The 215,665-nt window shown below is 40.4% G+C and overlaps 10 protein-coding genes across 20 annotated transcripts; 3 read left to right on the forward strand and 7 right to left on the reverse strand.

Moving 5' to 3' along the window:
* The first annotated feature begins 413 nt into the window (after nt 1-413).
* Nucleotides 414-12,599, forward strand: LOC119492559 (protein SSUH2 homolog). Its single transcript, XM_037777081.1, has 12 exons — nt 414-578; nt 2,152-2,232; nt 2,314-2,389; nt 2,515-2,644; nt 3,751-3,811; nt 4,380-4,501; nt 5,646-5,708; nt 6,009-6,088; nt 6,534-6,626; nt 9,554-9,659; nt 10,683-10,790; nt 11,344-12,599. The coding sequence occupies exons 1-12, from the start codon at nt 566-568 to the stop codon at nt 11,482-11,484; spliced, it is 1,074 nt and encodes a 357-aa protein (XP_037633009.1). The 5' UTR covers nt 414-565; the 3' UTR covers nt 11,485-12,599.
* An 8,989-nt stretch (nt 12,600-21,588) lies between these two features.
* Nucleotides 21,589-50,619, forward strand: st3gal8 (ST3 beta-galactoside alpha-2,3-sialyltransferase 8). Of its 4 annotated transcripts, none has more exons than XM_037766085.1 (9): nt 21,589-21,736; nt 41,025-41,398; nt 41,557-41,680; nt 41,765-41,903; nt 43,784-43,977; nt 44,066-44,245; nt 46,852-46,897; nt 47,517-47,636; nt 48,060-50,619. In XM_037766085.1, exons 2-9 carry the CDS (start codon nt 41,248-41,250, stop codon nt 48,225-48,227), a joined length of 1,122 nt encoding a protein of 373 aa, XP_037622013.1. In that variant the 5' UTR covers nt 21,589-21,736; nt 41,025-41,247; the 3' UTR covers nt 48,228-50,619. The 4 variants fall into 4 exon arrangements, with proteins under 4 accessions (XP_037622013.1, XP_037622029.1, XP_037622021.1 ...); XM_037766101.1 differs by lacking the exon at nt 21,589-21,736 and adding an exon at nt 21,826-21,847; XM_037766093.1 differs by lacking the exon at nt 21,589-21,736 and adding an exon at nt 29,934-30,024.
* A 3,491-nt stretch (nt 50,620-54,110) lies between these two features.
* On the reverse strand, nt 54,111-78,690 carry unm_sa1614 (un-named sa1614). The gene is made up of 29 exons (XM_037766075.1): nt 77,994-78,690; nt 77,614-77,870; nt 70,767-70,839; nt 70,536-70,681; nt 69,666-69,740; nt 69,367-69,416; nt 68,681-68,810; nt 68,015-68,100; nt 67,847-67,922; nt 66,483-66,563; nt 66,301-66,398; nt 66,096-66,165; nt 65,908-65,995; nt 64,888-64,936; nt 64,572-64,744; nt 63,549-63,682; nt 62,900-62,991; nt 62,618-62,804; nt 62,288-62,373; nt 62,063-62,178; nt 61,565-61,632; nt 61,364-61,471; nt 59,992-60,277; nt 59,331-59,498; nt 59,183-59,246; nt 57,839-57,882; nt 56,661-56,815; nt 55,209-55,334; nt 54,111-54,813 (listed from the first exon to the last, which is right to left on the reverse strand). The coding sequence occupies exons 2-29, from the start codon at nt 77,737-77,739 to the stop codon at nt 54,739-54,741; spliced, it is 3,030 nt and encodes a 1,009-aa protein (XP_037622003.1). The 5' UTR covers nt 77,740-77,870; nt 77,994-78,690; the 3' UTR covers nt 54,111-54,738.
* A 2,793-nt stretch (nt 78,691-81,483) lies between these two features.
* On the reverse strand, nt 81,484-118,686 carry fer1l4 (fer-1 like family member 4). Its single transcript, XM_037766122.1, has 49 exons — nt 118,504-118,686; nt 114,443-114,498; nt 111,522-111,610; nt 111,324-111,423; nt 111,134-111,228; nt 109,949-109,993; nt 109,519-109,683; nt 109,312-109,372; nt 108,642-108,773; nt 107,634-107,696; nt 107,434-107,518; nt 107,180-107,348; nt 106,764-106,944; nt 106,391-106,577; nt 105,714-105,793; nt 105,268-105,393; nt 104,965-105,031; nt 104,220-104,323; nt 103,799-103,907; nt 102,908-103,136; nt 101,663-101,795; nt 101,451-101,551; nt 101,248-101,335; nt 101,035-101,151; nt 99,878-100,030; nt 99,595-99,790; nt 99,262-99,386; nt 98,675-98,809; nt 98,394-98,567; nt 97,307-97,417; nt 96,674-96,835; nt 96,352-96,523; nt 94,469-94,581; nt 94,233-94,355; nt 93,598-93,646; nt 92,840-92,943; nt 90,858-90,992; nt 90,661-90,780; nt 90,242-90,369; nt 89,974-90,144; nt 89,037-89,191; nt 88,576-88,757; nt 88,394-88,479; nt 88,168-88,266; nt 87,504-87,621; nt 87,047-87,170; nt 85,153-85,457; nt 83,750-83,850; nt 81,484-82,171 (listed from the first exon to the last, which is right to left on the reverse strand). Exons 1-49 carry the CDS (start codon nt 118,580-118,582, stop codon nt 81,991-81,993), a joined length of 6,183 nt encoding a protein of 2,060 aa, XP_037622050.1. The 5' UTR covers nt 118,583-118,686; the 3' UTR covers nt 81,484-81,990.
* A 1,221-nt stretch (nt 118,687-119,907) lies between these two features.
* Nucleotides 119,908-150,536, reverse strand: cpne1 (copine I). 5 transcript variants are annotated; one of them, XM_037758052.1, is made up of 17 exons: nt 150,384-150,536; nt 130,167-130,295; nt 129,873-130,052; nt 128,471-128,545; nt 128,150-128,221; nt 127,238-127,321; nt 126,895-126,984; nt 126,664-126,762; nt 126,499-126,585; nt 125,999-126,058; nt 125,546-125,679; nt 125,278-125,332; nt 124,979-125,033; nt 124,367-124,500; nt 124,043-124,279; nt 122,540-122,642; nt 119,908-122,474 (listed from the first exon to the last, which is right to left on the reverse strand). In XM_037758052.1, exons 2-17 carry the CDS (start codon nt 130,293-130,295, stop codon nt 122,446-122,448), a joined length of 1,623 nt encoding a protein of 540 aa, XP_037613980.1. In that variant the 5' UTR covers nt 150,384-150,536; the 3' UTR covers nt 119,908-122,445. The 5 variants fall into 5 exon arrangements, with proteins under 5 accessions (XP_037613980.1, XP_037613827.1, XP_037613911.1 ...); XM_037757899.1 differs by lacking the exon at nt 119,908-122,474 and having other exon boundaries at nt 122,481-122,642; XM_037757983.1 differs by lacking the exons at nt 119,908-122,474; nt 150,384-150,536 and adding an exon at nt 134,590-134,861 and having other exon boundaries at nt 122,481-122,642.
* A 1,908-nt stretch (nt 150,537-152,444) lies between these two features.
* On the reverse strand, nt 152,445-161,239 carry nfs1 (NFS1 cysteine desulfurase). The gene is made up of 13 exons (XM_037776314.1): nt 160,907-161,239; nt 159,487-159,563; nt 158,709-158,825; nt 158,488-158,571; nt 157,916-158,068; nt 157,723-157,816; nt 157,399-157,533; nt 156,559-156,716; nt 156,367-156,472; nt 156,088-156,169; nt 155,250-155,333; nt 154,706-154,795; nt 152,445-153,794 (listed from the first exon to the last, which is right to left on the reverse strand). Exons 1-13 carry the CDS (start codon nt 161,010-161,012, stop codon nt 153,731-153,733), a joined length of 1,350 nt encoding a protein of 449 aa, XP_037632242.1. The 5' UTR covers nt 161,013-161,239; the 3' UTR covers nt 152,445-153,730.
* A 3,853-nt stretch (nt 161,240-165,092) lies between these two features.
* Nucleotides 165,093-172,510, forward strand: c1h6orf89 (chromosome 1 C6orf89 homolog). The gene is made up of 8 exons (XM_037779633.1): nt 165,093-165,277; nt 168,698-168,964; nt 169,424-169,589; nt 169,705-169,853; nt 170,135-170,286; nt 170,507-170,642; nt 171,344-171,467; nt 172,038-172,510. The coding sequence occupies exons 2-8, from the start codon at nt 168,776-168,778 to the stop codon at nt 172,118-172,120; spliced, it is 999 nt and encodes a 332-aa protein (XP_037635561.1). The 5' UTR covers nt 165,093-165,277; nt 168,698-168,775; the 3' UTR covers nt 172,121-172,510.
* A 2,751-nt stretch (nt 172,511-175,261) lies between these two features.
* dram2b (DNA-damage regulated autophagy modulator 2b) lies at nt 175,262-182,651 on the reverse strand. 2 transcript variants are annotated; one of them, XM_037768785.1, is made up of 8 exons: nt 182,442-182,651; nt 180,034-180,247; nt 179,853-179,920; nt 179,237-179,379; nt 178,964-179,141; nt 178,545-178,627; nt 177,664-177,756; nt 175,262-177,348 (listed from the first exon to the last, which is right to left on the reverse strand). In XM_037768785.1, exons 2-8 carry the CDS (start codon nt 180,162-180,164, stop codon nt 177,214-177,216), a joined length of 831 nt encoding a protein of 276 aa, XP_037624713.1. In that variant the 5' UTR covers nt 180,165-180,247; nt 182,442-182,651; the 3' UTR covers nt 175,262-177,213. The 2 variants fall into 2 exon arrangements, with proteins under 2 accessions (XP_037624713.1, XP_037624714.1); XM_037768786.1 differs by having other exon boundaries at nt 182,389-182,651.
* A 1,923-nt stretch (nt 182,652-184,574) lies between these two features.
* On the reverse strand, nt 184,575-199,589 carry cept1b (choline/ethanolamine phosphotransferase 1b). 3 transcript variants are annotated; one of them, XM_037768783.1, is made up of 10 exons: nt 199,348-199,589; nt 196,121-196,426; nt 194,429-194,603; nt 193,508-193,655; nt 193,270-193,411; nt 191,888-191,972; nt 190,136-190,267; nt 188,868-189,026; nt 187,393-187,518; nt 184,575-186,657 (listed from the first exon to the last, which is right to left on the reverse strand). In XM_037768783.1, exons 2-10 carry the CDS (start codon nt 196,312-196,314, stop codon nt 186,535-186,537), a joined length of 1,284 nt encoding a protein of 427 aa, XP_037624711.1. In that variant the 5' UTR covers nt 196,315-196,426; nt 199,348-199,589; the 3' UTR covers nt 184,575-186,534. The 3 variants fall into 3 exon arrangements, with proteins under 3 accessions (XP_037624711.1, XP_037624705.1, XP_037624710.1); XM_037768777.1 differs by lacking the exon at nt 191,888-191,972 and adding an exon at nt 190,597-190,681 and having other exon boundaries at nt 199,348-199,584; XM_037768782.1 differs by lacking the exons at nt 191,888-191,972; nt 199,348-199,589 and adding exons at nt 190,597-190,681; nt 197,742-198,183.
* A 1,458-nt stretch (nt 199,590-201,047) lies between these two features.
* On the reverse strand, nt 201,048-205,640 carry pth4 (parathyroid hormone 4). The gene is made up of 3 exons (XM_037779717.1): nt 205,578-205,640; nt 203,703-203,791; nt 201,048-201,921 (listed from the first exon to the last, which is right to left on the reverse strand). Exons 2-3 carry the CDS (start codon nt 203,786-203,788, stop codon nt 201,651-201,653), a joined length of 357 nt encoding a protein of 118 aa, XP_037635645.1. The 5' UTR covers nt 203,789-203,791; nt 205,578-205,640; the 3' UTR covers nt 201,048-201,650.
* Nucleotides 205,641-215,665: the final 10,025 nt, after the last annotated feature.

Below are 215,665 nucleotides of genomic sequence, written 5' to 3' on the forward strand. Positions count from 1 at the left end.
TTTTTTTTTACAGCTAAACAGTGTACTACAAGATGTTTCTGAAAACATTTGAGGTGTGAAATAGGCATTACAGTAACAGAATGTTGATTCATATTTGATCAGCGTTCCCTAGTTTGACTGTTTTATCAGAGTTCGCGAGTGATTGACATCTGCCGCCGTTGAATGAACAGCCAATAGGAACGCTCTCTCTCTGAAGTGACCTGTGATTGGCCAAAATCTAAAAAATTGGCCTAAAGCCTGAAAACAGAGCCATGAGGAGGTGCAGAAGTCTAGTTGTCTCTCAGAACAATTGAATTACAACATGCTGAAAGATTATTATGGATTTTTTTTGTCCAATGATGCCAAAAACATTCTGCCTACTGCAGGTTTAATCATTTCAATTCTGAAAAAAAAGCTGAAAAGTCAAGTCAGTTAGACTTTTATTTTTTAAGGTTTCACCGGAAGTTGTGTTTTATTGTGGGTGTTTGGACACTTTTGGACAGCTGCTTGTAACATAACGGTGGTGTCAAGCTACAGGAGGAATTGTCTGGATTTATTGATACGATACTGATCAAAGAGCAGCAGGATGAACAGCGCAGGTAGGAACTGAAACACACAGCAGGACACAACATTACACATGTCACCAAACTGACCGCAACACCATGCAGCTGCTGCTGCAGGGCTCTTCCAGTAACAGGCTGGACCGCAGACATGCACGCCCTGCAAACATAGGGTATTTATACATAACAACAATAAGGTTTGCACACAACTTCAACACGGTTTAAGACGGATTTTAGTTCATTTTAAAATTAAATTTTAGTTTAAATTTTAAATTTAAAGATAGATAGTTAGATGTAATGAGTCTGAGTGCATTGGGTTTGTGGAGGTGTGGTGTCTGCAAGAAAAAAACTGTGGACTCGCCCATTTGTTGTGTACAAATGCAGTTTTTGCAAAAAGGAAGCTGCTTTTAAAGACTTACACAACTACAAATAACATAGGCCTATCTGAATATAATAAACAAAAGTCAGTCTATTTTGAATTAATTTAACTTAAATTTATTTTTCATTCAGTCCAGATAAATCCTTCATTCAGACTGTAGTATGAGTTTTTTTTTTAGGGTATTTTTTGATGCATTTTATCAGGCTTACAGGTTTATTGATGGATCCATTGAATTTATCAAAGTCCACTGGATTGATTAGGGCCTATCTTCCTCTGGACAGTTAAAGAAACAATCCCAGTAGTGAGTGACTGTGCATATAGTGCAGTATGAGACTGTATTCAAATGGAGACAAAACAATATGAAGAACACATTTAGTCAAAATAAAACATAGCTAGAATGTAACGTCATAAAATGAAACAAACTATGGAGCAAAATGTGAATTTGGACACTGTAATAAATTGAAATATGGTGATCTACTCCTTGCCTTCTCTACATCCTCCACTCCTTCCCTACCTCCTCCATTCCTTACTTCCTTCAATCCTTCCCTACCTTCTCCATTCCTTACTTCCTTCACTCCTTCCCTACCTCCTCCACTCCTTCCCTATCTTCTACACTCCTTATACATCCTCCACTCCTTCCCTTCCTTCTACACTCCTTTTCTACCTCCTCCACTTATTCCCTACCTTCTCCACGCCTCATACTTCCTCCACTCCTTCCCTACTTCCTCCACTCTTTCCCTACCTCCTCTCGCTACCTCCTTCCTTCCTTATCTTCTCTACCTCCTCTTCTCCGTCCACTTCCTCGTCCCCTACTCCACCTTCTCCTACCCTTCTTTACCTGCTCCACCGCTCCTTCAAAATACCCTCCTCCCCTTTTGTACTGCGCTCTCACATTCTTTACCTCATTTCCTTTGCTACTTACTCCACTTATTCTTTACCCCCAATTTTCCTTTTCTATCTACTCCTTTTCCTCTTTATCTCCTATTTTCGTTCCTACATCTTTTTTTTCTACCTCCTCCTTGTCTTTTCCTATTTCTTCCATTCCTTATTTACCACATCCACATTTACCGTACAGATACGAGAGAGAAATAAATCCTCTCATCTGACTCTCAGCAATAAAGCAAATAAGTTATTTCCCAAAATGTTGAACTATTCCTTGAAAGGCCTTGCACACCCATGCTCCATCCATGCTCCACCCATACATTGTGAAGTGTTTCCTGTTGTTTATTCCAGCCGTGTATCCACCTCTCAACGCCCCCGCGGCCAACATGTTTGGCAACGTGCCTGGCTACGAAGGCACCGTGGCAGGAGGAGGTAAGAGGAGTCCAACACCACAACTCTTCACATTATATTTATGTTGTTGCAACTTGTTTAAGTTTGTCATTGTTGTTGCAGGAGGTTTCCTGCCCCCTCCTATGCCCATCGAGCCTTCAGCCCCGCCCCAACCCGGGCCTTCACCTGACGAATGGAGGTAAGGCCTGACATCACCTGTCTCACCAGCCAACCACATGATGCTCATAATGAGAAAAAGACTGCGTTCAGTGAGGATATTCTGGTTAAACTCATCATGTGTGTTTGTGTGTGTGTGTGTTGTAGCATCCCCACTCTGTCGGAGGATGTTGCCCGCGAGGCATTCAAGAGCTTTACGTCGTATCAGTGCTGCTGGGGTAAAGGTCCAGTCAACGATGGAGTCATCACCAGCATGGAGCCGTTCAACACCTACAGGGTGACGTGATATTCACGCTCTTTATGATGTTGACTGGTGCTGTTACTGGTGTGTTTGTTACTTAAGGATGCTCCAGTCGTGTCTTGTAGGGCTGGAAATATTTGCACCTGCTGGGATCTGATCTGATCTCTTAAGTTTTTCATTATCCAGATCACAGATCATATGTTCATACCAGGGGTCTCTCCATGCTCTACATCTAAAGGACTGCATGTGTCCACACAGAGACAGTTTGAAGAGGCCTTTTATCAGTGTCGGACAGTATGACATCACTTCACACCAGTTTATAAACGATTTAGTTATTTGGCTCTGATGACTCCCACATGACTGCCATGTGACCTCAGAGACTCTCATGTGACATTAAAATGCCAACAAGCCATAATGCTGTGAATATCAAGAACTGATGAAGCCTCTTGATGCCTTTCTTGTGTTTCACATGAGTCATCAGTGATTGTGTGTTGTGCTCTGAGCACTGCCAAAACACAGGTGACGTACACTACACTGTATTGTGCCTGAGTTTGGGGGATAGTCATGCTCCATGTTTTGGATCTTCTCATATTTCCATGGAGTCAGTTAGTTAGCTGGTGGCTACAACTTGAGTTTTAAAGGTTATGCCAATTAGCTATTAGCTGTTCCTTTTTGTAATGCACCCATGGATGTACTGACAACTATCACTGGATTACTTTAATATTAAGAAAACTTAAAGATGTGATGATTCTCAGGCAAGTTCTGAAGTTCTGAATAGCGTCCTTTTTCTGCGAGTTCTAATCGGATTTATGGACATTTATTTGGAGATACTGATACTAATGTAGCTAAGGCACACTGAATCAAAAACAGTAAGATGAAACTCATGTCATCTGTAATGAATATTGACCAGACCGCATCTGTCTTCTTCTTCTGATTCAGTTTCCTAAATCTAAACCATCGCTGTAAATATTACTAATTATGTTTTCTATTACTGTTATGTGATTATTGTTTTTACTTTTAATGTGTCAATATTGCTGTTATTATTTCTATTTGTAACACTGTTGTCTCTGTCAGCTCAAATGTCGTTAACACTGCTGCACACATGTTATGCTTCTTGTTGAGGTGTGTTTTCTACTCTGTAGTATCGACTGGAAACGTTCACTGAGTCCAGGTCAACTGAGTGGGCCACCAAACCTTATGAAGGTAAACAAACACACAGACGTTTGTGCAACCTGAACCTAATTCTGAGCTTTAAAGGTCCACTAATTGCTTCTTTAATGTTGTTTAATTCCAATAAGTGAGAGAGAAAGGCAGGCAGTTCGATTTTTCTATCTAGAGAACAGGCAGAAAGGTGGGATTGATGAACAATTTCTGGTGACTTTTCTGGTTGGAAAACAGCTCTCAGTCACATTAAACCAGTTCTCCTCCAGTGATTCAGTATTTCCTTTTCAAAAAATAATAATTTACAAGAATGGTCAAAATCTGTGCAGCAGAGTCTGAGATATCCCCATTTTTAGTCCCTAGTATGGATCAAAACCTCCCAAAACACTGGGGCCTACATTTCCCATAATGCAGCTGGATAGTGTCTTTTATTAGACCGTCTCAGCCTGTTAAACACCCACGTCTTTCAAACTTCACACCTACTCAGCGCAGGTTTTCTGTTATAAATCGGCCCAAGCTGAGATAACCCTGATGACATCACTAGAGCAGCAGGTGTCAGGTGTTTTTTGATTGACAGGTGGGTGTGACGTCTCTCTTGTGTGACTGACAGGTGAACCGGCTGACTTCTACACCCAGACCGCACCCCGGCCCTGGGAGATCCAGGCCACGACTCCAAACCTCTTCACCAATCACACGGAGGAGATCCGCGTGCCCTACACTTCCTCCCTCAAGGTGATTGGTTAACAGACGCTGTCTGTCGAAGACTGTCTTGTTGCTATGGTTACCTGCAGTTTGATTTACCCTCTGATTTACAAACGGTTGACCTGAACTATGTTTGATTTTAAAATACAGCTGACATCCAATCAGAGAGCAGGAGTTTAACGTATGAATATTTGAGGAGTCCTTGAGGAGGTGGGAAAATCCCAAAGATTCAAGGGTTCACTGAGAAGGTTTTACAGGCCTTCTTGAAGAGCTTACAGGGGTCCTTGAATAGGTTCCTGGGGTGTTCCAGGGGTCCAGGAAGATGTTGCAGTGGCCTTAAAGAGGTCCCAGGGACCGTTGGTGGTTTCAGAGGTCCTTGAAGAGGCTCCTGGGGTCTTTTGAGAGGGTTTGAGAGGTTTTATGTAGAGGTTCTAAAGACTCCCGACTTTTGGTGCTTTCCAACGGGGTCGTGTTTACCGTGTTCACAAGAAGAGTCCATATGAACGCCCCCCTCTTGTGGTATGCACGACCTCGTAAGTGGAAAGTTTCTGAAAGCTCAGAGTTCACGAATTGTGACGTGTTTGTTGACGTTGTCAGAAATGGCGGAGGCCATGGAAGTTAATTTTTCGGTCCATAATAAGTGAATATCTACATATCTATGTAGTTTTAGTCGTATATTGTGATTCTTCGTAATTGTATAATATGTCTGAGGAAAATGTTGATATTCCCAATGGTCTCATCATTTTCCTCTGTCATCGTGCCTTTGCATTTACTGTATTATGTTACCCGTTTGCTAGCTTGCTAAATTGTTAGTCTCTGTGGCTTCTAGTAACGTTAATATTGACGTTGCTTAGCAGCGGTGTTCTCACGACTTAACCACTTGAACGCCAAGCATATCGGGTACACGACTTCCCATATTGTAAACACGAGCTCATGAGTTTTGTTTGAAAGCACTAAAAGTTTACTGCTAACGTCAGTACTGTTGCTATGGTTACCTTCAGATTTAGAACATGAGTCAAACTGTTGACCTCAACATGTATGTATGTATTGTAACTGATAGCTGACAGCCAATCAGAGAGCAGCATTCTGATGTGGAGCATTCCGTCAGCTTCAGCGTGTTAGTCTGACTCCAACATACACTAAAGTTATTTTTAACTTGTGTGTGTGTGTTTAGGAGTGCGACAGCTGCCATGGCTCAGGGATGAAGCCGTGTGAGGAGTGCCATGGAGATGGACATGTAAGAAGACTGTCAATCAGTCAATTAATAATCAATCAGTAATAATAAGCTTCATAATAATTGTAGTTTACAGATAAAATCAGTCAGAATTAATTTAATGTGGATTTACAATGAAACTCTCCATGTTACTAATCCTGTGTGTGTGTGTGCGTGTGTGTGCGTGTGTGCGTGTGTGCGTGTGTGTGTGTGTGTGTGTGTGTGTGTGTGTGTGTGTGTGTGTGTGTGTGTGTGTGTGTGTGTGTGTGTGTGTGTGTGTGTGTGTGTGTGTGTGTGTGTGTGTGTGTGTGTGTTTCTGTATAGAAACCGTGCTGGGTGTGCAACGGCTCTGGGACGAGGACGGATGAGAGTTGCGATCGCTGTAATGGTACAGGCAAAGAAAGGTCCTGAAGGGGGGTCGGGGAGTCCTGGATTGTGTCTGAAATGTCAATCAATAATAATTGCACCCGAGATGTGATTTCATGCTGCACATGGAGGGGGTAGTTTTCAAATACGCAGTGCTTCCTTTTAATAGGTTGAAAGACAGAAAATTGCCATACAACAATAACTTAATTTGGACAGAAACATAAAGCTCCCTAAAGTTTCTATTAAAGGAATGGTTAAATCATTGGCTCTCTGGGAGAAAGGAAGGAAATCAATCTAACAAGTGATCCATTATTTGAAAAATGTTCAGCCACATATGAAATTAATGAACTAGAACAAGAAAAACAGGAGTGTCGCCCTTTAAATTACACTGTACAGTCAGTACACTTGGATCAGATTACAGAAGAATGAGAAACGTGTGTCATGTCTGACTATGTATGTGTGTGTGTGTGTGTGTGTGTGTAGGTGTACCGAATGTAATGGAAATGCAACGAAGCAGTGTGAAACCTGTAAAGGAAAACGACAACTTCTGGCCTACATCAAGCTCAAAGTGGAGTGGTAAGTAGGCTACTGATACTGCAACTGTTACAGGGTTCATGAACAGGTTCCTGGAGTCCTGGAAGAGATTTAAGCGGTCCTTGAGGAGCTTCTAAGGGGCCTTAAAGAGGTCCAAGGGGTCATTGATGATGTTCCATAGGGTTTCCTGGAGTCACTGGGAAGGTTCAAATGGTCCTTGAGGAAGTTGTAGAAGAGTTTCTAGGGGTGCTTGAGGAGATTCCCTGAGACACTGAAGATGTTGCAGTGGTCCTGGGAGAGATTTCAGTGGTCTTTCAGTTGATGGAGTCTTAAAGAGATCCAAGGGCTTGTTTGTTCCAGAGGTCCTTAATGAAGGACAAAGGAGAGGGGTGGCGGAACAGAAAGCCCGATCACCCTTGTTGCTGAGCTTAGTCCTGGGGAGGAGGACAGACAGACCGCCACCATGACCCGTGCTGCGGGCTTTCTGGAGGTAACAATAGCCAGGGGGACAGGTCTCATTCAGAACAGAAAAAAACATCTGGTTGATGCCAGGTTTTCCGTAAGGCACATCACGTCTAAACACTTATCCAGAATGTGGTCATGTATGAGGCATGTATAATGATGTGCCACTGTGACCTTGCAGGGTTTCCAGGAGGCAATAAGGAGGTTCATATGGTCCTTGATGAAGTTATAGAGGGCATTAAAAAGTTTCCAGGGGTCTTTGAGGGGTTCCAAAGAGGAGAGAGGAGATTCGCTGAGACCTTGGAGATGTTATAGTGGTACGTGAGGAGGTTATATTGGGTGTGGTGGAATTTCTGATACACAAGTTAACTCAATAGGAAGGAAGAGGCCTCACAACTCTGCCCTTCCTCCCTGGTGCTCAGTGTTTTACCCTTATCATGTTTTGACTTACTCGGTTCCTCTGGCATCTCTGACCCAGGTTGCCCAAGCGACTGGCTCTATGGTCCCTACTACATACACAGCTGTACAGATAACGGCGGTTCCCCTAGACAGGATTCCAACCCAATAACGTCAACAGAGGGACACTCTGAGAAACACTCTGACCCGACCAATGAGAGAGGAATTAATAGAAAATCCCATCACATTGAGCCTTGGTGGTTCCAGGGCTCCTTGGGGAGGTTCCCTGAGTCCTTGATGTTCCACAGGTCCTGAAAGATCTTCCAGTGGTCCTTAAAGGAGGTTCCAGGGGTCTTTTAGGAGTTTCCATGCGCCCTTAAAGGGACTATTTGTAACTTTGCACGCGCATAAATGTAGCGGGTCGTCACACATGCGCGTTCGCATATGCGCGCTCGCGTGTGGCTGGAGCCTCGTCTCCACTGCATGCTCTCCTTCATTCAGAATTCGCGCGCGTCCTCGCTGTCTCGCTCCACCTCTAGACGTGAACGCGCGTTCACTACACACTGCAGAAGAGTTTAGCTCTGAGAATATCTAGTGAATGCACAGGGGACGTTTGTGCAGAAATAACTGCTGCAGCTCCTCCAGACCAACAGAGGTTTCCCGTGTCTTGTGAAGTGACAGAGCTCTACAGAGATTTATGTTGTCTTCTCGTTACCGACCGGGTGCCGGTGTCTCCTCTGCTCTCTCCGGCTGCGGGCGGAGAGAGCAGAGGAGACATGCTGCAGAGCCCCGCTGCATCAGCCTGCACTTAGGCAGGAAAAGCCAACACTAGGACCAGATCTAAATCATGTTCATGGAGAGACCTTCGTCTGGTCAGCTAACATTACTGCCAAGCAGCTGAAATATAGAGTGATATTGTGGTTTTAGCTGACGTGTGTCGCCTCACTGTTTTGAGTGATGCTCGTTCAGGTATATTTAGAGCGAGCAAGCGCGAGCCCGACGCTGACTTTCGTTGATTTCACGGCCACAGGTGTCGCTGTTAAGAAGCATTTCTGAAAGTTACAAATAGTCCCTTTAAATAGGTCCAATTGATGAGGTTCCAGAGGTCCTTGAGATGTCCCCTGGTTCCTTGAAGATTTTTCAGTTGTCCTGAAAAACATTCTCGAGAAAACTGCAAACGGCAACGCCACATGCCAAGCAGCCCGTTCTGAACAGGCATGTTCTGAACAGGCACTGCACTAGTTTCTTACAAAGTGGGTTTTTCAGCTCCAAAGCTACATTTAGCAAGATCTTTTTCAAGAAAGTCCATGACATGAACTTGGACATCTTGGTGAGTTGGTATGGATTGACCCATAGTGGCTTTAATGTAGTTTAATATTAAAGGATTTGTCGATATCTAGTGGAGTGGTTGCAGATTGCAACCAAGTACCTCTCCACTCACTCTTCCTTTTCCAAGATGAGGGTAATGTGAGCCGCAGAGTGCAAAACCGTTGTAATGTCGTTCGCCTCGCTCAGAGGCCATCCTTACCATAATAACACTACTTTAGGAGCAACAGAAGTCAGACGGCTGCTGGCGGTACCGCGGTTTTGTACTCTGCGGTTCACGTTTCCACAGTTCCACCAGCGTGTCGGAGAACTAGGGTGGCCTTCAGGTTATGTAAAAACGTGAAAGACTCTCTAGAGCCAGTGTTTGGTTTGTCTGTTCTGGGCTTCTGTAACATGGCGGAGCAACATGGTGGACTCTGTGAAGAGGACCCGCTCCCTATGTAGATATAAACGGCTCATTCTCAGCTAACGAAAACACAATGATTCTTAGTTTCAGGTGATTATACACTAATGAAAACATAGTCATGAATATTATATTCCATGTCTGCTGATAGATCCCCCGAAATGTTACACACTGTTCCCTTACATGGATTTGGTGAGCAGTGGCGTTGTCTTGGATCACACTTTGGTGACCTCTGGTGGTGTAAAGCTAAACCTGCACCACGTGAATTCAAATTCATACAAATACACACTGTACACTATTTCCAACTAAAAAACCCTAATGAAATGATGTATGTGTGTATATTATTCTATGTGTGTATGTTTATATGTGTATTCGTGTTTAGGACTAACAATGTGGAGGACGACGTGGTGCAGCAGAACTCTGGCCTAAAGGTTGATGATCTCCGTTCAGTGACTGGGAAGGAGCTGTTCAAGAACAACCAGTACCTGGTACACACTGAACCACACACACACACACACGCACACATTATAAAACTGCATTAATTAAATAAAAGCTCTCAGGGTTTACTGCATTAGAAAGCGGTGGTGGTAAACACTGCTCATCTTGTTATCAATATGCACTCAGTGGCCACTTTATTAGGTACACCTGTACAATCTAGTAGGCTACAATCCTGTCATAAAGTTAACTTTTATGATGCCTATAATGTTCAGTTTTTTTTCACTGCCATAGAGGTGTTAATTCAATTATATGTTTAGCACTGAGGTCATGGATAGTGGTTAGGGCTGTCCTCGACCAAAGAAATTCTTTGTCAACTAATCGATTAATTTAATCGAGAGATCAGTAAGACTGAGTTCTCCACAAAGAATCACACACTTTTAATCTTGTGTTTGCCAGAGATGTGCTCATAAGTTTCTTGGAAATAAGTCATTCTAGATGAAAAAAAGCACTAAAAACGACTAATCGACTAAAGAAATCTCAGTCGACTAAGACCAAACAACCAATTAGTCGACTAATCTACTAAAATAGGGGCAGCCCTCATAAATAGGGAGGACAAAAAATTAGAAACACCTCTTAATACAATGTAGTCCAGTACAACTCCACTGCAAACTACAACCTCAATAATAAACAGATTTCTGACAATGTCAACAAAAAGGTATACATTTATGGCAGAGCTGTTGCATTGAATTGCAATAGATTGCACAGGTGTACCTAATAAAGTGGCCAGTGAGTTTAATTACTGTATGACTCCCTTTTATTAAATATTTGAGTTTTGCTGTGTGATATGCTCCGCTGCCTGTTTTCCCTCAATCTTTAAAACTTAATTTTATATTTCATAATTGTAATAATTTCTCCTGATGTTATTTGGAGGCTCTATTTATTTCATGCGAGACAGGGCACCTCCATTATAATATGCTGCAGGAAACCCTGACTCTCCTCTGTTCATTATGCTTCTTTAGGGTCATGGAGTAATTAAAGGATGTCGCTAATGTTAGCTGTCTGTCTCCTCTCAGCTCTACCCACTGCTCGGGTTCCCAAACCCGGCCATCTCTGAGGCCTCTGAGCGTCTGGTCAGAGACCACCAAAGCAAGTACGCCCAGACCTCCAGGATCCTGCAGCAGGTAGGCCAGCAGACAGCTGCATGACTGACAGATTCAAGAGAAACTCAAAGATGAAAAGACAAGATAGGTGTCACTGTCGCTACCATTGAGGACCACTCTTTTTTTTTAGTCGTTGTTGTAAATGAAAGCGATTTTTGTAGCCTAAATAATATAATTTTTAGTGCTCATGCAGGTATCAAGTCATTCATGATCTATCTCAGATGCTGTGAGTGCACAGGAAGGTTGGAAGAGATAACCATTATTTATTCACGGAAGTTTCACTGAGAGGAAGCCTCTCTTTTGCAGGAACGCCCTGATCACATTTGCACATTTACACACATTAAGACCTGGAAGCTGCCCAGTACAACCACAGTCTGATGTGAGCAGCTCCACTGGAGCATATGGGGTTAAAAGGGAACTACGCCCACTTTCAAAATCCCTACATGTTATTCCTATGGTCTAAGACTGTCCAAAAAAATAGTTAACATGAACAATTCTCTCCCAAATGGCGTCAGTTGGAATTATAAGATAACATGCAAGGTAACATTTCTTTCTCTCTCTCTCTCTCTCTCAGAGGCAGACGGTCGAGTTGATCCCCATCACTAAAGTCAACTACAAGTGGAAAGGCGACTCTCACGTCTACTTCGTCTACGGCAATGAGAACCAAGTCAGCGCTGACAATTACCCTGCAACCTGCTGCTGTGTCATCCAGTAGACACACACACACACACACGCGCGCGCACACGCATACACACACACACACACACACACACACACACACACTGTCCCAAACAGTTATTCTGTTTCTTTTTTAATACTATCTCCTCCCTCCAGGACAGCTTTTAACCATCCACTGCACACATTAAGAGTTTTCCACAAAAATCGTCCAATTAGATGGAGAGTGGTTCCCACCGGGTTCCCACAAGTGGTCGGGTCCCACTTTTGCAGCATGTTAAATGTACTTAAACGGACACACATTTGTTTGTGATAAAGAATTAATTTTGAATATTGTCTGAAATTAATACAAAACTGAAACTTCAGTATGTAATGTTTCACTCAAAAAGAAAGGGAAGGTATGGCGTAACTTTCTCAGTACTGGCATCAAGTATTTGTCTCCACATTAACTAAACAATCCTGGAGGGACTCGATTTATCTGCTGTTTTTCCAAAACTGTCCGCTCAGTTCTGACTCTACCTCCTGTTAGGACACCGTGATGCTCCACCAGGTGTCCTGATGAGAGAAAATAATAGACATTCTTGTCATTTATCCTTCATATCAAGAATTACATTTAATCTAGATAAACTTTTAATCTTTCACATTTAGAACTAAATTGTAGGTATCCAAATTTAAGATTGAAAAAATGTATATTTTATGGTTAAACCAGCCTGCTGTATGTATCCCATTATTGTCTCTGTGTGGACACCTGTGTTGAACATCATGTCTCTGACAACATGACCACTTACCAAAGATATGTTTTCTGTTACAAAACACTTTTACTGAACACACATTATGCCAGTATGTGCCATTTAATGTCCTCAATATTGCATGGAAAATGTCCAAAACATTAATGTTTTAAGGACAAGCAGGAGTGTTCAGCCCAGAAGGCAGAAACATATAAAATTGATGATAAGTAAATAGTCAATGAGAAATAGTAAATAAAAATAAATATGGAGATATGAGATTTTCATCTGGCAGAGGTTAATATATGATATGTGATAATTCTTTATGTGTGTATTGTAATCAGATGATGGAGGAAGTGAATGCTGCTCTGTATGGGGAACAGAGACACAGTTTATAGAGCAGCAATAGAATCTGGTTCACGTGGTTTAACCTGGTTCTTCTATCTGTGGTTTAATGTGACATGAAGCTGGAAATCACGTTAATGACTAAACTGTAGAGATCAGAGGTTCCACCACAAACAGATCAAGATTTTTATGACTCTGGTAACAAAAGCAGATCACTTTTGTTTTTCTAAAGGTCTGGTCACGGGCGCCTGGCTAGCTCAGTTGGTAGAGCGGGCGCCCATGTAACAAGGCTCAGTCCTGACCGCGGCGGCCCGGGTTCGAATCCGGCCTGTGGCCCTTTCCACATCCACTCCCTCTCTCTCTCCCCCCTTTCCAAGACTCTATCCACTGTCCTGTCAATAAAAATGGAAAAATGCCCCCAAAAAAATAACTTTAAAAAAAAAAAAAAAAAAAAAGGTCTGGTCACACCAGAAAGTGTCGAAGCGAATTTAATTCGCATGTCTTCACTGAATATTTTTGTTTAGAAGCTTTGTGCACATAGACTGTATATGTAGATGGACGACGCATCTCCACTTCCTCCCACTGTACAAAAGTGAAGCCAAGATATCCCGGATACGGGAGCTGACATCTGGAGATTTTGACGTCATTTGGAGCCAGAGTCTGCACAGTAGTAATCGGGGGGTGGAGCCGCGGAATCAAGGTCCCGCCCACACACCTGCCCGAGCCGAGTATGGCCGCAGCTTGTTAGCGTGAACTACCTAGCTGCTACGTTAGCACCACGCTAGCTGTTTGGCTAGAAAGACACAACAACTAACCATAATATGTCTATAACCACATTTATGATCAAATTGACTCATGTTCCATTACACAGACTGGTGACGGTTATGGAAAGTTGCAGTTACATCTCCTCTCTTGTACAATTCTCGAGCCTCTGGCTGCGACTACTTCACTCAGAGAAGATGTCAATCACAGCTGTCAATCATGACGTCTCACCCCCTTTTTAGAGCATCAAATAACCTGTTAAAACCAAACTTGAACACTTGAACATACATCAGCGTGATAAAAACTACCTAAAATGACAGAAACCATCTTTGGGAAAATTGTATTTGACGTGTACTTTGACTTTTTAGTTTGGCCCATGTCCTATCCACTAACATGGAGGTGGTGGGATTTATGACCTATACTGCAGCCAGCCACCAGGGGGCGATCAGGATGTTTTGGCTTCACTTTTGGGGAGCTGCCATGTCGTCCATCTTTATATACAGTCTATGGTTGTGTGCTATGGTCAGCGCTCTGCAAGTGGTGTCACTGTCAATGAGGGCTGGCAGGTTGGGAGTGGGGAAACCAGTTATTTTAGATGGTTAAATAGCAGTTGGTGCAGTACAGGAGGACGGGTTTAATGATGCCTCAAGCAAGAGGTGGGGTTTGACTGAGAGAGAGGATGTTTCTGGTGTGGTGATCTGCCTGGTGTACAGGCAGAATGAAAATATTATCATGATTTTCCAGTATAGAAACATACATATCTCAGTGTGTTCTGTGTATAATCTATCTGATGTTTGTCACATTCAGCTGTATGATGATAAAAAACAAACCTCACCAAAGTGTTGAAACATTATTCCTAAATGTTTCATACCTCTGTTTTATAAAGAAGAAAATACATCATCACGTCATCATAACATTATGATAAATGTGAAGCTTTGCTAAGTGTTTCCTGTCCTGCATTAAGTCCATTAAAGCCTCTGCGACTGCTTCTCTGTCGCTTTGACTCTGAGCCAGCTAACAGTCTGCAGCGCTGAAAGGCATTCTGGGTAGGGGACTTTACTGCTTCGACAGCTGGAATATTCCTGCAGCAACCAGAAACTGGTGTCCAGTGAAAACCTTGCATCTCCAATGTTGGTGATTATTTTTACACCTTGCAATGAGCTAAGATTTAGCCTCCTCAAAAGTCTTTAAAGCTCTTCGGTGCTTAAACAAGGTGATTTTTGTTAGATCTTGAAAGGATTTGGAGATGCATGTTTTCCACTTGACAACAGCGGTCAGGTAGAGCGCAGTGTAATGTAAAAGTCGATTACAGCCTTATTTACAGACTTAAGTCACAGAAATGAATGTGGAGAAGAAATACAATTAGACATCTGTCAAGGTCACACGACTTAAAGGTGCAGTGTGTAGGATTTGGCGGCATCTAGCGGTGAGGTTGCAGATTGCAGCCAATTGAAACTTCTGCCGTGTGCCGAGTGTGTAGGAGAACTGCGGTGGCTGACGCAAAAATGTGAAAACAAAACCAAAGAAAACATACTTGATAATATATTCCATTTCTGCCAATAGATCCCCATAAATGCTACACACTGTTCCTTTAAAGGGCTTTATCAAATTTTTTGTGTTTCCTGTGTTGGTCATCTTGAAGCTGCTGGCTTCAAGATAAAACAAACATCTGAAACAACACAACATAAAAACAGACTAAAGCTATTTCCACATCAAGTCTAACACCAAGCAAGCAATTAAATATTAAACACGTCATTAAGATAACCCGTGCACAGCAGTGCTTCTCTCCTGGGTGCCAGCTGGTGCGCAATAAACCAAAAGAAATCACACACGCACGCCAGGATGCCATTAAATATGTTCCGTTTAATGACGTTATGAGATCAAAGGCGAGATAACAGCATGAGTTTGACTTTGTTTCTGTGCAACATTTATGCTCATGACTTAACGCACGCACCTCCCGAAGCCTGAACATCGCATTGTGCAGCCCTGCGCATGAAATGAGCAAGATTGGTTGATGCATCTTCTGAATGGGCTTATACATAACCACAACTTTGTCATAGCGACTGATTAAAAGCCCCTCATGGTCTACGTGGACCAGAATATACAAGTTAATTCAACCCAAATGCAGCGGTGAAATGTCCGAATGTATCAGAGTTACTGCTCTTGTCCTCTAGAATAACAGAAAGGTTATTGATGAAAATTGTTTTTTTATTTTGACGAAATTTCAGAAATTTGCTAAAAATATTCAATTTATTTTAGTTTTTGCTAGTTAGTTTAGAGCATAACTGGTGTCATGTTTACGGCTGACTTTAGCTCTCCAGTTTCAGCTGATGTCAACATTAAATGTCAGGACAAAAATAAACAGACGTGTCCCTTTAAACTGTCCTCCTGCAGTAGAGCTGAGCTCCTGTAGAGGGCGCTCTGTGTTTGACTCAGGCTCTGCTGCCGCCTGCTGTCTGCCTTCAGTACACGTTTATCTGTGACAAACAGGATGAAGCCACTTCAGGTTCTACTGTTAATGTATATATGGCCATATATCAGTTCATAAATACGACATATTCCTTCCATTCTGCATTTCACGATATCCATGTTGCTTATTGTTTATCTTTTGGGGTTTTATTTAAGTTTAATTTTTTCTATTGTCAACAAAAGAAAAACACTTTTAAGCAGTCGACTGTTAATTCGCGGATTTCAGAGCGTTTTTTAACATTACATTAACGTGGCCTCTGCTGTTTATTGTCTCAACTAAAGTGATGCTGCTTGAATGTGACGTAATTGTAATTGAGTGTAACGCCCCTTTATCTGTGATGTAAATGCCTTAAAACAATGCTGTAATTATCAACCATCTCTGCTACTAACTTGATCGACCTGATGATGTTATTACTCTGTTACAGTACTCACAAATACTCTGTTGCTATAGATCATTAATCGTATGTTACCGTTCAAGCTGAAAATAAACTCTGAGACTCACCTGCTTCTGTCACATCACATCTGTTTACGACTACACATGTGAAACAGTATGAAGTTATCAGACAAGTAAAAATATAACACAGTAATATATAATATAATACATAATAGTATAGTATAATACAGTACATTAACAAATAATATTGAGATTATTGATTCAAGTGAGAAATAAAGCATTTTACTTTTTCTTTAACCTCCATTCAGACTTTTTTTTTAAATTATACCTGTTTTATGTATTATAGTTGTTTTTTTTGTATTGCACATTTACTGGATATTGTGCACATTAATTTGTGATGTGTGACAGATTTATTTGTCTGTGTGGTTTGTGTTTATTGTTGTAACAATGTTAGTGCCCTGTGCTGCCCTCTTGGCCAGGTCACTCTTGAAAAAGAGATTTTAATCTCACTAAGACTTTTACCTGGTTTTTACAGGATGGAGGTCCAATTAATATAAGGAACAATTTATCCATATCTAATTTATCTCAGCTTTTATGTTATTTTTTTGCTATTGTTGTTATATTTTGAAATACATATGGTATATACTGTATGTGACATATGTTATATTGGTGAGAGACATATACTCACACATATATACTGTATATGTACTTAACACATACGGCCGTGGAACACAGACTGTGGTTAGAATATTATGTGAATGAAAGAAGATAAGATGTGGAGAGATACTGAATGTACACAGGAATCTGAACTGTTAATGACTGAAGGATAAGAGAGAGTTCACCCTGATCTGAACTTTCTCAGAAAGCTGAAAAAAACGTTCAGATTGTCGACATGTGAGACTCAAGGTAGAAGCTTCAGATATCTGCTTCCGGTGAAAGAGGAGATAACCCTTTTTTTAAAAATAGAATAGATAACAATTTTCTCAAGGGGAAATTGTAAGCCGGAGTTTATTATGTTAGAATATTTCTAGGTACTTGAAGTTGTCTGCAGTTTCAACAGGTTGACTATTGATTATGATGGGAAGGTCATGTTTATACACAGTGTGGAGGGTCACAGAAAACCCATATTTGTTGTGATCAGTTACCTGTGGAAAGCTCACTCTAAGCCAATGTGCATAAATTCATTTTCAGAAATTACCAATATTTACATTTTCATATAGGTTATTCTGTATTTTTCAATAACAGATGTAATTTTAACAATTTTTAATGACATAAGTGAACTTTTTCATGTAAAAGCCTTATCAGACACAAATTATTATTAAAAATGATCCAACCGAAGAGACAAGCCCAGTGGTGACAACTCTTTTCCAATGGCAGTAGCGAACAGCACTCACTCCAAAAGTCCCTATATCTAGAGAGAAAGTTGCCAAGTCGGCAAAACTGACAGTCCGTCCCTTCAGGCCTCCAAAGCCACTCTAATTATCATTACGAACATCAAATTAACGTAAACAGCGAGTGGGCTATTGTTAGTACTCACAGCTGTCAATCTAGCAGCTTGTGGAAGATTCCGGTGACGCGCAATGAGAGAGAGCACGAAGGTAGACAGGCAGGTAGCTCGTCCAATCATCACATTCGGGCTGAATGAAATGATTGGACGGGTTTATTACAGTCTTGTGACAGCCACAGATACCAGTTTTTTTCTTTTTTTTGGTCAGAGCATTTGATTTATTGATTATATATGAACAAAGAATGTCTCTAATATCTTTACCGACCCTACCTTTAATATTTTTATTGACATCTGTATATATTTCTTTCTCTATATTTTGTAGCTTATAGGTTTCATTTCTCAGTACTGTTAACATCATTTTATCTGTAAAACATTTTATTTAGTTATTTATGCATGTGAGATGTATTAATGTGGTTTAGGGTTGCAATAGAGCCCTGTTTGCTTATGTGTGTTTTCAGTGCTATTTTAAATTGATTGGTTCGTTGTTGTTTATTATGTTTTTATTGTCAGATCTGAACTGAAGTAAAAGCAGAAATACTATAGTATAATATTCCATTACAAGTAAAAGTCCTGAATTCAAAAAGTTACTTAGCACAGAAGTAGCCTACTATCAGCAAAATGTGCTTAAAGAATGAAAAGTAAAAGTACTCATTATGCAGAATGGCTCCTGTCACCGTTATGTTATTATAGAACATTATACTATTCTGGTTCTCGTCTCTCGTGCGTCTCTGTTATCTCTTCTGTTCCTGTCTCTGTGCGGTCTGACATTCTGCTGATGTCACTATCAGATCAACTCTGAGATGTCCTTTCCGTCTGCAGCCCATCCCAGAATGCACTGCAGCAACAGTGTGTTAGAGATAAAACTACATTACAGTCCACTTCTCTTTATTTCCTGCTAAAATTGATGGTAGCCTGTGTTGTATTTCCTCCCTCTCGCTGTTGGAGGAGCGTATGAGTCTGTCTCACTTCCTGTGTCATGTACTGTCAGATAAGGAAGACACGTGTCTCTGCTGGTCTCTGCGGTTTTTAACGTGTTCACATTTGTCGGGTAAATAACTCCACCCTGCACCTCACAGGAAACACCAACATGTGCGACAGATACAGGTGGAGAGGATGACGTCCACCGATCACTGATGTGATTCACTCACATAATCTTCTGTATTTAGGATTTTAAATATAAAGAAAGTTGATCTGCATGGATACATATTAAATTTTTACTTTCCTTTTAAAGTTTTAGCCTTTAATTTGACAGTTGACAATAAAGACAGACAGGAAATGTGTGATATTGTGTCAGAGCTCAGCAGCTATGGACTGTGATATTACGTTTTTGGGAAAGTTTACACTGCTGCAACCCCAGCCTTTCTCAAGACTGCGTTACTTACCAAACACGTAGTTCTCATCCTCAAAGGCTTTTCTAATGTTGATGGTGAACAGGTAATGTGAAATAAATCATGTTCCTCTGTGTCCTCCGGTGCCCCTAATGGCATCTGCAAGATTACACAGACCGGAGGAAAACAACCACTCAGAGCTGAACTGGAGCCTTGCCGTCTCTGAGCAGCTGTCAATCACTCTCAAACTCCGATCAAACGGTCAAACTAGGATTCAATATTAATCAATATTCTGTTACTGTAATTCCTATTTCTCACCTTAATGTTTTCAGAAACATCTTGTAGTGTACTGTTTAGCTGTAAAATGAGAAAGTTTGGGACCTGGCAGCCATGTTGAGATCTGTTGAGGAAAAACCAAGCACCGCCCACCAGCCAGAGCAAACGTTCTCATTTTACAGCTAAATAGTACATTACAAGATGCTTCTGAAAACATTTTAGGTGAGAAATAAGCATTATAGTAACAGAATATTATTTCATATTGATTGATCAGCGCTGCCTAGTTTGACTGTTTGATCAGTTTGCGAGTTAGCTCGTTCCAGATGAACTGCGCCTCGCCTGGAAAGTAGACGAGATCAGGCGGCAGCAACAAGGGGTGGTGACAAAAAGCTGCAGTCAAGTTGGACAGTTTCCAGCCGTTTCAGGCAGACTTCGTGGAATTTCACAGAGTCACAAAAAAAGTTACTTTCTGTTAGTTCTGATCTGTAGGCCGCTTGTAGTTTTCAGACCACGTTGGGATTTATCTATATTTGTTTGTAAATATATGTGGAAATGTGCATGTGTCTGGCATTGGATTATATCCTTTATTATTTTTATGTTCACCTCGTAAAGCACATTGTAATGAGCACTCGTTTTAATAAGTGTTATATATACATAACCTTCATTATTACAATAATTATTATTATCAACCATACAAGATATGTTTGTTAACAGATGAAACCTTCATTGCACAACACGAGATGAATACAATCTAGTGTTAAATATTACAATTACACAGAAAGTTGTGACTTTCTACAACACGTGGTGTTTGCTGTAAAAAAAAAAGAGCCAATCAGCTCTTTGATCAGGCGCGAGCCAGGCGTTTCCCATAATGCCCTGGGACTTGCAGTCGGTGGAGAGCAACTGCGGCGCCTGGCTCTAAAAACTGCGGCCGCCTCGATCTCGTGAGGTTATCGCTGCCCACGTGTGCATGATGTCAGAGCAAGTCGGCATCAAGTCGGACACAAATCTAACCGGCATGCATTGCGCGGGCGATCGCCGGTGATCAATTCTGCACAGGCCTGGCTCATCTCGAACGGGCTTAGTGATTGACAGCTGCCACCGTTGAATGAACAGCCAATAGGAACGCTCTCTCTCTCTGAAATGACCTGTGATTGGCCAAAGTCTCCCGTCACGGGTTAGATTTTTTAAAGCCTGAAAACAGAGCCATGAGGAGGTGTACAAGTCTAGTTTTCTCTCAGAACACTTGAATTACAATATGCTGAAAGATTATTATGGAATTTTTACCCAATGATGCCAAAAATATTCTGCCCACTGCCACTTTAAATCGACTGTTTGTAACTTTTTACACGTATAAATCTACCGGGTCGGTTTCCCATGCGCGCTCACATATGCACGCTCGCGTGTGGCTACGCTGTTCAGACTCCCTGTGGACACGTACCATCAGACTCCAACGCAAACCACACGGAAGCACCAAAACCGCAAAGTTATATCTAGTGAAGCCCATCTTGCAAAACAGTGTTGGCCGCGGTCGTAGTATGCGCTGGAGACCGTAGCTCTGGTCTCCAGGACCGGAGTCTCTGCTGTATGCTGCTCCTCTGCCTGCCTGCCTTCACTCACACACCGCGCTCGTTCTCGCTCCACCTCACGTGCATGCGCGCTCACTCCACACTGCAGAAGAGTTAGTTTAGCTCTGAGAATATCTAGTGAATGTACAGTGGACGTTTGTGCAGAAATAAATGCTGCAGCTCCTCCAGACCAACAGAGGTTTCCCGTGTCTTGAGAAGTGACGGGGCTCCGCAGCGAGAAACGTTATCGTCTCCGACCGGGTGTCGGTGTCTCCCTCCGGCTGCGGTCGGAGACGATAACGTTTCTCTTCCTGCTTCAGCCTCCTGAAGCAGGAAAAGCCAACACTAGGATCAGCAGTGATTCATGGAGAGACCTTCGTCTGGTCAGCTAACATTACTGCCAAGCAGGTGAAATATAGAGTGATATTGTGGTTTTAGCTGACGTGTGTCGCCTCACTGTTTTGAGCGATGCTCGTTCATGTCTATGTAGAGCGAGCACAAGCCCGACGCTGACTTTCGTTGACTTAACGGCCACAGGTGTCGCTGTTAACAAGCAATTTCTGATTCTTACAAACAGTCCCTTTAAAAGGTTTGACAAACCGAAAGAATTTTCATATTTATGATCAGATTTTTCTTCTTCCCTGTTTCTTCTTCTTCTTTTTTTTTTTTTTGAGGCTTTCACACAATGTTGCAAAACCCGCAACACATTTCCCAAAAAGCCACACACCAATAGAGAAACACTTCCTCTCCCCCCTGGTGCCCCCTCTTTCATCCCTCCTCCTCCTCCTCCTCCTCCTCTTCCTCCTCCTCTTCCTCCTCCTGGTGGGCGGGGCCTCTCAGCTCTGCATCATCATGATCCAACTCTGCAGCTTCACAAAGAGAAGAAGAAAAACCATCCGTCCGCTGCTTCTTCTGCATGTGAGTCACTCTCAGTTTCCTTCTGTTTGCAGCGGCTTTTGTTTCTGTTTTACCGGCTGGTTACCGGATCAGTGTGTGTGTGTCTGGACCCCGGTACACCTCCCTGTCTCTGTGAGTGTGAGTGTTAGACAGTGGGTTAAGTGGAAGCATGGTGGAAACTTCGGCTGGAAACTTTGGGAAAGTTTCCACCAAACTTGATGCAGTTTCCAGCTGACTGTGCTGCTGCTTGTTCTCCTGCTGCTCCTCTCTAGTTTGTAGCTGATAGTTGTGAGTTTGTGTGTAAAAAGAAAAGAAGGTGGAGACTGATAGGAAAGCAGAGAGAGGAGGTTTGACTGAGGGACAAACTGTCTTCAGCTGTTTCTACTTTCTCTAACAACTTATTCTTTACTCCTGTAGTGAGTTTGTCCTGTTTGGTTTCTGTGCTGACTTTAGTGTAAAGTGCTACAGTGTTTCTACAAAGTGAGATGTCTCCAGTGCCAGCACAGTCTGTACAGTCCTCCTCTAATCTGTTGTTCCTATAGAGGGGCTCTGGTATATCCTCTATATGCTGTAGGCGTCTCTCAGTTTACCGTTAGACAGGATGCTGCTGCTTGTTGCCTACGCAGCCTAGTTTAACCTCATCATATGTGACTCTTACAGTAATAAGTCAATTGTTTCCATAGTATTCATAATATTTAAATACATTTTTCCTTTATTTTATCAGGGGTGTTCACTGAGGCCAAAGCATTACAAAGTTAACATTTAAACAACACTTACATATGAGTCTATTTTAATTTATATTTGACTCTTAAAATCATTAGTCGGTCAGTCAATTGGTTCCATAGTATTCACAAAATATTTTATTTTATTTATCATTTATTTATTTATTTACAAAATGTTATTTTTCCTTTATTTTAGTAGGGGTTACTATTCACTGAGACTGAGATCTGCAGCATTACAAAGTTAAGATTTAAACAACACTTACATAGGAACACATACAAACATTGCAAATGTTTTTCTTCTCCAATATTTCATCCACTAGCTCTTTAAAAAAAATGTTTAAGACACCAGAGAAAATGGCTCTTCTCTAGATATATGGAGTTTATTATATATAGGGCTGACCTCAACCAAAGATTTAGTCGACTATTCAATTAGTTGATTTAATCGACTGATCTGTAAAACTGAGTTTCTCTACAAAGGATCACACAAAAGCACCACTTTAAATCTTGTGTTTACCAGAGAAGTGCTCATAAATGTCTTGGAAATAAGTCATTCAGCATGACTAATCAACTGAAGAAATCTTAGTCGACTAAGACCTAAATTCAACTAATCCACAGGTCTAAATTCATTCCATCTAAGCTACTGAAAGCAGTTTTACCCCATACAGTCCTATACTCTAAGAAAAAAATCCGTAGAAAAACGGATAATGTCCTGGCAGAAAATTTACGGACATTTTCTTCAACCCTAAAACGGAAATTTCTGTAGATTTACAGCACCTTAAAAACACCTAGATATATACACTCACCGGCCACTTTATTAGGTACAAGGTGTACCTAATAAAGTGGCCAGTGCTAGTACCGGGTGGTCTTCTGCTGCTGTAGCTCATCTGCTTCAAGGTTCGACGTGTTGTGCGTTCAGAGATGTTATTCTGCATACCTTGGTTGTAACGAGTGGTTATTTGAGTTACTGTTGCCTTTCTATCATCTCGAACCACTCTGCCCATTCTCCTCTGACCTCTGACATCAACAAGGCATTTTCGTCCACACAACCACCGCTCACTAGATATTTTCTCTTTTTCGGACCATTCTCTGTAAACCCTAGAGATGGTTGTGCGTGAAAGACCCAGTAGATCAGCAGTTTTTTAAATACTCAGCCCAGCCTGTCTGGCACCAACAACCATGCCACGTTCAAAGTCACTTAAATCCCCTTTCTTCCCCATTCCGATGCTCGGTTTGAACTTCAGCAAGTCGTCTTCACCACCTCTAGATGCCTAAATGCATTGAGTTGCTGCCATGTGATTGGCTGATTAGATATTTGTGTTAACAAGCAATTAAACAGGTGTGCCTAATAAAGTGGCCGGTGAGTGTATATCTGGGTGTTTTTAAGGTGACACAATCCTGGTAGGGTTGTAATTTGAGAAGTTAAATTGAAAGCGGCATCATGTTTCTGCTGTATATAGAGAGGCAGGACTTATTCCTATAAAGAAAGCCAATTTTGGGTTTAAGCTTGTTGGCCAAATGTGTAACATGTGTCCAGAAGGACAAATCATAATCTAACTAGATAACCTAAATGCTTGTATTCCTGGATACGTTCAATCGCAACATTAATTAAAGTAAACAAATGTGCTTCCGTGGGGTCAATGTTGTGATTGGAGAGAATCATAAACTTAGTTTTACTGGCATTTAGATAAGATAAGATAAGATATTCCTTTATTAGTCCCACAGTGGGGACATTTGCAATATAAGGACCAATATAAGACTTGTCAGTGTCCTTTGCATGGTATCAAAAGCATCCTGTAAAAAGCTTGTCTGCTAGTAAAGAACTGTGTCATCAGCGTAAACATTAGTATTGTATTTTCCTGCCAATATGGTTGATATAAGTATCAATATATATATAATAAAGAGCAGCAAATATACACCTGTGGTACCCCCTTACTTATTAGCAGAGTGTGTTAGACCTACCCGGCTTTACAGGAACAGCGTTGTTCCTTAATTTCGTTGTTTTCTGTCTCGATCACCAGGTGATGGTGGTTCACTTTTACACTGTGATCTGTCTGCTTCTATCTTTATCTTTTAAACCTGTTTTTGCTGCTGAATCAGTTTGACATCCTGATATATCCTTCAAACGCATATTGTCGACCCTTCTGTCTGCTTCTCATTGAAATTACTTTTTTGTTCTTCCATAAATTAGATAATATGTATGCAGGGAGTGCAGTTAGTGACAGTGTGGGTTCCATGGTAGCTCCGACAGCTTGCAATTGCAATGCTATCCCTGCTATAGTATTCATATAGAAACAAATACAGCGTGTCTGTGGATCATAGCTGGCCTGTTTTGATCTTAATATACCACACTATAATCTCATATAGACTATATTTCTGTAATATTATCACAGTGTTTTTAGAACCACAGATAGTACTCCTTTTATATTTCTACAGTGTGTTTGTTGTTGACAGTAGTCTATTTTAGTTTCAGACTTTACTGTACTCTATGTTACTCATGTGATGTTTCTTAACTAAAGAATGTAGTTATCTTGATGATATACTTAATTATTAACATCTCTTACAGTTTCATCTTGTAATCTAATATTTAAGTAAGGTGTGTGTGGAACATAATTTGTCAATTTTTTTTTTTTAACAATGTCTTTATTGGTTTTTTTTGTTATACAAACATCAGCATTGTTAAGCAATTTATCCAATACAGGATTTACTTTAACAAACATAACATCCCCCACACACCCACCCGTTCTCTCTTAACCTTTCCCTTTCTTAGAGGCCCAAAATCAATACACATCTTCACAGTATCAATCAGACAATTAAACAGTTAAATGGCACCTCTAACAAAATGAAGATACACATAAACAGAAAATAAATATATAGAAAATAAATAATAAATAAAATAAAAACATTTTCAAAAACAAGAATCCATTCCCTTCTTAGGGTCTACCACTATTGTGAATTTTTACATATCCTATCTTAATTAATTTGTCCATTTTAACCATATATTCTGTACTTCACTGTATTGTTATCTCAGATAGTATTTCTAAAACATTCTAATATGTCAGAGGTGCTCTGTTGTGTGTGTGACCTTAATGTACTTCAGTTTAGTATTTGATATTCGTACAGTGTTTGTATATAGAACCACATTTAGTCTGTGTTGTGTGGTCTGTTTAGACTCGACTGTATTATTATCCCCCATAAAATCCCTATAATATTCCTCTTTCAGAAGCCTGTAGTTATCTTGTTGAAGGACTCCTTCATTATAACATGCATGTCTCCTGAGATACTGTGCGTTGTACTGATTTTATTGCACACTATCAGTAGTTTATCTCCTACACTCTTCCTTAGAAACACTTAGATAAGATCAAACTATTGATCCTCAGGAGGTAATTTAGTGTTGCAGCAGCACAAGAAACCGAGCTGTTGCTGTAAATACTTACACACATTTCTAGAATGTATCTTCACTATTTATTCTTCTGTCTGTTGTACTCAGAGCTCTCTGCTGATAATAACTTATCATATGATATTAGTTGGTCAGCCAGCTGTTTCTGTAGTATTTCTATCATATTTAAATTATGTGTCCGTGAAGCACATTTGGTCTACTTTGCACATACTCACTTTCCTGTATTCTACTATGTTATCATCATCATCTTATAGTATTCCTATAATATTCTTATGATCTTAGTTATCTAGTATTATCTTTTTGTACTTCATTGTATATTTTACAGCTTTGCTGTGCTCTTTAGCTGCTCTGTTTTGATTTGATTTTACTTTTTTGTAATTTAATCTCCTACACTTTTCCTACAAAAACATGAAAAAATGTATTGATTCACAGTTAAAATCAAACTTTATTGATCCCAAGGAGGGTGCGATTTAGCATTACAGCCGCACAACAAACAGAGCAGAGAGGTAATACATATTTACAGTATTTCTACAATATTCAGATGATTTTTCTCAATGTGTCTGGGGCACTCAGTTTGAACTTAATATACTTCCCTGTTGTCTCCTGTAGTATTTCTATAATATAGTATTATAATATAGTTTTTCTATAATATAATGTAGTATTTCTATAATATTCTAAAATACTGAAATACTATAATTTTATCTCCTTTTTTTATTATTATTATTTTTTTTTTAGGGCTTTTATTGCCTTTATGAGTGCAGCTGGAGAATGACAGGAACATATTATTAAATATAATCACATACTGTAGTACTCCAGTAATATTTCCAGTTTGTCTGTGGGGTCTATTTTGTTTTTACTGCACTCTACTGTGTATAATATTTCTATTTGTTGTATCTTATATATAATATTCCTATAATATTAATTTGATGGTAGCCTGTAGTTATTTTACTGTAGGTCTTCTTCATGATGCAGTATCTCCTACAGTTTTCCAATACAGTATAACTTTAATACAGCAGTTGTTGTCTGCGTTGGTTTTATAGTACTTTGCTGTAATTTAATCTCTGTTGTACAGCGAGCCGGTCATTGTTGTGAAAGAATCCCCGACAGGGAGGCGTCTCTCATCGCCCTGAAAGGGATTCTTTCACAACAACGACCTGCTAACTGTATATTATCCCGCGTATTAAATGGCTATTTAATGAAGAGTTATATATTTTGAGACAAAAACTGTCCACCGGAGCCTGACATTAGAGCTACGCCCATAGCAACAATCTGTTATACAGAAATTACAGACCGCAGAACGTCGTGATTGACCAATCAGAATCGAGTATTCAGCAAAGCCGTAATAAGAAGCCATAGTTAGCTGGTAGTCTGTAGTTATATTACAGTTTGTCTGTGCGGATCAGCTGCTCTTTGCCAACCTGATGGTACTTGTCTGAATTCTACAATATTAGTTGGTCAGTCAGTTGTTTTAATTAATAATTAATTAATATTTAAATACAACAGTAACAATATACGCACCATTTGTACTGCAAAATTCCTCAACAACATTTTTCTGTATATTTTATACAGAGCTGTCCATCTATATCGATATCTATATCGATATAGATATGTGTATATATACTGTATATCCTTTATTTAACCAGGTAAAAAACTAATTTAGATTAAAATCTCTTTTCCAAGAGTGACCTGGCCACGAGGGCAGCACAGACATTGTTACAACAACAAAAACAAACAATACAAGCAGACACAACTATCACACACCACAAGTGAACGAGCATGACATCCAGTTTGAACACAACAAAAAAAACGCTATATTGCATAAACAGGTCAATCTCAAAATGATTCAGTGAGAAATTCAAGAACAATCACATCGACCGTTAGTGCCACTTTCTCGATCCTTTAGAAAGGACTTAAATTCCCCCGTACAGTAGTAATCAGCTCTGACATTTTCAGGTCATTCTGTACATTATTCCAGGATTTCTGGATGTATTATTGTTGGCAGTGTTTTGAATTAATGATTAGGACTGATTGCTGGCAGTATTGGATGTTTTCTGTTTTTGCATCAATGTGGTGAAGTATTTTGATTTGTCACTCAGGTATTTGGTTTTGCGGGATTAACCAAAAACAGACATTCCTTTTATCTATGAACACTTCCTCAATTGACTTCCAGAAAATGTAGTATTTCATGATATATGTTGATATCGTAATGTAAAATGACATATGTATTTTTATGCATGTTGTCTGCTGCTACCTGTAATATTCTTATAGGGTTTATAAGCCTGCAGCTAATGATTATTTTCATTGTCGATCAATCCGTCGATTATTTTCTCGATTAATCAATTAGTTGTCTATTAAATGTCAGAAAATTGTGAAAAATGTCGATGAGTGTTTCCCAAAGGCCAAGATGACGTCCTCAAATGTCTTGTTTTGTTCACAATTCAAAGATATTCAGTTCACTGTCATAGAGGAGTAAAGAAACCAGAAAATTAAAAGAAACTGGATCAGAGATTTTTGACTTTTTTGTTTCATAAAAAATGGCTCAAACCGATTAATAATTGACAACTAATCGTTACAGCTCTAGTTTATATAGAATCACACATAGCTCCTATAATATTTCTATAGTGGTTCTCAGTTGGGTCTGACTTTACTGTACTCCACTGTATTATTATCTCGTAGTACTAGTATAATATTTGTTAGAGGGTGTAGTTATCTTACTGTAAACCTCCTACTGTCTCTCTGTTGTAGAGCCGCAACTAACTATTATCTTCATTATTGATTAATCTGACGATTCTTTTTGTGACTATTTACTTTGTCTATAAAATATAAGAAATAGGGAAATGTCCGTCGCAGTCCAAGGTGACGTCTTCAAATGTCTTGTCTTGTCTGGCCAACAAACCCAAAGATTCATTCAACAATGATATCAAAATGAGCAGACTCACACTGGTGAAGCTGAAATCAGAAATTTTACAAAAAAAAAGATTAATCGATTATGCTATTTAAAAAAGTTGACAATTTGTTGTTGATCCAAGGTGCTTAAGCAATTAATCATTGTAGCTCTAGTCTGTAACTACTGTAGACAACTTAGTTGGTATATTTTGACTTTATTATATTTGACTATATCATAATACTCCTGTAATGGTTGGTCTCTGTAACATTTAACCTTATTATACTTCACTGTAATCTTCCATAGTACTCCTGTAGTATTTTTGTAGTATTCTTATTTATCTCTGTTTGGTCTGTTAACCCTTATTGACCCTATTTTCTTCTTCTGTAGTTTTCTTGTAGTATTTCTAACAGACATGATGCTCTTTGGTCCTCTAGAACGAACGTAGTGACTTCAATATGTATTGTATGGTAATTTCTGTCTCTGATGTTGCCATAAAGGGTATTCATGTAGACATGTTAAACGTGTTTCTGGTCCACAGTGATGAATTTAGACTGTATATATGTTGTGTCTCTGTGTGTGTTAATAGTAGTCCTGTAGTGCTTGATGTGATGCGTGACTCTGTGTTTATGATACTTAAGTTGATGTGACAACTGAAACTAGATACATGACATAATTATAGATAGAGACACGGGGCTGTGTGGGCTGTGAGTCAAAGCTCCTTCTCTGTATTTGGACAGAGACGTAATTATAGAGGCCTGATTCTAAATCTGAACTACAGAGACAGATTGTTACAGACTCGAGTCAGTTTTATTTCTACAGCTCACAATCACAGATTTCTGAGAGATCATATGACACTTTTTTATACTTGGAGCCTCAATTCATAGGAATAAAAAAAGTCCTCAAAAAACTTTTAATTGGAGAAACGTCAGAAGAGCAGCAGAGGACGGATCCTTCAGACAGGAAATGGGTGTCGTCTTTACAGAGTGGACAGCTGGACTACGAGGACTGTGCGACTGAGTCAGTTCTATAAGAGGAAGTGACTGTTTCTAAGTGTGTGTGTGTGTGTGTGTGTGTGTGTGTGTGTGTGTGTGTGTGTGTGTGTGTGTGTGTGTGTGTGTGTGTGTGTGTGTGTGTGTGTGTGTGTGTGTGTGTGTGTGTGTGTGTGTGTGTGTGTGTGTGTGTGTGTGTGTGTGTGTGTGTGTGTGTGTGTGTGTGTGTGTGTAACTTTTTCCTCTGGTCCTTTTTAAACATTTCGGAGCTCGACGTGAAGCTTCAGCTCGACACATTTTCCACTCGGCTTCTGGTCAGTGACACTTGACAGAAATAATAATGTCCTGTTCCTGCCGTCTTCATGGAAACTAAAGCAGTCATGCAGAGCTGAGTATTGAGCCTGAAGTCTACCTGAATAGAAGCAGAAGGATGTGGTTTTTGGTTTTGTGGTGGTGTTGTTGTTTTTCTTGCTTCAAATTTGAAGGTTTGTTGTACAGGGTTTAGCAATATGATGATATGCACCACAAGATATATTTGTCAACCATCAGAGATAAGGTCATATCCTTTATACCAAGGTGTGCCTCTCTCTTTTGATATTCATTTCAATTCAAATGAGCTTTATTGGCATGAACGTTTCAAGAACAATGTTGCCAAAGCATCAAAATACAGTTCGTCCAAATATTGTCTATTAAATAATGGCAATAATGGATTTTTAGCCATGCTAGTGTTTGTTCCATTTTGTTTTTAAGTTTTTTGGGTGGAGATTTCCCTTATCTGAATCGATGGTCTACGGGCCCAGACACACCAACCCAACATCAAAGAACTAGCGGTGACGAAGGCCACCTGTTGTGTTGCCTCACATCGCCTTTGTTGCAATCGAACACACCGCAATGACTACAGCCGACGGCCGACTACCACGTACGTTCTGCACCTGCGTGTGATGAGATAATTCTCCCTATCAGCAGGTCGCGGTAGTCTGTATTTGTCATTCAAAAAGGGGAAACCAGAAGACTGAGGACTGCAGATAAACAAGCTGTTGTTATGAGACATACATGAAACAAAGTGGCGTTTGTCGACCATTTTCACCCCACTCTCATTCATCACTTAGCTTCATTCCAGATGGCCATGTTGTTATGAAAATAACCGTGTGTTGGAATGATCAGATGAGATGAAGATGAAAAATGAAAAGAGCCTTCTGTGTTTTTCCTCTTGACTTTACTCGTTGGCTTGCTTTCCTCACCTCCGTTTCTCTTCTTGTGCACTGATTTGTTTAAGCTGAACAGCCAATCAGAGAGATTTCTCTCACCGATGGGCGCTGCTGCCGATTCAATATGCTGAACTGGCCAAAAAAACTCCGACAGGGGCAGACTAGAGCTGACGATGCGGGACACCCCAAAAAAACTAGGCCGACCGTCGGCTTGGTGTGTCGGGGCCTTTAGGACGGAGGGTGTCAGATGCTGTACAGATTGTAAAGCCCCTTGAGGCAAATTTGTGATTTGTGATATTGGGCTATATAAATAAAATTGACTTGACTTGATTAGCGATATGGCTCTAGGAATGGCAATGTTGGTCGGTTGGTCGGTCAGTCGGTTGGTCCACCACTTTGGTCCAGACTAAAATATCTCAACAACTATTGCATCGATTATCATGAAATTTTGTGCAGACATTCATGTTCCCCCCATGAAGGACATGAAGGTCAGCGGCAGCGCCAAGCGGTGTGGAGGGCTAGAGTACTGCAACATGGCGGTGCTCTTGCCACGGAAAATGAAAAGGAATCTTCTTTTTCTTTTAAATGCTGATATTTGTCATGTTTGTTGTATAATTGTTCATTAGAGTGGGAATCCCTTTGATATTGAGTTAAATGTTTGAGTTGTGGAGAATGGGTAGGACCATCTAAATGTAGGCTATACTTCTTCCTACTCTTTTTCAGACATGTAATATTTATTTGTGTTGTTGACTATTTATGTTTATGAGAATTTGTTAATTGGCAGTTTGCTAAATGTTTACTGTTCTTTTTATTTGTTATTCTTGTTTTGCTTTTAATTTGTTATTCTTGTGTTTTGTTACATGTTCTAACTATATAAATACAAATAAAGTGAAACAAAATGGTTGTCACTGTCCACTCATATTTATCAACATGAATCCCAATTAGTATATGACATGAAGATAATTGTAAATCTATGCAAGATAGGCATACTGTTTGCTTTCATGAACCACCGAATGGTGCGTCGCTTTAAATGTTGCTGCCGCAAGGAATTGTGGGATGGAATTATGTCCTCACCTCTGGTAAAGGACGGTCCATTGTACCCTATGATAAAGGAGATAAGAAAGGAAGCATTGAAGCACCTTTCCTTAGCATTTAGAGAATTAGAGAAACTGCTCTTATCATGGCTGCAACTTAGATACTTCTGGATCATTTCACTCAGTTAGGGATGTTCCTAAAAGATGAAGACTTTGACCGCAGCCCTAAGGGCAAGGTCACTGTGACCTCAGAAACACATTTTTTGGCCCTAACTCAAGAATTCATATACTGATTATGACAATTTCACACAAATGTCTAACATGATTTAATGATGTAGTGATGACATTTTGAACAGACATGGATGTAAACTGCAACTTGACTGGTTGGCAGAGACATAAACCACAAGGTGGTAATTCTAGTTTATTTCTTCAGGACCTGGAAACTTTTTTGTGATAATGTCCTTCGTGGCTCAGTGTGAAGGACGTGTTCAGTAGATCACACTAACAGATACTGTAGATTAGAGTGTTAATGTATGAATGTTTGCAGTCAAGCAGCATCAGGACAGTGCTGTGTTTGTTTGTTTTGTATTGTTCCAACACATTGGATTAGAAATGAAATGTTAACACTTGCTCAGTAGGGCTGGATATCCTTTAAAAATGTTCTAATTATTAGTTCAAGTTCTGATCAAAGAATAAATCCAAAAGATTAGGGATGCATCGATACCTTTTTCAGAACGAGTACAAGTACTTACATTTGGGTACTCGCCGTGACCGAGTACCAATACGAGTACTTCTCTGTGCCAAAAGACCCTCGTTAACAGCCAGTTGGAGGGTGTGAGCGACACACGGCAGGCTGGGGAGTCCCACATACGAGGCGATGCACCGCGACCGGCTCTAGGTCGGCTTGGAAAGGCTCAGGGCGAAGGTGCTTCCCGGGTCCCGTGGCCAAAGTGTCACTGGGGCGGACTGTCCTTAGTGCGCCCCAACCGCACGGTGCTCCAAGGGCGGGGCTCGGCCCACGTAAAAGGTGCCAGATGTTTTTTGGCGATGTCGGCAACCCACCCAACCCGTCTTGAAACACGGACCAAGGAGTCTAACACATGCACGAGTCAGAAGGTGCAAGCATAACCCTGTGACGCATGAAAGTGAGGGCCGGCGCACGCCGCCTGAGGTGGGATCCCGGTCCCGCGGGGTCGGGCGCACCACTGGCCCGTCTCGCCCGCACAGTTTGGGAGGTGGAGCGTGAGCGCGTGCGATAGGACCAGAAAGATGGTGACGAGAGGTTAACGTCACGCTGCCGTAAAGTGGTATCGGTGCCATTGTATCGGAGCCGTTTATATGAGCACAGTATCGGACCTGATACTGGTATCGGTATCGGTGCATCCCTACAAAAGATTATGAATCTGACCAGAAATATGACGTCAACTTTCAGTACTTGACAATTATTGATACTCACTCTGGTTGGTATCAAAAAGGTGCTGGGATTTATTTATTTGACAGTGCTTAGCTTCCTAGCTGTACCAGAGTTAACTATAAGCTAATTTACATCTGTAGTCACTGGGCAGGAAACATAAAATAACATCTCTGTTATTCTCTGTAACATCCCAAGTTAGTACCCCGATGTTACAGGACAGAAAGTAATTGCATAAGCCAACATAAACTAAACAAAACAATGCAAAAATGTCTCCTCTATTGTATTTGGGTAGAAATACCAAACATACAGAAAAATCTGAAACAAATATCTTCAAACCTGACAAATAAAATCAAAACTATGACTGGTCAGATACCGTTATAGTGAAAGAGAGAGAATATGTTTTTATGTAATTTGATCAAACTGACCCTTTAAATCTGTTTTAATAATCCACTTTAGAATTAAAATACAATAAATGAGAGAGTTTTAAATTGTAGAAGACATGTTCTCATGGAAAATCACAGCAAAGAGCTTCACCTACAACAAGGATCTTTGTTTCATGTTATCCCTTCTCATTTCATCTCTCTACTGTCCACTATCAAATAAAGGCAAAACAAATCTTTAAAAACAACAGTTAAACAGACAGCAGAGTCTAATCATCCCCTCTCCAAACTATGTGAACAGAACAAAGTAGATCAAATTATTCTTAATATTAATCACTGTGGCAGATAGTGTGAGAACAGACACCATTCTTCTTCGGTGGTGTCTTTATTTTCCAGCTCGTTGCTGCACTCCCATCAGCAGAGCAGCTGGTTTCCATTCTGGTGTCAACACAGAGGTCAGAGGTTACAGAGAGTGAGAGAGAGAAACAGGAAGGAGTGCTTTCACATGGTTTTCTCTGTACGGGAAACCATGTAAGCATTAATCACCCCTCCAACCCCCACCCTCCAAACCCTAAAATAACATGCAGACACTGTGACTCAGCTGATAGCCATTAACCCCGCTCTGTCCTCTAAACTCTGACTATGCTTACATGCACACTAATACTCCTCTATTAGTCCGAATATGACATTAGTCCCAATTTGATATGGGTCATGTAAACAACATATTCCGTTACGTTAATCCAAAGGTGTGACAAATAAACGACATGTACTGTAAATGCAAAATACTCGCCTTCCAATATTTTGCATCAAAAGTATTCATACCGGCAGCGATGCATATTTGGGATAGTTTTAACACTCTTTCAATAAAAGGGTTGAATAGATTTGCGTAGGTAGAGGACCAGCTGCTGAGATCCTATTGACCCAGAGCAGCGACTGGCAGAGTGTCTCAGCTAAACTGTTGTATAGTCTAAACTACTGTAAGCTACTTTATTGAGTTTCCTTTTAGCTAAATGGTCTGAGTGAGTTTGCCTCTGGTAAACAGTTACAGTACGCAGTGTAAATGTCTAGGGCTTTTATTGTGAAAGGTAAGAGTGCATCTGGTATGTGCTGTCTGTGTCAAGGTTGAAAGGAGTAATAAAGTTTGCCATCTTGGTTCGGACTAAGGATCCTCCGTGTTGTTGTAGCCTACAATACGTCTTGAATATGTACGCTCCGCACAGCATGATTTGTTGATGCCTTTATTCGTGGTACGAAAGCTCAGAAAAATCAACCTCTTTACGGAAAAAAATGATCTCGCTTTTTCGCTGTGTAATACTTGAGTTCTGTGTCAAAGTACTCGTGACAAAAACAACAGTTTGAAAAAATGTTTTGACGTGCGAATTAATCGCTCAGAAGAAATTGAAGTGAGTATTTTCCAATTAAGACATGTGTCGATATTATTCGCGTTTTAGGAGCATTCTTTGGACATGTACGTAGCGCATTCAGAATATGCGTCTCAATTGGGGTTTTCACCGCAGTTTGAGACACGCGGCCTTCTGCCTGTTTACGGCCGGCTCAAACCAACTAGCTAACAGTTTGCGAGGCTGGGGTAGAGATGCATGACAGAAAGAAAAGCCCACATTTCTGGTCGTAAGGAGAAACACACCGACTTTTAAACATTCTGAAAGACTAGGTAAACACTGACCTTTTCAAGAAGGTGGTTGAAGAGAAAGGAAAACTTTGAAAAAAAATCCTATTTTTATATTACAATTGTCCATATTTTGATCGTTATGAATGACTGCATGGAAATATTAGTAGTAGAAATATTGTCTTTATTGGAATAAGGGCAAATATTTGAATACATTCTGCATGTAAACGTAGTCGCTGTTGTGGGGTTGTCTGAACGGGTAACCATGCGCGTGTATTGTTTCTCCCCACTGTAAATCCTCATTTCAAAGTTTTCTTTTAATTATATATATATAAACTCAGGAGTCTCGTGGATGGTTTAATGATACTACAAGTTTATGTTCTGACTTTCAGTTTATTCATTTAATGATTTCTACTTAGTTTCAGAGAAATCTGTTTTTTTTCTTGTCAGTTTGGTGGGCGGCTCTAAATTCCAATGAGCCTCAGCTGCTCCTCGTTGCTATGGAGAAGAAAGCAGCAGGCTTCGGCAGTATCTGTTTTTTCATACCTTCATACCTTCCTGACTTTCCACTGGGTATACGGTGACGGTATCTTCTCTTATCCTCAAAGAAAATAAAACGCCAGGAAACACTGAACCCTTGAATAACCACAGTATTAAACATACCAGCTGTCCCCCTCCTCCGTATTTTCAACTTTCCTTCAATTCCTGATTCCTTCAGCAAAACTCTGTAGATGCAGGCTGCAGTATGTGAGCAAATCGGATTTCAGTACTTTGTCGTGCGCTTCATTCTCTTTCTTTTTTACAGATATATTGCATTTTTTATTACACGGCTGTGTTGAAATACTCAATTCTGATTGGTCAATCAATGTGTTCGGCGGTCTGTAATTTCTCTATAACAGACCGTTGCTGTGTATAACAGACTGTTACTATGGGCGCAGCTTCAATGTTGGAATCTAGCGGACATTTTTTGTGTCAAAATATTGATTTCTTAAGTAAGTAGCTGTGTAATAAGCGGGATAATGTACAGCTAGCATGTCTTTGTTGTGAAAGAATCCCCTTCAGGGCGATTGGAGACAGCAGTGCAGCATCGCCCTGTCGGGGATTCTTTCACAACAATGACCGGCTCGCTGTACGTTATCCCTTACATAAATATTCAACAGCCTTACTGAATGATTCTTTATCTGCTCTACATCGCTCGGCCCTCCGCTTCCATCACAGTGATTTGACTAAAATGGGAGTCAATTCGGGGCTTCTCGGCTCATGTTTTAATCATGTCTGAATAAAAATGAAGACATTTAACATTTAAAAGTCACTCCTGTCTCTTAAACAGCTTGATGGAGCCGGCAATGTTGTGTATTCTGATGTCTGAAAAGTGAGCAAGAGAAACGGAAACTGTACGCCTTTTAAATAACTTCTCACTCTTCACGGCCTGTTTAACAATGTGTTTAGTTTTGGACTTCATTCCAATGATTAATTTTTAACAGAGATATTGATCCATGTGTCCCTGTTTTCAGTGTGGACTTTTGGATCCAGACCAAACATCCAGCCGATCGCTTTGTTCTGAACTACTTCTGTGTTAAAGTCCTTTGTACAAGGACACGTTTGCACAGTCAACATGGCACACAGTCTATAGCTCAGTACTAAAATGCTAATACAGATACTAATCCAGGAGCTTAGCTGTCACAAACTTTTCCCAGCTTTGCTCCTGAGAGCGTTGAACTTTCCCGCCTGGGGAGGATACAAGTAACATGAACAAATATGTGTCTGTTTGATGATGTGCCAGTATCTGTCCTGACTCGTCTCCTCTGGCCTTGTTTTGCAAAATCACAGTTTCAGTGGTTTGATGTATTCAGTGATTCAGTGAGTAGTCACAGTAAGATTGAACTTGTTTTCCAGACAGGAAATACACCACATTTTTGTCTTTATCTCTCTGTTACAAAGTATTTTTGCCATTCAGACAGAGACGTTTGTTGTGTATGTTAAATACGTTACAGAATGAGCCTCAACATTCGGTGAAAATTGTCAGCTGGAATATTTTGTGTCATTGTGTTTGATTTTTTCTTCTTTTTTTACCTCTTTTGTCCCAGTCGAAGGGGAAAAACTCTATTTCCAGACTGGTCTGACATGAGGAGAATCTCCTTAACAACTAAAATCAGCTCATTCAAAGTGTTTCCTGCACTTGCAAACCATGAGAAACCCTCATAATAAGCACAAATAATAGTACTGTTACTTCTATTTAGCCAATGGAGAGTTATGAGAATCTTGTTTTGAATGCTAACTGAGTTCAAAATATCTATCTTTACTTGAAATCCGATAATTTAAAGAGCTGCATGTAATTAAATTGTTAGATATAGGGTCTGAGCAGTAAGACAAAGAAAGACAGAAGCCATGTTTCCACTGCATGGTACCGCTCTGCTCGACTCGACTCACCTTTAGTATGGGATCCTTTTCTCTAGCCGTGTTTCCACTGCGGATAGTACCTCCTCACTGTAGATGGGATTCTCAGCTGATCACCGTAGCGGCGGCACATTCATTTGCCGTGACATCATCTTCAACGGGACACTCGCTGAATCATTTCAGTGGCAACCAAACAGAGAAACGTCGATTGTATGACGTAGTGTACGATATAGTTTTACAAGCTGCTATTTTTTAACATCTGGTTTGAGTGAATTCAATTGTGGTCGCTATTGACGGCAAGTTGGCTATTTAAAAATGGCAGGTTTGTGCAGGATGTCCCGTGTCGCACTAGTTGCACGATTCTCTCTGACCAATCAGTGGTCTGCAGGGTTTTAACTCCACTTTCTAGTATCGGCTCAGCTCGCTTCCTCGAGCGAGTTGGTACCAAGAGTGGAGTGGTTCTATTGGTACCATCCATAACTTTTGCAAATGGAAATGCAAATATAACAGTTATAATGTGTAACGAACTGACTTGAACTGGACTGCTTGGTGGAAACGTGCCATTACTGTTGGGCCAACCCTATGTGAGATACAATAGGTAATAGTGTTAAATCAAAGTGGGAAACCAAGCAAGGTGGAAATGAATATCTACATCAAAACATTCATTCAGCATTCATATTCAGAAGCCACACTAGTGGTGTTACATTATGGATGCATTCATGTCCACTCAGGACACAAGACTTGTAATAACTTGAGTGATCCGTTAACTTTTCAAGACAGACAAACAAGATACAACATGCTAATTAGTGAACGTTTAGAGGTGTTCTTATTAAACTGAAATGTATGAGAGTGGTGTTCATCATGTCAGGGAGCTCTTGGCAAGAGAGTGATTAAGTGTTTTTCCCAAAATGTAAAATTAAAACTACACAGAGTGAGATTTGTATCAACACCAGAAACACCATCAACTCCTGAAATGTAACTCTCCTCAGTTCGCTGTGTGGTTTATTAAACAGATTTCATTTAGCTTGAGCATGTGAGATAATTAAAGGGTCAGTGTGTAGGATTTGGTGGCGTCTAGCGATGTGGTTGCAGATTGCAACCAATTGAGTACCTCTCCGCTCACTCCTCCCTTTAAGACTGCAGCAATGTGAGCCAGCAAGTGCAAAACCGTGGTTGCTCCGTTCCCCTCGCTCAGAGGTGATCCATACCATAATAACACTACTTTAGGAGCAATGCAAATCAGACGGCGGCTGGCGGTACCACGGTTTTACACTTAGCGGCTCATGTTACAACAGTTTCACAAGCGTGTCAGAGTATTACGGTGACCTTCAAGTAACATAAAAATGTAAAAGTCTCTCTCTAGATCCAGTGTTTGGTTTGTCTGTTCTGGGCTACTGTAGAAACACGGCGGTGCAACATGGGGGACGCCGTGAAGAGGACCCGCTCCATATGTAGATATGAAGGGCTCATTCTAAGCTAACGAAAATACAACGATTCTTAGTTTCAGGTGATTATACACTAAAGAAAACATAGTCCTGAATATTATATTCCATTTCTGCTAATAGATCCCCTGAAATGTAACACACTGTTCCTTTAAAATGATACATTCATTGCAGTCAACCTGATCCGGCTGAAAATGTATTGGCATTGACATCACCTTTATGTAACGCGGTGCAGGTTTGAAAGGAGCTTTAGAGCTGCTAGTGGAAGGAAAAGTAATGCTATTAGCACTGTGTGTGTGTGTTTGTGTGTTTGTGTGTTGAAGCAGTTACAGTAAACATGAAATAAATATCACACAACCGAGTAGTGAAGAAACAAACAAACACACACATGCAGGTCAGCTGATTCAGACTACACACACACACACACACACACACACACACAGGGTGAGAGAGAGACATTGAAGCAGACAGGAGGAGAGTGAGAGCTGAAACAGGAGAAGCTGAACTGAATCCAGATCTGATTGGTATTCAGAGAGCGATTCCGTCTGCAGGGAGACATTCCTGCATGAGAGAGGAGGTGGGGTGTAGGAGGAAGAGGGAGGAAGAGGGTGACTCCATTCATCAGCAAAAAATCAAAAGCCAGACCTCTCTCTGCCTTCCTCTTCCTGTGTTATTCAAGGTAGAAAGCAGTGTGTTTGCTGTTGTTGTAGATGATGTCATAATGTCATAAAAAGACTCTTCAATCATCATCCTCATCAACAACACCAATATGTCTGCTTATAATACAGATTTCATGTTCTTTGTGTTGAACCTCACTGTTGTTGTTGTTGTTTCCTGTGAGTGAACAGAAGCTTTGATGATCTCATCTGTGTTGTTGCTTTGCACGTTTGATATGTTGTACAAGCTCATTATCTAGTTTGTCATAAATAGTTCATGGATAATTTGTTTATAAACTTTGTTATGGATATTAGATTTGTTAAATAGTTTGTTATGGATAAATACTTTGTTATAAATAGTTTGTTATGGACACTTTGTCATAGTTTGTATGAATCATTTGTTAGAAATAGTTTGTTATGGACACTTTGTCATAGTTTGTATGAATCATTTGTTAGAAATAGTTTGTTATGGACACTTTGTCATAGTTTGTATGAATCATTTGTTTGTTATAGTCTTTTTTGGACAATTAGTTTGTTAGAAATAGTTTGTTTTTGGACAATTTGTTATAGTTTGTTATGGATAATTACTTTGTTAGAAATAGTTTGTTTTGGATAATTACTTTGTTATTGATAATACGTTTCTTATAGAAAAGTTTGTCACTGATGATTAGTTTGTTATGGATCACTAGTGTATTGTTAAACATACATATTTTTTGATAGATAATTATTTTGTTATCTTCTTATTAATAATTGGTTATTTGGTTTGCTATAGCTACATTTTCTCATGTATTGTTAACACATAGTTGTTTAACGGATAGTGTCTCTAAACTCAGAATTACTGAGTCACCAGGTCTCCGTTATCCAGCTAACGTCATGAAGGCTGCTTCAGAACATCATATCTGTAATGGATGAGCTATTAGCAGAGCAGTCCAACAGCAACACTGAGCAGGAAGCCAATCCTCAAGTCTGGTTCCACCGTTTTCATTATTGTGTCCAAGAGTTTGCAGTTAAACTAGTGCCAAATGTGTGCAGCTACAGGGAGAAAGTTTAAGGTTTTTACACTAACATAATTCTGTTATGTATTATAATGTAAATAATACTTGATCTGGTTATTTTTGATGATGCTGATATCGCTGTGTCTTTCTACCTTACCCAGGTGTGACCATAGATCCTGTCTACCAATCAGAAAGTAGCGAGGTGCACCGGACAGAAAGTTCAGGGTTCATGGAGATGAAGCTGAGTGAAGAGATGACAGAACGGACGAAAATGTTCAGATGACAACAGATGACGCAGTCCAAATATGCTGACATAGCAGGCTGAACGTTGACAGCTCAACACGCCTTTCCTCCCGCTGCTGCTCACTCATCGTCCGTCCAGCCATGTTGTTGAGGAGGAAGCTGTGCGTTGCCATGGTGACCGCTGCCATCCTCTTCCTCATGCTCGCCAGTCAGAGTATCCAGAGGGGACACTTCCTGCCGCTGTCATTAGCCCTGCCCATCAGCCGGGCCACGCCCACCGGCAGGGAGACAGGTGAGCTGATATCATCATCACTGGGGTAAAAAGGTCTTACAAACCAAAAGTGTGAAAACTTAGCAGAACGTTTTTAAGTGTTCCTCCATCAATACAGAAAATTGCCAAAAATGGCCTGATGGAGCTGTAGGATGATGCCATCTTCTTCGTGTTTGCAGTGGTTGAACCCACGGCGCTTCCTGCTGATCTGACCCCTCACCCTCTTAAGACCCCCCTTCCTCCCCGCGCCACCCAACCAAAAGCCATGGAGAAGCCTGAAGAGAACTCCCAGCATGACCTGAGGTAACATGCAGGAGGTCATGTACTCTCTATCCCATGATTCCCTGTTATGTCCATGTGTGACTCCTCTGTGTCGTCCTCTTTCAGGTCATGTGGTTGTACCAAGTCCTGTATTTCAGACCTGGGGGGGTCAGACTGGTTCAGCCGACGCTATGACCCCAAACAGCAGCCCGTTCTCCGAGACACCAACAACAACTTTGACCCTGAGGCGCTCAGATGGTGGATGGTAAGGATAAAGCAGGAATAGAGCAATTTCTAATAATGTTGATTTTTTTTGCATACTATACTATTACTTTTTATGATATTTTTATGGCATACTATATTGTGACTTTTTATGACATTCTAAACTATTAATTTTTTTAATATTTTTATGGCATAGTATAGCATGACTTTCGTATCAAATTTTGAATGGCAAACTATAGTATGACTTTTTTCAACATACTGTGACTTTTTTTGACATATGACATATGATTTTTTTGCATTTCTTTAAACATACTATACTATAACTTTTTTCGACATACTATAATAAGACCTATTAATATTTTTTCGACATACTACATTATGAATTTGTTTTCAATATACTATGCTATGACTTTTTTTAATTTTTTTCGAAAGTCATAGCATAGTTTGTCGAAAAAAGTCATGAAAAAAAGTCAAAATATAGTTTGTCGGAAAAAGTCATAATATAGTTTGTCGAAAAAAGTCATGAAAAAAGTAATATTATAGTATATTGAAAAAAGTCATGAAAAAAAAGTCGTAGAATAGTATTTTGAAAAAAGTCATAGAAAAAGTCATAATATAGTTTGTCGGAAAAAGTCATAATATAGTTTGTCGAAAAAAGTCATGAAAAAAAAAAATAATATAGTTTGTTGGAAAAAGTCATGAAAAAAAGTAATATTATAGTTTGTCAAAAAAAGTCATGAAAAAAAGTAATATTATAGTTTGTCGAAAAAAATGCAAAAAAGCCAGAAAGTTTTGTGATGACATACTATTCTATGACTTTTAAATGGCATTATCGATGACTCTAATGGCAAACTATAGTATGACACTTTATAATGACCAATGTACGTACATAGGTCCGCTCCATTCTCGTGAACATGATATCTCTGGAATGCCTGGGGGATTCTAGTTTCCTAACATTTTTATGACATATTATACTATGACTTTTAAGACATTTTTATGGCATACTATACTCTGACATTTTTATGACATCTTATGTCCACAAGCAATTATTATACTCCAGATAACCATAATATGAATACTTGATATTGATGCTTTAAATTAACAGTTAGGCAAATCACCAAAAGAAGTTTTAAAAAAGGATTGTAAACAAATAAGATTTTCATTTGTCTTTTTTGCTTTCTTTAATAATGTGGTGTTCTGATGTAAGAGCAATAACAAAGTCTGAGCCCCTATACAGTGATGCAGGCTGCACACTGGAAGTGTCTTGACAGCACTGAATTGATGTGTCAACACTGAGAATTGTAAAATCAGCTGAACCACAGAACAAATGTTTTTTTTATTGGAACCACCAAAGAACCAAAGAAGATGTGTAAAATGTCTTTAAGTAATTAGTCAGGACCATTAATGAAAATCTGTATTTTCAGAAAATATCTTAAAAATCTTAAATTTGTGTTTGTAGAAGCTGTCAGCAGTCTGGGTCAGGAGACAAACGTCTGAGTTTTTTCCTGCATTTATAAATTACGTCCTGCCGCAGAAACCATTAGTAGATTAAATGGGGGCAGGGGGCATGGGCGGGGGCTGAGGGCAGGGGTGGATGTGCTGCTAACATCATCAGTCTGATCCTCAGTACACTGTATTTACTCTGTGTGAGCTAAAAAAGAACAACCAGAGCTGTATGCTGTAGTTATACTGTAAAAGGGGGGGCGGGCGCAGCGAGGCTAAATATTAATGGTGCATGGTTCTGCACTGGCCTAGGTGGTGGGGCTTGAAAATTATTTTTTATCTACAAAAGGGAGGCCCTGCAGAAAAGGTTTGCGAACCTCTGCTTTACAGCATTAAATAAGAATGGAAAACAATTGAGCTATTGGAAAGTGTATTTTAATGGAATTCGACTTAATAATGCAATGTGCTCCACTTCTCCAGAGTCTTCAGCGGTCTGGTAACGACCAGTCACTAGAGGAAGTGATGTCAGAGATGTTCAAGGTCATTTCCTCGCCCACTGTGGATTTCAGGCCGCTCCCCTCTCGTTGCCGTAGTTGCGCGGTGGTCGGCAACTCCGGCAACCTGCGACGGTCAGGAAATGGCAACCTGATCGACTCCCACAACTCCATAATCCGGTACGTGTATCCACCCACACACACACACACGTCTTACCTTTCTCCTCATCTTCCTTCTACTCATCTTCCTCACCTTTCTCCTCCACAGGATGAACAAGGCAGTGACTCAAGGATTTGAGAAAGACGTTGGGAATCGGACGACGCATCACTTCCTGTACCCGGAGAGCGCAGTGGACGTAGATCATGGCGTCAGCCTTGTTCTACTGCCGTTCAAACTACGAGATCTGGAGTGGCTGACCAGCGCGCTGTCCACCGGCCAAGTCAAAATGTACAAAATATGGATACAAATATACTCAAAATGCAGCAAATATAGAGAGAAATACACTCAGTTGTCAGTTTTAGTGGGTTTACCTAATAGAATAATTAATAATAGTTATGATGTTCAATTTTTTGTTGGAACTGCATATTCAAAACCCCAAAAAGATTTACAAAAATATATTCAAAATCTAAATGTAAATGAAATAGACACACAATACATGAAACATTTACATCGGACAAGGCAAAATGTATTAGATAATGGGTTTTAATTATATAGAATTTAAATATTTTTTACATTATATTAAATATATTTGAATATACATCATTGAGAATATAAGAATATATTTAAAACGTAGAAATGTATACAATATGAACAGAGTTACTAGAAATATACACATGAAGCATCAGACACGGCAAATAATATAAATAGGAATATATTCAAAATCGAAAGAACATATAAGTAATATCTTCATAATGTAGCAATAATTTAGATAATATATTTGAAAAAACATAGGAAATATACATATACTGTACATATAGAAATACACAGTATTAAAAATGTTTTACAAACATAAGACATATATACAAAAATATGTATTGTACAGGAATGTTATATTTTACTACGAGCACTGACATGTACATCAATATGTATAAATATGTTATGAATTTCCACCAGATAGAAAAAAGTGACTTTTTAATGTATTTTGCATAAAAATACTATTCTGGTCAGTGAGTTCCAGAGGGAGGGGGCAGCTATGGCGAATGCTCTGTCGCCTCGGTCCGGTGCTTGGTTCTGAGTGGTGTGGACAGGAGGTTGGCATCAGAGGAGCGGAGGGAGCGGGAAGGAGTGTGATGGTGGAGCCGGTCGGTGAGGTAGGAGGGGGCCTGGTTATGGAGGGCTTTGTGAGTGAGGAGAAGGACTTTGAACTGGAAGCGTTGTGGGACAGGAAGCCAGTGGAGGTTCTGGAGGACAGGGGTGATGTGATCACGGGAGTACTGGAGTTTATTTAGGACTTTGGATGATGAGCCGTAAAGAATGCTGTTGCAGTAGTCGATTCTGGATGTGATGAAGGCGTGGATCAAAGTTTTGGCAGCAGAGAAGGAGATTGATGGGCGGACGTCGAGCAATGTTTTTAAGATGGAAAAAGGCGGTGTCCCGGTGATGTGATTGATGTGTTGTTGTTCGAAGGAGAGGTGGCGGTCAAAAAGAACTCCCAAGGTTGCGGATGTGAGGGGAGGGAGACAGAGTGGAGTTGTCGATGGTGAGGCAAAAGTTGTGAGTGGTTTCGTTGAGGGATTTTGGACCGATGATGATCGCGTCTGATTTGTCACAGTTGAGTTTGAGGAAGTTGATTTGCATCCACAATTTAATTTTAGTGAGGCAGATGGTCAGAGTGGAGGGTTTAGCAGTGGTGATGGTTTTTGTGGAAATGTGGAGCTGAACGTTATCGGCATCAGCAGGAAGTGAAGGCCATGGCGTGATGATTATGATGTTACCAAGGGAAAGCAGGTAGAGGATGAACAGAAGAGGACCAATCACCGAACCCTGTTGGACGCCTTGGGACAGAGGAGCGGGGGAGGAGGTTCCGTTGCTGATGTTGATGAATTGTTGTTTGTTTGTGAGATAAGACTTTAGCCAGGAGAGGGCAGTACCGGTGATGCTGAGGGAGGATTCAAGGCGGGAGAGAAGAATGGCGTGGTTGACTGTGTCAAAAGCTGCAGTAGAGGTCGAGGAGGATGAGAATGCCACATCATGTTAACAATAGGGATGTGACGGTGAGGAAAATATCCCACCGGTTAATAAACTTGTGACAACACCGGTGTTACCGATTACACCGGACATTTTACAAGAAAAGATGATGGTCAGTATATGTAGAGCGCTTACTTTGATCTTTATTGTCGGGTGGCTGTGTGTCTGGCCTCTCTGGTCCAGCTTTCGCTGCAGGGCCGCAGGGGTCTACCTTGCGCCGCGCACACCGGCTGTGAACGCTCCGTCCTATAGCACTGGGTTTAAATCTGAAATATTGCCAAATAGGCACGTTTGCTTTTCTCTTCGACACCAAATCCTCTGCCATCTCTCAGTCTGTCAACTCTCTCGTCCTGTGTGTGTGAAATCTGTCTCCTGCTACTCTGAGCTGAGATTCCTTAAGATGCATTCACTTTCAGTTTGTAGCGTCTGTCGTCCGACTATCTTTTGATGACACGGCGCTGATATGCCAAAATGAACTAAATGGGCTTTATTTCTGTAAAAAAAAAGGAAAACGATGGTGGGGGCGGTGGGTACGTAATATAATCGGTGTGTGCCCAAACACCGTGTAACACCTGTAACACCGACTACCACGACAAGCCTAGTACACAAACAAACTGCGGAGTCTGTTTACCTGCGCGGCATATTTATGGTTATGTACACAAATAATACATGTTTATATGCCTATAATATTAACCTGAAGTTGAACATTTACATCAGGCAGGACAATGAATAAACCTTTGTGTTATACATGTAGTTTATACTTTAATATATACTTGCAAATGTATAAAGAGAAACATAAAATACTGTATAATATGCAATACTTGAATTATATTATGACCAGTAATTCTTTCTGTGTGTGTGTTCAGGACCTACATGAGGGTTAAAGAACGAGTGGAGGCTGATAAAGACAAGGTAATATAAATGCTCCATCATGCTCTCGCTTTGCAGTCTGTTACTTGTCGTTGCTGTTGTTGTTACTACAGTTTAGTTTTTTGAGATAGAAAGTTTTGACTTCTGCTCTTGAGTTTCAGTCTAGTTTTTTCTATTTTTCAGTTCTGCTTTAAAGTTGTTTGCATCAACATTAAGATGTAATGTTTACAATTTGACAAATGTGTGATAAATTGATTTATTTAGATATTTCAAACATTTCACATGTCTATATCTTTATTACAGTTATTGTTTTAAAAATTCTCTTTTCTCCCTTTAACTACTACAGCTAAAGTTAAATTATTGAAATGATTTAAATTGAATGCCACAGTAATAGTGAAGAAAAACAAGAGCAACATTTAACATACATTTTTTCCACACACAGCTAAAGAAATTCGATTAGAGTCCATAAAGTTTGTGTCTGTTCGTTCAGCTGTTTTCAGATTATTTATTTATACTTATGAAACCAAACTGCAGGTGCTTATCAAGTCCTTATAAAAACACTTCACTGCACAATATGTGAAAACTACAGAGAGTTAATGAACACTAAGACATTAAACATGTTACCGTGTGTGTGTGTGTGTGTGTGTGTGTGTGTTTGCAGGTTCTGGTGGTGAACCCGGCGTTCTTTAAGTATGCTAACGATCGTTGGACCGAGGGTCACGGTCGCTATCCGTCCACCGGCATGCTGGCCATCATCTTCGCTCTGCACATCTGTGACCAGGTAGGAAGGAGGGGGCGGAGTCTATGTCTTCATCTCTGACAACAACATACAACACAACATTTAGTCACCTTCATTTTTCAGTCAAACTTCAGTTTGTAGTAATATATTGTAATGCAGCAGAGAACAAAGACTGCTGAGGAAACTCGCCCTGTTGGTAAAGAGAGACACTGACACATTTGAATGACCAAATTCACTTCCTTCTTTCATATCCATGTTTGATTATTTTTGTCTGAGTATCCCTGAATGCCCCTCAGAAAGGGAGTTTCCAAACAGTCTTTGCTCTTAAATGCATCATCACGCCATGAGAACACACACGTCACTCTCAAATGTACAAACGTAGGATGTGTTTAGTGACGGTACAGCCATACCTGGTTAAGTAGTGTGTTGCAGTATGTTACGGTATCACTTCCTGTCTGTGTTCAGGTGTCGGTGTTTGGTTACGGCGCCGACCAGCAGGGGAACTGGCATCACTACTGGGAGGAGAATCGTTATGCTGGAGCCTTCAGGAAGACCGGAGTCCACAGCGCCGACTTTGAAACGCAGATCATCCACCAGCTCGCCAAGGACGGAAAGATCAGTCTGCACCTGTGACACAACCACCGACCTACATACCTGGTACTGACTGACCTGCTGACTTCCTAACAGGCCTACACACTGCTGATCTACAGACTGATGGATTGACCTACATATAGACTTACTGACATGCTGACTGGCCTAAAGACAGACCCACAGATCTGCTGACTGACTTACAGACCAGTCGACTGACCTACAGACATGCTGACTGACGAATTAACCTGCTGACTGACCTACAGACCTTTAGATCGACAGACTGAAGGACTGACCTTCATATAGACTTAGGCTGCATTACCAACAGATCGGGCATTGCGGCGATGTGGGAGAGTCACTTTAAAGGTCCATTGATTGCATGACAATTAACGTCTTTTATTCCCTCATGGCTGGTTGTTACAGCACTGGATCACCGATTACATGATTGGCCACCAAAGCGTGACGTCAACTTCATTCAAAAGTTAATTCTGTTTCCACTTTTTTGCCGCAGGCCACTGCGTTTCTTTTTTTCGGCACGCCATGCGGCAGCCCAAACACACTAGCCTTGCATTTTCGCTGCACCACCAAATCTGGTGTGAATGCAGCCTTACAGACGTGCTGACCGGCCTACAGACCTAAAGACAGACCCACAGATCTGCTGACTGACCTACAGACATACTGACTGACCGATAGACTGCCAAATGGACCTACAAGACTGATGGACCGACCTGCTGACTGACCTACAGACCTGCTGTACCAGCCGGACCAAGAACCAGCTACATCTCGTATCCAGCTGAGTCTGGTTGATTGACTGGCGTCGGCACGACGGCTCAAATTTTGGACAACTCTGGACCGTGTAGGGATGCCAGATTTGTCTTGTTTTTGGGAGATTTGGACAGGAATCAGACCTGCGTACTTCTTACATGTCAATTATTACGTCTGCCGTGAGACAGACATCCAGGCATGCCGTATTGAAGCCACTTTTGGGCAGCGACATTTTCACATACCAGGATTACCTGTGGACGGAGCCTTTCAGGGGTGGGAGCTAAACCTGGCATCTCCACCTGGTGGGCAGGGCTCAGATATCCTCCCTGTGTAGACTCCTGCTGGTTTGAATGAGTTCCAGCTCAACTTGAACATACCGACTGTTTTTCGGGACCCTCCACTATTCAAAGAGACAGACTGTTCTGCCGTCTGCGAGGATCGACCACACAAGTTTTGCTCTGAGCGGGAAACAACCACAGACTTTTTATATATATTTTCTATTGGATTTTATAGACATTTTACAGGGATAACCTCTTTTTTTAATCAAAGCACTTTGCCCTAAAGAAGAAATGGCACAAAGAGGCCATGTTACAAGACATTTTATATTTTATATCATTTATAATCCATCCATTTATTCTAACTGAATCTTAACGCGAACCGTCCTGATGTGGAGGAAGTTGATGTCCTGACAGACTTGAACTAGAAATGGGACAACGATGTTTTTAAGTTTTCTTTCACGTTTACATTTTCAGAATGAAAGCCAATGACGCTTTCTGTCTCGACCATATATGGAGCTGGAGAAGCCTGTGTGAAGTTCTCAGCCTGTGTTCTTCTGTCGTCCGCGATAGTTCAACAGTCTGCAGGTTTTCAGCTGATTTCACTGACTAAAGCAGGGACATTTAATTAGAATTTGATGTGTTTTAAACTAGTTTTTCAGCACCAGTAGATGACAAAGTTAATGGTACGCGGTAAAGTTAAACTTTAGAACAACTTTAAGATGTGACTCAGTGAGTAAAGCTGCAGACTGGTGAACTGCATGGACAGACGTGATGTAACTCCTCGGAGTCACAGCTCAGCTGATGGGAGCGACAAAGACGAGGAGATCCTGCACGACTTTTAACTAAAGATTTATTCAACAAAACTTAACAAGGACAAAGTCAAACAATCAGTAATACTACCAGTGTGTGCGGTGCATGGATGAGTGGAAAATGTAGTGCAATGTAAGTCCAACCAAAAATAACCAACCATATGAATGAGTAGAGACTGACCAGTAGGTAGCAGAAGAGTCGGTCAGCTTTCTGCTGGACTTCCTGTTAAAGGGAGACGACAGCACGCAGAGGGCTGTCACAACTGTACTGTGAATGTACAAAAACTGTTGCTGATTGTCAATCACAGTCGTCTGGATGCTTGTGGCTTCGTTTACAATATGAGGAGCTTCAGGACGTTTTCACACTGAGAAAGTTTGAGTCTGAATCTGAGTTTGGTCGTCCATTGTAGGGGCCGTTCACATGCTGCGTCTTTTGTGAGCTCAAATCCATTTTTGTCAATGTAGACACACGGCAGACGCGCTCAAATGCAAGAGCGACGCCATTGTGGCGAGCAAGTGTCCCCAAGCGTCTGTTTTTCAGGGCGCGCCAGCTGTGTTCTGAGATAGAAATAATTTGGTTGCTTAGTAACGGCAGACGCGACAGGAGCACAAGCTCCCACTCACATTGGAAAGGAAAAAAGCGTCACAACTGGCGTTTTCCACGCATTTTTAGACGTGGCATGTGTACGGCCCTTTAGATCGCTACTATGCGAATTCTGTGTTTGAAAGAGAAAAATGTCGGCGAGTACAATCCGAGCATAACTTCTGGCCTGCACATGGATGGTCAGTACGTACTCTGGTTGTAGATGTTGTCATTTGTATCCTGCAGCCACGTATATGAAGGAAGTATAATTTGGCCTAAAGAGCGCATTAAAACAGTAATTAGTAAATTAGCGGGGTTTTATGCATTTCGTAATTTTTTCTTCCAAAAGTTGCTTTTTAATTGGTTTTCACATCGTTTTCGTTGCGTAGAAAGGTCATTAACTAATATTTTGTCTGAGATTTTGTTTTCAAATATGTTAAATATGAAATTTTCAAGAAAGATATCGCACACTGTAGCTACTAATTTTGTTAAAATTATCCTCCACTGCATTAATTTACCTTTTTTTCAGAAGCTAATTTAGCTGATTGACCTGACTAGTAAGCAGCATCTTGTATTTCAATGACGTGTCTTTGCTGGTAATAATACTGTTTTTTGGAAGGAAAAAGTAACATAGTTATCGACTAAATGCATCCATAATCTCACTGAAAATAAGATTTGGGATTAACTTTACCCCCAAAGTACATTAAAGGTATTTTAGAAAGTGAGATTTCCGTGTCTTTAAAGCAGGTCTTGGTGCTATATAAATACTGTGAAAGTATCAAAACGGTCAATCCTCAAAGAAATGCACACAGCCTGTATTTAAAAACTGTGCCTTTTAAACGAGCAATCAGGACTTTGGTTAGGTTGTGATGTCACAACTATACAATCACCGGTAAAACTGCCGCTAAACTCTGTGTAGTTGACACACCCAGAATCCCCCAGCTGTAGTGACGCTGTAAAAATACAAGTATGAACCTGAAAATGATCATGATATGTCCCCTTTAACAATGTATTTCGTAAAACAGCTGCTCATCAACGTGTACAAATTGGTAAAATCGAGCATATTGGCGTACTAACCAAACCAGTTGTTTACTGTTCTGATCGGCAGTCATCAAACTTAACCTTTCTTATCGCCACACATGTGAACCAGAGGTTTCCAGTGGGATTGCTGACTGACTGAACGGACACCGAGCTGAGACTAACGCTTCCACGTCGACTGTATGGGATCGGAAAAACTGTTAACATTTTTGGCGCTCTGTTTCCAGATTCAGACCAACCTGCCAGTGTGAAATCGCTCCGTAAAGAGCTCAGTCTGTTTCAAACAAACTTGTTGGTACAACATCTAATACAAATTTTTAATAGTTGTTCCGAACAGCCTCACTGGAAGGTGGAATGAAAAGCCTGCCGCCTCCCTGAGCTCCGTCCAACAAATCTGTATCAGATGCAGCTGTTGGAAAGGGAGCTTTTGGACGATCCAACAAGTACTTTGTTTGAAGCAGACTGAGGCCAAATAATCATAAATGCTGAATTATCTGGAGGCTGTTGTTCTGTCGTCAACTCGGCTGCAGTTTAGAGTTTAACCCGGTTTGTCTGGAACAATTCGAATGGTCTCTTGAAACCTGACTGCTGAGTCGTCAAAATCTGAAACATCTGCTGCTTGTTTTTATAGTCTTCTGCTGAGATTTAACACTTTGTTGGCTTCTCCAGGATAAAACTTCCTGCTGGTAAAATGGGAAATTATCCACTTTATGTGGAACATTCAGCCACTAAATGACAGAGCAGCAGCCCTCCAGACTCCTGAGCTGGACTTAACATCTGGATGAAAGGTTTTGTAATTTGCAGACTAAGTCATTGTAACAAGACTATAAATCCAAAGTTGTGCTTATTAGATTCCCTGCAGTCTGGAAATTTAGAGATAATTTCCATCAGGAATGCAGAAAGGTACAGATTAAATCAAATCAACCAGTAATTATGTATGATGTATGCTCAGTTATCATAGCTTTAATTCAGCTCATCGTGTTTAAACTGTGACTCTGTTAAGTGAAACTGGTATTTCTTTCTCTTTTATCAAACAACCTGCTGATCATCAATTCATTCATTCATTCATTCATTCATAGTTACCAAACAGACAGAAGCACTGTGATATCTCAAACAAAACATGAACACACAGCTGTCACTTTGAATGAAATAAAAAAATATGAAACAAAATCGAAGAGTTTTTTTTTCTATCGAAAACTCTGGAGGTAAATGTTGCCACAATCAAACCCAGATGAGAAAAGTTCTAGTGAGAAATTTGATGTCTGTAAAAGTTCTTCCTCATGGCAGTGTATTGCTGCCACCATGATACAAAAAACAAAAAACATTCAGCTCAGTTCCCAGTATAAGATGTTGTAAGTCATGTTATGACTTTTTTTCTCGTTATCACTAGATACCAAATTATGTTTCAACAAGAAACATTTTGTTGTCACCACAAATCAATTTTTGTTCTATCATGAAACTTTTCGTTACGTTGTTATATCTGCTTCAAAGTCTGGGCAAAGCAAAAATGAATGTGTTCAGAGTTTGTCACGCCACAGAAAAACGTGTTATTAAAATCACTAAGCATGTAAAAGTAGGTTTCAGAATCGTGAAAAAACAAGCAGTATTCGCTGATGTGGAACACTGGAGGCGGACACGCTGAAGGCTGAGACACCACACCCAATAGTTACAGTACATACGACATGTTTGCTATCTCACTGCTGCACGCTACCTTTCCAGAATGTGCACCGGAGGATTCCGATGGCCGAGCCGGCTAACTACTGGTTAGTCCTATGCTAACTTGAATGGGGATAAAATAATTCAATCGTGCGGCTCTTCTGGACTTTCCAGTGCGTCATCGAGCCATGATTTCAGGCCGTTTCAGGCCCATCCAAAAAATACGGAACTCAGAAATGGAGAAAAGCGGTCTAACTCCGCAATTCAGTGCTCTATATTTAACAGTCTTTTCACGTGTTTTTAGCACTAGTTTTGTAACATGTATAATGTGTAGAAACAAATCTCTGATTTTACTTTACCCGGACTTTAAAGAGATACATTTTGTAAAAACAAGAAACTAAATTGTGATTTAACAAGCTAAAGCGTTAAGTTACATAAACATTTCTTGTTAAAACGGTATTATTTGGTGTGTTGTGATAACAAGAAAAAATGTCATTATAGCATAAAAAAAAGATTTTGTTAAAATGAGAAAATGTTCTCGTTTTCATGAGAAACTAAGCAAATTACGTTTTGTAATAGTGGCAGTAACTCGCTGTTGTACTTACTCACTGAGGCATGGTGATATCTTGTGACATCGAAGGCAGCTCGAGGCATCAGCTGTGTCCCATTTCAGGCTCCGCCTCCTCTGATGTCACCTGAATTTAAAGCAGGTGACTGGTACTAATCCTTTGGTCTTCAGTTTCCCACAATCCTTTGTGCTCTGGTCGCTTGTTCGACCTTGTAAGCCCCGCCCCACAAAGGAGGCGGAGCCTGAGATGGGACAGCGGTGCTGATTGATCTCCACCAGATCAATAACATTAATTACATTAGAATAAATTAGAACAGAAAAAAGTTGTTCTGTTGAACTTCAAAATAAAAGTCCTGTGGATTGTTTTATTTTGAAGTGAAGTATCTGTGCGCTTAATAAAATATTATTTTTAATTTAAAATAAATAAATAAATAAAAGTATCGTCAACATCGGAGTTGAATTGTCGCCGATCAGTTTGTGAGAGCAAGTCTCCATGGCAACATTATCACATGACCCGAGCTACATAAAGATCTAGTCTCGTCTAGATTCTTCACCGAAAGGTCATCCGTAACGTTTCCACGGTAACAGAAGGCGTAAGAAACGCTAGCTGCTATGAAAACATGAACTGTGGCTGGACCATCCAAGCTGGTCAGGACCAGATCATTCCAATCCTGGGAGGTGGAGTGGGACAAAAACCTGAACGTCTGATCTGGGTTCAGCTTCTGCTGCTCAGTACTGATCTGGTTGGTTCTCCTGAGCTGCAGGTTCTGGTTCTCCAGACTGATTGATGTGGTCTAGATCTATACTGGTCCAGGATCTGCACCGGTCTGGGTCTGGTCTGGCTCGGTCCAGGTTCATGTCAGTCTGAGAGCAGCTGGACGAAGGAGGACGGAAACAAACCTCTCTGGTCCGGCTCGTCCTCTATGTAACCGTGCTGCACACACACACACACACACACACACACACACAAACACACACATTGATTTATATTCATATATCTACTGAACATTTAGAGACACTTGAATGTAGATGAACGTTTGATTTTGTCTTTTGACAAAAATATATTTTAGTTTTAGTCACATTTTGGTCATTTGATTATTGTAAGTTTTAGTCAACAAAAAGTAAAGACTTTTATTTAAATACATTTTTTCTTCGGAGCATGCGGATGCCTCAGCTGTCGCCACTTTGTTGAGTACAGTTACCATGGTTACAGGTTCTCGTCTATTGCTAGGCTAGTGGAGAAAGCACTGTTTACCTGTTATTAGCAGACTGTTTGAATAGTCCACACCAGTGGGAGCACCAATCAGAGGGCAGGATGATGATACATACCCACCAATCACAGTCCTCTTGTCCCAGGACCACCAGCACCTGTCCCTCACAGAAGCTCAGCTCATCGTGGTGGTCCGCCTGGCAGTCGTACAGCGCCTCAACTCGACGGCTCGTTGTGCCACGAGGCTGATGGACGTAAGCAAATAGTTTAAGTTTAGTTTAAACATAACATACCCTACCACTTTTACTGTCTTTAAGAGGCTGTAGCAGATTCAGGGCTAGAGTGAAGGTGAAGATATCATAAGAAACTAGAAAACCTCAGGAATCCATTGGTAGCAACCATGTCATACTAGCTTGTCGGGAAGGAGTTTAAATAATGCTCCAAAGTAAGGCTACATTTTGACAAGGAAAAACTGGCATGGCGAAGGGGTCCCTTGACCTCTGACCTCAAGATATGTGAATGAAAATAGGTTCTCTGGCCTCTAGGATAATCACAGCCTCATGAAACTTTACAGCCACAAACTAAAGACCTACAGCATTCAGAGGATGTATGGGCTGTCTTAGGTATTTTGACAATGAGGGGGTTTCTGAGCAGTTTCCAGAACAGACGTGATCGCCATCCAATCGCCGAAAAATGCAATTCTTTCAGAAATCTCCAAATGTCAAAGGTTTTTGATACCAAAATCACAGCATGAATTTTTCTATGGTGTTCCTCGAGGTCTTGGTGTCTTAATAAGGTATTTTGGAGGGATTATTGATATTTTTTATCAATTTTTGAGTAGTAAAAAATGGTTACATGTAGCACCAAATATGTGTAACAAATGGTATCAACCCAAAAATTGCTGCAACAAATTATGAGACATAATATCATATACTTCTATCATAATGTTCTAAGCCCTTATACACTTTCACAACTTATTTTAATTCATTCATTAATTAAACTGTCAAAGCAAATGTAATTTGGTGGCTGCAGAGATTTACATAGTCGTCTCTAAGGTGTTTCTACTGGGGATGTCAAGAGAACAGGTAATTTGGTACCAAGTTTATGTCAAAAGTCGGAAAACGTGACGGTACTCGTTTTTTCTACAGTAGGTACCGGGGATCAGGGCTCGAGACAAATGGAGTCCCGTCATTCCGGGGACGATAGAAAATTTCCCCGATAATGTTACATTATGAACAACAAATCTGTGTTGAAATCGGCAGGAGGAGAGCTAGTAACGTTAGCTGTTAGCAAACAGTGGGCAACACAGTCCTGCTTGGCGATATAAAAACAAGTATGCAAACAGTAATAAAGGAGTGTATGTTGAAGTACATGTGATTCATTGTTTTGTTTTTTACCATGGTATCAAATTGGGTGTCGAGAATCGTGGAATTTCCCTGGTATTGGTATCGACTATTACATTTCTGGTATCGTGACATCCCGAGTTGCTACAGGGTTGCTGGAGTGTTGTGTGGTTACAATGGGGATTCTAGGTGGTTGCTAGGGAGTTAAAGGTATTTGAAAAATCTCACCAATGATCTGCGAGGAAGCGGCTGGGGGGCGTGGCGTCTGCTGTCATTCTCAAAGCTCTGAGAGCGCGGACTGGTGGGAGACCCGTTGGGCGGGGCTTTTCTGGCAGGATGCAGGAAGTGGGAGGAGCTACCGTCACTGTCTGCTCTCCGAAAACCTCAAAGAGAGACAGAATGTAAATGTATCAACACTATACTTCATTGGGTCCTGAGCAATACACTTACCATGACATACTTGCGTCATATATGCTTCATTTGCCAACAGCTAGCTATTTGGGACCACACTATTTCTGGAAACAAAAGCGTTCATTACGAAGGTTACATTGATGATGCTTGAAATGTTTGAGTTGTGCTGTAGAGAGCGAGCTGTACCCAGAATGCCTTTGGCTTTGTAACAGTTAGTATTGTAGCGAGCGTCGGAGAGCGAGCTGTAGCCAGCATACCGTTAGGTGGTGGAACAGTGAATAGGGGTCCCGTCTCAATACACCACACACTGTTTAGATAACAGTCTACTTATAAAAATGTCTTTTAGATCTCAAGAGCTCGCACTCGATACTTCTTTGGGTCCTCAGAAGTCGATCAGATGAACAGTTGTCGAGAAAAACGAAGGACAGGCAGAGATTCCTTCCATTTTAGTTGGATGTGTGATAATTTTTTCTACAATATATATATATTTGCTTTAAAAGAAAAGAAAGAGGAAAAAATAATTATTTCCATTATCGATTAATCTGCAAGAAACTTAATTAAGCCTATTAATTGTTTGGTCTATATGCCAGAAAAGACGTTCATCACAGTTTCCCAAAGACCAGGAAAATCAGCAAATTCTCACATCGGAGAAGCTTGAACCATCAAATGTTAATTGACTGATGGATTATCAAAATAGTCGGCAATTCATTTTCTACCAATTTTTAGACTAAGACAATCGTTGCAGCTCTACAATAAAGTATAAAAACACAGCAAACAAAATACAATGATATCACAGATGAAAATGTAAACGCATCTGTTTAAAGTATTGGATTAAAGACTATAATTTACAGTCAACCAGTGGAGGAGGAATAGCAATAAAAGTTAAAGCTCCTACAGAGAGCTATCATTCAGCATAGTTACACATGATGGATTCATCAGACTCCAGACTGATAAAACAGACGTGGATCTGGAGGATGTCTTTGGACAGGAAGTACCTCTTTCTGGTCGTTCAGTCAACGAGCCGAGAGGAGAACCTGGACTGGAAACAGACAGACAGACAGACAGGTTTATTATCTCAGTGTGAACACTCTGCACTGTAATTCATCTTCAGTCCACCAGAAGACAGTATAGTATCTCAGTTCAGCTGAAGAAGAGCTGTTTCAGCTTCTTCATGTTTCAACACACACTGATGAGAATAAACTCCTGACTTTTACCTTAAATACCCACCCGGGCCGGTGTGGTTCTGAGGATAAAAGCTCACCACCTTCCCTCAGAGCCCCTCTCTTCTCTGGCTGATATGGCTGCTGTTTTTCTGATAATACTTCTGTCATTTTAATTCAGTAAAATGATCAATGCAAGACTTTAACTAGTTGTAATGGAGTATTTATAGTGTGGCAATGCTACTTTTACTAAAGTAAAATATCGCCATACTGCTTCCACCACTGAATAAATACAATTTAGACAACGTAAACAGTTTTTTTCGACAAATACAACATAAGCACATCTAACCTTCTTCAGGTGATCAGATCAGAGCTGTGGGAGTAAAAAGCATTGTAGTGCTCCTCACTTTTTATTCATCCAGTATGATCACCACCATGTTTTATTGATGGTTTCTGATTGATCTATCTATGCACACCTGCTGTAATGTCCACAACTTTTGTTCTTTCAATAGTGTGAGTTTTGTTCTGTGATTGATTCTACGGAAGCTACTGAGGAAGATTGTTGTCATAATATATGTATTTGTTGTAAGTAGGGCTGTTAAAGTTAACGCAATAATAGCAAGTTAATGCAAATTTGTTTTAACGCCACTATTTTTTTTAATGCATCAACGCAACTTGCAATTTCAGTTTTAAAGCTAGAGTGAAGATACTGGCATCATATGAAACTAGAAATCTTAAGGAATTGGTACCAACCATGTCATACTAGCTTGTCACGAAGGAGGCACAATAACACTCTGAACTTGTGCTGAATTTGGCGAGGAAAAACTGGCATGACCATTTTCAAAGGGTTCCCTTGACCTCTGACCTCAAGATATGTGGATGAGAATGGGTTCTATGGGTACCCACGAGTCTCCCTTTTACAGACATCCCAATTTATGATAATCACATGCAGTTTGGTGGAAGTCATAGTCAAGTCAGCACACTGGCACACTGACAGCTGTTGTTGCCTGTTGGGCTTCAGTTTAAAGCTTGTGTTTTGTTATGATTCTTTAGTTGTAAGCCTATAGAAATCTGTTTATAGAAATGGAGACTCATCATCCTACCACGGGTCCAATCAGAGGCCTCGCTCCTTTGGATGTGTTTATTGTAATTAATTGTGATTGTGTCTTAGATACTCACACACACATCTTAAAGGAGGAGTCTGGACCGCTGTAGATCCTGGGACTGGTTGGCAACCCGTAATCTACACACACACACACAGTTAGTTAATAACACAGAATCACTGTGACAGGTTAATTGCATTAATTGCGTGTGTCTCAGATGTTACCGTGCTTGCTGGACTCGGAGCAGCTCCTCTTGTGTCGGACGGCGATGGGAGGGGGAGGCGTTGACTTTCTGTTTCCTGTCAGGGAGAAGAAGACCTCCCCCTCTTCCTCTTCTTCCTCCCCAACTCCTTCCCCCCCATCAGGAGGCGGAGGGGGAGGAACGTTGGGAGCTGGAGGACGAAAGAAAGAAGAGATGGAGGATTGATTTTTCAGAACCTAGTGTTTATTTCGCAATTTAAGTTAATACGTGAATGAAAACAGTATCAGTGTTAAAAAGAGAAAGATCTTCAGCAACGTGACGAGTATGACATGACTCTGTTGTTGTACTGAAGAATATAATGCTGAGGAAATGTACATTATACAGAATTTACCACGTGAAACATTATAGTACAGGTAAATTCAACCTTCCTCCAATGTTTTCTAACCAGGCCTTTACTAGCAACTGATCTCTATTTGTTCATGCTGTCCATTATCTGAATACAAGCTTTTATTTGTGAGTTTCTGATATAACAAGATCTCACCCAGCTCGGCACAAACAACAATGTGATGGAGACTAAGAAATGTGTGTTTTTTTCCAGTCAGGCAGCAGATGAAAGCAGAGAAGCGCCTGGAAACATTACAGATACAATAATAAAACACACAACAATCAGAATCTGAGCTCACCTTTGACCCTGGGGGGCAGCGGAGGTGCAGGGGAGGATGGAGGAGGAGGAGGGGGGCTGGAGGCGCAGCCAGAGGGCCGGCTGTGGAGCTCCATAGCCATGGCGAGCCTCCTCCCCACACTGAGCAGTCCTCCTCCTCCTCCTCCTCCTCCTCCAGCTCCTCCAGAGGAGGGTGCTGTGATGGAGGAGGAGCCGGGCTGACTGAAGCTGAAGGCCCGGGAGGTGAAGGAGAAAGAGGAGGTGAAGGAGGAGGACGAGATGGAGCGCTCCTTCTTCACTGGACCGTTCTGAAACAGAAGAGGAGAAGCGTGAGGGTCACACCACTAAACTAAAATTACTTTTGTTGCAATAAATGGTTTAAACCTCAATGTGAGCATACAGACATTTTGGTAATTATTAGGGCTGTCAAAGTTAACGTGATAATAACACCTTAACACAAATTCATTTTAACGCCACTAATCTTTGAATCTTTTTAAGCTAATAACGCAATTTGCGTTTTTTTTCGTTGTAGTGGGCTCAATTTTAAAGCTAGAGTGAAACTGTGATACTGGCATCATATAAAACTACAAAAACCTCAGGAATCCATTAGTACCAACCATGTCATACTAGCTTGTTGGGAATGAGGCTAAACAATATTCCAAACTTGCGCTAAAGGAAAAACTGGCCTGGCCACTTTCAGAGGGGTCCCTTGACCTCTGACCTCAAGATATGTGGTTCTATGGGTACCCACGAGTCTCCTCTTTACAGACATGCCCACTTTATGATAATCACATGCAGTTTGGGGCAAGTCATAGTCAAGTCAACACACTGACACACTGACAGCTGTTGTTGCCTGTTGGGCTGCAGTTTGCCATGTTATGATATTAGTATATTTTTTATGCTAAATGCAGTACCTGTGAGGGTTTCTGGACAATATTTGTCATTGTTTTTTGTTGTTTATTGATTTCCAATAATAAATATATACATACATTTGCATAAAGCAACATATTTGTCCCCTCCCATGTTGATAAGAGTATTAAATACTAAAATCTCCCTTTAAGGTACATTTTGAACAGATGAAAAATGTGCAATTAATTTGCGATTAATCGTGATAAAATATTGTAATCGATTGAAAGCCCTAGTATTAACCAATCAACAATAATTGTAGAGACAACTAAGGATGTTCCTACAGTAACAGCAGGCAATCCGTTTCTTGACTGCTTTAATGAAAAACAGATATACTACTTTAGATTTAATAAAGAATCTTCATTCAAAAGCAGAAAACAAACAATATTTCATGTTAAGAGCTGTGTTGTTCAATCAACCTTGACGTTTTTCTTCTTGAACAAAGAAGGAATAAAGCAGATCAATCGGCTGTTGGTTGCCATGGTTACCTTGTCGTCATAGTCATCGTCACTGTCGTAGAGATCGTCATGACGAAGCCTCCACTCGTACTCCACATGGACGTGATGGTCAAACTGGTTGGACTGGGCCTGTTGCAGCTGCACAGACACAACGCAGTTACAGTTAGTGTAACGTTGACATCAACAGTCACATGTAGAGACGTGTAACAGTGATCAGAGTGAGGACCTCACCAGCGTCTCACAGTGGCCGTGCTTCAACCTGCGGCTCACATCCAGAGCCGTCTCTCCTAACTCGTTCTCTGTTTACGCACAAAGAGTTAAAATATTACTGAGATGATCTCTGTCGTCATAACCATCAACAGGACAAGTGTGTATATGCTTCTACTTTTGTGAGGATCAGTTGAGAGTGAAGATATTTTTCTAGTAACTTTAAATAAAAAATAAAATATCCCCAATTTCTAAAAATGTCTCATTTTCCAAAATATTTCTTCAATTTCTAAAAATGTTCCCAATTTACATAAATGTCTTCACTTTACATAAATGTCCTCAATTTTTAAAATGTCCTCACTTTCAAAACATGCCCCCACTTTCTCAAAATGTCCTTGCTTTCAGAAAATGCCCTCACTTTTCACTAAATTTCTAATCATGTCCTCACTTTACAAGTTATCCACAAGGGTCCTCACATGTACAGTGTACAAACATGTGTGTGTGTGTGTGTGTGTTTATTACTGATGTGTATGTTGGCCCTGGCTCTCAGCAGCAGTCTCACACAGTCGCTCTTGTTGTGCAGACAGCTGTAGTGCAGCGCCGTGTTTCCTGCTGATGTCTGCACGTCCACATTGGAGCTGAAGACATAAACGCACGCATAGGTGATCACGCAGGTGTACACACAAGTGTACACATTAACATAAACTGAGATGACATCACTCATAAACATCGTCAGAGAGCACTGACCAGTTCTGAGCTAAGAAGTCCAGGATGTGCAGCGACGTCCTGTCAGCCAATAGGACGGCTAGATGGAGCGCTGTCTCCCCTCTCTCCTGTTGACATGGAAACAAACTGCTGAGTGTGTGTGTTTATGGGAATTTTCCTGTTTGTTTACTGATGTGTGTTTACCTTTGTGTGGCTGTACCTATATGTGTGAGTAATAGCACCTGTTTGTATACCTGTACATGTGTGTATCTGTGTGCACCTGTATGTGTCTGTACCTATACGTCTGTGTACCTGTATGGGTACAATTGTATGTGCGTGTAGTTATGTGTGTATACTTGTATTTGTGTGTACCTGTATGTGTGCGTGCAGCGACTGGCTCAGCTCGGTCCTCTGAGCGTACAGCTGGATCAGACTGTAGATGTCGCAGCTCTTGGTCGCCTCCTGCAGGCCGAGTCGCAGCGCTGCATTAGAGCTGTGGCTCCGCCTCACAAAATAAACATCCTGATACTTTGACAGGATGAAGTCCTTACGCTCTCCCCTGCGCACACACACAACACAAATATACAGCATCAACTTTATTTAAAGAATAGCAATTTTCTACTAGAATAACATGTGAGTGTGTGTGCATCTTACATGTGGCTGTGATGGGAGGGCTTCAGTGACGGACTCAGAAGGTTCGCCTCCAGTATCTCATTAAAACCAGAGTTACCAACATTTCTGGCCAACTGGGAGAGAAAGAAGACAGAATTACCTCACTACCTGCACTCTCGTACGTACAGCATACATACAGTACAGCTGGAGCCTTTCCAAAAAGTATATTTAACCTCTTTCTCGGTCTTTCAGAGGCTGTAACAGGCTGAGTTTTAAAGCTAGAGAGACGCTACTGGTATAGTAGCTAGAAGGGAACCAGCAAACTGGGGAAACTCTTGCGCCATTGGTAAGGCTATGCTCGGGCCAGACTGGGCACGGCAGCAGTGCATGACGGCTGCCTCGCTGAACTGCTGCATCTCTCACGCGTGTGGTTTCCACACTGGCAGCGTTTCTGCTGAAAGACTTGTGTTTACAAATGAAGGAATTCTGTCCGCAGAAAAAATACTTTAGGGCTTTTATTTTGAAACGCAAGCAGTGTTGAATTAAAAATAAATATTTACTCTTTTTCATGTCTGTGACATATTATACAGATAAAGACATTTTAGAAGTGAGGTTTGAACGCCGTCAGTACTCAACTAAACCCAGCTGACTGCAGGATGGATTAGCTTGTTAGCTAACAAGTCAGACCTACCAGCAGGTCTGAGGTCCCCAGACTGTCCAGACTCAGAGATTGGATCCTGGAGACGTGGACCCCCATCTCCCTGTGGATCCCTGAACACTCGATGCAGGTTAGGATGCCCAGGTTGGTCGAGAGCCATCCAGGATCTACAGAGAGAAAGAGAATTGAAGTTTGTTGTCATTGTCAAATCCATTAGATGAGTTTCACTGACAATAGCATCGAAAGTAACGATAGAAAAAAATCTAATCAGCACTGCAACTAACAATTATTTACTATCAAATGATATGCCAATTATTTACTTGCTTAATCATTTAGTTTAAAAGACGTAAAAAAAGGTCCATCACAGTTTCCCAGAGCCAACAGTCCAAAAACCTGAATATATTTGAGTTTTCTAGATTGACTTTCATAGAAGAGTAAGAACAAGGCAAAAGTGAGCATGGCTCACATACACCTACTCGCTGCTTGACCCCTACTAACGTACGGCCAAAGGTTTTGCCCTTTTGGAACTAATGGAATTAGTATATTGAGCACAATCTAGCTCGTTATTAGCTCACCTTCCTCAGGATAAAGTCAGTAGAAGACAAGAGTTTGAGTTCTACTCCAGAAACAAAACAGATAGATACATTTTGTGCACCCTAGACTTTTAACCCCCAAAAGGCACAACTACACCACACTGTCAACCATCATACCAAATTTGAAGGTCCTAAGTTAAATAGTTTCCGAGTTCTGCTCCAGAAACGAAAGTGTGACATGCGAACGGACCGAAGGACGAACACGCGGAGCGCTATATACCCCGCGACTACGTTAACGCGGGGGTATAAAAACAGAAGTTGGAACAAGGGAATTTTTTAGTTTTGTTAAAAATGGCAATTATCAAAATTGTTGCGGATTCATTTTCTGATGGTTGACTGATAAATGAATCCCGTAATCATTCAAACTCTATATCTGATGTTTTTTATGACTCATGTAATGTCATTTATATATTGATTGATTGATTGATTGATTGATTGATTGATTGATTGATTGATTGACTACCTGGAGCTCCACAGTCACAGCAGTTGTTATTTCCTGGCATCCGCCTGATGTCATCAGTGATGGCCCGGGTCAGATCCTCCACACTGCTCTCCCCACTCCCCCCTCCTCTCATCCCCCCGTCCAGAGCCACGCTCAGAGCCTCCTGCTTACTGTTACTGAGCACCGAGATCCAGCTGAACACACAGATAAACACCTTTTAATACCAAATCTTTTAGTTTTTATGATAGTCAACATAAATACAGGATGATATCAGATATATCTATATATATTTATATATATAATATAGGTATCAGAATAAAGTTTATTTTTGACTCACGCCACACACTCAGCTTCATCCTCTGCCAGGAAGTGGTAGGTCCGATTATCTGGAGGACAAAGTGTCTGTTGTCTATTACACAAGTATATATTTATTACACGAGTATATATTAAACACATGTAAAAGTGTTTCGTGCATTAATACCACGGCCAATGAAAAGTCTGGAGCCTGACTGTTCTGTTGTGGATTAACTTTTAGTAACTAAACAGTGTAACTGGACATCTATAACATACATGTTTATTTGTAAATGAATGCACCTTAAATCATTAAACTGTTATTTAGGTAACCACCAGCAATAAAGAAAAAGATAATTAGTCGCTAAATCAGAACAAAGCAAATGTAATCTCAAATGTGTTTGATATTTGCGTTAATCCGGAGGTCCAAATCAATTGACGGCCAGAGGAGGAAAGAGAGGACTTTCAAAATAAAATTAGCTATGGTGAAGCTAGAAGCTCGAGTCTGAAAAATGCGACCAAACTGAAGAGAAGATAAAGAGATGTGGAGAAATACACAGGTAAGAGAATAACAAAACTTATTGGGATTTTTCAAAAAAAAGCTTCTTGGTTCAACCTTGTGAAACCCTTCTTGTTTATCTTATTGTTGCCTATAGCAACGCAAACAGCAGGAATTCTGAGGCTAGGAAAATTTACAGTATTTTACGATGTTTACATTTTAAAAACGAGATCTAAATTAGTTCTAGGTATGAAATGAATGACTGATATTTTTAATATGGCATTTTGTTGGCGAGTGGTTGCGGTACATACAGGATAATACCCTCCAGGTTTGTACGCTCGACTATTGTAACGAGTCATCCATCACAATAATGGAACGTACAAACTTGCCGGGTATTATCTCGTACGTATAAACACAATTATGCAGAAATACAATTTATATACAGATCAATATTTCAAATATACAGTACTAAATCTGTATGTCACTTTTATCTGGAATGTCAGTGTGTGTGTGTGTATGTGTGTATGTGTGTGTGTGTGTGTGTGTGTGTGTGTGTGTGTGTCTTACGAGAGATGAGGTCGAAGCATTTCTTGTCCTCCACACTGGGTTTAACCTGACAGGTGAGCAGGTTGAGTCTGGTAGGAGGTTTATTAGGCTGAGAGAGAGAGTGAAGATTATAACTATAAGGATTATAACTTTAATGTTAAAGGTCAGAGGTTACAGCTAATCACACGTACACACACAGGTGAACTCACCGTGGCGTGTGCGATGGTCAGGTAACAGTTGTGAACTGAACATTTCCTCTTCTGCCACATTTTCCTCAACCTGAAACACAAACAGACACACAGGTTTAGTCTTACTACTACTACCAATACTACAGTACTAATATTACTAATACTAATTATCACTGTTGAGTGTTTCAGTGTGTACGTTAGTGTTGTATTCTTTTTTTTTTTTTACCCGTCACTCTTCTTGTAGAGGAATCCTGTCCTTTCGGTCCCGTACTGTTTGTCTCCCAGCAGCTGATGCATACTGTACACCTGTTTAGGTAAAGAGTCCTACACACACATTAACACACACACATTAATTACCTGCTGAACGGTGTTATAACGTTAGTTTGTGTCAGTGTTTGTGTCTGTGACCTGCTCTGTGTGGACGACCGGCCTCAGCTGATCTCTGAGAGTCACAAGCTGCTTTTTCTCCTCCTCCTGACGCTGCTTCACCTGCAGACACAAAACAGCTCACCTGAGCCACATGTGTCCTAACTAATCCAGACTAACATGTGTTATCAGGCTAAACTGATCCTGTTAGTTCTCACCCAGCTAATTTAGTTATTACATTTTTAAAATCTTAGATTAAGTGCACTCTTATTTTGAAATAAAGGCAACGTGAGTGCTGATCATGTGATTGCAGCTATATGATGTAGGTGTGTAGTGACGTCTCCAGTGGTGGAAAAAGTACTCAGATCTTTCACTTAAGTAAAAGTAGCAATACCACAGCATAGAAATACTCTGTTACAAGTAAAAATCCTGCATTCAAAAAGTATTAGAATCAAAATATACTTAAAGTATCAAAAGTAAAAGTACTCATTTTGCAGAATGTCCCTTTTCATAATAATGTTTATATATTGTTGAATTATAATTGTTGATACACTAATGTGTACATTACTTTAATGTTTTTACTATATATAGTGCCGGGTAGCTTGTGAATTTCACAAAGCGATCAATAAAGTTTTATCTTTATATATAATAACACATCATAATGTACTTGATAATTATATTTTGTGTTATTAATCTGAATCTGCAAAGTCATTGAAGTTATCAAATAAATGTAGTGGAGATAAAAGTACAATATTTCACTCTGAACTGTAGTGAAGTAGAAGTATAAAGTAGCAGAACATTTTTTATTTATTAATTTAATTGCATGGCCACATACAGTATCAGTAGACTGTGTTGGGTAGACAATTTAAATAATAAAACCTACTCAAATATAATAGTAATAGATAATTTAATCCACATAAATATGCAAGTAAAATTCATATATTTTACTGTTCAAATGACAAATTTCTGTCTTGCATCCATGTTTTCTGGTTCCATCTTTTGTCTTTTAATAGTCAGAAAAATTTAACTGAGTTTATGTGTTTACTTATTTTATTATGTTGAGTATTTTATCATATATAGGGATTTAATGCTTTATTGGGAAAATTAAATTGTGATAATTGCACCAACAGATTATACTATAGTTGTACTGTAGTATATAGTTTCTACATGTTCTCATCTAAAATCATCATATCTCTAAGAGAAGAAGTAATTTGTATCTAAAAATGAATTCATATTTGGGGGTTCACCGTAAAAACTTTAACGATGGTGTCAAATAATAATAATGAAGCTAACATTGTTACCAACGCACTTTGACTCGAAATCACAACACTAACAGTCTACCAGCGCCCCCTAGAGGCTGCAGTGTTCATTACAGACACAATATTTAAGTGTACTTGTGTTCGTACCGTGTTCAGGACTCCGTTCAGCTCCTCCATGTACTGCTTCAACCTCTGAGTGGTGGAAACACACTCCTGCAGGAAACTACACACACAGTAAATATAACTATATCAGTTGACTGCATGAAGGTGTGTGTGCGTGCGTGCGTGCGTGCGTGCGTGTGCGTGTGTGCTTACTTGTTGTGGCTGTGGTAGTGCTTGATGAGGTTCTGCAGAAGGTCAACTCCTCTCTTCGTCTTTATCTCATTGACCTTAATCAGATACTGAGAGAAAGAGAGAGATGAGGAGCAGCTGGAGGAGGAGGAGGAGGAGCAGAAAGAACAGAAGAAGAGGAGGACGAAGAAAATGAGGAGGAAGGGGAGGAAGAGGAACAAGAAGGAGAAAGAAGGAGAAGAAGGGGTAGAAGAAGGGGTAGACGAAGAAGAGGAGGAGGAGCAGAAGAAGAAGAAGAAGAAGAAGAGGAAGAGCAGCAGTCACAGGAAGAAGATGAAGAAAAAGAGGAGGAGGAGGAGAAGAGGAAGAAGAAGAGGAGGAGCAGTCGCAGGAAGAAGATGAAGAGGTAAAAGAAGAAGAAGAAAAAGAAAAAGAAGAGGAGGAGGAGAAGGAGGAGGAGAAGGAGGAGGAGAAGAGGAGGAGGAGCAGCAGCAGTTGCAGGAAAAAGATGAAGAAGTAGAAGAAGAACAGGAGGAGTATAGGAGTAGGAGTAGGAGTAGAAGGAGGAGGAGGAGGAGGAGGAAGAAGACAAAGAAAATGAGGAGAGATAAGAAGAAGAAAGAAGACCGAGGAGATAAAGGTGAAGAAGCAGGAGGAGGCGGGATCAAAGATGGAGGCAGAGTCACTGACCTCACACATGCTCAGTTGGAAGGAGCGTCTCTCCTTCTCCAGCTCCTCTGCAATCTCTCCTCCACTGACCTCGTTCCTCACCATCCCATACTGACGAGCCAGCTCCCTCTTCTCCTTCTCCACCTGCTTACTGCACACACACACACACACACACACACACACACACACACACACACACACTAAATGTTTTATTTGAATCCACAAATTACATCTGTCTATTTTGAAGAAATAAGAAGAAGGTGAAGCAACTAACATTTCAACATTTTTCCTTTTTTTTATTTATATTTTTATATTTTATCCCGATGAAGACATGCTTCACATTATTAAAACGATCCGCTCTCATTGTCTTGTCAGTCTGAGCTCCCCATTTGAGCTCCCAGTTTGTTCACGTGTGGACATGATTTTCTTCATTTCACCACGGAGGTCATCGTTATATCTTTTAACATTACGTTTCTTTTTTGAACTACGACTACTCGAGCACTCACTCACAGTACTCCAGCAGACATAATTTAAGGTTTCTCAGAACCTAGACCAGAACTTATCGAGGTTCACAAACCATAAATATGATATTTACATGCACAAACACATAACCAGTATACTCCGAAAAACAGATAATAACAGAGATACTAGTGTGCATGTAAACACTCTCAGTGTACTTGAGATAATTCAGTGTGATCATCACTCACAATCTGCTCTCGTAGTCCCTCCATGCTCTGTCAAAAGGCTTCTTCAGATCCTACGAAGAGAGACAGTCAGAGGAGGAAACAAGATTTTAGATTAACGGTACTGATGAGGCTGTTAACACCTCAGTCAGGGGACAGACAGCGCCATCCTGAGGCTACCAGTAGCAAATATGATGATAATAATAACTTGTAAAATAACTGAATAACTGTTTTTTTCAGTTCATCCAGACTGACCTGAGGTCTGTCAAAGTGTATATGTATCATCCAGGTGATATGAAAGTAAGTAAAGATAAAGTCCTCACCCCCTTCACCTCCCGCAGGTCTCCTTTAACCAGAGATTCCAGGAAGAAGTTGATATTGTGGAGCATGCTCTTTAACTGCACACACATAGAAAAATACAATTAATATGTAACTTCCGCTATCAACAAAAATAAAAAAATATTAAGTATAATAAGGGATAACACCAAGTATGCATTAAACAATGGTAATGGGTGATGTGGAGAAAAACACCCACATCCAGTTGATTATTTAAACAGAGGTTTTCCAGATGGAGTGTTGAATGGACTATGTAGAAAACAATCAAGGAGTTCTTAATTTGAGAATTTCTCAATGGAGTTTGGAGTGGACCGGTTAAGACCAAATTGTTTTTTAATCAGACGTTTTTCCAATTAAAGGTTGTAAAGTACCAGAGCCAGCTGGTCTTTAAGAGTGTTTTTTTCCAATGGAGCTTGGCATGGACCAGTTAAACTTGCAGTAGGGAGTATATTTTTGGCATCATAAGTTTAGAATGGACCAGTTAAGAGTTTATTTTAATCAAAGGTTTTCCCAATGGATGTTTTGAACGCAACACCTAAAATCCAATTCAGAAGTTTTCCCAATTGGAGTCTGGAATGAGCAGTTAAGAGCAAATCAGAAGTTTTTGGTTGGAGGGTTTCTCAGGGAAGCTCGGTATGGACTAGTTTAATCTAATAAATGAATCTGAAGTTTTTCCAATTGAAGTCTGGTAATACCAGTTAAACACTAGTCATGGGGTTTAAATTTGACGTTTTTGCAATGGACCAGTTAAGGTAATGTTGCTGTGGTTTCTATACTGAAGGCAGCGACTGTTATCAGGTGCAGGTGTTGTGACCTTTGAACTCTGTGACGTCATGTTGCTGCCACTGATGACTTACCAGGTTCTTCATGGGAGAGAGGAGCTCTTTAGAAAAGTCGGCCAGCCGGCAGAAGGCAGATCCGACCTCCGCCTCTCCGTTTGAGTGACAGTTGACCGACAGCTTCTCCATCGAATTAATGTAATGCTCCAGATGAGACACGTGGTCTGACAGAGAGAAAGGGTGTTAGTACAGGAAGTAATGTGTGTGTTTTTGTTTGTGTATATGTTCTGTGTGTGTGTGTGTGTGTACCTTGTCCTGATGTGTATTTGGCTTTAGCAGCTTTCTTCATCTTCTGCAACACCAACCGGTCACTGTCCAAAACCTGAACACACACGCACGCATATACATGCATATTTAACAGTTCATACATTCAAGTGATGATTTATTTATCAGTGTGTGAATCTGCTGTGTGTGTGTGTGTGTGTGTGTGTGTGTGTGTGTGTGTGTGTGTGTGTATTCATGTAGAGGGGTGTAGAGGCACTATTTCACCTGCTGACTCAACACACACACGCAGAGGACAAGCTTTGTTCTCAGACAACAGACCGCTACATTCCTGTGTGTCAGTTTACACCGAGATCTCTGTCTTTATTATTTTTGGGTGAATCAGAGGCAGGCCTTTTTCACAGCAAACATTTTGACACAGGCATTACCCTAGTTTTGTTGCGTGGCATTCAAATGACACGTGAAAAGCGGCGTACAAATGACATAGAACAGGTGAGATACATTTATTACTGTTCACTGTGTAAAGGTGTGTGTGCGTATTTGATAAACACCAGCTTTATTCTTTTTACGGACAGTTCCTTCACACATATTTTGAACTTGTTCTACAGATATTTTGAACCTGAAACCAATCAGCACACAGTCTGGATCCACTCAGTCCAGTTTACTGTGTCATCATCTAACCCTAACCCTAACCCTGTATCACAAACATGGTGTTTTAAAAATAAAAGTTCTCATAAAAGGTTGTAATTTCCAACTTTCTAGCTTCCTATGAATGCAGCATCAGTGTTGCAGATTAACTCATATCCTCATTAATAATCATCTCTCTGGCTCCTCCTCATTACCATTAAATAATAATAACAATGAATACTAATGAGGATTAATCTGTTGCCGTGGTAACACATGCCGACTCTGTTGGGGGCAAAGAGGGGGCGGGGGGGCTCTGTTTTTCAGGCCAGTGGAGGATTTGAAGTCTTCGGGTCAATGACTCCACTGACCAACTGTGTGTGTGTGTGTGTGTGTGTGTGTCAAACACACAAACAGACATCAAACAACAGCAGAGCAACTTGTTCAAAGCGATTAGTCGATGTTTAATTGATATGTAGATGGACAGAAAATAATCCAACAACTATTTTGATAATCGATTCATTGTTGGACTGTTGGCCGGACAAAACAAGACATCTGAAGACGTGAGCGAGGACTCTGGCATGGCCGGATTAACACGAGAGGAGCCCCCCCCGAGGCGAAAATTAGCCATCAAGCGTGTCAGAGTAGGAAATCAGTTCTGACAGGCCGAAAATTCTCAGTGACCCAAAATTGGTCCAACTTTAAGGCCTGTGAGGAAAAGCACTTTCTTAATGTATGAAATGACTCCTACTGTATCTCTGCTGATGTTTAGGAGAGCTCCAGAGGTGTTGTGGTCATTGATGACAATGAGGTTATTAAAAGATACCCTAACTTTTATCATTTGTACAGCTTTGTGAAAATGGTGGTTTATTATTTGTATTGGTTTTAAAGTGCAGGAGGCGAATATTTCCTCACACTGGGGGACCAAAACAACAACATTTTCCAGGCCAGGGTTCAAGTCCTGAGTCCTGCGTGCGGTTTGGTTTTAGATATTGAAACGCTTTGAGTCATCTAAATAGAACCATAAAGACCCTCATCATGCTTTTGTTGTCAGGAGCAGATATTGTAGGAAAACTAATGAAATATAGTTGCAGTTAAAAGTTTGCATACACCTGGAAGGGTCACGGCAGTTTGGGGATTTCAACTGTTCTGTTTCTGTGACAGATTATTGGGAAATGTAAATGTACTTTTTTGTTATGAAAAAAAGAAGAAGAAAAGTTTATTTTCTAAATATTTGGTTGCTTGTTTGTTGAGACCCGTTAGACTTTGTTATATTTTCAGAGGATACACAAGGAATTTGTTAAAACCCTATTTATGAATGCTTTTCTGTGAATTATAAAGTGTTTTTTCCAATCATTCTGTTACAGAAATATAAAACAATCACAAATATAATTGCATTCCCAATATTGCCTTTACATACAGTACATGTCCCTTACAAGTGTATGTAAACGTTTGACTGTAACTTGTTAGTGAACATATTGCAGATACCTTCAGATTGAACATGTTGCATCAGATATGTTCATTAAAAATGTTTGTGTGGAAAAACATTTGTTTCAAAATTTATTTGATGATGCAAATTAGTAGAATATAAACTAACTAGGCATGAAAATGCTGGAAAAAGCTGACACCTATATTTAGCACAGAGAAGGGGAGCTTGAACCTGCAGTAAGCAGAATATTTTTGGAATCATTGGGCAAAAATTCCATAATAACCTTTCAGCATATTGTAGTTTAAGTGTTCTGAGAGAAAACTAGACTTCTGCACCTCCTCATGGCTCTGTTTTCATGAGAAAGTTTGCTGGTGGGCAGTGCTTGGTATTTCCTCAACTTGATCTCAACATGGCTGCCGGGTCACAAACTTTCTCATTTTACAGCTGAACAGCACACTACAAGATGTTTCTGAAAACATCTGAGGCTAGAAAAAGAAAAGGCATTAACGTAACATATTATTGATTCATATTTGATCAGCGCTGCCTAGTTTGAACCTTTGGTTGGAATTCGCGAGTGATTGACGGCTGCTCAGAGACGGCAAGGCTCCAGATTGGCTCTGATTGGTTGTTTTCCTCCGGTCTGTGAAATCTTGCAGATGCCATTAGGAGCACCGGAGGACACAGAGGCACATGACTTTTTTTCAGATACCTGTCTCATGAACTACTGTCAGGATATAGCGACCGTTTAATAAAAATAACTTTTTTTTATCATATTTGCTCCAATTCTACCCCCTGCAGCTTTAATGGGGGCCCGGCAGATAATTTTTGCTCCGGGACCCCCAAGCAGTTCAGTCCGGCCCTGATTGTGGAGGAGAAACAAACACAACTGGTCTCATTCATCAGATAGAACTGATGAAGACTCCACTACTACTACTACCACTACTATTACTACCACTACTACCACTACCACTACTACCACTACTACCACTACTATTACTACCACTACTATTACTACCACTACTACCACTACCACTACTACCACTACCACTACTATTACTACCACTACTATTACTACCACTACCACTACTAGTACTACCACTACTATTACTACCACTACTATTACTACTACTACTATTACTACTACTACCACTACTATTACTACCACCACTACTATTACTACTATTACTACCACTACAACCACTACCACTACTACCACTATCACTACTACCACTACCACTACTAGCACTACCACTACTACCACTATTACTACCACTACTACCACTACTATTACTACCACTACTACTATTACTACTATTACTACCACTACAACCACTACCACTACTACCACTATCACTACTACCACTACTAGCACTACCACTACTACCACTATCACTACTACCACTACCACTACTAGCACTACCACTACTACCACTACTATTACTACCACTACTATTACTACTATTACCACCACTACTATTACTACTATTACTACCACTACAACCACTTCTATTACTAGTAGTAGCAGTGGTAGTAGTACCAGTAGATGTAGTAATAGTAGTGGTAGTGGTAGTAATAGTAGTGGTAGTAGTAGTAGTGGTAGTGGTAGTAGTGGTAGTACTAGTAGTGGTAGTAATAGTAGTAGTAGTAGTGGTAGTAATAGTAGTGGTAGTAATAGTAGTGGTAGTGGTAGTAGTGGTAGTACTAGTAGTGGTAGTAATAGTAGTAGTAGTAGTGGTAGTACTAGTAGTGGAAGTAATAGTAGTGGTAGTGGTAGTAATAGTAGTGGTAGTACTAGTAGTGGTAGTGGTAGTAGTGGTAGTGGTAGTAGTGGTAGTACTAGTAGTGGTAGTAATAGTAGTAGTAGTAGTGGTAGTACTAGTAGTGGAAGTAATAGTAGTGGTAGTACTAGTAGTGGTAGTAATAGTAGTAGTAGTAGTGGTAGTAATAGTAGTGGTAGTACTAGTAGTGGAAGTAATAGTAGTGGTAGTACTAGTAGTGGTAGTAATAGTAGTAGTAGTAGTGGTAGTAATAGTAGTGGAAGTAATAGTAGTAGTAGTAATAGTAGTAGTAGTAGTGGTAGTAATAGTAGTAGTAGTGTTAGTAATAGTAGTAGTAGTAATAGTAGTAGTAGTAGTGGTAGTAATAGTAGTAGTAGTGTTAGTAATAGTAGTGGTAGTGGAAGTAATAGTAGTGGTAGTAATAGTAGTAGTAGTGTTAGTAATAGTAGTGGTAGTAATAGTAGTAGTAGTGGTAGTAATAGTAGTAGTAGTGGTAGTAATAGTAGTAGTAGTGTTAGTAATAGTAGTAGTAGTAATAGTAGTAGTAGTAGTGGTAGTAATAGTAGTAGTAGTGTTAGTAATAGTAGTGGTAGTGGAAGTAATAGTAGTGGTAGTAATAGTAGTAGTAGTGTTAGTAATAGTAGTGGTAGTAATAGTAGTAGTAGTGGTAGTAATAGTAGTAGTAGTGGTAGTAATAGTAGTGGTAGTAATAGTAGTGGTAGTAGTAGTAGTGGTAGTAATAGTAGTAGTAGTGGTAGTAATAGTAGTAGTAGTGGTAATAGTAGTAGTGGTAGTAATAGTAGTGGTAGTAATAGTAGTGGTAGTAATAGTAGTAGTAGTGGTAGTAATAGTAGTGGTAGTAATAGTAGTAGTAGTGGTAGTAATAGTAGTAGTAGTGGTAATAGTAGTAGTGGTAGTAATAGTAGTGGTAGTAATAATAGTAGTAGTGGTAATAGTAGTAGTGGTAGTAATAGTAGTGGTAGTACTAGTAGTGGAAGTAATAGTAGTGGTAGTACTAGTAGTGGTAGTAATAGTAGTAGTAGTAGTGGTAGTAATAGTAGTAGTAGTGGTAGTAATAGTAGTAGTAGTGGTAATAGTAGTAGTGGTAGTAATAGTAGTGGTAGTAGTAGTAGTGGTAGTAATAGTAGTAGTAGTGGTAGTAATAGTAGTAGTAGTGGTAATAGTAGTAGTGGTAGTAATAGTAGTGGTAGTAATAGTAGTGGTAGTAATAGTAGTAGTAGTGGTAGTAATAGTAGTGGTAGTAATAGTAGTAGTAGTGGTAGTAATAGTAGTAGTAGTGGTAATAGTAGTAGTGGTAGTAATAGTAGTGGTAGTAATAGTAGTAGTAGTGGTAATAGTAGTAGTGGTAGTAATAGTAGTGGTAGTACTAGTAGTGGAAGTAATAGTAGTGGTAGTACTAGTAGTGGTAGTAATAGTAGTAGTAGTAGTGGTAGTAATAGTAGTGGAAGTAATAGTAGTAGTAGTAATAGTAGTAGTAGTAGTGGTAGTAATAGTAGTAGTAGTGTTAGTAATAGTAGTAGTAGTAATAGTAGTAGTAGTAGTGGTAGTAATAGTAGTGGTAGTGGAAGTAATAGTAGTGGTAGTAATAGTAGTAGTAGTAGTGTTAGTAATAGTAGTGGTAGTGGAAGTAATAGTAGTGGTAGTAATAGTAGTAGTAGTGTTAGTAATAGTAGTGGTAGTAATAGTAGTAGTAGTGGTAGTAATAGTAGTAGTAGTGGTAGTAATAGTAGTGGTAGTAATAGTAGTGGTAGTAGTAGTAGTGGTAGTAATAGTAGTAGTAGTGGTAATAGTAGTAGTGGTAGTAATAGTAGTGGTAGTAATAGTAGTGGTAGTAATAGTAGTAGTAGTGGTAGTAATAGTAGTGGTAGTAATAGTAGTAGTAGTGGTAGTAATAGTAGTAGTAGTGGTAATAGTAGTAGTGGTAGTAATAGTAGTGGTAGTAATAGTAGTAGTAGTGGTAATAGTAGTAGTGGTAGTAATAGTAGTGGTAGTACTAGTAGTGGAAGTAATAGTAGTGGTAGTACTAGTAGTGGTAGTAATAGTAGTAGTAGTAGTGGTAGTAATAGTAGTAGTAGTGGTAGTAATAGTAGTAGTAGTGGTAATAGTAGTAGTGGTAGTAATAGTAGTGGTAGTAGTAGTAGTGGTAGTAATAGTAGTAGTAGTGGTAGTAATAGTAGTAGTAGTGGTAATAGTAGTAGTGGTAGTAATAGTAGTGGTAGTAATAGTAGTGGTAGTAATAGTAGTAGTAGTGGTAGTAATAGTAGTGGTAGTAATAGTAGTAGTAGTGGTAGTAATAGTAGTAGTAGTGGTAATAGTAGTAGTGGTAGTAATAGTAGTGGTAGTAATAGTAGTAGTAGTGGTAATAGTAGTAGTGGTAGTAATAGTAGTGGTAGTACTAGTAGTGGAAGTAATAGTAGTGGTAGTACTAGTAGTGGTAGTAATAGTAGTAGTAGTAGTGGTAGTAATAGTAGTGGAAGTAATAGTAGTAGTAGTAATAGTAGTAGTAGTAGTGGTAGTAATAGTAGTAGTAGTGTTAGTAATAGTAGTAGTAGTAATAGTAGTAGTAGTAGTGGTAGTAATAGTAGTGGTAGTGGAAGTAATAGTAGTGGTAGTAATAGTAGTAGTAGTAGTGTTAGTAATAGTAGTGGTAGTGGAAGTAATAGTAGTGGTAGTAATAGTAGTAGTAGTGGTAGTAATAGTAGTAGTAGTGGTAGTAATAGTAGTGGTAGTAATAGTAGTGGTAGTAGTAGTAGTGGTAGTAATAGTAGTAGTAGTGGTAGTAATAGTAGTAGTAGTGGTAATAGTAGTAGTGGTAGTAATAGTAGTGGTAGTAATAGTAGTGGTAGTAATAGTAGTAGTAGTGGTAGTAATAGTAGTGGTAGTAATAGTAGTGGTAGTAATAGTAGTGGTAGTAATAGTAGTGGTAGAAATAGTAATAGTAGTGGTAGTAATAGTAGTGGTAGTAATAGTAGTAGTAGTGGTAGTAATAGTAGTACTACACCCCCCCTGTGTGAGTACCGACCTCCTCCAGCAGGTAGACGGTGTTCCTGCAGCTGATCATCTTGGAGGTGAAGGAGGAGGTGGTCGGTGAGCTCCAGTCATCCTGAACCTCCTGCAGGAACTCCGACACAGACACGCACTCTGGCATGGTGCTGCTCAACCCGGGACCACCAGGGACAGGACCCAGACCAGGACCCAGGACTGGACCGGGAAACAGGTCCGGGAATGACAGGTCAATTCCTCACACAAAAGACCCGAGGAGGAAAACCAGCCGAAGACCTGTTATTATAACAAATAAATAATACAGATAACATCATTTCACTGTGCAAGAGGTGAAATAAGCCCACCAGCTCTTTGTGCGTCCACACCCCCCACATGCTGATAAAGAGGCTCATTAAAGACCTGATCCGGTGCTTCCTCTCGTCAGTGTGACTTCACGGTGAACCGCAGCATCAGGCGCGTCTTCCTCCAGACAAAAGGTGATCAGATCCTGCAGGAGATCAACCAGAACCGAACCGAGTCTGCACAAAGCGCGTTAATAAAACAGCACTGGGTCTATTAGCGTGTTAGAACCACTGAGTCTAGCTCCGGTAGAGCCGCTTCATGCAGAGAGAGAAACCCGCTCTGCTCTGTCTGAGTGTGAACCGGCTGACAAAGACCGGAGGACCGGACCCCCCCACCGGAGGACACCGGGACCGGGTTCAGATGAGGTAATCAGACCGGTCTCTGCTCTCCGCTGCAGGAACAGATTCATGTCTTTTCATCATCAGCTGGTTTTTTCTTTTTTTTCTCCTGTTTTTTTTTTTCTTCTTTATTCAAACCGCATGGAGAGGCGCGTTCACGATGCGCGGCGATGGGGCGCTCTGCCGCGGGGGCGCGCACTGCTGACCGAGCACAGAGGTAGACCATAAAGACCATTACACCATTACACCATGGATGCACATCAGCACTAGTTTAAGGCATTAAACCTTTGGTTTAAAGCTGCAGTTAGGAACTTCAGCAAATATCAGAAAGGTTTTTTGTTATTTTATATATCTATATATATATGTATATATATATAGATATATAAAACTGTTACTATGTAACTTTAGCTATTTGCTCAAAGTTACCAACTTCAGCTGAAAATTATGTCAAACCTAAGGGACTTAAAAAAGATCTTTCAACTGTAGCCTAATTATTTTTTTCCAGGCCACCTTAATTTTCTATGGAGCATAAAGTGCTATAAGGTATTTTTTTTAGCACAGCGTAATATTAAAAAAATATCACCTTTCAGGACTTTAGGGGCTCCGTAAATGTTTTTTCTTCTACTAAAAAAGAAAGAAAATAAAATACCCCCCTTTCCCTCCCCCCTCCATGAAAATAGGACTATACCTTAATTTGAAAATCTGTTTTTTTATTAAGATAGTATTTTCTATGAAAGAAAAAAAATAATGAATTTAAATTTGAAATTTGAATTTAATCTTTTAAAAGCCGTTTTATATTTTATTCCTATATTTTAACTTTTGCACTATTTCATGTTTATGTGTTGGACTTGGATGGAGCCTGAGAACAAAGAAACTCATTGACAACGACAGCTGCAGTGGAATTGTTGTGCTCATGACAAATAAAGAACTTTGAACTTGAACTTTGAGCGTCTAATAAGCAATAGGCTAAACACAGTTGGGGTTTCTACTATAACGTGTTCACATGCTTTAAAGCGGCAGTAGGCAGTATATTTTTGGCATCATTGGGCAAAAATTCCGTAATAACCTTTCAGCATATTGTAATTCAAGTGTTCTGAGAGAAAACTAGACTTCTGCACCTCTTCATGGCTCTGTTTTCAGGCTTTAACGACGCGACGGGAGACTTTGACCAATCACAGGTCATTTCAGAGAGAGAGCGTTCCTATTGGCTGTGCTCCGGTCATGTGACCAGAACTTGGCGTCCCTTCAACAGATTTCACAATGGCGGCCGCGTCACAAACTTTCTCATTTTACAGCTAAACAGTACACTACAAGATGATTCTGAAAACATTTGAGGAGAGAAATAGGCATTACAGTAACATAATATTGATTCATATTTGATCAGCGCTGCCTAGTTTGACCGTTTGGTCGGAGTTCGCGAGTGACTGACAGCCGGCTCTCATAGACGGCAGCTGGATGGCAGACTCCAGATCAGCTCTTACTGCTTGTTTTCCTCCAGTCTGTGAAATCTTGCAGATGCTGTTAGGAGAACCGGAGGAGACAGAGGCACATGATTTTTTTCAGGTTACCCGTTTCATGTAGTACTGTCACGAAACAGCGACCGTTTTATAAAAATAACTTTATTTAAGCATATTTGCTCCAATCTCGCTTACTTCAGCTTTAATGTTTTAAAAAAACGCTTTAGCTATTTTTCTCGTACCGGCTGCAGCACCTCTTTTCACCCTCTGTCTGAAATGCTCTGTTTGAGCTCCTGTTGTGATTGGTCAACCGAACCAAACTCTTCAGACTCCGTTCCAGCTCCGCTCTAACTAACTTTGTTTGAGGGCGTGCCAAACTGGCCTCTAGGCAGGTATTATGCATCTGTGTTACTTGGTGACATCATCCCATTATGGAAGAAAAGGCCGGACTTCAATCAAGGTGTTTCACACAGTTCAGGAGCAGTGTTTCTGTGGGGAGAGTAACTCCCTTTGGCGTGGACTTTGGGCTTTGTAACTTTGCATTCCTTTTACATGCAAAAAAACCTATATAACACACTAAAGGAAAGGGAAAAAGCACAAAAGCACAATAGTTCCTCTTTAAGTTTTACCTGATGGTGGCGCTAGATAGAAAGTTGAGGGTTTACCAAAGTCACTACAATTCATCCTGAGGGAGACATGAATGTCTGAAACAATTTTCACAGCAATCCATCAAATAGTTGTCTAGACATTTCACTCAAACCCACGAATGTGAACCTCACGTTGGCGCTAGAGGATCAGAGGATCACGAAATTCAGTATGGTTCATCCTCTGGGGACCACAAATGTCTGTAAAAAACTTCTTGGCAGTCAATAGTTGATCAATTGTTGAGATATTTTAGTCTGGACCAAAGTGGTAGACCGACCGACTAACAGACCGGAGTGGCGTAAAATAACCACCAGTGTTGTCTCACAGCAGCTGACATATTTGTGAACTGAACCTCATTCTGGTCGTCTGACATCACTTCCCTTCTAGTCTCCGAGGCAACGGGCGACATCATCGGAGTCTCAGAGGAAACAATTAGAGCGAGCCTCTGTAAACAAACTGTTTCTAACTTCCTGTTGAACCGCCTAAAGACGATGATGAAGTCTGACTTTTACTTCACTCCGCTCACCTTCAAAAGTCAAACTGTGTTTTCTCATAATTGTATTTAATTATCTCATTAAGAGAAAACTGTTTTCTAACTACGTCATATTTTCTACCTCTGGATGCTGACTGGTAAGCTTGAGTCCACAGACAGATATCTCATCATCTACTGAACAGGTTTCCATGAAATCTCCTGATCAGATTCCTGCTCTCCAGAGGACAGGTTTTAAATTGTTTATTGTTTAGAGCTGCTAAATCATCAGGATGTTTGTTCATTTTGTGTCTGTAGTGAATGCTGCAGCTTCCAGGGGGTGCTAGCAAGACTTTAGCTTAATTTCAAACTATATAATAACTGTAACTCAGGAGCATCTTGGAAAACAAAGTATTAAATCTTTAAAAATCTGAAATGATTAACACGCTAATATAAGTTTTTTCAAAAAATAATTTAACCAAATGTTTTTAAAGTCTGTTCACTGCCTGTTTCTGACTGATATTAATATTTATTCATTAATTTACTCAATAATAAAAGCTAACATTCATATTGAGCAAACGGGTACAAATGAGTATATCAACTTCAGTTAGGAGTCAGTGCAAAATTGAACAAAAATATGAAAGTGCGTATATATTTTATTTACCTTCAAAATATAAAATTAGCAACCACAACTATATTAAATCAACAAAATTAGACTTTTATACAACAGAGTTATGTTTATGTTTAGGAGAGGTGCTGATTTATCTAGTCAGATTTGTGCTAATCTACACATCTGTCCAGTGCTGCATGACAGTTTCAGAATTAATTTAATTTACATAATGTAAATATGTGACTTAAATCTGCAGTAATAGGTGTCCAGGAATTTCTTCTGATGACAGATAAATCTGACGGTAAAGTAAAATCTCTGATTATTGCTCCCATGACCCGGGATGTGTTTATATAAATGAGGATGCTGGGTAATGTAGTGCAGTCAGTGTAAACATAAATAAATCATGAGTTTTACTGATCAGACTAAGTAGTGAATATGACCTCAGTCAGTCGTAAACTGGATCAGTTCCGGATCAGAAACCTGAGACAGTCTGTGACATCCAGGACGAGGCGATGAAGACGCCCCACAGGTTTCTTCATCCATTGATCATGAGGGTGGAGATCTGCCCCGGCAGCGTGTAGACGATGAGGCCGAGGAAGAGCGTGAGGACGGCGAGGACGACCAGAGCGATGATGTACTTCTTGAACTTCTTCCAGATGAGGAAAAAGAAGGTCTTGAACGGGTTGACGAACCAGGAGAAGCTGGTTGAGGGACGACTAGAGGGAGGACAGGAGACGGTTTACAGCTGTTTACACCTGGACTGAGTCTACAGTGGGATAAAGCTCTGATCACACCAGCATTTAAAAAGGTGACATAGATTCCAAAGGTGGAATCGCTGCAATCAGTGGATTCACGCTCAGGGGTAATGTGAATCTATCCAAATCTTTCACATTGATTTTTAACTTTAGTGACGTTTGACACAAGAATTTACACCACTGACCAATAGCAAGCGGTTTTGACAGCGCTAACCTTTGAGGGAAAAGGAGAGACGTAGAGTCCAAAATGGAGGAGACTATGATAACTTATAAGATGTGCAGTATAAACTGCTTCACAACAGAGACGTGATCGACAGACAGTTAAGAGACCGGAGTCGATGATACAAGTACACAGTGGTGGAAAATAACTAAGTACATTTACTCAAGTACTTTACTTAAGTAGCCTACAGTTTTGAGGTACTCGTACTATACTTGAGTATTTCCATTTTCTCCAACTTAAACCTCTAGGCTACTAACAGCTCGCTATAGCTCAGAGAGCTTTTCTTTCCCGTCTTCAGTAACTCTTTATTGTCTGAAACAGTGTAAAATCCTGACAAGAAAATGCCTGAGGGGAGTAAACAGCACAGCAAATGGAAAACATAAAGAAGTTTGGGAAATATTGTGACGGACTAGTGATCGCTAGTGGGCAACTCTGAGGTCTGAAAAGTGAAGCCAATGTGGAAGTGCCTTAAACTTGCATTCTTTCTAACAGCCAGCAGGGGGCGACTCCTCTGGTTGCAAAAATGAGTCTGATTGTATAGAAGTCTATGAGAAAATGACTCTACTTCTCACTTGATTTATTACCTCAGTAAACATTGTAAACATGAGTTTATGGCTCAATCGCTAGTTTCAAGTAATTTAGTAAATTATGGTCCCATTTAGAGTCAAATAGACCATAAAGCAGGGTATGCTTTAGGGCGTGGCTACTTTGTGATTGACAGGTTGCTACCACGCCGTTGTCCGGTCTAGGTGTCCATTTTTTTGTCTCAGGACTTTAACCCTTCCACGGTGTGTTTATGAAAGATAATTATAACCTTTTTGGTCACCAAAAAATGTCTTATTCAGCATTCAGTTGTACTTAGCTCCACCCTCTCGTGTCACTTCTGGTTGCAAAAGACCAACATGGCGATGGCCGAATACCAAGATGGCGACGGTCCAAATGCTGAACTCGAGGCTTCAAAACGGCAGTCCACAAACCAATTGGTGACATCACGGTGACTACGTCCACTTCTTGTATTCAGTCTATGGCCCTTGCATGTTCCCAGCTCACTAGCGTGATAGCCGTTAGCTTACCACCTACAGTAGTTCATCAACTAATAGAGCAGTTACAAGAACCACATATTTCGCAAAGACGCATGGATGAATCGCTGTTCCACTTTCTCGTGTGACCCAGCGCTAAAGGAGAGGTTCCCAAATCATTTTTTTTTAGAACTTGAAAAATTGTGACCCCATCCTTTAACAGTGTGTGCGTGTGTGTGTGTGTGTGTGTGTGTGTGTGTGTGTGTGTGTGTGTGTGTGTGTGTGGTGTGTGTGTCGTACTTTGGTTTATCCAGAGGCTCTGGCTCCTTGCGGGCCCGCCCCACAGGGTTGGCCTCCGCCTGCTCTAATGTCACCAGCTGCAGCTCCGCCTCCACCTTCCCCTTCACACACACACACACACACACACACACACACACACAGTTTCAGTGTTAGTTTCAATGTCACAACAATTATTCAAACTGGAGTTTAAATTAGAATTGGAATTTAACATTAGTACTGTAATAGAAGCCGTTATTCAAATAATGACAAGCATGAACAAATAAAACAATCCTTACTACTCTAATGTTTCACACGCTGAGTTCAGTATAATGACAAAAAACATCCCCACAGCATTAATTCCAGCACAACGGAGTCATGTCATACTCACCACTGCTGCTGAGTTTGTCTGTTTAACACTAATACTGTTCTCACTCACTGATTATTTCGTATCACCTCTACTTTGCTGTTTTTTTCACGTTTTCTGATCAACTAAAGTCAACGACACATCCTGTTGCATAACTCAACTGTAACGTTTTGTATACATAGTATCTATGGTGATTTATCGATCATAGAGAGGCGAAGTCCCTCCCCTTCCGGTGGACCCCATCGGACCTTATTTTGTTTAAATTGCACCATGAATCACACATATGATGTTTGTCAATTTAAAACATAATTTTGCAAGTCAAGATAGTCGCAGTTTGTCGTAGTATCATTTAGTTTTGTGTGAAACTGCTCAGTGAACTACATCTCTCGTCTCGCACAATATACGTCACCAGCACTGGCTAGCTAGCTAACTTAGTTATGACCACGTACAAATGTAACGGTGTCTTACCTGATGTGTTTTATCCAGCGACTCCTGGTCTTTTTATCTGATCTTTTAAATTGACAAACATCATGTGTGTGATTCATGGCGCAATTCAAACGGGATCAAAATATATTTGTCTCACGCCGTTGACTACCGTACAAATTCTTTCCAAAATAAGGTCCCATGGTGGTCCACTGGAAGGGGCGGGACTTCGCCTCTATATATGGCAGATCAAAGTGCTGTATATAAGGAAACAGGAAACAGCCTCAGGCACCACCCTGATGAAGGGAAGATAGTGTAAAGTGTTTGGTGAATAAAGCATGGTGTAAAGGAGAAGAGTTGTGCGACACTTGTATTGAAGCTAAGAAACTGTCATGTTAAAAGCTGACCAGGAAAAGGAGAGATTATGATCTTTCAGCTGCTGGATGTCTTTTTTATGACTTGCATTCTTTTGAATTTTGAAATGTAACAAAGACATCAACGCTGTAAACCAGAAAAAAAATGTCCCCTCCCCATCCCACCCAATCAGAAACAAGAGGGCTCAACAAAAATTAAGTTACTGCGTCTCGCCTTTTTTGGGCAGCATTATCATTATTAGTATATTAGTTGTTTTTTTTACCATTAGCAGGAAAGTGTTGCCGCTGCTGTCTGTGTACTGGATTTCCTCCTGTTTCATGTTACTCCTCTTGTCCTTCTTCTTTTTCTTCTTCTTCTTCCCCTTCTTCTTGGCCTCCTCCCTCTCCTTCTCCTCCCTCTCGAAGTCCTCGGCCGTCTTCAGGCGGGTCAGCGGCCACCAGCCCTTCATCTTCTTGGCGCGGAAGATGGAGAATCGAGGGCTGGCCCGATCCTTCGCCAAATCAATCGTGCATTTACTGGGTGACTTTGCCGGTCGCACCATGTCGTGGAGACGTAACTCTATAGAGCCTGAAGGAGGAAGAACAAAAGAAGGATGATGAGGAAGAGGATGTTAGCACCATGAGCATTTGCTCTGTGGTGTACTAAGGATACACTGGTGAAGCCACTCTGAAATGTTCAATTTAAAGGGTCAGTTCACCCAAATTACAAAATGTTTTGATGTTATTTGTCCATGTTTGGAGATATCTGGATCTGAGCTTTCTGGAGTGAATGGAGTTTAGCTTGTGTTGCTCACAGTGTTGGAAAACTCAAACCTAACATTCGCTCTTTCAGAAACAGTGTTTCAGCATTTAGTTTAATTAAATTAAAATTTGTTTTGGTGAGGTTTATGAATTATACAATAAATTCTCAAATAAAAGCAAAAAGTATTCAAGTAATGGCTGACTAGACCAAATGACTCATATAATAATTCCAGTCGCTTCTACTTGTTGTTTTTGTTTTGTTTTAAGCTACTGTCAATGAAACACAACACTGCATATGAGCCTACCAGGAACAGGAAGGATCATGCGCTTTGAGCTTACTTTTTACAACATGTCTATAAAGGGGAGACTCGTGGGTACCCATAGAACCCATTTTCATTCACATATCTTGAGGTCAGAGGTCAAGGGACCCCTTTGAAAATGGCCATGCCAGTTTTTCCTTGCCAAAATTTAATTTTAGCCTCCTTTGCGACAAGCTAGTATGACATGGTTGGTACCAATGGATTCCTTCATTCTAGTTTTAAAACATGTTACAACCTAACACGTTATTATCACGTAAACTCTGACAGCCCTAGTATTTTAGAAATATTTTTTGTTATATTTGTTGAAATTCTAAAAAAATTAAAATTAAAATTAAAAAATATAAATCAAATGCTCTGACAAAAAAAAGAAAATAATATGGTATCTGTTGCAGGACTGTCCACAGACTATCTGCCTGTCTATCTACTTGCCTGCCAGCGTGCACTCTGCCCGTGCACTCATTGTGCTTCACCAGAGTCTTCCACGAGCTGTTAGCTTGACAGCTGTGAGTACTAACAATAGCCATGTTCGTTGTTTACGTTCATAATGATCATTTTGGGGGAGTGGCTTTTGAGGAAGGCCTGAAGGGCCAAACTGTCAGTGTTGCCAACTTGGTGACTTTCTCTCTAGATTCAGGGGCTTTTGGAGCTACTTTCATTGGAAAAGAGTTGACAACACTGGGCTGTTTTTTTCAGTCGGATAATTTTTAAAATCTAGCGTACTCCTCAACATTACCAACCCTAGCTTTAATAGCGATAAAAAAACAGCAAAGTAGAAACTACTGGAATCAATTACTGGATGAAAGCATACCTTCTGTTTGAGAGTTGCGGAGATCAGTACAACAACAATAGTGCTGTAAAAATGGACATTATAATGAAATTATCAAGCCATAAACATGTAGGAAGTGTTGCGTTTATATTACCAGTAGATTAAAACAGGAGTACGTCAGAAAATAGGGAGGCTTCTTACTAAAATATTTATTTACACTTATAGAAGAGGAAGAAATAAAGATCTGTCTCTCATTACGAGCCTGTTTCAGTAGAGGTAAATATTTGAAATATTTGAGAATTTATAGTCCTGCCTGTCGGTGTGTCTCACCCAGGAAGTCGTTGGCAAGGATGCGGTCGTAGTCCCAGACCTGCATCGTCAGAGCAGCCGGCTGCCGAAACTCTGACTCCTCCAGAGAGAAAAAGGACTCCTTCTTCTTAAACACCACCTCTTTCTAAAGGACGAGAGAAGGAGATTTACTCTCACTAACAAACAGACTGACTGCTAGCGTCCCGTGGTAAAAACAAAAACAAGAAACATCCCCTTGGATTCTGAGAAACTGTAATGGATGATTTTACCATTTTTTGGACATTTTGAATTGCTTCATTGTAAAAAAGAAAATGATAATCGACAGATTAATCAATAAGGAACATAGTCATTATAGTTGTAGCCCTAGAGACACAAGAGCAAATCAAAGGTCAAGAAGTCACTATAATCATCAAGATTCATCAAGGTATCAGTGGAAATGTTGACCATCAGCAGGTGTATGTACTGTATGTATGTGTACCTCAGTAGGAAGGTAGTCAAAGCGGAACACAAATCTCCAGTTGAAGTTTCCTTCCCCAGTCAGAGAGTTAAAGTGGACGTCAGTCTCCTGTTTTTCTGATTCCAGTCCCTTTATCCAGCTGCATAGAGAACAGAATAAAACGCTGATGAGCGAATTCAAAAAGAATTCACAAAGATTGCGCAGCTTTTGCGACCGTTAAAACTGCACAAATATGACAAAAAGAAACCATGTAATTCTCAAAGCAACCTAAATGCACCCCTAGCTGTGCTGCCAAGATGATGAGTCTTGGTGCTCCTGTACTATTTGCACGTATTTAAGTTGGGTAATATACATAGGCTACATTTGGCACAACATTGGACCCTTTCTATGTAAATGAGCCTCAATATGAAAACAATCCAATTCAGCATTGTTTAATCCATTCCTTACACTTTTGGTCTTGTGTTTTTGGTGGCCCAGTGAATTTAATTGTGACCCCTTTAACTACAGAGAGATGTTCTCTTCCTAGATTGTTTAATTTAAATAATTTTTAGGGTCCTGGGAGGTAAAACTCTCCAGTATTTTAAGGGGAAAAAAGCAAAAATTAGAGAGCAGTCAAAAACATGTATATACCCTTCAGATTTATCTTGTGTGTGTGTGTGCGTGTGCGTGTGTGTGTGTGTCTAACCCTTTCACGTAGATGTCGGAGGACGGGTCTCCCGTGAACGGGTTGACATCGTCCAGAAACACATCATCGGTGTTCCAGATGGTCACTCGCAGCTCGTACCTGTCGTCAAGGATACCACAAAAAGGTTACATAATGTAACTCCTTGTCTACTTTATTTGACACTTTACTGTACCATATAGATTATATTTGAGTCTACTGTAGTCTACTCAATAGTGTGTCGACCTACTGTTCAGGTAGGCGGGGCTTGATGTCGACAGGGGGCGGAGCCGGGGCATCAGAAGGAAACATGTCCACCCACATATGAAGGTAACCCTGTAACACACACACACACATTGCTGATGACGTGTGGTAATACCAGTAGACGTATGTTACTGTTGTGATTGTAGTTATTGTTTGTTTAGTGGTTACCTGTGGTAATCCAGGTTTGTCCGGGTTCAACAGGGACCGGATCTCCACATGCTCTGGGACCAGAGCAATGGCTCCAGGGAGGAACTCGTTCATCTCCCCCCAGCGCCGCAGCACACTCAGGGCTGCATGCTCCTCCATCTCTGCTTCCTCCTCTGGAGACCGCTGGTTCTTCTTCACCAAAGCTGATAACAACAACAACACTGCTGTATAATAGAGTACTGTTACTGCTGCTGATACAGCTGGAGGTTGCTGCAGTATGAGGGGAGCAGCTGCAGTACTACAGTGTCAGTAGTAGCCGCAAGAGAGCCGAAGTAGTAGTAGCAATACTAGTAGTGGTTCATGATATACAGTAAGTCCACAGAGGGACAGTGATGGACTTTTCACTTCCACTTTGTATAATATACATATAATCTCTTACTTATGACTGACTGAATCTGGCTAGATCTGTCTGCCTGTCCTACCTTCAGGAACTGCGTCAGGTGGGATCTTGAAGATCTTGTTGAGGACTTTGACCTCAGATGTTCTGTACTCTGGAGACATGATGCCGTTCTTTCTGCAGAGCTCAGCCAAAATGGCCGAAGGCTTCTTCCCATCGCGCCATATATTGTAACCTTCACTGGAGAGGGACAGTCAAGTAGAGGGATACATAATGCATAAAAAAGACAGGTACTCATAACATAACACATACGGTGGTTCCTGTATTCATATTTTATAATTATACTATTGATGTGTCGTAGTGGTACTAATGTTTTTTGGTACTAAATTGTCATAATTCTGTTTCTAACATGTCCTAGTGCTGTTTCTAATGTGTCCGAGTTCTGGTACTAACATGTCGTAGTTCTGGTACTAGCATGTCATAGTACTGTCACTACTGTTTCTTAGTTTCGGTACTCAAGGGTTATAAAACTGGTTCTAACATGTTGTGGTACTGTTTCTAATGTGTTCGAGTTCTGGTTCTGGTACTAACATATTGTAGTTTTGATGCTATTGTGTCGTAGTACAAGTACTAATTTGTTCTAGTTTTGGTACTAATATGTCCCCCTACTGGTACTATGGTGTTGCAGTCCTAGTTCTAACATGTCACATTTTTTTATTCTAATGTGTCATAATTCCAGTACTAACATGTCGTACTGTTTCTAACATGTCTCACGCGTTTTAGTTCTGGTACTAGTGTCACAGTTTTGGTAGTAACATATTGTAGACACTTTTTTGACACTATTATGTGATAGTACTAGTACTAATGTTTTGGTACTAATATGTCTTTATACATACTTGTACTGTCTTGGTCCGGGTTTCACATCTAGTTCCACACACCGAGTCACATTGTTTTATACCAACATGTCGTCGTTCTAATGTGTCATAGTTCTGAGACTAATGTGGTGAAGTTGTGGTACTAACGTGTCATAGTAAAGAGCCAGACCGCAGGAGGCTCTGTGGCGGCTGTAGAACCGGTTCTCCAGGTCAACCCGCGTCTCACCGATGACGTCATCGGACCCTATGATATCGTGGTCCATCACTCTAACAACCAACTCTGTCTCCAGCGGGAAAGACACTGTGAATTCAAACACCCTGAAAGACAGAGTGTCAGACATACAGACAGTCAGTCAGTCAGACAGACAGACAGAAAGAGTGTTGCAAAGGTTCAGGTAGACTGACAGGTACTGACTCTCCGAACGTGGGGTTGAGCTGTTTGGGGATGTATCGATCTTCGGTGTCCAGACTCTGCTGGCCAGCTCGGACCACCAGATACGGGTCAGCTTTACCGTTCGGGTCTGTGGGAGCCAGAGTGGTGGCCTGCAGGACACAAACAGAGACAGTAGAAAAACACAGTAGGACTCACAGTAGAATACTGTACCAACTTTGTTTAATCCCAGTAAACACATAATGCAGCTGTAGGCTGGGACATTGTGAAAGGCAGAATGTGAATTTGGTTGTTTCTTGCATGAAAAATGTTGCTGTTTAGCAGCCAACTCTCACATCTCAGATGTCTGATCATCCTTGAATGTAACAACAATTTAAAGTATGTTGGACTGTTCAAGGTGTAAGAGGCAAAGACAGGCTCTGGATGGACAGTGAGACAGGTACCTTGACGATGTAGACTCGGATCAAGACTTTGATCGGTGAGTTTTTGGGGATTCCATTCATGATCTGACACGTGGTGTCTTCTTCATCTCCTGGATCAATCTGATAAACCAGGAAGGAGCCCTGGAGATGAAGAGTATGGAATAAATACACTTCTCTGTAGACTAACAGACAGACAGACAGCTCTCCATCCACAGTACCTTGTATTTTCCCATCAGCCTCTCCTCTTCATCTTCATCGTCATCCTCAATGCTTGCTTTGCCTTTATACAGCGGGAAGATCCGCAGCCAGTCCTGAAACTGACTGAACTCTGCCTCCAGTTCACCTACATACAGCTGAACATACAAGCAAACACAAACAGAGGCAGAAATGTTTTTAATAATGCACCGTTACTCCAAATCTGTTCTGCCATTACTTGTCTGTATGTCAACATCAAGATACGGACTATTGTTCTGACTTAAACATAAAACTAAAGGTCTTCATGGGTCCACTCGGTTTCTAGTGTGTGAGACTGGCCTGGATGGGTTTGGGTTGTCTTTCCACTAGTCCATTTTGGATCAGATTCTAAAGTTTGGACACATGAAGACCAAACCTTTCCATTCTGGCTGCTTCTTGAGGTAGGAAACCATAAATGTAATGTTTTGGGGTACACAGTATGCCAACCAGGAAGCTTTCTTTCTATTTTTGGCTAATTTTGGAAGAAGCCATCAGTGATTTGTAGGTGCAGTAAGATCTCCCACAACAGATTACAGCTGGCTGGCCACTAATGGGCAGAAAAACTCCAGAACAAGCTTGCAGACACATGTGAGTGACATATTACTAGTCTATTACACCATCTTTATAGTGCGGTGCCCGTTCCTGGTATTGTTGCTTGCAGCTTTCTCGAGAACTGCTCATCCAAAGAACTTCACACACACACAACACTGCGCTTCACTTTGTCCTGAGAAATAAACCTACCATGACATAGTTGCATCCTCTAGCAATGCTATAGTATACGCTTCATTTCAATTCTATTCAATTTATTTCCGTAACGCCAAATCATAACGCTTTTCCTATAGAGCAGGTCTAGACCGTACTCTATAATTTACAGAGACCCATAATTCCCCCCATGAGCAAGCACTGCGGCGACAGTGGCAAGAGAAAACTCCCACCTTTCACCTAATTTTAGTGCAAAAGCTCGAACATCGACGGAGAGCAAGCTGTACCCAGCATGCCATTCGGCGGTGTAACAGTTAATAGGTGTGTACATAACGCACTACTAATAAATACTGTATGTCCCGTAGATCTCAAGAGCTCGCACTTCACACTGCACTTCCTTGGGCCTCAGCAATACACCAGCTAAGTGTGAAGTCGATCGGACTAAAGCTTGATTTATGCTCAACGCATCCACGAGGGCCGCGAGTGTCCGCATGGCCAAAGTGACATCATACCATCAGAAACATCACATCGCGGGGATTCCGTGGTGAGGGTTTTCGCCCTCTGCTCACATTTTTCTAACTACGTGGACACGGATGGGCAGTTGAAAAATGAGAACTTTGAGGAGCTTTAAGAATGTCTGTTTGCAGCGAGAAGAAATACGCAAGGAGTATAAAAGATACAAATGCTTCCTAGTCACGACTCCACATCAGCTCATGTCCGTGCGGCCGTCTTTGCGGAGAGTATAACTGAAGCTTAATGGTAGTTGAGGTAATCAAATAGCAACATTATCATCCCATTGGATGCGAGTTGGTATCCACCTGATAAATGTAAGACCAATATACACTCTCCCTTGAGCTCTGGTTTGGTCTCCACCAACTCCTGAGAAAACCATCTGTCTCTTTAGTTGCTAAGTGTTCCGCTTTCTTCATCAGCTAATCTTTAACTAACTAACTTTGTCCGTCTGCCGTTTGGTATTGGGCGGGTAGCGTACAGTGGGTTTATCAGAGCTTGTTTGCTGAAAACATCTCTCTGCTGCTGGAAACAAAGTTGACGTGAGAGCTGAGACTAAACCATACACTAAATATGCTGTAAAACCAAAACTAGGAGACAAGAGAGGCTAAAAAGCTCTGTAGAGCTGCAGAGTTACCAGAGACACATTACATTCACATTACACATTGGATTCAATGTTCTTGTATTGCTGACGTCAGTACAGCCCCGGACTGACAGACTGGACTGTAAACTGTCAATCACAGTGACCTCCCACCTCTAGTGTGGCAATGTTCTTGCGTTTGGGAGGCTTAATCTCCACCGACGAGATTTCCTCCTCCTCCTCTTCTTCGATGTTCGCCATGGTCAGATTCCCTCCATCTGAACAATAAAGAAACGAACACTATCAACACTAACAAATAAAACTCTGTTGACATAGATTTCCATTTATTTTTGTTTCAATATTTCATTTTGTAGTATGTTTATCTTATTGATTATAATTTATTTTGCCTCTCTTGTTGTGTTTTACTGCCAAAATCTGATGGAAAGCTTTCCCAGAAGAACAGAGGCTGTTATAGAAGCAGATTGACGCCTTTGGTTTTCAAACGACATGTTCAGTTATCACATATGGCTGCAATGATCCCGTGTCCACATACTTGGACACACTACATGTCTACATAGTGGACCTCTTTAATGGAACACTGACTCTGAAAATCTGCACTCAGCCTGACGTGAGAGAAACGCAAAAGATCTCATGAGAGCTGAACTTCAGTAAAAACTGTACTGACTTTTAATTTGTAGAGATAATTTTGGGGGGTTTTCCTATTCACTTCAATATAGTCATAGTTTAATCACAGCAGCATCTAGGGGACATTAGAGGAACTGCAGTTGAACACACTTCAGCTCTGTGACTTATATCCACCGTGTGTGTTGTTGCTCTAAAATAATTCAATAATAAATTATTTCATATTTTTATTAAATAGACAAATATGGCAAAATAAGACCGAAATAATAAAGTGGGAGTTAAAACTGTACCGGTTTCTGCTTGTTCCTCCATCTCCTCAGCCTCCTTCTCTTCAGCAGCCTGCAGACAGCCAACACATCAGACGGTGAGTAAAGAGCTGATTTATTAATTACGGTAGTTATTCTCTATTTTTGAAACTGAAATGTGAAACTTAACACTTTTTCACTGTAAATAAATTCAATGTTAACATGTAGTTTGTTGTTGAACTTTATTCTGCTGCAGTGATCTGTCCTATTCTGCCTTGTTTCACATACTCATTTTTGGAAAAGTCCTGAAACAAAGGTTAATGTTGTAATTTTCTTGTAATACTTTAATTATGAAATAAATATTTCATAACTACAAGAAAACATTCTTCTTCGTTCTTTTGTGAATGCAGGAAACTGACCTAGGATCAAATGAAGTTAGTTCATCATATTGGCTGATTTTGTATCTAATTTCAATCAAGTTAAGTTAAGTTTTGACCTCTTCAGACTTTTCCCTTCTCCATGCACACTGGAAGTAGTTAGTTAGCAAAGTGTTGTTGGAGTTTTGAGCTCCTCAATAAAGTTATCCTCAATATGTAGTCCTGCATTTATTCTCTAATTTTTATACCATTTTAATGTTATTAACACGTTTATTCAAACAGACAGGTAAATAAGTGTCTAACCTTTCTCTCTATCTCCTCCAGTGAAGCGTAGTATTTGGACCACCAATCCAACTCCTCCTTCTCAGGTGGTTCTTCTTCTAGCTCCTCACCCCTCTTCAACAGCTTCAGAGGAGCCTGAAGGGTCTGTGTGGACATCGACTCATTCTTTAATCCTTTATGGTTGAAATCTGGTTTAAATTTGTCTGAACATTTTGGTTGTATGTTTTTAAACACACAGAGCAGACTGATACACGTACATTAACCAGCTTCATGGGGTTGAAGGGAATCCTTGACTCTTTAATTGACAGGCCGGCGAGTCCGATACGCTTCATTGACATGAGAGCGTCGACCTTCTTCGTACTCTGCCTCACTGGAGAGACACACAGAGGAATCATGTCCATAAAAAATGGGAATCCCAGAGAGCATAGCTGTGAAAAACCTTGAAAATAAACATGTAATCATAAACATAATTGATCAATCGCTTAACCCCTCCCCCAGACAGCAATGGACCAATCGCAGCATAACAATCATATCTACGCACGGCAGGCCTGTTGCACTTTGGTTTTCTCCACATGTTAAACATTAAACAGCGTGTTTTTCTACACCAACACAAGCCGCTAATACTAGCACGCCTGGCTAACTAGCATACTATTTACAGTAGTAGCTGAGCTTTACTTCAAACTCCATTTCATTAGTTAACTATATTATTTTGTGGGGTTACACTTTACGTAAAAAAAAAAAAAAAAAAGCACATCCACTGTGTCGTATATTCCCACTGCATGAATCCTAGTATGGTGAAAGCTCATCTCGTGAATATTAATTAGGTGACGCTGTCTGATGGTGACGTTTCTCAAAAGAAAAGGACGTTTTTGCTGTTCTGGTGTCTTCAGCAAATTAGCTAAAATGTATTAGACCGTAATAATTTCTTATAAATGCAGTTAATTTGTACACAGTATAGGTACCAACATAGTTGCGTAGGGTGAGAAGTTTTTTATTAGCGCAAAATTGTTTAAGAAATAACAATTTCTTCTTAATTCAGTTTCTAACACACCATATACTGTAGGCTAAATGTTGTAGCCTACAATAGGAGTATGAATATAAACATAACTAATTATATGCCTGGTGGAAATTCATAGAATAATGGAATCACATTTCATAGTTCTTCTTCGAGTCCTATTATATGAAATAGGATAAATACAGTCATTTAAAATGTTTGAAAGAGTAATAAGCTGTGACTCAACATAACAAAAATACCAGATCTCCCCTTTCAAGGATCAGTAGACTGTCACTGATTCATTAGACCGTGCTACCTCTTTTGCTGGAAGGTCTGTTGCTATCTGAACCCGAGCAAAACACACGATCTTTTACTTTAAATCAATATGAGTTATATAGAGTTAAACAGTTCAACAGTTTTTTGCAACTAGGTTGCAACCTATATAATAGTCTACTGTGTACAAATGGACTACATTTAGACAAAATTGTTACGGTTTAACAATTTGGAGCTAATTTGCTGAAGACAGCATAACAGCTAAAACTACCTTTTCTTTTGATAAACGTCATCATCAGGCAGCGTCACCTAATTAATATTCATGAGCTACTGTGTCAGAGTTTAAACTAACGTTAGCAGCTCTGTCCTGCTCTTTATCGGATTTGAGGACATTTCCCTGCAGTTCGTCTGTCAGACTCATCAGTTAATCCTCATCCTCAAAGACGTGTCTCTTGAAAATATGAAAATGTAAGAATATACAATATGAGGGCTAATTACCTGCATTACATGACAAATGACAAATCAGTTGTAAATATTAAAAAGTCAAACAAACCAACTCACTGTGCTAACGTTACTTATTACTAATTACTACAAATTTTGATGGTAAATCTGCCACTGTTATAATTATAAACTGCTATAGGTTCCATGCAACAACGGAAAGCTTGACAGGCATAGCAACAGTAACTATAAGGGGGACAAGGCTTAGCTAATGGTCAACTAAAATGTTCTGGAAACATATCTATAGTACGTAGTAGGCCTACCTAGTGCGGATGTTACAAAAATGTATACAAAACATTCAAAACTCCAACTATCTAGTAGACACTACTACTGTGAATAGAATACCACCTCCATCCCTTCTCTCAGAGCTCTTACCTTTTGGTTTTGGCTCGTCGTCTTCCTCCTCTTGCTCCCCGAGCTTGCGTGGACCGTAGTCCATGAGGCTCTGGACCACGTGGGTCCCGACCAGAATGAGCCGACCGAATGCCCGTTGCTCCACCACAAACAACGTCAGAGGAGGGTGGAGGTAGGCCTGCTCCGGCAGCTCCTGATTGGACCAAACACAGGAAGAAAAAAACAGGAAACCAAGGTTAGCCATGTCACATCAACTCCATATGCATGCGATGAATACACCAGGTGTGTTTCTTTAAGCCAGATCTGTGGACCTTAGTAGCGATAACTAAAGTCAGAAACTGACCACGTCAATGTAGCGGACCAGCTCTTTGAAGTTGGAGTTAATCTTGTAGCTCTCGATCTCTTCAGACTCCAGCTGTCGTCCTGCACACTCCACCTTCACCAGGGGGCGCTCCACCTCAAACAGCTGCACCCGCTTCAGCTCCCGCAGACCCCAGAACAGCACCTGAACGCACACACACACACACACACAAGTAGGACTCAGTTACTTCACAGATTTAACAGCCTAAAACACTTGCGCATCTGCAACATGTCAACAGAGAGAGAAAGTGCAAGTGTGTGTGTGTGTGTTTGTGTGTGTGTGTGTGTGTGTGTGTGTGTGTGTGTGTATGTTCCTGACTTAGGCTTCCTTCAGGGACACATTTCAGACTACAGACCAGTCAATTGGGGACAAAAGCCGTGCCCCCTATTTGTAAAAAGCAGATTTTTGGGTCAGTGGTTAAGATTAGGGTAAGTCTCCAGGAAATGAATGCAAGTCTATGTAATGTTTCCAAAAGTGACAAGTCTTCTCTAACAGGTAACACACACACACAAGCACACACAAAAATACATACACAAAGATATTGTTTTCATGTCAGTCACACTAATAATGTGCGTGCGTGCGTGCGTGCCGTGCATGCGTGCGTGCGTGTGTGACCTCGATCCTGAAGGTCTTCAGAACAGGTCGGACTCCTTCTGGGATGATGTAGAATTCCTGCTCCTCCAGGTAGGTCAGCTCCTGAGGGTCCACACTGCTGGGGACGGAGGGCTGCAGGGGGTGATATGATTTTCCAGTTCACTATCTAGAATGAATTCATGAACACTGCTTTTTTGTGTTTCTGTTAAAGGATCGTTCTGTTTTATTACAACTCTTTTGGTTTTGTCCATCATTTCTGTCAGTAAAAATAACATTTTACTCACCAAGATAATAGCAGCGATCTGGGAAAACGGAGACTACACTAAAGAGTAATCTGACAAGTCTAATGACAATAATAACAATTTTCAGTTCATTATGAAACTGTGGCGGGCCTACCTAGACTGTTGGGCTGGATGTCGGGCTGAATGTCAGACCACTTTGACTTCATTTTAATAAGCTAAACAATGGTTGATTATGATTGTATAATGGTCCAACATGTTAGACGCTTGGTTAGATACCATAGGCTTAGACATTATCGGCAGCGTTCTATGACGGTAATACATGGCTGAGACCACTTTATTACCATAACACCTGAATTCCAGTGCCAGTGATCTAAACAACTTTATTTGGAGGTCAAACTGAAAATGAGTGAACCAAAAATGTTGGTAATAATTCCTCAATGCACAGGAAATCTGTGAGTACAGTAGGCCAAAGATAAAGCAGGGTGTGGGTCTGTAAACTTTGAAGGATTTAGGATACAGTTTGGGTAACAATTTACCGTTCACCTTTGTTTTCTCTTTCAAATAAGTTTGTCTAACATAGCATAGAAGTGGTAGGAGACGCCAAGTGAGTGTATGACAGCACCGAGAGTCCTTGTGTAGAGGGAGAGGAGGAAGAGGCCCAAGACTGAACTGTTACCAGATTGGATCCTCTCCCTGTCACCTAGTAGGAGCAACCCTTCTGGTGGGATCTTAACCTTTCAAACCTCCTGTTATGATGCCACAGAGTTCCCAGATCTCAGCTACAAATAATGTTATTATCACTGATAGAAATGATGGACAATAAAGAGGTACAAATAGAGAAACATTGATTGATCGACAGGTGGCACCTCTCCAAACGCAGAGTAGTCCAGCTCGATGAGCTCGAAGGTGGCCAACAGCTCGCCAGCGGCGGCCCTGCCCATGCTGATGTCATAGAAACGGAGGTGGGGCTTCTGGTAGTACTGCTCCACAGATTTAAACTCCGGCTCAGCAAATGTCCGACCCAGAGACTTTATACTGCCCTGCACACACAGACACACACATATGGGCTGTTATGGCATCACTTCGGAATGTGCACAGCCTGCAGCAGAATGCGTGAGGATAAGAAGAAGAAGAACGTCAGCGTTACCATGGAGTCCTGGTCGTAGAGGTTGATGGTGATGAGCGGCGGATCTTGTAGGAGCTCCTCCCTCGATCCTTCTAGCAGAACTCTGTCAAACAACAAACACTCACACCAGGCTGGAGAGAGAGTTTCTTTCAACACCTGAACACACACACACACACACACACACACACACACACAAACACACAAACACTCAATATGTGTAAAATGTGTGTGGTAAAGGGGCGCTCAATTTTACACATGTAGTTCAGTTTACTGGTTATGGTTAGTTCTACATGAAAACAAGTGTCACTGGAGTACTGATATAAACGTATACTACTGACACAGAACATCCTTCTCTCTGACTGGCTGACTTCTTCTACAACATAAAAAAACAAGCTAAATTTTTTTGTAAAAGAGACAAATACTGATGTTGTGACATGATACTAAACACTGATGACTTCAGAGTGTTAGCAATCACAGTTTTATTTTGAAAGAGTGATTTGTTCTATTGATTTCTTAGAACAGATCGAAGCAGAGGAGTTTTAAATCAATGTGCTCATTAATTGAATGAGAAATTCTAACCTTTTAACCAGCGGGACAGTTGTACCTACCCTGGTAACCTGACACTGTGTAGAGAAGAGGACCTTGGCGAAAGGATCTGATAGGCCGTTATCATCAGCAGCCAATATGCCACGCGCCTGGTACAGATGACATCGTAGCTGGAAGTACCTGCTGTCTGCAGAGAGAGAGAGAGAGAAAAGAGAGTAAGAGAGGTCTTTCTTCACAAGACAGACTGCTGTTGAGTCCAGGTAAAGCTTCATGATTGACAAGTTTAAATAAAATTGGGCTTTTATTTTGAAGGACAAATTTTTCTCTATTCAGACAACACTCATGAAGTCCTGAGCAATTATCCTGTGCAGAAGCCACGCCCCCCGCTGTCTCACCCTGGCAGGACAGACTGACAGGAAGCTTCCTCCTCCCCGCGGTTACCATCCACCTCTGCTCCTCCTCATCCTCCTCGTAGACTGGCATAAACTCCTCCGGCAAGCCGGTGGTGACATCTTTACTGTACTTGGCCAGACCGAGCCACAGGTAGACCTCCAGCTTTGCAAAAATCTCATTTGCTGAACCTCCTGGAGACTGAACGGACAGACAGATGTTTTCAGAGACAGAACGGGGAGCGCCATCGATGATTTTAGAGATGGACATCAGTGTTAGAACGGCTACCTTCATGTAGAGGGTGGTGACTTTGCCACAGTCCCGCCCCCTCTGCTCCTCCACCAATGAAAAGAGGATAGAGTAGGCGGGGATCCTGACGTAAGCCAATCGCTTCCTCCCACTCAGTAACCATAGAAATGCGTCCGGGATGGTAGTCTGGGGCTGGATAGAGGGGTGTGTGGGGGAGGGGGTGTTAGACCTCAGACATATTGAACATCAGCAGCGCTGGAATGAGTTTTGAAGTGGGGGGGGGACATCCAGTTTTGGATGACTTAATACAGTGTTTCCCACAGGATTTTGTGAGACAGTGGGTGGACCCTGGACCCTCTAGGGGGTTGTGGGGTCATGCTTGCCGGAAGAAAATTTTGTACATTTTAAAGTTAAATGCATCAATCTGATGCACTTTGAGAGCAAAATGAAGAGGCTAAGTGCTCTAGTAAACAATTTAATCATAAACACATTAGTTGTATATGAAAGGTGATGACACAGCAAAAAGTCCCACCCACAAAGCATGGTAAACAAGACAGGGTCCATATTTCAAGGTGTGGGTTGCCGACATCCCCGCAGACCCCTGACGCACTGAGCACCGGTTGACAGTTGTGCCGGGAGCCCCATCCAACAAGCAGTGGGGGAACTTATGGGTGGGGCCTTGAGCACCCCCGGCCGTACCAAGCTGTCCTAGAGCCGGTGCACCAGAGAAAATTGGATGCGATGCGATGCCATGCCATGCGATGCCATGCAATGTGATAGCCAGACAGTGCCGGGGAGATGTCTCGACGCGTCGAGTTGAATCCCCCTGGCAGACTGCGCGGACCCCACCGTTGAGAAGTGTAAAAATATTTCCGGCACATTATTAAACTGTAGCGGGCCTACCGAGAGTGTGGCGCGCTGGATGTCAGAATCCTTTGATTTCATTTGAATTAGGCTACACAATGGTCAACTATGATTGGATAAAGGTCCAACATGTTAGATACCATATAGATATTACCGCCAACGTTCTATGACTGTAATACCTAGCTTAGACGTTACCATTTTATTACCATAACACCTGAAAGTGGGGGGGACAAAAAGTTGTGTTGTCCCCCTATTCCAGCACCTATGCTGAACATACTGCGACCGTTCACGTTTTTGTGGTAACCTATGGTAACCACTTTATGACCTCTGACCTCTTTAGCCAACAGGCGGAGTTTCCTTAAGAGTTTCCTGCTATCCATCGTCCGCTGTTTGGCCGTCCGCCTAGTGATCCTCCGTCTGGCCCTCACTGCCTGTCTGGCCAGAAACACCTGAAGACAGGCAGACATTAAATCAGACAGACAGACAGACAGAGAGGCAGGAAGATGGTGGCAGATAGAACAAGAGACAAGTAAGAAAAGACTCACCAAATTCTTCTTGATAAACTCCTTCCTGCATCTGTCCAGGTTGTTGGGACGACAATGAGACCTCCTGTCTGCGATAACACTAAACTGTCTGCAGAGACACGGACAGGAGAACAGACAGAAAGACAGGCAGGGGGGGGAAATCAAATCAAACCAAATCAAACTAAATCTATTCTAATACAATTTTTCAGAAGGAGAACACTGACTTGCAGGAGGCCACCAGCTCCAGCAGCACCTCCACCAAACGCTCCTTTGCGTTACTCCTTGGCCTCCTCAAGAGACGTTCCACCTCATCAAGACCAATCTCCTAAAAGAGGAGTGGGGAGATGAGGAGAGGACGAAATATGACCACAGTTTGTAGGCATTGTGTGATACACTGTGTTAATAAAAGGAAAATGAAAGATCACTTGTCTCTCACCAGCCTATCGGCCGTCTTGTTGAGCCAGTTGGCCTGATAGAGACGAAAGCTGTGATCTTCAAACTGACTCCAGACAAACAGACAAGGCTTCTGTTTCTCGGAGGGAGGCTGGAGAGGAATACACTGGAATGACCTGAGAGACAGACAGACAGGTGGAGAGATACAGATGGTCAAGCAGACACCAAGTGGGAAGTGTTTGTGGAGTAGTTACTGTAGATGTTACTCCTCCAAGAGTCGCCACCTTGTCATGGTAAATGGACTACATTTATATACAGTAGCACTTTTATCCAAAGTGTTTTATAATTTGCCTCCACACACAGACTCACACTCGATGGAAGCGGGCTACCATGCAAGGTACTGGCCTACCTATCGGGAGCAATTGGGGTTCAGTGGGTTACTCAAGGGCACTACGTCAAATGATCGAAGCGCCAAAACTGTGATTGAGGAAGACCCACGCTAGCTGCCAAGCAACAGCCAAGGAGGGGTTTGTGTGTCCCTGTGACCATGGAGCTGTGTTGATGGGGGCAATATCTCCTGGTAGGAAAATTGGTCCCAGGTGAGGGGCCAGACTAAGAGCAATTCAATGTCTACGAATTAGGATCTGCCCGATAAAATGTCTGGATTCGGGATTCTGGGGCTACCTTCTGGATCCTGGCCTAGGAGCTCCTCTACCTGCTCCTGGGGGGTGAAATCGGATCCCGTCAAAGGTTGGAGAAATGAAAACAGAACGGGTCATGTTCAAAGCTTCTATTGTATAAGCAGCTACTTAACAGTGAAGAAAGCTGCCGAGATTGAAGAAGGGCAGAAGGACTGCAGCTTCGGTAGTCGCAGAAGCAAAAGCTCGGGTGTGGGAGGAGTTCAGGAAGGTGACACTGTTTAATAGCTCAGGAAGAGGGAGCAGGGCTTAGTTCTTGGGGTGGGGAGGCATTTTGAAGAGCTCCTAAACATTATTGACATGCCTTTTGTGGAGGAGGCAGGGTTGGAAGTTCTAGTGGAAGTCTTGGTGGTGGAAAGGTGTCTCAAGGACAGTGTCTGAACACACTGGAGATCTTACCTATCCCATCTAACCTGGCAAAGTTTTGGAATCACCCAGAGGTAGCTGGATGATGGGGCTGGAGAGAAGGGTGTCTCTTATTTGGCCACCTGCCACCATGACCCTCAGCCGGAGAAGCATTGAAAAATAGATGGATGGATTGTGTAGTAGTTGTAGGTGCAGTTACCTGTGTGGATGCAGTGGTTACATACTTGTCATACTCAGTGGACTGGAGTCTCATGGCAGCAGACACAGATCTGTTCTCAGATTCGAGACTCAGCACCTCCTCTCTGTCCAGCTCCTCTTCTGACTCCAGCAGGCCCTGCACCTCCTCATGTAGATCCTCCCTGCTCCTCCTCAGGTCATCCCTGCTCCTCCTCAGCTCCTCCCTGCTCTGGCTCTTCTTGGATCCCCCGACCCCGACTGCCTTCCCATAATTCCCTGCCAGAAACAGAACAGCTGATGGAGCTCAGGGGTTTGATGTTGGAAATTACAAAAGTAGTAGTACACCTGAACCGCAGGTAGCCAAAGGGGTCTGGCTCAGCAGTGGCCTAAATCTGGCATCAGGTGCTGACCCTGGCCCAAATGCACTAACTAGAACTGTTTTTTAATCAAAATTAGCCCTAGTCCAAACCATACCCTAGGTTGTGCTCTGCACGATTATAGAAGATTGGAAACAACATTTCAATAACGCGTGGGCTGGAAAGCAGTGGAAAAAGTCCTTGAACTGTACAGATTAGAGATGAAACAAATAGTTGATTGATCGATAAGTCAATCTACAGAAAATGAATCAACAACTATTTTGATAAACGATTAATCGTTTCAGAAAAAAAGAAAAACTCAAATGTTCTTCAGTTCCAGCTTTTGAATTGTGAGTTTGCTACTTTACTTTGTCTTATGTTATAGTTAATTGAATATCTTTAGGTTTTGCGCCGATGGTCGGACATTTGAAGAATATTACTTTTGTCTCTGGGAAATTGTGATCACTATTTTCTGACTTAAATTAGTTATCGAGAAAATAATCGTCAGACGAATCCATAATGAAAATAATGGTTAGTTGCAGCCCTAGTAGAGATATCCAGGACAAAGAATACACTGTTTACCTATGGAGAGTTCAAAGGTCACCGGTCTGGATCCTACAGACGGGTCCACCATGGTGACTTCAAACAGAGACGCGAACAACAGAAAGTCCTCACTCTGTCCCAGGAAACCCTGAGGACGAAAAATAGGAAGAAAAATCTGAAAGCTGCAGGACATCACTCTGTTTTCTACCTGAAACACCTCCCCATCTGCAACTCTGTCTTGTTTGCTTTGTATTGGATAGCCTTCCACATGGGCAGATAATATGTAGTTATAAATGTATTTCTGTAAAGAAAGGTAGGAAGAAGCCCAAACAACATAATCGTTCATTCCAAATAGTCAATTAAAGTATAAATTATAAAAATGAAATGTTGCTTATTCTGAAATATTAGACAGACACAACCAATATGTTTCAATAATGATGATGGTGGTGGTGGTACTGACCTCAGGGAGTGGGTGGATCTCCTCAATCTCCACGGTAACAGACTCCGGTACCTCAACTCCCGCCTCCCCTGACTCGTCAACCGCTCCACTGGCAGACGTAGATGCTACCGCAAATAAAATAAAACAAATTGATGAATAAACTACAAATACATGTGGAGGTCTTCAACCAAGTCGTCCAAGAAAAGGCCTGTGGTCCGACTCATGTGAGTCTGTAATATTATGATCAACACTGACAGTGACTGTTTATGTTCACAGCAGGATTTTGTTACACTGCCCTTCTTTAGTAGCTGAAGTATCAGACATCACTGACATTTGTACTTTAGTAAAGCATAATTTCTTTATTTCAGCATCCTGGATGAGACAAATCATTTTAAAAGGAACTGTAAAATCTCTCCAAACTACAGTTGGACTGAAACTCAAACATTGGGAAATCCTCTGTTTTGCTGCCTTACCCTGAGTCAGTTAATGAGATAGTGAGTCAGAAAGCTTTGTGAGTTGTTGTTGGAACGCTACCAGTCTCCCCCTGCTTCCAGTCTGCATGCTAAGCGAGGCTCAACATGCCCTGGACCTATCTCTGTACTGGACATTCAGAGATGAAACGGATATCCATCTATGTCCTTGAACTAAAACATTAAACTGGTTCTCCTTTCTGTTTCACCATCATTCCTAAATGATGATAGGAAACCACACCATGCACTTTAAAATGTTGGTTCTCATTTCTCCTGCTTCTCCTCAGTAGACTGACCTTCCTTATTCTTCTTCTTGCTGCTCCTCTTCTTCCTCAGTCCCAGCTTCCCCAGCGCTCCCTTCACCTTCAAGGACATACAAGAAGGAGTCACGTAAGAGTCAGTGAGGTCATGTGAGATTTGACGAGGTGATGTGAGAGAGTTGCTGAGATTTTATTAGATATTGTGGTTGCCAAATTAACAACATCCTGACTCCCATGAAACATGCAGCAGGAAAATATCTGCTAGAAAACTGATGTTCTGTCCTGGACTATGGTAATTCACACTGTGATGTTACTCTTATAACAATAAGTAGGAGGTACCTTTCCCAAGGCGGCGGTGCTTGTTTCTGGGGTGACGGCAGCAGGGGAGGAGTAAACCTCCACGCTGAGAGTGAGGAGGATTCGACCACGGTAGAAGATTCCTTCACCCAGACCCTGGTTCAAAGACTGGCGAAGAGAGAGGGTTAAGCCACTAGAGGACTTTCAAATCTTAACTGATTTTAAAAACGTGGGAGAGCACCGACAGAACGATAGATTTACAGATTTGTAATATTTTATAGACTTATACTTTATGCTAAGCTAAACAGCTTCTGCCTATAGCCTCATATTGACCATACAGACAGTGTATGTATGGTGTATGGCCTCATATTTACCATACAGACAGGAGAGTGGTATCGATCTTCTCATTCAGAAAGCAAATAAGTTTTTCCCAAAATGTCAAATTATTGCTTTAAATGTTGGGTTTGATTTGGTCGTGTCTGGTTTACCTGGTGGACGTCTCCGAGGGTGGAGTTCTGAGGAGAACCGTACAAGTTCACCCAACATGGACCGAAGGTGGGGTTAAACCCTACAAAAAGACAGATATTTCCCTGTCACCATAAATTCTCAAAGAAAAGCTGGTATTCAGATAATGGTAGAGTCTGACACAAACAAGTAAAGGCTGGTCTCTATTAAAGGCTCATAATGTTCAGCATAACGTAGATAATGTTCACATATCATTTCAACAAAGTTGTGTCACACCACTCCACTAAAAACACCTTTTATTTTCACACTAACACTGTTTTCTCTCACAGATTCCAGTTGCTTCTACTTACTTTTGATCGCAGTTAAGATGCTGTCAATTAAACTCAACGCCTTCCTTCACATGTTTTACATTAACAGCCCACCAGGATAGGGAGGAATAACTGTATGTCCTTTGAAACACTGAAAGGCTTTTAATGGTAAGTATTTGAGCAGGAGGTGTTGAGGTGATTGATGGTAGCGTAACAGCAATAAAAAAAAAACTGAAATATGATAAAACATACTTATAAAACAGAGTTTAGAAATAAAAGTCTGTCTCCGATATAAGACTGTGTCAGATAAAGACCTGGTTCTCTCTGCAGGTGAGGTCTGATGTTTAGTAGAGTATCATCAAAGTAAAAGGAAAAAAAACAGTGGGTCGTACCATTCCTGGTGGGGTCAGAAATCTGCTGCAGGTCCAGGTAGTGCGTTGCCAGGGCGATGTCTCCCATCTTCGCGTCATCGAGCACCTGGATTCTGATCCGCTGAGCCAGAGGAGGAAACTGCTCAATGAAGGAGATCTCCTCATTCCAAACTGGATAGCTGGTGGCGCTGGCAACCGACGTCTCCCCCTGCAGGCACACACAAACACAGTACAATTGGTAAATCTTCTGATTTGGCGACTCCTAGTTGTAGTATCAAAAGACATATAGGACAGAGAATAATTTTAGTTTCCTCAAAAAGGTTCTTGTTGCAGGCTGCTACCCCCTGGAGGAGAATATATATTACAACACGTGTATATACACATGTCTGCGTACCTGTTGTCCAGCGAATGTCACCTGTACGTAGGGATCAATGAAGACCGTCCGGTCAGTGGCCTTGGACATCTTGGCCATCAGCCCTGCCTCCATGGTGGGCAGACCCTCGGCTCTGTAGATCCGGACACGGAACCGAGCCCACGGACGCTCAGAAGCCATGCCACGAGGAAGCAGCAGGTTCCTGCGAGAAAAACACAGTGTCAGAACCTGGAGCCGATCGCACCAGCTGTTTAAACCTAGCCTCAATATAATGTAATGTTTTACTAAATGGGGTGCGGAGGAATGGTGGCCCACACCTCATTTTTGTCAAGGCCCAAATCATGTTTTTCGGGCCATGCCAATTCATGACTTTCCCCATTTTATGTGATCATAGTAATGATAATATGATGATGTATTCAAGATGTGTCGTTACTGACTTTTCTATGTCGTCACTGGCTCCAGACGAGGAGGGCGGTGCCAGACTGGGCATGCTCAGAGCATCTCCCTTCATCAGCACACTGATGCTGGCCTTGACGTAACCCTTGTTCCCTGACCTGGTGTCTGCCGGGTCGGTGAGAGGAGCCCACTTCTGGTAGAAGCGGTGGTCTAGAAAGGTCGCAGAGAGGTCAGATGTCAGTGAGTATGGTACAGCATCTCGATCAGAGTGCTGCAGTGTGAGCAGTACTGGTACCTGGCTGGTTGTACACGGTGGCGAGGTCAATCTTAAAGGATCCAATGTGGGTCATCAGGAAGGCCAGAAGCCGCCTGTGGAACACCTGAGAGGATGTGACATTTACAGGTGTTCACTTTGACCACGCCCACATCTCTCACCATGGTAACAGCAGTAGAAACAGGAGTTAAAAAAAAAAAACTACACAGATTAGAACTGACCTTTATCTCTATGACTTTATCAAAGAAGGTCTGTTGAGCCTCCTGAAACTCAAACAGGAAGTTCTGAAAGAGGAGAGGAGATAACCTGTTAACAATCCGGACACCCGGCCAACATACTGTCTTTCAGAGGTTGTATGGGGCTCAGTTTTAAAGATAGAGTGAAGCTACAAACATATGAAACTAGATGAACTAAGGCGTCCATTGGTACCAGCCATGTCATGTTAGCTAGTCGGGAAGGAGGCTGAATGACGTTACAAAGTTAGGCTGAAGAGGAAAACTGGCATGGCCATTTTCAAAGGAGTTCCTTGACCTCTGACCTCAAGATATGTGAATGAAAATGGGTTCTATGGGTACCCACAAGTCTCCCCTTTAAAGACTTGTCCACTTTATGATAATCACATGCAGTTTGGGCCAATTGTATTCATGTGGGATGATGTTAGTCCCCATAGCATTTGTTTTGACCTCACTGTATAAAATGACATGTGGTGACCTCTAGGATAATCACAGCCTCATGAAACTTTACAGCCACAAACTAGAGACCTAGAGCATCTCTAGAAGATAACCCCCAAGTTCTGAAAACATGCGAAAACTCTCGCAAGACTCACTGCCCGACGACCTATCCTAACTTTAACCATTCAAGGTCAATACCTAACCTTAACCATTTCACGAGAGTTTCGCAACTTAGGGATTACCTTTCAGACACGACCCATTCAGAGGAGGTATGGCTTCCCTAGGTAGATTGACAATAACGGGGTTCCTGAGCAGTTTCCAGAACAGAAGTGCTCACCGTCCAATCGCTGAAAAATGTAATTCTTGCCAAAATCTCAAAATCTCAAAAGTTTTTGAGACCAAATCACAGCATGGCTTTTTCTATGGTGTTCCTCAAGGTCTCGAGTGGTAAACAAAATTGTTAAATTTAACAGCAAATCTGTGAAACAAATGGTATCAATGGGGGTTACTATATTCTACTGTACTGTACTCTACTGGACTGTCTCCTCTCTGCAGTACCTCATTGTAGAAGGGGCAGTTGGTGGATTTCTGTGTCGCTGTGTGTTTTTTCTGATCTCCCGCTCTGATGAAAACTGCAGGGCTGATGTTCACTCCAACCAGCCTCCGAGCCTCCAGGATGTTCACATTCACCTGCGCACACACACACATCAGAGAAGTTAGAACTGAATGAACCCTCGCCACTCAACCCATATCCGTTGGACAGGGCCTGTGGACTGACAGAAAAGGGTGGTTCGCGTTGTCAAAGGGGAACCAGAGGTTGTGCTCCAATTATTGGTGAATTGGGCTGCTGGAACACAGTTCATGTGAGTCTCACAAAAAAGTGGCTCAAAAAGAGATGTGCCGATCTATGAATGCATTCAGGCAAAGCATAGAGATGTTACGAGGTAAGGGGCAGAGTAGAAATGTTTTTTTTTAAGTTAGCTAGACATTATCTCAAAATTGTAGACTACCTCTCAGCCTTGGTAACGTGTCCCACATTGTCTGACACAAACATACTCTTTGTCCCACATTTGTTTTGTTGGGATGTGGTCACCCTACTCAGGATCCTCCAGGAGTAGCTCGAGGATGTAGCTGGTTAAAAGGATGTCTGGTCTACCTTGATTAGCCTGTTTTCACGGTAACATGAACCCGGACAATCGCTCAAAAATGGATGGATGATTGAACTCACCTGGAAGCTCTTGACACTGGGTGTCGCTGCAGCAACATTTCTGGACTTCGGCCTGCAACGACTACACGCCCACACACACACACACACACACACACACACACACACACATATTGTTGACAGCATATCATAAGCTGACAGAACTCAGGTAAACAAACAAACAAACAAACAGACAGACAGACAGACAGACAGGCAGTAAAGTAACCAGACCTCAGCAGAGGAGTGAAGATGATGTCGGAAGCCTCCAAGTCCATCATGTCATAATCAAAATCATCATCATCATCATCATCATTTTCATCCCCAGTCCGGACCAGGCTCCGCCCCAGACGCCGAGCCTCTCTATCCAGCTGACTTGGGCGATTGTCATTCAGCTGACTGACGGGGAGAGGGAGAGAGAGAGTAATGAATTGTTTCCCCCCAAAATGCTCTGTGTTCTTTCTGTAAGAAGTAGAGGGTTGGGAGGATATTTGGTTCAAGGGGACGAGGATTACTGTTTGCGGTTGTTCAGACTGGAGTTGGATTCTTGGTGTGGCATGTCCGATATTTTGGCCGATATTATCTTTTCATAGATACATCGGCATCGGTATCCAGTATTGCTCTAGCTAAGAGAATGAATGTATAAAGTTGTGTAACTTCTCACCTTTCAATGTCACCAAATCCTTCATTCTCGATGACCAGAGCTGATCTGAGGATGAAGGAAGGAAGAGAAAAGAATCAATTGTTCAGTCGGGTCAGAGCTCCTCTGCTGGTCAGGAAGTCTACAGTAAGTAAGGGATAAAGTACAGCGAGTCCGTCATTGTTGTGAAATAAACCCCGACCCGCTAGCTGTACATTATCCCGCTTATTACACGGCTACTTACTTAAGAAATCAATAATTTTATAAATATGGTCTGCCAGAGTCCGACATCAGAACTGTGTCCATAGCAATGGTCTGTTATACATAGCAACGGTCTGCTATAAAGAAATAACAGACCATAGAACGCAATGATTGACCAATCAGTAATTTTCTATAACACTAAATGCTGAAACCCTCTCAGTGTTTGTTGTTTGTGGGGGGGGGTTAATCTCTTTTCTCAGAGTCTAGTTAACAGTTTCCCCTGCTTCCAATGTTTGCATTAAGACAGGCTAAACATGTCCTGGTGCTGCTTTCACAAAGACAGACTTTGACTATGGTTTAGATTAAACTAATAGTCAGACTTCAGATGGACGTACAAATGACTTGTCTTGACTATCTTAAGTACGACTAATTTGCCATGAATTTTGGGTAAATTAAGGTTGCTTCCAAAATTCCATAACATGCTATTTAGTACGTTAAAACAATATGTGAGGGCGCCTGGTTAGCTCAGTTGGTAGAGCGGGCGCCCATGTAACAGGCCTCAGTCCTGACCGCGGTGGCCAGGGTTCGAATCCGGCCTGTGGCCCTTTCCGCATCCACTCTCTCTCTCTCTCTCTCTCTCTCTCTCTCCCCCTTTCCAAGACTCTATCCACTGTCAATAAAAAAATTGGTAAAAAGTAACTTTAAAAAAAAAAACAGTATGTGAGATTTTTTTAGTATGTCCGAAACCTTAGTATGAAACCAGTAGTACGTGAATTGCATACTATTTCCGGTGAAATATTACAGTGTGCAACGCTGGCCACTCCAGCGTCATAAATATCCCACTATGCAATGCAGTAGCGATGACAACGTTCATAACAGACGTTGGTGGACAGCTCTGTAACATCAATAACGCTCCAGTTTCTCCATCCACACTACACCCAGAGACTGTTGTTTTTACAGTTTAGTGGAAAAGATGTTTTCTGGATCAGTGTGGACACGATCTCTTACTCATCATTGTCTTCGACTTTCAGGAATTCTTGTCCCTCCCAGCTTCCTGCTGTTCCCTCAACCGGATGATACCGAATGTCCAACTCGATGTAGATCTACGGAGAGAAGAAGAAGAACCCAAAGTGATGTCAACCAACATCAGCGATGTCTTATGCAACAAAGAGTGTGTGTTTGTGTGTGTTGTCCTTACATCAGTCAGGCTGTAGTTGGCATCAGTGAGCGGTTCCCGTAGCAACAGCCTCCCTGCGGTAACAACATGCTGGAGACTGACGACCAGCTTGCCGAGCAGTCTACACACACACATGCACATGTTTTTAGTGTGACTGGCATGAAAACCATATGTGTTTGTGTGTATACATATTTGTGTGTGTGTGTGTGTGTGTGTTACCTATTGGTGAAGACTTTACTGCAGTTGTAAACACTGACGGACAAAACTTCATCTCTGATCACTCTACCATAGTGAGGCCAACGGAAATGCTGCACACACACACACACACACACACACACACACACACACACACACACACACACAAACACACACGCTTAATTTATATTCTGAAATGAATTGGGAAGAAATACAAGTAAATACAAAATATATTTTTTAAGCTTTTTCTGAGCTTTTAGTCATATCTCACAGCCTTCCTCAGCAAATGGAGCTAGCTCAAGTGTCACATGACCTTAGTACGGTCACATGATAACAGGTGTCGGATGTGAATGTCCTCTTTGAGGTTTTTTCCACCTTTGACCTCTCCCATATAAACTTTTTCTCATGTAATATTGAACTAAAAAGTCAAACTAAATACACACACATTGGGATCAATTTAGAGTTCAATGTCTTGCTCAAGACACTTCAGAGCCAGGGATTGAACCACCAACCTGTGATTAATGACCAACACACTGAGATACAGCTGCTGTATTAACACAAATCTCAGGCAAACTGTTAACTTCCATTAGAACAGAGAACAACTCAAACTAGAGCAGGAAGAAAGAGACTATTTCTGTCTTGACACTGGCTTTTTTCCTCTACAAGCATTAATCACCATGTGCTAAGTTTAGGCACACACACACACAGACGCACAGACCGGGTCACACCTGGAGAACAAACACCGGTCTGACTCAGAGGAACATAACTAAACATAGAGCTCACTGCTGTGTTCACGTCATGCGGTGGTTACTGTAATTACATTATCTGACCTGTCGGCAGTGATTCTGTCAACAAACAGGTGGTGATGTAGTGGTGAAGCGGGTGGAGGCTTCTGTTTGACAAATACAGTTTGTTCTCCCTTTGTTAAAATCACATAATGAAGTTTGTTTTCAGGAGAACCTCAAACTTAGAACCACAGAGTCTCCTGATCATTCAACGCAGTCTCACGGCAGTTTGTGAAATAGTCACGAAATTGAATCTATTTGATTCATGCAAATTTTTTTTGTGACGCTCATGCACGACTTACAACAACGTATTTTTCGTGTGTTTTCCTACAAATGTCCAGCAACACGTGATACACGTGTCAATTTCCACTCCAGTCTTTTCAAAATAAAACTACTTTTAGTTAGGTTTAGGAAAAGATCAAATTGGTTAGGCTTAAGCAACAAAACTACTTAGATAGCTTTAGGACAAGATTGCGGTTTGGGTAAAAATAACTCGTTACGTGACAAATAAATCAACTCTGACTTTGGTTTCAGACAGAACACCAGTCTCTTGGGCAAAAGTCCTGTGTTTTTTGACCAACTCGTCCACCTCAACCTCCTCCCTACAGGGCGTTCGCCGCTCTTTATACTTCCTTGTTCGCAATTACTTGGATTACATACGAATTGATTTCATGCTGACCATCACGATCATTGATCCAAACAGTACACCCCTGTTCTGATCATAAGGTAGAAATGTTATAGTTTGGTCTGTACAGCTCCAGACACAGTACCCATGAGCCTCAGCGGCCATTGTTGTGTATTTGTATGTTGTGTTGTGTTATTGCATATATCTAGACAGAGATGGAACACCCATTGAACTACATGGATGGCCAATTTAGCCGGTTGGTCGACCACTTTGGTCCAGACTGAAATATCTAATACAATTATCAGATGTATTGCCATAAACTTTGGTTCACACACTCATTTCCCCTTCAGGATTAATTGTAACAACTTCCTTCCACTTTTCATCTACTGTAACACGTTCTCATACCAACTCGTCACATACCGCCCCTTGGCGTCACGGCCCTTGGCTTCACGCTATTTTCGTCATCAAAACCACTATAGTTACCCTTGGCGTCACTTTTTGGATTACGCAACAAAACCACTATAGTTAGGCTTCCGAAAGAACTACATGGTTGGGCTTAAAACTACTACGTTAGTAAAGTGAAAAGGACACTGAACGTTGTGAAAATGGGACAGGAACAAACAGCTGATTGTAACGTGAAAGTGAAACTAATGCACGGGTCACGAACAGCGGCCTCCTGGATGAAAGCTTTGTGTTTGCTGGACTCATCCACTTCCCATTGAAGAGCCTTTCTTATAGGTAGTTAAAATATTTTTTTCTGCTGTGCCTGTCTACAGCACTGTATTGCTTTGCTCCGGTGCCGGTGCTCCTGTCTGTTTCTCGATGCTGGAGGCGTGCCGAGTATCTCATACAATGCCACTTCAAAACACCCAAACTATCCCTTTAAGATTCATCCTCTGGGGACCATGAATGTCTTTACAAAATTTGATGACAATCTATCAAATTTTTGTTGAGATATATCAGTCTGGGTCAAAGTGGTGGACCGACAGACTGACATTTCCATCCATAGAGCTTCTAGTGTGGTAATTCCTGTGTTCCTGTGTGTGATTCAACAGCCTTTTTTTGTCTTTGTTTTATATCTCCAGGATCCCCGTGGGGCACAGTAGAATAAAACAGATTCATGTTAACTGTAGGTGTGTGTGTGTTGAAGGAGCGGCTGTGTGAGTGTGTACTGTAGGAGTGGTACAGTTTCCTATCAGCCCCATTAAAATAGTTTAAATCTGAAGCAGACAAACAGCTACCGCTACCTACCCACACACGCACACACACACGCACATACACGATAAATATGATGAAGGTCATGTGATCTGAAATCTCAGCGGCTCATCATCCTCACAGCTGCTTCCACCTGAACTGACTGTCTTCCACTGACATCCCATTCACTTCAATACAACCAAAATCTAATTTTAGACAGCAGCATCTAGTGGACATAAAAAGAACTGAATGGTTATAATGATGACATCATCTGATCGGTTCTGAACATGTCCCCCTGTCGACCAGAGATCAGATCAGATCAGTGACGTTGGTTTACCAACCTCGTTGAAGATGGCCAAGTTCTCACACTTCAGGGCTCTGGTTTTATGGGTGAAACCTGGAGGACAGACAGACAGTTTTACCATCAACATGTCCTTAAAGGTGAACTACACCCATTTTCAAAAATCATACATGTTAGTCCTGTTATCTCAGACAGTCCAAAAATATTAATAAACATGAACAACTCTCTCCTAAATCCAAAAACTAGAGTGATAAAACTCAAACTTGTGATGTCATAGGGTATAAAGTGTGGAGCTGCTCCATAGACAATGAACTGGGAGAGATGTTCTAGATGACACTGAGAGCACACGGGAATGATCTGAGTATATGGGAACATGTTCTGCTTCACAACTCGCAACACTACAAGAGAATAAAGCTCATTTGGGTATAAAGAAGAAAACAAACATTCTGTGGGTCCATAAAATCAGTCTCCCATTCATTGTCTATGGAGCGGCTCCAGACTTTATACCCTATGACATCACAAGTTTGAGACTTACTTCTCTGGTTTCTGCTGGGTTGCTTAACCTATAATATATATCACAATTTATTAGATGATTTATGTTTTATATTAATAATCAAGAATCTGCAAAGTAACCAGTAACTAGCGATATCACATAAATGTAGTGCAGTAAAAAGGAGCGTGAAATGGAAATACTCAAGTAAAGTACAAGTATCTCATAATAGTACTTAAGTACACTACTTGAGTAAATACTGCTTCGAGGTGGTATCCTGAGCTAAGTGTATCCCACAATTCATCATGGTCTACTACACAACACCAGTTCAGTTTGCGCAGATAAGCTGGTTTTAAGAGTGACAACAATAAACAGAGATGAAGAAGTCGCTATTTATAACATTTTAGATTCAGCATGAATATTATTATTATTACGCTGTGCAGTTTATGGCAGGAGCTTCACATATGGTTATCACTCGATATCAAAAACCTATTCTTACTTTTAATCCATCGCTTTGTATACTTGAAGATAAGACTTTTCTTTTGTATTTAAGAAACTTATACTCAAAGACTGGAAATCCACATACCCTCCCACACTACTACACTGGAAAAAGATGAATGTCTTATCATTTGAAAATGGAAAAGACAATTGAAAAGAACAAATTAACTCAATTTGAAATCATATGGGGAGAAAGGTTGAGCTTGTTTGTTTTTTTATGTGGTGTGAATGTGTAATTTTGAGGGATATGTTACTTTCTTAAACATGTTATCAGACAAAACTTTCAAAATAATGTTATGTCTCTTTTATGTACAATACGTCCTTCTATATAACTCAAGTTAAACGGAGAATACCAAGTTCTGCCTTCCAACAGCTGATTTTTTTCATTCGAAAACAACAAGCTGAAGAACTCTTTTATACATCAGTATATCCTGCTGCTAAACCGAAATCAGAGTGCCGCTAAATTAGATCTGAATCCAGAGGAAATAATGTGATATGTTCAATTGTCATAACTGTTTAAATATGTTTTGTACATCTACGAAAGTGTCATATGTGTAACTATAGGCTGTTTAACCTGTATGTAAATTTCTTGAACGGAACTGCCTCAGGATGTAAAATTAGTTTCAGTGTAAACTGACAAAGTTGTATCGTATCGTCGTTTATATCTGAAGGTGCTTATTGTTGTTTTTTTACCATCACCTGAATGGGACTATAATACTGTCTATGTGAGCCTCCTTATTTGTTCATTATGTGGAAATTAAATGAAACCAACAAAGATATGAGCTCAATAGAGCCTGTACTTAAACCCAGCCTGTCCCAGTGAGCTCCACACGTGACACGTTTGCAGTCTTAAAGGAAAGATTCACATATTTTACAGTCTTAAAACATCAGGTGTCCATTTTCCTTCTTGTGATTATTCCTCCTGTTCATACTGGACATTAAACCTGCAGTAGGCAGTATACTTTTGGCTTAACTGGGCAATATTCGAAAATAACCGTTCAGCATATTGTAATTCAAGTGTTCTGAGAGAAAACTGGACTTCTGCACCTCCTCATGGCTCTGTTTTCAGACAAAATCTAGCTCATGACAGGAGACTTTCGCTCTCTAGTGTTCCTATTGGCTGTTCATTCAATGGAGGCAGCTGTCAATCACAGCTCGCTAACTCCAATCAAACGGTCAAATTAGGCAGCGCTGATCAAATATGAATCAATATTCTGTTACGTTAATGCCTATTTCTCTCCTATTTCGCTCCGGCTGGTGGGCGGTGCTTGGTATTGGATTCATATTTGATCAGGGTTCTCTAGTTTGATCGAAGTTCGCAAGTGATTGAAAGCTGCTCAGAGACGGCGAGGCTCCAGCTCGGCTCGGACTGGTTGTTGTCCTCCGGTCTGTGAAATCTTGCAGATGCCATTAGGAGCACCGGAGGACACCAGAGATTAACTGTCTCATGCACTACTGTCAGGATATAGTGACCGTTTTATAAAATAACTTCTTTTTTTTTTAAATCATATTTGCTCCAACCTGCCTACTCCAGCTTTAAGACATCCCTTCATGACATGCTTCCAGTGGAAGTGTTGGGGGACAAAATCTACGATGGAAGAAGTTGGATTATATTCAAAAGTTAGTGTCTTTTCAGCATAAAATTCCCTCTTTGTGTTTCCTTGCTGAGCTGCAGTGGAGGGACACTAACTCATGTCTACTTTTCATCCATTACATCCACTCAAACATCAGCAGTAATAAATACAAACAACATCACATGACTCTGTGTTGTTGTTCCACACAACACCCTGTTCCAGCTGGTGAAACAGACATGTCCCCTCATGCATCAGTTTTAGTTACTTTTAGGTACTTTCAATTTGATGCTACTTTACTCCACTAGTTCCACATGAGTTGAAATACTTTGATTCATTACTTATAGATTAAACTACCTAATGAGGTAGTTCCACATTGACGAGCTACAACAGTAAAATGTTCAATGTTAATGTTTGTCATTAATGTATCAATGATAGTAATCCACTGATGTATATCAGAGCCGGTCCGTTGCATAGGCGGTGGTATAGGCGAATGCTTTAGGGGCGCCATCCATCCATAAGGGCGCCGAAAATGAGGGAAGAAAAACTAAATCTAAATTTATAACTTTTTCTAATACTATTTTAATACTATTATTTCAAAATATTAACAAAAAAAAGCCAACAACAACATAACCACCAGCTAAAATCTGGTCTAGGGCACCAAATTGGTCAGGGCCGGTTCTGATACCCGACGCAAAGCGGAGGGGTCTTGAATCTCCCTGAAGGGGTTTATTTCACAACAATGACCCGCCAGCTGTACATTATCCTGCTTATTACACGGCTACTTACTTAAGAAATCAATAATTTGGGATAAAACGGTCGGTCAGAGTCCGACATCAGAACTGCACCCATAGCAACGGTCTGTTATACATAGCAACAGTCTGCCATAAAGAAATAACAGACCGTAGAGCGCCATGATTGACCAATCAGAATCGAGTATTCAACAAAGCCGTGTAATAAAATAATATAACCACCTGAAAGGAGACTTTCTTCATAAAGAATTCTTACTTAATACTAATGTACTTATATTTATTTTTGAAAGCAGTACTTTTACTTAAAATTAAGTTGTTTTTTTCTACTTTTAAAAGGATCTTACATCAGTGCCTTGAGGTGGAAGACGTACTCAGATCTTGTACTTGCGTAAAAGTAGTAAAGGTGGGGCTAGATTTAATAACTCTATATACTGCGGGGTAGCTTGTGAATTTCCCTGCAGGGATCAATAAGTTATAATATTAAATCATAATTTATGTGACGATTATATGTTGTATTATTAAGTACAATATTTGCTTCTGAATTGTCATGGAGTATAAAAAGGCATAAAATGTATATACTCAAGTAAAGTACAAGTATCTCAAAATTGTACTTAAGTAAATGTACTTAGTTACTTTTGAAGCAGCCTAGAGCAAACCATGAAGACAATCCAGAGACCAAAAGTACCCTAAAGTCAGGGTAGTCCATATACTTTTGTCCGTAGAGTTCCAGCCGATATTAGAAAGACATTTCCTCCATGCGGACACGGAGAGGTGAGTGTGTGTAACTGACCTCTGAAGCAGAGTTCCACCTTTCTGTCATATCGTCCTGGCAGGTTGGAGACCTTCCTCAGAGTCACACTGATGGACATGATGATCTTGATAGCTGTCTATCTGTTCACCTGTCTACATCGTCTCTCTGCAGTCGTCTCATCTGCTCTCTTCTGTCTTTTCTGTTCAACAGTAGGAAACTAACTGCTGTGTGTGTTTTCTGTCCAACAGTGTGATAGGAGGCACCTGAGTGTGTGTGCGTGTGTGTGTACAGTGTGTGTCTGTTAGGGCAGGTCCTCTCTAATGTTTGAGAAAGCAAATAGAGTTGCTCAACTAGTTTCCTCCTTAGAAAACACACACACGCACGCACGCACGCACGCACGCACGCACGCACGCACGCACGCACACACACAGTATTCAGTAATACAATGTAAAAAATACTCAATTATAAGTAAAAGATCTGTATTGAAAACCAAAAGCAGCAAAATCAAAGTACTGAATTAAAGTTACTCTTTTCTTCATTAAGTCTGGTGTTTGTTTTCACTGACGGCTGTTTCTGTTAGCTAGAAGCAAAGAAGAAAACAAGGAACAGAAAGTAAAACAAACTGTTAACTTGCTAATTTTATTTTCAAAGCTATAAGTTCAAGTTTTTTCTACATATCTCCAATGTTGTCCCAGGCCATCCTGAAAAAACGAGTCAAATCTGGCACAATATTTCCCTCAGAGATGTAGAAGTATAAAGTAGTGTACAATGGAAATACAGTACAGTACTTCAGTAAACATACTTAGTTACTTTCCACCCCTGCTGTAGTAATACACAAGCAGTTACTTGGACAAACACAAGTTAAATTTAGGCTTTACGGCTCATATTCATATTTTCAAACAATGCAACGTTTCGTTTTTACATGAGAAACTGACGATGAGGACTAACTGATGAGTGTCTATCATTTCTATCTGTGATAATAACTTTGTATTCACCAAGTTCATATATAGCTGAGATCTGGGAACACGCTGGCATCTATAAAAAGACATCCAACAGGTCAAGAAACTGAAAATGAAAAGTTTGAATAAAGCGGAATGACCCTTTAAACAGCAGCAGCTCTCTCCACTGAAACATTAAAGAAACTTTTTTTTTCTTTCCCATTGTCTTTATTATTGTGTTCCAACAGGCAGCGTTCATACACACATGATGTTACTGGTTATACTGGTTAGTTAGTAGCAGTTAGTTGAATAAGTGAGCAGTGGAGCTGCTGGTCACATGATGCTGTGGATCAACAAACATTTAACAGAGTAAAGAGGATAAAAACTGTTTGATCACAGTGAGCAGGTGGGCAGCACTGAGGAGCAAAGCATCATGGGAGGTGTAGTTCTTTATCAAGATATGGTAAGGCAGCATTTTGTGATGGTTTTAGCCGCTTTTTTAGAAATTTGTACAACCCTTCTCCTTTACTTAATGACATTACAGCACCATGTGACCATGCAGCCAGGGTTGCGGTGACAATACAGCATGTTCGGCTGAACTCAGATCAGATTTCTATAATGATTTTTGTTTGTGATTCACATTGCTTCATTAACAGTCTGCTTAAAATGGAAACTGCTGATTTTTGGCTGAGGTTTCTAACATTAGAAAAAATTATTTTAACACTTTAAACCACATGTGAAAACAAATATTCCCTTCAACTAGAAAACACACATAAAACAAGTTTCTGGCAACGAAGAGGAAAAGAAATAAAGAAGATATCATGGCAGCCTGACGGGGACAAACTTCAATCTACAGAATCTGCTGCAGTTTGAAACAAACAAAACAATAGGAATTCATGGTCCATTTAATTAGTTTATATGGAAGTTTCAAGTACATCTCTTGCTTTTTGTCTACTAACTACTGTTTCCAGGGTCAAAATGAATTGAGAAGATGATCCTCTCTTCTTTCTGATAAACTGATTTTGTCAAAACATGTAAAGCTGTTAAGAGTCCGAGCCTCCGATTCAGAACTTCTCTGAAAACTCAGGAGATGTTTGAGAAATTAAAGACGAGTAGAAGATGCTCTAATATTTTTGTCTTCATCTCACCCTGTTCACACTTTATTTCCTCCGACTCCTGTCCCTCATTGGCTACTGTAGGAGGTTAACAGGAGTCTGTGAGCAGGTGACGGTTTCTGTTGTTTTCTTGATAGAAAAGTGGAACAACTTTGATCCAAAACAACCAAACACAAAGTGTGAAGCAGCAGACACTGTTGGCACCTCAGAGGGCAGACGGAGGACAAACAACTGGAAACATAAAACACTGCTTCAACTAAAAATACTCCACGGATATGTCTGACAAAATAATCTTCACTCACTTCAACGTACTGTTATTTTCTAGCTTTCAAGTGTTATTATTCTGTTCCCAAACACGAAGAATTAACTCATTTGCTAAAGTTAAAACAAATGTCAGCGCTACAAAAATAAACAAATATTTCACTTCAATAAAATGGACCCTGAAAATAAAAAAACATCCACAGCAAAGGTGGTGGTGATTTTAGTGGTTGAAAAAGTGGTATCAAGTTAATTCTAAGTGCAGATGAAACGTTGGCAATGACTCTTTAATAATGTTACATTAACTGTGGCTTTGCTGCAGTAAACAGGAGTTTTGACACATTTTGACACTAAGTGTGTGTTCAGGTCATTCCAGCATTCAGAGGACAGTCTTTGGTAAAGAAACGGAGCAGCTGTTCAGACAGACTCTCAGTGTGATGCTCAGGTCATGTGGGATGGAGGGTTACCACGGTTACGACTTCCAAATGCAAATGGAAACCAGAACGCTTCCGATACCAAAATCTTGTCCCGCTGCCGACAGATTCTACATTCATATGCAGATATACGTTTATAGACGTTACAGGGAGATGAATTGGTGACTCTGCTGACTGATACCCAAATTATGCTTTCCACATTTGATAGGGTTAATTCAGGATGAACGATTAACTGATGATGACGTGATGCGCTGCCTGACCTGTGTGCAATACTGAGGTGATCAAGTTTGGTGTGTTAACGGGCCAAACAAGAGTCGGGCCGTTTTAAGAAGGTTGAACACGGCTTGAAGGTAGAAATGAGTTCTGCGCTGGGAGCCAAGACGGCGGTATCAACAAACCACTGAGAGTCGTGCCAGAACAGTCTGGAAGCAGCATGCTAAGGTCACACAGGCTACACTAAAGACTACAGTAAAGCTGTAGTAAAGTTTTATAATAAGGCTATAGTAGTAAAGCTATGATAAAGAGTATATAATATCATTCATGATACAATATTCCAGCATTTTGTGCAAGAGCAAAGTGCTAAGTTTTGATACCTGATCAATAAAGCTAATCAGAGCCACACACACACACACACACATACAGAGCTGGTCCAGGGTGCCGTCATGGTAACATGGACACCACTGGTTACGGTGAGGTACCTGCAGCTGCAGTTCCCCTAATGTCCACTAGATGCTGCTGTGATAAAACTCTCACTGTATTGAACGGAGAACTTACAATACAGTTTTTACTCAACAGGTTCAGCTCTCGGGAGATCAGTGACCTTTTTCTGTTACTATGGCAACGATAATGGAAACAGAGTCTGTGTCCGTATGTGTGTGCGGCACTGTGATTGTTAAACATATGTTAGTAAAGGCATGTTATTTGCATAGTTAGTGTGGAAGCAGCAGAAGGAATCAATAATCCATCATCTATACTACATCATTATCAATCCACTTAGTGAGGAGAAAAATAAGAAAACAAAAGATATTATAAATCTGGATTAAAAAAAAAACTGGGAAGGGTTGCCCATGGCATCCTGATTGGCTGACAGCTGAATGCTGCATTGTGATTGGCTGAGATTCTAGCAACACATCAGGTTGGTCCCCTGAAGGGTGGTCGACTTTGTGGGTGGTCTGATCCTGGAATGAGATGCGGGTGGGCCTTTAAGGGAGGGTTTGGGGAGTGCAGGGGTGGTGTTTATTCTTTGGGGGTGGGTGTGGGGGCGGGTTTGGGGAGTGCAGGGGTGGTGTTTATTCTTTGGGGGTGGGTGTCGGGGCGGGTTTGGGGGTTGCTTTAGCTGGTTTAGGTGGGTCGAAGCCTCTCATTTTGAAATAAGAGACCAGCTGGTTGGGAACCTCGGCGAGGACAGACTGAGCCAGAGCCGACTGTGGAGTCTGGAGAGAGACAAAGAGAGAGAGAGATGTGTTGTAAATGCTTATCTGGAGCCATCGGAGGATAGGTCTGTTAAGACGGTCTTAGGGCCTGTGTCCATATAGCGTTTTTTTTTATTTTTTAAATGTTTAATTGTTCCCAATGAGGAGAGTATATGTGGCCACTCAGAGAAAAAGCACTGCACCTAGCGTCTTTTTCTGAGCGCTCCGCTTTTTTTGTGTGGCCGTGGTGCTTCCAGTTGAAAATATCAGAACTTTTCAAAAGCGTTAGTCACGTCTCCGTTGCTCTTTTTCAGGAAACCAATCATCCAGCTGGACTCCTCACCACGGTTACCGAGAAAATGGAGGAGAAGCTTATTTTGGCCCCGTCTATCCAGAGCTTTATGATATGTCAGACAGACATTAACCATATCAAAGACCAAAAAGCCCAATTGTTGGAACAGATCGGCAGGACACTGAATGTAGTTGGTGAGTGTTGTGCTGCTATCGCTGTACGCCTTGCAAGCTGTACAGTCAACCTCTGTTAATGTAGCGTTAAGTTAATTACTTCTTCCTTCAGTTGGTGCTCACAGTGAAAAAATGTCAAACAAATAGAGAGTAGCCCAAATAGATTATAAAAAGCAAAGGGGCAATGATAGTCTATCGAACAAAGGTGATTAGAGGGGTGAAAGTGCTTTTTGCGGGCGCATTTCTGCCAGGAGAAAGACGCCATGTGGACACAGGCCCTTAGTCAGGTTCCACATGTTTTATGAACATTGTGTTTCAAAAGTCTAAATCTGTATATTAATCTGACATACAGGATTGCGAAAAGGTGACTATTAGTTCCTAGTTTAGTTCTTCTGGTTTCATAAGTCCTAGAACCTTTTGGTCACATAGGGCTATAACTGAACACCGTCCTCTGTATATCCTCGACCCAGCACAACGTCCTCTGTACTATAATACTCCACATTGCCCTGCAGATTGTATATTTCCACTTGTGTGTACAAAATATTATTGTACAGTTTGCAACTCTGACATGTACACTTTACTTTTTTAAAAACTGAAAAATTGCACGGCAACATTTTCAATACTTATGACCTATACTTATATCACATGTATTCATATTTTTTTAATCTTCTATCTATCTTATCCTTTATATGTCTTTTTTTTTATTGTAATTTTCATTCTTATTCTAATTCTTTATCACTAGACTTTTCACAGCATCAAGAGTCACCCTGCATGTGACAAATAAAATCTTTGAATCTTGAATTTTTGCAGGTGCTCTGTAGCAATTATCTGCAAAATAAGAAGGAAAAACGTTCTGGTACACTGTTATTACCCAATTATCCTATTCTTCTATTCCACATGGGCATGAAAGATACACGTGTACACACACACACACACACACACACACACACACTTACATCTTTGAACTGCCTGTACGGGACGAACTGGACAATGTCCCTGGTGACGGCCTCCCCCGTAGTCGACCTCAGCACGCCGTCGTCTCCATCCAGAAGCTCCATGGCCTTAAAGTCTGCCGGCCCCACCCCCACGATGATGATTGACAGCGGCAGCCGAGATGCCCTAACGATGGCGTCCCGGGTTTGATCCAAGTCTGTGATCTCACCGTCAGTGAGGATGAGGAGGACAAAGTATTGCTGCAGAGAAATATAGACATAGGTGAGTTTGTGTTTTTAGTTATTTTTTGTGTGCGTTTGTGGGTTTTTGTGTGTGTGTGTCCTCACAGAGGCGTTGTTGCTCTGCGCGCCTTGGGAGGCGATGGAAGCGACGTGATTGATGAGGGGAGAGAAGTTGGTGGGTCCAGAGAGTCTCAGCTGAGGCAAAACCATCCTGTAGGCCTCAATGATCCCCTGAATACCTGAGAGAGACAAACAGGAAGCACTTTAACATAGATGAAAATATTACACAAACACACACACATATAGAGTATATATACAATATACTGTATGCACACATGTATATGTATATACTGTATATATACACAATCCCCCAGATGTATTTTGGGACCCTTTGGAGGGGGTGCGACCCTCAGGTTGGGAAGCACTGGGCTAAAATACAAACTACTTTATACAAATAAAGTATTAAAAACTATCTCCATCTGGACAAGCAACAACAGTAAAATGCTACTTAAACTTTAAAACTTTATTTATTTATTTCTCTATTACTTTCTACTTACACATTGATACATCGTTAACAATCTAATACAATAGTAAGTCAGTCACGGAGACAATTTCTTTGCAGAACAAGTACTTTTACTTCAGATCTTTCACTTAAGTAAGATTTTGAATACAGGACTTTTACTGTGTGTGTGTGTGTGTGTGTGTGTGTGTGTGTACCTTGGCAGTAGGGGTTAGTGGGGTTGAAGTTGAGGGCAAACTCATGGTGTGCAGCCTGCAAGATCAATAACACAACAGTTCAATTTATGAGACAATCTAAAAGCTCTAATCGGACTGACGGCTTAAGAGAACTGATGCTGTCATTATGTTCTAAAGAATCGCTTAATTCAACCAAAACACAAAATTAGAACATGATTTTACACCACGGACTCTGGGCGGGGCTAAGAGTGATGAATGAATGTCACACTTAAGAGACCAATAGAGCCTGTAGAATGCTGTGCTGTGATTGGTTGGCTGACCTTGAAGTCTGGAGGAAGTTTGGCTCCAAATCCGAACGCTGGGAAGAGTTTATCACTGAAACAGGAAAACAACCACTGTTACAGTCACATAAACAAAAGCACTTTTTCTCTATGAGGATTCAGAGTTTCTGGTTCAGGCTGTGGGATTTAGGATCAGGGTGTTAAATTCAGGGTGAGGAGTTTAGGGCTTGGTGGGATGGGGGGTTTCTGGGTGTATTTTTGAAGGTGTAGTTTTTCCGGAGTAGGTTGTGTGTGAGTCTGTACTAACGTGTCGTAGTCCTGGACCACGTTGCCCACAGACCACAGCGCTGACAGGTACTGGTTCAACCCTTCTGGACTCATGTAGTGGAGGGATTCGGGTGAGCGAGGGTCACCATTAGAGCCGGTGAAGTCGACCCCAACCTACAGTGTTCATACAACATGCTTTCATTCATGAATCCCAACCTACAAACATTCATTCATTCATTATTCAAATCCATCCTTTACATGTTAATTTAATCAAACTGTTTATAAAGTGTGTTTAATGGATCAATTAAGAGGTTATGATTACTAACTGATACGTCTGTATGTATCTCAGTTCACAAGGATCACAAGATCAATCATCTTGTTATCTCAAGAACACAAAACTTTGCGATCTTTGACTTTATTTCAATCATGCGAAGTTGAACGTGATTAAAATAAAGCATTTAAAATGTGTATGTGTTTTTATGTGTTGACTTACGGTGAAGTTGATTTGGCAGCCGCCCATCACATAGTCCAGGAAGGAGTACTGAGTCAACAGCTGCAAACATACAGTGTGAATGAAAGAATCACTCATGTGTACTGTATATTATAAAATACACATTCAATGAAATCACATACATAAATCACAAGAAAATACACCCGCAGTGTAAAAATACACTTCAGGTAGCAGTTATGCACAAAAGCAGCAGAGTGAAGCCTGAGTAGTTTTACATGTTACAGCACAAAATGTTGCTGAAGGACGTCCAGCGTAGACATTCTGTAAATGTTCATTTCCTCAGACTTATTGATGTAGTTACAGTACACGAGAGGAGTATAGATTACGTATGCTTCTTGTCGACAGATGCATTTAAAACATCTGGCTAAAATAATATCAGATATCGGACCTGCCTCGCGTTTACCACCTTCAAAACGTGCTCTATCTGATCAGGGCCTTGAGGTTTACAAAGCAGAGAACTCTGGGTAATGTGGTCTCTCTACCTTGCAGTTCTTCAGAGAGACGACTCCAGAGTTCTTGTAGCTCTTCTTTTTCTTCTGTTTCTCAGGGTGGATGCAGTCGAACGACACCTGGAGGACGACACATCAGACAGTTTAAAAACCAGCCAATAGAAAGACGTCAAATGTTTTTATCATCAGTGAGCTCACCGCTGAACCACCTGCAGCTTTCTGCAGCTCAGAGACTTTAGTGGTGAAAGAACCAATCAGATCATGAGATCCATCACTGTCATGATCAGAGCAATCCACCTGCAGAGGGAGGATGAAGGGGAGGAGGAGAAGAAGGAGGAGGAGGAGGAGGAGGAGGAGGAGGAGAGTTCATGTAACTGTTGAAGATTTTATTGGTTGTTTTGAATAGAAGTGGATTCTGATTGGTGGAACCTTCAGCGGTCTGTCGAGGTCGCTGCCGCAGAACGTCTGCAGAGGAACAGTGAACTTCTTCCAGGACGGACTCAGATTGTTCTTCACCACCTACACACACACACACAAACCATCATCATTATGTTTATCCTCATCTTCATCTCAATGACATCATCTTGTCCTCACTTTCAGACCTTGAAAGTGACGACATTTTGTCTCACAACATGGTTTCAAATCTTAATTATTTCTCTATAACATTAAATATTCATGACTAAATAAGCAACAATCACTCAGAGTAGAAAGCACAAATGCTTGTGTGTGTGCGTGTGCGTGTGCGTGTGCGTGTGTGTGTGTGTATGCGTACCTCTGTTCTGTGGACCAGCTGCCACTTTCCATCGTCTCCTTTCTTAAAAAACTCCAGGAATGGATCAGACTTCCCAAATGTATCCTGAACAGAGAAAAATCAACATGCAGCCATCTCATTCAGTGTGTTTACATATACTAAAGTAACCTGTTTGTTGCTCCAGTATGCTGATTTCTTAAACATCATGTAAACGAGAAACTGGTTTCTGTAATCGGGGTAGAGGATTAGAGAAACATGATTAAGGAGAACTTCCATTTTTGCGGGTAACCAGGTTTGTAATCGGCTTTTCACAATGACAAAGACTTCAGATAAGGAAAGTAAAGGTACGGTCACATTAGTCTCACAGTTTGTAATCGCAAATATTAAACAGTCTGTGAGAGCAACTTAACAGTAACTGTCTGGTATTGTAATATTGTACTAATAATGGTAATGAAACCACGCTAGAATAATGATTTCTACATTTTCAAACAACAGCGCATAAGTGTTTATTTCGCTTTTCGGCTGGGGATCGAAGCGAAACAGGAAATGAATGTGCAGTAGAGCGGGTGAATGAAAGGAGAGATCATTTCATGAAGTGATTAGGGCTGGTAAAGTTAACGCTATAATAATGCACAGAATCATTTTAACGCCACTAATTTCTTGCATTAATGCAATCAATACTTCAGAGGTTGTAGTGGACTCAGTTTTAAAGCTAGAGTGAAGATACTGTCTTCATATGAAACTACAAAACCTAAAGTACCACTGGTACCAACCATGTCACACTAGCTTGTTGCGAAGGAGGCTAAATAACTCTCCAAACTCGCGTTACATTTTTGCAAGGAAAAACTGTCATGGCCATTTTCGAAGGGGTCCCTTGACCTCTGACCTCAAGATATGTGAATGAAAATGGAGGAGGAGGAAGAGCAGAGTTACCTTCTTGTCCAGGTTTTTAGCCTCAAACTCCAACTGAATGGCTCTGTTGTCCTTTATCTCCTCTGCTGTGACCTACACGCACACGCACACGCACACGCACACAATGTTTACAGGATTCTCCACTGAGACAATATAATATGACATTTAGCTCAATAATGATAATCTGATGATTATACTTTTATACGCACACACACACACACACACACATACATACACACACACACACACACACACACACACACACACGCACACACACACACACCCACACACACACACACACACACTCTCTCTCTCTCTCTCTCTCTCTCTCTCTGTACGTACAGTGATGCTTCCTTTCCCTGCAGGTTTGCCTTTCTTCAGCTGCAGAGGTCTGGTCAGAGTTTTACTGGAAACTATCTGGAATACACACAGAAGAGGTTAGTCTTTGGATCAGTACCGTAGTAACAGCAGCAACTGTAAAGCACTTTAAACAACGGTCCATCTCAGGCGTGGCTCGGCACAACTCGCTAAAACTGGTAATGGCGCGGCATGGTTTAACTCGGTGCAGCCAAAAGTGTCAATGGAAAAGCCCCATTTGCATATAGTCCATATAATTCAGACAATCTTGTGATTACAGTTTGTCCAGCAGAGGGCGGCGTGGACCTGAGAAACATCTCTGCCTCTGAGGAACTCCTTAATTAAACAATTTTGAGGGATCTCTGTTAAAAGGTTCATTATGACTTATTCAAAAACTGAAAATTATTATTAGTTTTACTGCCTCCAACCTGCAGCATCAGTTTTTCTCCGTTTTCAACTGCTACTGTGATACAAACAACCTCCTGCGCCATGACACACTCACACACTGATAATCTTTATTTTTAAAAACAGTAAATCAGCTGCAAGCTGACACTCCACTGGACACAAGACACACTGCAAAATAATCTCCTATATATTGAAGTGTTGAAACAATTTAATCAATCAATCGAAAATTCATTGGCAACTATTTTGTGGTTCTCTAACCTTGCACAGTAGCTGGATTCTCGCGATGTCACAAGATCAAAATGGATCAAGTGTCACATGAGAATCCATCTTGTCAGGCTTCAAGTAAAGCGTGAAGAAAGAAGCTTAAACACGCTTCAACCATTTCACAAGGAATAGTGAGCCTCTCCGGTGCTCACAGAATAAGGCAATTTTTTAACAGGAGAGACTTCAGAGACCAGGTCCAAAGCCAGTCATGCAGTGACTGACTCTGATAAAGACGCAGTTGGCGTCGAAACGTTAGTCTTCTAATAAAGTTGATTGCCTTAAATCCGTGTGCACCAGTGTGCTTTGGACCTGGTCTCTGGAGAACCTCCTACTTCAAGTAATGCGTTTGTGTCCGGCAAGCCAGACAACGGACCAATCAGCATCCTGTGATGAGCTACTGCAGCTACTGGCGTGGCTCAGGTGTGTGTTTTGGGACCTGAGACCCGGTGACACCTGTACATTCTAAACAACAATGGCGACTCTGGAAGAAGTGAATGTAGATGCTGCAATAGCATCAGTTACATCAGAGCTGGAGAGTATTTCTTCATTGAGCAACAGTAGCATATTATGAAAGTTTAACAATAAAAAAAAGCATCAGTACAGCCTGAAGAGCTGATACACTGGGAGGAGTTTACCCATCTTTTTTTCCACTGAACCAGAGTCAATGACAAAAAAGTGTGTTTCTACTGAGTTTAGTATAAGCTGGTCTGGTGTGTACCTGTCCCAGTGTTAGCTCCACCCCTCCCAGGTAGTCATCATCACCCAGGTCAGAGCTGGAGTTGTCGATATCGTAGACCCCCAGCTTCAGTTTCTGCACCGTTTCAAAGTGATAATCCAGTCTGAGACGCTGACTGAAGGACGGACTGGAGGTGTTCTTCAAACGCTCGGTACGACCCAGCTGTCAGTGAAGGAGACAAACAAACAGAGAGAAAGGACGGTTTTTGTTTAATTTATCTCACATATAATTAAAAAAACAAAAAACAAGGACATGTATTCTGTTGTGTGATGTTACCTCGGTCCATTTGTCTCCTCCTGAGCTCTGCAGCAGCACACACAGAGGATCAGACTTAGATCCAACATCTTTATCCAGCAGTTCAGTACAGGAGACACTCAGCTCCACCTTAGAGACACAGTCCGCCATCTGAGGGGGGGCAGAGAGAGACCATCGGATCAGGATTTAATGCAACAGAAAAATTAATCCGCAACTATTTTGACATTTGAGTAATCGTTATCAAGGGAAAATCCCATTTGTTCCAGATTCTCAGCAGTGAGTATTTGATGCTTTTCTTGTCTTATGTGATAGTAAATTGAACATCTTTGGCTTTTGGACTCTTCTGTCACACGAAATAAGCAATGAGAAGATGTCACCTTGGGTTTTAGAGAAATATGATCAACATTTGTCACCATTTTATAGAGAAAACAATTAATCAACAAATCAAGAAAATAAATGCAAGATTGTGTAATAATGAAAATAATCGTTAGTTGCAGCTCTACTCAACACCACCAATAAAACCATGTATTAACCAAGAACTACAGCTACAGACAGTCACTGCAGTCTCAACTGCTCCACACTGAATCCAAACAGTTTCTAGAGGATCTATAAACTTTAATCTGCACCAAAACAATTAATGTCCGTTACTTACTTCACTGCTGCAAAACAAAGTCATAAACAGTTTGTAGTGAGGTAGAAAGTATTTTCTCTGACTATCTGGAGTCACAGGGAGTTCTGCTGACAGGTTCCTCCCACTGTGTGATCTACGTATCTTCTTTTACATTAAATGCACCTTACTTTATGGTGTATCTCCAGCTCTGTTGAGATAACAGTGTATGACTGCACAAGCTTATCTTCTCCATATGCAAAGGATGCGGCCAGTCCTCCAACAGACACTGAAAACACTGAGTGACCCACAGCGGAAGCCTCAGAGAATCTTCCTCTATAGCGGTTATAAACAGGGGCGAGGCTCTCTGTATGATGTTGTGGTGAATTACACAACATCATAGCATCTCTAACTCTCATAAGAAGGCGTGGTCACAGCCTGAAGTGACGGAAATACTGAGATGAGATATTTTTGGAAGGACTTTGTTCAAATAAAACTACAAAAAAATTTCAGTCAACGGGACAGACATGAATTTATCTCTAAAAATTGGGCTTTAGTGTATTTATACGGTCACATATTGATAATGATATAATTATTTTGGATTATATAAGTGATTATCATTGCATTATTGTTATTAAACACGAAGACAACAACAGTCATAATCACCTGAAGTTTCTCTACCTGACAACCAGTGGTGGAAAGTACATTTACTCAAGTAAGCAGCTATAGTTAAGAGTTACTAACTTTACTCATGAAGATTTAAAAAAACCTACAATGATATACTGTATATATACTGTGTATAATACGATACATTGCTATACAGTTAATTAAACTACCCAACTGTATATAAAATGGGAAAAACTAAACCACAGTCAGCCACATCATTAAAATGCTGTTTACATATTATGCATCAGTACTATATATTATAGTATTTAGTCTATAATCCAAAGTATGATGAATAATAATGTAAAAGCCCTTTTTGCCTCCATGATGAGTTATTTTACAAGTACATTTTGCTGATAATGCTGACATCTTTAATTAAAGTGAATAAACCGATACATATCTTCATCTTTAAGATAAATCTTTATTTTGAAATTCCCACTTTACATTTATTCTTTTAATTAAAAAGAAAAATTGTTTTTCATTTAACTGTCTGGAGGAGCCCAGTAATAAAATGGTCAAATCATATTTTAGTTGTTTTTTGTGAGTTTATATAAATGTAACAGATTGTGTTAAAGGGGCATATGATATTGTCTCATATTTATCGCAGGCCCTTGAATTGAATTGAATCGATATTGTATTGTGGTAAACTTTGTGATATCAGCAGATGTCGTATTGTTGTATTGTCCAGACAATCCATATAAAATCATATCGTGATGAAACCTATGATTTACACTCCTACTTTCTACTTTTACTTGTAAAAGATGTGAATACTTCATCCACTACCTGGGAACAGAGGGAACAACGATAAGTCACAACTAATGGTTATTTTGATTATCAATTCATCTGTTGATGAATGCAGTTGATACATGTTGGTTCTGTAGTTTAATTTAAAGGTTACTAAAGTTTTTTTTTTAACTTCTGTACTTTAACAGTAGTAGAACGCCTTGACCTTTGGGGGGGAACTCATTCCCGTCCTTGTTGACATTATAACACCCACTTCTGCATCAGGAGCACCTGATCCGTTTCATTTCTGTCAGATCCAAGTCGCGCTTCCGCTTTTGTTTTTTATTTATCTGAAAATGACTTTCTCCAGTAACTGATTAGCTACAAAATGTCCATTACAATTTCTTAATGTGTTGTTTCTCTAACCAACCGTCCAAACACAAAAATATTCCATTTGCAATAACATTAAACAGAGAAACTGCAAAAAGAGAATGATTGAAGTTTTGATTGATAAAAGACTTAAATAAGTTAATTGATTATCAGAACAGCTGCCAATTAACTGTGATGAGGATGTTGGAAATGCATATCACTTTGGTAAAAACACAAAGTGGCCAAGTAACATACGCCAATTATTTTCTTAACCAGAACAACATCTAGCCTTCAACAAGCCAGGACCATCTCTGATATCAGTGGTGGAAAGTAACTAAGTACATTTACTCAAGTACAGTACTTAAAGGAGAACCACGCCCATTTTCAAAATTCCTAAATGTTATTCCTATAGTCTAAGACAGTCCAAAAAATATTAGCAAACATGAACAACTCTTCAACAAACAACAACAAAACTTCATATTTACTAATATTTTTTGGATTGTCTTAGACCATAAGAATACCATGTAGGAATTTAGAAAATGGGCGTAGCTCCCCTTTAAGTACAATTTTGAGATGCTTGTACTTTACTTGAGTATTATTACTATTTTACGGTATTTTACACTTCGACATTTCAGTGGCAAATATTGTACTTTTTTTACTCCACTACATTTAGCAGTTATAGTTACTTTTCAAATCACGATTTTACGTACAAAACATGTGATCAGTTTATAAAATATGAAGCATTGTTTACAGATTAAACTACCTAACAGTATGTGACGCAGATAAAAATTAACCACACTTCAACCAACTAAAAAAATGATTCGTCATTAATAATGATGAAATAATATCACACTGATAGGCACCAGTCTGCCTAATGAGTACTTTACTTTTGGTACTTTTCAGTACATTTTGTTGCCAGTACTTTCATACTTACGAAAAAAAACTGAATGCAGAACTTTTACTTGTAATGGAGTATTCTAATAGTGTGCTATTGCTACTTTTACTTAAGTAAAATGACTTTAATACTTCTTCCACCGCTGTCTGATACATTACATACACAACCATCAAGAAAGTCCCCTGAACAGAAACAGCTTAATGACACACCTTAACACAAACTTCTGCTGGGATCCTACAACACCTGACTGTTTCCTGGACCAATTATGTCAATCATTGAATCTCTCAGGTGACTGAAGAATTGGCACCACTGATCTTGCTACCTGTGAACTGAGGGAGCAGCACCTGAAGGCATCACCAGTATGAGACAGCACCTGAAGGCATCACCAGTATGAGACAGCACCTGAAGGCAACACCAGTATGAGACTGAATGGAGCAGCACGTGAAGGCAACACAAGTATAAGAGACTGAATGGAGCAGCACCTGAAGGCAACACCAATTATGAGACTGAATGGAGCAGCACCTGAAGGCAACACCAATTATGAGACTGAATGGAGCAGCACCTGAAGGCAACACCACTATATGAGACTGAATGGAGCAGCACCTGAAGGCAACACCAGTATAAGAGACTAAATGGAGCAGCACCTGAAGGCAACACCAATTATGAGACTGAATGGAGCAGCACCTGAAGGCAACACCAATTATGAGACTGAATGGCGCAGCACCTGAAGGCAACACCAATTATGAGACTGAATGGAGCAGCACCTGAAGACAACACCAGTATATGAGACTGAATGGAGCAGCACCTGAAGGCAACACCAATTATGAGACTGAATGGAGCAGCACCTGAAGGCAACACCAATTATGAGACTGTATGGAGCAGCACCTGAAGGCAACACCAATTATGAGACTGAATGGAGCAGCTCCTGAAGGCAACACCAGTATGACTCTGAATGGAGCAGCTCCTGAAGGCAACACCAGTATGACTCTGAATGGAGCAGCACCTGAAGGCAACACCAGTATGACTCTGAATGGAGCAGCTCCTGAAGGCAACACCAGTATGAGAGACTGAAAGGAGTTAAACTGAGGCTGTAAAACCAGTCAGCCAGTTAAACCAGCACAGTAAACACATACCAGTTCTCTCTCACACACACGCAGCATTGTGTCAATATAAACTGAGTAAATCACCTTATCAGAGCCTTTGTATGTTTATCTTCTTCAGACCACAGGAGCAAACAGCAGGGCGGAGGACAAACTACTCACAGTCCGGAAAAGGAAACCACACTGTTTCAGTCAGAGCAAACACACCCGAGAGAGCACTACCCGTTACCTGACCACTCTGTTAGACTTTCTATAAAGATTCACCCCAGCTGGAGTTAGTATTTTAACTGTAAACTGAGACAGAAAATAGTCGTTTAGCCTCCGTTAGGCAGCTTTAGCTAACAGGGAGCGGCTCACAGTCATGCAGCGCTCTGATTGGACAGTCAGCTACACAACCGCGTCCTGATTGGACAAGACGACTGTCAGTCACGCCCTCTGGATTCAGACGTTTCTAGCTTCCGGCAGCAATCCTTCAGAATAAGAGCGGCACCACACAACAAATCCTTTTCAAATAACTTCTTTTGCAACAGGACTGGATGTAATTAATCAACTAAGTGCTTTGCTCCTTTTGACTTTTAATACACAAAATGTAAAACAAAAAAATACATTTGTCCAACTGCAGTTACAAACACTAAATTAAAACAGCATCAACAACACTAATAAACAATTCCACACAAGACAGGGAAACAGTTTCACAGAAACAGATGTCTCAACACATACACAGTCCATGTACATAATGGCACATACTATCACACACACCATGGCAGGTATTGCACCCATGTAGTGCACTGCACCGTCTACCGTCTTGCCCATATTGCACAGACAATAGCCCAATATTACACAGATGCAACATATTGCACTGTCCCTATTTAACATATTGTACTGTCCCTATTTAACATGTTGCACTGTCTAAACATATTGCACTGTCCCTATTTAACATATTGCACTGTCCCTATTTAACATGTTGCACTGTCTAAACATATTGCACTGTCCCTATTTAATATATTGCACTGTCTAAACATAATGCACTGTCCCTATTTAACATGTTGCTCTGTCTACACATATTGCACTGTCTAAACATATTGCGCAGTCCTTATGGTGGCTGACAAACTCTGCAGTTTACCAACATTAAATATCAGTATGGCTGCAACTTATTTCATTTAGCTTCTGAATTAAGTTGCAAGTTGCCACAAAGCCAATGAGAAGAGGCCAAAACTCCAGCAATAAACAACTGCTTTATTGTTGTTTCTCTCCATGCACCTTCGAAGTAGCTGAAGTTGTGCCAGAAATCCCTACTGTTTTCATTAAGCCAATAACACAAAGAGAATAGCACAAAATGAAGAAAAGAAAGGGTAGGGAAAGTAAGACATGTTGATTATTATTATTATTATTATTAACAATAATAATAATAATAATAATAATAATAATATTTTTTAATGATCTTATTAAAGTCTATGGTCCCTCAAGTCCTTCATTGTAATATTGTACAACTGAGATTGCTATAAAGGTTAAAGCATGCAGGTTTCTGTGATTTCCAGTGCAATAATATGCTTAGTTTTACAGATAAAAGGTGAGTGCAATAATACAAATTACAGTCCTAGATCACATATTTTCAATCTTTTGGACAAACAAACACACTATTGAATATTTCGATACAGTTGTATTGAGCTAGTAGTATTCTGACAAGTGATTCCTACAGTAGCTAAACAAATCAAAGCAGCTTTACAAGGTTGTTTAATGATTTCAGGAGTTGTGCAATATTTAATTTAAAGAATGCTCTGGCTGGATTATAATCATCAGCCTATTAAGTGCAGCTTTTACATTTAAGAAATGTAATTTAATATATTACTTATTTTGACGGGACCAGTTTTAATCTGTGCTTTCAATTTAGTGTTGTGATTAAATACGACATCATGCCACTTTTCTGGAGCTTTCAATCACATCTCAAGGTCTTCCTCAGCAGATGGAGTTTGATCAAGAGGATAACAGGTGGTGATTTATGGCCGTGATGACAATTGACAACAACATCCACTGAGGAAGACTGTGACATGCAGTTGAAATCTCCTGAAAATACTACTAAGTGGACCCTTATTTGGGATTTTATTTGGTCATACTACTGTTTTCAAGGTCACCAATGAACTTTGACACTCACTTCAAGACTGGTAAAAAAAAAAGTAAATTTATGTGATTTTATGTTGAAGGGCAGACAGTCAGGCCGGAAGTACTGTTGCTGAAGCACTGATAATAATCTGTACTCAGATGATCAGAGAGAAAACAGAAAAGTCTCAGAAGTATAATGTAGAGCAGTAAGAGCAGAGGAGGAACATTACAAACTCAACACAGCCTGATCCAACCTCCTCAGAGAGAACAACACAGTTTCATTTTATTCATCCTTTGCAGTAGAACCACCGTGGAGTCAGAAAGGGCAGCAGAGCATCACATCACTAATGGGAAACAGAACAAGAAAGACCAAAACAGAAAAATGCAGTCTTGAGACAGAAAAAAAGGGCATCATGTACAGAACCAGTGTTCTATTAAACCCTGTAAATCACATCCACAGAAACACACACACACCACATACTGAGCTCCTGCTCATCCTCATCCTCTATTGATCCACCTCTCTGGAAAGAAACTGTTCATAACATGCAGCTTCAATGAAGAGCTGGAACAAGCTTAAACACAACATACTGTACGTGAGACGGACTTTTGGGGAAAATATATAGGAATACTGGATGTTATACAACAATTCAGTTGCAAAGGAGACACAGCAGTCTGGAACTGGACTTTTGTTTATTTCCCAAACTACAAGTATGGACTGAGCTACTGCACCTGTGAGTAGAACAGTTCAACAGATCTATTACTTTATAAAAAATAAAAAATAAAATAAGAGCATTAAAAATTGGCTCTTGATGCCACAATCTACAGATCACCATACACTACCAGTACCATCTACAGGCCACCATCTATCATCTATACGCTACCATCTACAGGCCACCATCTATTATCTAAATGCTACTGTCTACAGGCCACCATTTATCATCCATTAGCCCACCATCTATTATCTAAATGCTACCATCAACAGGCCACCATTTACCATCTATTAGCCCACCATCTATTATCTAAATGCTACCATCTATAGGACACGATTTATTATCTAAACGCTACCATCTACAGGCCACCGTTTACCATCTATAGGCCACCATCTATTATCTAAACCCTGCTATCTACTAGCCACCATTTACCACCTATTAGCCCACCATCTATTATCTAAACACTGCCATCTACATGCCACCATTTACCACCTATTAGCCCACCATCTATTATCTAAACGCTACCATCTACAGGCCACCGTTTACCATCTATAGGCCACCATCTATTATCTAAACCCTGCTATCTACTAGCCACCATTTACCACCTATTAGCCCACCATCTATTATCTAAACACTGCCATCTACATGCCACCATTTACCACCTATTAGCCCACCATCTATTATCTAAACGCTGACATCTTCAGGCCACCATCTATTATCTAAACGCTACCATCTATAGGCCACCATTTACCATCTACAGGCCACCATCTACAGGCCACCATCTATTATCTAAACGCTGCCATCTTCAGGCTACCATCTATTATCTAAACGCTACCATCTATAGGCCACCATTTACAGGCCAGAATCTATTATCTAAACATTGCCATCTACAGGCTACCATCAACAGGCCACCATTTACCATCTACAGGCCACCGTCTATTATCTAAACACTGCCATCTACTTACCACTATGTGGCAACAAATGTCCTTGTAAAAGGACAATTAAGAATCTATCTGTCTTATGACAAAAATGTATCAGTGTATCGGTCATTCCCAGACGGTATACTGTATAATCTATGGTCAATCTACATGTTTTGAATGGAGCTTGTCGTATCTGTCACTCACCTGCAAATCCTGCCTTCTGTCTATTGATCTGTGCGGGGGGAGGTTGAATGCTTCATTCACCCACACAGACTCACTGTTCAGACTCACATCCTTCGCAGAAACCAAGTCTGTCATCAGGATTTTTCTTTTATTCCAATGTATGTTTTCATTTTCTCCACACACCAGGTCCACAACACAGAGACGCAATCATCTATGCCAACACAACCAACCATTTATCTAGACAGGGTTTCAGTTCACTTTATTAAAGCCTGTTTATCCATTTCTTTCACACACACACACAACCAGTTGAACGTTGTTATCAGTGTACCTGTTTGGAGGTTAACCACTACCTGAAAGTAGCAGACGGTCCCTCTTCAGACAAAACTACTTCAACTGATGCTTCCTGCTCGTTAGGTTCAGCACTATAACATTTCTACAAGAGTCAGCATGTGTGGACTAAACAGAAATAACGAACGCTTTATTTTATCTGCAGCATGAAGCTGTGGTGACTAAAAAGCTTTAGGCCATTAATGTTGAAATCAAAACTATGGCTGTTGGTAGTTGTTTAAATCTGCCAAATTGTAATTTTATGGGTTATTGATGTTCGGACAATTAAGATAAGGTAGCTAATACGTGCTAACATCAGTTGTCACTTTTTGCCAGGGTAAATATTCAGTTATCCTGCAGCCTGATGGAGACACCAGTGGCAAACTCAGCCATTTATCCATTTTTCCACACTAAGTGGCGACTTGATTGCTGACAACCCAGAGATACTAACGTCGTTATACTATTGGCTCACAAACCTCATTAGAAGCGTCAACCAAACGTCAGATATCTTCCACAGAGATAAACATAACATTCAGCTTTCTTCTAAAAGCTCTGCGGATGTATTATTTTTTTATTATTATTTGTCTACATAAAAATGTTATCAATAAGACCCTTTAAATGTTATTATCTGGGGATAAATTGTATTAACTGTTCTATGCAGTCCTTCATATTTCTCTTCTGAAATTTCTGCTTTGTTCTGTGGTCAAGGAAGAGCAAAGACTACATGATGCATCCCACTTGAATAGAACATGAAGGACATAAAACAGATATTCCGAGATCATTAAACTATGTTTACATGAACCTGATCATTAAACCCTTACCTCTCCATAACTGAGTTAAAAACCTAAAGGGAAACTTTGACGATTTTCAACCGGCTTTGTATCGTTGCAGTGTGGGTAGTATGGGCAAATGAACGATGTTCGGCTTCCCTCCATGTTACCGGCGCCCGGAGATCCCTGCTCACCCACATTGTAATGGTACAAAGCCGGTTGAAAATCTGCAAAGTTTCCCTTAAATATAATCAATGTAGGCACTTTCTTGATAAAATCAGATAATTCATTTGATCACTATGCAACCCCCGAAAGGTCACAGTAAACTACTTTTACGGTCACTTGCGGTACCTCACAATAGTTTACGCATTATTGCCTCTGATCCACATTTCTGCAATGCAACCACAACACAAAGTGGGTGCAAAAGATTTTAAGGGATGATTTAAGTTTTGCGAAGAAATACAAAAATAGTTCACTAACAAACTTCTACTGTTAACGCAAAGGATCTAAAATAAACGTATTAGCAACCCAGCAGCTCTCGACTGCAGCATGCTGAATATTGAGGAGTAATTTTAAGTACCTTATATTGCATTGAAGATGTCGGTGAGGTCATCTGTATTCCAAACAAAACCAACCAATACTTCCATTCAAGTTTTACAACATAAAGAAATAAGTAATTAATTCAAATGAACAGATAGGGTTCCATCATCAGACAGTGAAGAGCAGACAGTCAGAGAGAGGTGATCCCAGGTGAGCGTCAGGAATGTCCTTTTATTAGCCAAAGCAAAGGAGACTCCACATCATGTATGGTTATACGATCATACAAGTTTGTTCACACTGACAATAGAAACAAAAAGGAGCTTTAAGGTGGAAACATCCAAAAAGTTATCAAACGAACAACAAAAAGCTACCAAACTAAAAACGCTACAGACTTCATCTCAGCGCTCCAAAGTCCAAACACCTATTGAGTATGTGCTGCAGAAAGGGAAAGGGAGGGGGTGGCATTATTCAAACACAGCAACATCAGAAAAATGTGACAGAGGAAAAAGATTCAGTGGCCGAAAGTCATTATTTACAAAATAAAACATGAGTCAGCAATCTGTCCATCCCACATCCTCTACATAGCAACAGGGCAGTGTTGCAATTCAGAATTTTGTCAACATTTTACCATAGCAACAGAACTTGATGTCAGTATTTTTTTTTTACCCTAGCAACGGGGCATGTCAACATTTCACCATAGCAACAGAGCATGAACATTTGATCATGGCAACATAGCTTTTAATCATAATTTTACCATAGCAACAGAGAATGTGAAGACTTTTTCATAGCGACAGAGAACCAACACTTCACTGTGGTAGAAAAGCTTTTCATCTACAACATGCTTTACCATAGCAACAGATTCTACCATAGCAACAGATTCTACCATAGCAACAGAGCATGTGAGGATTTTAACATAGCAACAGAGAATGTAAAGATTTTACCATGGCAACACATTTCACCATAGCAACGGAGCATAAACATTTTATCATAGCAACATATTGTGGCATTTCATCATCATTTTACGATAGCAAGAGAGCATGTTAGGATATTACCATAGCAACAGAGCATTTACATTTTAGACCACAGCAGCACAGCATATTTAAGCGCGTACAGCGACAATGTTTGTCAAACTCATAATCGTGATGTTACCATAACAACAAAACAGGTGAGTATGTTCAGCGTGTCAACTCTGGACATGATTTGACAAAAAGCTGCATTGGAAACAGGGTAAGAGAGGACCAAAATTCTGCCAACATCAACATAATCATCATCATCATCCTCATCCTCATCATCATCAGTTTGTGCTACCAGTCAGTGGAGGAGCTGCAGGTAATAGTAAAGTCTGGATCAGTCTTTCTACTGGACATACTGCAGGGGGCGGGGCTTACCTGCCATTATCTACACGAAGGGGGGAGGAGTTTCAGTATTGACCGACAGTCAATGGCAGGGCAAGTCTAAACTGGGCTGTAGTTGAGTAAAAGTCCAGAATCCGATATGGTTTATGTCGGCTTTGTTTCACCTGGATCCAGGTAGGTGTAACATGTTTTTTATACAGTAAGTCTGTTTTGGGTGGGGCTTTAACCCAGGCTTATCTTGACCTTGCGTGCTCCAATAGGTCGGTCATTGAGGTCCATGACAGCGGCAGTGGCCTCCTCGTGGTTTTGGAAAGCCACCATGGCCTCGCCAGTTGGCAAGCCTTTCTCACTGAACTGCAGGCAGACTGAGCCTGGCAGAACCTGGTAGCCATAGAAGAAGTCCATGATCTCGTCCACGGTTACAGTGAACGGCATGTTCTGAAGCTTTACAATTGTCGGGCCAGGAGCACCGCGTTGACCATTGGGATTGTTAGATCCTCCGGGGGCCGGCTGGTTACGAAGACCATCAGTTCCTGGAGTGAACACCTGCTGTCCACCAGGAGCCCCACCCCCTGGACGTCCTTGGTTGTTGTTAGCCCCTCCCCCTCTCGGCTGTCCTCCTCCACCTCCTTTTCTGTTGGCATTGTCAAAGGGCACCAACCCTCTCAGCCCATCCTGGCTGAATGGAGCTCCTCCTGCTGCTCCGGGTCGAAAGCCCGGTGGCTCCAGGATCGGAGCTCCGGGAAGACCAGCAACAAGTGGAGGAGCCACACCCAGATTCACGTCCCCCAGCCCTGCTGCCAGAGGAGGGAGAGGAGGAGGGCCTGCCAGCCCGTTTCCTGGGGCTGAGAATGGAGTCACAAAGGGGGCACTGTTGAGGTTCCCCATGGTGTTTCTGAGAAAGTTAAATTCCTCCCCACTAATCCCTGCAAATGGGTTAATCTGAGGTTGCTGGGGACTGGGCTGGGCTTGCTGGTGCTGGTTCTGAATTTGGTTCTGCTGGTTCTGGTTGCGTTGGCCCCTCTTGTTCTGAGGAGGAGGATTCCTCTCAATTTCCTTCATCTGCTCAAAGGTCACCAGGTGGACAAAGGCATCGCGGCCGTTGAGTTTTTGGCGGTGCAGTCTTTCAGCTTTACGGGCGTCTTCCTCTGTGCGCAGCTGGAAGATAGCTTGCCCTAAACCGTTGCCATGGCTATCTGTCAGAACCTTAAGGGTGTCCTCGTAAAGCCCCACACCCTCCAGGAAGGCACGGACATCCTTCTTGGAGACATTGTAAGGGATGTTGGTGATGTGGGCACAGTTCCTGGGAACTTTCAAGCCATCCTGGTTCTTGCCATCACCCTGTGATGCTTCACGTTTACGAATGGAGTCTATCTTCTCAAGCATTCCTTTCCGGCTGATTGGGTGGACCTGGATGAAGCGGGTGCCCATGTACTGCATGTGAGCACCCAGAGCAGTCTTGTAGTCCTGTTCTGCTTTGAACTCAAGGAAGCCCTCTCCTGTGGCTCGCCCGTTGGGCCCGTAGGCGATGTAGACGCTGTCCTCCATGATGGCCAAATTGTTAAAGAACTCCTTTATCTGTTTCTTGTCGGCCTCGTAGGGAAGGCCCTTCAGGTAGACACAGAACTCCTGACGGTGGGGAGATCGTGACCTTCCTCGCTGGTCCCTGCCTCCTGCCATGGCATTACCACGGCGATGATGCTGGTCCTGTAACTCGTTGCTGTTATTTAATTTGCTGATATTGTGAGGCGCATGGCCTATCATGCCGTCATTGAGGCTGGCCCATTGACGCTCAGAGCTCGGGGTGATCTCAATGAACCTTTGACCCATCATGCCACCTCCCCGTTTCACAGCTTCGAAGCTGTCCTGGGGTGAGAAGAACTTGACCATAGCCCTGCCAGTTGGCCGACCCTGCCCATCCCTAACCAGGCGAGCCCCATCCACCCCCAGACCCCGGAAAAACTCCCTGACCTCCATCTCTGAGCAGGAGAACGGGAGATTTTGCAGGAGGACAAACAACTCATCAGGATGGGCTATTCCAGCTCCGGCGGCTGCGGCAGCAGCAGCTTTCATATGGGCCTGGAGGCCCAAAGAGGCCAGAGGGGAGAGAGGGTTGAACAACATGGGGTTGGGGGCTCCAAGAGGGAGGCCGGAGCCCATTCCTCCTGGGGGAGGTAGGGAGGGGTTGAAGGGAGGCATGGAGGACATGTGGGAAAGATGGGACATAGGAGGCACGGGAGGTCCTTGGGAGAGGGGGGAGACAGTAGGTACAGGGGGAAGGGAAGACACTGGAGGAGGAACTGGAATGGTGGGCAGCGTGGGCATGGGGGGCATGGAAGGCATGCTGGGAAGTGGAGGGATGGGTGGGGGTCCTGCATTGAGCGATGCAAGAGCTGTGCTGATTGTGGGGGCAGAGCTGTAGCTGTTGGGGAAGCTGGGCACCACACTGACCACTGCCTTGTGACTTGGTGGCTCGTGAGATGAGCTTGCTGCCGTCACTGAGGCTGGGGCGTGGCCGAAACCTTGGTTTCCATGGCTACTGCTTCTCCCTCCTTGCCCTGGCTGCACTGTGGGTATGGGGGCGGTGCCTGCTTGTCGGTTGGCATTTCCTGCTGTTGGTGCAGCCGTCTCCACAGCGCCCGCCCCAGCCTCAAACCTGCGGCGGCTGAGTTCAATCATGTTCTGCATCTCTGTCTTGCTGCTAAGCAACAGGGACACTTTGGAGCCCTTAATGGAACCGCCTGTACGCATCATCCCCAGGCGAGCATCCTCATCAGTGGCAAAGACTATGAAGGCTTCACCATGCTCACCCCCCACGATGTGCACTCCCCCGTCAGGGATGGTTAGGCCAGAGAAGAAGTGTCTGATGTCCATGGTGCCGGCCACTATGGGCAGACCCTGCAGCCTGATGACTACCGCCATACTGACTGCTAAACAACAGCCCTACAACCTGGGGAGAAAGCAACACTACCGTCAGATGAAGAGCAAAAAGAGGGAGACCAGTGGTTTCCAGATGTTTCCTCAGGAAACTCTGATCTGACTACGTAAGCTAATAAAGGCTTAGCCAACACTGCTTACATTTAAGTTTCTTCAAAATAACCCAAAGACTATTTTTAAACTTTATGCACCCATTTTTTGGTCCTGACATTTGGAAACCAGTGGTATTTGGAAGAGGTTTGGGGGATGGGGGTGAAAAATTAGCAGGAAACTAGCCAAAAAGCTAAACTAAAACAGTCTCCATCCACCTGCAGCCATTAGTAAGTTTGATGAACTTGTTTCAGATTTTTGAAAATTAAGAGATCATGCTGCATGTCAGACTTTTTGTTAAACCTAAACAGAAGCACTCTTGTGCATTAGCATAGCTCCACTGTTCATTAATCTGTTCCAAGTGTTGTAAAATAAATATTTGGTAAGAAATGACACTGTCAATTGACATATTACATTGAATATATATGCATATATGTCTACATATTAGGGGTGTAACAGTACACACCTCGGTTGTGGGGTCACGGTTCAAAAATGTTTTTGCTACAACAGGGGAAACAAAAAATGCTGAAAATATTTGTGTTCATTTATTTTGAAAATGATTAACATTCAAAAGTGGCTCATTGGCCATAATGTAACAGGTAAGGCACTCAAATACTGGAATAGTGTCATATTGGCAGGCAAAACAGACCGACTTAAATGCATACGTGAAGGCACATTGTAGCATGGCTCAAGCACTTTGACCATATGCTTTAATTTGGTATAGTCTACCATCGAGCATGGTTACATATACACAGCAATAAACACTCTATAGCACTTTGGCACGGTCTGAATCTGCAGTGGGGGGCTGCCTGAACGCTGTGGGGAGAAGGACTCGCCGTCCAGTCTGTTTTTGTTTCCTTCTGCTAATTGACACATTCAGGCGGTGCCGTCGTGATTTAATGTTTCAAGTGTATCTACAGATAAACTCGACTTCAACTGAACAATATCGGCATACAGTCTGACACAAATCGTTGCCAAGTGAGCTTGATTGACCCGGCTAACCGGGCTAAGCCGACTAGCATGCTACAGCTGGTTACAGCTGATTAACAACTAGCGCATACACTGTCAAAACTTAGCGGGTTAAAATCGCGCTCCAGAATTTCTGTTCTGCATGTGTGAATAGTAGACATAAACAGCTGTTTGGGTGACTGGATGTACCGAAAGGATTTTGCATACCGATTGGTTCGGGACGAATACATGTACCGTTACAGCCCTACAACATATACATAGTACATATGTATATGTACAAGACAGACCTTAAAGAAAAGAAAGTTCCCAGAGGAACAAAACAATTAAGACCTCCAGACTGACAGAGCTGTTGCTGCACTGATGCACGGTACATTCTCTACCCAACTGTCTCTGATGTTACATATTGCAAATTCATAGCAATTGAAACATGGTAAAATGTGTTTTACAGTGCAAAACAGACTGAAACATTTGTCATGTGTGATATAATTCATCAAAGATTTTTGCTTATTTTTTCTGAAACAAGCATGCACTAGGGCCAGGTTACATCTCGTCTCTGTGAGGACTGATTTATCAGATTGACAACTCACACCGTTTCTATGGTATCTAACAAGAGTTTTCAAGTTTAAGCAGGCCTTTGACATGACTCGTTCTTCATTATAGTTAGATCCTTTCCTTTATGTGTTTCAGTAAAACAGTTCAGCCTAATGCTATTCTTACACAAGAAACTTTCTGACTTTCTGCAACTTATTTAGTTGAAAACTAAAGTCAGTATGCTTCAAACAAAGTGTTTGTCGTATTGACTAACAGTATATGAAACCCAATTTCCAAAGGTGAAATCAACAATTTTTGTAACTTGAAGCAGATGATGAAATGTTCAACAGACAATTTGTTTGAAGATTACCAATTCTAATTACTAATAATACCATAAATCTCAATCGAGTCGCTCTGTCTATCAGCCCTCGTATGTTGTCTACCATGCAGTACAAAGACGCTTGTAGTCTGAAAGATTTTGTACAACAGCAAACCTTCATGAATCTCATGCAACTTGCAACTCACCAATGCAACTAAGCTGTGTGTATAGTTTCACTGTTTAACAGACAGGATTTCTGCAGGACACTGAAACCTGGTGAAAAGGTCAGAAAAACAAACATTCCTGTTCAAAATATCTTGATGGAATTCAACTTTTCACAGAACATACTGACAGTAGATTTTGGTGTTTCCTGCAGTTGGCGGGTTGTTCTTAATCAGAGTGAATAACTGACTCTCACTCAGACTCAACAAAGAGTTAAATATTAAAGCATTGTGTGTTGTATGATTTCAGCTTTAATCCTAAAAGGTTGTCTTTACCTCAACAGGAAAGAAAATAACTACCAAACTCAAGAATCTCAACAGCCACGAAGAGACTTTTAAAACTAGCAGCAGGAAAACAAATCTCAGAAATCACTGCAGCGGCTTCCCTTTCTGAGAAAACCTGTCTAAAACAAAAACCCATCATGACTACAGCTGGCAGTGCACAACAAATATCAAACTAGACCCAAACTGTCATCAGAACAAGTAAAGTAGTAAACTGAAGATTGGACATGCTGAGCTGCAACCAGCCAGCAACACCCTGCAAACACCAAGTAACAACCCAGGCGGCCAGCAACAACACAGGTGAACAGGACTGATCCATCCTGAAACCTCGAGCAGCATCAAATCAGCCAGCAGCATGTCACCAACTGGTTGTAGAACACCACCACACAAGCAACATGTCAACAAGCAAATCTGCAATACATTGTCACGTCAACAAAACATCATGTTAACAGGAGCAACAGCAGTAACTTATCAACCAGAGCAATGTCACCAACATTTTAACAACAGCAATGTCAGATACATGTAAACCAGAGAAACATTAGCATCATGTCAACCACAGCAACATTAGCATTACATCAACCAGAGCGACATTAGTATTATGTAAACCAGAGCAACATCAGCAACCGATTGAAAGCACAGCACCAAAGACAGCTGATCAGAAGAGAAAGCAAACAGAAGTTAGGTGCAGAGCAATACTGATAAACCATGTTGTCCAACTGAGCAATAGCAGGTGGAGCAATGCTCTCTGCTTTCACAATCCTCTGGATCCTCAGACACATCTTCAGGTTCTGTTCTCTGACTAACACTGATCCAAGACTGGCAGACATCACAGTCCTGGATGGACATCTCACTAAACTCTGACATTTCAGGCACTCAGGAGCTCATACAATTTGCTAGTTGAGAAATGTTGAAAATACAATTCAAACAAAAACCCTGGTCTGGGTGTGAGGCTGCAGCCCACCACACATGACGCCAGACATCATCATCAATGATTTCAGTGCTCAACCTCGGCACAGACAAATCACACCAACACTGACGATTGTCAGTTCTCCTAATGCTTCTTCAAGATTGACTTTTTATGGATTTTCAACCTGGACATCCACTCCTCATGTTACTTCTGGGTGTCAACCTGCAGACAGTCTGTGTGAAACATCAACAGCAGAAAGAGGATAAAAAAACGCAAGAGAGGAAACGACAACAGCTAATAATGTCAGAAACAATCAAGAGTATCCAGAGAAAGGTGAAAAGGTTCAACTGAAGCTGCAGTTTGCACTCACATAAGCCAAGAAACCAAATAAAGCTGATAGGAGACAGAAAACAACCTCTTTCAAACAGCCAGCAAACCAGAAAAAATGTTCAATACAGCAAATTCAGGATTAAAAAGCAAAACACTGCCTTGTTTCTCAGTTTAAAGCTGGAATCCATCACTGTCCACATGTCGCCGTCAACCTCACAACACAGCATAAAGAATGGGATTGGACGAGGAGAGGGGAACAACATCCATGGACCAAGATTGAATCTATTTTAGAACAAGGATGAGGGGATCTGCACACATCAGCCAACTAGGAGCTCAAATCTCAACAGACAGGACAACGAAACAGGATCTGTGCAATGAAGCCTGGAGCTTACAGCCTTTTGCTGCACCTTATAACCTTTAACTGTAGCTGTGTGCACCAGACCACCTTATCATCCATATATTTTCAGTGACTAATAAAATCTTTGGTTCCGCTTGTACAGAACTCCACTGACCTGCACAGGGACAAAAACAGAAACAACTGACTTACAGGAAACTGTACTACATCTGAATTTGCAACAAAACCCTTAACATAGTTTGTGGGCAAACAGACTGAATAAAATATGCAGCAGAATTCTATGTTGTGTCTAATAAATTACCCAACCGATACAGGATTTTTGAGGCCTTTACCGATATTGATAAAAATATAGTATATATATTAGGGATGTCACGAGAACCGATACTTCGGTACCTACTCAGTACCAAAATTCAAAAAATGTGACAGTACTCGTTTTCTTCGGTACCAAAGGTACCGAACGATGCCTGTAATGGTCATTTGGTACTGGAGCGGAGGTACTGGAGATACAATTCTTCCGGATCCAATGGTGGCAGTGTAAACGCTTACAAGTGTTCTCATCTGCTGTGAAATGAAGGAAGAAGAAGAACACCGCAACAGCACGGAAAAAAACAACAACACGAGACGTGAAAGATGGCAGCGGCCTCCACCTCAACTCGTTGAGAAAACAAATAGCAAGAGTCGGGTATGGAAGTACTTTGCGTTCGAGGCAGATTTAAAAGGGGTAATAATAGATTCGCGAAAACCAGTATGCGGTGCAGTAACGGTGCCGTCGTACTTTTCTTTCCAAAGGAGGAAATACTTCCAATTTAGTAAAGCACCTCAAAGACAGACATCCAGACAATATTGTTTGTTTTAAATACTTGAAGGCTACATGCAACTGTTCTGTTTTGCAATGTTAATAAACATTTTTATTTATTACTTAAAGGCTACATGCCTCTGTTTTTTGTAATGTTCAAATGTTTTAATAAAGGAGTGCATGCTGAATTACATGGGATTTATTGGGTTTTTTTACCGTGGTATCGAATTGTTATCGAGAATCGTGTAAATTCACTGGTATTGGTATCGACTACTAGATTTCTGGTACCGTGACATCCCTAATAAATATATTTCATTACATAACCCATACAAAAACTAAACATCCTAATAGGGTTTCCTTTTTTTTTTTTAAACAATTGCGACCAAGAAATGTAATGGTGGTGACATGTTAGTGCTTCAAGTTCCAGCACAACTTCACCTACAAGTATGTACGTGTATCATGATATCTGCTAACGCATTTCAGCCTGTGGCCTTCATCAGGACCTGTCCTGACAGGAGTTGGTCTAACAACATGATCATATAATGAGCTAATATCTGCAGATATATCGGCCTTGTGTAAAACCCATCACTTTGCTCAACCACTACGTGCATTTAACATTACAGAAACCTATGTTTGCATGACAAACAGTCATTACTTTTGCAGAATCCATGTCTGTAAAAGGGCTTAAAGCTAGCTGGTGGTGTAGCGAGCAGCAACACAACCTGACACCTGGTACTGGTGTGTGTGTGACGGGATGCCTCTGAGGCATGGCTAGTAGTCTGCAGTGAAACCCGGCAAAATACTGAGCTACAGACAAAATAGCTGTAACTCACACACACCTGCTCCTCATCAGGTCATACAGAGAGGAAACTACAACATGAGATGAGCTGCAGTGAAGAGTAATGATTAGTGTTGGTTGTGCTAGCTAGCCAGCAGCTACGTTAACAAAACAGCATTTTAAACCTCCCTGAACATGTTATAAAGTCATTATAATGATAAATACCCGACATGAAACCTCTACAGTGAGATCCTCTCAGTCATAGCGAGCTAACTAGCTAGTTCCCAGCAGGAATACTGAATGTAGCTAGTTTAGCTTAGCGTTAGCCACCTAGCTTCGCTTTGTGTGTGTGTGTGTGTTGGAGCGGAGCACGGTGCACGCTTTTAACGGCTCCTCTCGTTGCTAAGCTACCCGGTGTAGGTGCGTCACTGAGCGGGCTGCTGCCGCTGCTGGATTCTTACCGAGAAATCTGTGAATAAACACACTGAGGTTTAACTCATGAACGGAGCTCCTTCTCTTCTCTTCTCCTCTCCTCTCTGTCTGTAGGCTGCTGCTGCTGCACGAAATGTCGGCGCAAGCATCGCGATACCAGACGTGATGACGCGAGACTACGGCCAGCGCATCGGTCAGAGCAACAGCGCCCCCTACAAGGCTGAAGAAGGAACTTGCCTGGTGTTTTAGTTTTTACTACCTGTTTTTATATATAAATTTAAATATATATATATATATGGTGTTTTAGTTTATATATAAATTAACTTGCCTTGGTGTTTTAGTTTTTACTACCTGTTTTTATATATAAATATAAATATATATATATATATGGTGTTTTAGTTTATATATAAATTAACTTGCCTTGGTGTTTTAGTTTTTATTACCTGTTTATATAAACAGGCAGTAAAAACTAAAACACCATAAATATATAAACTAAAACACCATATATATATATATATATATTTATTTACATATGAAGAAGGAACTTGTCCTGGTGTTTTAGTTTTTACTACCTGTTTTTATATATAAATTTAAATATATATATATATGGTGTTTTAATTTATATATAAATTAACTTGCCTTGGTGTTTAAGTTTTTATTACCTGTTTATATAAACAGGCAGTAAAAACTAAAACACCATAAATATATAAACTAAAACACCATATATATATATTTATTTACATATGAAGAAGGAACTTGTCCTGTTTTTTTAGTTTTTACTACCTGTTTATATAAACAGGTAGTAAAAACTAAAACACCATAAATATATAAACTAAAACACCATATATATATATTTATTTACATATGAAGAAGGAACTTGTCCTGGTGTTTTAGTTTTCACTACCTGTTTATATAAACAGGCAGTAAAAACTAAAACACCATAAATATATAAACTAAAACACCATATATATATATTTATTTACATATGAAGAAGGAACTTGTCCTGGTGTTTTAGTTTTCACTACCTGTTTATATATATATAAACAGATATGTGTATATTTACGCATATACATTACAGCTTATTCACTTTGTAATTACATCTCATATGTTATAGTTTATCCCTAGATTTATTTTAACTTCTGCACTATTTTGCAGCTGTGTAATTGTCCTGCACGACAATGAGAATATTATTAAAAAGACCAAGATGTTCCAGTGCAAGTGAAATGTTTGTGTCTGCAGGCATAAACACTTTTCAAACTGTATTAGGAAATCTCATGTACAAATTTATATGCCGGTTTAATCACTCTGAGAATGATATAATCTTGTGGTTGTCTAACATCAGAGTTAGCACACAGCTGTGGAGGCACTGGTATAGTTCTTTATATGTAAGGCAATGATGTATGTATATATTAATATTAATATTAATATTTTTAATATCTTTTAATCATGACTTTTTATAGTGCTTCCTGTATTGTAATGTATTATATGTAATTTATTGTTGTTGTTTTTCTTATCTGGACCTTGAGTCTGCAATAAAGTTTTGAATTGAATGACAATAAATAAGTTGAAACTTGAAACTAAACTTCATATTGTATACACATGATGCATAAATTAATTTGTTGACTTGACGGTGACAGGACACTTACCAGCACACATGAGCTCATGAAATAACTATACAATTTGTGCTAATGGGTTTAAGAAATATGACAATTACAGCCTAGTATACTATATAGAATGTAAAATAAGTAGTACAATTGGGGAGGTAATTGGGTATTTGGGTTTATGTACATTACTTCTGCTACAGTTTAATGGACTGTAGTAATAAAGTGATATTTTGGGGATAATACACATATCATGTATGTATTAATTATAATAAAGCAGGTGCTTTTTAAGTTTTTAATGGTATTTTAATTGTATCACTGGCTGTTTTTTGTATTGTGTATATCATAGTTTTTTGTTTGTATTTGTGTACTGGCCCAAATACGTAAAGGCATTGCAAACTAGCACAGGCTATAAATTCTGTGGTATGTAGCATTTGTCCATGAAATGTAATGATCATAAAATAAGAATAAAAAGACAAAACAAAAGTGTATTGCATAACCATGAAGCAGCACTTTATTGGATAATAATGTATATGATGAGAGTAACAGTAGAAGACAGTAGATGGATTCTAATAAATGTGACAGGAACATCCAGGAACACAATAAAAGACTTTAAAATCCTCTCAGACTGTTAAGATCCACCCTTAACAAGTTCATTTTTCAGACTTTCAGAATCCCCTTCAGATTCCCATCAACAACCTCAGAAAAATATTTTTACTCTCCACTATAAAAAAAATCAGCTGTTGTGGTCCAATCAGCTCCAGTCTTGTAGAGCGTTCCAGACTTTAAAGAAATAATCAAACTGCGGCTGCTAACACTGTGAACACGGCTGATAAACTGACATAATGCTGCCGTTTATTGAATACTGAAAAAACGATGTGAGAGGAGAAAGCAAAACTGCAAGAGTGAGTCCTGAGAGAGAGAGAGAGAGGACAGTGTATCACATGTGGACAGAGCAAGAGACCATCTGTGAATCAAGTGAAAAGTTTTGACTCAAAGAATTATTAGAGAATCATTGAATCTTCAGACAGCTCAGTAAATTTTGGTCTGCTGCAGCCTCCAGCATCACTGAAGTAGCACTGCCCGCTGGTCCTATTTTGTTTCTGCTCATGGTAACCAGTGGGGTCAACCCAGAGCAAGTTCACTTCAGAAGATCAGATCAAAACCCATCAACTATAGTCCATTACTGACCGATAACATCACTGGAGTTTACAATAAAGTGACGAGTAGTACTACTTCTACTTGCCCTTACTTTAATTATTTGGATATTAATCCTTCAACAGCTTTATATTTTATTCTTCTTGTGTCTGATACATTTCACCTAGCTGTAAATCACTTTTTGCTGCCTCAGTAATATAAATATAAGTTTCATGGTGCTGATGATGTTACATGTGACGGGATGTAATGAAGAGCTGGATTAGTAAACCCAGAGATAACTAAAAGTGAAGCCGTGTAACACAAAGAGTAGCCAGACTAAGCTGAACTGACTTTGTGATACAGGACCCAGGTGTAACAGAACAACATACAACAAGCAGAGGTTGCCATGCGTTGGGCAACTCTCTGAACAACATCTTCTGACCGAGCAACAAGAGGAGCTTTATGGAGACACAGAGCTACGGTTACAAACAGACTTCAAGTCAGACAGGAAGTTTGTGCGTGTTTGTGTAGAGGAAGGAAAAGCTAGTGCATTCCCAGAGTTCCCTGGGAATCAATCATCATCATCATCCTCATTGTCGTCTTCGTCAGCCAGGAAGTAAACAGGAAGTGGGAAGAGCTTAGTGCTGCGTCCACTTGATGCTCTTCAGATCGACGCCTTCTTGAACCATCTCCCACAAAGGACTGACAGACAGACAGACAGACACACAGAGACAGAGAAAGGTTATTGGTTATATATACAGTATATATACAGTGGCCTATATCTCAGCATTTCATTCATTTCTGTGAAGAATACTAAATGAAGTTGTTATTTTTAAAGTTTGACACTGAACTTGTGAAAAGTTTGTATGATTATTACAATTTTAAAAAAAAATACATAATACAGACAGAATTGTATTAAAAGTTCCTAAAAATAACAGAAAAAATCATCTCTGATGCAATATACTAAGGAAATAATCTGCAAAAAAACCCCATCCAAATAGCTTGTTTTACACAAACATCCTGCAGTTCTTGCGTTCACTATTTGGGTTAATTGTACAGTTTATCAGTTGTTCTGTACTGTTATTGTTATGCATTGAATATCATATAAAATATCCATAAAATATGTCCCTTAGTCAGGGGTCATCGGTTTTCTCAATGATAAAAAAGGGGTCCCTAAAGGAAAAAGGTTGGGAACCACTGATCTAAACCACTTTATTTGAAGGTCAAACTGAAAGTGAGCGAACCTGAAACCCCAGTAATAATCCCTCATTGCACAGGAAAACTCTAAGTCAAAGTTGAAGCTGGAACTGGACTTAGGTACGGAACGTACAATTTGGGTAATAATTTTACCCTTCGACTTCGGTTTCTCTTACAAATTGGTTTGTTTTCAACCTGTCGGATTGTGTTTCTTGACCAGTCAGACTTTTTCTTATTGACGTCACCTTGTTCTCAGATTTTACATTGGTGAGTCCAGTGTTATTACTATTAGGGATGGGCATTTCAAGCAAAAATAATATTAGATATTCACTGGGAACTATTCGACCATTCCTCCGTAGAAATGACGGACAAAACTACCAAAATAAGATCAGAGTTAGCGGTCCAGCTGAACTCACCTCATCTCTCGGAGCCTGCTGACATTAGTGATACATTTCTCTGCTGTATAGTCCACCTCTGCTTCTGTGGTGAACCTGCCAATACCAAACCTAACATACACAAATACAGGTTTACAGTACCCTACATGTGATTCAACTGAAGTCAAACCAGAGGACAGAAAGGCTGGGAATCATCTCCAGCTGCTGATGTTTAGAGATCAAGTTAGTTTAAAATAAAAAAATGTCTTCCTGTCTGAGAGTCTCTGCTGCTCAAAATACTTTGAGTGAATCATCCTCCAATCAGCAGTGTACGCACAAAACTAGGCCAACAGAATGCACAAGAATGATGATCATAGTTAGGATTATAAACAGGTTTATTATCCTGATTAAAATCTACACTCCAGTCTTCAAGATTGTTATTGCATTTTAGCTGTATTTCAATTTAAACAACAAATAATCCTAAACATTATATAATAAATATATCATAATATACTCCTGAAGAAATGTTATTCAAAAGGGATCAGGATTATGATGTGGATTCCAGTGAGGATATCCGTGTTCATACCTGATGGAAGAGTGAGCCAGGTCTTCATCTGCTCCGATCGCTCTGAGGACGTATGATGGCTCCAGAGATGCTGACGTACATGCACTGTGTGCACACAAAAAACATTCATTCATCTTTTATATACAAGACAAAAACTCCCGGGTGGAGTTAACTTGCAAACAAAAAAGTTGTTTCTCGCCAAAATACACTACGTATTCCTGAGGTCTAACAAACATTCCTCATAAATCATTTGCAAAGCCGATCTTTATAATATGTTAAAGTGTGCATTGTTTACATGTTTGCTAACTTGCAGTCAGTGGAATAATGTGGAATAACAGGCGACAGGAATGTGAACAGTGAATGGTCAAAAACACCACAGGGTAGCACTAAATGAGGGCGGTCAATTTATTAAAGTATCGCAAATTAATCGCACATTTTTTATCTGTTCAAAATGTACCTTAAAGGGACATTTGTCATTTATTAAATTACTTTGCTTTCTGCAAATGTATGTATATATTTATTATTGGAAATCAATTCAAACACAAAAAAATGACAAATATTGCCCAGAAACCCTCACAGGTACTGCATTTAGCATAAAAAAATATGCTCAAATCATAACACGACAAACTCAAGCCCAACAGGCAAAAACAGCTGTCAATGTGAGCCCACTACAACCTAAAAATACAAGCTGTGTTAACGTGTTAAAGAAATTGGCGGCGTTAAAACAAATTTGTGTTAACACGTTATCATCGCATTAACTTTGACAGCCCTAATAAAAATAGGTTGACTAAATCATTTGAGTCTAAAATCTGAAGGCCTTTTTTTTTTTTTTAATTCTTAACACAAGTGTGTGTCTGACCTCCCAGATGACAGAGCGATATCCTTCAGCGCCATCAACAGACTCTCTCCCTCCACATAGGCAAAGGACAGGTTGACACAGCCTGAAAAGCACAAAAACAGTCAGATTAGACCATCTGCCTCTTCTACTGTAGTAACAGGTTTCTGTCAATATAACACACATGTCCAACAGAACATTAACATTAAGTTCAAGGACTTTCAAGTTCATGTTGGTTGAAATTCAAGCATGTGACAGTGGTGTGTTTTTGTTTTACTTCTGTGCGTGCGTGTGTGTATGTACCAGGGTAGCGTTGTTCTGGATCTCCGTTCATGATGACATCAGGAAGCTCAGACGTGAGCTTATGGATCAGACGATTAGCCAGCATGGATATTCTCTCATGATCATACTGCAAACACAAACACACTCATTAAGTCCCGGGTTGTTTGGATGCATTTGTTGAGTCTCTGAGTGTTTGGGTGCGTTTGTTTTTACCTCCAACTCCTGCTGTGATATGCTGCAGGCGGCTCCCAGCCCGACAGCCAGTGGGGTGGGGACGGTACCAGAGCGCAGCCCCCTCTCCTGCCCGCCCCCGTTCTGCAGCGGCTCCAAGCGCACTCTGGGCCGGCGACGCACGTACAGAGCACCCACACCTGTAAACACACCCACACACACACACATTGGCAAGGTAACTTCCAACAGGTCAACATGACCTGTGCAGTACCACAATGATCACAACTGGAACCCCGTCTGTTCAATCAATACATGCTGCTTTCACTTTAAATGAACTTTCAAGTGCTGTTTTAATCACTTACACTTTCACTGACGCCTCTGAACTGCTTTCACTGTTACATGTCAGTTGAGTCATGGACTCAATGGTCATTTTTGTCATTTTTGTTCAACTGATATTTCAACTGACAATTCAACTGCTTTTAGTAGTTACACATTTACTGACATGAAACTAGTATTCGCATTACAATTTCAAAGTAAGAGATTAAAGCAGTTGAAAGACTTTATTCAGTGCTTGCACTTAAACTGAAACTTTGTCACTGTCATTTTAACCACTATTTCGGCTTCTTTCAGTATTTATACTTCAACTTTAACATTTTCAGAATTTCAGCCATTTCACATTTCTACTGGAAAATTTTAGCAGCAAGCACATGTACATCTTCTAAAAAATGTGGCGTTTTCTCGTTTTATGCAATTTGTAAAGCACTCTGAACTGCCACATGCATGAGATGTGCTGTATATATATATATATATATATATAAACTGCCTCGCCTTGTCCAATGAGCTAACAGTTAAGGGTATATCTACAGTAATACTACGGCTAACCTTTGGGTCCATAGATCTTGTGGCCGCTGATGGACATCAGGTCAACCTTCCAGTCCACGACGTCGATGGGAATCTTTCCGACCGCCTGAGCGGCGTCAGTGTGGAGGAAGACTCCTTTAGAACGACAAATCCTACCTGTGGACAAGAAGAGTAAAATCAATAGCTTTGATCAGAACACTGAATCAGATCAGAGACTCCCAGTGAAAACAGTAAAGATCATGGTGGTCTGCTTTATGGATGAAACACTGTGTACATGTATGTTTCAGAAATCTGATTACTGCCTAAAGCAGGGAGTTAATAGCATGTGTGTGTTGCCATGGTTACCAATCTCCTTGATGGGCTGCTTGACTCCGATCTCGTTGTTGACGGACATCACCGACAACAGAGAGGTGTCAGGACGGATGGAGGCCTCCAACAGCTGAAGAAACACACACACACAGTTTTAATACGTTAACTGACTTCTGTATATAATCTGTACACGCTGAATGTGTTCTCTCTGTACGTTCAGCGTGTGTACCTCCAGGTCCAGCAGTCCGTTCGACTGGACTGGCAGGTAGGTGATGCTGAATCCCTCTGACTCCAGAACTCGACACGAGTCCAGAACACATTTATGCTCCGTCTGCGTGGTGATCACATGGCGCTTCTTCATCTTGTAGAACCTGGCCACGCCCTGCACGAGAGGAAGAGGCGGGGTCACTGCTATCGTCAAACTGGGTGTTATTTTTTTTTTTACTGTACTTTCACCTTTTGACTGTTCTCACTGCGTTCTCAGGGTAGGGTCGCACCAGCATTTAAAACATAAAGCAACATTTTGCTGCAAAATCAATTCATTCCATTTGCTGCGATCAGTGGATTCGCTCACACAGGTGAACTTTGACACGCAAATTCAGGCCAATGTCCAAAAGTCGCTGTCTTCACAGTAGTGTTAATTTTGTCAACTCTTTTTTATTGAGTATTTAGATGGCTATTGTGACTGACTATCGCTAGCCCACCTGGCTAGCATGTTAGTAGAGAGAGGACAGGGACAGAAGATGTGATGAAGAGGAGGTAACGAAGAGGAAGTGATGAAGAGGAGGAGCAAAGTGAGACCTTGATGGCCATGTTGTTGGACTCTGTGGCTCCGCTGGTGAAGATGATCTCTCTGGGATCTGCTCCAATCAGATCAGCCACCTGCTGCTCAAAGACAGAGAGACAGCACACATTCAGTGAACTGATTACCAAGTACACAGCATGTTGTACAAGGTTTACAATGGAGATGTGAACAATTAGAATGAAATAAGAAATAATTGAATAATAATCTGTCTCTCTACCTTCCTGGCTGTCTCCATGGCGGTCTCGCTCTCCCAGCCGTAAGCGTGTGTCCTGGAGTGAGGGTTACCGTAGTAGTTCACTTGATAGGGCAGCATGGCGTCCAGCACCCGGGGGTCCTACACACACAAACACACACACAAACACATGCACTGCATTCAGAAACATTTCTGTCTTGCGCCTTTTTACACATGCCATGGCAAAGCCGGAATAGATGGGGCAAAGGACAGCCCAGCAGATGACGGTAATGCAACACTTATGGATGCCAACCGCCAAAAAACTCAACAGAAGAAGAAGAAGATGGGGCGAGGCCGGATGTTCATGCACACGGTGGAAGACGTCGCTTATTATTTTCAGGAACATGGTGGCGAGGAGCTGTGTTTGTCCAGTGCCAATGTTCTTGTAATGTATTATTTATTGTTTGTTAGTTAAGTCACAGATTCAAATACATCAGCGGAGTCTTGTGATTGGTTCACTTGCTCAACACTAAAGTGTCTTTTGTCAGACCAAAGTAACCCTTTACATGCTTGACCCTGCAATGTTACTGCTTTCTGGCACAACACAGCCGTACCAGTATTTTTCTTGAATTGTCACGACATCCTGAGGTGGGAAAATGGCAGAACCGATTTCCCTGAATATCAATTCCTGCTCCCATTTACACATGACCCCAGGCAGGAAACGTTCCTGAACATTTCAGGGATCGACTGCTTGTGTGAAAGGGACTCTCTAACATCAGCTGGTAATGCTTGTAGCCATGACAACATGGTTGGTGATGGTTACCATGGGTGTGGTGGCCTGGAAGTCCATGTAGAGGGGGCGGGGCTCATTTTTATCCAGTTCCTGTGGCGTTATCAACTCTGCAGCACAAAAACAAAAACAGACAGACAGTCAGCTAATTCTACTCAGAGTTTAATCACATCTGGATGGTTCTTGGCTGAAATACTGGGTGAGACAACAGGCAGGTCAGTTCTGGTTGAGTCATTCATCAACTGTGTCTGTAGAGCAGAGCCTGGAAAACTGCCACGTTCTGAAAATTACACACTGTTTCATCACATTTTGTGTATCCTTGAGGTCTAACAAAAGCGTCATAAAACATTTGAAAAACTGATTTTAAAGTACTTTGAATACAGAATTGTTTACATGAGACAAATAAAATGCGGACCCACTCATAGAAAAATAGCTCCATAGCGCTGCTAGAGGTCAAAAACTCAACAGAGAACCTTTAATATTGCTGTATTGTCATTTCTGTACAATTTATAGTACATTGTTTTTCTTGCTTTTTGCACCTGTTTGTTTCTCTATTGTGTGCAATGGAGCACTGAATGACTGCAACTTCGTTCCCCTGTACACTGAATACTGCATATGCACAAAATGACAATAAATTTGACCTGGACGTTGATATTTTTACTGCATATGTGTGATAAAAACTTTGAGCATTGTCTGTTTCCAACTTCTACAATGTGGTCATTTGCTATCTGGAATCTCTTCAACTGATACTGGATTTCTGAGGCCGATTTCAATATTTTAGTTTTTACAAATCTGACAATGGTATATAAGCACATATTCATTTATAATATATACAAATATATAAACAATCATTTACCAATAAGGATCCATAAATGTGGTTCTTAAAGGAAGAACTGCAGAACATTTGAACAGAAATAACATTTTACAATGTATACATAAACATGTTGTGCTAGTGGACAAACTATACTATGGAGTTTTTTAATTATTATATATATATATATATGTGTGTATGTAGTATTCAAATGTCTTGTTTAGTTGAGCAGTCCAAAACTGAATATGAATATATGAATAATATGTCAGATATTAAGAGAAAACACAAAATAAATTAAATGAAGAGATAGCTAAATAAAATTTTAATTGTATTACATGCAGTAAACAAAATAAAACAAAATAAAAAATACAATCAATAAATTATTGATGAAATAATAAAATTGTTGACAATTAATTTTCTTTCAATCAACTAGTTCTGATGGACTTATTGTTTCTGAATGGTTTAGCAGCTTTAATGTCTTCTTCTAATCTTATAAAAGGTCCACATGTCATCATTACTTAACGTGGGATCACTCGGGTTATATACTGTGAACTGCGTCACTGTGGGATTAGCTCCGTGCTAGCTGCTCTGAGGCTGTATAATAAATATAACCGGACTAAACGAGCTCCGGGCTGCTGTTACCTTTGGGCTGAGAGCTGGCGGCTCTTCCTTCAGAGCTCAGCCAGAGAGGAAGCCTGGAGACCGGCCTGAGCAGCAGGGAGGACACGGTCCTGCCCGGGGAGAGCATCTGGACGGCTGGCTGGTTTCAGCTGGAGACACGCTGACCTCCGATAACAACAACACACTAACAACACCACACTACCACCAGAGTTCACCAAGTTTAACCAGCTCAATCTGTTTAACCTGCTGGTGTCTGAGGAGGAAAATGACGACGATAACTCTACTGTAAGAATAAAGGTTTAGCTTCAGCGAAGTTATGTTTGGTTTGAGAAACGTCCGGGTGACAACCAACAACACCTCTGTTAACATGCTACCAACCAACTACTTCCGGTCATGACTTTCAAAATAAAATATTCTAATGATGAGTGTCAAATCTTTTTTACTTTAAAGTGAAAAAAAAAAAAGTTTTTATTTATTTTTGTAATTTAAATTTGTGTTTAAGGTAAATACTCAAAAGTAACGTAAGTAAAGATGAGCAAACCCCCTCCTAAGGGTTTTTGGGTTGCCCACCTGTATCTCAGCTTCTAATTACACCCTAAAGGAATGACTGGAAAACATAATGCAAAACACAAATACAGAAACCATGATCATTTGTTTGGTTCTGCACCTTGGGGTGGGCTGACTCCGGCTAATCTGTCGATACTTGCGCTTCTGTCCCGCTCCCTTGTAGGTCTGACCAGGTACCACCCCCCCTCATGACCTCATCATCATCATCATCATCATCTTTATTATTATTCATATTATTAATATATATGTGTATGTATATATACTGTATTATATATACATCTTACTCATTAATTTTCTTTTTGTTTTTTTTGTTTTCTTTTTGTTTTGTTTATGTGTAGAGCATATATGCTCTACACATAAAAGGAAGGATATCTGTATGAGTGTGTGTAGATATGTGTGTATGTGTACAGTATATGTGTTTAAGAGTAGATGATGAGAAATCAGTAGATGGTCATAGATGTCATATATGACCATCTAGCCTCATTCAATGCCAAACACACACCCATTATCCACATTTCTCCCACACACACACACTCACACGCACACACACACACATTCCTCAACCTGCTTTTATCCCCTTGTGTTGTTTTTGTGTTGTTTTTGTTTTGTTTTGTTTTTGTACTTTATTTGTCTTTCTCTGTATAATATATTTTATATTTTGGTCTTTTTTATATACGTCCCTGCACATGTCTTCACTTGTTTTGTAATCACTTTATAACACAATAATAAAAAATAAAAAAAAGTAACGTGAGTTTAGTACTCAAAATAACGTTGCGTTTTAAAAATGATTTCATTTTATTTTGTTATTCTTCGGCCTCTCTGCAGCTTCATCCGGTGACTCTCTGCAGCTTGACGTAGCTCGGTGTAGGTGCTGTTTCATGGTTGCACAAGCATTGGAAACAGGGGCGGAACTTCCTTTACACAGGCTGATCTCACTGGCCGACACGCGTTGTTTTGGTCCTGTTTGAGGCTCTTATCTGACATGTGATTGGTCACATCCTGGAGCTTATGAAACCTTGGTTCAGCCAAGGTTCAGGTATTCAGTCTACATGTATGTTTGATTTACAACTTGGTACACTTGTCTAATGAAAATCAGGATTTCACACAACAATGTATGCCATTTTCAAATCCACAGTCTCACAACATTATACCATCACTATATTATCAACTTTAACTTTATGGTCCCAGAGGGGACAATATGGAATATATGAGACAGATCGGGCAGTTTAACACAGATGATCTTGCTGGCCACTTGTCTTATATTGTTGCTTGACCCAGTGATGCCCTGGTGAAGAATGTTGATTACACTACTTTTTATAACGGTTTATATAACTTACAAGCACATTTATCAACATGTTTATTGTGTAAATCCTCACATGCAAAGTATTGCACCCAACCATCAGTGATTCCAAGGTGCTTCTTGTCGTTTTCAAGTTACTCCGTCACCTTACCTTACTCCAGATTGCATCAGTGACCTCCTCACAGTTCACAGTCTTAACAAATCATCTCATTCTGCTGAGTCACAGCAGCTTGTTCCTCAGTACAGCACTAAAGTCTTTAGTTCAGAGCAGTCTCCCTGTAGATTTGAGAATGTGCACCTCACTTACAACTTTTACAGATTTTACCTCAAAACCTTTGCTGTAAAGTTACTTTTCTCACAATAGTACATGCATTTTTTGTTGCTATTACAAAAAAAATCAATTGTATAAGTGCAAATATTTTCAAATGACTCAGATACAGTGAGTCTTTGTGACCAAAATTAAACACACTACTTTTCTATTGAAATGTGTTCTCACACATGTTCATCAACATGCTCATGCTGTAATTCATATGCAAATGATCTGAAACCAACTGTTATAATCTTTCAAACATGCATGTATGTATTCAGTGAAGAAGAAGTACTCAGATCTTGTGCTAAGTAAAAATAGCAATACCACAGTGTAGAAATACTCTGTTAAAAGTCAAAGTCCTGCATTCAAAAATGCTGTTAAAGGGGAACTACACCCATTTTCATACATTCATGTAATTCATACATGTTATTCCTGTGGTCTCAGACAGTCCAAAGAATATTAGTAAACATGAACAACTCTCTCACAAATCCAAAAACTAGAGTGAAAAATATTGTGATGTCATAGAGTATAAAGTTTGGAGCTGCTCCATAGACAATGAATTGGGAGAGATGTTCTAGATGACACTGAGAGCACCCAGGGGAATGATCTGAGTATATGGAAACATTTTCTGCATCACAACTGACAACACTACAATAGAATAAAGCTCATTTGGGTATAAAAAAGAAAACTTACTTTTGTGGGTCCATAAAATCAGCCTCCCATTCATTGTCTATGTAGCAGCTCCACACTTTATACCTTATGACATCACAAGTTTGAGACGTACTTCTCTTGCTTCTGGCTTTGAGAGAGAGCAGCTCTTGTTCACAAATATTGATTGAACTTTACTAAGTCATGGACATAACATATTGGAATTCTTAATTTGATTGGTTTTCCCCTTTAAGTAAAAGTACAAAGTATTGGCATCAAAATATACTTAATGTTAAAGTTTATCATTATGCAGAATGGCCCATTTCAGAATAATGTTTATGATATTATTGGACAATGTATTAAAGGTTACCTTAACTAATATACTTTATCTGCTGGGTAGCTTGTGAATTTCCCCAAGTGACTCAATCAAGTTTTATCTTAATCTAATAATGCATCATAATGTATTTGTTGATCATATTTTGGATTATTAATTTGAATCTGCAACGTAACTAGTAACTTAAAGGGACTGTTTGTAAGAATCAGAAATGCTTGTTAACAGCGACACCTGTGGCGGTTAAGTCAACGAAAGTCAGCGTCCTGTTGCTCACGCTCGTGCTCTCTCTACATAGACGTGAACGAGCATCGATCAAAACAGTGACACACGGAAAACCTCTGTTGGTCTGGAGGAGCTGCAGCAGTTATTTCTGCACAAACGTCCACTGTACATTCACTAGATATTCTCAGAGCTACGAGGTCTTCTGCAGTGTGTAGTGTGCGCACATGCACGTGAGAGGTGGAGCGAGGGAGCGAGAACGAGCGCGGTGTGTGAGTGAAGGCAAGCAGACAGAGGAAAAGAGACTCTGGCCCTGGAGACCAAAGCTACGGTCTCCCCCACATCCTCAGACCGCGGCCAACACTGTTTTGCAAGACGATTTTCACTAGATAGAACTTTGCGTTTTTTGGTGCTTCTGTGTAGTTTGTGTTGGAGTCTGAGTCTGAACAGCGTAGCCACACGCGAGCGCGCATGGGACACCGACCCGGATTGATTTATACGTGTAAGAAGTTACAAACAGTCCCTTTAAGTTATAAAATAACAAAAAATTATGTAAAAATAATAGAATAATTAATAATAATATAATTTGATCAAAGGGAGAGGATGATACAGAATTAAGACAACATGCATAATTCAACTTATTTCAATTTCTACCGTAACCACTCTTAATATAAAATAATTAATGAACCTGTCAAATCGATCAAGCAGTAGGATATTCTTTGATTGTATCAGACAAACAGGATTCATTGTTAGTATTTAATCCACACTGTGGTTCACACTCTCAGCAGCAGGTGGCGGTACTGCGCCTAAACACGGTGGTTGACAACCCCAAAAGCAGTAGAAGAAGAAGAAGAAGCTCGCATCTGCATCCGGTGTGTGTGTGTGTTTGTGGTAGTTAGCCATGTAGCCATGACTCTAAACTAACTACATACTTTAGTAAGAAGAATACACTTATTATCCTACGTAACGTGAGAAAGCAGAGACCCCAACTACTGCGGTGGATGTCCCTTTAAGGTGAGGCTTTCTGTAGTTTTCTTTAAAGGACGTAAAGTGTTAATGAAAGCTAACAGCTAGCTGTCAGTGTAACGGCTGTCAGTTGATCAGCTCTGTTCATCATGTTACTAACTTTATAAACCATCACACGTCATAATGGTCGCCTAGGTTACATCCTCACATCTCACTATTCTAACGTCGAGGTTATAGTGACGTCACATCTGAGTGATTGTTTTAAATACAGCAGCTGGACTGATGGCATGTATCATGCTCTCCAGTGGAGGAATGCAGCTAAGTAGCTCACCTAGTTACATTTACTACATAGTAACTATAGTTACAGTGTTGAGGTACTTCACGTTATACATCCACCCAGTAGTTTACTAAATATCTAAATTAAATCATGTTCCAAGATGCAAATGTTGCTTTTTTGTTGTTGCTCAGTCTTTTTATTGGTATTCTGTACAAAATCCAATAAATCACAGAAATAATTGTATAAACACATTATATTCCATCCCTATAGCAATATTACTGCACCATTAAATAAACAATTACATTTATACATATAATTGAATTCAATCCGATATAAACATAAATGAAACATATACAAAAGAAAAAGGAAAAAGGAAAGGACCAAAAATACAAAAAGATAAGTAAATTAAAAATAATAATAATAAATAAGTAAACAACAAAAACACCCAACTAAGTATAAGTTTATATCATGTTTATTTTTGTTTATAGCTTATTTTGTAAATTGTACATTTTTATTCTTATTTTATTCTAACGTTTTATCTATTTCTTTGTTATTATACTGTCTGACTTGCACCAACAAAAACCAAAGAAAATTCCTAGTGTATACCTCTTACACCTGGCAATAAACACCTTTCTGATTCTGATTCTGATTCTGAAGTTGGGATTTATGTAATACGGGGTCAGCAGTTTAAAACTTTAATGTCAGTGGTATCCATTTTTTCTATATAGACTAAAAAAAGTCTCCATATAGAATCAAATTCCTGAGCACACCCTCTTGTAGTATAGCGAATCTTCTCCAACACCAAATGATGTATGAGATCTTCAATCCACATCCTAAAGGTTGGAGGGTATTTCTCCTTCCATTTAAGAAGTATACGTCGTCTAGCTAAAAGAGATGCAAAAGCTATCATATTCTTTGCCTGGTGACTAAGATGTATATCTTGTGGTGCTACTCCAAATACTGCAGTAATAGCAGAAGGTTCGATGGGTACTTCAAAAACATCTGAAAAGGTTTTAAATATTGACTGCCAGAAACTATTTAGTTTTTGGACAAAACCAGAACAAATGTGAAAGGGTGTCTGGTGCTTGCCTGTATCGGTCACACATAGGGTGGATACTGGGCGTGAGCTACTTCACTTTAGACCAGTGAAGGCGATGTAAAACCTTGAACTGAATAATTGTATGTCGTAAACAAATTGAAGAGGAGTGTATCCTATCTAAGGCTCCAAACCTCATCAGAAAACTCTGTCCTCAAATCTTCCTCCCACTGATTCCTTAGTAATGTCAAGGGTCCCAAATTATGTGAATTAAGTGAGGAAATGTTGCTTTTTGTTGGTGTTTGTATTAAGTCTGTTCAGAACACGTTGGTTCATGTCGGTAATTGTAGTATAGTTTTAACCATCAGTGAAGTAGATGTTACATTTCTTGAGTTCAGCTGTATTTTAAATCATGTAATGTATTTATTATTCTTTTGTTATCTTGGCCAGTATAGGGATGGCATATTTGGTACCTGCTATCCATCTGTCAGTCTATATAGTAATTGTCACACAGTGCTTTGCAAGGATGTATTTAAAGCTGATTACACTTGTGTGCTTTTACGAAAGTAAAATATTGAGTTCAGGACTTTTACTTGTAATCACAGATGGTATCTAGCTATTGTCAAAGCATGATGAGGATAACATTAGTTTCCTTTGCTAAGTCTATTAATTACTTTACATGTAGTGACTTGGGAATCCCTTATTATCACTATTATGTGGACTCCCAGACAATAAGGGACATAATAGTACCAATAATAGCACCAATACCGATACTGGATCAGATATCGGGCCGATACTGACTTAAATAGCTGGATCGGATATCGGGGACAATGGGGCTGATCTAGTCAATTCAGTTCTGTATTTATATACTATAGACATTATATACTGGGATTTTAATTCCTGTTTAAGTTTTGGCCACTTTGTTGCTGCATTAAAAAGGTTTACACTCAAATTGTAGTTAATGTAAATAATTCCTGTTAATTTTGAAGATTTTTTACCAAGTTGCTGGTGTGTGATTTAATTCAGTACATTTATATTATCCATGTATTTATTTGTTACATTTAGTTTTACAAAGTTAGGAAAGCGATGTTTAAGTCAAGCCTGATGTTGCCTTACACATAAAAGAATGATCCCAGTCACTTCCACACAGTGAGGCATACAGCTTACTGATGAATCACTGGTAGCCAAAGAAAAAGAAAATTCAAAAGCCAAAGAAAATTCCTCGTGTATACCTCTTACACCTGGCAATAAACACCTTTCTGATTCTGATTATGATTCTGATTATGATTATTGAATCGGTACTCGTTTACCAAAAGCCCAGGTATTGCCATTGGTATCTGGACTGAAAAGTCAGATTTGTGCATCCCTAGAGTCCACACTATCTCCTCTACCATGTTCACACTGACATAAACAAAGGTCAACTGGGTTTAAATTCTTATCTCTCTTACATGTTCAGGATGGTAGTCAACCTACTAGGAGTTTTTTCTACTATTGCACAACACCTTGTTTCGTATCTTGTTGTTTGCACCTTATGTGTAGTCTGAATGTTTGCTTCACTCCCACAGAGTGTTGCATCATTCTACACTGCGGAAACACAATTTGTTCCTCTGTGTACTGTACTGTACTACACTGTATACAGATGGATGACAATAAAAGTCTCTCTCATTTTAACAACTAAACCCTTAACTGCAGCGTGTTTTGCCAAACATTTCATGACGATGATCTGGTGAACAGAATATCTATTATACGGTATATCTGTAATGTACATTTATTTTAGTTATACATTTTGTTTTAGTTGTTTTGCATCATATTTAAACTCCAATTCTTCAGTTAGACTGTAGAGAGAGGTAGCAGTACATGACTCATAAAACAGGCCTGGATCACATGTGAATTCCTTTTTTACGGTGAATGCCACAAATTCTTTGAAATAACTCATTATGCTACTTGACAACAAACCTGTTTGTATGAGTGACTCTTGCTTGAGGCCCATTGTCTCCATGCAAGAGACAACAGCACATACTGAAACTCATAGCAAACTACAACCACGTTTAGATTGCATATCATAATTTCCATGACATCAACACCTCTTAAACATGTAAGATATGATAACGAGCTGGTTTGAAGCAGCAGTTAACGATTTTGGATTACTTCATAGGTGACACCATGCTCCTGGAGCCCGCAGCAGCTGAAGACCGACGCGTTTGACCGAGAAGCCGCCGTCACTGCGGCCGCCATGGGAACAACGATGAGCGAGCCCTGTATCTACGACAAACTGTCCGAGAGCATCGACATCCTCCGCCAGTCGGGCTACCGCTACGGCATGTCGGAGAGGGAGATCGAGAGGTTCATCAAGCAGGTCCTGGAGACCAACGAGCCCAGAAGAGAGCCTCCCCAATTCCCCATCCTCAGAGCCACCATAAAGGTCAGGCCTGCCAACACAAATATTACACAGCTAAAACCTCTAGATGACAGAAAATATAATCAATAGATCACTGAAGGCCTTTATCACGTAAAAGTACAGCTGCACAATTCATCGGATATTAATCACGATCACAATTTGGCAAGAATTAAGAACTAAAAAGACTCTAATTTTGAAAGATATCCACTTGATTTGTTTAACTCAGACTGCTGAAGCCTCATACTGGGCTCAAAATCGTGTTAGGAAGAGATCATGTGATGGCCAATATGGACAGGAGGGGCAATTACAGCTACCAAAAAACTGATACAGATCCAGCTGATGGAGAAATTTAGTCTCTAAAAAATGTTGTTTTTTTTCTTGCTGTGAAATAAATCACTTGCCTGTTGTAGAGTGTACAGAGGAAGGACACAGCTCTCAGTGTTGGTAATGTCCCCGTTGTTTCTGTCCCGGTTGTCTCTGCAGTTTGTGGTGGCAGTGGGCTTCCTGCTGGTGGTGGTGCTGGCCTTCACATACCCTCAGAGCGCCCCCCAGCTGGGTCTGGTCAACCTAGGCTGTTACAACTGGTCGTCCCCCCTCAGCCACGTCCGCCTGCTGTCCCTGCCCATCGCCAAGAAGTACAACCTGCAAGGTCTGAAGCAGGAACACACACACATTCGCACACAAACACAGTTTTTAATAAGTAAGTCCTGGGTGTCTCTAAAGGATGAAAAAAATGATCTATTACTATTATTTGTGCACTGCAGGTTTCCATGAATGGTGGAGTGCCGGCTCTCTCAGGCAGAATCTGGTCAACTGTTCGGGCTGTGCAGAGATCTCCTCGGTGCTGGAAGTCCCAGAGAGTCTCAGAGGGACGGTGGCTCTGCGACGGGGGCCACAGCTCGTCCTGCTGAAGGTCAGAGGTCAAACCCAGCCAGGGTTGGCTTTGTCATCTTGTCCAGAATCAGATGAGAACAACTTTAGGTTAACGATACTTCACTTTCACTTCATTTTCTTTAGAAAATAAACTTTCAGACTTGAAAGTTGCTGAAGAAAGAATCATCACAGTTGATGTCACATCTGATTATATTGTGATCACAGTCACAGCAATAACATGATGTTGAGCAGTAATGTGTGATAAATGTCCCTCATCCAACCATTCCATATTTGTTTATTTGTTCATACTGGTCTGTGCAGGGTGGGGAGTCCCTCAGTGTCCAGCGGCAGCAGCTTGAGGAGCTCTACTTGGCCCATTCAGGCTCTATGTCCATTCTACTGGAGGAGGACGACGGTCTGCAGAACCACAACCTCGGCCTCCCCCAAGGACCCGCCAACTTCACTCTGCTCTGGTACACATTTCTGTTCAAAGTAGATCCGGGTCCAATTTATACTCTGGTCATGTCAGGTCTGGTTTTGTTTTACTGCTACGGGTCTTGGGTTTACATGTATGTGCCAATATGTCCAATACTTAACATCAGCTAACAGCGAAGGTCATGGTCAACACTTCCAGTTTCTCAGTAAAGGCCGACCACTGTTGACTGGTTGGTGTCTGTTGTGTTGTCGGTGCAGGAGGTTCAGCTCTGGAACCAGAGAGAAAGTGTTGAGGTGGCTCTTCCCGAAGGCTGAGCTCTGCCCCCTGCTGGACAGCGCTGGGACCATCGTGCAACGCTGCCTGGTCACCCACAGCACAAACTCCCAGAGCAAGGTGAGTTCACACATCCACACGTCCCCACACTGAGAGACTAAACAGGACAACAACAACTATTTACAATATGGTATATAAGTCGTATGGATTTTTACAAATTTTGTACAGAAGTTGGGTTGGATATGTGGTTGTCAAATTGCCAAATGTAATGTGTTAATATTGAGTAGTGATTGATGACAGAACTGGTTTGTGGTGTCTGTTAAAATAGATCTGTAGGGATACCGACATGTGTATTGGAGAAAATTAAAATCCACTTGAATGTAATGCAGTTTTGTTTTGATTTTGGATGGAGATTCATGGATTAAAGTACTTCAGATTTTGCCTTAAATACATGTTTAAATGTCAGTAACGTTGTTTAATGCCGTTTTCCGTTGATTCCTGCAAATTAATAAATACATTTTCTCTCAATTTAGTAGTTTGTGTACACAAATTATGTTTTTTTTCTCCCTGACAGTAATAAGTGTCATAGATTTGCCCCCTCCTTAAAAGATTACATTTTAGTACTAATTATTTACAAACTTCTGTGTAAAAATAAAAGTGCAGACTGTCTGAAAAGAGTGCTATTATTAGTGCAATCATGTGCAGTTGTTTTGTAGCAGAGTCTTGACCCTCAGTAGTGTTCTGTAGCCCCCCATCACTCACTACAAATTAACCCTCAGCCTCACTGCTGCTCTACCTCTGACTTGTTGTCTGTGTTTCAGGGTGTCGGGGTGTTTGGCTGGCTGGTGGTCGGCGAGGGGCTACCGACGGTCCGAGTTCTGCCTGTTCAGCGCTGTCAGAAACACTGCAGCTCCTTCAACCTGTGGCTGACACCTGGAGACATGGGTAACATCTGCCGCACCTGTTTTAAATCCACAAACACATTTAACTTCACACTGTACAAAATACACTTTGGTCTTGTTTCCACAAAATAATAAACACATTGGTATTTCATATAAAACACATTGGTTACTTGTGGAATACCAAAGCAGATGGATTTTTATACAATTCAAAAATAGATTTTGTCCCACTTCCCAATAAGTAAATGAATATATGAATAAATGTAATTATTGTCTTGTGTGCACAATGTGTGTTTTATATGGAGCCCCTGAAGATGTATTTATTTTTTTATCTTTTGAGCACAAAATAGTAATTTGTGTATACAAGTTATTTAGGAAATTATTAGTGAATTATTAACACCGATAAGGATTTGTATGCAATTCATAAAAACATTTTCCACTGCAGCCAAAAACATAATTCTATTATTTTATTATTATCTTGTGTGCATAAATTCATGCATGCTGCATCTGTTCTCCTGATCCCTAAAATCAAACAGTTGGATGTCATATGAGGCTGCTGAAGCAGTCTGAACGCTCAGTTGATGGTTGTTCCCTCTCACCTTTGACCTTTTTGTAGTGTACGCTGACCCTCGGTACTGGCAGATGGAGCTGTTCCCCGGCCGAGGCCAGAACATCATCTGTGACGGGTCGGCTTTCTAACCTTCAGGTGAAGGGAAGTGAAGAAGGACACAGTTCAGGACGACGGCTGTGAATGTCAAATTTTCTGAGCTCGCCAGCCTTTCCGTGGCCCCGCCACACTGATGCCTTATAACCCTCCGGTCTTTTTTTCTAACACCCCCGTCCATCTGATAAGCGTCCTCAGAGAAACTGGAAACCACTGCACAGATGATGACTTCAGTTTGGAAAAAAGAGACTCTCCTGCAGGTTTCAAGGGTCGAGGAATGAGAAATGACTTTTTTGGCTTTGTCCTCCTCGTGTAAAACAGCAGAGCCTTTAAGCAGCTCTCAGATGTTCTGGATGTGCTGTGCTCGTGCCATAGCTTCAAGCAGATCTTCTAGCAATTAAAAACACAAAAAACAATTCATCAAACCGTTGGGTGTGTCTCTCTGTCAGAAGGTAGTGAATCACGGTTGAGTGCACTGGCATTACACAGGTTCCAGACCTCTGAATCACGGCCCACATCTCTGGTGTTATGCTCGTTGACGGCTGTTTCCTCAGCCAAGTCAGTCAAAGCTTCGTAGGCGGGATTAAAGGGACGCCATCTTTTTGGGCCAGAGGCAGTAAAATATGTTCAGGAATAACAAGTCTTCTTCAGTCAACATGTCAAACGTTAAGGTTAAACCCCTCCCAAACAGAAAACAGCTGACATGAACACCGTGTGAGATATGAGGTGCATATTCTTCCTGCACTCAATCAACTTATAACCAAACTATGTTTAGGAACACAGGGAGCTCTGGCTGATACGTTTATCCAGTCAGTGAGTTCCCACTTCTTTTTGCAGTGCATTCTGGGAACTTTCTAATGATTTTCAGTGTCTGGACTTGCTGGACGTTCACTACCTCCTGTAGTTCTGAGACACACCTGCAGCTTCACCTTCTGCTCTTCATATTGGTTTTCTCCTCGATATTAAAGGGACAGTTCACCAAAGTTACAAAAACCACAATCTTTATCTCTAGTGGTATCTAGAACATAATGTCAGCACTTCTCATTGGAAATTAATTTACAAAAATAATTGTGACATTGAAAAGCAGTGTTATATTTATTTATTTTAACGGTTTGATGTTAAATATTGCTCACTCTGCCAGCTGTAAATTGTACAGACACCAGCTGAGAATTTCATTTTTTTATATTATATCCAACTACAGCTGTAAATTTGCCAGTTATGTTTAAACTTTGAGTAAATGTTTTGCAGTTTGTTGATACAATAAAATAAGATATGTTAAAATTGCAACTTTACTTAAATTGTGATTTTATTTTAAAGATTTAAAAGATTTTAGAACAAATATTCAACAGTTAAAATAGCCCATACAACTGTCTCCAGTGTGCTCGGTGGATTATCCAGATGTTGCTGTTGAATTTTAAAACAAATTTTGGTCAATTCTAAAACAAAGTTTCTTTCACCAAATATTCCCAATCTGACTGGAGAGATAACACTAGAGAGAATGTGTATTTATGTAATTCGGGTGAACTTGTCCTTTAACAACCAGTTACTACTTGGACCTAAAAGAGATTATAGTTATATTTTCATTCTTCGTGTAGTTTATCAGTTTCAGATCTTTTTTTTAATTTTAATTTTATTGATTTGACAGACGAAGCTGCTTCTTTAATTTCAGTGTTATTTATTGTTATGATTGTATGTATATATGTTCAAGCCATTAATATTTTAATAGGGATGCGTTATAATATTATTAGACTTTGATCACTTGTAATTATCAATGCAGAGTGCAGACAGGTAACATCACATCATCTTCAACAGGTTCTGAGAGTTTATATGTGGTGCGTAATCAGGGTTTCCATGGGTTGTTAAAAAGTCGGAATAATGTTAAATCAGTTTGCCAAAGTTAAATCTGAGTTTCAGTGTTTAGTAATCGGTCTCCCTCATTTTATTTTTAGTGTCCCAAAAATCCACAAGTTAGGGGCGCTTGAACAAAATTAGGGAGTGAATCTTTTAAAATGTATGCTTTGCATAGAAATGTCATAGTTTTATGAGAAAATGAAAACTTGTCATGTATTTGCTTCAACCTGCGTGGAAGATCTATTGTTTTTGTTGAAGTGCTTTGAAGAAGAGAGGTCAATAATAGTGTCAATAATAACTGCCAATGTGCTGCAGGAATGAGTCCTATAATCCAGAGATGAGTTAGTATTTTAGCACTTCTGGTTCCCTCGTCTGGAAGTCAATACGTTTTTTGAATGGGTTTTTAGTTGGATGTCTGAAATAAGGTCTGTGGTTAACACAAGCTGAAGAGATTTTAACGCGCTGTTCTACAATATAAAATACATCAGTAAATATGCCACGCGTGAATTTTTAAGCTTTTATGTGTCTTAAAAAAGGCATTTGCTAAAAAGTGGCTAAATGAAACTACAAAATGTCATCACGCCGACTCGTTCGCCTTTACAGTCTCGTGTATACTCGCGCTCATGCAACCGTGGTGTAGTTCATTTATAGCCTAAAGTTAGCTTTTTACTTCTGGCGACTGCATTCACACTTCAAAAAATATAAAAGTGGTGTTCGTTTGTGGAGATTATCTTGCTGAACAAAAAGTGTAAATATCATAAACGTGTGTTTGCCACAGAGCTTATTTTCTGCAATAATCCAAAATCCAATACATCATCCCTGAAGCACTCTATAATGCCAATTCATAAATTAGCTTATTCCATGACACCTGTCAGGCTCTATATTCTGAAGTTATTTATTAATATTTTTTATGCAGGAATTGTAAACTGGGCAATCATTGTTCCAGTTTGAGAGACACTGGAGTTTTTAATTAAGTAATTAATTAATTAATTAATTAATCTATCAGTAATATAAAAATCATGGCTACGGCCCACAGGATGAAGGTAAAAGTACAAGACATCAGAAGAGGCTGAATACTTTGGTAAGTGGACATATTTTTATTATTTTTATTTATCAGAGAACAGCTGATGATAAACTGATGACAGAAGAACCTCGAACCTGGCTGTAAATCTCAACTTCAACCTAAATGTCAGCTGATCCATCAAGAACATTAAAAATATGAATTAGTGCAGTTTTAAACCAAAATGAATTAAAGAAATGAGAGGGTAAATATGAAGTTTATATTTAACTTGGCTGCAGTTTGAAGAACAAAAAGTGTGACCATAGTATCTATAAACAAGAAATAGATCTTTATTATTCTTAACATGAGTAACGTACAAACAGGACGATGTACAGTAGTAACTCAGGGTTAGACGTTAAGTAGTTTGTATCTGATTTAACATTCATGTTTATTTGTTCTCAGTTAATAAACAGCAGGTACTGGGGTGTCTGGAGAGTGCCATCAGAATAATTATAGACTCTTTCACTATAATTAATAAATAGGTATAATATATAGTAAAATGTATAACTCAAGTATAAGTTTAAAAACATACTGATTTAATTTAGTGACCGTTCCCTTCATTTTTAAAATGAGGCATCAGTGGTGTAACACTTTAAGATTCAATATATTCAAATCCAGACAGCAGCAGCAGCTCTGATTGGCCAGCTGTCTTTAATTTAAAGGAACCCTGTGGAGGTTTTGACCACTTGTAGCACTATGGAGCAGTGTTTTTATGACTGGGCCACTAACCTACAGTTGGTGGCAGTAATGCACCAACACAGTCAGTGAAGAAGAAGACTGCTATGTATGTAAACATTGATTAAAAAAATTTAATTAATTATTAACTTTATATTCAACTTTGTAAATATTTTATGAGGAAAAACTGCACATGAACAGGGAGATGAAATAGGTCAACAGAGTAGTAAACTTAATATAAGTAAAATTAGGATTAATACATTTAGTAATTAAAAGCCAGTTATTTTAAAATTCAGTTATTAATTAATTGTTTAAGGACATAAAAATAATATATAAAAATAATAGAAATAAATTGGCAAATTTAATGGTGTTTTTAAATATTTTCACTTTGAGTTTGTTACTGCATCATTTAAATACAAATTGAATACAGTTAGAATACTTTAATATGAATTGTTTATAATCAAACACTGTCAAAATAAAATATATTTAATAATAAAATATATAATTATTCTGGTGGCACACTGCAGCACCCGTTACCACAATCTGGCGTTCATAAATCCGCTAATCCTCCAACAGGAGGAGTTGTTCAGTTATTATCAGACCAGTTATATATCTGCCAACCAGCGCCACCTACAGGACAGCAAAGCAGCAGCTCAGTTCATGAAGTAAATTGTGCGTATAGTTTGAGGGGAATTTTGTAGGTTTTGTAAGTAAGGCATTGGGAATGTAATCATGGCCTTTACAGTAAAAACAGGAAATATACAGTATATACTGTAATACTCAGTAGTATTTTCTTTTTACTGAAAACACCCTTAAAAAACAAATGTAATGCAGCTAGAAGAAAGCAGGGACTGGCGTATATAGACTGGAAACTCTCCCAAAAATATTTTCTCCCCTTACAGTTTAACAATCTTTGCCCCGATTCCACAATATATTGTTTTTAAATGTTTTTTTATGATATATAACCCCCAGTAGGCTTCATAGACATGTGAAAGAAGAGCTGGTATAATTTATAACTGAAAGTAAAATGCAGTGGGGCGTTTTCAAATTTAATAGCAAGTATAAATGATACTGTATAAAAGTGCAGCGTTGAAGTGGACAAAGTCACTGAGAGTGACCGATGCAGTTTGAGGGAAAAGTGCAAAGCCTCATATTTGGGTTTAAAGGGTAATTTCACCCAAATTAGAAAAAAGAAAATAGCAATCTCTCTCTCCCTAACCCCCTCGTACTATCTCCCCAGTCAGATAGCTTTGGTTTTATTTATTCAGGTTTGTCAAGTTTAAAAGCTGTAAGCAGCTCAAACTAAATTCCTTTCACCTCCATGTATTGGGGTGGAGGCAGACATCCCCAAACTTGGACAAATAAAACCCAATCTATTTGACTGGATAGATACCACTAGAAGGAAGAGAAGATATGTCTTTGGGTGTACTGGCCCTTTAAGAGCCACTACACCAGCTTTAAGAAAGTCTTTATAAAAAGCATTAAAACGTGATTAGAAAAGGTTCAAGGTGGTGTAAAAGCAGGAGGATGCTCTGCAGCCGGTCACGTTCCTCCTGCCAGCAGTGGAGACGACTCATAGGCGTCACGTTTGTGAAGTGACGCTGTGACGCCAGCGTGTGGCCAGGAGTCGTATAGGTGGTTGCTCTGCAATTCTGCTTCTGCTCGCAGATTAATTTTCTTCATAAAAAAAGAAAGAAACAACATAAAAAGTTAGGAAATGTTCTTCGTTTCTCAACCCAGATCTTTAATAGTTCAACATTTTGGGAAATAGTCTTATTCTCTCTGTTTCGGATAATGAGATAAGGAAACTGCTAACCTGGCTCTGTTCAAAGTTAAATAAAAAACACCTGCCAACATTTCTTAAGTATCTCTATACTGGACGAATTACATTTTCTTTGCTGCTACATAATTAGTCTAGTTGTTTACAGTAAATATTACAAAAAAAACAAATGGACGAGACCTTCAACAGCAGCTGTGCGGAGGGAAAAGTACCTGAAAATCTCTGATGTAGGTGAGGAAGAAGCTGATGAAGGAGAAGGCCAGAGACCATTCAGAGATGGTGCTGATAATGTGAGCCGTGTAACCCTGAAAAAGACACATACATACAGTCAATCAATCTAATGCTGCAAAGAGCTGCGTTAACAACCAAAATGTGTAAAAGCTCAAACAGCGTTTCAGACAGAGGGTGAAAAGAGGTGTTGCAGCACAGCCGGTATCAGAAAAATAAAGCGTTTTTTTGAACATTAAAGCATGTAAACATGTTCGAGTAAAAACCCAAAATACAAATATGAACCTGAAAATGAGCATTAAAGGTCCTCTTTAATAATTAAGCTGTATGTATATGGAAGTGACTGGGATCATTCTTTTATGTGTAAGGCAACATCAGGCTGGACTTAAACATTACTAACTTTGTAAAACTAAATGTAACAAATAAATAAATAAATAGATATACATTTACTGAATTGTTGTTTATTATTAAAATAATAAATCATACACCAGCAACTTGGTAAAAAATCTTCAAAATGAACAGGAATTACAATTTGAATGTAAACCTTTTTAATGCAGCAACAAATAAATCAAAACGTAAAAAGGAATTAAAATTCCAGTATATGAATTATATATAGTATATAAACATAGAGTCGAGCTATTTGAGTCAGTATCGGCCCGGTATCTGATATTGGTGCATCCTAAAACTAAATATATAAAAACTGAAACTAAACTAAACTAAGATTAAATTGAAAAGTCAAAACTAAAATCAAATTAAAACTAACTGAAAATTCTAAATTATTATAACCTTGGCAATGAAACTTGGATAGCATATCGGCACAAGTATTTAAAAAAATTAAACCCAGCTCTAATGCTGCAACACTGACCGTCTCTCCAGGAATCCAGTGCAGTTTGCGAGGTACGTCCACTCCCACCAGACTGCTGTACATGATGACTGATGATACGAACACTGACAGGAGAGGACGCTGTTAAGGATCACAGCTCGCTGCTCCAACACAAGGCACTAATACAACAGGGCGCATGTTTCAATATGCAGGTGGTATTCTGATTCAGAGAATATCCAATATGAATGATTTGCTGCCTGTTATTTATTTGTCCATGTAAACTCTGTGCACAGTGTTACGGAGGCCCATTTCTGCCAGTAAAAGAAAAAAATGAGATGGAAAAAAAAGATCCTGCATATCAAAATTTGATTAATTGCACAGCCGTAGTCTAAACACACCTTCAGAACTGGTTTGACAGCTCTATACTCTGTCTTTCCAGTTGTTACCGTGTTAAAGGATACTGCTGATGATGCTGCTCAGGGTCCAGAGTCCGATGCCGACCCGGGCCAGGTAGGTGGTCCTGCTGTGGATGTGAGGCTGCATCTTGTGCGAGAGCAGCGTCTGAACCACGATGTAGAGAGCCCCGATCCCGAAGGTCAGCACCGCCCCCACCAGGTGCATGGAGAACAGCGTGGTCTTCTGCTCAGACACACACACACACACACACAGATTCACTGCTGACACGTTCAACACACTGTACAGGTGTGAACTGATCCGGAACCAGCAGCACTCACCTGGAAGTTAGCGACCACGCACATCCCGAAGGAGCTGATCAAGCCGAGCAGCAGCCCACAACGGTTCAGTCTGTTCAGTTTGAGCTCGCCTTCACCTGTCAGAGCCTCCACCTGTTTGTACCGCACGTACACCGTGGCCATACCTGCACACACATACACATAGAGATATCAATCTATTCATTCTATATATATATATATATATATATATATATATATATATTTAGACACAAACATTTTGGCTAAAATCCCTCAAATTCAGTAAATAAAGACTAAAACTTTTAATACAAAATATTTAACATATAAAACTATTATAAATAATAACTAATAAATCACTATATATATATATATATAGGATATATATCACTTTAATATATTTTTTGTTTAAATAATTTTATAACTATGTCCTTACATGTTATTTTTTAAATATTCTGCACTGTTGGGAAAGATTGAAGTCAACATTTCATTGGCTGCCATGGCTGTCATTTTTAGTGCATTTGACAAACTAAGTACTTGACTTTAAGAAGATCACACTGAAGGATGTAAACCTATATCATCCCAGAACACTCATGTTTTAGACAATGTAGTTTCACAGTGTGTGTGTGTGTGTGTGTGTTACCTAAAAAGGAGGACACATCCAGCATGATGCCGAACACACACCTCTCTGGTGCCATCGTTCCTGTGTCACTGCAAGACACAACAGAGTTCGTTAAAGAGAAGTTCAAATCAATTTGACATACGGGAACTGCTGAGTGTGTGTGTGTGTGTGTGTGTATGTGTGTGTGTGTCAAGACTCAGACCTGATGTAAGGCACCAGAGGATCCACATGTCTCAGCACCACCGCAGTGATGTAGGCAAAGACAAAAGACGCCGCTGTCCAGATGACCAGCGCTGCAGGCAGGAAGCACAGACCCTGCTGGAACCACCACATGGTCTCCTCACTGTGTGTGTGTGTGTGTGTGTGTGTGTGTGTGTGTGTGTGTGTGTGTGTGTGTGCTGCTGGTTCACTCTTTCCTGTACAAAACACACAAACAGTGATACACACATTGGTATCCAGTTCACAGCAGCCATCATCATCCTCCTGCTGTCTCAACGTCTTCTTGGGTACATGTCACAAATGTAATAAAAACTAAATGACAAATGGTTTAATTGATTAGTTGATTGACAAACACTGGCAGGTTCCAGCTTTCCTTAAATATGAGTAGTTATGCTTTCTTATGCGTTACTGTAGAGTAAATATCTTTGGGTTTCGTGCTGAGGGTTGGACATGGTTGGTTGACATTTACAAAATTGATTAATTGAGAAAACAGTCTGCAGTCTTGTCAATTAACAGCCTTTAATTTAATGAATATGGAGTTTGGAGAATAAAGACTGTCATTGTTATCACCATAGAGCAATTTGATATCCTGATATATTACAGATCATCAGTTAAAACACCAGTTATTGGTGACAGAATAAAACTCGGACTGATTAAATAACAATTCATTCATTGGAGATCTGTTTATGTGACTCCCTGAGATAAAAAAAATAATCTCAAATCAGTCATTTATCGTGCCATCAATCATTGGAATAGCTGTCCTCTTTACATCCGTCAATCCTCTAACAAATCTTCCTTCAAATACCATCTAAGAATACATTACTTAAGCAGCTGATGGATAGTCCAGCTTTGGTCATGTATGGTTTTTCTTGTTGGTCATGTATGGTTTTTCTTTTGTTCCTTTTCCCTGATGATGGGCCTTGAGGCTTTAAATGGTTGCGGAAGATGTGTATGAATGTGAAATTTATATGTTTGGAAAATTTTAACATTATAAGTGTAACAAAGGGCTGTCCAAAGTGGGGCCCGCGGGCCAACTTTGATTTGATTTGGCCCGCCAGACGTTAGCAAAATCTTTTTTTTTATTAAAAGACCGAACCGACTTTACTGTCTTTTGGAGGCCGTGCCAGGCTCGGGTTTATGGTTAGAAGACAGTGGCATCATATGAAACTAGAAAACCTAAGGACTCCATTAGTACCATATCATGTCATATTAGCTTGTCAGGAAGGAGGCTAACACTCGGTTGGTAAAGTTGGGCTAAATGTTGGTGGGGAAAAACTGTCATGGCCATTTGTCAAGGGGTCCCTTGACCTCTGACCTCTAGATATGTGACTGAAAATGGGTGTTATGGGTACCCACGAGTCTCCCCTTTACAGACATGCCCACTTTATGATAATCACATGCAGTTTTGGGGAAAACATGCAGTTATTTTTGCATATTCTAAAAATAGTGTATTTTAATACTTCTACATACTGGGGTCCATAAACAGTCTTGGAAATTCATAAATTGCATAAATGAGCCCAATTGTATTCAGCAGGTGGGTTTTAAGGGGCTAACTATGTAAAACATATTCAATTAAGGGAACTTGGGATCCTAGTACCATTTTGCATCTTAATAATACAATACAATACAATACAATACAATAGGTGTTTAATTTTGGCCCGTGGCCCTCCATTGAGTTCCAGTTTTGGCCCTCCAAGGGAAAAGCTTGGGCACCCTTGGTGTAACACAAATATGATGTTGTAAATAGTATGTATGTGATAAATGTAATGTACTTGATTTCAGACCCCAGGAAGACTAGCTGGTGCCATTAGTATCAGCTAATGGGGATCCTTTTTAAATAAATAAATAAATGGGCATAATAAGAAGAAGCTCCTCCAGCCACAGCTCCACCTTGTAACTTTAACTTAAAGTGATAATCATGTTGTGGTGCAGATCCGTTTAGAGAAGTCCCAGAAGTGTTCTCACTGAGGAAGTGAAACTGAGACAAAAGGTCTGTAACATTTTCAGAAATAAAGTCTACACGTCTCACACAACATCATTAACTACTAGAGGGAAACATCAAACACCTAACAATACACAGAGAACACAAACACACTTATGAACCAGACATACAGGAACAATGTAAGATCATATAAATGGTTAAATCACACAGATTAAGGCTAGCTGGCTGCTAGCCTTAATCTGTGTGATTTTACTAACTACATATCTAACGTTATCTATGCCGAATAGTTCAATGTTGACTTTCTATGTTATAGTTTTAAGTGTTGGAGCACACGGTTGTTAGATTCAGGAGATAACTAGCAGCTGGTCTGGTTAACGTGATCATAATGACTCTCACGTTACTCTAGTCCTCCAGCGACATTAATCTGCTTTAATCTCTTGTTTTCTAACCCGACTCTGGTGCTCAGATCTCCGTCAGACGTCCACAATCCTCGGTGTACTGCAGGGGTCGTCTGTAAGACACACTTCCATTAATAAAAGCATAAAGTTTATAAGTAGTCACATTGACGTTGTTCTGTTTCACTTCAGTAGAGAGTGAACCGCGCATGCGCACTGCAACGACAAAAACAAAGCCACGTGACTTTTCTGTCCTGAATTCTGTCTGCAAGGCGAGTCAGGCGCACCAGCCACAGGACGACTGGTGACCTCGTGGACGCCTGACCTCAGGTGACACTGCAGCAGGTGATGGGGAGGTTAAAGTATGGCAAGATGGACAGTATGGCACCACGATTAAAAACATTAAGAATAAGAAGGCAATTGTGTGTTGTTGTGTTTTTTTTTGTTCTTCTTCTTCTTTGAGGTATTTATTTTATTTTATCTTTTATTTTCTTTGTTTTCTTTGTTAGATGAGTGAAATACATCTCGTCATCAATGTCATGTCTCTCTTTCTTTGAAATTCTGACTAAAGATTTCATTGTATAATTTTATTGTATATTATATGTAATTATTGATATTGTTAGTCTGTCTGTATGTGTATAAATGTATATATGTAAAATTCAATAAAAATATTGTTTAAAAAAAAATAAAAATAAGAAGGCAATCAGGACTAACATTATTTTTTTTTTTTTTTTTACTGAAATGTTGTTTTCATCATCAAAAGTTAAAGGCGCAATGTTATGACGAAGTAGTATATATATACTTTGTAAGGGCAGCTGCAGTATGTACTAAAAGTGAAAAGAAAAAGTATGCGATTTGGAAAGTAGCCTTTAAGACAAACTATTTCTGGTTCAATGAGAGTTGACCTGACATCAGTAACTACAGTATATGCATGAGCTGTTGATGTTCTTATCTCACAGTTATTATGAAAAGTTGATCAGAATCTCCAGCTATTGTACAAACTGTACAGCAGTATAGTACTCATGCAGTTCATCTTCCATCTTCTCCTAAAACACCCAACTGATCTGAACAGACTTCACTGTACTGAGACTTCCACTGTAAACAATAAAGGATTACAACATCTAAACACGACCTTCAAGGAACGACTGTCTGTAGTCAACACTCTGAGAGAAATGCACCTTTAGTTATGTGACATTGAGTTGTGTTCCTTAAAGGGTCAGTTCACACAAATAACACACATCGTAAGATCTGCACTGCAAAGATGTCAAAGCCAAAGCCAAAGTTTTTGTTGCTCAAAGTGTTTGAAAATTACATTTGAATAAAACTCAACAGCAGTGTCATTTCAGGAACAATTTCTACTGACTTTATTTTATTATAATTATTCTCATATTACTACTTCCACCCCAAAATGACAACTTAATTCTCATAACATTATGCAAATGTTTTTTAAATATTGCAATTAAATCACTGCTTTTCTCATATTATCATATATCATATTAACTTTATTCTCAATATACAATATTAAGACATCATTCTTGAACTGGAACTTTATCATGTACAATTACGTTTTCTCATATTTTGAATTTTTCTTTTAGTAATATACATAATATTATGGCTGTTTTCTCAAAATTAAAACTAGTGTGATCACTTTTTTTCTCAAAACATTATTTTATTCTCCAAAGATTGCATTTTTTCTTTAAAATTACAAATTTATACTCATAATTCTCCAAATATTAAGTAAAAACATTATATTACTTAATTTCCCATTGGCAGTGAGCCTTTTCGGGAGCAATCTTGACTTTATTCTCATTAAATTATGACTTCTTTCCCAATATATCACATTATTTTCAATATACTGTTTACAGTTTATTTCTTGTTAAATTACCACTTTTTCTTTCACACTATTTGGAATTTTTCTTCAGAAATTATAACCTTACTTTGAGAATATTTTGACTATTATTTCAAAATTACAACTATAATCTCATGACACTTTTAGCAAAGTATTTCAACTTAATCTTGAAATACTGCAATTTTTTTTTTTAATTCCGACTTTTTCTTCTTATTCAAAATATTGTCTTTATTGTTGACACATTAAATGTTTTTTTTTCTCCAATAGTAGTGAGCCTTTCAAAAACAACTGTGACTATATTCTATATATTACATTATTCTCAAAATACTGAAACCTTATTCTTGTAATCACTTTATTCTCATTGACTTTTTTCTCGTAAGCTCCAACTTTATGTTAGTGATCCTTTAACGTGTGTGTAAGGCTTTGTTTTCTCAACAGCATTCAGATAACTGTAATTTACGACCAAACCACCCTGAACCTGAACTCATCCAGTTCAGATAATGACTTTCACTACAATCAACACTTGGCATCGTAGATCTTGAACATTTGAAACAAACTGTAGAGGCTCAGTGCTCATCTGCAGATGGAGCTGTTTGACGAAATAAAAAATAAAATGAAAAAATAGGCACAATATGCAAAAGCAAGAAACTCATCTCTGTTGTTGAGGACAAACAATATCTCCCCATTAATACAGGTTGTCTTCAGAAGCAGCAACATAAACACCCCCTCAGTACGAGGGGCTGCAACAGTATCAGATGATGTTGGTAGATGGAGGCAAAGTGAGCAGCAGCCACTTCAAATAAAACAGGTTTTTATTAACCGTCAGGGACAAAAGAATTGATCTGATTCTCATCAGTCACCACCTTAAAAACTGTGATGTCATTGTGTGACCTCATCTCCTACACATCGAGTCCACGTACAACTGTTCTGCTTCACCAGGTACAGTATGTTGTTTTGGGGGAAACACAATGTCGACCAGATCATGTTATTAATGAACAGGTTTTCAAAACATGGATTCGGTTGTGACATCAATCAGTGTGACCGAGTGACATGTTCCTTCATCACCTTGAACACACACACACTGTAGATTATCATTTTGACTCCCAACAAATCAAGTCACGAAGTATTGAGAGACGGACTGACACAATGTTGGTTTTGGTCTTTTCATAGGATTTGTTGACAATTACAAAAATATAGAATAATAATAAAAGGTGGAGACGAGGGTTGTGAAGTGGCAGAGTGACAGCTGGTGGAGTGAACAAAAAATGTGTTTTGAACTTTGTTCCTGTCAACTGGAAAATGTGGGAAAATCTGAGCATCAAAAGTCTTCTTACTAGCTTCCGGACCTTTCATCCACAACTGCACAGCTCTGAATGCTAGTAAGTGGACCTTTGAGTTTAGATATTTTTGTAACATGTTTGAAATTTAATAGTGGCTGTTGTGTCTTTCCCTCTTGTGCATGATGTGTCTTAATCTATTTACAATAAAAATAATAAAGTGTAGACTCCATGAAGCATTAACCAAATTAGCAATGAATATATTAGCAGCTAATATAACATGTGACAATAAATACACACAAAATCGCCAAAAAGCACCCCAAAAAAAAATCCCATGTGTCATATTAACCATGTGGTTTCAGTCGACAATGTGAACTAAAAACATTGGCAGTGAATATTTGCAGGTTTGTTCAACAACATTCTGAAGTCGGCATTAAGTTTCCTCCAAAACCACAGTTTTGCTGATCAGCTGCACAGTTTCGTGTAATGTGCAGGAGATAAAGTTGTTTTAAAATCAAATACATGAAGGTTTATAAATGTGTCAAAGCAGGGCTTTTTAACTTAAAATAAAAGCACAGACACTGTAACAGTTTGGTATTTACAATAGCAAAAAGGTAAAGTTATGCAAATATTACAAAAATTATAATCATGAAAAGCAAAGAGTTTGATTCGTTTCCTATACATTTTCTTTGCACACGAACAGTTAAAACACATTGAAGTTTCTCTCCTTGAACACACTGAGTAGCACCTGTACTCTCCTGAAATGTTTGCTCATGAGTTTGTCAGAAGGAGAAGTCTTATTACTGGGGCAGAAGATGAGACATATTCTGCACTGGTGAAAAGAAACATTGACAGTAATACTCCAGTATCTTAATATATATTATTTGTCCTCACATTCAGTTGGCAGAAGCACATACTTTTACACCACGTCATCCTCTGCATCTCTACGTGGACAACAGAGGGAAGAAAAGATGAGTGCGACTAACGGGGAGGGGCAGAGTCAGTGATGGCCGGCGTGTCCTCAGTGAGGAGCTGAACTGAGCACTGAGCAAGGCTTGATCTTGAAAACGAAAATGTGAAGATGGCAGGCAATCTGGTTGCAAACACTGACACAGTAACGCACCAAGTCAAAGAAGGAAATGATCTGTAGGTGAGAAAAAAAACCCACATGTGTCAAACAGGAACTCGACGTGACACCCAGAGGAAACACATTGCTGACAGGAAATGAAAAATTAGCTACTTATTATCACATAAATTTGACATTTCATAGTTCTGACTTACTATCTCATAGTTTCAATTTATAAAACACAATTTCAATTTATTATTTCATACTTTTGACTTTGCATCTCAGTATCAATTTTACTCAATATCTCATAATTTAGATTTTGTATTTCAGTGTCATATCTCAGTTTCAACTTACAAAATCATACTTTTAACTTAAAGGTGCAGTGTGTAGGATTTGGTGGCATGTAGTGGTGAGGTTGCAGATTGCAACCAACTGAAATTTCTCCCATGTGCCAAGCGTGTAGGAGAACGACAGGACGCTGACTGTCGTTGACTTAACGGTCCCAGGTGTCACTGTTAACAAGCAATTTCTGATCCCTACATACTGTATAGCCCCTTTAATAAATCATATATGTTTGTTTGTATGTATGGATGTAAGTATGTTTCATAATTTAACTTTGTATATCGGTCACATAATTATAATAAAAGGATTCCTATTTGGAGATATGCTCCATATATGCTGAACTCTCACAATGAACAGAAGAAACTGACATTTGTCTTGTCCTTTTTGATAATTAATTAATCATTTTTACTATTACTATTGACTATTACTGAGTACATTTATCTAAAACTAGCATCGTGTGTGTGTACTTACCAATGCAATCCACAGCACCAGGTACTCGTCAATAAAACTATTGAAATACTGATCCAGGAATAGTAGTCCCGGTCCCAGGAAGGCTAAATCGTGGAGATGCATCTCACTCTTTGTCATATGTGCTACCTGTGGACAGACAGAAAAACACACACAGTCAGCATCTTACACAACACAATAGTTTTAACGTCCAGCCACTAAACTCTCTGCTAACTTTAAAGTTACTACAAGGAACTTTCATTATGTGTTGATTTTGGCGGTCCCTGTGGACAAAAGCGGTAGTGTTTCCAAGCACCAGACTCCCTTTGGAAAACCTCCCATTTTACTGCAGCAGGGTCTGACAGTCTGACCCACGCAGTCCTGGTTGTAATTCTTCCATGCCTCCCTTCCTTCCGGCGGGCCCAGTAATATGGCCTGGGCCTCCAGCAGCGTGGTGTCGGTGTTGGCTCCCAGCGGAGACCCGCAGAGCGAGGCGGAGGAGCTCTCCACCTCCCGCCGGAGCTCCGACTGCAGATCGAAGGCTGCAGTGAAACCAGATCTGGGTCCCACTGGAGTCTGAGCCGAAGGACTTTGTCTGATTTTGTGCGGAATCTGACCCAGTGGCACCGATGAATAACTATATAGAAATAGCCAATCTTCTCGCTGATGGTGTCGTTTGCTTATGTAGGTCGTATAGAGGCATCAGTATTAAATACAGACTGTTTCATAACCAGTAAAAAGTCCCTCACAGTAACTTTAAAGTGGAAATTAGAAATCCTAAAGCTGTTTGAAGGGAAGATATGTTCCAATTTCACACATATGTTGTGGAAACTGTGCCAGCTTGTGAAGGAAAGTCCCCTCTGTGAGGAAGTAAACACAGCTCTGTTTTAAATCTGTGAGAACAAGTACATTCCCTCAGGCCGTTTTGACTCTTGAAGGATAAACCATTGGCACTGCAAAGTACATTTTTATCAGTATCACTGTGTTGAATGTTGTCCTTTCTGCACTATGAGCTCACTAACGCTCATTGCTAACGACCTTTATTATGATGGCAATAAAGCTAACTCAAACTCATGATAATGCAAACCAGTTCAAAAGGCAACAGGTGGAATTAGAGAAAAGTCTCATTAATGTCTTTTACCAGATGTTACACTTTCTCCACCAGCTAGTCGCTAACTTTGTCAACAGTCTCATATTTTTTATGATATGAACAATGATTATCCAAAAGTCCTCTACCGAAAACTCATGTTTCATAAAGCAACAAAAGTTTATTAGTTTAGCCAATGTTAAAATTGCTCAATATTTGGCATCTTTCACTAAACTCTTCTGACACGTTTATGAACATCTGTCATTTTCCAGAAGTAGCGGTAAACCACAAAAATTACCATGCATTCAGTCAGTTTGACGTGATAAATGACACATTTTTAGACTAATCTTTCTGTGACCACAGCATTGTGTTTGACCTCTTTTTTATACAGTGAAAAGCAGGTTTGACTTACAACTAATTTATTGGTGATTTTGGCTGAGACGAAGCCAAACGCCAGGATATAAAGACACGGATGTTTCTCGAAGAGCTGGACAGCAGACTTCTTGTATATCATCATCGCCAAAATTATAACTGAACCAATATGTAGGACTGGAGAGAGGACGCTGGTTCCCTGAGGACAGAGACACAAAAACAAAGACACAGACTGTTAATGTCAGCGGAAACAGAATCTGTAATATGAACTGATGCTGATGTAACAAACATCTGCTTATTCTGGTCAGGAACTTTGAGCTGCTGGTATCTGTGCCAGGAGCAATATAATAAAACCGTGACACTGCTCATAAATGAACTCTAGCACATTATGTTTATATAGTTAAGGGTTTGGTTGACAGGGAGGAGGTCAAATGGATCCATTGAATAACCTCCAAAAGTACCACAATATTTAGCAATAACCACTGTATAGCTGTCCACTCTTCTTTCTAAATATCAAAGTGGTGGTGCAAACGGACACCGGCTTGAGATGAATGTTTAACCAGACAGTAGCCAACGATTTTCGTTTGGCTAAATAACAGAATGAGTGTTAATTAACTACAGCCAATAACACGTAGAAATGAGAAGCCTGCCAACAGCTCTAACGACTGGGTGCAAGAAGCCGTCAGTGATGGGACACTGAAGGTTGTAATGGCTCGATCTGGATCAAACAGTATATAGTATTAATATCGGCCAGTCTAATAGAGACAGGTTTCTTGTTAACAAATAATGTCAAATAAAGATGTGCAGATGGGGTCAAATCTTACTGCCACAAAATCTAAAGCAAATTTGTGATTTAGGGCTAACTAAATAACTTATCTGAAATATAGACATTTTCAGAAGGGGACGAACGATTTTGAGAAAAATATCTAATTATTTTGACTAATATTGCAATTGTGATAGGATTAGGATAGGATCCCAGTGTGTATGGCCCAATCAGCCCACTGGCCTTGACAGCGATTCAATTATGTTTTTGCGTTTTCATATGGACGGACATTGTTTTTAAACAGTGCTTGTGTGGAGCACGAACAACAGAAACCCCCCCTGTGCAGGTGTGAACTAGGCGTCATTCTGGTTTGTTTTCTACACTCTGCATGCATTAACATCTCCCAAAGACGCTGCTTGGAAGCATTTCTATACTGATTTATCTGTGATAATACAATATCCACACTCTAACATGTCGCACTCTGGGAGACTGGACATCTCTGATCACCAATTTATGAGGAGAAGCACTGAAGTTTCCAGACTTACTGCTATTGTGGATCCATTTTTGCCCACACCTCCCGTAAAAATAACTCTGAAGTAATTGGTGCAGGAGAAGATGGCTCCTAAAAAAGTGCAGATGGCCGGAACCATTTTCATCTGGATATTTAGGATCGGAATCTAGGAATCAAGACACCAAAAACAAGAAAATTAAGGAATGATAATACAACACAGACATTTACGTCACAACATGTGCTGATTGTACTGTAATTGTCCAGCTATTTTTGTAGTTTGTGAGCACATTCACCTTTACATCCCACAATGAAAGCATCATGAGTAATGTTAGAGAATGGTAAAAGCATTCAGAGTCACATTCTTTGTATTTTATGATAACAATTACAGTAAATCAAAACTGTTAGAGCAACATCACATAAAGATCATTTCATAATTATGGCATCATCAGTCTCATTAATCTTAAATCTGTAGGAAGTAGAACCGATCACAATTACCAGAGACTGCCAAAAAGCAGATCCTCCCACGGCGGCCAGCAAATACATGATTATTATGAAGATTTGCACCTCAGTCACATCAATGCTGAGTGGGAGGAGAGAGAGCAGAGTTGACAGTGAGGATTAGTGACGTCTACCAGCAGCACACAGTCATCATCCTGCTGCCTTCTTCCACAACACACTGCTGGACGCCGAGCTGATGGGACGCTGTTGTGTGCTGCTGCACCACACACGTTTCATTTGGAGGATTCAGCAGGAAAGTAGCTGCATTAAAGATGCAATCTGTAATATTTCACTGGCTCTTTTCTTTAATAAGCAGAGGAGACTCCGGGAAGTCAATATTGTTTTTACATTTCTGTTTGTCTACAGATTAAACAAATGAGATACAGTGTGTTATTCAGTGAGCTTTAGAGGTCATGGTAGGTGTAGTTTTGAACTTTAGGCAGAGCCTGGCGAGCTGTTCCTCCTGTTTCCAGTCTTTATGCTAAACTAGGCTGAGCTAACCACGTCCTGGCTCCAACTCTGTACTGAAAACACAGATGTGAAACTGATATTCATCTGAACACCTCGCTCTCAGACAGAAAGAGAAGACTCTCTGGATATGTGTGTTTACACTGGTCTGCAACTAACAAATATTTTCATTATCAATTAATCTTTTGGTTATTTTTTAGTGGGGCTGTCAGTTAATTAGAATATAATAAATAAATAACTTTAAAGGGAGATTTGTCAAGTATTTAATACTCTCAACATGGGAGTGGGCAAATACGCTTGCTTTATATAAATGTATGTACTGTATATATTCATTATTGGAAATAAATTAACAACACAAAACAATGACAAACATTGTCCAGAAACCCTCACAGGTACTGCATTTAGCATGAAAATATGCTCAAATCATAACTTGGCAACCTCAAGCCCAACAGGAAACAACAGCTGTCAGTGTGTCAGTGTGCTGACTTCACCATGACTTGCTCCAAACTGCATGTGATTAACATAAAGTGGGCATGTCTGTAAAGGGGAGACTCGTCGGTATCCATAGAACCCATTTACATTCACATATCTGGAGGTCAGAGGTCTAGGAACCTCTTTTTTTAGAATTTAGAATCTGCATGAAAACATTAAGTGTTTGAGATCACGCAGTTTGCCGACAGTTTCCTTCAGCTGATGTTACAAAAGAGCCGTATTTTACCGACTGCACTTTAAGCAGAACAGACATGTGACTCTGTGGAGGTCAGCAGTCGTTGTGGAAGGAGGCGGCAGTGAGCCATGCAGTGGCAGCCAGGAGGTTTACCATCATGTTCCACAGACAGGGACCCACAGTGGCTGTGAGCATCTGTAATCCTGCTAGACAGATCTGCACCTCTGTTATGTCAAATCTACACAGAATAATACATCCACATTTACTCCAGCAAGACTGCACATGTAACCGCTATCATCTAATGAAATCACTAATGCTAAAGTATAACTAGTTGATCCTCCTCTTAATAAATAAAGTGAACAAAATGTGTTTTCACCACCACTTAACTCAATGTTTCAACAGTTCACCATCTTCTAACCTGTTTCAATGCACACAACTGAACAGCTCTTTAATTTCAAAACAGATATATTGTACATATGTTTTATATAAATCTTTCCAATTGTTTTTTTGTTAATTGACTATTACCTACTCTATGTTCATGTTTCAACACTTACTTTGTATTTCTCTTTCTTTGTTTATTTTGTGAGGTAAATGTTTTTATTCTTTGATTTTTGGGTTGCTGGAAAAACAATTAATAAATAATTCCTGACAATGACATGATATATTTGACTTCAAGACATCTCTGACTACATACAGACACAAATCAAGCATTTTACTGTATCAATTTAGAGATTGTAAAAGTCCAGTATTTTTACCCATATTTTGTATTCCCATATTTGGAAAAAGCTACAGTTCTGAATGCTTGCGGTGCTATAAAGAAAACATTAGTCCATAATTCCTGACAATGACTGATATATTTGATTTCAGGACATCTCTGACTACATACATGCTGTATTGATTTAGAGAAGCTCCTTGAAGTGTATGATTAAACTTTTTCCCATGGTCTAGTGTTAAAACAAATTTAAGTTATCAAATCACAATACTTATAAATCGCAATACATATTGAATTGGCAACCCAGTATCGTGATAGTATCGAATCGGGAGATAGGTGAATCGTCCCAGCCCTAGTGGACATAAAGGTGACAGTGCTGACTGTAAGAACAATCCCACATGAATCCAGGAGTCCTGACTGAAATATGTCCGGGATGGTGGAAGTAAATGAAAGGCTTGTCTGTTTATCTATTACAGATATTTCCTGATTTAAATCATCATTTATTATTAGACAAAGTTATTCTACAGATTTTTGTCTTCAGATTACATTAAATACTGATGCATTTTACATGTGTTTGGATTATTTTGTTAAATGCTTGTGTAGGAAAATATGTTTTGGAACCAGTACTAAAACTCTGTATCTAATTGGTGGTAATATAGACAAATAACAACATTCAGACCTGCTATAGACTGAATTGTAACTCCTGAGATCAGCAAACTTGATAGACAAATGGCTGGAAATTATCTTTTTGTTTTTAAAAAGAACAAACAAACCAAAAACATCAAACAAGAAAAAACAAAACCAAGTAGTTTTGTTGACTCACATGCCGAAGCGCAGCGTTCCCGACACGTATGTTTGCCAGTGGGCACAGTAGAACATAAACATCCCGGCGAAGCAGCAGAAGAACATCCAGTCGGGGTTGGTGCCCATCTGCACTGCTATACTAGTTCCCAACACCACAAACACTGCAGAGACAAACAAATGAACACAGGCAATGTTAAAAAAAAGGCTTTAGATTCACTGAGACGCAGTGGAACAAAGTCAAACAGGAGAAAACTGACCGGTGGAGAGGGAGTCACAGCCGTGGTCAAACAGCTCGCCCAGCGGAGAGCTGCTATTGGTGCGTCTGGCCTGCTTCCCGTCGATGGCGTCCAATGACTGGTAGATAAACAGACCCACGGCACACAGCAGGTACGCCCAGAGAGGAGCCTGAAGCAACACATTCATTTAGAGGAGGGGTCACTCTACCTCGAAAACTGCAAACATCATAGCTGAATCAGATCCTGTCTGATCAGGTGACCCAGAAAGGCCTTTAGCTGTATAAATCAATACATGAAATCACAATCCATGTAATCAGGGGTCCCTTGTCGTTGCTGTGTTCGAGATCTGTTTCCTGGAGCTGCTCCATTAATATAAGACGTCCCTGTAATGTGATTCGCCCAGAGCTGGCTGCTGAGCAGTATATGCAGAAGATCAGCCGGGGGAAATAGCTTATGATAAAAATACTGTACACTGTGAGTGTAGCAGCAACAAACTTTTTTACTCGAAGCAAATCTCCAAACCTCATTTTGTATTTGTTTGCTTAGTTTTGAAGCAGGCCTCTATCTCTAATCTCTAATCTCCCAATATTTGATCATATTCTAATAAGAAGTCTCCCTGTGTTCTGATCGGCTTCTGTTTTAATTAGCTGTGAATGCTTATTCATAGTCTCACTCTCTGCTGCTCCAGCTGTGTCTTTTTACTAAAAAAATACTGATTTTATTAATTAATTAATTCTTTCCAGCGGCTCCATTTTCTGGTGATCTTTTAACGGGAAACATTTGCAGAAAGTTTAGAGTTTCATTGACAGTAGCTTAATACAGATAAAAAACACAGCAAAGTTAAAGCAACTAAAGTTAATAAGTGAATGAAAACGTGAACTGTAGCGTGTTCAATATGTTTTAACATGAAGACCGTCCAGTGTAACGTTGTTTCAGACGAACCTGTTCGGTGGCAGTTGGACAATAGTAGATGAGCACGAGGGTGGTGAAGACGTTGGTGGCCAGGCCGATGATGGTGATGAGGTTGGGGGCGATCCAGGAGGGGACTCGTCCCACCAACCATTCCCAGTAACGCTGCATCAGAGGCTCCAGCAGGGAGCGTCCAGCACTGCTGTACCTGCAGGGACGGACAACAGCCAGATGAGGACCCTGATGACTTTACCCTGAAAGATTACCTGCCCCCCAGAAGTAATGATTATGATGACACAATATTGCAGTCATAACAAGGGCTGGGTGATAATTAATATGATTGTTTTTGACTTTCATTCGGGCTGAACACTTATTGTTTTTATACTGAAATTGCTACAGTGTTTGAACGGGTTTTCAAATCGCAAGAGCTGCAATTTGAATTATAACATACATAATTAACGGTGTATTAACAAGCTGTAGCAATTGACAGTTCAAGCCGTCAACCATTGATTCCATCAGCTACAATACAATAAAGAACAAGAACAAAAATTAAATCTTGGCTGTTGTCTGGCCAATGTTTACTCAGCGAGCCAAAGTCTGTATATCTACACAGTTTCGTTAAAGAAGAAGACAAGATCAGGAGTGGGCTTTGTCTTTTTTGCTGTTCAAAAAAGAGTCAAAGCAAATCTTTTTCTACATAAATAATTTATGTGATCACCTCACATCCATTTCAGACAGGTAGCAGGTAGCTCTGAGGACAACTGGCAGTCAGGAGGGTCGGAATCCCGGAAGTCCCGTTAAATTTTTAATCACATCATATCACCGTTTTAAACCGATCACCTTAGAAGCTCTGAATGTAGACCTCCAGGATTCAGAACTGTGAAGCTAACGTTAGCTCAAGCAGCTACGCAGCAGAGCCATCAACAGTTAGGTTAAGGTGTTATCAGCCCAATTTGAAATCATTGCAGGACATGAGATAGTGGCAGTTTTTCCATTTCGACCACAACTGTGCAGTTGTTTGATTTGGCATAGGTTTTATGCCAGATGCCCCTCCTTCTTTCCCTTATGTATAACATTAATGTAATATCTTCATAAATGTGAATTCACTTGATTCTAAGTTTGTGAAAATACTGGGTACAATGAATCATATCTTGTTTCAAACTCTGTAGACCACAAAAACAGACCTGGAGCTTAATTTGCAGAAAATAATCAAAATTTAAACCACAGTCAATATTGTCAGGAAAAATAAATAAATAACAAAAAGTACATGCTTTCCTTAAATCGCTTAGCCAACAGCAACTACGTTTGAAGTGTCCCCTCGGACAAAGCTTGATGATGTCTCAAACAAACACCCCTTTCATACAGGAGAGCCACATATGATGCCATCTATTCAACACACACTGAACCCATCCATATCAGACTGCTTAACCTCTGGGCATTACTGTTTGGTTTCATACATCACTGCTAAACCAGAGAACTAGATAAACTCACAAAGAGGGCAGCAACGAAGGCAGACCAGAAACCACAAACAGATGCGACCTCTGTGATCGAGACTGCCACTCTCGCATAGGGCTTTTCAGTCACAAGAGATGCTGTACCAGACAGACAGATCCGTAGGATGCGCCAACCATGGTCACACCCTGACCGGTAGAGGCCTATGACATAACATTAAATAACGATTTTACTTCAGTTTGTCTCAGTCAGCAGAGCAGGTCTCAGCGTTACCTGTGCTCCTCCAGTCTCTTGAGCTGGTGTCGGGACAGGGGGGGTGAGGGCAGCTCGATCAGCCTGCGCAGCACTCCGGGGGCCAGCCAGCAGGCCGCCTCCATGCCCATGCCCTGCCCAGGGTCCTTGTCCCGGACAAGGGTTCGGCGAGAACGCAGCCCCCCCCCTTGCTGCTGCTGCCCCGTCGCACTCATGGTGCCCTACTGCCTGCTGGTGTGGTCCCCGATGGCTCTGGCTCTGCCTCTGCCACTGTCCTGCCGGAGGGGCTAAAGATCCACAGTGGGGCTGGATGAGGCTGGACAATACCTGGGAACAAGAACCATATATCACAATACTGTCCTGTGAAAATATCACAATATACTATATGAATACAGATTCACAAAACCCACAAAGCATTTTACTAAAGATCCTACTAATGATTATTTCCATCTTTGATCAATCTGATGATTATGTTCTCAGTTTATGTATTTCTTTGTTAATCATTTGGTCTATAAAATATCACAATGTTGTGAAAAATGTTGAAGGTGATATCTTCAAATATCTTGTTTTTATGCGTGCAACAGTCCAAAACCCAAAGACATTCAATTTACAATGAGATAAAAAAAGAAAAGCAGCAAATCCTCACATGGGAGAAGATTTAGCTTGAAAAAATGATAATCAAAGCTGTTTCCAATTAATTTCGTCCCGACCACATAATAATCCCCTGACAGTTCATCAGTTGTGGTTTTTCTAGTGATTCAGTTTGTTTCTTAGATATTCTGAGTTAGTGGACATCATTTAATGAGTAGCGAATATCTTTAAGATCTGGATTATTGTCATGGTGTATAAATCATAATACAAACTAAAACACCTTTTTAATATCAGGGGAGAGAATGATTAACAGTGATGAAAAAAGCACTATGGAAAAGTAGCAATACCATAGTGCAGAACTACTGCACTCAAAATCGTACTGAGGCAAAAGTATAGCAGAAGTATTGGCTTCAAAATACACTTAAAATGTATGCAGAATGGGCCATTTCAGTATCATGTATATTATATTATTGAATTATAATTATTGATGCATTATTATGTACATTGCTTTAATGTTGTTTTACTATATATACTGCCGGGTAACAAGGGATCAATAAAGTCTTATCTGTAATTTATTTCTGTCCTTATTAACAGTTTTCCCAAAAGAATGCACATAAAAATGAATAAATACCAGTACACGGTATAACAAAAAAATATTGACCAAAAAGGTGTAGGCTGGATCTTAAGCTTATTATACTTCCCCTTTTTATATAGCATATTCAAATAAGCAACCATTTTACCACTGGGTTTAGCCTATACAAAAACAAAATAGAAACAGAAACAAAAACAGAGTTCCAAATGTTTCATACACAATAATCATCATACCTCAGTTTTATATGTTTACCACCTTTAAAAAATAAATAAATAAATAAATAAATAAATAAATAAATAAATAAATAAATAAATAAATAATATTTGCAAAGTGAACAACAGATTCTTAATTCCTGCAAAGTAACAAAAGTTAGCAAATTAATCTAGTAAAAAGTACAATATCTCCCTCATAAGTGTAGTGAAGTATAAGTATAAAGTAGCAAAAAATGGAAATACTCACTTAAGTACAGTACTTAGGTAAATATACTTAGTTACATTCCACCACTCAGTCAGTCACCCTCTGAGCTGTCACACGTGTTACTGTCAGCACCTTTGATCAGCCTCCATCAGGAGCCTACATCTACCACATGACTACATCTATAAAAGCCTACATAAGCACTAAAGGGCATATATCTGCAGGGTTCAATCAGCTGTTTCACTGTGCAACTCAAAGACAGTGTGAAGGATCAACTTGATAGACCGTGTCTGTGTTACTAAACTATTTCTTGTGACTGTCAGCAACACATGAGCTCCTGACGACAGCAGAAACAACGACCTGCTACCAGCTAGTGCTGAGCTAGCATCTACTAGCCGCTACTAGCATGCTAGCTCAGCATCAGTACTGCTGGTGGTGGACATTAGCATTAGCATTAGCTGGCTGGTAGCTGCGGAAGACGTGTGTCAGCTTAATCATTTTAAGTCACTCGCTTGCTTGTTATCTCTTCTTCATATTTGCATTGCTGTAAATATCATGGCCCATTGAATATATTGATTAATTAGAGAGTACTATAGTGACATCTCCCGTGGTGACGGCGGCTAGCTTCCGTTAGCTTGACGACCACGGCCTTTTGAAGGAGGATGGGTCACTGGTCTTGTTGTTGAGGGGTATGACGCATGCGCAGTGTTACTCAAGCTCTTATGACTTTATTCAAGTTATATTACGATGTTTTTTCTCGTAAAGTTATACTTTATTCTCGTAATATTATGATGTTTTTTCTCGTAAAGTTGTACTTTATTCTCGTAATATTATGATGTTTTTTCTCGTAATGTTATGACTTTATTTTCGTGATATTATGTTTTTTTCGTAAAGTTATGACTTTATTCTCGTAATATTACGATGTTTTTTCTCGTAAAGTTATAACTTTATCCTCGTTATATTACGATGTTTTTTCTCGTAAAGTTATGACTTTATTCTCTTAATATTATGTTTTTTTCGTAAAGTTATGACTTTATTCTCGTAATATTACGATGTTTTTTCTCGTAATGTTATGACTTTATTCTCGTAATATTACGACTTTTTTTCTTGTAAAGTTATGACTTTATCCTCGTAATATTACGACTTTTTTCTCGTAAAGTTATGACTTTATTCTCGTAATATTACAACTTTTTTTCTCGTAAAGTTATGACTTTATTCAAGTTATATTAAGACTTTTTTCTCGTGAATACTCTGTAGTACATTTGCACTTTGGCCCTCACTGCATTAGACTTATATACTATATACTTAGACTATAAACTGTGTTACCTTCATCACAATGCTCAAATGTTTTGCGGGTCAAGACAGATTTTTTTTTTTGTTTTTGCCTAAAATGTCTCTTTTGATAGTAAAGGTTGCTGACCCCTGTACTAGTCTAATAATTCTCAGGGGTCAGAGTGATGAACAATGAAACTGAGGTAGAAACTTTTTTGTTGCCATGCGCAGTGTAACTGAACTGCAGACCAGACTTTACTGCGCATGTGTGGTACCCCCGCAGCTGTGACGTGTTGATGACGCGTGTCCCAGCCTCCTTCTATAGGCCGTGGCCCTGACAGCTAACGGCTAGCTGGTAGCTAGGTAACAGCAGACTGACCTGGCCGCCGGTTAAAGGACGAGGAGAGCCGCGGACAGTCCGAGAGGCGGTGAGGCGCTTCAAGCCGCAGACAGGACTTCTCTCTGTCGGTGGTGTAGTTTCAGACTGTCTCTCTGTGGAGGACGTTAGCAGCTGCAGCTGGAGAGCTGGAGGTGGATCACCACGACCGGTGTCACTGTGGTTGTCACACAGCGAGCTAGTTCACGTTACTTCACGTTAGCCATCACGGAAATCTCGCGAGGTTATGTGTCATTGGATATGACTTTATGCCCTGAGTCAGGTCTCCCAGGCAGACATCCTCCTCCTTCTTCTTCTTGTCTGATTTTTCGGGCAGCTCAGGCTCTTCAAGGCATTTTTCTGCTCTCCACAGGACAAAGACTGTATTACTAGTCTAATAATTCTCTAACTCATCTCTGGACTAAATAAATAACACCCCCCTCTCTCTCTCTAACACACACACACACACACACACACACACACACACACACACTGTCACTCATCCATCCAGCAGTGCAGTCAGACATGCATCACAATTGGACATTAGTACTGGCACTTGCTAACCAGCTTTTAAGAGTATTTATTTCTAATGCTTATTTTCTATCTTATTTATTATTCTTATTCTATTCTTAATCTTGTTGTGTGCTTGTTCTATCTTTTGCTGCTGTAACTCAGAAATTTCCCCTCGGGGATTAATAAAGTACCTACCTGAGTGTGAGTGTTTAACCAGCACAGCTCTGTGATCCTGTGATCTGGTCTTACGGCTGTTCACTTTGAACTCACCTAAGGATGTTAAATATCTTGAAATCTTACAAAGTGGTAATAATGGTATTAGTTTGGCTGTGGTGGTTTGGGGAGAGTTAAATTAAGACAAAACACAGATCTGGACACTTGTAATACCCATTCTAGCACGGTACAGTTTTCAGTGATAGGCTGACAAAAATTTCAGTTTAAAACAATGAGTCCTTGATTGAAGACATAAGTTGACAGAAGCAGCTTCTAATCTTTTGGCGATGAAATTACAGCTGTCGCCTACAGCCTTTAGCATTTTTACGTTAGGCCTACCTGAAGGCCACTGTAGTTCTCAGACACAGTTTCAGACACAGTTTACACAGTTTCACGCTTGTGAACATGAGCCGCAGAGTGCAAAACCTGTCTGACTTCCGTTGCTCCTAAAGAAGTGTAGTTATATTAAGGATGACCTCTGAGCAAGGTGAACGGCGTCACCACGGTTTTGCACTCGGCGGCTCACGTTACAGCAGTCTTGGAAAGGGAGGAGTGGTACTCTGTTGGTCTGCAACCACGCCGCTAGATGCCGCCAAATCCTACACACTGCATCTTTAATACTAAGCCATTTGGTACATTTTATGGGATCGTTTCTTTTAAAAACCTCTTATATCAGTAGGATAATCCATTCATAAACCACTATGAGGGAAGGTACAATCAGCTCAAAGTAAAATATCTTTGAACTGTGGAGATAAACTATTATCTCGTCACATCAATCCATTAATTTAACCATTAATTAACCTCAAATTTGCATCTTTATCGGAAAATTCAGTTCCTTTAAGGTACAAATCGGGGTGTAGTTACCTGTAAATGGGATTTCTTTTGCACATTTTAAGGGGTTTTTACACTTCAAAAATACTGAAATCCATTTTTAATTAAGATGAAAGTTGTATAGTTGTATATTTTAAGAGACTGTTATCCATTAAAATGCACCAATTTTAACTGAAAGCATGCAGATGATCCATTAAAAAGTCTTAATAAGGCAGGTTTACTGTACAATATGTAATATGCAGGTGACACACGATTCAACTTTATTGTCTTTGCACAAAGTAGGCCTACAGGTACTGAGATGATGAAATGCAGTACATGGGGGGCTCATCTGGGATTTGAAATCTGGACTTGCAGGCATCCTAAGTGAGAATCATACCTCTAGACCAACGGGCCACATGTACAAGCTCTGTTTTACACATTAAAATATGATATTTTAGTCGTGTTTTAGTCTTCTTGTTTCTTATAGGGAAAAAATGATTGAAATTGTTGCTTGAAAACATTTTTATTTTTGGTTGTATCGCCCAGCCCTCGATGAAAGTGTGATGTGATCGTACATGAAGTGTACCTTCAGGAAGCTCAGACTCAAAGAGTTATTCATAACTAAAATTGAATCTGCTTCTAAACTCTTGGAGACATTTGGACTTGTCTGCAGCTGGATGGGTGTCTTGGCACTAAAGACAAACAATGGACACAAATAATTATTTTTTATGTACAGTACAGTAGCTTCATGTTTGTGCACTATAGTGCTGTTAGGCCTCTCTGTCTGGCTGTTGAGACAGGTAGGGGTTAAAGAAGTCTCTCAGGAGGCTCTGCACCCGGGTGGGCTGGGGACTTCCAGCAGCAGGGACCAGCGCTGGGTTCAGAGCAAGGTTCAGGACCTTTGTGGGGTCGAAAGCAGCAGACCTGGTCTGGGCAGTGTGGAGACCCTCGATAGCGCTGGACAGCCAGATGAGTCTCTTGAGACTCTGGATGTTTCGGCTGCGGTCGTGCATCAGCTGGTGTTCGGTTACAGCTCGGCGACTGCAGGGAGAGGGAGGAGAGAGAGGAACACCCTCAGGACAGGTCGAAATCTACAACACCTCACCTCAGTCTGACAGAGAACTTTCTGTCTAAACATACTCCACTCTGTTTTGCTCCTTCAATAACCTTGCACGTGGTGAATTTGAACATTGTTTTTTCTCTCACACTACCTCATTCCATTCAATAATAAAAAAACTAATTTGCACACCTTCTAATGTATATAGTATCTATAGTATAGTATAGTATCTATCTATCTCACAGTTCAAACAACACTCAGATATCAGACATTTTATCCAAATACAGAGTCAAATTCAAAATACATGTAGGCCTCATAGACTGTAAATAAAGATGGAAGACACGTTTCCACTTCCTCTTACTGTACTGAAGTGAAGCCAAAATATCAATAATGATCGGGGGGCTGGAGCTGCGGTATGGAGGTCATCTGTCTGAACCAATCAGGAGCTGAGCAGCGAGAGAGACTCACAGCTGTCAATCATGACGTCTCATCCCCTTTTTATAGCATCAAATTACGAATTAAAACCAAATGTATTCGAAAAATTAACACTTGCACACACATCAGTGTGATAAGAACTACCTAAAGTGACAGAAACCATCTTTGGGAAAAATTTTGTTAAAGTGTACTTTGACCTTTTAGTTTGGTCCATGTCCACTGACATGGAGGAGGTGGGATTTATGACCTATACTGCAGCCAGCCACCAGGGGGCGATCCAGATGTTTTGGCTTCCCTTTTGGGGAGCTGTTATGTCGTCCATCTTTATATACAGTCTATGGCAGGCTCAGTTTTAAAGCTAGAGTGAAGATACTGGTATCATATGAAACCTAAGGAATCCATTGGTACCAGCCATGTCATATTAGCTTGTTGGAGAAGGAGGCTAAATAATGCTCCAAACTTACGTAAAATTTTGGTGAGGAAAAACTGGTATGGCCATTTTCAAAGGGGTCCCTTGACCTCTGACCTCAAGTTATGTGAATGAAAATGGGTTCTATGGGTACCCATGAGTCTCACCTTTACAGACATGCCCACTTCATGATAATCACATGCAGTTTTAGTCAAGTCAGCACACTGACACACTGACAGCTGTTGTTGCCTGTTGGACTTGAGTTTGCCATGTTATGATTTGAGCATTTTTTTATGCTAAATACAGTACCTGTGAGGGTTTCTGGACAATATCTGTCATTGTTTTGTGTTGTTAATTAATTTCCAATTATAAATATATACATACATTTGCATAAAGCAGCATATTTGTCCACTCCCATGTTGATAAGAGTATTATAGTATAGTATGTATATTTGAAAACCATCTATCTAAATTAATGTGGTGTAATTTCAAGTTGTGCAATTTCAAAAACATCAGCAAGCATGAATTGAACTTCCCCCATAATACAAAATAGAAATCACATTTCATCGTTTTCACATTTCAGGGATATTTTGCTCAGTAATTACCCCCAAAAGCAACTGGATGCTTTGATGTAACCACTGTTAGAATCATTGTGCAGCACATTCAGCCACACAATGAGTTGAGCTGTGATGTTCTTTTGGGGAGCAGGAAATTGTTTTTTTTGTGTACATTTTATTTTGCTGTGATTCTGGCTCTCCGTATATTTCAAATTATTCCTCTGAGCCACAGCTGATGCACAACAAACACCTTCCTAACGCTACATTTATGATAGTTACTCCACTTTTTGTGTCAAAACAATTCAAAATCATTCACAGCTTTACACCTGTAAAAATATTGAAATAGACGGGAACAGGAGTCTCACCTCTCGCTCTGTTGACACTGGCCACTTGTAAAGACGACGAGAAGCATGACAGCGAGCCACTGCACAGGCCTGTGGGACATCTGCATCTTCTGAAACCAACACAGCAAGAAACACTCACATCAAATCTCTTCATGTGAAAGAAAAGTGAAGAGATATCTTCTTGTAACTCCTCGTCATTGGTTGCATATGTCTACCGGTTGTGACCGGCTCAACCAAACACAGATTTTCATCGCTCGTTATATTTGAATAACTAATGTGACTATTTACAGCCTCATTCATATGATGTAGACACGGTACAGTTAGTGTATAGATATTTTTGGCCTTCTTGAATTAATCCCACACATGACCTAAATATACTGTAAGACGGGTCGTTCACGAAATTGAATCTATTTGATTCGTGTACGGACACGTTCACTTCCCTTTATACTTTCCAGTTCACAATTGGACATTGATTACGTACAAATTGATTTTGTGCTGACCATCACGGAAAAAATTTGAAATTCGTGTCTATGTACACGAATCAATACATTAAACTTTGTGACTATTTCACGAGCTGCTGTGCGACTGGGCTGTTCTGCATTGACACTGCATTATTTTGTAGCTGCCAACGCGTTCTCATCCCAACTCGTCACATACTGACGCTTTATCAGACCCCTCAGCGTCACTCTTTTTGGTCGCAGTAAACGCATGCTTAATGTTGTGAAGTAAACAAAAACACGTGCTTAGGTTCAGGCAATAAAACCACTTAGTTAGGTTTAGGAAAAAACAACACGCTTTTAAGATTTTACAGTGAAAATGTGATTTGACGTTTTGAACACGAGACACAAACGAACAGCTGATTGTAACGTGAAAGTGAAACGTAACACACGGGACATGAACAGCAGTCTCCTGGATGAAAGCCTGGGTTTACATTGTAATTAATGGAAAATTCGGTGCGTCTCATACCGGTGCTAAAGGGTGCCTTGTGTGCCAACACAGATGGCCGTGACAAAGCATTGGTATTTGACGCTCTGGGAATGAGAACGGGCTGAATCAGCCTGTATCAGAATCCAAAGTGACCACAGCTGCTGTTTTCTGTGAAGAAGCAAACTACAACATTTTCACAGCCTTTTTCTTTCAAGTGTTTGATACTCAGATAGATTTTGATCTAGTTTAAATTAAGATCTTGGACAATTTTCTACCTTTGAACTGTTGGACTAAAAAATTATAAAAAAAAAAAAAAAAAGAAACACTGTAAAAAATAAGATGTTAAAAAGGTCTTGAAAGCAGGTGTGATGGTGGGCAAGATGACCGGCCAATCAGGGGTTCAGGTTTCTCCCCTCTCTAACTGGAATTACGGTTTTCCGAAGATACATGTAAACGTCCCTACGAGTCTACGCAGAGAAAGGTCTTCAAATCACGTGGATCTGGACAACAAGCAAGCTGATCGATTGATCAAAGCAGAAAAGAACGTCTCAGAATGACCTCAGTGCGTCATCCAGCCGTCAGTCAGTCAACAAAATCCACAAACAGAAATTGAAACTAATCTGATTTTCTATTCCTCAATTTTCCATTTCTTTTTTTAAATTTCACGTTAAAGGCACAATGAGCATTTTCCTAAAAATGTGTAGACATCAAACAAACAGAAATAGATCACACAGATTTATAAAGTCATACTTTTTCAACTTTAACTGGAAAATGTGCCGCCTGAAAGAATCACAAAGCAGTTTGTTGCACACAGATGGACAAGTTGAACACAAATCACCACATTTACAAAAGTACCTTTTAACAGAATAGAAGGAAACACAGATTACAGAAGCGTAACTAAAGAACTAGAATGAATCACACAATAAAATCACACTTTGGGCTCCGTTAAGTGATGATCGCTCTACTTACATTGTGCCTGTTGGTGACAGCAGCTCCTCTAATGATCAGACACTAAACTGACTTCAGGTTCGACCTCCAGACCTTTTTATAAAGCCCCCTGACACACACACACACACATGCGCACACACGCACGCACACACACGCACACACACACACACACGATTCAGAGCTCCATCAGGCTTAAGAGTCACAACAAATTCAAAGTGGTGCATTTTGATTTGCTGGTGAAACAAACCTCAGCTCCGTCATCATCTCTCTGACGTGGTTTTTGCGTCTGTAGTGAAAAATATCAAACATATTTCGGGTTGTTTGTGAGAATACAATCCCAAACAGCCTCCTGCACCTTGGTGTGACAGGGGAGGAGGTTTACACACTCGCAGATGCTCTTCACATAATCAGGTGTTTTTGAAAAGGAGGATGAAATTCAATTGAGGGATTATCATTTTTCTATTTTCTGGTCTAATCCGCCCAGTTCCTCTCGGAGAGATTCAAGCGTCTGACAAAGGGGGAATTTATAAAAATTGGGCTGAGTGGTTTTATTGATGTTGAGGGGGCAGACACACAGGAACGAGTCCGTGTGGATAAACTGAACGTCAGCAAACTGTCAGCTCAGGTTTACCCTGTTGGAAACACTTTTTATGACGCACATGTCTGAAATGAATTATAAACATATACTTATAATGCATTATAATGTACTTATAGCACTGTATATTTATAGATAAAAGAACTCATAAATATTTATTTATAACAATAATCATAGCACTTTATAAAGCGTTTTATAATGACTTATAAGGTCAAGGTCATAACGTTATAATACTTCATAATTGCTGGTCAATCACTGACTTTTTTTTGTATTATAATTCCCATAGTTGTAATACATTATAATCTTTTTATAATGCATTATAATCACTGTTATAATGCGTTATAATGTGATTATAAGTTACTCTATGTGGTCATTGTTTGCTTTAAACAAAATGAAAATATATTTTACAACGTTTTGTGTGTTCTTGCATAGATTTAATTAAATTTTTTCAGTTTACTTAAAGCAAACAATGACCACTTACAACATCACATTATAATGCATTATAAAAAAGATTATAATGTATTACAATTATAGGAATTATAAGACACTATGATCCTTCATCAATCAATCAATCAGTGAGTGACCAGCACTTATGAAGTATTATCTTATAATTCATTATACAATGCTTTATAATATGTTATGATTATTGTTATAAATCATTATATTTATGAGTGCTTATAACTATAATTAAACAGTGCTATAAGCGGATTAAAACATTATAAGTATGTTAATAATGCATTACAGACATGGGCGTCATAGGAAGTGTTACCAAACTGTCCTAAACACACAGTTAGTTCTGTCTGTAGTTAAGATGCTTGTCGCCTGGAGCTCCTCTCCAGCTCCTTGACATTACAACCACCACCTCCGACACTAATGAACCCCAAATAAACTGGAGTCTCCGGTTGCCGCGGTGTCACCACAGTCACCGTTAGAAACGCAGTCGTCTTGACAACACCTTCCTGGACGGGTTTCCCTCAGTGAGAAATGCAGGCTGCCCTCAGAGGCTCATGGGCGGAGAGATGGAGCGAGGACAAGTGATTTAATCCATTATAGAGTAAATGACAGCGGTGTGAAGAAAGTCAAATACAAATGGAGATGGACAGAGAAGAAAGAGGCTCAATAGAGAAGAAACTAATCAGCAGATGGTCGGAAACATTTCTCACAGCAGGAAGCACAGATCAGGGCCTTATACAACTTTTACTGCTACTCACAAATTTGTGAGTTTTTGATAAACAGCTGCTACTCCTAAATTTAAAGGGATTGTTTGTAAGAATCAGAAATGCACTTGTGGCCGTTAAGTCAAGGAAAGTCAACGTCCTGTTGCTTGCACTTGTGCTCGCTCTACATAGACATGAACGAGCATCGCTCAAAACAGTGAGGCGACACACGTCAGCTAAAACCACAATATCACTCTATATTTCACCTGCTTGGCAGTAATGTTAGCTGACCAGACGAAGGTCTCTCCATGAATCACTGCTGATCCTAGTGTTGGCTTTTCCTGCTTCAGCCTCCCGACCGCGTCCGGAGGAAACAGGGGAGACACTGGAGTTTTGGTCAGAGTCGTCCCCTGTACATTTACTAGATATTCTCAGAGCTAAACTAACTCTTCTGCAGTGTGTAGTGTGCGCGCATGCACGCGAGGGGGAGCAAAAGAGCGAGAACGAGCGCGGCGTGTGAGTGAAAGCAGGCAGGCAGAGGAGCAGAGGAGCAGAGTACAGCAGAGACTCCGGCCCTGGAGACCAAAGCTACGGTCTCCCCCGCGTCCTCCGCATATTATATATGTGAATAAAGTGGGGGAGATGATATGCAGAGCCAGCAGATTTATTTCGACCATTGCTTTAACTATGGACAATCATGTGATTAATCGCGATTAAATATTTTAATCGATTGATAGCCCTAGTTTTAATCCAATAAACAACCTATCAAAGCGTATAGATCCCTCGGGAAAGCTCTACTTCTTGGTCCTCTCGTGTTGGACTGAGGTCAGACTGGACGCTACAGTGACTCACTATCGCCTCTCGAGGTAAAAGTGGTATTACAATACAGGACTGGCCGGGGCTAGCTGGTTAGCAGGCTTTCAGTAGATATCTCTGCAACAAAATACATACGACGACTTTGACATAACGTGAACACTGTAACCTCTTCACATTCTAAATAAAGTTATTTCATTTTTTGAATGTTTTAAACTAAAATTCTGGCCAGATCTTACACATTGCACCTTTTACACTTTTGCAGTTTCAAACCAGTTTACTCAAGTGTTTGTTTGACAAAATCCAAGGCAACATGATGCAAAGTATTTTAACCATATTTGTGCTCTAATACTAACATTTCAGTAATGCTTGATTTATAACGTGATAATAATGTTTATTATGATAGGCCTATTTTAGGCCATGATAATTTTAGCATGAAAATGTGATACCAGCACATCCCTTGTTGGAATGACAGTAAGCACAAACAAGTAGTACCCCTTTCAGAAAGCAGATGTGCATGATAAATAATTTAAACGTCAGTATAATTTAATTAATTTACATTCCTGAGTATCGGGCCTCTCCCTTTGGATTGGGAAGGAGCTCAAGTATCTGGGGATCAGTAGCAGCTGAACTGGACTGTCAGGGTTAAGGAAGAGCTGAAGAGTCTGAAGCTCTCGATTTACAAATCTCACCCACATTAACTGCTAAGACACCGGCGGGTCACTGAGCCAGAAGAAGTCAAGAGTCTAAAATCTGTGAAATTCAGTTCTAGTTGACAGATCAGAGGTGATTTTCAGTTTGCTGTACAGACTCTAGTGGGGGATCTCTGAGCTCAGTGTGTTTCAAGGTTTGTTTACAGAATGAAATGTTATAACTGTACCACAGCATCCATACAGGGCTTTGATTTGTAAGTCTGGTGTTCTGCAGCAGGAGGTCCCTCCGGTGTAAAGCAGCTGGTGTCCGCATGGTGACGGTGTTGCACTGAGCAGCTGAGGAAGTCTTCTTTCACCACAATTGGAGCTGCAGAAGGAGACTAAATACACCTCATTATTCTGATGTGTAACATACTGACATATAGCGTCCTCTAGAGGCGGAAGTGTTCATTACAGCCCCACATTTCTAAGAGCCTGACCAGTAATGGAGCTAAAGATGTAAAGCTTCAATCCTTTAAATCGTTGTTCTTGACTAAATCATTCAGGTTTCTGTAATTTCCGGTTCAAAGTGCAACGTTAATAATAATTTATGAGTTGCTGGGATCATTCCTCTCCCAGTAGAAGCCGTGTACGGAGGCCCTGAGAGGCAAGTGAGGAAAAAATTCCAAGTCTGATCTGAATAGTTTCCACTCCTGTGTTGATGACTTAAGAACAGGTGAAAAAAGGTTTTATGAGGATGACACACCAAGCTGACGGTCGGCCGTCGGACAGTTTGGGGACGTTGGCGAGCTTCTGTCAGCCTAGTTTTCAGTGTGTTCTGCACTGTCGGCTCTGCCTGTGTCAGAGTTTTTTTCAGCTGATTCAGCATGTTGAATCAGCGGCTGCTCCCGTCGGTGAGTGAAATCACTCTGATTGGCTGTTCAGTTTTAACGAATCCGTGCACGAGAAGAGAAACGGACGCGAGGAAATCAAGCCAACGAGTAAATACACGGATATTTTCACAACGACATGGCTGCTTTATCTCATGTATGTATCATAACGGTAACGGTGGTCTGGTTTCTCTTTTTGAATGACGAATCCAGACTACCCCTACCTGCTGGTGCAGAGAGTTATTTTATCTCACGCAGGCGCAGAACGTACGTGCTAACTGGCTTTCGGCTGTAATCTGTGTGTTCAAGTGCAACTTTTCGTCCAAGACAAAGGCGACGCAACCGGCGGCCTTCGTCGCCGCTAGTTCTTTGATGTAGGGTGGGTGTGTCTGGGCCTTTAGTCCTATTTAGAAAATGGGGTACTTAGACTCACTTAGAAAGATTATCCTGGCAAAAACTTGTTTTCCTTTTGTTCTTAAGTCTTAAACACATTAGAGAAAACTACTAAGATCAGACTCAGAATATAGATGTTGGCTTCTGTACAATTCATTCAGTACCTGGAAGAAAAAATAAATGCAAATGCTAAATAAATAGAAAAATCTGTATGAAAATAAAAAATCACAAATTGACACTGATGTATTTCAAATTCCAATGGCTTTATTTTATGTATATAGATTTGTATATATTTATATATATTTATATATTATATATATATACTTATGTAACAACTTTTACTCAGTTGCTTGATTATCATCTTTTGTTCAGCTTAAATTCAAACAACATAACACTAAGACCAAGGCATTCCACATGATCATATCTTACAAAAGAGTAAAGAAAACAACATGAGCGTGTGTGTGCACCTGTCGCACACACACACACACACACACACATACACACACACACACACACACACACACACACACACACACACACACATACATACATCAATGTACAGGTATCGTGGTTCTGTTTGTAGAAAGAACTGAAAAATAAAAAGCATATAAAGAGACGAGAGACGAGCAGACAGAGTGAGAGTGTGAGGGAGAGAGAGAGAGAGAAACCAGATGAACCACTGGAGCCGAACTGGAGGATTCTGTTGCATAGATTGAAGCAAACAGGAGGAGGATGTTTGATCGAAACAGACAGGATGAGAGTGACGCACGCACACACTTACACACTGAGGAAACACATCTTCACCGAGCCCACCTGACACCAACACACACACACCCACACACACACATTTAGGGAAGCACAGGAAGTTTTATTTCGGCTCACAAACAAATCACTGCGGAGGCTCAGAATCTGCCAGACAGGACGACTGAAGACACCGAGGTCGAGTCGTCTCTACGCCTCAACGAGACTGAGAGACGACAGTCATGTGACAGTGCTTTGAGCTAAATGCTAACATGCGGATGTTTAGCAGTATAACATCTACCATGTTCACCATCTTAGGTTACATAACACTTGCTAATTTGCACTAAACACAAAGTAGGCTGGTGGGATTAACGTTAGTTTCACAGGTATTTGTTCATAAAAGAGTATTTAGTCTTTGACCTGATGATGGCGCGAGATTGAATGTTTGTGGCAAATTCCAATGCATGTAGTTGTTGAGACATTTCACTCAAAACTACGAATGTGAACCTCATGATGGCGCTGGAGGAAAAGCCAGTAGGATTCACCCTCTGGGGAACATGAATGTCTACAAAATGTCATGATAATCCTTCAAATAGTTATTGAGATATCTGGACCAAAGAAATAATGTGACTACTTTTAGGCCCAAAACAAGTAAATAGAAAGCTTTGAAACAACTTTTAGACCTCCATGTTGGGGAATAAACGAATATATACAGTAAATTAACAGGTAACTGATTAAATAAAATTGCAAAAATCCAAATAATTAAAGAGCGAGACTTTAGAGCGTTTTGGATTCATGACCTCAGTATTTCTTGAATCCTGGCTGCCAGATTTACGACACTCGGTACACTTTTAACGTGACCACAAAGTCCAACATTCATTCCCACATGGCTGCAACACTTTAACTGCTGTCAACACTGAGGTCATGACGGACATTTCTACAGACGGTTACAAAAACAAAAAAAGTCAGTAAATACACATTTTTATACAGATTTGAAATTTGGGGAGAAATGTTGTGTTATGATGAAGATGAAGTTTGTATCCTTATCACTCACTTTTCTTTAAATCCTGTTACTGATTCGTAATATATTTTATGAAATACTCTTGTTCTCTCTCTTTTCAGATTTCAGAGTCAGATTTTTGGATCAGTTTCAACTTTGTGTGTCCGGTACAGAGAAGGCCATGTTTAGCCTAGCTTAGCACAAAGACTGGAAGCAGGGGGAAACTGTTAGCCTACCGCTAGAATAAATCTAATCCAACATCTGTGTGATATGTTGCGTATTTATTTTGTGTTTTTTGTGCTGTTTTAGACTTTTACACCCTGACGAGATTATGGCAGTGAATGATCTGAGCTTTAACAGTTTTAACCATTTTCCTTCTTAAATTACAAATCTGTCATCACATCACAACAACACTCTCCGTCAGACTGACTGACGTGAACTAGAGCCGGATCAATACTGATGGGAAATCTGTTTGAACACATAAACAAACAAACATGTTTTATAAAGAGTCCTTAAATTTGGTTATTAAAGAATTGTTTACAGGAGCTAAAATGATGAGTGAAAATAGCCAATCAATTAATCTGCAACTATTTTGATAATCAATTAAAGTCCAATTTTTTTTTTCAGCTTCTCAATTATGAGGATTTGCATCTTTTCTTTGTCACATATGAAGGTAAACTGAATATCTTTGGACACATGGAGATATTTTCCACTATTTCTTGACATTTTATAGACAAAACCATGTATTGATCAATCCAAAAATGAATCGTCAGAATAATCAATATTGAATCCTTAGTTGCAGCCATACATGAATTTGTCAACGCGCTCTGGTTGACACATTTCTAAATCTCTACGGACATTTCTTCTCGGACGACATATTGATATATATACTGATTTATCGATATATATCGGACATGAACATAGACGTTTTATAGGTTAGCAACAAACTCCATTATCCTCTATTTCCTCTCCAACCTGGACCAGCAGAGAGAAGCAGGAGGATAATGGATCAATGGATCAATGGAAGTGATTGGTGAGATGATGACGCCTGCAGAGCAGAAGCCTACCTGAATGTTTCAGGCCTTTTTAACTGTCATCGTCTCCCTCCTCCTCTCACTGCACAGATGAGTGGGTGATGAGTTCAGGAGAATCTGTAAATCTCAGTGTGTGTGTGTGTGTGTGTGTTGGGATGGGAGGATGAAACAGCGGAGAGGTGGATGAGCGGGCAGATCAAGTTATTTAGTTTCTGGAAAATGAGACGATGGAAACAAAAAAAAAGAAGAATCTTCCATCTTTCATCAATCCATCCATCAGAAGTCACACAGTTTTAATTTCCTCAGTGTGTTTCACCTCACAGTGCAAATACATGAGTGTGTGTGTGTGTGCGTGCGTGTTTGTGTGTTGCTGTGTGTGTGTAATGTTGCATGTGTTTGGGGCGTGTATTTGAGATTCATTTGGTAAAAACAAGTCAACATTTTGGGATGTTTCATTCCATACTAAAACATGCAGAACACAGAACATTGAACACAGATACTGAACAGTTAGTTTTATCCAAATGCAGTTTCTCTTTTTTTCTTTTTTTTGTTATCTCTTTTCGCACAGAGTGGCTTTAGGCTACACAGAACACGACAGAACCAATCGCACCAGGTTGGACATATTGCTTTAAACCACCAAATTTTGTATATATGTCATGCATGCCACATAGATGATATTATGTTTATACAAAAATAACACCAACGCCTATTACTGTGTATCATAGTAATTACAGAAAACAAATCTTTTTCAGTCTTTTTTGCAGTGAAGTTCAACTGAGAAACCAAATACATATATATATATCTATGCATTTATATCTCTATATATGAGATATAAATATATAGAGATAATATATACATATATATGTTGAGTGGTTATGAGTTTTCCAACTGTGCTATTCCAGTTTGTTTTTTAATCTATTTGTGAGTGTTGAAGTGGTTGTGAAGGTTCTCCAAAGGTTTCCTTAAGATCCGACAACAGGAAGCTGTTCTGAGAAAAGGCAGTGCTCTGAAGAGGAAGCAGTCAAAATGCAAGAATGACTGAATAAGAAGCGAGTTCCTTTTTCCATACAGAAGTCCTGTTGGAAAACTGAGATCTTCTGAAATCTGCGCCTCTGGTGGCGGGGCTGTACTGTGCACCTGGCATGAGATGTGAGGGCAACCAGTCCAAGCAGTCCAACAGAAGACCACCACAGCCACAGAGAGGCCGTGGCAAGAGCAGAGGGACAATCCTGTCCAGGCGGCGGGAGGGAGGGAGGGACGGAAGGAGGGACGGAAGGGGGGACGGAGGGGGGGACGGAGGGGGGAGGGGAGGTCATGTGACTGCAAACTTTCTAGTAACTTGTACAGAAGAAGAAAAGAAAAGAGAAAACGACTTTGGCAGAACATCCTTAAAGCTTTGCTGGGTGATGATTGGCTGATTGCCCCCTCTCCCATTTCCTGTCACCAACACAGACAGCAGGTACACTCCATTCACTTATATGACAATATTTACATTGTACTGACTGCAGGAGCACAGCTGTTCTGTCAGATTCAGCAGTTGAACAAAAACAAAGAGGAAAAAACGCGTCATCGCTTGGAAAGGTGCGTCTCGTTTGGATTCAACGGACGCACGGCAGGAAGAGGAAGTGATGTCACGAGCGCTTTAACAGTCCTGCTCTCTTCCCGGGAAATGTTTCTGAAGTTGGTATTTTGTATAAAATGGCGATGACGTCTACAGTTGCAGCCGTGTCCCGTCACAGGCTCCGCCTCCTTCAAGGACCAAATCAAAAATATGATGTCCTCTTATTCTTTGGCCTGAATTTAGACGACTCAACCTGAGGTCCAGGGCCGCCTGAGCCTTATTGAGGTCCCTGGTCCCACCCCAGTATGCAAACACGTACAGCAGCAGTTCACTACAATTTATAACAGTCAAATCACTGCTAGAAAAATTTAAAACGAACAAAAACTGTTCGGCACAAAGTCGTGCAAATACCAAAACTAAAATTTCAACAAAGCAATCCCAAAACTTAGTAAAGCTTTTACAGCTGCTGGTCACAGTAATTAAACGTGTCTTTATGACCTGACATTAACAGAGGAACTCAAAGAGAGTTCACATTTTGTTTGGGGGCCCCAGGTTGGTGGAGGTCTTCATAGGTCCGATCGGTTTGTACAACACATTCTCACTCCCAACTCATCAAATACCGCCACTTAGTCAGTGCTCCTCGGCATCGGAGACCGCCGCACGGGGTACCCCTCTTGCGCTACTTTTGGACAGAACAGGGACGACGTGTCAATATATGCTCGTTGCATGCGTCCTTTCAAAATAAAGTTCAGTTTTCACAGAAACTTAGGTTTAGTCAACACAACCGCTTAGTCAGGGTTAGGAAACGGTCGTGGTTGACAAAAACTTCACTGACTAGCGACTCACGTAACTCACAGGGCTGACGATACCGACGAGTCATGTGACTTAAGACTGACATGACAAAATAAGTCAACTACTTTTAGTTTCACACGGGACACGAACACCGGTCTCCTGGTGGAAAGTCTTGTGTTTGTTTGACCCATCTACCGCCCCTCCCGCTCGCCTTGCATTGACTCTGACACTATGAATATTACGTCACTTGCTCCGATCGTCAAATAACGCCGCGGCTGGGTTTAGAGTTAGTTAAAAGCCCGGTGCGTCACAGACTGTTGCTAAAGGCTGTCGGTTTCCGATGCAGAGGAGCTCTTGCCAAACGGCGGTGTTTGACGAGTTGGGAGTGAGAAAGGGTTGGTTTCTAGCAACCGAGACCCGACCCAAGACCCAAGTCGGCCCAAGGCCCATGTCAAACTGGATCTAATTGGGTCGTGTAGGGTCCTGTATTGACCCAGGTTT

Source organism: Sebastes umbrosus, chromosome 1, assembly GCF_015220745.1.
Source record: "Sebastes umbrosus isolate fSebUmb1 chromosome 1, fSebUmb1.pri, whole genome shotgun sequence".
In the NCBI taxonomy this organism is placed as follows: Eukaryota; Metazoa; Chordata; class Actinopteri; order Perciformes; family Sebastidae; genus Sebastes; species Sebastes umbrosus.

Excerpts from the sequence above, each read along its gene's own strand:
- LOC119492559 (XM_037777081.1), top strand. Across the intron at positions 2,645-3,750 it reads AGCCGTTCAACACCTACAGG|TATCGACTGGAAACGTTCAC; the intron begins GTGACGTGATAT and ends TCTACTCTGTAG. Across the intron at positions 4,502-5,645 it reads CCTACACTTCCTCCCTCAAG|GAGTGCGACAGCTGCCATGG; the intron begins GTGATTGGTTAA and ends GTGTGTGTTTAG.
- st3gal8 (XM_037766085.1), top strand. The coding sequence starts at position 41,248 with ATGTTGTTGAGGAGGAAGCTGTGCGTTGCCATGGTGACCGCTGCCATC. Across the intron at positions 44,246-46,851 it reads TCCACCGGCCAAGTCAAAAT|GACCTACATGAGGGTTAAAG; the intron begins GTACAAAATATG and ends GTGTGTGTTCAG. Across the intron at positions 47,637-48,059 it reads CTCTGCACATCTGTGACCAG|GTGTCGGTGTTTGGTTACGG; the intron begins GTAGGAAGGAGG and ends GTCTGTGTTCAG.
- unm_sa1614 (XM_037766075.1), bottom strand. The coding sequence starts at position 77,739 with ATGCCAGAGTGCGTGTCTGTGTCGGAGTTCCTGCAGGAGGTTCAGGAT. Across the intron at positions 68,101-68,680 it reads TCCAACTGAGCATGTGTGAG|TATCTGATTAAGGTCAATGA; the intron begins GTCAGTGACTCT and ends TCTTTCTCTCAG. Across the intron at positions 66,564-67,846 it reads TGAACGGAGTCCTGAACACG|GTGAAGCAGCGTCAGGAGGA; the intron begins GTACGAACACAA and ends TTGTGTCTGCAG.
- fer1l4 (XM_037766122.1), bottom strand. The coding sequence starts at position 118,582 with ATGTCCATCAGTGTGACTCTGAGGAAGGTCTCCAACCTGCCAGGACGA. Across the intron at positions 87,622-88,167 it reads TCCGACATCTACGTGAAAGG|CTGGATAAAGGGACTGGAAT; the intron begins GTTAGACACACA and ends TTCTCTATGCAG. Across the intron at positions 85,458-87,046 it reads CCTTGCCAACGACTTCCTGG|GCTCTATAGAGTTACGTCTC; the intron begins GTGAGACACACC and ends TTCCTCCTTCAG.
- cpne1 (XM_037757715.1), bottom strand. The coding sequence starts at position 144,329 with ATGGCGGTAGTCATCAGGCTGCAGGGTCTGCCCATAGTGGCCGGCACC.
- nfs1 (XM_037776314.1), bottom strand. The coding sequence starts at position 161,012 with ATGCTCTCCCCGGGCAGGACCGTGTCCTCCCTGCTGCTCAGGCCGGTC. Across the intron at positions 159,564-160,906 it reads CGCCAGCTCTCAGCCCAAAG|AGTTGATAACGCCACAGGAA; the intron begins GTAACAGCAGCC and ends TTTGTGCTGCAG. Across the intron at positions 156,473-156,558 it reads TATCACAGCAGGAGTTGGAG|TATGATCATGAGAGAATATC; the intron begins GTAAAAACAAAC and ends TTGTGTTTGCAG.
- c1h6orf89 (XM_037779633.1), top strand. The coding sequence starts at position 168,776 with ATGGGAACAACGATGAGCGAGCCCTGTATCTACGACAAACTGTCCGAG. Across the intron at positions 168,965-169,423 it reads TCCTCAGAGCCACCATAAAG|TTTGTGGTGGCAGTGGGCTT; the intron begins GTCAGGCCTGCC and ends TTGTCTCTGCAG. Across the intron at positions 170,643-171,343 it reads GCACAAACTCCCAGAGCAAG|GGTGTCGGGGTGTTTGGCTG; the intron begins GTGAGTTCACAC and ends TCTGTGTTTCAG.
- dram2b (XM_037768785.1), bottom strand. The coding sequence starts at position 180,164 with ATGTGGTGGTTCCAGCAGGGTCTGTGCTTCCTGCCTGCAGCGCTGGTC. Across the intron at positions 179,380-179,852 it reads GGATGTGTCCTCCTTTTTAG|GTATGGCCACGGTGTACGTG; the intron begins GTAACACACACA and ends ATGTGTGTGCAG. Across the intron at positions 177,349-177,663 it reads CCTACATCAGAGATTTTCAG|AAAATTAATCTGCGAGCAGA; the intron begins GTACTTTTCCCT and ends TTTTTTATGAAG.
- cept1b (XM_037768783.1), bottom strand. The coding sequence starts at position 196,314 with ATGAGTGCGACGGGGCAGCAGCAGCAAGGGGGGGGGCTGCGTTCTCGC. Across the intron at positions 194,604-196,120 it reads AAGAGACTGGAGGAGCACAG|GTACAGCAGTGCTGGACGCT; the intron begins GTAACGCTGAGA and ends CCGTCCCTGCAG. Across the intron at positions 193,656-194,428 it reads GTCCAACTGCCACCGAACAG|GCTCCTCTCTGGGCGTACCT; the intron begins GTTCGTCTGAAA and ends GTGTTGCTTCAG.
- pth4 (XM_037779717.1), bottom strand. The coding sequence starts at position 203,788 with ATGCAGATGTCCCACAGGCCTGTGCAGTGGCTCGCTGTCATGCTTCTC. Across the intron at positions 201,922-203,702 it reads CAGTGTCAACAGAGCGAGAG|TCGCCGAGCTGTAACCGAAC; the intron begins GTGAGACTCCTG and ends CTCTCCCTGCAG.